Here is a 288358-nt window from a genome sequence, read left to right on the forward strand (position 1 = left end):
GTCTTCTCTAAGCCAACTTTCCTCCCACATGGAAGCACTCTAATTTACACTGAATGAGATGATGTCTGGGCAAGGTGTGGAACTAAAGGTAAGTTTCACAGAATCTCTCATTGGTGTGTGTTTTTGTCAAGGCCTGCCAGTTTTGTCTATAACAATTTATCTTTGAAACCTTTCTCCCTCTTCATATGGGCAATAAAGACTATAATCTTAAGGACGCTTTCCTGGGAGTAGGCCCACTGAATAATACGGGACTTACTTCTGAGCAGACCCTGCTGCTAAAATGTAGGAACTAGCTTTTCAAATATTAGTTTCACTTTTCTCTTTGCAAATGCAACTAACTTATTCATAAATCCCTAAATCGAACACTCTAAGCACTGTTGTGTGATTTTATACAATGAGGATCATGGAGTAGTTTCTGCATAACGTATGGGAGCACAAAACCCTTGACTGAACGCAAGGTTCAGATTTGGCCCTAAAAACTTGTTAAAGCAACCTTGCCAATAATCCAGTGGTGGGATTCAGCAGGTTCGCACCACTTCGGCAGAACCGGTTGTTAAAATATTGCTTGTAAACAACCAGTTGTTATGTATTGTCAAAAGCTTTCACGGCCGTGGATGTCAATTCTGGAGTTCTGAGTTTAGGATAGCCGGTTGTGATCTGTGGTCTGGTGCATTTTAGCCTTTGACGTTGATCAGCCTGTATGGGAGCCTTGTGGCTGCTGGCATCTTCAGAGGTGTATCACAGAGAAAAGTCTGTTTCACACTGAAGATGCCAGCCACAGATGCAGGCGAAACGTTAGGAACAAAATCCACCAGACCATGGCCACACAGCCCGGAAAACCCACCAGAACCAACCAGTTGTTAAATTATTTGAATCCCACCACCAGAACCGGTTGTTACATTATTTGATTCCCACCACTGCAGTAATCCTTCAACTATTTCCAGAGGTAAAGGAATAAACATCTTTAGACTTCCTGTTCTTGGGGTTTTTTTAAAAAAAAGTAAGGCTAATAATTGTAAATGATGGGAAATGCAGTTTGATTGTTTGAGTTTGCACTGTCCCTTACTGTCAGGAAGTCCAGTTTTCTGCTCAATTATTAATTTAATGTGCAAAGGGGAGGGGAACTTTGGAACAAAAAAGGAAAAAAATGCCCACTGACTGAAAAAGTTCTATGCAGATGCAATAGTCTGCCCAAAAGAAAAGCAATACTTATATGACCCATAACTATATGCTTTTCAACTCTGCCCCTTCCCCACTTACCAATATTTTTAAAGTGTTTTCTCCATCAACATTGAACTTCATCTTTTTAAATTTTTGATTGCCAACATGTAAAAAGTTAAAAAGAAACCTGGTGCTATCAGCTCAGTACAGCTGCCTTCAAGCCCCAAGGCAGTATTCACAGGTATATCATTGACCAATGGTGGTTCTCTGTTTTGGCATTTCCCCTGATCTGTCATTCTCAGACACTCCAGCATTACTATCAGTATTTTTGCCACAGCCATTCTCCTTGCAAAGCCCTGTTCCAGCCACTCCAACCTCCATCCACTTCACCTACTTTTTTCATCAACAACAGGAAGTGGGGAAAACAACTTCCTCTATCCAGTAATTCTGGTATAGTAATGAGCATGCTTTACTATTCAACCCAACACACAGTCAAGTATTATGTCTCTTGTCTTGCATAGCATATTTTAAAGGCCTGTGTTAAGTGTCGTGCATTCTGTTAAGAGATGCATTTCTTTATATAAAAAAAGCTTAACTTCACAAAACTATAAATATTATCCATTCAAAATACTTAAGAATCTCAGGACGTCATTTGCATTCCAGTGGTACTAGTGATATGATGTCCTTGATGCATTCTCAGTCCCAAATATAAGATATTTTAAAAACTCATTAGATGACTATAATAGGTATGGATAGACCTACAACAAATATAGTGCTTTGTGTCCCATAAGTCAAAAGTGACAAGCACCCGGCTAAGATCCTATAGCATCTCCGCCAGGTTGACTGGTTTATCACTGATTGGTTGGCTTGTTACAATGAAGTTTCTTTCTAGTGTTTTAAGTATCAACAACAAAATACACACTTTCTTTTTTTAAAGGCTAAATAAGGCTTTGCAAAATGAAACATTACTGCCATCAGTAAAGTCAAAGCTGTGTGATGAATTCTTAAAATATAATTTTGCCAACTAGCCTCGTTTCTGTTTGACACAACCAAAAGTTGCCATAAAGTTTTTTTTAATAATAGTGTTGGTATAGTCCATTGTACTATATATTAAAGATACATCTAACGTGTACTTTTTAAAAGGACCTGTTTGTAATCACATTTGCAGTTTTAGGTATAGATATAGATATAAATGGCAATGGTTAGTACTCAATCTGGCCTATTTTACAATAGGGTTGTAGTGTAAAAAAAGTGTAACTAAAACATTTCACCAGATTGGGAATAATTACTACCTAAATGCCGTAAAGAGCTATACTGAACAATTGCAAAATAGTATTGTTTGTGCCTTTGCATGTATTAAAAATGATCTAACGCACTGTGGCTGATCTGATTTTTTAAAAAAACAAATCTATATCCCATGCAGCACAAGTATACTAAAAGATACAGTGACTTTTAAAGCTCAAGTTATATAGATTAAAAAAACACACATTTGGTACTATCGTCATAAACACAGTGACAGAACTGCATATGACTTTATTACATATAAGGTTTTTGGAACCAAGCTGCCTTCTGCAGCCAAAAGCTTCTTGTAGTCAACTTTTTTTGGTTCAATAAAATCTGACTGTGTAACCAATGACTGTAAGTTCTGACACAGGCAACAAACTTCCCCATGTCTTCCGAACGTTTCTACATAACTAAAAACAATAGGTTATAGATACATATACATAATTCTACTTCTTTAAAATAGATATATATATGTATATATTTGCATATATTTCATACTTAAGTTATTGCCAATGAAACCAAGACATGAAAGGGTGTCTCAAAAGTCAGTAAGGCACCATTGGCTAGCTGAGAGACTTGAGGCTGTTCTGCATTTATCTGTCAAAGAGAAAAGGAGATCTTGGATCTCAACGATTCTGAACCAAGCATGGAAGATCAATTACAGCCAAGTGTGAAAGGGCTCGTTTTTGTTGAGGACCGCATCCACATCGTTGAGGATAGGGATCAGATCTTCAGACTCCAGTGTCCCAAGATCAACATTTGTTCCTGGAAGACAGTCAAGGAAGTCAGGGAAACGGGTCTGCTGTGGATTGATATTCATTGGTGTCTGTGCTACATTATCGCCTACAGATAAAAAAGAAAAAGAGAGAGGGAATTAGTGAGGCACACAAAACTCAAGGCAATCTGCAGGAACAAGGTAGACCGGAGGATATTAAACTTTAAGATTCAATTGAGCTTAATGCATCATTCAAGCTAAGTAGGTCTCATCCTGGCTAGAAGACAGTATGCTGTAGTAGGAGAGCTGTTTCCCGGTGCTGCTATGGATGCAAAGTAATGTGAATACTGAAACCATCAGTTGGGGCCAATTATGGGTGTCTATATCAATTATGAGTGTCTATACACAGGTATTCACATGCATACTGCCACAGCACCAAGACAGAAGTGGTTCCCATGTGGCTGTATGTGTGTACTACATAAAATGGGGCCTTAGTTTTCAGAACAGGGGCAGCATATAAAATTATAAACTCATAAGTGACCACAACGCGAAATCCCCATTTCTTGAATCTGTAGGAGACCTTATTTGCACGCTTAGCTGTTTCTGTGCAGTATTTCTCAGGAGGAGCTAAAACATGCCAACAGAACCTAAGGAAACTTTCAATATGCCACAAGGGAAACCACTGCTGAGATGGGTGGCAGAAAACTTATGCATACACAGATGGAGGCATAGTTATTCCTGCGTTCGTAACACTATAGGTGACAGGTCATAAAGCAGGGTTTAATACCATATTTCTAACCCCAACATGAAATCTGTCTAACAGAATAACTCTATTCATACCTCCAATAAGAAATAACCTCTTATCCAAGATTTTTTTAAACCCTAAATTTACCCCATATATAAAATAATCCTAAATCCAAATGGCCACAGCTATAACATAGAATATCCCTTCAAACATGAAACAACCCTAAACTCACTGCTAACCCCAAATATTAAATAACTGTCCTAATGGGAAATAATTCTAACCCTAACTTTAAACATAAATTTACATGGCTAAAAGTGGAATCCTAAACATACTTCCTTGGAAGTAGGTCCCATGGAATAAAATGGAAGTTACTTCCAAGCAGAGATGCTCAGAATTGTTACCTGAACACAGAAATGTCTTCTATATAACTAGATGTCAAGGAAAGGGGTTCTGGAAATGTCTACCCTCTACTGTGCCTGCTTCCTGTGAATGGAGGAACAGTCCAAACTGGTATAGCTAGATGAAGATTTACCTCCTCAGTGAGAATTGGGCCTTATGACAGGTTGTGAAACTGAGACAGGAGCTGTCCAACTTAGATATGGTGGATACAGAAAAACCATCGTAGTACCCAAGAAGGCACATAGGTGATGCCCTCTTCAACCACAAGAACAACTCTGTGCATGCATCAGTTCCTTCACAGAAGTGAATGGGAGGAGGGGTCTTTGCAGGCAGGGGAGTTCTGATGCCATTCAACTCCTGTAGAGAACACCACTGGCACAAAATATTTATTTTTAAGAAATAGACAAATTTTAGAATTGTCCAACCTGAATTCCACTCTTGCAATCCAGCCAAACTATTAATCTGTCTTTGACTGCAAAGCTATCAGGTACGGGCAAAAAGCAAAGACCTCCCAGGTGAGAACCAGAGATATAGTATTTTAAAGTGAGTGTTCAGGAACTAAACCTGAAGATTTCATCATACTTCATTTTTTTAAAATTGAAGAATGTGCCACAATTGACAAAGCCCACAATTAGAAGTGTTAGGTATACTCAACAAATGCTGCATTCCAGATATAGTCCCTGAAACCCATTTCTGAAGCTGTTGTTGAGCATGGAATCAGGTTATTTCACATACTGACCAGCTGGGGGAGAGCGCTTCTCTGGTCATATGCAATATAACCTGTTCCTCACCACTGAGTCACAATGCCAGCACCCACCTAAGCTGGTTTGAAGGGAAGGGCTTCTTGGAAAGTTTGAGCCCTGACAGCATGGCCTCATTGGCCCTATATGGAAACCCGGGCAATAGAATATGTGGTTCATGCAAGCAACACATTACATTGGCTGTCAAGTGGATCGCCGTTAAGGTTTCATTAATGTATTTTTCAAAACAAGATGTGCTTCTCGTATCCTACCTGTGTCCATCTCATCTACATTGCTGAGGAAGTCTTCGGGTGTAGTTGGTATGCTGTAGCATCCTAAGCCTAGGCCGCTGTCTGTGCTCTGCTCCCTGGAATGGTATGGCCCACTATGAATTGAGACATGAAGAAACCTCAAGTCAAGATGGTACTTCCGAAACATATGCCCCCAGAATGGTTACTCCTGAGAGAAAGACAGCAGGCTGAGTGGGTCAGATCCAAGTTCTCTAATTTAGGGATGAGTATACCCAGCGTGTTCTGGGATCCCCCTGTGCCATCATGAAATCTAGCTCAGCATTTGCAACCTATTAGTTTTAGATTTCACACTGAATCACCATGATTATTAGCAAGTGAGGGACAATGTCCACTGAAGGCTCAAAGGCTAGATGTGATGAGACTAGGCATGACTTTCCAGTGGTCAGGGGTGAGGTTTCAGTGCCCCACACAGCTTCCTGGCATCTCATGGATCCTATTGGCTGGCCCCTGACCTTACTTGCCTACACCCACGACATTTCTGCTCCTCCCTCCCACTTTCTGCTGAGAATCCCACATGCTTCAGGAGCCTGACTCTTGAAAAAGGGCTTAAAGAGAGAGCAGACATAATTTGCATAATTTAAGCAAATGTGCCTCCATAGTCTCTGGCTTTGTGTGCGAACATCATTGCCATAACTAAGAGTCAATTATTTCCATGCAGCAATATCACAGTTTGAGGGGCACTCAACTATTCCAAAGCCATATAGATAGATGTGTTGATCTACTCAAGCAAAATTCACAGGGACAGTAATTCAAACCAAGAGTCACAGGACAGTATATAAATGTTCAAGTGACACAAAAGTGTTCCTCTTTATTTGTGCCAGGACTCTGTGGTGAAATTATGAAGATCTTTGGGCAGTTATCTACACACATCTAAAAAATGCAAGTGAGGAACCTACAACTTGCCTGGAGCATGACAATAACAAGAAAACTACTTATGGTTGGCCTAGCTCCAGACCAATTACTGGAGTCAATTCTTAGAAGGGCAAAGAGCTTGGTTCGTCAATATCTTATTGACATCAAGCTACAGAATGAGATAACTCTCCTCTCAAATCCATACAGGTCCTTAAAGTCTTGGTGGGGAATTGCTGCTGCACCATATTAAACAGCTACTACTTCTTCCAAATTCACATGGGCTTGCTCAAGACTTGTTTTAACGTTTTTCCATCAACCCTGCTTAGCGGGAGATTCCAGCAGTGGCCTACGGAGGCACGGTTAGGTTCTTGTAATGTAAATGTGGTTGAGTTGATCACCCATATTCTATTACTTTGTGAATTTTACAAGGGCATTAAGAAATCACTTGTAATCTTGCCCCTGCTGATTAGACCTTTTGGATATTCTGTCGTTCTAGTCACCCTAGTGACTTAGCCATTAAGTTTTTACTCTAAGATAAGGATTTCAATATTTCATAAGCAGAGTCTAAGTTTTGTTAGTTTGCTAGCAGGATACGAAGATTACTAGCGTCGTGTGAAATTGCTTGTTAACTGTTAACGTTATTGTTGTGGTTTTTAATCTTTTTGCTAGTCTGTGACTGGATTTAATAAAATGAATGAATTCAAGGAAGTAATTGTAAGAACCGGCTGGTTTTTAACTCTTACTCTGCTGTTTTCCATCGCCACCACTAACAATGTACAAAATAGAAGGCCCTCTGCTTTGGAAAGCACTATGGATCTTTCATGGGAGAGAATGTCAAACAACCCCTCTGAGAAAATATAAAAAAAGAAGATGAGCAAATGGTGTACTTGCCTATTCAGGAAAGGATCCGATCCATTATTTGTGATAGATCTCATATCTTGGGTCATGTTAGGTGGGCTCACAGCAGTCTGAACAGGGGCCATGTTCTCAGACTCCATGGGAAGTTGCCTGTACAAATCCGCTTCCTAAACAGAAACAGAGAAGGAACACATGCTGTCAGCACTGGGCAAGTCCCACAGATGTTCAAACTTTTGTGATTTCCTGGAACTTGTCCCGTACATACCAGTGCCACAATATTGTTTTGGGGAGGGAACCGTGGGTAGAGAAAGTTGTGAACAGCCAAACTGGTACATACAAACTCCAAAAAACAAGTTCCCTGTGATACCACTTATTAGGCCTAATCAAATTGATACCAACAATTGTGCAAAAGTTCAAAAATCTGCATAATGGTTTGTGTCAGTCTGGTCAGATCACATACAAGGTATTACCTAGATTCTGTGTGAGTGCCTTTGATAAAAGGCCAACACTATTTCTTATTTCCTGGAGCTACTCTGTTCCATATATGGGTAAACAAGAGCAGAATCGAACACTGCCAACATGAGGTTGGATGCAGCACACACAATTTGATTTAGCCCCTGAATCCAGCCAGAAACTACCTTTTGGGGGGCGGCCAAATATGGTCCAATAACAGGCTATCATCTAATCAATAACTATAGAAAGCAAAACTTCTCTACAGGAGAGGGGGGGGGAGAGTTGTGTTTTTTAGCTAAACAGTGACACCTAGTGGAGCACAGGAACAATGCAAAGAGTGGTTTCCTGGGGGCTGACCAAGGAACTTCCTTAATAGTAACAGGGAGCACATATGGCACTGTCAGTCATCTGGCCCCAGCAGATTGCGATTTGGTCCAGCCACAGGCCATGACAAAGTACTAAACATTCACCACACATTGCAATTCAAAATACACAGCCCTCCATCCAGCTTGGTCATTGGGAACTAAAATTCTGGAAATTTCTTACAGACAAGGGCAGGATAAAAATGAACAGATAAGACAATGGAACTGTCTCCAGTTGTTTGTGCCCATTAATTTAATACAGAATAAACAGAGTGCTACAAGAGAAACTGATAACCCTGGTTCTAATGGGGATGGTGTTCACAATATTGCCATCACTTCTGTGTGAATGACACTTGAAGCAGTGACTGGAGGAGGGAGTTGACCACCCACCAGTTGACCACTTCTGGAGCATCCCAGGAAGCTTCTTTGAGTCAGTCACCTGCCATATCAAGGACTCCTCACAGGAGGGCTTTGGTCGCCTTCATTCACACCACAGTTCTTGTTGAGGGGCCCTTTTCCTCAGCTGTGAAAACTCTCATAGATGGCTAGCATTGTTGGGAGCAGCTCTTCCAGCTGGGCAGATCGTGCCACGGAGCCACTGCCCAGCCACCCTCATGTTTTTTTTTTTCAAAATTCCACTCAGGACATCAAGTGTCATTATACAATTTTACTAGCACAGATCTCATGGTGAACACAACATGCACAGCAATGGCCTTTTTAATGTGCTTAGCATGATTTACTTCAGTTTCCTTTCAAACAGGAGGGTCCTGGGCATGGTTAACATGATTGAGGGAAACTCACAGAGGGGCACGCCCTCGACTCGCTTGTCTTGCTTCCCTGGGAGGAGCTCTCTGTCCTTTCCCTGCTCCTTGATCTTCTCTTCCCCCCCCCCCCCACATTGCTCCCTAAGGGTAAGCCCTGCCAATCTTGGAGAGACTGGGGCTTGGGAAGGGACCTTAGCAGGGTATAATGCCATAGAGTCCGATCTCCAGCTCCCGAGTTCTGAGCTTAGTCATCTGGAGATCAACTGTAATACCAGGAGATCTCCAGATGTTACCTAGAAGTTGGCAGCCCTATCCCAAGAGCAACCCTGTTCCTGTCCTCTCTGTTCCTCTGTCAGCTCCTCCTACCATTTGCCATACCTCAGCCGAGGCCATACAAAGTCAGAGCTCCACAGCTTAGAGGTCCAGCCTTTCCACGGCTCCTGACACATGGCCTTAGTCTTATGATTGGTGGTGGAAGGCCTCAGTGACCACATGTCAGTCATTCCTCCATGACAGTTTTTTGGGTTAGCCAGCCCATTTAGCTTCACTTATCCAATCAGGCATCAGATGCCTGTTGTTATGGCCCCAGTCTTCACAAAGTCTGCCTCAGATCTTTCCCCTGGAAGGCAAACCAGCCTCCTGGAATAGACTCCACCAGACTCAGACTCCAATCCTTTCCCCCATCCTGCCTTGCTGATGTGGGCTGATAAAAGGACTTGGCTAGCATGTTGCCTTTGTACCTATGGTCAAAAGTAACACAAAACTGCAAACACCATCAGACTCTTGAGTATGTCCTTTTATCAAGATCTTTGGTATTTCTGTTTTTCCAGGTGATACACCATTTCAAACATTTAGAAGACTTCTTCAAGTATCTCCTTCCCATACAAAGGGCAGTCAAGATGAGTCACTTTTGTAATGGGCAACTGCATTTGTCACATCTGCTGAGGTTGCTATCACAGTATGTTCTTGCAATTTAATACCACTGGCTATTTCCTGTTGCCCAGCTGAGCTGACCCAATCACTCGTCAGCATGGATATGTAAAGGCGGTGCTTCTGGAATAGGAATCAAGCCCTGTTTAGAGAAACATGAGAACATCTATGGCAGTGTGTCCTACACTGTAAAATCCACCCGTTCAATCATCAGTGCAATCCATAATTTTCTCCAGCGTGCCAAGAGTAAGAAAGATTTTAGAAAGGCTTGAATATAAAAGTCAGAATTTCAGCCTACATTCCTATTGAAATTTTCTATTCCAGTCACAAAGAGCTATCCTACTCAGTATGCATTAGACAGCAGGTGCTGGTGGGACCCAAAGTGGCCTTTGTATGTCTTTAGTGGCGTAGGAGGTTAAGAGCTCGTGTACCTAATCTGGAGGAACTGGGTTTGATTCCCCGCTCTGTCGCCTGAGCTGTGGAGGCTTATCTGGGGAATTCAGATTAGCCTGTGCACTCCCACACACGCCAGCTGGGTGACCTTGGGCTAGTCACAGCTTCTCAGAGCTCTCTCAGCTCCACCTACCTCACAGGGTGTTTGTTGTGGGGGGGGGGAGGGCAAGGAGATTGTCAGCCCCTTTGAGTCTCCTGCAGGAGAGAAAGGGGGGATATAAATCCAAACTCTTCTTCTTCTTCTTCTTTACCAGAGTGGTCCTAAGGATAGTGATTTGGGGGGGGGGCATGAATCAGGGTATCATATTGATCTGTCTATTTCTATAACTGGTCCTGGATTATATGCCATCTTAATGGGATGATGTATAAATATTGGGTTGGATCCAGAAAGTTTTTTGCTCAATCTTGCTTAACTACCTTCCTAAGTTAGTGATTCCTGAAACTTATTGGGCAGTAATCGGTGGCTTCAGCTAAAAATCAGTTTCCATTAGTTCTAGGTCAGGGGTAGGGAACCTGCGGCTCTCCAGATGTTCAGGAACTACAATTCCCATCAGCCCCTACCAGCATGGCCAATTGGCCATGCTGACAGAGGCTGATGGGAATTGTAGTTCCTGAACATCTGGAGAGCCACAGGTTCCCTACCCCTGTTCTAGGTAAACCTATGCATCTTCTCCCTTACTCTCTCCATACTACATGGTGCAGCTAGGTAAGTGCAAGATATACATCACAGGATCTGCTGCCACCTCTAATTTAATTTTCTTTAAAAGTAGCCCTGAGAAAAGGGCAGTTTGGCTTGGGGTCGCAGTGCTGGAGAACAGCGGAGACATGGGAAGTCCCTCCAATGATCTAAATTATGCACTTTCACCCGGCAGTTTGTAAGGAAAAGGAAAAGGGGGTAGGGGGAGCAGCAGCCAGACACCCTTGACCCTGCCCATGTCGACGATGACATGGGCGGGGCCAAGGGTGTCCGAAGATGACGAGACAGCAGGAAGTCCTGCTGCCTTGCCGTCTTCCTGGTCACGTAGAGGGTGGGGGGCAGAGCCGTCTTACTGCTCATATGGGGGGCCGATTTTGAACCCCCCATGTGACCAGATATGCCTCTGGTAAGCATACATTATTCTGAGAGGGAAGGCCTTGGATTCTCAGAGGACTCAGCCACAGCTATATCCTTCGAGGCCCTCTAAAATTGAGTGGCAATAGCTAAGACATTCAAGTTACGTTGTGCGTGACCATATGCTGCCGTGATCTTTTTACCTTTCTACATAGATAGATCCAGTAGTGGGATTCAAATAATTTAACAACCGGTTCCGGTGGGGGGATTCAAATAATTTAACAACTGGTTGTTTACAAGCACCATTTTAACAACCGGTTCTGCCGAAGTGGTGCGAACCGGCTGAATCCCACCACTGGATAGATCCATAGGGAGCTAATAAAGGAACCATGTTTCATACATAGTGCTTCTCTTTTCTCAGAACAACTTTGCTGGGTTTAAGAGCACGGGATCTCTCCAACATTATTCATTGATGCATAGGAACAGGGCAGAGTCCAAATTCATGCTTAAAGACAAATTGTTATTGCTGTGTTTTTATTTAGAAATTCAGTGTTAAATTCAACCCAGCTTCCATATTTATATGTCCATGTTACATGAAATCCTAGTCATTTGGATCATTTTTAAACTGTTCTTTTTGTCCTGAATCTTTTCATTCTACAGGTTTCTGACAGCTGCCACAGCTGAACACTGAGACTAGAAACGAGTCACCAGCCTCTTTCTTTGCCTCTGTACAACAAGTGGATACCCAGCTGTACAGCTGTATTCCTCAGGCTTTGTGGCCACTGAAAGAAATCGGAAGAGAAAGTAATGGTCCTGCAATGCCAAACAGATGACAACTTTGTAAGCTCAGCAGATGGTACAAACTGGGGCCCTCAGAGTGTGGCAAGTCACTTGGCAAAAGGAGCGCCTCCTGCTGGCCAGTCATGACTCACTCAGTGACATTCATTTTAAAAAATAACCTTGGCAGTCCTTACGATCTGTTCTCTTTGGTATTGCCACGAACAAAATGCCTTCCAAAAAATGAAGGGGAGAGGAGCCAGTGGAAACAAAAGGGAAGATCAAGGCAGCTGCGACTGAGCAACGGCAATAAAATGCCTGGCACTGCACTGCCACTAAAATGCCTTCCCCACTCTAGTGGTTTCTAGCAAAGCTGCCAAAAATTGTAAAGGCTTCAAAGGGTTGCAGCGTGTTGCATTATTCACCGTGTCTCTGTACACGCACTGACTCTTGACGTAACATTCTTTTTAACTCCATGACAAGTTATTCTCAAAATCTTTCATCGTGTTCCTGGGAACCCTTCTGGGTATAAATTGTTGCCATCCACAGCTGCTAATTTGTCTCTACAGAACATGGGAAGAGTCTTTTTTTCATGCTACTTCTCCCTATACTTCCGTTCCATCAGTACTTTGATTCAGGGCAGCAACTGAACATCCTAATGCCCATCTTTCATTATACACCAACCAACCAACCCAAAAGTCTGTGGTTCTCATGGGTCCAAGTGCTAACAGAACGGAAACAAAAAAGGACAAATAAACCTAAATTCATTCTGATTGTAAATTTTCAGAAATGTCCACAGACATTTGGCTGTTTGGCTGTTTTAGCTGGTATCTGCTCATTTCATGAAGAATTGATGGAACTGAGAATATGTAACTGCAGTATAATATACATTCAGGGGTCTGCAACCTGCGGCTCTCCAGATGTTCATGGACTACAATTCCCATCAGCCCCTGCCGGCGTTACCAATTGGCCATGCTGGCAGGGGCTGATGGGAATTGCAGTCCATAAACATCTGGAGAGCAGCAGGTTGCAGACCCCTGCCATATTTCTAATTTTGCCTGTGGTGCTAATTATGTTCCCTGCTAGTTATTCTAAAAACATGAAATTGGTTGTTCTAGGAAGACACAGGTGCTTGCCATATATTTAATTTTGCAGGATGCAGTCATGTTTAGATAGGGTTAATACTTCTGTAAACCTAGAAAAACTGCTAAAATTGCAGGAAAATCCTAAAACATAATAAAAACAACTGGAGATTCAACACCCCACTACAGAGAATATAAACTAAGATCTCATGAAATGTCTGCCTAGTAACAAAGGGAGTAAAGCCCGGACTTGGACAGCTCCAATGTGACCACAGCTTGACTGCCAGCGTGGTGTAGTGGTTAAGAGCAGGTAGATTCTAATCTGGAGAACCGGGTTTGATTCCCCACTCTTCCACCTGAGCGGCAGAGGCTTATCTGGTGAACCATAAGTGTTTCTGCACTCCTACATTCCTGCTGGGTGACTCTGGGCTAGTCACAGTTCTTTGGAACTCTCTCAGCCTCACCTACCTCACAAGGTGTCTGTTGTGGGGAGAGGAAGGGAAAGGAGCTTGTAAGCCACCTTGAGTCTCCTTACAGGAGAGAAAAGTGGGGTATAAAACCAAACTCTTCTTCATAAGGGAAAGCACAAAGAAAATGGAATAACCCAACTGAGCATTGTTGGACATTTCCATATTCCGTGGAATTAAACACAGACTTGGAAGTCCTACTGAAATCAACAGAGCTTACTTCCAAGTAAGCATGTTCAAGATTGAGCTCAAAAGTTATAATATCAATCTGTTACCTTTATCATGTCATAGGGTGTTATATAGCAGGCCAAAGATAAGCTTGGTGATATTTCAGGCAATACAGTGAGGAAGATTTTTGCAGATACAGGAGTTGTCTGCATATCTGACATGTGGCTTGTCAACCATGAGATTACCAAGTTCTCTGGATGTCACTGACATCACGCTTCTAGCTGATTAGACTCCTTCTCCCTCTATTTTGAGAACAGGAGAACAATAGTTTCCTTACATAGCGGTATTTGGACATGAATTTGGGCCAAATTGAATAGGGAACCACTTTCATATGAACAAATGTATGAATGTATGGAAAGGTTTTCCCCCAAAGTCCCTCAGAGGCATAATTGCCTTTTTATCCCAGCATTCTTCTAGCATGAAGTTTTGCCTCCTTGTTGACCCTGGTCAGTTGTCTGCATCTTATTTGGGGGGATGGGTAGAGCAGCCTTTCCATTTTCCTTCCTTCTATTCCCTAGAAGACTATCCTCATGTTACCAAGTATGGAATTGAACTGTAGGCAAAACAATCATGCTGGTATGTTACACGGCTCTTGTGAATGGAGATGGAAAAGCCAAGAAGATTTTAATGCAGAATGAGAAAGCTGCTGTGGCCGGCTCTGAACTCAGAGCATCTCTGGATGCTAGTTCAGGGGTGGGGGAAGAGTAGAGGAGGGACTCTTGCCCTCATTCTGTCCTCTTGTGGACTTTCCAGAGACAGCAGTGGCGTAGGAGGTTAAGAGCTCGTGTATCTAATCTGGAGGAACCGGGTTTGATTCCCAGCTCTGCCGCCTGAGCTGTGGAGGCTTATCTGGGGAATTCAGATTAGCCTGTACACTCCCACACACGCCAGCTGGGTGACCTTGGGCTAGTCACAGCTTCTCGGAGCTCTCTCAGCCCCACCTACCTCACAGGGTGTTTGTTGTGAGGGGGGAAGGGAAAGGAGATTGTAAGCCCCTTTGAATCTCCTGCAGGAGAGAAAGGAGGGATATAAATCCAAACTCCTCCTCCTCCTCCTCCTCCTCCTCCTCCTCTTCTTCTTCTTCTTCTTCTTCTTCTTCTTCTTCTTCTTCTTCTTCTTCTTCTTCATTGATGCATATCCTTCATTAGGTCTGGTTTCAGTCTTTATTGTCCTCATCCCTCTTAGTCTCTATCCTCTGTTGAAATCTAAGGATACATTCCTGGAGCAAAGACCTTTCTTTCTTTCTTTCTTTCTTTCTTTCTTTCTTTCTTTCTTTCTTTCTTTCTTTCTTTCTTTCTTTCTTTCTTTCTTTCTTTCTCTCTCTCTTTCTCTCTCTCTCTCTCTCTCTCTCTCTCTCTCTCTCTCTCTCTCTTTCTCTGGCTGGCTGGCTGGCTGGCTGGCTGGCTGGCTGGCTGGCTGGCTCGTTTATGTTATTTGGCAAAGTATCTGGCAAATGCCACTCTGTAAATACAATAACAATAAAAAGAGTAGAGACAACAGATCCTGCTTTTGGACAGGAGTTAAACTAGATGTTTGTTTTTTTTCATTCCTTTCAGCTCTATGATCAGATCTGACTTCTGTGAATTACCCACTCAGACGCAATGCTGCTCCTGGGAATGCAGACATGGGCCAGTGAGACATCAGAGATACCTATTCTGCTAACGTTGAGGTACTGGATCTTCATAAAAGCATGTTGACCTCAAAGAGAGAGGATGCTAGAATAACTCATCAGCACAACAAGACCACCCCAGTGTGATACTTCATAAGGCAGGTGGGTGATTTCACTCAGTATGTCACACACTGCAGGCTTGGAATAGCTAGAATAACCCAGACCACATTGCAAAAGCAAGTACGGTACTTTAGTTTAGCAAATATACTTTAAAGTTCTTGAGGAGTACAAATTTTTCTTTTAAGGGTAACATTAGGCTAATCCCTGTCTTTTAAGTATTCCCCTTTCCGGAGTGCCTCTGTCTAGCATAGCTATGGCTGTGTAGAGAATAGGACATGGAACTAGGAAGAATCCTGGGATACCTCACCAAACTATACACAGTGTGTGGTGGCTATTATATACTTACTTTCTTAAAATATGTGTAAACAGAAATTGGGATTGGGGAGACCTAAATTAAAACCTTCAATTTTACATGAAGTTTACTGGGTAATCTTGTCTCTTAACTTACTTCATGAAATTTTTGCTAAAAATGGAGGAGGTTGGGATAATTTATGCCACCCTGAACTCCCTGAAGTAAGAGCAGGGAAAAAAAGAAACAGCCCCATTGCTCCGAAATGCATTTAATTTCCAGGTAAACATAACTCAGGAAGCTATTGAAAGCCTAGCGGCCCTTTTTTATTAAAAGCACTACCATTTTCATTTTCAAATCGGGACAAAAACGGCCAGGAGATTAAATCAAACTACAAATACTTAAGTGAAACACAAATCACTCTTTCGCTTGCGACATTAAAGCGGCTTCCTTAGTCTTCCCCGAGGCAGGTCAAAACACGGCTTTAGCCTTGTAAAATGAAACTGGGGTGGGAACAGGGGTGGGGGGAGCCCACCAGTTAACCAGACAGCTCCAGAGAGCTGTGTATCCCATCACTTCTGGGTGTGTCACTGCAGGCAGAGCAGCTGCAGCATCAGAAATTTCTGCAGAGGAGAGGAGCTTCCCATGAACTAGTCAGCCAGCAGCTGCAATAAGCCCCAAGAATTCCACCCCCTTTCACATAAACCCTCCTCACCTCTTTTTGGTTGCATAGCAACCAGCATATACTCTTACTCAGCACTTCTCTCTTCGCATCCAATGAAAGCAGGTTGTGTTAAAAACAAAAAAAACAAAAAAGGGCAACTATTTAAAAATTAGGGAAAACTAGAAACATGTTTTTACAACAGCACCCTTCAGAGAACTTAAAAGTTCTCCCATGAGAGGGACTGGACCTCTCCTAGTGCTGACAGGAAGTTCTTAGTTACTAATGATTAAGGCTGCATGGCACAGATCGCTCCACAGCATGAGGAGGGGACAAAAATCTGTGCTAAAATTAGCCTGCACAACTGCAACTCAGGAGTGCAAACAGGACCATGTTTCCACACCTGCCTTTTTTGCACTCTTGTATGGAGGTTTTCAGAATGCAAAACAAGAACATTAATTTGATATACTATGGAAGCAACACAGTCAGAGTAATATCTGGAAGCACAGGATGGGGTGGGGGGAGAGACTTGAAACTGAATTACTGGGAGCATTTAATCCTGCCTCACACCAAGAGTGCTTCCTTGTTTACATAAACAGAACCGAAGCATCCTTTGGCACACCCATTCCCCACCCACATTCATCCCCTGTTGTGCCTGGCTCTAGCGAGGGTTTGCTGTATGTCTATGGCTATGCTTGGCTTAAGAGATTATATTGTTTTTTAAAATAGCATCTCTAATGTGTCACATTTAATGGCCCATTTGTTATGGTATATTCCTTTACTGGTACTTAGTTGAATCAAAAGATGCACTTCTGGCAGTGTTTTCTGTTCACAGCAAGAATGTCTTTACACAAAAAGTGAACCTGAATCCTAAAATACTCTCCCACAGGTGTAGAACAACCTCTCACACAAGTATAAGCAAGAGAACTAGATACCCATCAGGGTATTGTTGTTGTTGTTGTTAAGACACCCTTCCCCATGTGGGCTCTGGGAGTGATACAACATGAAAACATAATAAATACATTAAAAGCACATACAATTCAACTTTACAGCACAGCATCCTAAGGGGAGGAATGATAAGACTATACTTTCAGTTCCATTCATACTAGCTTGGGGAAAGGGAAAAAATAAAATAAGGAGGAAGGGGAGAGGAAAGGTGAAGGGCACTGAGAGGGGAAGGAGAAGCCAAACAGATGTCCCTAACAAGCCGCTGCGTTCTGCGGCAGCAGAGTTACTGGAAGTCCCCGGCCCCTCAATGATGCGGCTGGCGTCTACCTGGGACAGGACCTTTACAGCCCTGGCCCCTGCCTGGTGGAACACTCTCCCACCAGCTGTTCGGGCCCTGGGGGACCTTGTAAAACTGAGTTGTTCCACCGGGCCTTTGGAGAGGCTGGCCACAGATTGGTTTGTGAGGCCCCTGCCACATTTCGCCATCCTCAGCAATGCCTTCTTCATCTTTTGGCACTGCTGGCCCTTTCAGACCTTAGGAACGGGCGCCACCAATATGGGATTTTTAAGCTGTCTTTGTTTAGAAATTGGTATGCTGCTTATTAAATTTTAAGGGTTTTTAATTGTTGTTTTAATTATTGATTGTGGATGTTGTTGTTGTAAACAACCTAGAGCCCTTCGGGGTTGAGGCGGTCTATGAAATCCAAATAAATAATAATAATAATAAATAATAATAATGTTAACACTCAGTCATCGGTATGGTGAAATAGCTCTTGTCTTAGAGAGTACATGGGTACTGTGACAAGTCCTGCAGGACCCTGGTCTCATTCAACTGAGCATTTCACCAGGCTGGTCAAGGACAGTTGGACTGCTTTTGGGACAGGGATCACCAGTAGGTTGTTATTTACTGAGCTTAAACTTCTTTGGGGAGTGTATCTGGAGAGGCGGCATGTTGTAAACATATGCAAGTTGGTGTGTTTACAGTTTCCCCACCACCACCACCACCACCTCTTTCATTTGGGATACATTAAACACTCACCCATGTATCTAATATCACATTTGCATTTCGTATTATTTAAATTGTAATACTTTCCAGTAGTTGCATATTTAATAGTTCAGCACTATTAAAGTAGACTGGAACCCCTGCTTCATTCATACAGTGAAGAGGGAAGAGAAGTCATTAAAAATGTTCTTCATTAGACTTTCAACCAGAAATATATAGTAACAAACTTATATATATGAAATATATAGTAACAATCCTATGAGAAATTGCACATTTCCCCCATTCCCATTCCATCTTTCTATGGATTCAGCCCCACTTCACTGCTAAGAGCAGTGTCTAAGAGCAGGTGCACTCTGATCTGGAGGAACCAGGTTTGATTCCCAGCTCTGCCGCTTGAGTTGTGGAGGCTTATCTGGGGAATTCAGTTTAGCCTGTATACTCCCACACACACCAGCTGGGTGACCTTGAGCTAGTCACAGCTTTTTGGAGCTCTCTCAGCCCCATCCTCCTCACAGGGTGTTTGTTGTGAGGTGGGGAGGGCAAGGAGATTGTAAGCCCTTTTGAGTCTCCTACAGGAGAGAAAGGGGGAATATAAATCCAAACTCTTTTTCTTCTTCTTCTTTCTCTGACTGCTTGCTGCTTATTTCCAGAGCAGAGTTCAGGGATGCTATAGCAGCCTAGTTTTTCCTTTTTGCGATACTCAGATATAGCCATTCACTTGGGGTAGAGGGAGTTACATCAAAATTGGGATATTTTACACAGAGCTGTTTTTCTGAAATCTTGAAAATTTGAAAAATGTGTACTTGGCGATTATACTTGGGAGAAGGGATCCAGGAGAAAAACAAATTATCAAAAAGTGAGCTGGAAGAGAACTGAGAGGTTACATAATCAATAGACACAGAAGATGAGCTGTGAGTGATATTCAAGGAGGGTATAATAGTATGTGAGGAGATATATCAAAAGCCTGCTACGGTCACCTCAGAACTGAGATTTTAGATCCACACACCCTGCACCCCAAGCAAAAAAAGAAAAAAATAGTTAACCTAAGATGAGCTCTATTGGATCAGACCAGTGGTGGCGAATCTTTTCGAGACCGAGTGCCCAAATTGCAATCCAAAACCCACTTATTTATCGCAAAGTGCCAACATGGCAATTTAACCTGAATACTGAGGTTTTAGTTTAGAAAAAAACAGTTGGCTCTGAGGCACACATTACTTGGGAGTAAGCTTGGTGAAGCAACCGTGCAATGCTTCGAATGAGTGAATCACGACCCTAGGAGTGCTTACTCAGAAGCAAGCCCTATTGCCAGCAACCGAGCTTACTCCCAGGTAAAGGATCATGCCCAGGCCAGCTTAGATGTGTGTGTGGGGGGGGAAAGTGATTTTCCACCACTCCCACATGATGAACTCTGTGAACACGTGCCCACAGAAAGGGCTCTGAGTGCCACCTCTGGCACCAGTGCCATAGGTTCACCACCACTGCCCTAGTCCAACATCCTGTCTCACATATAATGGCCACCCAGTTCCTCGCAAGAGTCAACAATAGGGCATGGATTCAAAAATCTTCCCCTGATGTTGCCTCCTGGCACAGGTATTCAGAGGGATACTATCTCTGAGGGTCCCTTTAGTTACCTTAGCTAGTATTACAACCCTAACTAATCCCCTTTCTACATTTTAATCACTTGTTTAAAGAAGTATTTTCATTTGTCTGTTGTGAATCTACTGCCCACTGCCTTCAGTGGATGCTCTCTCATTCTAGTATGGTGGGAGAGGGAGAAAAGATTCTCTGTGCCTACTCTCTCTACCCTACACATAATTGTACAAATCTCTATCATGTTCCCTATTAATCTTTTCTAAGGTGAAAATCCCCAACTCTTCAGCCTTTCCTGATAGGAAAGGCGTTCCAACTTGAATTATTGGCCGATGGACACAAGGGTTTTCAAATGAGAGGATTTGCTATTCAGTCTCTTTCTACAACTTCATTAAAAAGATGGTAAAAACTTATCGCAAAACATAAATCTGGATTTGCACTGCCAGACTGAGCCGCATCCTGGTGAATCTGCCTTGAGTGTTAAATAAAACACCAGGAAAAAAAATGCCAACTGGTGTCATTTCACAAATAGAAAGCATACTTCTGTTTGTTGCCAAGAAATGTGATACTGTATTACTAAATACAGTAAAAACAAATGTTATCCTGGAATAGCCAAAGGGGTTTAGGCACAAATCCCAAAGCCAAAAGGGATTCTGAAGGCAAGAATGGGGGAGGGGGGTCCTGACCAATTTAGACATGCACCCCAATCCAAAGACCATTTGTTCAAGAAACAAATGCCACTAAGTTCAATGGTACTTACTCCCTAGTGAGCATAGGACTGCAGTCTAAGTCTCTATTGTTTTTTAACTCAGAGGAAGTCCACAGTGTAGGGGCGGTAGAGGAGGAGAGCTGGAACTCTGATTGTTTATGTTGCTAGGGCGGGAATAGCTTCCATGAAGTGGCATCTTATTGAACTCCCACATCACTCCTCAGAGAAACAGGTTAATTGTGTTCTCTGAGGAAGCTGATGAATACAGTGAGCAAAACACAACACCAAGAGGGAATACTCCCTAGCATTTGAAGCACATCCTTTTGCAATTGTTCAAAATGCTTGGCTTCCCTGAAGGCCAGGTAAATGAAACACCAAATCCATTTGGAACAATGAGAGCCATTCTAAAAACAGAACCTTAATAAAAAAAAATATATCAGATGGCGCAACCCCTTGCACTGTGAGAAACATCTCCAGCCGCCATAAAATCGTTCATGATGAAAAACCATGACACGCCAAAGTTTAAAATGGTGTCAGTCACAGAAGCGTACCCAAACAACTGAGGCAGACTTGTAAACAAACCCGTGCAAATATAGACATCTTTCCTCATTCCAAGTCTTTCAACACAAAAGTCCCATACCACAAATGGACATTAACTTCCAATGAGAACAATGCATGTGAGGAGATTACTCCTACATAATTTTTTTTCTTGAGGTTTGTTTGCATTTTACTTTCTGCTCTGGAATTTTCCCTGGGAAGAAATCAGTATCAGAATTTGAGTTTATGTGCTCCTTCATTGCAGTAAGAGAAGAACCTTTGAACTACCCTGTTTCCCCTAATGTAAGACATCCCCGAAAAATAAGACATAGTAGAGGTTTTACTGAAGTGCAAAATATAAGGCATCCCCCGAAAGTAAGACGTAGCAAAGTTTTTGTTTGCCCGACGAACAGAACACAGAAAAATAAGACATCTCCTGAAAATAAGACATAGCGCATCTTTGGGAGCAAAAATTAATATAAGACACTGTCTTATATTCATCCCTCATTAACTAAGGTTAACTAAGTGTTTTTTCCCCTGGGCAACCATATGTCAAGTTACCACAGACTAACCCCGCTGAAATAAATGGACTTTGAAGGGAACAAGATCTTACCATTAAGATTTCATGGTCATGAGAGTTCAAATGACATGGGGAATTCCCAGGTTACATCTTAGGCAACATGCTCTACCATCGAGGCATACTTAAAAATGCAATAATACCTGTCGCATCAGTTCCTCCTGGCGCATGCGAATTCTCTCTCTTTCCATCTGGATCCTCTGAAGCCTCAGTTTCTGTTGCTGCTGCTGCTGGGAAGTCAGTGCATTTGGCATGTTCAATAAGCCACCCTGAGGGTTTTGGGTAGGGTGGCTCTGTTGAGACATGGTTGTAGTTGGTGTCATTTGTGGTGGGTGCTGGTGATTCATTACTATGGAACAAAAGCAGTTTAGAAACTATTAGAATATAGCAACCTCTGTTCTTCCAGGCCTTCAACTTTGTCACGACTTCTGACAACATACTTTGTAATCTCTGTTCTCCTTGGTCAATCTTCTAAAATTTTCAGAAAAACTGGAGTTTTGAAGCAGAAGCAGGCAAAGTTAAGTAAGCAGATTCAGGTGAAAACATTTCATTTGACTTACTGTGTGCATATTTAAGTGCCACCAAGTTGTAACTACCTCATGATGACACCTTCATAGGATTTGTAAGGCAAGAGACAAGCAGATGTGGCTTGTCATTACATTCCTCTGTATAGCAACCCTGGTTTTCCTCGGTGGCCTAGCTTCCAAGCTCTGATGAGCTCAGGCTAATCTAGGCATTTTGGTTGCTATGCAAACATACAAGGCCCAAACATGGGAAGGAAAGTGGACTCCAGAGAAATTATGCTTGGACTCTGTGTGTATGAGCGCGTGCATGCGCATGTGCATGTGTGTGAATGACTGGTAGATTGACTATATTAATTTATTTTCATTTAACAATAAAGGTTTGGTTCAAACACATACTATAAATGTTCAAGGTTTCCAAATAGCCTGCTCTAAATGAAAGTATGAACCTTTCCCATTTTTCACTTTGCCAATTCATTCACTTACACAAAGGGACCTTCATGGTGGCTCACAAATAAGACTTTGTTTTCTAATTGCTTTATTTTTAAAGAATTGCACATGGTTTTAAGAAGCCATTTGCATTGTGGACCACAAGAGAAGAAACTAGAAGTCCAAAAGCACCTTAAAGACTAACAGAATTATTCCAGGACAAATTTTTGTGAGTCAGATTTCACTTCATCAAAAGTGCTAAGAGTACATCCACAGCATTTATTTATACTTAAAAGTTACAACCAACAGAACAGTGGGAATGGGAACAGGCTGGTCTGAAACAAGAACCAATCAAAGAGAAATTAAATTAATCCCTTCAGAATGGGTGAGGTCGACTCTTAACTTTTGAAGACAAACAGCGAAACATTAACATAAAATCAAATCCAATCAGTGCCGGTTATAGAAAATGACAATAAAGTTTGAGGCATGTATGATTCTGTGTGTGCAGACTGGAACCCACCTAGTGGTTTGCCCAAGGCCATTAACTGAGATTCATGACTGAGCAGTGATTTCAATCTGAGTCTTTTATGTTCAGAGCTGTACCAAAAAAGCCATATTAAAATTACTGAAAGGCAGCACGGTAAGAAAATAATCATATACATAAGCCACTCTCTTTCAAATATACTTCCAAACTGAAACTAAATCTACAAATCTAAAGTGACTTGACCAAAGTCAAACATTTATGGTGTCCAGGAGCTGCTAACCTACCAGTTTAATTTAGCAGTTGACTATAAGCAGTTTGTAGACCTCAGAATTCCAGGGTTTTTCAGGCCTCCCAAATTCCCTGCAGGATTCCATTGGCTTATCCTTGACTGCCCAAAGCCACATTGTGACATCAGAGCAGCAAAGCCAATAGCAACCCTGAAGGTCATGATACCCCTCTTTGAAGGCCAGTCATGACTTGTATGGTTGCCAGCTCTGGATTGGGAAAAACCTATAGATTTGGGAGTGAAGACTGGAGAAAAAGGGGTGGAATCTCAGCAGAGCCGTAGCTTCAATGGGGCAGGGTGTGCATGATGCACTGGGCGTGCCCCCTGTAGGTGTGTGGTGAGGGCATTGCGGGGCGGGGGTGGAGGACGCACCGGTGCACCGAGTGTTTTTTCCCCTTGCTATGCCTCTGGATCTCAGTGATGCCATACAGTCTACCCATTTTCTCCAGGGGAACTGATTTTTGTTGGCTGGAGATCAGTTCTTTCTGGGAGACTACCAGGCCTCATCTGGAGGTTGGCAGCCCCACTTGAGAGCAAGGGAGGATGCCAGCAAGAGAGGCAGGCTGGACACTGAGAACACAGAGAGAGAATCTATGAGAATGAAGCAGTCTGAGGTCAAGACAATGATTTTGTGAGGATGAAAGCACAGCTATTGCTACTGACAAGTATTGGAGAAAGCGAAGAGCTTTTGTTTAAACCCTTACAGTTAACACATCAAAGCAGGTGAAACAATAATAAATTCAGGGCAAGAAAGTTAATCTTAATCTGCAGAACTCTCATGAATTTAAAAAAGGAGAGAAATGAAAATTGACACAAGTTGGCTCTTGCCAGCTTTCCCCCTGAGGAATCTGTCTATACCATTTAAACAAAGAGTGCTTTTTCTCCCCCCAAATGGCCTTTGCATGTTTGGCTTTGGGTTGCAGTCAATGGAAATCTGGCCATCTGTGATTACAGTATGTGAATTACATGAATAGCAGAATGGTGTATTTTACAAACTGCTAGTATATTATCCCAATTACTTTCCAGCTATGTCAGCAATCTTTTGCTTTTTTTTCTAGTCCCATCTTCTTTCTTCTGCTCAAAAATCTATGCCGAAAGACTGCTGTAGTCACCAACTTCATTAGTCACACATGGCAAAGACTTGTCTCAAAAATTAAAAATTACATTTCCCCCCACATGCAACGGCAAAAGGGATTAAACAAAGTGCGAGCTCTGAATACGTGGCGCTACCTGAGCATCAGAACAGGGAGCCAAGAGAATGGTCTAGAATCATCTGACATAGTTCCCTCTTGGAAACTAAGCAGCTGTATGGGAGACTGCCTGGATAAGCTATTCTGAACATCTTGGAATAAAAATAAAACAATTCATTTATACACCCATTTCAGAAAGGTGAGACAGAGAGACAGAATGTCCCAAGTCACTAAGCTAGCTATGGTATAGTGGTTATTCAACCCTCAATATGAGAAAAACCCTGCTGGATCAGACCAGTGGTTCATCTAGACCAGCTTCCTGTTTCACACAATGAATAACCAGTAGGGTTGCTGAGTCTACACTGAGGAGAGGGGCCTGGAGAGGGCAGACTTAGGGGAGGGGAGGTACATTAGTGAGGTATAATGCCATAGAGTCCACCTTCCAGAGCAGCCATTTTTTCCAGGGGAACAGATCTCTGTGACCTGGGCCCTTTCCCCACTTACCGTTTGCTGCGCGCTACTCTCCCCAAATAGCGCGGGGTCCAGCGGCGCTCCCCACGAGTCTGGGCGGTGACAACGCAGCCGCCCCGACTCTGCCACTCTCCCGTCCCCTCAGCACGCATCATTTCTGGCGCTGAAGAAACGGCACCTTCTGACTGCCCCGCGCTGGGGAACACGACCCCGCGGCAGAAATCATTCGCGTTGAGAGTAGCGAGCCGCAAACGGTAAGTGGGGAAAGGGCCCTGGACTCCAGCTATAATTCTGGGAAACCAAGGCCATCCTCTGATGTTGGTTCCTAGCACTGGGTTTCAAAGGTTTACCACCTTCAAATATGAGGGTTCTTTTACTCACCATGGCTAGTAGCCATTTATAGCTCTATCCTCCATGAATCTGACCGATCTCTCTTTAAAGCCATCAATATTTGTGGCCATCATCAAATTCACAGGTAGCAAATTCCACAATTTAATTACCCACTGAGTAAAGAAATGTTTCCTTTTGTTTGTCCTGTACCTACTGCCCATCAACCTCATCAGGTGCCCCCTGCACAGGTAGATATAAAAATAAATGTGCAAGAAGTTCTTTTAATTGCTTATTTATTTGTAAACTTTGCAACACCATTCCTTGATGGTGGATAATTTTATTTCTTAACTAGAGGGGTTTTATGTAATACTAGCTCCAATATTCAGTTACTTGGAGCTTCTTAAAGAAATGATGGCTTTATGAGAAATTGAAACCAAGGGGCTTTCCCCACTTACCTTCTGCTGCGCGCTACTCCGGGAAAGTAGCGCGGGGTCCAGCGGCGCTCCCCACTTGCAAGGGTGGCAACCACGCAGCCGCCCCGACGCTGCCACTCTTGCACCACCTCAGCGCGCGTCATTCCTGGCGCTGAAGAAACGGCACCTTTTGATGACCCACAGAGCGCGGGGTCGTGGGGAACCCCGAGAGCGCACCAGGAATGACGCGCGCTGAGGGGGCGCGAGACTGGCGCGCAGCAGAAGGTGAGTGGGGAAAGCCCCCAAGCTGGGGTGGGATTATTAGAGGCTAGCTTTTTCTTATGTTGATGATAAATAGGGTAACTCCTACATTTATTTATACTGACATTTTTGTTCAGGTTTTAATAACATTAAAATAAACTATGAAGAAATAAGGATTAGGTTTTGGGGAAGCACAAATGAGAAAATTTAGTCACTATAACACAAAACCCTGAAAGCTGAAAAAATTGGGGGCTCGCTAATACAGCCAACATATTTTTTGTCAAGGTCTGGGCTATGAGAGACCTTTTTTGTATCTAATTGATGTTGTCTGTATTATAAATTACATCTTGTGTAGCTGGAGCATGCTTTGTTCATACATCCTGTGTCATCTGGTCCTTCCTCTGTTTTTATACCTAACTGCATGTTTTGTGGACTGATTGTAATCCACTTCCTGTCCCCCTCTTCTCATTTTGCAGGCAATAAATAGACATTGAGTCTTCTTTGCTGCAGGTGATGTTGCAAGAAGACACGTGTAAGTCAAGGAAGATTCACAGTTCCTACTCATGCTTTGCTCTGCTCAGCAGTGGCATAGTTGTTAAGAGCAGGTGCATTCTAATCTGGAGGAACCGGGTTTGATTCCCAGCTCTGCCGCCTGAGCTGTGGAGGCTTATCTGGGGAATTCAGATTAGCCTGTGCACTCCCACACACACCAGCTGGGTGACCTTGGGCCAGTAACAGCTTTTCGGAGCTCTCTCAGCCGCACCCACCTCACAGGGTGTTTGTTGTGAGGGGGGGGGGGAAAGGAAAGGAGATTGTAAGCCCCTTTGAGTCTCCTACAGGAGAGAAAGGGGGGATATAAATCCAAACTCTTCTTCTTCTTCTTCTCTTCTGCCACCCATCAGGATTGCCAACCTCTAGATGGGGCCTAAGATCTCCTGGAATCACAACTGATCTTCAGACATCAATCAGTTCCCCTGGAGAAAATAGCTGCCGTGGAAAATGAACTCCATGACATCACATCATCCCTGGATGAAGTCCACTCCCCTCCCCAAACCCTGCCCTCCCAAGGTTCCATTCTCAAATCTCCAGGAATTATCCAGCCTTGAGTTGATCACCATACCACCCACTTTGTCACTGCCTTCCAGTGGCTGGGTTGCTACAAGGATTCTATTGGAGACATGGCTGGGAAAGCCCCAGGTACTCATAGGGGCATGAGCCCCAGGAGCAGCCAGCTGCTTCTTTAAGCCTTTATCAATGAACAAAAGAGAAAATTAAGACTGTGAGCCCACCAGGATGGTCAAAATGGAGGAAAGGCAAAAGCTTTGGATGCTGCAATTAGTTCCTTGGAGAAAGGGTGAGAGAAAGAAAGACCGAAGCAGACCCAGACAGTCATATGTAAATGTGGGACAGATGAAAGAGTCACCAAAACAGGCCACGAAAGGAACAAGCCTATGGTTACCTCTACACAATGTCCATTTATTTATTTATTTATTTATTTATTTATTTATTTATTTATTTATATTTCAAACTTATAGGCCGCCTCTTCCCCGAGGGGCTCGAGGCGGCTTCCAACATGGCTGTTCTCCGACAGCAACTCCAACAACATAACTTAACACATTTAAAATCCAGCAGCAATCATATACAATTTAAACAGTAAAACAGTAGACCAATAAAACGGTAAAAACAGGCGCCCGATCCCAAGGCTAAAAAGGGAGAAGTAAGTAATAGAAAAGGAAAAGGGAGGGAGCAGGCGGGCCCAGATGGAATCAACAGTGGGCCCGACCAAAATAACAAGGGATGGAGAATGGCAGCCTCAGTTTTGACTCCGATGTTTCAGTGGGGGGCAATAAAACCGCGGCCAGCCTCTCCAAAGGCCCGGTGGAATAGCTCTGTTTTGCAGGCCCTGCGGAACTCGCCAAGGTCCCGCAGGGCCCGAACTGATGGAGGTAGAGCATTCCACCAGGCAGGGGCCAGAGCCGTAAAGGCCCTGGCCCGGGTCGAGGCCAGCCGCATCGTCGCGGGGCCGGGGGTCACCAGCAGTTCTGCCACCGCTGAACGCAGTGGCCTACGTGGGACATAAGGGGTGATGCGGTCCCGTAGGTATGAGGGCCCCATGCCGCGTAAGGCCTTAAAGGTTATTACCAACACCTTGAAGACGATCCGGAACTCCACTGGGAGCCAGTGCAGACGGCATAGCACAGGGGTGATGTGATCTGAATAATCACCACCTGTCAAAAGCCGTGCCGCTGCATTCTGGACCAGCTTCAGCTTCCGGATCAATCGCAAGGGAAGGCCCGCGTAAAGCGAGTTACAGTAATCTAGCCTCGAGGTGACCGTCGCATGGATCACGGTGGCTAGGTCGGGCCGGGAGAGATAGGGGGCCAACCGCCGCGCCTGGCGAAGATGAAAAAACGCAACCTGGGTTACATGGGCCACCTGGCTCTCCATTGTCAAGGCAGAGTCCAGGCGGACCCCCAGGCTGCGAGCCAGGGATGTCGGGGCCAGAGTGACCCCTTCCAAAATAGGCGGCTGGAAATCCCTCGGTCTCTCCCCCCGGCCCAGCCAGAGGACCTCCGTCTTTGTTGGGTTAAGTTTTAGCCTACTCTGCCTCAACCAACCAGCGACCGACTCCAAACAATGCTGTAGAGCCGCAGGGGCAGAGGTCGCCCCCCTCTCCATCAACAGAATGAGCTGGGTGTCATCCGCATATTGGTGACAGACCAGCCCAAAGCTCCGCAACAGCTGAGCAAGGGATCGCATGTAGATATTAAATAAGAGCGGGGAAAGTAAGGCTCCCTGGGGAACCCCATGACAACCAAGTCCCAAGATGAGACCAATGGTCATACTCATTTTTTCCCCATTGCAGCAACCTAATCGGTGTCCTCTTCATCTGACGGAAATCACAGCCAATGACTTCTTGCAGACTCTGCTGTTATTATGTGCCATACATTTAACGCATGCATACTAGGGGTGAAACAGCAAACGCAACCGTGCAGTAACTCTGATACTTCTGAGGCTGAAGAGTGAAGTTTTGAGATGGCTTCTTTGCATGAAGCTAAAGCCATTTTGTAGGGAAATAATTCTGGTGTGGAAGAGGCCAGGAACTTGCAAAAGGTATAAATTATCTCTGCTGCATATGTTTAAGGGAGTGCAACAGTATTTTTTTTTTAAATCTCAGCCTAGGTCCAGCTGCGGGTTTACCCCCATTTAAGGGCCGTCTCCTGCCTAATTCATTAGGAACTGGCCAGCCTCAAGTGTCATGCAGAGTAGCCTGATGAAAAACACATGTCTGTGGAAGTAAGAAGAAAAATCCAGCCACATTACACTTTTGACTTAGTCACGATACTGCAAAGGGAAGGAGGGGGAGGCCCGTCTCCCTCTTCTCTCTCTGCTCCTGCCAACAAAGAACTGCTTGTTTTACTTGCTTCCCAGAAACAGCATTAGCCTTCCAACAAGGTCAGCAAAAATACTGCTTTTCAGTGCAGAGTGTGCCGTGGTCCAAAAATCTGCAAAGTATTAAACTAAAACATCGCACTGGCCTAAACGCACACAGAGCCTTCTATTCAGGAGTTCTGGGTTGAGAATAACCATGCAGAAAAATGCTCTGCCATTGGGAGCTGGTACCTGGAGGGGTCTGGGTTACAAATGTTTAGAAACACTTTCCTGCCTTTGCTTCTTTAGGGTTGGAGAGGGAGGAGGAACAGGTTAAAGTCAAGACCTCACAGGTGCAGTGCCGATCATTTGAATGCCAGCATCTTTCCATTGCCCTTCTGTGATGCACCTGCTGTTGGCTTGTGGTATGTTATGAACTGAATAGCGCTGGTGAGTCTGTGCAGAGGGTCTTATCTTAGGGGCGGCAGTTCAGACCCCAAATCTCTGGACAATATTCATCCACTCCCCAGAGAAACAGTAATGTTCAATTACTCTTTACCCTAAGTATTACATATATATGTTCTATCAAGCTGCAACCAACTTATGGTGACCCCCAGCACGGGGCTTTCAAGGCCACTGGCAGAACTGGGGGTGGGGACAGACAACACAAGTGTCATTTGCCTAGGTAACATCGGGGGCATTTGGGCCCCCTGCCCCCTCTCCCCACTCTGTGCCCAGCCCTCAGCCAAACTCTCCCTGCTGCCCCAACAAAATAAACCCTAACAAACCTTTTATTCCTCCAAGCAGCGCTGCCTGGCAACACACTCAGGGCAGGGCTAAGGCTAGGGAAGGAGTGCCCCCTCCCTGACCTTGCCGGCCAGCAACGCTCAGAGTGGGAAATGGTTTGTTGCGGGGGGGGGGGCTTTGTGGTGCCCGCAGGAGCAGGGGGGAGTTTGGGGGCAGCAGGGGAAGTTTGGTGGTGGCAGGGGGGGTTCAGCCAGGAGCTGGGCACAGCACCCACTGTTCAAGGCGAGTGAGAAGTAGAAGTGGTTCACCATTGCCTTCCTTTGCAGAGCCTTTCCTAGTGGCCCCTTATCCAAGTACCAACCCTGCTTAGCTTCTAAGATCTGAAGAGATTAGGCTATAATATCATGCTGCCTTCCCTCCCCCATCCTAAATACTGCCCTAATTAAATATCCCAATGTGAATGTCAGTGCAAGAATGTCGTTGCTGACAGTGCTGGTGAATATAAGACTGGCAAGGAGTATTTGTATCAAGCTCAGGAAATGCTTTTCAGCACTGCAGACATCGAGTTCGAAACAAAATCGTTTTAAGATCATTCTTCCCAAAATGTTTCCCCCAAATACTGTCAAAAAGTGGGCAGAAGCAGTTTCAGTTCTCCTTTGCCAGCTTCTAAATTTATTATTTATCCTAACCCCATCTGGCACCTGTCAGATCATTTCAGGATATCCAGTAATCAAACACAGCTTGAAACAGGAAGAGCTTTTCACAGTACAGGTGGAGCACAGATATAGTCAAGCCAGGGTGTGTGTGTGTGGAGAGAGTGGAAAATTACAAGTTCCCTCTCCCATTACAATTAAACAGATTTCCGCTTAAAACCAGCTTCAACATAAATTTGTTCTCCTTAACTCTGAGAGTTCCATATGATTAATGCATCCAACCCTGCCCACCCCTGAAGGTCATATCCCCTATAAAATATATCACAGCAGGATATGGAAAGTATGGTCCACCCTTGAATTTCACTACACAGATTTGCAGTAGGGGGGTTTTCAAATATGATTTCCTGATTTTGTTTTATTTTTATTTTTTTACAATAGCGAATGAGGTAGAAAATTTTCGACATGTGAAATTGCTGGGTGCCAATCCCATGACCAATACGTCAGTACACAAATTCTTACTGAAAATGTCCATGAAATATATGCAGTTGCCAGTATAGCCTATGCAGCGGCCAACCTCTTAAAGATCGATGTATTTTAACAGTTAAAGCCAGGGTAGTTAAAGAGTTGCAATGACGACCGGGATAACTCCCTGCTCCAAAGGCCAAAAGACCTACTCAAGGGCACTTAAGCAAATACTTTGATGAGAGAGTACTTAAGCCACAAGTAGTGTAGTGGCTAGAGTGTCAGACTAGGATCTGGGACACCAAGGTTTGAATCCGTACTATGACATGGAAGCTTGCTGGGTCATCTTGGTACTGTCACATACTCTGAGCCTCACCTAAATCACAAGGTTGTTGTAAGCATGAAATAGAACAATGTAAGCCACTTTGGACGGAAAGAAGAGAAGTGCTGCCAATTCATACCAAACTCATGGCGACCCCCTCCACAGGGCATTACAGGCAAGAGATGAACAGAAAGGTGGGTCATAAATAAAGTAAAATAAACAAACACCCAAGGGGTCATCATGCAGGACGTTTTGCAGCAGCCAGAATCTTCAGTGCAGACTGCAGCCCCTGATGGTTTCAAATCATTGCCATTCATGCAAGCTACTGTATATTTTGGAATTTATGATCTACTAGCCTTGAAGCTGGTATGAGACCAGTGCACATCTGGGTTCTGGTTAGTTTAGTGGACTTTCATCATATGGCACAGGATCTTTGCTTTGTATTACACAGGATTTCCATCAGTGTTACTAGGGTCTGTATTTCAAATACCTTGTGGTACGGTTGTATTGTTTATGGATTTGGACACGTACTGTCCTTACAACAAAGGCTTCATCTGAAAGTAGACAGATGTTGCTGTGAGCCTTCTTCAGTGTAATTGCTATTGTACAGTGGAACCTCAGTTTTCGTTGGTAATCCGTCCAAAAAGAATCGATGAAAAACGAAACCGATGAAAACCGAGGCAAACTTTTCCATAGGAATCAATGTAAATCCAATTAATCCGTTCTAGGCACTTCAAAAAACATACCAAAAACACATTTTTGGTGAATAAACATAGTGTTTAATGCTGAAAACAGTTACAAACAATAACACTAGGACCAGCTTCAGAGCCAGTGGTCCAATGTTGCACCAGAAAGCTGTCCAAAGAGATTTGTTTCTGACGCCTCTTTAAGATTTGTCTGAAATGGGGCAAGACACTGTCATTAAACAAGTTGCAGACACGGCCTGCAACAGCTTTGTCCGGGTGATTTTTCTCCATAAGCCCCTGCACCTTACTGCAAATCGATGAAAACCGAGACAAATTTTTCACTGAAAAAATCGATGAAAACCTAAACCGATGAAAACCGGAGGCAATGAAAACCGAGCTTCCACTGTATTGCACTATGTACGCTGATCCCCACTTAATTCACATGGTGGAACCTCTGAGTGAGGCCTTAAGGTTTCCCAAGTTTACACGCAATCTCCAGATGACAGAGATTGGTTCCCCTGGAGGACACAGCTGCTTTTGAGGGTGCACTCTTTGGCATTATGTCCAGTTGAGATCCCTCCTTTCCTCAAATCCTGCCCTTTCCAACGTCCACCCCTCAAATCTCCAGGAATTTCCCAACCCAGAGCTGGCAACTTTCTGTTCAGAGTCAACAACCCTCTGAAGACCCATGTTGGGAGCCAAGCACAAAAGGCAGCTTTGGCCTCCATGCCCCATCGTAGGCCTTCCAGGAGCATTTGGTTGACCACAGTGTGAAACAAGAGGCTGAATTAGATGGGCCACTGGTCTGATTCAAGACTGCCCTTATGTTCCAATCCAACCTACTTCATAGCTGAATGGAGATTCAAACCTGGGTTTCTTCATATAGGATCAGCAGCTGAACAAAATGTAGCCTACCTAATGAACACAGCCTAGCAACTCTCTGTTGTGTCATGATAGGCCCCTGCAGCAGCAAAACCTAAATATCTAACATTGCCCATGAAAGACTGCCATACACAGATCACAGACAGACAGAGTGGCCAAGGTGAGCACAGTGTTTTTGAAGCAGAAGGGGGGTTTTTTACACACCCCTTTTACAATCACCTACCCTCCCCACCTCCCACAGCAGTCACCTTGTGAGGTAGGTTGAGAGATTTCTGAGAGAACTATGACTGGCCCAAGGTTACCCAACAGGCTTCATGTGGAGGAGTGGGGAAACAAACTTGGTTCACCAGATTAGAGTCCGCTGCTCATTTGGAGGAGTAGAGAATCAAACTTGGTTCTCCAGTTTAGAGTCCACTGCTCTTAGCCACTATACCATGTTGGGGAGGATCCTAGAGAATTACACTGACGCTCTGAAGTTACATATGAGTTTGCACTAGAAATGACATTGCAGCATCAGCACAATGTCTATTTACATGTCCTCACCCCCGAAACCTCCCATTGATTGTCAGCAGTAGGGTTGCCAGTCCTACAGGCTACAGCAGCTTGCTGGGTCAAGTCATACAGGCTTGCTCTGACAATTAAAACTCCAAATATGTGCCCTTGTGTTACTTTTTCACTGATTTTGGTACTGATGCTAACACAGTTCTTTTTACAACTTATATACAGTACTGACAGTCAGTGTGGCTAGTGATTAAGGTGCTGGACTAAGAGGTTCAAATCTCCACTTGCGCCTGGGAAGCTTGCTGGGTGACCTTGGGCCAGTCACATACTCTCAGCCTTGACCCTGGCTTTTATTTGGATAGCAGACCTCCAAGGAATACCACAGTGACGTGGAGGCAGGCAAAACACCTCCCAAAGACTCTTGCCTTGAAAACCCTGCAGGGTCGCCGTAAGTCAGCTGTGACATGACAGCAAAAAAAATATTGTTTTTGTTAATGTATTTGTAGCCGTGTGTTAAATTGCTTTTGTTACACTATTTTAAACTCTGCAATGGATGGCTCGTTGCAGAGGCATAGCTGGGTCAGAGGGCACCCGGTGCAAACTCTGGCTCCCCCCCCCCCCCCGCGGCGGCGCCCCACTCCAGCCCCACACATTTAATTTAGAAAACCGAGCAGGCTGGAGAACAGGCCTTCCTGTTCTGGTGGGAACTACATTTCCCAGGGTCTCCTGCAGCCTGCTCGGTTTTCTAAAGTAAATGTGTCGGGGAGTGCCACGGGGGGCGGGGGGGCGCCGCAGGGGTTGGGGAAAGGGGGAGGGGCCAAGGGGGATTGTGTGCCCCCCACGTGACCCAAATTTGTGCGCCCAGTGCGTCGCACACTCCCCCGCCCCCTGGGAGCTTCGCCGCTGGCTCGTTGTATTATTTATCATGCTGTTTTTATTTTGGTGGTCCTGAATTCCATAACTTAGCAATCAGAAAGGCAGACAATAAATGAACTCAGAAAACCACAACACAGGGTTTTTCAAAAGTATGCTTAACTCCTGTACATACTTTGTCCACTGGATCTACTTGGTGCTGCCGCATCTTAAGTAACACCTCTACCACTATCTATATATAAGATTTGGTCCAAAGATCCCTCTTTTCTGTGCAAAGCATGTTACTCAAGAAATGCTGTAAACAGCAACAGAACAAACAAAGGCAGAGGAGAAAATATTTTAAGAGGAGAGCTATACAAGTGGCTCAGAACAGATGCAGTAGGCCAAAGACTCCAAGGGAGGGCTCTCCACTCTGTAGTGGCCGAATCTGCTGATCTTTGACCCTTCTAGCCCAGCAACCAGCTTGAACTCTTCCAACTGCCTGCCATTAATCACATCACAGCAATGACTGCCGAAGACCTACAGCCTGCCTGGCAAGCCAGATGCTCAGGCTGCCAAGTGGGGAGGCCAGTCAGGAATTCCTTTTTGGTTGCAGAGAGAGGGCTTTTTGCTCCGCACATTCTTGCTGCACTGCCAGTTAGGAAGAAAGGCGAAGTAGCATCACATCATCTAGAACATGTGGGTGCAAGGCAGAATGGAACCAAATGGAACAAAGTGTACAAGGGTCCTGCTACTTTTTGCCTCTAGACCCCTTAATCCAAATTGAGGGTTGATATTAGGATTTCCTAATTTCTTGGCAAAGAAAATGAAATTCTGTCAGGTGCAGTTTCTCCTGGCATTGCAATGGTGATAAGGAGAAACACAACATAATACAATTCTCTCCTCCACACACATCTTATAAGTCATGGGATTCCTCTTGGAGTCTGGTTGTCATACATACATGTCTCTGTAACAAGGAATCCTATGGCGTTTAAGTCACTTTACCTTACTATTGAGTCATTCAATTCCACCAACATCAACCTGCTCAGAGTTTTCTCCTGGTTGCCCCTGGCCGAATTCCCACTGAAAATTTAATCTAGATACAACCAAGTTTCAAAAGTATCAGCACCTTTTCATCCAAGTTCCAACATCCTCACTGTAGCATGTTTCTAGTGAAGACGTCTAGGCCTGCCCCCTGGGGGGGGGGGGGTGCCTGCTGTCAGGCCCAGGGGTGCAATTGTTAAGCTAGCAGCACCAAAATTTCAGAGTGAGATGCTGGGGACTCATAGGTGATACCAGGTTTGGGTGGGGTTTGGTTCATGAGTTGGTGCTATGGACCCTCAAATGTGTAGCCCCCATCTCCTATTAGCTCCCATGGGAATGTTTTTTCAAAAAGGTGTATATACAAGCAGGTCCAGGAAAATCCCATGATAGGGGGTGGGGGAGCGCCAGAAACGGGACTGATCTGTGTTCCGCGGTTTGGCTGTGAGGAGATCTCGAGGGAACCAGGATATTTCAAGTGTCTATCCCAGGATTAATCGCCAGTGAGGAAATCACCCCTTCCTTGAATGTATTTAGATCAGCTGTGACTCAAACTGGGTTTTTCAGCTCTGGCACCAGTTTCCTAGAAGAGGTTTTGAGGTTACCCAGCATGACAGATTTAAGAGGGTTTTTTGATGAAGACTGAGGAGGATTATATCTGATGGTGGAAAAGTGTACATAGAGCTGACCTGTTGTCTGTTTTGTTTTTGTTTTCCCCACAAGCAATTAAAGTGCTGTAAACAGTCTATGCTGGCCTATTCAATGCTTTTTAATTGAAAGATGCTTTGAGCCACTGTGGACTGAGAGAAAGGCAAGATGCAAACATTTTGAGATATAAACCTGACATTGTAAACCCCAGTCTTCAGAGATAACAACTCTACTATGGTTTACATGATCACTCGCTCTGGGCCAGAGGAGACACTGTGCCACTTCTGCGAACTTTGCCAAGGTGCACAAACCCTCTTTCTGTACATGTCGTCCTCTTATATATATCCTAAATATGCTAGCAAATCAGATGCTGAACTCAGAGGTCAGTATCCCAGCCCAACTAAGGACACAGAGGAATAAGCTTACAAGGGTTCTGTCTGGTCAGCTAGATCGTGTACAGAAAAGCAGGAGACAAAAAGAACATGATTGATGCAGAAGTGGAACTTTCAGAATTATATCCATTTAGGGTCAGGCTAGCATGGCCAACTCTGGATTGGGAAATTCCCAGAGATTGGGGGTGGAGCTTGCAGAAGATAGGGTGGGACTTCACCATGGTATACTGCCACACATTCCAACTTCCAAAGCTGCCGATTTCCCTAACGGAACTGATCTCTATAGCCTAGAGATCAGTTGTAATTATGGGATATCCCCAGGTTACTTGGAGGTTAGCAACCCTGGATCAGGTCGATGCAAAGCTGAGTCTACTGCAGATCCCACTTTAGACAGATGAACAAGTTTCCATACTGGATCTAGCATATCTGTTTCTTCCCATTTCCTGGTGTAGAATGGTTGGTTCATGTGACAATCAAAAAGTCGCCACGCCTCCCTGACCTGCAATGCCAAAAAATGGTTAGCTAGTCCTTGTAGCAGTCATGAAGCCACTTCCCCTACCCCTGCTAAGAACAATTTTTTTCAAGTTTGGGGGACTTTTTTTAACAAACGAGAAGGCAAGCGGCTTTAAAAAAAGAATCATAAGCATAAATTTGATGAACATGCTGGGTGCTAGGAAGAATAAGGTTAGACACAGTCAAAAGCCTTCCCAAAGCATGGGTAAAATCTTCACTGGAGTCAAAGCTAAACTTATCTTGGATAGATTTATGGAGGAGAAGTCGATTTATGGCTACCAATCTTGATCCTCTTTGATCTGAGGTTGCAAATGCCTTAGCAGACCAGGTGCTCAGGAGCAACAGCCGCAGAAGGCCATTGCTTTCACATCCTGCATGTGAGCTCTCAAAGGCACCTGGTGGGCCACTGCGAGTAGCAGAGAGCTGGACTAGATGGACTCTGGTCTGATCCAGCTGGCTTGTTCTTACGTTCTTATCAATTGTCAACTGAGGATAGAAAGAAGCCTGTCTTTATCTTTAGAGCTATCGCCTTGGCTTCTGACAGGACCCCTGTGCCTTTTAACACAAAACCTGTGCCTTCACAAAACCTGGCTCAGAAAGGTAAATGCAAAATGTTTACCCTATCCCACCCAGCGCCTCAACAATCTTGTCATTTTTGCTTCCTGCCAGGGATTGCAGAAATCGGAAACAGTACGTTTGACTTGTCCTTGGCAGGTTGAAAGTTACTGCTGCTGGATCCCATATCACGTAGGTGTGCTTTAACAGCTGCATCAAATGTGCATATTCGGAAGATGTACCTTATCCTAGCATGATAATTTTCCATCTCACTATTGGCAGGCGAGACATTATTTTAAAACAAATGCTTGCCTTAGTAATGGGAAGTGCAGGCCAGGACACAAACCTGGAAAATCAGGCACATCTTCAAAAGACACTGTTAATTCCAACAGTGATGAACAATTCTAGGGTAACAGACAGAGGCCTAGCTGGCTTTTGTGAAAGGCTTTGAACCAGCCGTTGCCAGAAGAGTGGTCTGACTTCCTATCCAGCTTCCATTTAACTTGTGATGTCTGGTAGGATGCTGGCACTGTAACTCTAGCTTGGGAGCTCAAATGTCATTTCAGAAATCTACTTGCTCAAGAACCTGATGCAGACCCAACAAGGCAAATTTTATAAACATGTTCTAGGACTGAAAAAAAAGGGCACATTTTTTTCTTTTTGGCTAAGATCCTTGTTTTAAAAAAATGTTATGGCTTTCGGTTACATGTTATGGCTTTCTGAAACCCTGGTGCACAAGCTGAGCGTTAGCCTTGAGTATTCTGCAGCTTGAAGTCATCTCTCTCTTTTCTTATTAGCTTTAAAGATGGTTTAGAGTTTAATTTGCCTTGTTGCTACCCATGGCTTATGCTAACCATGTTTCCCCTTTACTGGGATTTGCATACCCTGGTTGAGATGGGAACCCTAGCTAATGCTTCATCAAGGTGATAGTTAAATCAAATGAGGAACGGGGAAAAAACCATACGTCCCCATGGCTAGATCCTGATTCCAAAGCCATGGTTTGCACAGAGCCAATGTTGTATTTGCCAGGCCACACTAACTTGTGGCTTAGAACTATGATTCCTAACAGACAGATCATGTTCTTGAATAAGAACTTGTTCTTTCTTTGTCAGAATGGTCCCTTCACAATATGCAGTGGCCATGTTGGCCCAGGTTACAACATTACAAGCAAAGTGTTTCAGCAGTAGACAAGATCAGGATCTTCTTGCAGATCAGCAAGTTGTTAGGACTGTACCTGACCTTAGCATGGTTCCTACTGAAAATCCATGCCTGTCTTGGAATTGTACATGCCCATGGCAGGAGTCCTGGGTGAACTGCAGACCACCTGACATACCTTGACATGTTGCTGTACAAATACCCCAATTCATCACAGAAAGTGAGTATTTTCAGCAAATATTAAACACTTCCTGGTCTGTATAACTGTGTTTGTTTGGGTGTAGACAGCACAGGTGGCTTGATTCATGCATACTTTGAAGGCCCCCTTCTTTCTGATATCCTTTCATAATCTCTAAAATGACCCTCTGGACAATGAAGTTGTTTGTGACTATGTCAGTCCAAACGTGAAATCAAAAAATCAAGAGTACAATCCACGTATTACCTCTTATTAGGATCTACATAATGACACGTAACAGCGTACCATGCTACTATAATGAGGAAAAGTTGTATACAAATATACGAGGTAAATACCTCAGCTCCAAAGTTCAAGGAAAGTGTTTGGCAGACAGCGGCCTTCTACTTGAGCTTTTTACTTGAGGCCTCTTAATTTCTCTATACAGATATGTGAATCTGCTTAAACTTTTGCTTTATTCAGAACTTTTCAAATGAACTAAACTGCTATTTCATATAGTTAAGCAAGTGGTAGAGGAGAGTTAATTTCACACATTATTCATTGCAGGAAACGAGCTCATTATTACCATCAAGTGTGACTCACTAAATCGTTCCCTGGACTTTGATATATATAAAGAAGAAATCTGAGTAAACGACATCCCTGTGATACATTTGCTACTGTCCAGTGACTCACAAAGCAAACCCTTCACTTTTAAGCTCCAAATATCCACTGCATTTGGCGACAGTTGTCAGGAGAAACAAAGTATCAGGGGAAAGGCTGGCTTTGTTTAATCCAACAGAAAGATATGTACATAAGTCAAAGAAGACTGAAACTGTCCTTCTAAAGAATAACTGTTGCAGTCATGGGAAGTCAACTATACTAGGAATGCTGCAAGAGGTCTAAACTAACAGCATAAAATTTAGTCATTTTAAAATTAGCATGGTTTTTACACTAAACCGCCCAGAGCCTCCGGGGGTAGGGCAGTATACAAAACCAATAAACAAACAAACAAATAAATAAATAAACACATAAACTGAACCCCTTCGATATCCCTCAGACTGTCCACCATGACCTGAATTATCTCTTCTACTTTCTTTGCTTGATTTTGATCTACCCTGAGGAAGATTTCTGGGAAATTTGAAAGTTTGTTCTTTTATGATATTTGGTTGTTCCCCATAAAAACAATATTCTGTGACTGCTGTTTTCTGAATAACACTGTACTGAGCAGTTGCTTGAAGTAAATAACCTGAATTTACTATTGTGATTATTCTAAAGCTGAGGACTACTTCTCCTAGGGAGTCATGGACAGCCATCCAAAGAAGCTCTTCAATTACCATCATCTCTTTACTCACTGTAGTTCTTAGACCAGAAGGAAGAGGTTTCCTGTCCAATAATTATAAGAAGCTGTAAATTCCCACCCAACCCATACCTGCCAGTTGTCAGCATAAGAATTCTTTTGCTTCCCGTACAGTCCCAACTTATTGTGACTCACCAAGGTTGGGTTGTGACATTGCCATTGATCGCTGGGATACTGGGGCAGAAGTGGTTGGGGGATGATGGCTCATGTGATTCAGCGGCTGGGTCATTGTCTTTCGAGGATCATGCCATGTTGTAATTTTTTCTATATGGCTGCAAAACAGAAAACAGAGGTTTCAGGGACAAAAGAACTAAGTATATTTCAACCGTACGCATCACAAAAAAAATTCAAATTGTTCATTTGTGCTTGTGGCCCATTCCTCCTACCTTTTGCTTTGTGTTACAACACCAATAATTATAAGTCTCCAAAATGACAGCTCTCCAGGGCCAGCTCCAAGGGCAGTGCAATGGCTAAGAGCGGTGGACTCAAATCTGGAGAACGAGGTTTGATTCCCCACTCTTCCACATGAGTGATGGACTTTTATCTGGTGAACTGGATTAGTTTCTACACATGGGTGACCTTCATCTAGACACAGTTCTCTGAGAGTTCTCTCAGCCCCACCTACCTCACAAGATGTATATTGAGGGGAGAAGAAAGGAAGGAGTTTGTAAGCCACTTTGAGACTCTTTAGTTGGGAAAAGTAAGGTATGAATCCAAACTCTTTTTCTACTTCTTCTATTTTATCAGCTCAGAGTGATGTTTGTCAAGGAGACAAAGAGCAAGCCCTCCATTAGTCCTGCTGGCTGCTAAAAAGGTGGTGAGCTCAACTGGTGCTGCCTGGCCGGCTGAAGCTCACTTACCCTCGCAGGCAGCATGAGTTGAAGAGTTGACATGCACAGTCCATGCCCATTATTTCCTCCCATGTTGCTGGCATCCAGGAAGAAGAACAGCCACTGCTAGCCTGGATCGCTTGCGTTCACTTTTCTCTCTGGTGGCACCACTGGTACCCAGAACATGAAAAACAGGCAAGCCCAGCAGCACTGAAAGCATTGCTGTAGCTTGCCCTTATGCCCTATGCAGAAATGAAAACCATTGCCTTGGCAAATGCTGGGATATTTTGAGAGCAGTGCCTGTGCACAGTGGAGTTTGGGAGGACAAGCTGTCACTTCTGGGTGACACTCTTGGAATGTCCCCTTAACCTCCATGGTAAAGACCACAGAGGTGAGGGGGAAATTCCTAGAGTATCATTATAGAGGCTATTTCCCAACCATTTATTTTCTCCCGCGCCTCAATTTCTCAAGGGCAGGGGATGGGGGTGGGGCCAAGGGCAGTAGTTTACACATTGCAAGTGGGCAAATAATAAGCCTAGCAGTGAAGCATGTGTGGGAGATGACTCTGGCCATAAGCCACACCCAGTATCTTTTCTTGAACTGCTGCTCTCCTCAAATTATTCTGCTCTCTAGTATTTTCTCTCCTCTCACCTCTTGGTTTATCATGTTACTTGCACCATCACAGGTCTGAAAAGGTGTTTGTGCACACAGGAAATGATGCAAATACCAGTATTACCTCCTAGATAATTCTTCAGAGCACATCTCCAGCTATAATGAACATGTGCACCCTAGTCAAGATGGTAGCTTTTGTGTGTGCTGTGCTAAAAATACTGGCCACTTGCAAGTTGCAGCAGTTACAGTACCTATGACTTGAATAAGGATGCTAGAGAGGCTCAGTATAGCTACTAAAGTTTCTCAGCTGTATCCAACTTATTATCCAGTTTTTTCTACCTTGTCAGATTTCTTGGAGGCTGCATTATGGAAGAATGCCAGAAGAACATAGCCACCAAGCCATGACAGAGTACTTGAATCCTGCAGAGGTTTGGTTTATTCTTAACCAAATAATGTTAAGTTTTTATTGATAACAACAATACATATGCTACCTTAGGCTGTAGGAATTTCCTCCATACCTAAGGAACCTTCTTCCAGTCTATGTGGCTCTACCATTGGGCTTCTTAGGCTGGAGGAGGGCTTCAAACTTTGCTCAGTGGAAAAACAGAATACAGACCAATATTAACTCAGACATTTCTTCTTCCATTCCATATGTTACCCTTCTTCCCTGGCCCTTAAGAATGCTCTGCTATAGATACATGACCAGGCAAACAAACCTATTGGCTTGTGGGGCCATCAAGTCTTTGCACGCTGATCGTTTTACTTCAGTTCCTGTTCCTGTGTTTTCTTTCATACCCTTCCCCTTATAAGATTGCAAGTCTGTGGACAGGGATTCGTTACCATTTGTTAGCTTGCTGTAAACGACTTTACTTAATACATATTACTATTGTTGGCATCTTTAGAAGCACAGCAGAAGAAACAGACTAGATACCACTTGCCGGTGGAAGCTTTGCTTCACCTTTAACCTAAATCTTCCAGCTCTGCAGCTCAAGGTCATACTTTCGCTTGCATGCCTCATTCACCCTGCTTCCCAGCATCTGAGTCATTTCCTTTCTTCAAGGTTTCTCTTGATTCCAGTTCTTTTCCATTTGCATTTCGATGGTGCTATGTTTGTGTTTCCTGTATCCCGTGTATCCTCTTCCTTTCTTTCTCGCCCCATTCAAAGTGCTGTGCTAGCCATTACTGTTTGGGAAAAAAATCTACACTCTTGTTTCATCTGCATCATCTTCCTCTTTTCCTTTCTGCCTGTATCAGACTAAATATCACCCTAGAAAAACATCTCTTACATTTTGACTTGTGAGTCCAAAAGGCTGGCCAATCGTTTAACACTACACGGTATTACTTTAAAAAAATGGAGTTTAATTTTGAAATAGGCAGAGCGTGGGACAAATGAAGTTTAAAAACCTTTTCCTCTTTCACTATCACAACAAAATCAAATCCCGGGGATTGCATATCAGGATTATACATCTGGTATACAATCTTGCATGCAGTTAGGTTGCTTAAAATTGATTTCAGAGGGATTTAAACAATCTCACTGCACTCAGATCTATAAAGGAAATTGTTACCCACATACGGATTATTTATTGAATTGGTTTGAAGTTACTAAAAATTGGTTGAAATGTCCTATATCAGAAAACTATGACCAAAAACAAACTCCTTACTATATATTTAATTCTCAATTTGGCCCCAACATGTGAATCAAAAAATGAGTACAGTAGGACCTGGTACAGAAAGGAGAACTGTTTCTTGAGATCTGAAGGAACCTCAAGGTTTGCCACGAGCCCAGGCACACACATTGCAACTTTAACAAACAAACAAACATGGACTGAGATGCTGTGAGGTCATGGTCAGCATTATGAGGGTGCCTGGCAAAAAAAAGGAACAGCAAAGAGGAGAAAGTAGTAAGGCAAAGAGAGAACAAGCAGAGATGAGATGGTGGATGGAGGAATGGTACCCTGTTTCCCTGAAAATAAGACATCTCCTGAAAATAAGACATAGTAGAGGTTTTGCTGTTGTGCTAAATATAAAGCATCCCCCGAAAGTGAGACGTAGCAAAGTTTTCGTTTGGAAGCATGCCTGTCGATTAGAACACCAGAGTATGCAGCTGTGGAGCGGAAAAATAAGACATCCCCTGAAAATAAGTCATAGCCCATCTTAGGGAGCAAAAATTAATATAAGACACTGTCTTATTTTCAGTGAAACACGGTAGCAGGAAGGCAGGAGTAGGAAGCATTTTTAGGAAGAATATTTTCCTTCCCCCACAATTCCTAGCAAGTGGCCTTCTTGTTTATTATATTGGACAATGAAGATATGCTACAAGAACATGAAAAATAGACAATAATAAGATTGCTGTCTTCTACTGACAAATGAACAGTTCGGTGGACCCACCCACATAATAATTGAAAATAACCCCAAACTGTCCATTAATAGCAGAAAGAAACAGCAGCAGAAATTCATGTTTCATATAAACAAGGGCCTTCTCCTTAAGACTACTAAAGTGATAACCTCTGATTCTTGACTACTAAAGCCTGAGGGAAAACTTAGCCTTTTAAAGCACAGGGCTGTGATCACCAGTGGACATACTTTTTCCAGCTTCTGCCTCACCCAATCCTGAACTATGAAGCAGCTGGAGAAGCTATCTATCTGGCAATACGTCAAATTTAGAAAAGACTGTTCTAACTGTAAGAATTGCTAGTTGCTTTAAATGCAGTGTTGTTTCTTGCATGTTAGGGCACCTGAGGTTATAGGTCAAGAAGCACAGGGGCAGGCTAGACCAGAGTCTAGAGCCGCAGGTTCCCTACCCCTGGGCTAGACCATGTGCTGCCACTGACAGATTATCTTAAAACTGGTAACTATGCTGCAGAAAGCAACAGAGTTGCAAGATATGGATCCACAGGGAGACTGGCCATTATGACCACTGGAACATTCCTTGTGGGCTGCTGGCTTATCTCTCCTGAGTACCATCCCTGCAGGCCCAAATAGCGAGACAATTAGTTTAACTAATTTGGGGACCCACAAATAATCAGAGGGAGGAGGGATTGAGAAATGCATACTTAATGATCTATACCAGGGGTCTGCAACCTGCGGCTCTCCAGATGTTCATTGACTACAAATCCCATCAGCCCCTGCCATTAGCCATGCTGGTGGGAGCTGATGGGATTTGTAGTCCATGAACATCTGGAGAGCCGCAGGTTGCAGACCCCTGGTCTATACCCCCAACCCCACCTGCCTTACCCCATGAATCCTTAAACTGTTCCGCCCCCTTAGTGGTTTTCAGGGGGAAAGGGGGAGAGCAGAAGGAAAGCACTTTCCATTTCCATGTCTTAAGATATCCCGGGAAGGAGAACTGAGTATTGGAAATGCACAATCCAGCCCTTATACCTGTTGGGCAGTAGATCAAAGATAAATTTACTTTCCTTCAGCCTAAACATAACGGGGGGGGGGGGGGCGTCCATGGCAATAGCAAGCGTGAAGTTTTCCCAACAGGCGTTCTCCGTGCTACTTTTTTTTTGTTTTAGGAGGGGATTTTCCTGCACTTCAGGAGCATCCCAGGGAAATGTAGAAATCAACCAATGACCCATCCAACAGTTTAATGTTAACCAAATCTGCATCTCCACAGAGAACTTCTCTAGCTTCAGAGTGAACTGGATTTTATGAATGTTAGCAAGTCAAAACATGTGCATGCCCTTCACTGCAATTTGTGAGTCACTGACATCAAACCGGGAAAGTAATTTATAACACAAAGATTAGATCCAGCCAGCATTTTTTACTCCATCTCACCCAATTTCATACATTACTACAGTCCTATTTCCTATAGGTTTTATACATACAGTTCTCATGATCTCCAGCATAGTTTTTTTCTTTAATAGTCAAAAAGAACCTCCCCTTCCCTTCTCACCAGAAGAAAAACAGGTTGGATCCAATTCCACATTTTGTGCTGGGTTTCTAATTTAGTTTCCCACCCCCAGTGAATTTGAGATCCCAAATCTTTTTACTGGAACTTCTCTCAAGACAGTCATGGATACTATAAGAGATGACATATAGGACAAATGCCGTTGTTTATTTTAAAACCACTGCCACTCAAAAGCCACCATTGTTATCAGTAGTGCTTTCACTCCTGGTGTTGGCATCCTAGCAATGCTGTCATGCCAAGTGACATCCACCCTTTTGGGAAACACATCTGTCACAAACACTCCCTGCTCTAGCATTTGCTTTCTTGCTCACCAAATTAGAATGAAAGGCACTGCACTTCTGTGGAACCCATTTCAGTCCCCACCCTTTGCTCTGCCAGCCAATTCTATACACTCCTTTCACGTAACTTAAAATATACCTACAGGCAGGGCCTAGGGGGTGAGTGGGGCAGGTGCCATGCGTGATAGGCAGATAAGGGGTGGCAGCAGGAGGTGGGGGAGGCTCAATTGCCTGGAAGAGATGGTTCTCTTTGCAGTGCACAATCCCGTTCCCCGATTAGGTGCTGCTAGGAGGCAGGGAAGGCTGAACTGCCCAGAAGAGAGGGCTTGCTCTGTATTGTGTATGCCCCATTCCCCCAATTAGGCTGCCACTAGAAGATGGGGGAGACTGAATTGCCGAGGAGATAAGGCTCATTCTGCAGAGTCCGTCCCTTTCCTTTGATTAGGCTGCTGCTAGGAGGTGTGGGGAAGGGCTTGGTAAGGCAGAAGCTGCAGGTGAGACTAGATAATTAGTTGGATGAGACTGCGGCAAGCAAAGAGGAAGGGGAACTAAACGTTCCTGAGGAAAAGTTCAACGAAATCAAGTTCTATGCAGTGGAAGACACAGACCCCCTGGTAACCTTCCTTGGCCTTGCTAATCACCTTCCTTCCCCCAACTCAGGGAACCTCTGCTCTTCTACCGGCAGGACCTTCCAATCCCTTGTCTTCCTGTCCCCCCTTTTTTTCAAGAACTGTGATGTGACAGTGGCCATTACATAGGCTTTGGGCATGAAAGACTGGGGGCGTGGGGGTGGGCTTAAGACACATTCTAAATGAGGGGAGTAGAGTTTTGGGGGCTGGTGACCATTAATGATGGAATAAGAGAGAGGAGAAGAGCTCTTCTCTTGACCTCTCCCCACCACTTTAAAACTGGGAGCTGAGTTATGCTTGGCTTTGCCTATGGCCACTAGTAGACCTGCCCCCTCATCTGATAGACATGGCTTTCCCTCAACAGCCTGACTTTACATCTGGGAAAGGGGGGGGGCAAGGATTAAGTTCTTTCATGTGTGTTATGTCCCATCAAGTCACTGCTGACAGAATCAATGACCTCCAAAAATCCTCTCATTAATAGCCTTGCTCAGGTCATGCAAACTGAGGGCCATGGCTACCTTTATTAAGTCAATGCATCATATGTTGATTTTTCTTACTGTCTTCAACATTTCCTAGGATTATTGTCTTTTCCAGTGACTAAATTACAGTAGCTTCAGTTTAGTCATTTTAGCTTTTAGCAGATAAAGCTTTTCTTGGGCTGTACTTTATCAGGCTGTGAACGAGTATAAGATGTGTTTGGTGTCTCCCATGTGTGCAGTATTTTTTTTTTAATTCAAGTGAAAGGCTAGGCTGCAAAACGTTCTCCTTGGGTTGGGATTTTATGTGTGCAGAAGGGTTGAGAGAATATTCAACTGTTACAGATAGATAAAATGATCTAAAATGTAATTAGTCACTAACCGTTCCTAGAGGTCAACGTAATTTATTCTGCCATTTAAAAGAGTTGTTGATATAGGTATATATAAAGAAAAATGTATATAATATATGAGGGGTGTCATTTTGCACTTTTGTTCCCCTTCAACAAAATGTAGATCTGGGCCTGCCTACAGGAGACATCGTGCCCTAAAGGGCTTTGAAGGGGAGGTCCTGCCATAGTGAGCCATTTAGAAAAAGCAAAACTAGAAAGTCTCAGGCTGAATTTACATATAAATTGATGGTTCAGGAGGAGGGGGGGGTGGAACTCTGGGATTCATTTCTGGATATTCACATAATGTTTGGGAGCCCCTGCCAATTTTTTACTTGCATTTATATACTGTTCACAGAGTCAAGAAGTGAACGTTAACCCAAATTACTCATATCTACCCATGCAAGCAACACGGCTTGAAATTTCACATATAGGTCCCTAGATCTCTCATCGTTTCATTATGACTCATGGATCAAGACCTCAATGGGCTTCCATTGAAAAGAACTGTACTCCAGGTGAAATGAAACCCCGTATCTGCTTTGTTTGGTCTGAGCAGAAGAGTTTTCACATGTTTTACTTGAGATTAAAAGCCCTTTTCGGATCATACATTTGAAAGTATCCAACCACACATACTAGGCTCATGTACTGCCTGCAGTCCTCATGATAGGATATTGTTTTGTCTGAAATGGGCACCGTGCATAGCACGTTCTGAAGCAGAATACATACCCATTTCAGACAAAATGGCAGCTACATGTATCAGAAAAATAATCGGCGTTCCTGGTACAGGCAGCTCCATACACCTCCCCAACATTACACCTGAAAAGGGCTGCTGTCATTATTTGAGGACTATACTTAAGTAAACCTAGCCCTCCCTTCCAGCAGGGCACAAACCCTATCACTGTAGCCTATATTAGCAATGGGGTGCTGTGTGGTTTCCGGGCTGTATGGCCATGTTCTAGCAGCATTCTCTCCTGACGTTTCGCCTGCATCTGTGGCTGGCATCTTCAGAGGATCCTCTGAAGATGCCAGCCACAGATGCAGGCGAAACGTCAGGAGAGAATGCTGCTAGAACACAGCCATACAGCCCGGAAACCACACAGCACCCCAGTGATTCTGGCCGTGAAAGCCTTCGACAATATATTAGCAATGTTAAATAAGCTATCCCATTTTATGAAAGACTAAAAATAAACAGAAGCAAGAAGTGGATCAATAGGAGCTATGCAGTGCTTGAAAGAACTGGTTAACCGTGAGGAGAGAACAGATCTGAAGCTCTGCAGCTGCATTAAAAGGAAGAAGAGAGAGATGTTGGAATGTTTTGTGTAAACATTCAATGTTCAAAAAGCCTCAAGGCAGGAGCTTTGAGTGCCCTAGATTGCCCCTTCTGGTGGCATCCCAGACAAAGGGGAAAGCATTTCAACTTCACTGGAGAACAACATGAAGGCAGAGTCCACTTTGCAGGAGGGCTACAGGCTGGCATTCATACTGATGTTCTCAAGTTGGAAGAATTCAAGGAAAAGCAGCACTTAGCTTAAACTGCTGAACTTGGCACAGTATGGACAGACACTTATTTATTTTTAAATCCTAGAACCGGATTAAATTTAGCCTGTGCATTTCAGTTCTTGTTTGGGGGTGGGGGGGAATGTCTATGCTTTTTATAGGCTAAGATGACTGGCAAGCATGAAAACGGAGACAGATTCATTTTTATACTCTGATGCCAGGCAATTTTTAAAATTTCCCATGTATAATTTTTCATGCATTGAGGACCGATGTTACCATCCTTCTGACAATTTCAGCAGGTCTGAGCTGAAATCCATTTATTGGCCCAGCATTTGATCCAGCACCTCATCATCCAATTCAAAAGTTCCAGAAAGAACACTGCAGACATCTCAAAGGGAGCCACTCGTATAGTGGTTTAGAGTGCTGGACTAGAATCTAGGATACTCAGGTTCAAATCCGTATACTGCCATGGAAGTTTGCTGGGTAACCCAGGGCCAGTTAAACACTCTTGGCCTAGCCAACCTCATAGGGTTGCTGTGAGGATAAAATGGAGAAAAGGAGGCCAATGTCAGTCACTTTCGGTACCCACTGAGAAGAAAGGTAGAGTATAAGTGAAGATCCTGAGGGGAGGGAGCAATGGTGAACAAACCCTTTCCCCAAAAGAACTCCTACCCATCCAACCTTCTGTTATACTTGGCATGGAAGCAAAAGGCAGGTATTAATATATAACGTTCACATCTCAGGGGTAAGGGATCCAGTATTCTGGATAGAACAAGGCAGACACTATGGAAGGAATTTGCAGTGAGACCACTTTGGAAGACTGACATCAAAATGAGGATCCAGGCTATCCTGGATATGTGAGACCAATTTCTGAATTCCCCTGCAAGGCTAAGTTTCCTTGTGGAACACTCGCTTCCCACTGACAAAGATTGTTATGTCCTCTAGCATTCTGAAGTCATGACTCACACCATATTTATAAAGAGTGACTAGGTTCTAATCCCTCACTTCCAGGGTGCCCTAGCCAAGAGCAGGAGAGAGACAGAATCTCTCTCTTTTTAATAGCAGGCAATGCATGCAAAGTCTTGTCTTCCCCCTCCTCCAGCTATTACTACCTGTAATGATATACCTGACCAAACCAGTTTCTATTTCCTGTCTTTAAATTAAACCTCATTAAACCAGAAGCAAAACTTGCTAAGTCATCTGAAACATTAAAAAGGAGGAAACGGAGAGATTTGCAGGTCTGTTATTTTGCTTAAACAGGGTGTATGTGTTAGCTACCGGAGCAACTCTCACATGAGTTCCTTTACCAGGGCTTTGTGTCCTGGGGCCGGGTTTTGTGCTTGAGCCACATCAAAAGTAAGCCTGCTTTACAGCAAATGGGAAGTTGATGAGTCATCAGAAACAACCCACATGTTCTCCCTCATTTACCGCTCTTCACCGGGTGACAGCTTACATTGTCCTGCAGAATACCCAGTCATCCCCTTCCAACTATACAGAGCCATTATTAAACATTGGGAAATCTGTTTACATCCCTGAAAGCACAGCCAAATCATTGCCCAACTTTTTTGTTCTCCAGACCAGATAGAATATGGCTTGCTCTGTTGTTTTCCCCTACCTTCCCCCTCAGAAACAGCATCAGGCCAAAACTGTTCTTCCTGCTGTACCATGGGAGGCAGACCATAATTTAACAGTAAACCCTTAGAAACCACCCTTAAGGCCGCAGGAATGCAATGGGGAGGCCTCACTATATCAGACCCTTGGCCCCTTGGCAGATATATACTTTGTGTACTATGGGCTCACAGTCTAGCTGTGAGCATGGCAAATGAGCAGGCAGAGGAGAGACGAAAAGAAAAGATCTTACAGAATGCCTCGCCCAACGATTCCCAGCCTTCACACAGCAGGACTTTCTCTTGTAGCACACTGACCCCCAGAATTGTGTTCCTGGGGGTGAGTGGGCCCTCAGGAACACCATACGGGACAAAGTGGGAGGTCTACAATGGACACAGGCAACTGGAAGAAATTGCAACCACCACCCCTTCCACAAATGGAAATGCTGTTCTGCAGGAGGAGGAAGAAGGGTATGGTTACTATCATAGCAATATCTAAAAACACTTATTTCACTGCCTCCCCAAGTGCATATGGATTGCAAAGCTGATGCCAAGAATTATGCATCTCATCGTCACCCAACCTCTCCAAGTCCTAATGGCATAGTTTGTCCAACCCAATTAGGAGCTACTTCTGGGATTTTATGCAGTCTCACCACCTCTCCCAAAGACTTTCTTATCTACCATTGTCAAGCAAGACAGAGATAAGGAGGGAACTGGGCTTGCCTTGCTTGCTGCTGAGGTTAATTTTGCAAGGCAAGCTCCAGCCTGCTTTGGATAGCATGCCCCTCCGGCCTGTGTGGCCACTCCCTTGGCTGAAAGGCATCCAAACTCACTTACCTCTAGAGCTAATCTCTGGCAGTTTCAGCTGCATACATATGTATCTCACTGTAAAGGTAAATGCAATGCACTGCCCACTCCAATATCTCAGTAACAAACTATTTTGCATTTACAGCTTTCCCAAGAACTAGGAATATTCCTTATGCATTCTTTAAGTGTTCTTTTGTGCCCCCCCCCCCTTTCAGTATTACAGCAAGCCAGTGAAGTTGATAGTTTCTACTTGCATTTTAAGGAAAGGGGTTGAAATGAGAAACACAGAAATTCACACACGGGCATCAAAACCTCTCTCAGAATTTCTAAAGAACTGTAGCATGGCAAGAGAACTGACAATTCTTTGCAGGATGTTCCTACCCTTACCCTAAGAATAATTCTCCTTAGCTGGGGATAAGTAATGTCTTTTGCGTGTATGCGTTTTTCCGTCAAGTCGCAAATGCCTTATGACGACCTCATACGGTTTTCAAGGAAAGAGACGTTCAGAGGTGGTTTGCCATTGTCAGTCTCCATGTCACACCCCTGGTATTCTTTGGAGGTCCCATCCAACTAGCTGCCAGGAATGAGGCTGAGAGTGCGTTAGTGGCCCAAGGTCACCCGGCAAGCTTCTACGGCAGAGTAGAGAGTCAAACATGGGTTTTCCAGATTCTAGTCTGGCATCTTAACCACTGTTCTATGCTGTTAAATACTGTTTACATCTGTGATGCCGATATGTCCGAAGAGATGGAGTTTTGTCCTACGCTGCCCAGAATGTTTATGGGAGCGGTAGGATTTGAGCCTAAGCTTCCTAACCCCAAATATGAGTCACCAATTGATCCGACTGACAAATCACTGGGACGGTCCGGTTAAAAAAAAGAGTCCTTCCTTTTAAGCTGCCACGTAATGCCATAGATAAAAGGAGATGCTGCTTACTCCCTCAAATCATTTATAGTGGTGTCAAGTGCTTGCTAACGTTTCTGAACAGGGATTTTGTTTTTTAAATTGGTGCCTTCTGTCTTTCAACATTACAAAAAGACAAATCAGCTTGGAGCCTGATGCTGGGCAAAGAATTCATTTTATTGAAATTAACTTTATCAAGTAAATTTACCAAGGGGGGTGAAACAGGAAAAATCATATAATGTGGGTCAACTGAAAATGAATTTGGAAGAGTTTAGCTTCTGGAAAAATTAGTAGCCCATGCAAATACTTACTAGCTTGCTTGCTGCAACATGACGGTGTTAAGGGTGACCTACACATGATGTTGAGAACCCACATTTTATAGCAATAGAAATAAGAGAGAGTGTTGGGGGAGGGGGGATTGGACACACAGGTCTGCTTTGAAGTACTGTGGCCAGTAAATATACATATTGAGAAGTGCAATTATAAATCATTTTGTGTGTTTCTCAAGCTCCACTCCTCTCATAAACTTCAACCACTAAACACTGTGTGCTCTCTATTTCCACCAGGGGTTAAATTTGACCTGCATCTCTTTCACCCAAGTTACCACAAGGCTTTTGAGAGTGAGAGAAACCAGTTCCACACAACTTTATATTGATAAAGTTCTAAATATAGTTTTCCAAAGCAGTTTTAAAACCCCCACCTAAATAAGCTGTTGAAAAGGTCTTTAAAATCATGAGATAAAGTTATTTATTGCCACATTTTAAAATGTCAAAGCCCCTGGATGTAGAGGCCTCTAAGGCAACTAGTTGTTGCAGGCTTTCTGGGCTGTGTGGCTGTGGTCTGGTAGATCTTGTTCTTAACATTTCGCCTGCATCTGTGGCTGGCATCTTCAGAGGTGTATCACAGAGAGAAGTTGCAGCTTCTCAAAAATGGACAAGAAATGGCATCCCTTTAAAAAGAAAAAAGAAAAGTGGGAAAAAGGCTTAAGGTGACTTATGTGAAAAACAGGAGATGCATGTGGAATGGGGTGGTTGGGAGGTTTAAAAAAATAGATGGAAGTAGAAATAATTAAGGAAAATCCTGTATTTCATTTGATCTGGTCAGGCAGAGTGTTTTGAGCTAATTTCCCAATGATATTCTTCTGACAGCTGTTCAAACCAGTGGGATGATGTGTGTGTTTGTGTGTATGTGTGTGTTGCTGTCCACCACCAGATCAAATTAGTCTTTAGAACGTTCCCTCCTTCCCCAGCATTTACTGGATATTTTATATCCTGCACCTGTCTATTTAAATCCACAGACTCTGGTCTGCATATCCTTTATGGTCGTCATTTTCTTAATTCAGGCAAAGCCAAGACTGTCTTATGTTCCTTTCAAGTATATATGTATTGTAAAATAGCTCTTATGATGATAGTTGTGGGATGTGCACATTAACAGTACAGTCCTAAGTACAGTTGCACCATTCTAAGCCTGACGGGTGTGTCGGACTGTCCCACTAGCAAAGGTGCTTTCTACTGGCAAGAGGGGTCTTCCATTCCTATGGGCTGCTTTCAGGAAGCTTTCTGAACTGTTAGATTTTACAGACCAATTGATTTTTTTTTGTAAAATACAGTGAGCTCATTTTGACTGAAAGTAATCTTGAGTTTTCCTTTGCTATCTTGTATGCTTATTTTCAGGGGAAGATGTTAGTTTTGTTGTTTGGTGTATATACCATGGTGTGGTTTCAACTGATGCCCCTTGTTTTAAAGAACGTGTTCCTCACTCTGAATATATACCCAAAGAATATGGAACCCAGAGAGAGAGAGAGAGAGAGAGTTTCAGCAGCTGAGCCTTCTTTGGTGGTCTTCCTTCTAATACTGACCCTGCTTAGCTTCAGAGAGATGACAAGATTGGACTTTACCATGCTGACTTTCCTCTTCTGGCATTCAGTATAGCAGATGCCAAAATGCCACAGCATGTTTATTTTTGGAAGTTTTTGCTTGCAACCCTGTCAGTACCAGGAAATAAACAGCCGGCTAAAGTTAGCAAATAATAAGGTTTGGCACCTGCTTTTTTTCAGTGCCTGAGACTTGGTTCCCATCAGTCGTTCCAAGATATTGACATCAGCCACAGTACTGTACTGAATGTGAATCATGAAAGAATAGCTGCTTCATTGTCTTTGTATGTTTTCTACATTTATATCATGACTTTCTTCCAAAGAGCTCAGGGCAGCATACAAGAGGGTTATCTAATTTGATCTTTATTCCAACCAACCCTCTGAAGTTAAATTAGATTGCAACTGGCCCAAGTTCTCTCAATGAAATGTGTGGTTGAGCATGAATTTGAACCCAAGTCTGTCTGTCTGTTGAATTTAATATACCGCCCACCCCCAGAGGGCTCTGGCATTTCAGATCTCAGTACTAAACACTCAGTTTTTATATCAATTAGTATTTTAAGAATGCAAGATTAAAAATACATAAAAACAAGCCATTATTGGGAAGTGAGAAGTTTCAGACACATGACTAGTAAGATATCAGCCTTCCCCTACCCAGCGAGTAAATCTTATAACACTGTGACAACATAAAGCACACTAATCTGAATAATGAACGAAGTATGACAGTGGATGACTGTGGTCAAATTTTGATTTTCAGGGAACTGTTGCAGCTAGTAAACCAGCCAAAGTTCAAAAAAGAATAAGAGTTGGGGTTTTATACCTTGCTTTTCTCTACGGTAAGATATCTCAAAGCAGCTTACAAGTGCTTTCCCCTCCCCCGTCCCTACACCAGGCATCTTGTGGGGTAAGTGGAGCTGAGAGGTTCTGAGAACTATGACCACCCAAGGTCTCTCAGCAGGCTGCATGTGAAGGAGTGGGAAGTCTAATATGTTTTTCTAGATTAGAGTCCGCCACTCATGAGAAGGAGCAAGGAATCAAACCCGGTGTTCCAGATTAAAGTCCAATGCTCTTAACCACTACATCATGCAGTTACTGTATGCATGTGTGTATGTAACGTGTCATCACGTCACAAACAATTTATGGTGACTCTGTTGGGTTTTCGAGGGAAGAGACACTTCATCTGCATAGTGACCCTGGAATTCCTTGTTGGTCTCCTATCCAAATACTAATGAGAGCCAACCATGCTTACTTGATGAGATATGATGAGATTGGGCTAACCAATTAAAAAAAGAAATCTGAGCTTCCAATTGTATCAAGCCTGAGTGTCACAATACTTCTCAATCTACAAACCTACAGTACTACTCACCTGCAAACCTACTCTTTCATGAAGTGTGCTACCACCTCTAGAACAGGATGACTGGCTCCATCATTTTGTCTGGATTGAGCTCCAGTTTATTGACCCTTATCCATTGTATTATTTTCTCCAAGCCCCAGACCACTTGCTTGCGCAAGTCAGGACACACTTACTTCAGATCTCTGAACAATCACTCTCAGAAACCTCACACAAAGGTTAAGCAGAATAGAGGCTCGTATAGGAAAAATGCGATGAGACTGAGCCGTGGTATCTAACCTCCCACACACCCCCGCACCACCACCTGGACATGTTCAGCTGAGTAGGACCAAACCATCAGAGAATGATGCCCCCAGTTCAGTAATCTTAACCAGAATTACCCCATGATGGATTGAGAAGAATCAACAGGGCTGCAGTTCCCTCAGCCACTCTCTTGGTACAGACCATCCATCAAGATGACCAAGGATACCTTGCTCCAAAAAACAGCCATGAAATGGGTCTGAAATGGTTCTTAACCTGTGGGTTCTCAACCAGCGGTTCTCAACCTGTGGGTCACGACCCCTTTGGGGGTCGAACGACCCTTTCATAGGGGTCGCCTAAGAAGACCATCGGAAAACACATATTTCCAATGGTCTTAGGAACCGAGACACAAATAATGTTATAGTTGGGGGTCACCACAACATGAGGAACTATATTAAAGGGTCACGGCATTAGAAAGGTTGAGAACCACTGATCTAGACAATCTGTTTCACGCAAGACAGCCTGAAGTTTCATAAAGCCACTATCAGGAAGGCCGTTAGTTAAATTCATTATTTGCCTTTTGGGGTTTACACATAGGGCACCTGAACACATACATCTGGAAACATTTGAAGTGGGTTTTAATTGTTGCCGAGGGATTTTGAAATTTGATACAGATGGCAAGTCTAGGTGGGTCTATTCAGAATCCTGCTCAGGGCTTACTTCCAGGAAAGAGTTTTTAGGACTATGTTGACAGGAACTTGTAAATCTGAAATATACAGTCCTAAGCAGAGCTGACCCCTAGCATGAAGGAAAATTATGCTGGGTTTATTTATTTATACTTACACAGTACTAGTGGGAATAGGAACATAGTCTAGTAGCAATTTGGCTAATTAGATTTTTTCCCCCACTGAATAATAATGGAAAGAAAACAACACTTTCCACCCAGCATAAAATTGCCACCATTTGATTCCCCCCCCCCCCCCCACACACACACACATGGGGAAGTCCACTGGCTACACCCGGCTTCTTCTGCCAAAGGAGATTTCTCCTGCTACCTAGTTCACATTGAAACATCTCAATCTGTAGTGGTGCCTTATGTAATATATTTGGTTTCTGCTGATACTGTGACTATTTAGGATCTTTAAAAGAAGAGACAATGCAAAATTATCACGTTAATAGACTGTGTCACAAACTCAGACTTTTCACTAAGCAGCCACAGCAGCTGCTTTATACCAAAGCATGCATATTACTACAGTGTTTCAGCATCTATTATCCTACATGAACTACTAATTAAAATCATTGCTTTCCTGAAAAGAATTGCTCTTTTTCCTGAAGCCGTTTCACCAGCATCTGCATTCTCTTTAAGAATGCTCTACTAAAGCCCGCTAAGTCATTGGATAATTTCCTTGTGAGTATATGCTGTGGTCCTACACAACTGGAAACAACATATTCTTTGAGTTCTACTGATAACTTAACCTTTAGATTTTGGATCAAATCCCAGTTCTTTTGGAACGTGAGAGGGAGGGAAAGGGCATTGAATGACATCATTATATATAGCATTAAGGGGAAAAAATAAACACGCATATTATACCATGGCATGGATTTGACCACTTTGTTCTATCAGAATCTGTGGTTTCTGCTGAGTTAGGTCGTAGTGTGGTATAAAGGGGAGCTTCCTTGCTCTACTGATTCTATGGGCTTAGTATAACAGCTGTCAGACCCACTCCTTCAGGGGTGCCAGTCCCTCCTACCCCCTTACTTTCAGAAAGCTCCCCGACCTCTATTCAAGGGCCCCAGTGAATCCTAGCGTACATGTCTCCAATGACGTTCCACTGTGGCTATGTACCTAGCCAATCAGGTCTCCAGCTTTACATCGTTTTGTTACCTTCTTCCAGATCCACTCAAGTTATAACCAAGGCAGGACCTTTCTTAAGCCATCTAGCTGAGCTACCTGTCTGTTTCTTCAAGGTTTGCGTATGAAAAGGAAACATGGGATATCTACAATCAGTTTTTGTGGGGTCCAGCACTATTGATAAGCCCTATATTGGATGAAGTAAGCATTCTTAAAATTATAGCATTTCAGGGGAAATACATTAATGAATAAACATATCGAGAATATTTTCATGTTGGTCCTTCACTTCTGTACATTCTAGGGTGCTGTTTCGGTGAACGCTTACATTTCTAATGCACGATGGTACGATTACCATCTGGTAAGTCACGTAAAAGCTCCTTTAAATCAGAAGAGAAGTTCAAATTAAAATTGCTGTTTTCAGGTTAGATGCCAAGGCTCATTCCGCACATGCAGAATAATGCACTTTCAAACTTCTTTCAGTGCTCTTTGAAGCTGTGCGGAATGACAAAATCCACTTGCAAACAGTTGTGAAAGTGGTTTGAAAACGCACTGTTTTGCATGTGCGGAAGGGGCCCAAATTTCAGAGTGATGAGACTGGAGACCTGTGGGACCTCATACGATCCACAGGGCCTGTAAGACAGAACTGTTCCATCAGGAATCTGATTGAATATGTCTATAAAACTTATAAGATGTCAGTCCATCCAGCTAGATATTAAGTATATTTGCAATAACAGAATTTAATGGAAGTAAACAATGCTGTAGTAATAATGTTATTATTTTGTCTCCAGTTTATTAAAGAATGTCGTTTAAGTGATGGAAAGCTAGAGTGGAAGCCAAAGGGGAAGGGGGGGGGGAGGGATGGGAGATGTGGGACGTTGGTGGAGGGTAAATGGACGACATGAGAAGCAAAGTTATGTTTTTTTGACAATATTGTTTTGGAATCTATGTAAGTTGGACAATTTGCTCTCAATTAACAATTGTTTAATATTATGTAATTCTGTATATTTATGTTGTTCCTTTTTAATTTCAAGAAAGCTAAAAATTATGATAAAAAAAAGGAATATGGTTGAGGCAGCAATGGTTACCATCCATGGCTTCCCTTCTCACCATTCTCATCCAGCACCTATTCCATTAGGTGGCAATTTCTTTTTTCCGTCCTCCTCCTCCAAAGTAATAATACTTTGTCAACTGGTACCTTGTCATCACTCAACAACCTCTACTGATTAAGTGTTTACTATGTAGAATGACTGAGGGTGTTTTCTAGCCATGTAGAAAGTGTCTCATTAAACTGCTGTAAAACATCCTTTATGTTATTTAGAGCAATGTCAAGATGCAAAGGAGCAACAAGATGAGCTGAGCACATTCCTGACCTCCAGCAGGCAAATGAACTTGGAAGAAAATGAAAAAGCACACAGGAGGATTGGAGTCCAGTGACCTGGGATGGAGGGACTGCAAAACAAGAGTCGCACAAATGCTTACGTAACTGATCTCCTTCCTCCAGTGTGGAGAATGAAAGCAACGGACTAATTCCTGAAAAATCTCTGTCACCACGAAGGTTGTCGTGAGGACCAAGAATATAATTTTGGCACAGTGTGGCGAGGAGGCAGACTAGTGGGGAGATTCTACTAGCCAATCGAACCGTAGTTAAAGGAGAAGTTCATTGTATATAACTGACAGCTTGGAACAACCCCCCAAAATCTCGTTTGTACTCCTTCCCTATCAGAATCTCTGTTGGGTGAGCCCTGTGTGGTTGTGGGGGAGATCCTTTTCTGGTCTCCACCTCCCACAAGCATGAAATTGCTGCCTCCCCACTGTCCCCATAATGCAATGTATTCTCTATGAACAGTTTATGCAGCATCCTATGGTCTGGAACGAATATGTGGCCTATGAGAACAAACTAAAATTGAGGGGAAACAGAGGATGGGACTTGTGATTGTATTGTCGACGGACTTTCCCTCCCTAATTTAATCATCATCTCAAAGGCTTTACTACTACGACCGATATTGTAGCTTTTTGATCGCTGTTGCCAAACTAGAATTAGGGAGGTACAGAAGAGAGGAATCAGTTGTGCATTTAGTTCCAGAGCATTTAATTCAGACACATTCTTTATGTGTCAAGTAAGAACATCCTAGAGCAGGTACACACACCTTTTGTGAGCCATCAAACGAAATGCAGTCCCATCAGCTGTACATTATGGGCGGTCAGAGACTTGGATTGACTTCTCTGTTTTGCCGCCTGGCCTAGGCTACAAAGGGGATCGGGGAACTCGACAACATGGATCATAGGGTGTGTGATGCTTGGTGGATCCATGCAAGTCCATCACAGAAACGACAACAAAATGAACTCTAGGAGGATTCTGTTATGCCATTTCTTCAAATGTGCATAGAACTGCTCAGATTTTCCTATGACACTATGCTTTTCTCCTCCCAATTCTAGTCAGAGTTTCCAAATGTCAACACAATGGGCTTTAGGAATTCCTTTCTCTAGTAAAAAAAGTTTTACTTCCTTAGAACATTCATACAACAGTTCATGCAAACCAGGTCTTAGTACTGCCACATCTCTTGTTTGCAAGCCAATTCTGCCCCTCTGCTGCAGTTCTTTGGATGATTAATAAAAAAAACACTTTTCTAAAGCTCTCTGAATGAAAAAAAACAATTCCCTTTTTATCTAATCACAGTGGCTGTTTGTAATCACAGAGCTCAATAGTTTGAAAATAGAATGGTCATGTCATGGAGTTAATTTTGCACTCCTATTAATCTGTCTTTTGCCTGTCAGTTTTCTTTACAATATTTAAACCAGCCATTTAAAAAAAATGACTTGTAGACCATGCTTCCTTGGATAAATATAAGCAAGTTTCCACTATTTTACTGGCAAAACTCTGAGATAGTTTAGGTTGACAGATAGTGTCTGGACCATAGTCATACACAAAACATTGTTATAGCTGCTAAGGAGTTTGAATCAAAGTTCCGCTTGTGCTCAGAATTCTATCCATTTGTGGAGTGGCTCCTGCACCAGCCCCGGGGTGGTGCCCTGAGCCGTCCTTCCTTCCCTTCGTGAACTGGTAATTGGGGTGGTGGCTGGCGGGGCCGCGGTGTTGGGCTGCGTGTTGGCCAGAAGGCTTGTGCCGGCCCAGCTGACTGATGTCTCAGATGGACCTCTTTCTCCTGACCATCCTCTTGGCTGCTCCATGCCACCCCCAGCCCCACTGAAGGTGGGTTAGCTGACAGAGTCTGCTGTAGTCTGGGTGGCGGGTTCTGCCATGACCGTGCTTCTGCACTGTCCCGCACCACTATTTCCTGCATTGGCAATGGGGTGGAGGCATCCAGAGCCTCTCCTGGGCAGCAGGTTTGTCACGGACCAGCTGGGGCATGCTGAATGCTGTGTCAGCAACAGAGTCTGGGCTGGCGGTGGGAGCTGGTCCCAGACACCGCTATACCAGTTTGTCTCTATATTAAAGCAACACCATTTCTAACAAGAAGCAGAACTGTTGTTTCCCCCTGCCCCCCATTTCAGGTATTTATGTATACTACTGTCTTTGTGGTTAAGACCTTTCTCAAGCCTAACAGGAGTCTGAATGGTCAATGGAATCCGACCTATACTATATACTGCCAAGCCTAGATGTATTGAAATGCTAGTGCTGAAGAGAAAAGCAAGTTAAAGGTAGTAGAATGGAAGCATCATTTCTATGATGTATATATACACTTCTTTTGTTTTCGGTCAAAACAATTTGAGCAGGCTTTTGAAAGGCTATAAAAACCTGAAAAACCTATGAACAAAAGCGCAGCATGGTAGCATACACCAGAAACCACAATTGTCTGTATCTTTGGAAAAACTAATCCTTGTTTTTGACCTAGACAGCCCAGAAGGAACCACAAACCTTTTCTTTCTTTCTTTCTTTTTTGTGCTTTCAAGTCACAACCAACACTGTTATGCCAACACTGTAGGGTTTTCAAGGCAAGAGATGTTCAGAGGTAGTTTAGCAGTGCCTCTGCATGGCCTTCCTTGGTGGTCTCCCATCCTAAAACTAACCAGGGCTAACCCTGCTTGGCTTCCAAGATCTGACCAGACCAGGGTAGTCTGCATTATCCAGGTCAGGGCCAACCACAGACTTGAAGCACAACAATACTTTATGGGGGAAGAGGACCCCTCTGTATTAATATCTCTATTATCTTTTCTTTCTGATATCCAAATGCATTTAGGATAAGAGTTCTGGTGATTGCAAGCTCATGCTTATAAATACAGGGGAACTCCACAGGTTTAATTTCCAGGTACAGGATCTCACAAACGCTTATGCTATACTTGGAAGTAAAACCTGTTTAGTTCAACAGGATGTAGAAGCATGAGCTGTCCTTGATACTGAATCCTTGCACACCTTCTTGGGAAGCAAATTCCATTGACAGTAATGGGGCTAGGTCTCCATGAAAGGAGAGATGCCCACTGATGAAGGAGAAGGGTACAAAATAGCCAGTGACTTATTCTCAGGCTACACGGTGGCCTTCTCCAGTGATAAGCTGATTAATTCCCATGGGGGAGAAAAGAGGCAGTACAAATAACCAGACTAATCTGTGAAGTTCAGAATGTTAGCCTTTCACAATCTCCAAACTACTGTGTATCCAGGAAATCCTGCCAGACAGTCAGTGTTTGCAAATGGCTGGGAAATATGGTCTTCTGCCATCAAAAACACATGAAAGGCAGGATCTGGTTAAAAGAGACCCGTCTTTGCCCAAATGAAACCTTTCCAAAATAAAGAGAATGTCTGCTGGCTGCTAGCTGACCTCAGCTGAAGAAGGGTGAAGATCCGTGCCAGTGCTCAGTCTTAAACTCTGTTTCAAGAATGTGAAGGGGGTGGGTGGGAATTTAGTGCAGTCTTGCACTGAAAAGGTACAAGGAAATACTGCCAATTTTCACAGAGCATTTGTGACCCTGCCCTAGATTACTTTCTTCAATCTAAAGTAAAGCTGTATTTTGTCCTTATACACAAGAACGGAGGGAGGTAATGAGGAGGTTTATGAATACAAGATGCTGCCCTATATTCGAATGGGCCATTAGTCAGTCTAGCCCAAAGCTATCTACAAGCAGAAGTCACTTCCTATTCCAGCTGCTTGAGACCAGTCTGAAGGAGATGTTCAGGATTTTCCATATGCAAAACATGTGCTCCACCACTGAGCCCTTCCTTCTTGCAGTAATTAAGGTAACGAAGAAGCCACCAGTGGAAAAAAGTAATGCAGTCAGATTGACTTCAGATTCAGCAAAATCAGATTGACTTCAGATTCAGCAGTGGCACTAGACTAGAGAGTGACAAATTTGAAAAGCACTTTTTTCCTCCCAAAACCCTGTCAAGAAAGTATTACCTAATTTTAAAAATGCCAGGTTTCAGGCCTGCATGGGATCCTTCACCTTTGCCTAGGAAGGAAGGCTTCATCAGCTGGAGAGGATAGGCTTGCAGATATTCTGTACACAAAAAGTACAAAGTGCTTCAGAGGTATTTTACTTCATATTATCACCTCGTCAAACGCTCAGTGGGTTTGACCCAAAGGTTGTTTTCTACTAGTGAAAGAAGAGAGTGATTTTGCAGTCATCGCCCCCCCCCCCCCAACTCCCTGCTGACCCTTAATTCTCCCCTCATACTGTTTCTTATGATCTCTTATTCCTCAGCAGCATCATTTCATAGAGGGTGGGGGACGGGACTGTCACTCTGCTTGCAGAATTGCCTTGTGTCAACAAAGAAATGACCTTTAGATCCAACTCAGTATACCCATTCAGTTGCTTTAGACTTTGGCAGAGTGAAGTGGTGGTTACATTGTACAACTAGGACCTGGAAGATCAAGGCTCAATTCTCCATTTACCTGTGATTTGCACCAGTCACTCTCTCTCAGTCTAACTCACTTCACCGAGTTGAGGTTAGGATAACATGGAGGACCATGCTATCCTCAGCTTCTTATCATATTGTGATGAAGTGGCACTTCACCTGGTTATCTGTGTAAGAATTTTTTACTTTTGTTTGTGAATGTTGAGTTTGTACCAGTGGCGTAGCCACCAGGGGACGAGGGGGTGCGCGATGCGCTGGGCACACTCCTGAAGGGAGCGCCAAAACGTCAAAAATGAATTAAAAAATATTTTAGTGTTTTTATTTTGTCGGCCTGCAGGGGGCGCAATTTTTAGACTAGCTGCACCAAAATTTCAGGTTATCATCAGGTGACACGCCTGATAATATCAGCCAGGTTTGGTGAAGTTTGGTTTAGGGGGTCCAAAGTTATGGACCCCCAAAAGGGGTGCCCCATCCCCCATTGTTTCCAATGGGAGCTAATAGTAGATGGGGCTTCCCTTTGAAGGTCCATAACTTTGGACCCCCTGAACCGAACTTCACTAAACCTGGCTAGTATCGCCAGGATAGTCTCCTGAAAGTAGCCTGAAATTTTGGTACTGCTAACTTAAACATTACTCCCCTGACAGGGACACTCAAATTTTCCCCAGATTCTGGACGCTTCTGGTCCCTTCTGAGTGGATTTAAAGGGAGCATCTGGGCTCCCTAGATTTAAAAAATTTGAAAGTATTGTTGAAGGCTTTCACAGATGGATTCAACTGGTTGTTGTGGGTGTTCTGGCCATGTGTCGGTTGTCTGGTAGATCTTGTTCCTAATGTTTCGCCTGCATCTGTGGCTGGCACCTTCAAAAGTGTATCACAGAGAGGAGTCTGTAATAAGAGAAGTCTGGACACAGTGTATAACAGACTTCTCTCTGTGATACACCTCTGAAGATGCCAGCCACGGATGCAGGTGAAACATTAGGAACAAGGTCTACCAGACCACGGTCACGCAGCCTGGAAAACACACAACAACCAACATTGAAAGTGATGCTGTTTGTAGGGTGGGTGGGGAATCTACCCTGAAACAGCATCATTTTCAATGTTGTTTAAACTAGGGAGCCCAGATTCTCCCTTTAAAGTGGATTTAAAAGGAGAATCTGGGCTCTCTAGTCTAAACAACATTAAAAGTGATGCTGTTTCAGGGTGGATTCCTCCACTCCCCACCCCCAAACAGCATCACTTTCAATGTTGTTCCAACTAGGGAGCCCAGATTTGTGAGTTGGGGCATGTGTTCAGATTTGTGAGTTGGGGCATGTTCTATAATGTGATTGTGACTTTGAGATGACATGGTGCAAAAATTGTTCTTTGGTCATAGTGGGGGAGGGCGGCCTTTGGTTGTGGGGAGGCCGTCCACACTGCCCCCCCCCCCCGCAAAACTCAGATTTTGCATTGGGCTCCATTTCCCCTAGCTACACCTCTGGTTTGTACTCTGTGAAGTCTCATGAGTCCTGTCAAAAGGGAAAGCTGGGCTCCCCACATCCCTTTCCAAATTCCAAGGTGAGGAGAGGCCAATAAAACAATTTAGTATGATAACTAGGTCAACTCAAAAAGACAGTAGCAAAAGTTACTCTGGTCTGATCACATAGGCAGTGGAGCAGACTTTACTGTTTCCCATCCTGGGACAAGTTTAGCTTTTAAGGAAAGAGGATTGTAACCCTATTTGATTTTTCTTATGTTCAGGTGCTCTAGTACTTCCCTTTTGTACCCATGGAATGCTTATATACTTACAGACTCTTTTGTTCAGAATGTGAACTTATTTGATCAAAATAGAGCTTGAATAATTAAGAGTATCCTTAGCAAGCAAGATTCCCAGATTTTGGCTCTTCCCTCACATGTGGACGGAGAAAGGGAAAAATATTCTGATACTTGTCAAGGGCTCAGACAGTCAGACTGATTGCAGTGGAGGAGGAGAAAAAAAGAAAGGAAATGAGAGAAAGTTTGGAGTGAGGTTAATTCCTTGTTGGAGTCTAGAGGCTTAAAACCAATGCCAGCAGTATAACTCTCACATGCTTTGTGGTAACAAGAAGGGCCCAAGTGGTCATTTTACCATAAGTTATGCTAACTAGATAGCTCACATCCACCAAAAGACATCCCTTAGGATTTCAAACTAAAATGATAAAGCACACAAGGGAACAGTAGTGGAAGAGAAAAGCAGACAAGACACCTACCTGACCTACCTCACAAGGTTCATGTTAGGTTTAACTGAGATAATGTATGCAACATGACCATTCTAAAGTGGCGTATAAATACTAGCTATTATCACCATTATTTTATTCTAAAACTCTGCATAAGAGAGATATTCTAACAGCCACCATGTTATTTTTTTTTCTAAAGGACCATTTGAGTTTTGCAATCAAGAGTGAAATTACAGGGAAATAAATCCTTTTTTTTGGCTGTGACCTGGAATACAAATATTTTTTCTGTCCTGAAAGCTGTGACCTATGGTAAAGATTAAATCACAAATGTGCTTACATTATATATTTAATTCTGAAATTGGCCTCAGCATGCAGATTTTTAAAAAATCCCTGTAGTGGGTCAAGAACAGAAAGGGGAAACATTTCTACAAACATGGGAGAACCTCTAATTTTGCCAAAAGAAATCCCAAAACTTCAGTGGAGTGGTGGTACTAAAACCACCACTCAAATACAAACACAATGCCTTCACTAGCATAGACACCGCAACTCAAACAAAAAAAATGACAAAGACATCTGTGACACTATGGGTGATTCCACATAGGCCATATATAACGGGTTCAAGGGTGTGAAAAAAGCATTATGGAGGGAGAAGTTCACATAGAACTTGCCTGCCAAACAGTTCTAGCCCGTTATAGTTGACTGAACCCCAGTTAAATGTAAATCACTAAATTAGCGACTTTTTTCCTTTAACCCAGGTTTCAGATGCTTCCTGCTTGCCTGTGCAAACTACAGCAAGTAGGACACATTCTATTTCCTCCCCCCTTCCATCCACCAATATGGTGGATTCTCCAGGAGGCCACCATTTTGTTCCAGTAAGTGTGTGGGAGATTCTCAGGCAGAAGGGATTCTCGGATGTGCGGTCCACAGGGAAACACAGCATTTCCTGTGCGAACCATGCCACATCCTGATGCCAGGATTCAGCGATTCCAGATGGTTCCTGCACCTACTGTGCAAATGGCGACATAAGCAACACAGGCTCATTTAATCTGTTTGTGTTGCCTGTGCAGAAGGGACCTGTGTCAGGAAAGTCCTGACCTGGATGCCTCAGGCTAGCCCGATCTTCATCAAATCTCAGAAGCTAAGCAGAGTCAGTCCTGGTTAGTATTTGGATAGGAGACTACCAAGTTGTTCCAGGGACACTATGAAGAGGCAGGCAACGGCAAACCACCTCTGAACATCTTTGAAAACCCTTGGGGTTGCCATAAGTCAGCTGTGATTTGATGATGCTTTCCACTATCATGTCAGGAAATCTCAGTGGCAACTTGGATGAAGGTAACTTGGAGAAGAAAGCACTGCAGACACACTTTCTCCTCCGAATGCTTTCCATCACAAACTACGGCTGGTCATAGTGTGGACCCCAGGAACCAGCAGCGGAAAGTAGAAGGTGCTTGTGAGGCCTTGTGAATCCATTCCATGTTGAATATATCCAGTATCATGTTATGCCATTTCCCTTGTTTGTCTGTTTAGTAATACAGAACAATAAGGAACATTCTATTCCAGTAATGCATAAATTAGGAGATAAGTACCCATGTGCTAAAATGTACCAAATATATACATTTGTTTTAACTTGCTGCATATTTGGCCAGCACTTCCCAAAACAGAAAGGTCTGTTCACATTGTGGAAATGAGTTTCAATAGCCCGTAACAATGAAACAAACAATGAAACAATAAGATATTTTAAGAGCAGTTAAAATACCACCCACGTCTATGATTTTATGACAGGTAAACTTCAGGATAATTTTAAAAGTCACAGAGAGTTACAGAGCTTAATAAAAAACCTTCCATTCTCCATCTCTCCCTTCTAAGCAGATGAATTTGGGAGGTACAGCAGGGTACAAATGCATCTTTGCTGTTTTGCTTTGGCAAGCTGTTTAAAGCCTGGCCAAGTACTGCCACCAACACATAGATGGGACCAATCTCACAGCAAAAGGGTCCTCAAAGGGATGGAGAATCATGCATGACCAGAAACAACAGAAGAACAGGGCTATGCAGTGATTATTTCATAGTAATCCTGGCTTTGTAATCATATAGTGCCTTCTCAGATCTGGGATCTGGGTGTACTGATCAGTAAATGTCCACAGCCACTAAAAAAAATGTATGAAACACTGACTCCATCATTCCACAAGCTTTCAGAGGTGAAAATCACTGTAAGGTGGTCGAATGTAACTTTTCCAGGCTCATATGTCACCTGACCACACATACAAGACATCATTTGTGTGTCCTTTACTTCTATCCCTTACCGTTAAGGTTAAGAAGCTAATGTTGACTGGCAAAAATGGCAACAAGCGTGTTGCATCAGTTGGCTTGTTTTCTTTTCCATACAAAATATAAATGTGCGGTGAAAACCACCCACTGCTTTCTTGTTGCAGCTCCTTACTTTTCTGGTTTGAAATTATTCAACAAGGCTGGTTCAGACATAACACAAAACCATGGTTTATTTTCACTACAGTTTGTGACTTGACTCGCAGGCAGTCGTTCAAATCTTTGTTTGCCTTGACAAATGCCAGCTTTATTGCTTTTGCTCTTTCCCCCACTGAGACCTGGCTAGAATCCCAGCCCGCATTGTAGCGAGGGAGGCACAAGAGAACAATTCAGGAGGCCTGCATTCATATACCACAAGAGCCATAGTGAAGACTGTGGTAAATAAGACCAAGCCCCCAGGAAGGGGTGGGGGAGTAGATGAAACTGAAGGTAGTTTGGATATTTTAACTCAACATTTGTCTTCTTCAACTCCTGGATGTTGCTACCTTCCAGCTCAGTTCTATTCAATGTCCACTTATACGGAAGTAAGCCCCTTTGGATACAGTTGGAATGGCATTGAAGTAAACTTCCAGCTCCATAACTGTTGAAGCAGCTTCTCACACTGCTTTCCTTTTGGGCGGGGAAGACACACACTACCATACATGAAGGCAACTGTGAATTTTTCTTGTTCTCTTCCCCATGAATCTGACACCTCTTTCACCCTTTTTAAAAATGGATCTCCCTACCAATATCTCGGTTTTTGCAAGATTTCATCTGTTGTCTCTCTAGACCAGTGGTGGCACTCAGAGCCCTCTCTGTGGCCATGCGTGCACAGAGTTCGTCATGTGATAATAGTGCAATTATTTCAGGGAGATTATTAGCACTAAAACTAAGACCTAGTTTTGGAGAAGCAGTGTAGGTAACCCTGTTAAGTGCTATTAAACCCTACTGATTTTCATGGGAAGAACTAAAGCGTGATCCTTTACCTGGGAGTAAGCTCGGTTGCTGGCAATGGGGCTTGCTTCTGAGTAAACCCTCCTAGGGTTGTGATTCACAAAGAGTTGCACAATTGCTTCAAAGCAAAACCACCGACTACCACCAAGTTTACTCCCGAGTAACGAGCGACTTGGAGCCAACCGTTTTTTCTACACTAAAACCTCAATATTCAGGTTAAATTGCCATGTTGGCACTTTGCGATAAATAAGTGGGTTTTAGGTTGCAGTTTGGGCACTCGGTCTCGAAAAGGTTTGCCATCGCTGCTCTAGTCGCTCAAGAGAGGCTTGGAGAAATGGTCATCATATGCACAGTTTTGTCATAATGCAAAGTCTTACAGGGTGCAATGCCACAGCATTAACCCTTGATATGCTTCTAACTTGTGTGCCAAAGTTGATTAAAGCTATTGTATGCTTTGAGGCAGATTTACAGCACTGTGAGTAGTAACAAAAACAAATGTGCAACTGAAACACTCTGCTTGAATAGACAGGAGCATCTCCATCTGCCTATAAAATGCAAATGAGCAGCAGCATACAGCCTCAATTTGCACTGGCCCATGTAGGAAAGGGAGAAGGATTTAACCTTTCAAATGCCAGTTTCAACTATCAAAATGGGCTGCCCCTTTGTACCACCAGCATTTTAAAAGGAGAAAAAGACAAGTTGTTTTTTTAAAAAATACATAAATGATTTATTTACTTTATTTGTAGTATGCTTTTCTCACTGACACACAAGGTAGCTTACGCAGTGTAAGTCAATGCAGTCAATAGGATGCAACATCTAATAAATAAGTAATGAAATAGGACTAAGATGAGGAAATTAAAACCAGGTAAAAATCTGAAACAAAGTACAGGTATTAACACGGCACATTAAACAATGAAGAAATTACATCATAGGACAATATATACCGCAACAGATCATACTATATATAGCAGTCCCAACAACAAAGCAGAGAGCCTGCTTTCACATAATGAAACAGGTTAGAGGTTGAAGAATTTCACTATTTGAGTCCTTAGTACTAATGGACAGTTGCTGGTTCTTCTCAGGGATTCAAGAGTGAGATAGGCCTAAAATCAAAGCTGAACCAAGATGAGCACTTTGTTCCTTCTTTGCTTTCGATCTTCTAGATAAGATTTTGAAATACATAGGTTCCAGTTAAACATAACATGTGTGTTTCATTTGAGTTATCCTCACAACACAATAAGAACAAGATGGAAAATATATTTTATTTTAGGATGCTTACACAGGAATTATTTTTGGTAGCTGGCATACACTAAAATAAGTGAGCCCCCACTTAATGAAGGGGCATGAGAAATAGAACTTAAAAATAAAGAAACAAGGGAAGATTTGAATTAACTGATTTAATTATGTTTCAGGCCTCAGGAGATACAGGTGGTTCCCTTTGGTTGTATCATGAAGTCAGCATAACTATTATTGTCAGTTCTTGGAATTTTGAGTACCAGGTTAGGAACACCAGGGAGTGAATGGCACAATAGCCAACTAGCCAGCTCGCTGTAGGAAAACTGCAAAGCAACAACACAGCAAGCTGCCTTGCAGTCAAAAACGTTGGTCTAACAAGGTCAGTCTTGTCTACTTGGACTATTGTTGGCTCTCCAAGGTCTCAGGAAAAGGTCTTTTACATCACCTGTTATTTGATCCTTTTATTTAGCAATGTTGGAGAACTGAACCTGGGACTTTCCGCCTGCAAAACAGCTGCTCTTCCACTGAGACACACATCCCAAAACCTGTATGTAACCCATCTTAGGGCCCAGGGGATAAGAGCTCACTGAGCATGTGAAGTTGGTAAGCTTGCTTACTTATTACCAACTGCAAGAGCTCCACCCTCCTCAGTTGATCTGGCCTGCAGTAGAAGTAAGCTCAATTGAGAGAATTGCTTTTTTTTTTTCAGGGAAGAAAAATATATTAGAATGTTCCCAATGTAATGGAAGGGTGTATTAGGTTGTTAATTATGTAACCCTTCTGAGTTGATCTGGCCTGCAGTAGAAGTAAGGCCTACAGCTTAATTGAGAGAATTGCTTATTTTTTTACAGGCCCAAATTGAGGAAGGACCTGCAGTTTGGACTTTCTTGCTATTCTTTCATTATTGGACACTGTTAGTGGTGGCAACTGTTCTGAGTGTTTTTTCTTTAAAAAGCACTGAAGATTTTGTTCAATTGAGTTGTGTTGCATATATATATATGTTCACCATTGTTTATCCTTAAATGATAGAAAGTTGTGTTAAAGATTAAAGGTTTGTTGATTTGTTCAAGCAATTTCATATTTGTTTGTTAAGCCACAGGGTGCTGTCATATATTATTTCCTAGGTCTCCAATGGAGATTGATGCGGCCAAGGCTAAGTAGGTTACATGTACACATACATTTTGAAATATCTATGTACATGTGTTAAGTCCAGGTCTTTAGAGATGCACACAGGCATGCATTATATCCACCCTTCCCCTGCTTGCTCCGATAATCAGGTGTGTGAAAATGGTGGCCAACTGCAACAATTGCAGCGCACAGAGTTGCGTTCCAATGCACAGTTCACCACTGAGTTTTTCTGACTCCTTTCCACAAATCAGATTCCTAAACAAATAAATGATGCTTGACCAATCACAAGCTATTGAATACTGTAAAACACAAAAGACCCAGTGATCAGCGGGGGGTTACATACTCTTATAATGACCCAGGAACTCTGACCTACCATTTATCCTTTGTACTCAGTGTTTTCTTATTCTCTAGAATCAGCGTGACATCAATTTTCTCTATACAGACCAGCCTTGAAACTTTTCAAAATGAGAAAGTCTCCGCTTGTGCTGCCTTCATCCTGCCTGGGTATTACATTCAAGGCAATTGTATTCATTTACGTCACTGGCAGCTGCTGTGAACCCTGCTTCTCGAGTTACACTGTCCCACGTTGCTTTTCACTGGTGGTATGTTTACTGAAGCCTGTGAAACTGCCCTCCTACAAATGTTAGCTCGGGATGTGTAAACTCTCAAATGTTACACTGATAAGAGAGTTCCTTGGCTCTGTAACAACAATTTGTTTGAAGAGGGCAACCTCAAATATATTTTTAAAGAATCTTTTCTATGTCCAGTCTGATCCTATGAAGATTTACGCAGAAGTGTTCTTACTAAATGCTGTGTGACTTACAAGTATCATAGGACTGGAAATCTAGAATCTGATTTTTTCTCCGTAACAAGAGATAGGACACTTGTGCATTCCACCATGTTTATACCCCTTTTTTTCCTCAGGCATGTCCACAGTTAGTTTGGATGGGAACAAACACTGAATAATCCCACTCACCTTGAAGATTCACTCTAAAAGCAGCTGGGTCTGAGGTAAATCCCTAAGTTGCTGACAGTGCCAAGGAAGTTCAGCTTTCTCCCAGGGTATATGGCCAAGGACAACACATGTCCTTTGTTCACACCCACATGTACACCTTTTGTTTGTTGGCATATGAACATCTTCACAAGTTGATATGGAAGGTTTTTAACTTTTTTGACCCTTAGACCAAAAAACTTGCCTACGTCTGATGCAGATACGTGTTGCCATGGATTTCTAGAGTACAAGTCGAACTTTCTGTTCTTATCTCTATGAGGTGTTTTCCCTCAGCTCTTCCTTTTCCACTGACTCTTATTCTTCTCATTACATGCAATTTTTCCTTTAGATACTCACAGTGTTTTTCCTCCAGACTCGGTGCTTCCATTTCTTATTTCCTGTGTCCCCTTCCTAGTCTTCAGCCTCACTTCCTCCCTGATATTTCTGTTTTGGTGACTAATTTCTGCCAGTAGCTTATAGAAATTCCTCCCCCATCCCATATGAGCAGACCCCTCCCCAACTAAACAGAGCTTTCATTTCTGTCACAGAACCATCAGTGATACAGCCTCCTCAGAAAGTTCATTAAAATGCTGTATTATCACAGCCAGTGACAAAATGGTTTAATTTAGTAAAACTGTTGATTATTTAAGCTTATTTACAGACTAATTTCCCCCTCTAGAACTCAAAGCAGATCACAGAGTACAAAAGGGGGAAAGGAAATCACACAGTCCAGGCAAATGCAATAGGACTAGGAGTATAAAAGTGAATTTCACCACAAACAACCATGCAATCATCCAGTATAAAATATACAATGAACATGGACAAAGTGTGAAACAGTCTATCTGAACCTGAGTCTCCTAGATCTTCTAACACTCTACCACTACACCATCCTGGGCAAATAGTTTCAGAAGATCTGGCAGGCTGAGACTTGCCAAGTTTCAGTGAACGGACTAGATCAGAGATGCACAATTACAGTTCATTTTCACCCACTCACTACTTTGTTTATCTTTGTGCAATAACCTTGTTTGCTGGAGAACTTCAGCAAGAGTAAATATTTGTTTTTCTGGAAAGATTAAGGAACCATATGGAGAAAACAGAGGGTACTGCATATAGTAGGAGATTACTGTTTTTTCTCATTGTTTGCAACCTTTAGAAATACAATGACGAATGCTCATTGTCACTTGGGGTGCTTTACTGCATCCTGTTTTCCGTAGGAAAATGAATCAGACATCTGTGTTTCAGAAAGATAGCGAGACATCTGATAACAATATTGTTATAATTGCAATTATCCTGATACAAAGATGAAATATTAAAAAACAGCCGGCAAAAAATAAGGGAATCCTATAGGCCAGGGGTCTGCAACCTGCGACTCTCCAGATGTTCATGAATTACAATTCCCATCAGCCCCTACCAGGGGCTGATGGGAATTGTAGTTCATTAACCTCTGGAGAGCCGCAGGTTGCAGACCTCTGCTAAAGGCATTCTGCTCTATACCCTGAAAAATTGAAACTTCAGTTGCCATTTTCTCCTTCCAACCCCCCCCCCCTCGCCCATGTGCTCCACACACCCCACTTGTCATTTAGTCCAGACCAGGCTGTGATGAGTGGGGGGAATGGAGCACGGGGGTGGGGGTGGGGGGGAGGAAATGGTAGATGAAGTTTCAATTTTACTTCGTTCTTTATGTGGAACAGGGTATACTTTATGTTCACTACAGATTAGTTGTTTTCAGCCAGCATGGTGTAGTGGTTAAGAGAAGGTGGATTCTAATCTGGAAAACCGGGTTTGATTCCCCACTCCTCCACCTGAGTGGCAGAGGTTTATCCTACATTCCTGCTGGGTAACCTTGGGCTAGTCACAGTTCTTCAGAACTCTCTCAGCCCCGCCTGCCTCACAAGGTGTCGTGGGGAGAGGAAGGAAGAAGAGCTTGTAAGCCACCCTGAGTCTCCTTACAGGAGAGACTGGTGGGAAAGAAAGGTAGGGTATAAATTCCTCTCCCTCTTCCTCCTCCTCCACTTTGCATATTCAGCTTTCAATAATAAGATACCAAGCAAGATATGTGCATGTGTGAATTGCTTCTGAATTATGTGCATATGCAGACCACATCTAATTATGGCTTAGAAGTACCTATATCTCTTGCCAGCTCATTTATTTTTGTATTTTGCTGCCTTGTAGTTATTATATATGAACTGGGGCTTTATACTACACCTGCATAAATCCCTCTGGTTAAAAAATGGTGCCTGTTAACTGTATAGTCATTATAGAAATATAAATACTTTATAAGTGCACTACTAATTCCATATATCAGCCTTCAAGGAATTTACAAATGACTCCTTGGATGCCGTTGGATTCCCTTTCTTTACAGTCCTGCCACTCAGTCTGAAATATCACTCCTCACCTGGATAAACCCCAGCTTCACACATACAGCAAAACTGCTGGGGAAAAATATATTTTTCTTTTGCAGAAAAACTTTGCCTGTGAGGAAATAGGGAAGAAAATTACAGCTGTGAGGGGCAGATGACAGGAAGGTGATTCCAGTATGGGCAGGACTTTTGAAAATGTACACCTTTCCTTCAAGAGAGTATGATCACTAGTGGTGCCAGCTGCCACTAGCAATCTGGCAGGACATCCGGTGGGGTCTGCCAGAATATCTGGAAGGCAGAGACAGTTGCACTGATGTTGTGCAACACACAATATCACTTCTGATGCAAACAGGAAGTAGCATCATCACATTGTGCCAACGCTACAGTAGTTTCTATGGTCTTATGGCTTAACCATAGAGTTTCAGGCAAATCCTAGGACATCAGCATAATACAATGACATCACTGCTGGTTTTGTGCTGGAAGTGATGTGGCATATCTTGCTGACACTGGCAATCCCCACCCCCCCAAAAAAACTCTTGCTGGCGTGAGAAGTAGCAGCAGGGAAGAGGGGTCAATTTTAGGACCCTTGCCCCCCTTCATGATCAAACTTGGACTGATCTGTTCCCACAAAGATTGAAGCAAAGCAGTTTTGAGGAAGAGCATATTGAGAATAGGAAAATGCTGAAGTGCTCCATTTTGTTTGGAGAAAACCCTTTATATGGAAGCAACTCAAGAGGGATCAAAGTACCATCGCTGGAGATCAACTACAGGGATTGGCAACTATGGGTTGGGAAATTCCTAAAGAGGGAAGGGGCACCAATAGGCAGAAATATGAAATAATAGAACTGCACCAAATATGCTTCAAGTACCTAAGTATCATGTATTAATACTGATAATAAATAAAATATTTTACTGAACCACAGTTTTCAAAGTCTTGTATGGGCACATATACTTGGCAAAACACAAAATGGATTAATAATCTCCTTTAAACATTGGAACTTCCCAAATATCTCAATATACAATTAATAAACATGAAATATGACCGAAATGGTTCTCAAAAATAGCCATGCAGAGCAACTAATTGTTGCCACTCAGGCTTACAAAACTGAAAAAAAAAATTTAAGATGCCCCAGTTAGTGAATCTACCATATTTCAGAACTGGGGGGGAGGGGGGGCGGGCACAGACACAAATATAAAAGAATAGATCTGCATCAAACAAGCTTCACGTACCTATGTACCATGGATTTATACTGATAATAAATAAAATGTAAAATAGCCTTCTTTCACTTGTGGAAATGCCTTATGCTTTTAAAAGCCAGGTTTGAATTCAATCCTTATTGTTCTACATCTAACCCGAATTTAAGACTGAAAAGTTCCCATCATTCTCACTGCATGTTTATGGTACAAGATTGATCAAGGCTTTTGATAATAATTAGAGAAAGAGAGAAGGTGGAAAGAGCTTTTTCTATCAGTTTCAGCTCAAAACTGTCCAATTCTGAAAAGTGATCAGAATTTGCCACTCAGACGAATACATCTTATTCCAGCAATCAGGTCTTTGTACTACCAGAATTAAATGTTAATTGTAGGAATTTTCAAGTTCTCCTCCCCCCAGCCCACTTCCGCCTCCAACACACACACAGTTCCTGAACTTGCAGGGTCACTCACAGCATAATAACGTGCTAAGAGCTAGTGGCCTGCCATTAAACCTTCCACATTCCTGGACTTCTGTTTCAACATGCAGTTGGCACATATCCAACATGGCTCTCCACCATTCCTGCCCATTGCTATGATGATTACAGAGAACCTGGCAAACAGAAACTTTATACACAGCGCTGTGTCTCATTTACTTGCAATATTTAACCAGTCGATTTCCAGTTGTTAGCAGGTTCAATGAATTATTCAAAAATCCTCGTGTGCTTGTGGCTTCCTGGTTTCTGCGGTCAGTGCATAATTAGACATTATGGCAGCATGACCCAACATAGAGAGTGCAGAGTTCCTATAAAGATGGGGTGGGACAAAAGGACCTCAAAAATCTGTTATGGAAGAATGGAAGCAGCAGCTGAGCCCTTTTATCTCCAAAACACTTCTTTTCAGCCATTATTTTTGGCCAGAGAGCTCCACAGAACCTGTGGGGAAGAAGAGGGCCCTAGGGATATTTGTTAATTGAAAGCATTTATATAATGCCTTTCTGTCAAGATACCCGAAACAATTTACAATATTTTTAAAAAAACCTCCTAGAAATGGTCTCAGTCAGTTGCTAGTCTCCAAGTGAAAGCTGGAGTTCCCCCAGAATTACAATTGATCACCAGACTGCAGAGATCAGGTCCCAAGGAGAAGTTGGCAGCTTTAGAGCATGCACTCTATAGTATCACATCCCAAATTAAGTCCCTCACCTTCCCAAATTCTGCCCATCCCAGACTTTGCCCACAAATCTCCCAGAATTTCCCAGCCTGAAGCTGGAAGCTCCAGTCTTAGAGCATTGGATGCCTCCTCAGGAGTTGCTGGTACAAGTTTCCTGGTCCAAACTTCTCCTGTCCCGTCCTCCCCTGAGAGCACACAAATATGAGAAGGTGAGAGAAAAGCAGCCACAGCTCATTTCTCTCAGGCAGCTGGTTGTCACTTCAGGGGTTGACATTATAAGCTCCCTGGTCTGAACACCTCCTCAAGAACAAACCAGTCTTTCATTTGCCCCCAGGTACAGCGCTGACTCCCTCAAACATGTACCCACCCATGATATATATTTAAATCTCTTCCCCTTCGTTGGTGGTCCAACAGTCTGCTGCTGTCTAGTCTGGGTTGGCTTGAGGTCAGCCGTGTTGGATGAGTCCCAGGAAATGGCAGACACCTCTTTTCTTGGGGCAACTCCTGCAGTAGGTGTGGGAAGCCAGCACCACCACACTAGACTTAAGTAATTCCCTATCATGTGAACCAACTGGAACCAACACAAGCTAAAGCATCTTCATCTCTTGATGGTAGGGGCTAGGTGAGTTGAAGTATTGCCTAAAAGTAATTCATCTACTTTCTATTTCAATATGGTTGCTGGAATAGTTAGTATAATATGTTTTCAAGCATGTTATGTTTTCTTGCGCGAGGTATGCGATACCAAGACTCTCCCTACTTGTCCCAGCTCTAGGGAATTAAAAAAGTTGTTTGTAGCATACAAAGCTGAATAATCGTGACGGCGGGATAAATGGAGAAACCGCTGAATTTTTATTAGAAGTGCTCAAGTCAAAGACATAATGGAAGTTTGACCACCTCTTCTGTACCAACCTTACATGCTTTGTCCAGTTTTATGTCTTGTTTTAACACCCACTCTGTCCTGTATTTTGTTTTATTTTTACTGATATGCCTAATAAAGGTCAGTTGAAGTTGCATGGAATAGTTAGTATGATGTGGTATCAGTTACTTGAGTAACTTGAGCTTCTTGCTTATGTTGCAGGAGCAACTGCTCAACAGCCTGTATTTTGCAATGAAACCAACTGTTTCCTAGAATGCTGAGACAGTTTTAGAAGTACTTTCCTTCAATGAGATGAAAAGGACTCCAAATACCTAGAACGATACTAATAGCAGGACAATCGCCCAAAAAAGTGCTGTACACAAAAGACATTTTAATTTAAAAAAATACTGTACATGACTTTATTATTAGTAGTGGTGGTAGTTGTAGTAGTAGTATTTATCTCCTGCTGGGGTTTTTTTCCTGATCTGGACCCAAAGGGGCTTTTCACATCATTCCCCCTCCTCTACCTTATCTTTACAACAATAACCTTACAAGCAGTGGTGGGACTCAGCAGGTTTGTACCACTTCGGCAGAACTGGTTGTTAAAATGGTGCTTGTAAAGAACCAGTTGTTAAATTATTTGAATCCCACCACCAGAACTGGTTGTTAAATTATATGAATCCCACCACTGCTTACAAGGTGGATGCAGCGTCCCCCCAGCAGGTTCCATGACAAAGCACCCATTCGAACCCAATTTTCCCAGGCCCTAATCTGACACTTGGCCAACTCTCAACTGTATCCTTTATACAAATTTAAAATGGCTCTTACTCTTTCTTAGATGTTTCCCCCACAATGAGTCCCAAACCAACGAAAACATCATTTCCCCATCCATTTTATCTCCATAACAACTCTAAGGTTGGTGAGGCTGAGAAAGAGTGTGTGACTGGCCCAAGGTCACCCAGAGAATTTCCATGGCAGAGTGGGAACTCAAAGCTGGGGGCCCCAGATCCTAGCACGGTGCCATACCATAGTTCTCTCTGAAACAAGCCATAATGGGCAAATCTAATAATTCTAACACAAATCTTCCTTTAAGGTTATTCCACTCAAGAATGCATCATGTTTTCCAAAAGAAAAAAAAAGAGAAGCAGTGGGGTGCTGTGTGGTTTCTGGGCTGTATGGCCGTGTTATAGCAGCATTCTCTCCTAACGTTTCGCCTGCATCTGTGCCAGCCACAGATGCAGGCGAAACATCAGGAGAGAATGCTGCTAGAACACGGCCATACAGCCCAGAAACCACACAGCACCCCAGTGATTCTGGCCGTGAAAGCCTTCGACAATACAATGAGAAGCAATTCTCTTTCACAGCCTTTCAAAATGTAATTGTGTAAAATGGAAAACTGACTTTCTATGAAGTTCTCCAGTTTTACAGCACTTTCGTAAGAATGTATGTCTGAAGAATGAAAATCTAAAAGTTGTTTAAGCAATATGGCAGGCAGAACATTTTGTTACTCTTCCTCATTGTTTCAGTGTTCTTACAATTCAGCAGCAAAGGAATTGGGAGGGGGGAATCCACAAAGAACTTCAGGTGCAAATTTTAAAAAGAACACAACTCAGTCCTGTTACAGGTGGAATATTTTACTGCAATAGTACCATATTGCTCCTGTGGGGTTATTGCAATTGTTTGTGATATTGTGCTCGCAAAGCAGTCGATCCTCACTATTATATGCAGTTATTTACCTGCCAGAATCAATCTTAGAAATGGACAAATGAAAGTTTGATTAGTTTTGAAAAGTATAACCTCTTGTTGATGAATAAATAAGAATATGAGGGTGAGGGGTTATTTCTGAAACTCACTATCCCCTGATGTCTTATACTTCCACATATCCTGGCTCCAGATACAAATACAAAATCAGGAACAATAATGCATTACTCCTCAGGGTAAAAAACAACAATTCTCTTATTGTATACAATATTCCCACAATTCCAGCACAAATGACTGTGTGGTTCCCATTACATCATCAATCTTTATGTTTACAATTCCCCAAGAAGACCATGATGTAAAAGATCAGGCTAGCTTTTAAACCAGGATTCTCAGACTTAACTCTAAGATTCTGAGCAAGTCAGAGCTGCTAATTGAAACACTGAGGAACATGTAGCGTGCCATAAAAGGGGATAAAATAAAACCATAAATGAATTAACTAACTTCATTTGTACTTCAATTTTCTCTCCAGGGAGGAACTCAAAGTGGCTAACTTCATTCTGCTATCCTCCATTTTATTCTCACAGCAATCTTTTGAGGTTGTTCAGGCTGAGAGTATGTGACTGGCAAAAGATTATCCAGCAAGCTTCCACCATAGCAGGGACCTGGGTCTCCCAGATCCCAGCCAAACACTCCTAGCCACTACACCACACTGGCTCTCAATCAATTCCAACTAAATATCACATTGGATCCTACAAATCTGTTTCACTAATAGCTGTGCTCTTTGGATTGTCTCTTTGGGTTGTCACAGAAGGCTCCTTGCACTAGAGGACAGCAGAACAAAGTTGCAAGATCCAACCCACAGATTCTCAGGGTTTAAAAATGACATATAAGAAATACAAACTCTACAGAAGTAGCCATGTTAGCCAAAGCAACAAAAGAGTCTTGCCATTTATCTTATGGCGTAAATTTGGATGAGCCAGAGCCTACTTTGCCAGATACATGCAGTGTAAAGTTCAGCTGGCAAAGAGGATACTTACATTTACAAACAGCAGAAGTCATGGAAGAAGGAAAGCTATTACAAAGAGAGGCGAGAAAACCCAGTTTCTCAGGAGAAGATGTGTTACAGAGATCAGGTGAAAACAAGGGTCATTTCCCCACTTTAAAAAATAATGTTGTGCCAAACCGCGCTCCTTTGAATCGGTGCTTTTGAGCGCGAGGTCTGACTCCCCACCGCAGGTTGTCCCTGTTGTAAACCTTGCGGCAGCTGCGAGCTTCATGACATGCAGCATTCCCCACAACCGCACGTTCAGTGGTCATCGGCAGGGTGCTTCTTTGTTCCGATTGGCTGGAGCGCCGGTTAGGGGCGGAACTTGGTTTTTAAAAAAAAACCTGAAATCGTCGACGAAACATCAACACGTACAGTCGTCATTGTAAACTGAGCCAATGCCCTTTTTCCTTTTTTTTAAAAAAAAGTGGTTTCTGATTGGCTGTCGTGCTGCAGCGTGAAAATCTGCAGAAGACGGAAGTGCCCGCTTTCCTTTCTCCTCCATTTCATGAGATGAATGTTCTGAATGAACAATGAATGTTCTGAATGAACAATGAAAATACGCTGTGTCTTCGTGCGCTCAAAGCGACGTGCAGACGACTGATTTCCTGGTTAAAAAAATGGCGCAAGGAAATGCTGTGTGCGCATTGCGCACGCCCCGCAGTGCCCTGATTGGTCCACATCACCATGTGCGGCGAGAAATTCAAACCCGCAGTGACCCCTGGCTTCCCCACTGCCTCGCTCTCCCCTGCGGTCACCGCGGGGTTTTCGGAAATGTTGCTTGACCATCCAGGGGGAGAAATGACACGCGCTGAGGAGGACGGAGAGCGGCAGAGTCAGGGTCGCTGCGTTGCTGTCGCTTAAGTAGTGGGGAATGCAGCAGGCCCCCATTTATTTGCCGCAACTATCGCGCAACAAAAGGTGAGTGAGGAAACGACCAAGATCTACTCAAAAGAGTAAACAATCCATTCAGAGTGGGTGTGGACCATTTCCAATTGTTGAGGAACTGGCAAAGGCGAACACATCTGAATAGTACATAAACCTGTCAGGAGGAACTCCTACTGAGCCCAAATGGAACAGTATCAAACCTACACATTAATTCCAACTCTTTATCTTCTAGGTCTATGCCTCTGAAACTTTTCTACTAAAGGACTGCTACCTTAAAGTCTACAAGAGATTGCTGGGGTGAAAGAAAACTTCAAATGTCTTATTGCTACTTTCTCTCTGGGAGGTGGACTCAAAGCAGAAGATGGAAAGTACCCATGTCAGCCATTTCCCTGCCTCGGCAACTGGCGTAATTTCACCCATGCAGAATGTCCAGGGAGATTGAAATCTGTTGTTTTCCTGGAGTTCGCATTTTGTGTCAGCTTATGCTTTTGCACAGTGACTCTCTGGTTTGATGAAAGTAAATGGCAGATGAACACTGTTGGCACACGATAGCATATGTCACATGAGAGGATGTGCAACTGAATCAGCCCTCGATGGTATTGTCAGTTAGGTGAATATAAAGACTGAGTGGGGATTAGGATTTATTGCAGAGGCTGGTCTCTGTACTGGTTATTTCCTCTAGGTGGTACAGGAGGGCTGATCAGCAGTTGTAGCTTGCACATTCTCAAGTCTTTTCACTATAACTGAAGTCACTGACCAAAATGTCAGTCAAATTTTTAGTGGCAGTTCTTCATGCAACAACCAAGGTATTAGGCTGCAGCATATGTGCACAGGAGAAATGCTCCCCTGTCAGAAAAAAAAGCACTGCATTGCTGAACATATCATGATAACGGTATTTAACATGCATGCACACAACTAAAAAATCATAATGCTTTTCTAATAGGGCTTCAAGTCTTGTGAAGCACAAACAATGGCTTTGCTTCTAGACTCTCCCTCCCTCCGCAAAGATGCAAAATATCACGTTTCTGAGGTGGCTTTTGCAGAGCTCTGGTCTGTCCAATCACCAATGAAAACTTCCTGACAGAGAACATGGACCAAGCTGGTATCACCAGTAAATGAGTGTACAGCATCACATAATCAGTGCTGCTGCGTCTAAACTGTACAGCCTTGTCTATGAATGTATTAAAAGGTCAAAATTTTCAAGCCAGTGGAACTAGATTCTAGAGTGGGAGTTTGGTACAAAAGATCTCATTCTTCCCAGTCTAAATTGTTTCTGACCTTTTTCTTACTCTGCTGTGTCCTTACTTTGGAGTAACCACCATTTAGTTCTGTGGGAATTACTTCCAAGTAAACATAAATAGCACATGCTCAAATTCAGGAGGATTTTGTCTGAATTCTGCATATTCTAAACTTTTACAAGAAAGACTGGTTTCAAGATTGGATGTGGGTTTGAACTGCTAAGATCACAACCCCAAAATTTTATTCTCCTTTACTGTTATATTTATACCCCATTTTGCTCCTCAATGAGGGAAACACCACCATCTTAGCTGCAACTTCACAGGCACTACACAGGCACCTATTCTCAGGCCACAGCCTTGAGTTCAATGTGGGAAACATTTGTTAACACCTGCTTTGGTTTTCAGACTGGCAGTTCTTCGCCTACTCCTGATTCCCAGCATTTAGGTTCTAGCAAACTCTGGAATGTCATGGTTAGGGCATCAGAACTCTGTCAATCAAATGTATGGCTATTTAAAGATAGAAGAATGGACAGGACTACAAAGCTACCTTTGAAATTAAAATGAGGGACTGCATAAGATCTAGGTTGCTAATTTATGGAAAACGTATTATCATCCTGCCAGTCACTGAAATTTACTTTCAAAGAAAGAACCCCACCTTTTCTTTGAGAAAACAGCATGTTTCTAGGCCTTGTAACTCCATGATGATAACTTAAAAGATAAAAACAGAAAGTGCCCTGACTCTAAGATTACTCAGCAGATACTGGGAGAATCCCTAGCGACCAGGTTGAAAAACCTTGCTTCTTCAAGCGCCATCTTCCACTCAATCTATCACCTTTTTATTCTGACCTTCCTCTCTGTACCTCAGAGAAGTGTATATGGTTCCATTCTCCTCCATCATACATCCAATAAGAGGTCAGTTAGGCTACAAGAAAGTGACTGGATGAAGATCATCAATGAGCGTTAACACTGAGTCAGGATTTAAATTCAAAACTGAGGATCTAAATCCAGGTCTCCCAAGATCTAGTCCAACACTCTAGCCACAACACAACACTGGCTTCCTTCCTTCCTGTTGACTATTCTACAATTGTCCCATTCCATGCATAGAACAGAATACATACCCTACCACCACCACCCCACCCCCCGCCATAGAATTTACCATCCTGGGCATCCCATAGCAGAGACGTTAGCACAGGATCCTCAATATGAATGCCCATCAATGTCTTTCTGGAACCCACCTATTTCCTCTCCAGAGAATCTCTTCCCTAAAGTAAAAAGCCAGGTTCTGTCTTTCCTCTACCTCAGTGGAGCAAGAAATGCTTCAGAAGAGCCTAGAAGGTATTTGAGTCTGTTAGAATCATCCATTTGGCTCACAGGAAGACTGCTGGCTTGCAACCTCTCAACATTTTGTGATTGGCTCCAACCCCATGGCAGCCATTTTGTGGTGGTGCCAGATACTTGTTTTCAAAATTCAACAAATGCCTATATGTTTAACTAGGTCGAGGATTCGTGCATTACCATAACATTTGATCAGAGCTTGAATCAGACTGAAATCTAAAAGAAGTCATTATCTCTTTCTTTAAAAACTGAAAGCAAAAAGAGAGAGAGAGAAATTAATCAATGCCACAAGTCTGTACATTTAAATTCCGTCTGGATGACATTTCCTCCCACTTTAATTGCTTCCATACAATTTATATCTGCTAGTCACGCTAGGCCCCAGAGTGCTCAATATGCTTTGCTACAAAGGAACTCTTGTCCTATAATAACCTCAATAATCAAAGTGAAAGAATTATAGGACAGGCAGAGCAGCCAGAGTGAAATAAACAGGTTTTCAACTGTATCCAAAGCACACTTCAAACAGCAGACCAGGATAACTATGGGTTCTTCCATCAGGGCAGAGAGAGAGAGCTTAGAAGAAAACTAGACTACTGCAAGACTGTATGCAGTCCCTGCATGTTCAGACACAGCTGGAATGAGATACTCTTATCAACAACAGAATGCCATGCCAGTTTCAACCAGCTAAAGCAGGGACAGTTCTGAGGTGCTTAGAGAGGGACCTGAGTTTCCTTCAAATGGAAATCTTTTTTAATGAGGTTGGAAACTGGCAATAAATTCAGCATATTACAGACCTGGTGGGGGGGGGGGGACCAGGTAGATTCTTCCTTCTGTGTGTGTAACAAGCTGTCAAATTGAAGTAACCTTGTGGCAATCCTGCAGGGTTTTCAATGCAAGAGATGCCGAGAGGTGGTTTTCCATGGCCTGTCTTTGTCCCTGAACTTTCTTGGTGGCTTCTCATCCAAACACTAACCAAGGCTGACCTTGCTCAGCTTTCAAGATCTGACAAGATGTGGCTAACTGTGTAAGTGTCATCAAGGCACAGCTGACTTACGGCAACCCAATATGGTTTTCAAGGCAAGAGATGTTCAGAAGTGGTTTGCCTTTGCCTGCCTCCACGTGAGCTGAGTGAGTTTTGAAAGAACTGTGACTGGCCCAAGGTCACCCTGCAGGTTTCATGTAGAGGAGTAGGGAAGGGAACCTGGTTCTCCAGATTAGAGTCCACTGCTTTTAACCACTATACCATGCTGAGTCTCTGTCTTTAGAATTGCACATGTCCTCTGGGGTGATCCCAAACACTTTGAGTAACATGGGTCACTATTATGCAGGTAAAAAAATATTCACTGTGATTTTCATATTCATCTCCATTGGAGTGTCTGAGGTATTGTGACAGGTCACTCACATACTTCTTCCTATGAAATTGTCATATACCATCCAGTCCGTATAACTATCCAGTCCGGATGAGCCTAGCACTGTTTGACACCAAGTATTTGCTTGGACCCCAAGTTCTGGCTACTTCCCATCTGGAAACTGTGGGAATCCTCAAGTTGATATACCTAGAGCTCCCAAAGAACACTGCTCCAGTAAAACTCACACCAGTTCAGGTACATCATGTTTTGAAAGCTATTTCTCCTGATCTGCATGCGAAGAAATGACAACAGCGATGACTCATAAACAAAAGGCAAGCACTCAGTGATGCAAGGGGTAGAAAAGGCATGGTGAAGTCCTGTGCAGGTAAGGATTAATGGCTCAAAATTTCCCAGTTAATTAGAGCAACCTGCAGGAAGAGAGCCCAGTGACCCATATCCGAATCACCCGATATATAGCATATCAGCTGCTACCAGGAGAAATCTCAGGGTTCCTAAATGCCCTCATGAAATAAGCACAATGCCTTAGAGAGGGACCTACAAGAACTTTGTTTTCTGGATATTGCTCTCATTACTAATTTTTTTTTAACTTTCTTATTTAAAAAAAATATTTTTCTGCAGACTTGGGAACTTTAGGAGCAGCAGTGGCGTAGGAGGTTAAGAGCTCGTGTATCTAATCTGGAGGAACCGGGTTTGATTCCCAGCTCTGCCGCTTGAGTTGTGGAGGCTTATCTGGGGAATTCAGATTAGCCTGTACACTCCCACACACGCCAGCTGGGTGACCTTGAGCTAGTCACAGCTTCTCGGAGCTCTCTCAGCCCCACCTACCTCACAGGGTGTTTGTTGTGAGGGGGGGAGGGCAAGGAGATTGTAAGCCCCTTTGAGTCTCCTGCAGGAGAGAAAGGGGGGATATAAATCCAAACTCTTCTTCTTCTTCTTCTTCTTCAAATTGTAGCCAAGGTTGGCATCCATCTTGCTGGTTTTTTGATCTCTGCAGTGGTCAGCCTATGACAATTAGATAGGACAGCTGACTGCCACTGCTGTATCTTGGTGCATAAAGGATAAGGAAGCAACTTTTCCAAATGCTTCCTCATGCCACTTCTGGAATTACCTCCATATTACTAATGTTGGCAAGAATAGGCAATGCAGGATGAGTAAAGAAAACATTTCAGAAGCCCACATTTTCCCTCAAGAAAGTTAGCTCCCTGGTAGTTAGCATTGGTGAAACAGGACCAATCTCTTACTTAAGCTTAAGAGTTCAGCTATGGGACCATGTACTCCTGTGTCACAACCCTTCCCTTACACCTTAACTATGATTAAGGGATATGTTGGCACTGTCATTAACAGCCTGATAAGTCTAATCAGGAGTTGAAGCTAGTTAACATTCCTGCTTTAGTGGAAACTTAACTGTGATTCACACTGGTGCCACTGCCAACGTGTATATCTTTTTGCCCTGCATAATTTGTGGCCCTTTCAGGCATCCAAGTGAACATACACAGCATATTCACTGGTGCGTGCATGTGCTGTGTAGGGTTATCAATCGAATGATGGGTCCTGAATTTCACCCAAAATAACAATTAATCTCTAGACTATAGAGATCAGTTCTCCTAAAGTGCTTGACAACTTCGAAGGCAGAGGCTATGATATATGCAGAGTCTAGGAGAAATGGAAATTCTGAAGTGGCTACAAATAGTAGTTGCTCTAGGACTTCTGTTTCTTCTATGACATAACATATATTGTGTAGTATATCACAGAGATTAGAAGCCGCAGAAGGCCATTGCTTTCACATCCTGCATGTGAGCTCCCAAAAGCACCTGGTAGGCCACTGCGAGTAGCAGAGAGCTGGACTAGATGGACTCTGGTCTGATCCAGCTGGCTTGTTCTTATGTTCTTAATAAATTGTTCATTTGTTACCTGTAAATACACTAAGGCTCATTCCGCACATGCAGAATAATGCACTTTCAAACTGCTTTCAGTGCTCTTTGAAGCTGTGCAGAATGGCAAAATCCACTTGCAAACAGTTGTGAAAGTGGTTTGAAAACGCATTATTTTGCGTGTGCGGAAGGGGCCTGAGCCTGGTTAGGCATCAAGTGAGTGATGAGAATGCTGTCAGCTAGCATTCTCCTATGTCTTCACAGAGTATTTTCTGAGAAAAATGTGAAGAGGATTTTGAGAGAGCTTGGTTTTAGTGGAATGTAACTGAACAGCATCCAATTATACCAGCACAATTTTAGGATCAAAAGGTTAGTATGACATAGGACATAACACATGCATGCAAAAGCTTCCAAGAGATACAAGGTGGAAGAAAACAGGCAGAAGGATGAAGAAATTTAAATTAAAAATTTGAATTTTGGTTGGAGGAAGTGATGTCACAGGAAAGGGAAGAGTTGGAAGAACCAAACTTCAGCCTGGATGTGATACAAGATTGTGACATCATATCTCTGCTGAGCACCCTCTCAAATGTTCCATGGATTTCCCAGTTTGACATGACATATGTGGTCTTGTAGGAGGGGAAATTTCATCAAAAGAAGGGCAGGATCCCAAAGTTGTTCCTGTCCTCTTAACTATAATAGGTTAGGAAACTGATGCTATCAATAGAAATACTTTGTAGGAAAACCTGCCATTTTGTCATGTGAGAAATGGTACGCTTTTCCTGTCTCACTTTCCTTGTTCGCACCTATTCCAAGTTGTACCAAGTTATTCTTTGTCTGTAGGTCCCACAAGGGTTTCACATTTGCAACTGTAGCCTGGCCCAGGGATGAGGTAGGCTCAAAGTCTGTATGTATCTTAATTCAGCAAACTGCTTTCCTTTCATGCCAGTTTTCCAGTCTCACTTCAACACCTCAATATTAAGAACAGGTATCTAAATTCTGAGAAGATTTTAAAAGGGTTTTTTTTAATGCATGTTTGTGTCACTGAGAGAAACTGATTTATCTAGTCAGCCCACATAGTTGCTGTATTCTCAAATGAGAACCAATTCTAAAATTATCTTCTCTGAGCCTTCAAGTAAGTCTCTGATGAGGAAACCTTATATTTTAATGGAATTAAGCATTGTTCTACATTTTTTGCTTTTCATTTTACTCTAAAATTGTAATTATGTTTTAAGCCTCGCACTTGGCAGACTGCTTCCTTCATGTATAAAACAGACATTGTTAAAACAGTCCACTGGAAATTAGCGTCAGTAAATGCGATCTACCATTTTCAGCTGCAGCAGCTCAAGGGAGTCAGTTTACAACACACTAACTTAGAACTGCCTCCTTTGCTCTTTTCAGCTGCTCTCAAGCCAACACCAGAAATAGATGCCTATCAGTCAACAAGATGTCAAACGGGTCTCAAATGGGCCTTCTTAGAACTCCAAAAATTGTTTCTTCACTTCTACTCCACTTTTGCTGGAATAGAATTGCCACCATAATTAAAATCCTCCTACAAATCTGGATTAATAGATAAAAGCAATGGGGTGTTAAAAACAAGGCTCAAGCTTTGAGGATCTGTCCCGCTAACCACCACACTTTCCTCCTGTGCAAGGAGCTGTTCTTTGACGTAGCAGTCAGTGAAACCCATAGTACTTTTCTTTAAACATGTGCTATATTATGCTCCAGTTGTTTATCCTTAATAAGGATACACTTATTGTATTTTCTGTGTAAAGGGTAGTCTTTGGCTACATTGGCATCAGAAGCTCTTCATCTAAAGAACAAGCGGAAGGACAGACAGAAAAGGAAAAGTAGGATATAACGCATTGTTTTTGGGGCCAATTTTTTACCTTCCAGCTTTCACACATATTATTATTATTATTATTATTATTATTATTATTATTATTATTATTATTTATTCCACTTTTATACCGCCCTCCCCCAGAGGGCTCAGATGAGGATGAATACAGATGAGGATGAATGAATCTGCCACATGGATTCAGAGCAGCTACATAAACGGTACTGTATATATTGGCCATCTAAGTTTGTGCAAGAGTTGTGCAAACTGGGGCCAATCTAACGTGCTTACAATACAACAGAATGGAATGGAAAACAAGATGGGCATCTCCTACACTGTCTAGGTTGCGCAAGCATCCCTAGTAGTCACATTATTTTGTCAGGGACCAGTGAAACAATGTGAGATTCAAGTGACAGGCTAGAGAATCCCTTTCAAGTCACAGAGAATGTAACTCCTCATCTAAAACTTTTTAATAAGACCATGCAACGGGCAAATTGACCTGACGACCGCCAAGAATGCGCTTCTCCTCTATAGCCCTTTGTGGGTAGCGCAATTATTTCTTTCCGTAGGGCCGCATAAGAAACCAGAAAATGTTATGGAGGGCCGGGCCAAGAGCTAGGGAGGCGGTGACTTTTTGAAAGCCCTGCATGAAGCCGGCAGCCGAAGGCAACCGGGCTTCATGCAAACTTTCTAAAGGTTTGCTCCCCAGCACAGCAGGGGGGCCAGTCAGGTTCATCCGGCGGGCCGGATGTGGCCCGTAAGACATTATAATGCACCGGAATCTGCTCTGTAGCGGACTTGGAGACAAGAGAGAAGCGTTAATATATGTCAGACACAAGTATTAGCTGGCTGGAAAGGGATAGCAGAAAAGATACCATTATAAGAAGTTTCATTTGCTAATATACCCCAATGCTCCCTTAGTAATCAGGGATGCCTGCCAAGCTATAATTTTAGCAGCTTATTATACCGCTAAAGTAAGACAGACCACATCTGTCATCTTTCACAAAGTTTGGGAAAGTGTCTTCAAACCTTATTTAAAAAAAATTATACTCCTGGGGCAGTGAGTCAGAGATCTATCAAATTCCTATCCATCACCACGAACTCTGTAATCTTTTGTTAAGCACCAATCACAGTTAATAGTTTCCCATAATTAATGATTACTCAAGTATAAGTGAATACAAATAAATACAAAGCACAATTGTTCTGCTATATGAAACACTGATTATACTGGCCTGAACATGTTTCTGCATGTCCAGCTTTTTGAAGGTTCACATGCTTGATCTGATGCTGGGAGGTGTTCTCAGTTAAATATCACCTCCATTTATTTTTAGTATCTGGTTGTGAATTTAGTGAGAACACCAAAGAAAATGAGAAGCATTTGTTTCAGTGAGCACTTCTGAGGGGCCAATGAGTATTATCCTAAGCCAGGTTACATCCGTCAATTGACTTCAGTGGACTTAGTAGAGGGTACCTCTGCTTAGGATTGATGTTAGAACATCAAATGTTTATTTATTTATCTATATCCCGCCATATCTCTAGCGACTCAAGGCGGCTTACAATAAAAACATACACAATAAATACAATAAATAGAAACATTAGGACATCATAGAATCTAAATTTAAAACAAATGCAATAGAGGGCATAAAATCCAACATGGGAACATGAATGAAGCAAGTTCATACATTGTAGCCAGCTGAGGACCAGAGGTAATTTTTTAGGGAGGAAGGGATGTCCGGCGGGCTCGACAGAAAAGGCCCGGCAGAGCAGCTCTGTTTTGCAGGCCCTGCACAACTGAAACAGACTCCGCAGGGGTCCGGTTTTCACCAGGTAGTGCGTTCTACCAGGCCAGGGCCAGGGCTGTAAAAGCCGTAAAATGTTCTACGTGCTTCATTTGTATTTCCTCCATAATGTATTTGTATTTCCTCCATCAGTTTGCCACGATACAAGAACATTACGTCCACATTTCAGATTCTGCCCAAGTCAGAAATAACAATGGCTTGCCTAAAACCACAAGCAGCTGATATCAGTTCCATATAGAGTTGTCAGGTCCCCCTTGGCCATTGGCAGGAGATGGGAGGGAGGGTAGGATTGGCAGTTCAGTTTGGGAAAATCCTGGTGATTTGGGGATGGAGCCTACAGAGAACCTCAGTGGGGTACCAAACCATAGTGTCTATCCTCCAAGCAATCCATTTTCTCCAGGGGAACTGTGATGTGTAGTCTGGGGATGAACTATAATTCCAGGCGATCCCAAGGTCCCACCTGGAGACTGGCATCCCTAGTTACACAGAAGTACATATTTTTAACAATGTCTGCTAAGGCTGCAATTCAGTGCATATTGACATAGAAGCAATCTGCATTTAGCACAGTGAGACGTCACAGTAAATATGAACAGGACCGAGTTGCACATCGACATGACTCAAAAGAGGAATTTTGACATTTGCCATAAGTAACAGGTGGCAAACAAACTCCCCCAAAAAACCCCTCCCAGTAATCACACCAACTATATCACTTTTCTGAAGCTACAAGAAAGGAGGAGGAGATATATCAACAGCCAATTTCTTATGAGAGTGCAGTCTCCACTGGACTGCATCCAGAGTACTGGCATTGTGTTTGTCACCTCTGACATAAATTCCTTGTTTATCTGTAAGTGTTCACTGCAATTCTGCTAACTTTATACAATTTCCACAATTTAAAAAAACAGACTTGGAAAGAATAATCACATTGTCAAGAATTTATTTCCCATTATTTAGCCTCTTCAAGCTTACCCGTTCAACAGCAACTTTCTTTTGGATTTGCAAACAACGCATGGAAATAAAATGAGCCCATTAGAATTGAAAGCAAGTTTTAAATTAACTGTGTCACGTACAATGTACAGCATTGCTAAACCTTCTGCATTTCAAACACCAGCTTGAATGAAAAGAAACAGGACAACAACACTGCCTTCAGGAAGCTAAACTAACCTGAATTAGGGCCTGCTCTTTTCTATTATTCTTGACCACTCCTACTGAAGTTACATGTTTACACAAGCCCTGAACACAACCAAGGCATGGCAATGTATTCCTTCTGCTTGTAAGATCTATCAAGATGTCATTTAAACACTAGTGCAAGATGGGAAAATTTCTCAGAATGACCAGAAAGTCAACTTATCTTTAGGGCAGAAGAACAAAGAATCCAACAATCTTAGAAGTATTCCCCAAAAGTTTTATGGTAAAAATGAAAAGGTAGCATATTCGAAGCTATACGTATACAAAGGCAAATATTTTTCACAAATGTTTATAATGCCCTAAATAGTTTGAAACACCTAGGGCTTTCCCACTTTACAAGATACCATAGCTCACAGTTATATAAGTGGCAAATTCTATATGAAATGTGCTTTATTAAATGTGTTTATTAAAATATTTTATTACAATATTTTATTAAAATATTGTTTATTAAAATATTTTTCACAAATGTTTATAATGCCCTAAATAGTTTGAAACACCTAGGGCTTTCCCACTTTACAAGATACCATAGCTCACAGTTATATAAGTGGCAAATTCTATATGAAATGTGCTTTATTAAATGTGTTTATTAAAATAAATGTACAAAAATCATGTTCATTAAAATAAATTCTAGCTAACAATCCAAAGCCCATATGAGTGGCAAAACCTGTATAAAATGTGTTGATAAATAAAGGAGTAAAGCAAAGGATTGTCTTGTTTCTGTTTTTAGATGAGGCACACATATGATTGGAGTCAGTTCCTTTTCTGTGTCTGCATCCATATAGGGATAATGAATAAATTCAGATGTCAAATAGTGATTACCCTTACTTGATTTTCCTTTATGTTCCATCTTCTTATTCTCCCCTTTAGTTCACTGTCTATTTTAGTGTTCCTTGTTTCTTTCTTAGTACGCACAACGATTTAAACTTGTTTTCATGAGGAGTTTATGTTGTTTGTATACTTGATGGGCTGGTCCAATGCAAGCCACCATCTTAGACAGTTGTTTAAAAGTGGCAAAATGGAATGTAAACAAGAGGTGTTCCCTCTTCTCTCGCTCTATCCCTGTGTGTGTGTGGGACACAGAGAGAGAGAGAAAATGAGAATGTTCTTTGTAAGATGATGCTTTCGTTTGCAAAAACCTGGATTTTAAAATAATTTTGCTGCCTAAGTGGGCCAGATGCCTCAGATCTACTCTGCTAACTTAAAGCTTTCCTTCTGAAAGATTAATTCCCTCCCTCTCTCTGTGTGTGCGTGGCCTCCCTATACCACCAGAAAGCCCAATGGAGGGGGCAGGGCAGGATCACCATCCCCAGTTGCCTTGGCCTGTGAATTGGGCTGTTAGTCTCCAGAGGCAAGTAAGAATCACTTACCAAGTCAAGTTAAGAATCACTTACCAAGCAGGATAGCATTTCTAAACTGGGAAACAGATGGTTCTTTTTCTCCCTTTCGGAAATGGCCATGTACTAAAATCAACTGAACAATGATATGAATAGGCAAGTGTGCTAGTAAAGATTGTTACTCTCATTGTTACTCTCTTGCCAGGCCACTCCTATTCAGATGCCCTCACCTATCGACCTTTACTCACAGGTACATATACTCCACTTGCTTTCCTTTCCTACTATCAGATCCTCTGAAGATGCCGGCCAGAGATGCAGGCGAAACGTCAGGAGAAAATGCTGCTAGAACACGACCATACAGCACAGAAACCACACAGCACCCCTGTGCTAGTAAAGGTTCTTCCTGGGCTAGTAACTTTTCTAGAGGTATATGTCAGGCTGCTGAGGACAGAATGCAGAATCTCAGCTCAGGTTCCTTAACGAAACTAAAATCTCACCAATGTCTAACTCTAAAAACTGAAAATAGCTTTGAAGACACGTAGCTAATGACAGATTAACTTGCAGAAGTTAAAGAAAGGAACCAAGCAGAATTTCCATAAGCCAGAAGCAGATCTTCAAATACCTTTCTTAGCTCAATTTCTATGATGGGTAAAAGCTGAATGCAGTGGTGTAAAATAAGCACGTATTTGCTTAATTTACATAACATTTGGGATTACAAATTAAGCATTCCTTCATGCATAGTTTGGTTCTCCATGGCATATATAAAATCCAGACAACAACCAAAAAAACAAAGCAGAGCAAGCAGCTAAAACCAAGAGAGCCTACTACACCCAGGTTACCAGCAAACGAACAAAATGTCAATTAACTGAATGCACACACACACACTCAGTTTAATGATGTCCAATAGCAAAGTGTAGAAGTACAACTCTGGACCAGTATACAAAAACTGTGTACAAAATACAAATAACAATGAAACACAACATGAAGACATATCGTAAGTGCAAGCCCACTGGCAAGCACACACACCCCCCCCCCCCAAAAAATCAAAACACAGAAAGACCTCATACCAACAGTCTCAATATAGGTCCAGTGAAGTGTTCTCACATATGGAACCTGGACAGGTAAGTCTCAGGTAAGTAAAGTACTAGGGTTGTGTGGTCATAAATAAAAACGGGAAATTCCAGATCACATCCCCATTTCACTATGAGCAGCTCTGTCAGCCAGGCAAATGTGTCCCAAGTTTGCCCATGAAGGAATACACAAGTTAAGTCATAAGCGCTATAAAAATAATGTAAGCAATTGTCTATTAGCCATTTTAGAGAAAGTGGTAGATGCTAAATCACTGTGTTAAATAAGTTAATATAATAAATAGCTGTAAAAATCCAGAATTACTCCATACACATTAGACAAAATGTAAATATAGCATATAGATAGCAAATAAATGCACTATAAAAGGTCTAAAATTCTGTCCACATATCCAAAAAGTTTAAAAGGGCCATGAATGTACTTACGATAGAGCTCAACTTCTACAAAAAGTACCCAGGTGTAAAGGACTAAGTAGCATAGATTTCTTCTTGTAAATTACAAAGTGTTATTGGTCAGTATATACAATTAATTGCTTACAGATGGTCTGAGAGTTCATAACATCATAGTTTCAGTAATAATAAGAACTGGCTGCAAAACACTGATTGCATTAACCTAAGTATATTTTAACAGGTTCTGCAAAGGCTCATAAACACAAGAATACCGCTGTCAGGAGACTCCCAAGGAGGAAAAAAAGTCTTATAATATTGTTTATAAATAATATGAGTAATCCATTTCATTATTTAATCTTTTGAAGGCTTTTGAAGGTAAAAATAAGCTTGGCTTCAATCTGGAGCAGGTGCTTCCTTGTATCAGTCTGCCTGAATGGGCACCCTTTATGGGTACAGAGGAAGCAAAATCTCAAATCATTTTCTGTATGTCCTTGGTCAACGAAATGTTGCACCAAGGCGGCATCAAAAACTCTATTTCGGATCTTAGATTTATGCTCAATTAATCTAGGGTGAACACCTCTTAAAGGCATCTCAATATAAATTAGTTTCCACAGGCACTCCAAAAGATCAATGCATTGTTTAGAACTGCATGTTGTAAAGTACTTCCACTCCCACTTATGTCTAAGGTTGGCATGGGTATATTCTGCAATGTGCATGGACAGTGGGCGTGTGGAGCAGTGCCTGCATTGGTAATGGCCGTTAACAGAGTCAAATTGAACAGGAGCCTTTCACAAATCAGACTTCATGAGTGAATCCCACATGTTAGTTTTGGTCTAAAGCCTATTCTGAGTGGGTTAGTGCATCCCGGTATGTCTGAGATTATATGCCAGTGGTTAAATATAATCTGTTTGATGGTGTTGCCAATGGGCGTGTAATCCATGGCACAAGTAATTCTTGTCTCAGAGGCTTTAGGTTGGGTTGAAAAAAAAGTTCCTTTCTTTTAATGTGTACTGCCCTCTGCCAGGCATTGTCCAAAATATAATTTGGGTAACTCCTAGAAGAGTACCATTTGATTAATGTCCTCCCTACTCTCTTAAATTATCCTGTATCAGTGGAGTTTCTCTTTATTTTAAGGAGTGGACAGTAGGGAAGACTATTTTTATGCTTGGGATAAGTGATAGTGAAGAGAGATGGGTTTAATGTATAGGTTTAATATGGGTTTAATATATAGTTTCACTGCTAAGGTCCCAGTAAAAGTAACAAACATAGTAATGTCTAAAAAATGAATAGAAATAGGATCTGATCCATTGAAAAACTGAATAGAAGGATATATGGAATTCATCCATTCAACAAATCCGTCTACAGAAGAATTCAAGAGTATCACAAAGAACATTTAACATGTAGCATTTTAAGACAGCTATCTCATCCCAAAAAGGATTGGCATGGGGGCTGCCAAAATGAAGGGTCTCAAATTAGTCCATATACAAATTAGCAACCCCAGAAGCCAGGTGGCTGCCCATGGCCACGCCCCTAATATATAGATATAGGCTCCAGACCTATATTAAAATTATAGGGTATTCATAGTCTTGACTGTGGGCATTATTTCGATGGGAACATACATGAAGCAACTTTATATTGAGTTAGACCATGGATCTACCAAGGCCAGTATTGTTTACTCTGAAGGGCAGCAGCTGTCTAGGATCTCAGGTAGATCCTTATAACTTGAGATTGCATGGAAAGCAGTGACTAGGGTTGGCTATCAACAGTGGGAGGCAGGAATGACATTACATCAATAACACAACATCATTTCAGACAAATACCAAGAAGCAACATCACAGAACTGACATGAAGTCAGAGTGATGATCTGGGATTCACCAGAACTCTGTTAAAACCAAAGAGTTTTGATCAAATTTCACAACATCACATCATTATCGTATAATTGATGTGATGTGACTATAGGGTATTTGCTGGAAGTGAGGTTGTGCTGCTGACACAATGCCACTTTCCCAGCAATCTCCCCCCACCCCATGGAGTGTTGGCAGACAGAGAATACAGAGATGGGGGCTCCCTATCATGACCCCTTTCCAACATACAGAAGTTAAGCATGCAGCTCTTGCTCAAAAATCATTGGGCATAGAATATATCCTGATTAAATGGAAAAGAATTTCATATTCTACAGGCCTTCCTAATTCAAGAAAGCAAAGTTTGGCATTTGATTATAACTTAGGAAGCTCAACTCCAGACTTTACCCTGGCACACATTTTTGCAGGACTGGGAGCCATACCAGAGTCTGCATTCATTGGAGTAACATAACATGCAAGTTGCTAAGTCATGGATCTCAGCTGCCAATATTTCTAAAGCCATGGAAGTTGTTGTGCCTGAAATCCACATTGCTGGCTCATATGTTAATTCATCCCATGCATTTAGATGCAGGGACTGTTCCCAGATGTACAGAAACAAACAAACCACAAACCAACCCAGCAACATCTTAAACACAGCCTAAGTTAAAATCAGGACAGTTCCATTGGCACAGTTTCTTTGTTCTCCCAGATCAGCAAAGAGGAAGATGAAATGTAGAAGGAGGAGGGGTAGTTTGGATTTATATTCTACCTTTCTGTCCTGTAAGGAGACTCAAGGTGGCTTACAAGCTCCTTTCTCTTCCTCTCCCCACAACAGACACCTTGTGAGGTAGGTGGGCCTGAGAAAGTCCCAAAGAACTGTGACAAGTCCAAGGTCACCCAGGGGGAATGTAGGAGTGCGGAAACACATCTGGTTCACCAGATACGTCTCTGCCACTCAGGTGGGGGAGTGGGGAATCAAACTCGGTTCTCCAGATTAGAATCCACCTGCTCTTAACCACTACACCACACAGTATACTGAATGACCATTCACAGAAGATTCTAGATAAGCAGAACTGAAAAATTGGAAGATTGTTTCACTGATATCTATATCACTAATTAATCTACAGATAGTTGCATACCATGATTTGATTTTTGCAGGTAAGTTGAATAGCTGTTTGGCCTGAGTATACACTGGTAGCAACAGGGCACCCAAGAAGAAATCTGTATTTCTGCTGCTATCAATGCTTCCCACAAAATAGTCTCTTTAATCACATTGAAACTAGTGGCCCAGAACAACAACACTAGGGTATAAGAATAGGCCAAACTTTTTTTAAAGCCCAAAAAAGCGGTTTTCTTTCAAAATTTTCTGTATATGACCGAGCATAAATAAGAGGCCTGGTTCCTACAGACTCCATTCCAGACAGAGGTTTGAAACACTTCAGTGCAAAGCATGGTGCTTGCTTCTCTGTTGTGTTGAGGTGTTGTGGAGGATCGGCCCCTTGTTCCCTGGTTTTCCTTCATTTGTTGAAAGGGGGGGGGGGGTCTGTTCACTGTTGCTGTGTTGAATTGCTGGAGCTATACTGTTGTGCTCTTTCTTGCAAGTTTCATTTGGGTCACTTTGATATAGTAGTTGAAAGATTTAAATTGAATCTAGATTTAATAAGGGAATGTTAGGAATTGGTTTTTAAAAACTTCAAATTTTGACTTAGATGTAGGGCTTTAGTTTCTCCCTAATTGGGCTTGTGGTCAGTGTTAAAAAGAGTCAAGGATCTTGATTGCCAAATAGTTAATGAGCATGCACTAAACTTTTGTGTTGCCTTAGAGCTTCATTACAATTAAAGCCAGGCAGCCTTAGAAAAGTAGTTCCTAAATTCAGGAAGTAGTTTTGAAGAGCTCTTCTCAGTCCCTTTAACAGGAATTGGGGAGCTTGACACAGAGAAGTTAAGAACAAATATTAGTGCAGTTATTTCTCTCTATTTAGAAAGGTGTCACATTCCATCCGCAGGATATTTGCAGGGTTAATCCAAGTTCTAGAATAGGAAGTCACTAGGTACTTGCAATTTTTAAACTAATTACAAAAAAGGAAAACCACACTTTGAAGCAAGGTGAGGAGACTTTTTAAAAAAAAACCCCTTAGTTTTCTTGGGGGAGGGTTTCAGAGTTTGTAAAGTTGCAGTGCAGGACAGATAGCTAGACCATCAACTTCCCTGCGTTGGCTAGCATTTGGCCCGGGGGAACAATGTGCAACAAAATGGGAATGCAGTGGGGGAGAAAGGCAAAGGAGAAGACTAGAAGGGAGAAGAGCTGCAGCTTTCCCCCACCTGTGTGGAGACCTACTGCTGAGCCGCCTTATGTGTCCCTTACCTTTAGTTGGAATGGTGCAATGAAGAAGCCCTGCAAACAGCGTTTTGTTGAGCCAGCTGTTGGAGCAACACCCCTTTGAGGACCCATTACACTGGACCCCCTGACCCAAGTTTGGGGGTTCTTCTGTCACCTGCAGCCATGTTGCAAATTTGGTTCCTCTGCTTTGAAAAATAGTCCAACCCCCGGCCCCTCAAAAATTTTCCTATAGAATTTAATGAAGCTGAACATTTCAAATAGCTGGGAGCAGGGGAGGCCAAAACAAACCCATTTATCAGTATGCATGTTTGACTTTTTCCAGCTTTCCCCCCCCCGCACCCCACCCCCAAAAATTCAGGTCCAATAAATCCAAATATGAAAAATATCAGGAAAAAAAATCATCCATCCAAAAAAATCAGCACAGCCATTTCCCTGGATTATTTTGTCTCCCCCATTCTCAGCAGTCAGGGCTGCTAAATGTATACTGGAATTCTGCAAGATCATATAAAAACAGCACATCACGCTACTGGAAAAACATTTCAGTTCCCAACTTTTAACAAGAAGCAAGTTTCCAGATCTTATGACTGTTAAAAAGTACTTAGAGGCATACAAGCAAAGTCTGCTGAAATCTCAGAAGACACAGAACAACTCAACAGCACTTCCAGGACTTGGAGGCAACTCTTTATTTCTCTCCCTAACTCCCCTCTCAGCTAACAAACAACAATAAAATTACACCATATAGGGGTTTAAAAAAAATAGGAAGAAAAATTATTCAACATTTTTCATGTGGATCAATTAAGGAGGCAACAATATTTAGATCATGTGGGTGAACAAGTTTAATTTTTCCTTTAAGCATGAAAGGTATCCTGCCCTGCACATTATTTTTCCTTAGTAAATGGTCTTTATGTGAAATCCTCTGGTCTTGCAAAAGGAAATCTCTCAAATTCTTTGTTTTTAATAGTTCATCCTTTAGGTTGGATTTATCACAGTCCCCACTTCTTTTGGGGGGTTTTTAACGCTCCAGGTGTATTCTTCCACTTTCTGAGTTCATCTCCAGATGTTCAAAAGGAGTCTGTTGTGATAGCAAGCTTTGAGCCCTCCAAATGAAATAAATTTGCACAGTTTGGAGGCACGCCAGATGTAATCAAATGTTACAACAGCCTTGTTTTCCTCCAAACTTTTAACACTCAATATTGCTTTAAATTGCCAGTGACCAGACTTTTAAAAACACACACAGATGTCTAGAACAAAGTGCAACCAATTCCAACAGAGAAGTGTTTCAGATAAACAGGCCTGTGTACATTCTAAGCCTGTTTTCCACCCCCCACTTTCGCGACATGGTATTTCAGTGAAGTGGGGTGGACCTGGAACTACTTGAGTTCCTTGAAGTCATCGTGAAAAACAATGTGCACACAGGAACGGACATGCAAAACTGTGATTTCTGTAAGGTGCAGCTGATTCTTGGTAAACAAGACTAAGCAAAACTTATGGTTGCTTCAGATTTCCAGGTCGACTTTCATTTGTTAGCAGGTGGAAATGCATACTGTGGGAGAGTAGCCTGTGGCCGAATATAGTCAAGTCTCTCAAATGAAGATTTCTGCTTAGAAGATTTCTAAGATAAGATTTCTGCTTAGAAGATTAGCTGTTACATTGATCTCTGAAACGCTATTTTGCTCAGGTGGGAGCAAAGACCAAGAGAAAGAGTTTCTTTTGGAAAAGAAACCATGCTACAAAATCCAGCTGCCAACTAGGATTTAGAAAATAAATCTGGGGTCAAGATGATCAGTCATCAATGCCCAGAGCTGAATTGGCAAAATTCAGAAAAATAAACCAGACTAATGCAAATATTTCCAATATACAAACAGAAGTGAGCTTCCCTGCAGAGATGCTTTGCCAGGTAAGGAACTGCATGCACTGGCATGTGCCATCTGATATTGATTGTCCCCTTGGAGCTACAGAACAGATCCCAACACAGTACTGGGACCACACAATCAGCAGTTGACTGGCACTGTCAAAATTAACAGGAGTGACCTTTGGGCTGTCGCATGCCCACTGATCCATGCGCACAGTAGCGTAGACCCAGCCTGTCACTGGAGAAACAGAGTTTTGGGAGTATGTGCTGATGAAACCTCGCACAACAAACTGGTTTGTATCTCAGATGTCGCATCATGTTTTGTCATTTAGGATTATATACCTGCCCATCAGCCACTCCTTCCTGTTATTGAAATCACTCTTCTTTTCAGAATCCATGTAGTGTTGAATAAGTCAATCAGTGACCAGTGAAGCAGCAGAGAGCACTCAGCCACAGGTTTTTATATTCTCTGCTTGGTACACCCTCCATTCTCTCCAATGTAGGCCAACAGAGATTTAAGGAAGGTGTGACCAGCAAAGAGACCGCTCCTAAGTTTATCCACTACTGTGGGAATTGGGCCAGTTGTTTTAAGCCTTTGAGGATCAAGGTCAGGTCTCTAGTCTTGTTTAAAGCTTTTAAAACTAGAATCAAACCCAGGGCAAAGGTTGCATTGCCCTTTCTGTGATTACATACTTGAGAACATTTACAGTTCAGTGGTCTAATTTGGCCCTTTGCATAATAGCCTTGATTTGACAAAACAGTGCTGGTAGATACATCTCTTTCAAAGCAGATTTCCCCCTCAGTCCTACATGAAGAGAACAATCCAATCTAAAAGACCCAAAGAAGTGTATGATCCACTGAATTCTTCCCACAGTGTGCATCATTCCCCAATCTTTCAGGTAAATTCCATTGCTGACCTATGAGTGGCAGGCCTCAAAAAATGAACTTTAAGGGGAAATTATAATGAGAGCTTGCTGAACTGGGGTTCATTCACAACTACAGAATAATGAACCTTCCCTTAGGGCTGAATAGGGGCATCTTACATTTGCATCCCTCACAAGTATTCTTCACAAAGCCTCTCCCACCTTCTGACTGGGATAAAAAGGCTTAAATCTCCATTCTTACTCATGTCTGACTCTCAAAGCTTATATCCTGAAAATCTTGTTGATTGAAGGTGCCACAGGACTTAAATATACTGCAGACCAACATGGTTAGCCTCTATTCTAAAACAGTATCTCCTTCAACGTCTCTTTGCCAAGGACAAATAGAAGAAGTGAACTAAATGGAAAGGAAAGCACCTGAGGAAAGGAGGGGGGTATGTACATTTTCTTCTCTTTCCCTCCAACAGCAATCCTCATCCACACATTCCTTTTACCTCAGATTCCCCATTCAGATCGGGATGCAGCAGACCAGGGGCGGAGCAAGGGGAAACTTCTCCCAGGGCATGCGTGTGCTCTGCGCCCTTTCTACAGCGCCGCCCACCCCTGCCCCAGAATGCCCCCTCCGTGGCCCGGCCACGGCTCCTCGGTGGCTCTGCCTTGGCATCACATGCCCCCCTGCCCTGTGGGCGCTACACCACTGCATCATTAAGGAAACATGCTCACCACCATTATATCCACCTTGCCTTCAGCTCAATAACTTGTGAAGAAATAATATAATAGCTAGTATATAACGGCACAGCACGTGCACAGTGAGACAACATCCATTTTAAAAATAAGTCCGTCCAAGTTCTGTGGCCTGAGAATTTAAAAGACAGCCGTGAAACTAGATAGGGACAGGAAGGCCAGGTCTGCTGGCAATGATCAAGACTCAGGCTGGTTTGGACAATCAGCAGCCCTCACGTAAACAGTCCAGGATTGCACAATAGCCACCAATTACCTGGGTGCACTGCTGGTGAGGATTAGGACCTTTGCAAAAGCAATGCCAGGCCATGTGATTGGTGGCAGTCGAAGAGCATTACCCAGGGGCACACACAAAGGCCATTGTGACTCTGAAGCACCTATGCACAATTAATGGGCAGGAGGGGGAAGGGGGAGAATCTCAAATTGCAAAAGTCCTTGAAGACAAATTCCTGAGATTAATTCTCAATTCATGAAAACATAACACAGCAATACAAATACAAATACAATACCTTTAATGGCATATAAACACAGCAATACCATCGCTAGCCCTATACACTGCAGTAAAAACTGGCCCAAGTGGGCATACTTTTCCTTTTTCAGAGTTCACAATAAGATAACTTGCAAATCAAAGATATTGGGGGACAAAATTACTGAAATGTTACTGGCAAATTCCAGAGCTTGCACCCAGTGGTGGGATTCAGCAGGTTCGCAACACTTCGGCAGAACCGATTGTTAAAACGGCGCTTGTAAACAACCAGTTATTAGATTATTTGAATCCCATCACCGGAACCGGTTGTTAAAGTAGTTGGATCCCACCACTGCTTGCACTCCTTTGTGCTTGGTCTCCACAGTTTGTGCCTTTCTTAAACCTGTAACTAGTAACATTCAGAGCTTTTGGATTAATCAGATATGATTGTTTTGGGAAACGTACAATATCTGTGAAGGGCTCTGCAAGCTATGGGTAGAAAGTAACATCCAACTTCCAAGTCATACGTGGTTCACACAACATATGTATGGTTCACAGAGTGTATGTGCTGCCTAAATATGATATATTTAAACTGTTTGAAAGAAGAAGAAGAGTTGGATTTATATCCCCCCTTGATCTCCTGCAAGGAGACTCAAAGGGGCTTACTCCTTTCCCAGGTGGGGCTGAGAGAGCTCAGAAGAACTGTGACTAGCCCAAGGTCACCCAGCTGGTGTGTGTTGGAGTGTACAGGCTAATCTGAATTCCCCAGATAAGCTCCACAACTCAAGTGGCAGAGCAGGGAATCAAGCCCGGTTCCTCCAGATTAGAGTACACCTGCTCTTAACCACTGTGCCACTGCTGTTCTGTGGGAGAAAGAAAGACTGTCTTTCTCCTGATTATGCCAAGACCCAAACTGGGTAACAATAAGATAAAATATGATAAATCCATGTAAAAGCACATATGTAAAATGTTAATACATAACATAAATAAAATACATTTAAAGCTACTTTAAAACATTTTAAGTACCTATTTCCAATGGCCCAGATTCACACCGCTCCAAATGTTCTGCGAAATACTTTTGGTTTATAGCTCCACCAGAAATCCAGGATGGGTGAAAGCCCCACCCCCTTCTGGCAGGCTGTTCCACTGGAATGCAACAACCACTGGAAAAGCTCAATCCAGGGCTATTACAGAGAACTGCCAAGATGGGAGGAAACAGTTTATAGGCCCAGCTGGGAAGGACAAACTTTCTGCCCAGGACTATGCAGGATGAGGCAGTCCCTTACATAGATGGGCAACAGGTCACGGAGGGTGAGCAATAGTATCTTGAATTGGAGCCACAAATGAATAGGTAACCAGTGAAGAGTTTGTCGTTTAGGAGTAATACAGTTTCAGTAGCTAGCCCCCGATAATGGATGGGCTGTCGCATTTTGTGCCGGCATACTGACACATTCTACTCTAGAGTTTTGGATAATCTCACTGTGGATAATCTCTAAGCCTGAGGTTATTCACACCAACAACATATGTCCACAAAAGAAGTGGATAATGCTTGATTATACAGTGTGGCCTAAGGATAGTCATTTTTTCTCAGCCTAGCCTATCACATGGGGTTGTTGACAGAGGCGTAGCAAGGGGGGGAAGTGCCCAGTGCACTGGTGCGTCCTCCGCCCCAGCCCGGAACGCCCCCAGAACGCCCTCATCACATCCCCACAGGGGCGCACTGGGTGCATCATGCACCCCCCCCCCGCTCCCTTGGAGCTACGCCTCTGGTTGTTGAGCGGGGGGGGGGGGAAGGAGGAACACAAATGTTGTCCTGAGCTCCTTGAAAGAAGGGGAATATATAAATGCTCCAAATGAATAAGTCAATCATGTATACAGCATGCACAGAAATGGTCATATTACTTTTGCCTTTCATCGGATCAGGGCTTTGGCTCATCTAGCCCTAGTATAGACCATTCTCTCTAACAGGGTCTCTCCAGGCTGCCGAGAAGATAAGATCTCTCTTTATACCAGCTATCTTTTTAACCAAGGACTGAACCTGGGATATTCTACCTGCAAAACACACACTCTCCTGTAAAGCCATGACACTACCTCATCCCCAAATAAGCTTTTTGTAAACAGAATGACCTTCTGTGTAGAAAGCTGCCCTAATCCAGAACAATTTATCTAGGGAAGTAGGTGTTTGGATCTAAATATTTTTGAAGCTTCTGGGGGCTCAGCAGGATTCCTGAATATCAGTTTTCTTTGTAGGTTAAGTGTCTTCTATCACCCAGTTTTCCATGTCCAGTTGAGACCACAGTTGGGCATCCATCCCCATTCCAGTCAAGCGTTGGCAAGACTCAGCACCCTCGTAACTCCCTGACTTAGTTCGTCAAAAACACAGAAACCCAAATGCTGTGTGAGGTCACTACAGTTCCTCCTATTCAGCCTGTGTTAGATTACCTGCACCGTAGTTCTATCTCCTATTTTTCACAACATCAAGTACCTGAGACTGAAAATATCTATTATTTGGAGTGCTTAAACTGATCTGAGGTAAAGGGCACTTGCATGTAATCTTGCTTTCTGTTCAGCAGAGATTTAGCTAACTCCTCACCACGTCTGGCAAATAGCAACGCAGAAAATTTAGGATAACTGTTGGATGTATCCATCACTTTACTAATCTTCTTGTGATGACCCCTCAACATTCTTTAGGCAATTATTCCCCCAGGGAGTAAACATACCAAGTGGGAGTAAACTCAGCTGAAATCACTGGGCTTATTTCTGAGCAATGTGTTAGGACTGGGTTGCCATTCATACTCAGAGACTCTAATCCCCTTCCTATCTTGCTCAAATCCTTTCTAGGAGCCTATCCCTCAGCATAAATATGCTCTGTATACATCCCATTGCTATATACAATAGTAAACTGAGTAGCCTCTGGCTGGATAATGACGTCAGCAAAACCAGACCACCCACAGCCAATGCCGGGATGTCTACCTACTCAGGATTCTGGGTAGACACACAGAGAGAAAAAGACTCTGTAAATTAATCAAAAGGAAAAACATTAAAAGCAGGCTGATGGGGACTAAAGATGTTCCAGAAGGAGCAGAATATTAACTATAGCTAAGCATCACGCAGGGGTGGCCAACCTATGGTGCTCCAGATGTTCATGGACTACAATTCCCATCAGCCTCTGCCAGCATGGCCAACATCTGGAGTACCATAGGTTGGCCACCCCTAATTTAGAGAGAAAAAAGATGAGTGGGGAAATCAGTCTACTTGAGACCCTTGAGAACTTACAGTCTACTTGAGACTACTTGAGAGCTTACAGGATCTGGAAAGAGGAGTTTCTGAGATTTGGGGTGGAGTTTACAAACTGTTTTTCCCTCCCCCAATTTGTTGCAGATTTTGAGCTTGCATTTCCTTATTCATACACCTATGATTCAAGACCCAGCTTGCTGGGGGCAAAGTGCAGGCGACTGGGGAAAGCAAAAGCAAACTACCCCATAAACATCATCTGCCTAGTACATGTCATACTGTGACATCACCTCATCAGTCAGCAATGACCTAGTGTTTGCATAGTGGACTACTTTTACAACACTTATTTCATTCTTGGTCTATACCAGTGATGGTGAACCTTTTTGAGACAGAGTGCCCAAATTGCAACTCAAAACCCACTTATTTATCGCAAAGTGCCAACACGGCAATGTAACCCAAATACTAAGGTTTTAGTTTAGAAAAGCGGTTGGCGCCAAGGCAAGTGTTACTCGGGAGTAAGCTTGGTGGTAGTCGGTGGCTTTGCTTTGAAGCAGCCATGCAACTCTTCCAATGGGTGAATCACGACCCTATGAGGGTTTACTCAGAAGCAAGCCCCATTGTCAGCAACCGAGCTTACTCCCAGGTAAAGGATTGCACTTTAGTTCTCTGCATGAAAATCAGTGGGGTTTAACAGCGCTTAACAGGGTTACTTACACTGCTTCACCAAAACTAGGTCTTAAGTTTAATGCTAATATTCAAGCCAGCCTAGATGTGTGTGGGGGGGGGCTCTATTTGCCCGTGCCCACAGAGAGGGCTCTGAGTGCCACTTTTGGCAGCCGTGCCCTAGATTCGCCACCACTGGTCTATACGAATCTTTGGCAGTGCGGATTTTGTCTTTTTAGTTCTCATCTCTCTGTCCACATTAAAATCCTAAAATCCATCATACCTCAGCCTTGAGGGTTAACCCACTTCTTGTCTCCAGTATCTCTGCGCATGCACCTTTAAGAACCCAGTTTTATTCCAGATGAGTTCATCAGGAATGAAGGAATGTGTATGCTCATTCATTTGCAATAACTGTTATACATGTGTTCTATGTTCAGAATCAAGGCTTCCAGATCAGAAAATACTCCATGTGTAAGAATAGCCAGCTCTTACCATTTTCTTCACTTATCTGACCACATGTAACCCAAAAAAGGAATATATAACATAAAAGAAACATACATTTAATCAAATTAAAACATAAAGGGCACACTTAACATAAGTAACGAATGTGATCTAAACCTATCAAATCAATGGACAAAATATATTCAAACGGCACAGAATTGTGATATACCATTTCTGACCACTTCCCAAAGTGGTTAAATTTTAATGGGTCTTTGAAAAGTATACTGTAGAAGAGACAGTTAATATGTCCCTGGCTAATCTTCCAGTTTTGCCCTCACAAGTAGTTATCCCTAGCAGCACAACTCAAGCAAGATTGAGTTGAACATACACAGAGTACCACATAGCCTGAACTAGGACTACTCACATATCTGAGGGGCATCCAAATGAGTTGTTATGGTTTCAGGCCCATTGCATGTGTCCCAGAACCTTCCAACTGGGGCTAAAAGGGGAACAGAAAGCTTCCAGTTGAGTCAGGGCTCAACCCCAGAGCCCACTTCCTGAGCCAGGGCTGAAGCCTCCAAAATCTAAGAGCTAAAGAGGCCTCCCTGCGCATGCGCAGACTTGCATCTCTTCCCAGTCCCAAGGGCCACTTCATACAAGCGAAAATTCGGCCCAGGATAATAACTTCCAGGTAGGAACTGAGCACGTTGTCTGGCCTTTGCACACGCAACTGTTTTGCCCTGGGACAAGATACACACGTGTTCAGCAACCGTGGTGCAATTGCACTGGAGAAGCCCAGTTTCCTAGAGACAAAGGCAGCTTCCGTGTAGAAAACCCATCCGGTGTGAAGCAGCACTAACTATTGCCTAGTGTTGGGGGCATGACCTGCAGGCACCTGTGCCTACATGTCGAAAGCGGAGCACTAATGGTCCAGTTCTGCCACATAAGCGCCCCTCCTCAAAAAAGCAGCCCCCAAACCGTTTGTGGCCCTCATGCCCCCCACAAGCCCGCTCCCTCCGTACTCACTTGAGGAAGTACCTCTGGCCCGTGTGCGTGAGCGCCATCTCCCAGCCCGGAGGCAGGGGCAACTCGTCGGTCACGTCGTAGGACTGCTGGCGAAGGTGAGCGTGCTGCTGAGCCGAATTCGGAGTGGCTCCGGTTCCCGCGCCCAGCTGCAGGGAGGCGGGCGAGGAGTGCGAGCGGACGTGGTGGACCCCGACGGCGGCGCTGCTCAGCCGAGCCGGGTGGCTGCCCGAGTCGGTGCTGGATTGCCTCGAGTGCGACCCCGAGTCCGGCTCCTTGAAAAAGGATTCGGGCAGGATTTTTTTCCGCCACGAGCTGGGCTTCGGGTTCATCACCGAGTTGAAGAGCGCCTCGAGATCGGTGTCCAGGTCTTGGGTGACATGGATCACTTGCTGTCCCGGCGGGGGAGGGACGGAGGCAGGGTTCATTTTCCCACCTCGCGCTACGGGACTTGAGTGCAGGAAGCCCTCGCAAAGAACCGGCGGAGGATCAGAGCAGGGGGGTCAGGATCTCACCTTCTCCAATCCCTTGCCAGCCTCCCTCCCCGCCCGTCCTCCCGCAAATAGTTACTCGACGGGAGGGTCAACAGCTACAAGACGGCTCCCTCCTCCTCCTCTAAGACACAAGACAGTCAGCAGCGGACCAAAAGTTCTCCAGGCCACTGTGCCAAAGGCCCCGACAGCAAATTCAAGCCAGCCGCCTCTTCCCTTCCCCAAATGTCTCTTTATCTAGCAGGATCTCCAAGAGCAGACGAAGCACGTCCAAGTCGGGCCCCGACGGAAAGTTATGCAATTCCGCACCCCCCTCCCCCTCCCGCAACTTTACAGACTTATTCCAATTCCCTCTAAGAAGGCAGTTCCTTTAAAGGGCGCAGGGAAAGTTCTCCAGTCGCGGCTGTCACAGGAGGGGAGGGCTCAGCCGCTGCCTGGATTCCAGAGGGGCCTGGGGCGCGAGCGAGTATCCGGGTGGCTGAACGTTCTGATTTAGAACGCTGGAGGGTCCGGGAACGTTCTGATTTGGAATGCTGGCGCTTCCTCGGTTCCTGCAGCTTTCGGTTCCAGGCCTGACCTACCGTTCCTCCCTCTGGAGCTGAGCAGAGCGCGATCAGGCTCGAATCTGTCAGCCTTTCTTTCAAGGCGGCCCAAAATAAGCGACTTTGGGGGCGGGGGTCCTCTGTTTTCCTTCCCCCCCTTTTACATACCCATCCTCCGGCTCTTGAAGCGGTTGACGACTTTCCGCGGAGGAGGCGGCGGCAGCGACTGCGCTCGGACTATCCCAAACAAAGTTACCCAAAACGCTCAGAGTTAGGGCGGCGCAGAAAGTTTGGCAGCTGCATTATTCATGAGCTCAGTGTCTGGGGCCAGCCCGATTACACGGTACACCCACAACGAGTCCTCCCACGGCTCAGCGGAGCGCCAGACCCTCCGGGATTTTCAGCCGGGCAAGAGGAGCCTCCTGCGGGTGGGCAAAGGGAGTTTTCTTTTCTTTTCGGGAATCTTTGGCGGAAGTCAGCTCGAGTGTGCCAGCCAGCGTTCCTCCACGGCTTCCTCAGGGCTGCTGCTCCATGGAATGCTCTCAGGAGCTCACAGTGCAGAAAACTTGAGCCAGTCCATATCACTCGATTTCAGTTCCTGCTAAGAGTATTGTCAGATCCAATACACCTATCAGTGTACCTAAGTTGTTATTAGATTTCTGCGCTGCCACTCCCCTTAACGTTTCCCATGGCTAACAAAGCACTATGTTATTATTATTTAATTTTGTTTAATATCACAGCTGCCAATACTTTAGCTGGCTGTTGGCCTCTTATTACAATTACAATTCGAGCCTCACCCAGAGGCCTAGGACATTGTAAAGTATCAGCATAGTATTCATGCAGATCCTAGCAAGGCTGTCTTCTGAATCTGACCAATGTTGACTTTGTCAGTTTGAAGATCTTTCAAGTGCTGCCCCAGTGTTTTTGGAATGGCTGCCAGAGTGCCAATTACTACTAGGACGACCTCAACTGGTTTGTGCCATAGTAACTGTATCTCGATTTTTAAATCATGGTATTTAGTGACCTTTTATGTTCTTTTTCATTGACCCTGCTGTCTCCAGGTACCGCCATGTCGATGATGTCCACTTTCTTGTCCTAGAACCCTGTGATGTCCGGTGTATTATCTGCCAACACTTTGTCTGTTTGGAATTGAAAGTCCCACAAGATCTTGATCTTCTCATTTTCCAAGACTTTCTCTGGACAATGGTCCCACCAGTTTTTAGCTGTCCTAATGTCATTCTTGCATGAATTCCAGTGCATCATTTTGACCATTGAGTTGAGCCTCTGTATTCAGTCTGGGCGATCTTGTTGCTTTCAGATCTACAATGAGAGGGCTCCCCTCTTCAAGAAGCCCATTCCACAGGGTAGGAGCCACAATGGGAAAGACCTGGACTCTGGTTGATGCCAGATGGGCCACTGCAAGCGGCAGGCTGAAGACAACACTTGGCACACAGGAACGTACAGAAGAAGACAGTCCACCTGCTATGTGGATCTCATGAGGGGAAGGACTTTAAAAGCACCCTTGAACGGAACTTGGAAACATACTGGAAGCCAGTGCAGCTGTTTTGAAATGCTCAACATATGCTTCAGAGTCAGCATGGCGTAGTCATGGTTAAGAGTGGTGGACTCTAATCTGGAGTTGGTTGTGGTGGGTTTTCCAGGCTGTGTGGCCGTGGTCTGGTAGATCTTGTTCTTAATGTTTCACCTGCATCTGTGGCCAGCATCTTCAGAGGTGTATCTGGGCCACAGATGCAGGTAAAATGTTAGGAACAAGATCTACCAGACCATGGCCACACAGCCTGGAAAACCAACAACAACCAGTTCAATCCGGCTGTGAAAGCCTTTGTCAATACATCTACTCTGGAGAACTGGGTTTGATTCCCCACTCCTCCACAAAAGCGTTGGACTCTATCTGGTGAACCAGATTTGTTTCCCCACTCCTACATTCCTGCTGGGTGACCTGGGGCTAGTCACAGTTATCTCAGAATTCTCTCAGCCCCCTCTGCCTCACAAGATGCCTGTTGCAGGGAAGGACTTTGAGACTCCTTATGGTTGAGAAAAGCATGTATAAATCCAAACTCCTCATTAGCCAGCACCTGACAATAGCTGGGCTGCTATACTCTGGACCAGCTTAAATCTCTGGGCTGTCTTCAAGAGAAGCCCCCTGCGAAGCATGTTGCAGTAATCCAGTTTTGAGGTTATACAATCATGGATCAATGAGCTGATAACATAGGCAGCAGACTGGCCACTGCATCAACCAGTTTTTCAAACAGCAAGGCTGGGTTGATGAGCAGCTCCGAGCCCTTAACCTGCCCTGCAAAAGCTAACCCCACTCCATCTAGGCCAAGCATTACCTTGTTCTTGTCTGGATCCTTCAGCTTTCTCTGCTTTAGCCATCTGAGCACAGCCAAGAAGTTGGTGAGTGGCATATAAATCCGACAAAATAGGAAAATAAAAGCAATCATTCAAAACCAGGACTAACCAACCTAGAGGCTCAGATAAGGAAGTACAGAGCCAGTGGTTGTTTGCATCTTGATGGTACTGAATCCCAAAACTCTAGGTTATATTCAGCTGCTCTTTGTGATACTCTACAGGACAAATCCCACCCATTTGATTGGGCAACACAAGTATTCACCAGATCTGCACAGAAAAACCACCAAAATACTATTTGGGAAGAATAGAAACAGGAGCCCTTAGTGACATTATTTACAGAATCCATTCTTTCTCATTGGTGTTAAGAGGGGATTCTATATTTCTTTCCACCGAAAGATGACAGTAGAATTGAATATTAATCAGCCATATGCTGGTCATTCTTTGTTCTAGAATGCTCTGCTTGGATCCTAGTGCCTTGGGCACGGAACTAGATAGGCATTAGGACCCAAGCAGAGCATTCTAGAACAAAGAAGAACAATTCTACTGTCATCTTTCGGTGGAAAAGAAACACAGCTAAATATTATTGAGCTCTTTCCCCATCCTTCCCCTACTGCAAAACAAACATCCAGCTGCACCTTAAAAACTACTATTTATTCAAGTCACTTCTTCAGATGCTTTGAAAAGGATACAATTTTTCATATTTTTACAAGGAGAAGGATAGCAGTGGAAGGGAGAAAGGGAGTTGAGGATAGAGAGACAATTGGTGTGAATTAAATCTTAAATCTTCCCAGTATGATCCTCTATGTAGGGGATTGGAATTAATTTGATTATTACATGAAATGAACATGGTCTGAAGTTCCAGCTTTCTCTCATGGGGTACAGATAAACATAAGTTTACTGAACTCAGCTATTGCAGTGGATGGAAGAAACAAATTGCAAACCCATGGAAGTCCTACGAACATGTGATCTTTCATTTGGTTAAATACTAACTTTAATAACACTACTCATTTAATCTTAAACCTTATGCAAGTATTTCACTTAGAAAACAAACAAGATCTACTCCACAATACACAGTTACCGCACCTACAATAGCTTATATTTGACATATGATTAGGCACATTGAGGTGTGTAAATTAACTGTGGGAAAGAGTGAATATCTTAAACTGCCTGTTTATTCTGACCAGGAGAGAATCCCTTTTTAAGTTATGTTCCTTAAGATTAATTTTAACTGGATATGTCAGGGACAGAACCTATGAAGATCTGTGTGAAAAGCACATAATTTATTGAGGTCAGCCACACAGATCCAAAACAAAAGCCTGAAACAAAAGCCATGCAATATCTTTTATTAAGACTATCCTCAAAATAGTACAAAATTGTGTACAAGAGTTCAAGGTCTCCAGAACTTTCCATTATGCTGAATTGGGGTGGGTGGAAACTGGTCTTAACACAATACATTTTCATGGCTCTCACTAGCCAAATATTGCTGTGAATCCTATCATAAATCTTTCAGATGTGACTGTCTTGGTAAGGAACAGGTTCATCTGCAGCATATAATATAATAAAAAGTAGAGGATTACATACAAATCCAAAATCTATCACAGTATTCATACAATTGTCTCATTTATATCAAAGTAGACAGATTATCACATAATTATTATTACCTGCTCTGAGAACCAATTCATGCAAGACATTTTCTTTTAGTTGAGCAGTCTCAATTGCCTTGGCCATCCACTTGCATGAATAATAACTCCTGTTATCACAGAGGCATTTTTTTCAGGTTTCCTGTCTGAACGTTATGCTACCCTGTGACATCCACTGAACAGTTCAGTTGCAGGAGGTTGCGTAAACCAGAAAATCACGTTCCTTGTTTAACAAAGCAATTTTCACCAGAGGCTGCTGTTATTTACTTACAAACATCAGCACCAACCAGTAATTATGGAATGAAGAATGTTTCCTCCATATATTGGAGTTGCAGATTGCTCAAGGATTACCCAGAAATGGCAGGAAATCATATTACTGTGTATTTCTTTGATTTCTTGTGGTTAAAAAAAAAAGAAGATAAGGGAAAAGATTTTGGTCACTGTGTTAATAAATAAAGAGTGCTGCAAAAGCATTATACAAAAAGCAGCTCGGCATAGTCAGGAAAACTCAGGTGCTCAGCAAATTCATTTACACCTGGCTAAAATAATGACAATTGGGCTAACTAGCATCAGACAGCATTATAAAGATAACACCCAAGCAAGTTCAGCCTGTAAACACTGCCTCAAGATCCAGGCACAGGAAAGGATTCTGACGGATCAAGATGCTTTGTTGTTTTGTGGATGCTGTGGCCCATAATTCCATCATGTTTACTGCGGTGACAAACACTATTTGATGTTACGAACTATTCGCCGACAATGGTTTGTTTTCATTTCCCCCAAAGCCTGTTCCAGTTGCTGAATCAGATGGAGCAACGTAGAAGGGTCAGTTTGTAATATTTTGGTAGATTGGCTTCCATTCTGTTCCAGGTGCAGTTTCAAAGTCACAACTGGCTTAATCTGTTGCCTCAGACTTCTGCTGGCAAGCTGTTTAGAAATGTAAATAAGAGTACGGGTTAAAAACAAAAAAATTTAAAAATTGAAAAAAACAATCATGTATACAAAAAAAGCATATATAATTCAACAATAGGTTGTGATTTCTGGGGGCGGGGGGAGTTCCTTAACACCAGACATCCCAGAATGCCTGTCACTAGAGCATTCATATCCAGCTACTTGGGGCAAAGGGGAGAAGAGAAGGACAAGAGAAAATAAAGGGGCGCCAGAGGAATTTTTCTCTCCACTGTCTGCCTTCTGCCATCATCAGTCACTCCCCATCAATATACATTTGGGTGGGGCAGAAACGCACAGGAAGGGATAGAGGAATTTTTCTCTGGCTCAGCTTTACCTTTCAGGCCAGAGGAATTTGGATGCTCATTTCACTTTGAAGACATGCACACTGAACTCCTTAAGCTTGTACTCCAAGTCACAGGTGTGCAAACTCTGTCAGCCTTTCTACTTATAACTAAGCCATCCTAAGGAAGACTATGAGCTGACCTACTGATTAAAAAGGGGCTTACTCATCTATTGTGACCCAAGCTCATTGCTTGGCTAACTACAGCTGCCATAATTTCATAACTGGTTCCATGGTAGTACGAGGCCTATTCTATGAAATAGGATGGGAAGAAGGTTGGAAGCACTTGTTTAGAAAAAAAAATTGTCATGCTAGCATGGAACTGCTTGAGGCACAGAAGGCTGCAGCTCCTGGAGTCAATTTTCTCTCAGCACACGTATGTATTTATGGATGATGTACACACACATGCTTGGCTCTAGAATAGCTTGCCGAACAGCTTAGTCACCAATCCCTTCTTTTTCCTTGTTGAATTAAAGACTAGCCTGCAAATCGGCCTTTCTGTTTGAGCTGGTTACAACAAATCTTATCTCTTAATTCGGTTTCTGAAGTTATTTATTAAGCAATGTTTTCAGAAGTAACGCATTAGATGCTCTTTAATGTTTTCTGAAAGTTTGATTTAAATGACTCATATCAGAAAATCACTGCCTCAAAAGAGATGTGGTAGTTCCAATAGAACACCAGACAGAACCAGATGACTGTTGAGCTGACAGAGCTAGTCAGTAAACCAGGATGAACATTTTATAAGGAGGGGATTAGAAAGAAATTCTGAAAAGCAGAGCCAGTTTCAAACACAGACGAGCCTACATTTTGTGTTGCTTTGAACTAGCAAGATGGTCAATACTTGGATTCCTCCTTCCCTTAAGGGTTTTATGGAGGCACGAGACTGGCATCAGAGTTTGGAAACCATTTTGTTTCAAGCCTGAGCAGAAAGGGTTGACAGCCTAAAAGTGTACCTAACTTAACATGGGACCAGGTAGACCCCATTATGTCAAAAGATGATTTCATCAGCACTTAAACAACCCTATCTGTGCCCATCTGTCTAATCAATCAGACCTTAAGGAAATGGTCCAGGCATTATCCTGGGACCACACCCTATAATTAAACCTCTCCTCCCTTTTTGTTAAAACCACAAAAAAGCAATCAATTCTGTTTGTTTGTTTTTGCCATTTCTGCCAGAATAATACATACCATCTCAGGACCCTTTTTTGGGTACAAAAACAGGTTCTTTGGGCCATCATGCCCGTATGTTCCTGGCTCCATCATATACCCTGGCTCTGTTCTGTGGGACATCCCCTCACTTCTAGAAATGCAGGTCATGGTCTGTCTCCAGGACTGCTTTTTGTGGACATTTTCAGAACTGGTAAATATCACCCCAACTCTTAGCTGTTTCCGTTCTTCCTTATTCCTTAGTTAGCTCCTGTATGCATTTGCCACCCTGTCTATCTTTTTCTCAAATAAAGCTTTTCCAGTTGAACATCAGGCTGGTTTATTTAGACAGTTTCACTAGAATACTCTCCATAAATATTGGACTTTGGATCTTGGTCACCCCCATTTGCATAGTCTGTTGCCCAGTCTCCAAGTCAATTTCCCCATCCCTCAAGGAGACTACCTACTTAAGGTAACAGATCACATGACAACGCAGTGGTGCTCTTGTATCAATAATCATATGCAAAAACTTTTACGAACAACAATAAGGGCACCCCAATCACTTTGAAGCTGCAACTGTGAGAGAACTAGCTAAAAGAAGCCTGTGTATAGGCACTAACCAAGTAGACTCTTGGAGACTCTTACCTGTACATCTAAACGCCATTCAAGACTGTGATAACTAGGGAGCTTTGGTGCCAGCTCACTCAAAATACCTCTGATCTCCTTCCTGTTGTCAAGATACAGCTGAAGTAGTAAGGTGTTCAGTTCTTCAGAGAATCCCAGTATAAGTACAGTGTCTTGGAAATCTATCTCTGAAATCTAGAAATTAACAACAAGCAAAGTTAGTTTTCAGTGGCATAAATACTATTTTAGTCATGATTTACATCTTTGCTTACTGTAAATTGCATGTAAATGGCAGGAAACATTCAATTACTGGATTGATCCAGTCAATTTTTTTACTCAACCTCACTCAATTCTTCTCCCCCTCACAGCCCCTATCCCCAAATGGCATTTGTCTCTGCAATTCCAGTGAGTCCCAACATACGGGCGAGGCTCAGTGGTACAGTATCTGCTTGGCATGCTGAAGATCTTAGTTTAAATCCCCAAACTATACAGGTAAAAGGATCAGGTAGTAGGTGATGAGACTAGAAATATAGTAAACAAACACATAATCATAGGCACTCTCTTAACTGTTTTAATCATGTGCCCAGACCATAGCAATGAACACCAACAGAATAATAGTAATCCTAGTCATAAATGCGCTAAATTATCAGGAAAAAAAGTATTCTGGCTTGCTCTTGTGCCTTTAAGAACACGTCAATTGCTTCATTTATAGCCCACCTTGCTCACTAGTGGGGACTCGAAGTAGCTTACATTGTTTTCCTCTCCACCATTTTATTCTCGTAACAAACTTCTGAGGTTGGTTTGGCTGGATCAGTGCGTGGCTAGCCCAAGATCACCCGCCCCAGTGACACTTTTTCTCAGAATTATTTTGATGTATTTATTTATATCATTTATAGTCCGCCTTTCTCACTTGGATTCAACGTGGATTTCACAGAGAGAGTTAATACAATCAACAGGATAGGATATTCAGTAAACAAAACAAACACATTAGGACGGTTGCCAGCTCCAGGTTGGGAAATACCAGGAGATTTGGGGGATGGAGCCCGGAGAGGGCAGGGTCTGGGAAAGGAAGGAACCTCAACAGGGCATAATGCCACTGAGTCCACCCTCCAACGCAGCCATTTTCTCCTGGAAAATGATCTTGGTCCCCTGGTGATCAATTGTAATAGCGGAAGATCTCCAGGTGATTGGTAACCAGAGATTGGCAACTCAATCAGAAATCTAAAAACAACGGACGCAAAACATAAATCTTAACATGACACATCAATGGATATAAATATTACATATTAGGATCCGAGTTTCAGTAAGCTAAACAGTAGCACAGACCACAATCCCTAACGATTTATCTAAGTAACTTCATGAATCATTTAATTCAGTGTAACTCTATTGCCTGTGTAGAAAAACTCTCTTGCATAATTCAGTTTTGTATAGTTTGCAGAAAGCCAGACGTGTGGGAGCCTCCCTGACCTCCTCAGGCCAGGCATGACACGAAGTGGAGGCCACAACAGAGAAGGCACATGTTTGGGCAGCTGATTTTCGCTTATCTGCTGGCTGATACCTGCAGAAGACCTTGCTCAGATGAGCAAAGCTATTCTGGCGACGCATGGGGGACTGGCTATTAAAGGCACAGTGCAGAGACTAGGAAAAATGAGCATTACATAGTGCCTGCAGAAAAGCATAGAGATGCGCTGTTTAATATCTTTTAACTCAGCTTGAGATCATTTCGTAAAAACAAAGCCATGTTCACTTTGCTAAACTGTGTCATCTGAGTGACTCTTACCATGAGTTTTGAGCTCTCTGTGAGAAGATACGTCAATCCCTCTACTCCATGCTGAACTGTCTCACTACTAACATTAAGTTTTCCTGGGGAAAGATTCAGTAAAGTTACAACACTTGAATGGGCTGCAGAGGGGACTGATCCATTCAAATACACAGAATGAGCAATAGCTAATAAAAACTGCTTCAAATCCAAATACGCTTACTAGAAGCATGATCCACTGAACTCCACATATGATTGTACTGTTACCATATATTTAAGCATGTGTAGATAATTTTTAATGGAAAACAGAAGCAGAATGATTCCTACAGACAGAGAGATAATTCAGAATTCCATCTGGCAATATTCTTCTTAAGTGCACCAAAAAAGGCAAACTATTTTGCATAGGAGGAAAAAGGTGATCTGGTGGTGGTAATGGAAGAAGTTTTTACACCTTGGACCTTACACTGTTTTCCTGATCAGAACTGCTTGTGATCTCCAGTATTCACATTGCCCTTTCAGAGAACTCTTTCCTCTGAGGAACTAGAAGCAACTAGGAGATTTTGAATGCAAAAGTGGGAAAAGCATTAAACTTTGTTGCCCCGATCATCCTTGCCACCTCTATAGAAGTGATCCCTGATCCCACAAGGCACAGTGATTCCTACTAATGTCCCTTAGGACTCACAGACTTCTTCCCCAAAACAAGGAAAAATCCTAGCTCCGCCCCCCCCCCTCAATGGAATGGGAGGTACTTCAGAAGAACTCAGAAAGCATCACCACAGTGTCTTCATGGAACAATTGACTCATCATAGGAGATACTTGGCTTTAAACATTATACATTTGTGACTGGCCCCTACTTTAGTGACAACAATTCTCTCAGATGGCCATTTCTCCCCAACCTCAGCAGACATTTTGTAGCAGGACTGACTCATGGTTCATAGGGTTAAGAAGGTTAGGGGGACACTACAGCTCCTTATACAAGGATAAAGTCACAGTTCCCACACAAAATAAGACAACAGGAGGTTGGGACCATAATAAATACTGTTTGCTTATTTTATTCTTACTTGCTGCTCCTTCATAGATTTTCGGGTTTGTGCCTTTCCTTAAGAACTCCATTGCAATCCGGCCAAATTCACTGACAACTACAAAAAGGGGGGAGGGGAAAAGAGAGAGAAAAAGTGAGAAGATCATAGGCAGAGCTCTGTGGCGAAACCGTGGTTTGGTCACAGGACGATTAGAAAACCAGAACATTTGCCACAAAACTTTGAGTTCCAGGATACCTGTATGGAAGTTTCAGCTATGAACATATTCTGCTCCAGCAAGTAACTTCAAACAGCCAAAACAAATAAGCATGTCCACTATCATTAATATAAAACTTAATATTACTGATAGTTTTATGCTGATGAATAATCCACAGTTTCCACAGCCCAAACATGAGATGTTACAAATCATTTATTAGGAAGTGACACAAATTAGGTTTCATATTAAACAATAATTATACACAGAAGCACTCGCACAATGACTTTAGTGCACTAGTATAAATCTGCATATAATTGACATAAACTTGGATCACTGGCAACTGTTCATCTCTATTATTTCTTTTTCTGTAAGGCAGTCCTTTAATTCCCCAGAATATTTGCCTGCCATTCCCTTCACATACTGCTTATTTTGGAATCCTACCTGCATTTCCAAGATACCTTGAAGACTCCATGTAAAAAACCATAGAAAGTCTTGTTTCTGCCTAAGCCATGTTTGCAGGCATAGTTTGCTGACCCCAACCACTTTATATTAACAGCATCCTGCAAACAGAAAGTTACAGCAAGCAAAAAGAGGACGTACAACCTTTCAACCTTTTATGGTACTTCTCTAGTTGCATGTTGTGTTTTTTCCCCTCTCCCAGTGTGAAGGAATATCTCAAATTGAAGTCAGTCACCTCAGTTTGAAATGCATTCTACCACATCTGGGCTCTTCTTTCACCTAATCTTTCTGCATGCATGAATCAAAGTAAAATGTTGCCACCAAAGAAATCTTCCTCTTCTACCAGCTGAATGTCAGGCAAAAGTTCTTAAGAAGCCTTTCCCCGTTGCAAGGGGAAAGTTGTAAAATCACAGGAGCCCTGTAAAACTACGACTGCCAGTGCCAAGCCAAAGTTCTTCATATCCGCTCAAGAGGTTCAACAGCATCACAGGATATAACTGCGCCTCTGCATTTGTGCAAAGGAGCTGCTCCCTGGTGCCAGTGGGCAGAGGAGCGCAGAATTGCAGTGACCAGTACCTGAACTCTCCACCTGGGTAAGGAAGCCCAGGTGCTCCTTATGGTCCTCCGAAAGTACCAGCAACATTTTCCAAGGTAAACGCCTCTCGCCGTACAAACAGTCGGCTTCTTGATTGCGGCGCACAACAAAATAAAATCCCCCGTAGCCAGTTGGAGTCACAGGAACGACTGTCCGGGCAGCAAAATAATCCCTACACCGAAGGTTCCGCCTTTGGGTCTGTCATCCAGCCGACGGCCAAACGCGCGCTCTTGGATCTGGCTTTCCTTAATGGATCGCGAGCTGGCGACACAGCTATGAACTGATATGAAGGGGCAGGTCTTCCATAATACCTGCGTGGAGGAGGGTCTTTTAAAAATACCAGCCGTTAGTAAGGAAAAATTGGATGCAATCCTGAACGTAGTTATTGAAGATAGGTTCAGGCGGGTAGCCGTGTTGGTCTGAAGCAACAGAAAGAAGTTTGAGTTTAGAGACACTTTTAAGGCCAACAAATTCTGCACTTTGAAAACGAGTTAATTCATAATGATTGCAATGCATCATAAATGCGCTGTGTGGAACCCACAAAAGTTTTATTCTTAGTATAAGCTTTCGTGTGCATGCACACTTCTTCAGACACACTTCAGATACGTAGTTACTGAAGAGAAAGGTTTTAGAAGGGAGGCAGTGTTGTTTAGTGGTTAAGGTACGGGACTAGGTAGGATCTGGGAAACTCAGGTGCAAATCCCCATGCTGTTATGGAGACTGCCTGGATTACCTGGGGTTAGTCGCAGACTCTCAGCCCTGTCCCTGGAAAAGCCCTCCAAGGAATACCAGGAGCCTGACGTGGAGCCAAACAATGGCAAACCACCTTTGTTAGCATCTTGCTTTGAAACGCGTTTCATGTGACAGTCGACACATGAACAGCTCCTAGAGTTGCCAACCTCCAGGTGGGGCCTGGAGACCTCTCAGAGTTATAATGTATCTTCAGACAACAGATCAGTTCACCTGGAGGACATGACTGCTTTGGAGAGGGGGGCATATAACATTAGGCCGTGCTGAGGCCTCTCCCCAGGCTCCACCCCTGAAATTTACAGGAATTTCCCAAACCAGAGCTGGCAACCCTAAGCTCAGTGCTTGCAAACCCCAGGCCTGTCCATTCAATTGCAAATGAAGCTGCCAACCTCCACTTGGACACATGGTGTAAAAGTTTTGTGTACCTCACAGGTGGGAGGGGATAGGTGAACAAAACATATGCACCACCATATAATCACTCCACACTGCTGCAGAGAGAAACCCATTTTACCAAGACATGCCTCTGAAGATACCAGCCATAGACGTGGGCAAAAAGTTAGGAGCAAAAACTACCAGACCATGGCCACATAGCCCAGAAAACTCACAACATCCAACTAATTTATTTATTGAAATATTTATACTGCACTTTTCTCCCCAATAGGAACCAAATTGCTCACATCATTGTTCTCTCGCCTCCATTTAAAACAACCCTGCGAGGTAGGTTAGGGTCAGAGTATCTGACTGGTCCAAAGTCACTCAGTCTGCTTTCTTGACAGAGTAGGGATCGGAACTTGAGTCTTCCACATCCCACATTGCAACCGCTGCACACTTATCTGATTTACATGTAATTTACAAATTTCACAGGAGTGGGTTTTTTCTTTGCACCCAAAGTGTCAAGTATGAAGTCTTAGTTGGTATAAAGATGCCAGCGCCAGGAATGAACTATTTGCACATCAAAAAGCCTTGACTACTGCAAGGCTGATCCACTCCTACACTCTTTTGCACTGAGTTGCGAATGTCTGTTGCTTTGGGCAATTCTCTGGAGAAATTACCAATAACCTAAATAAATAATGCTTGGTCATTCCTTTATCGTATCTGCTTTCAGGAATGCCAGGTGGTCACATGGTTCTTTAAGGGCGATTGTGGTGGAATAAAAGTCTATTTGGGAATACCTGAGGTCAACAATATAGATATGAATATTTTGTTTCTTACAGTTCCTGAGAGAATGACATGGCTGTGGTTTAATTGCTTACTTTTAAATAAATACTTTTGTTAGGGTTAATGTGGTTTTTACTCTGAGTACCAGGAAAATACATTCAGCCAGTGTGAGTCTAATATTTCCACAGGAAATGAATTGGTCTTGGATTCTGCCGAAAATTTCTTCAGGTGCAAGGATGGGATTTTTGCCTATTCCCCCTTTTGGCAGAATACCTCTGAATCTAGGCAGGGTCTAAGCTTGCTCAGTATCAGCACTTTTTTATATGAATACTGATTTGTTTTGGATGTCTCTTGAATTCCTACATGGGATTCAGTCTGAAATAACTGAAAAAAGAGGAAGTCATAGAACTATTTTGGGGGGTGGGGGATCAAAGACCATGCCAGATCCTTCCTGTCCTTCTAATTTGTCTGAAAATACTTTTAAATCCTTTTCCAATTCCCTTATTGATAATTAGAGCTCCCTCCTGTTTACCATGCCAAATCCAGCCAATCAGCCAGGCTCCAAGGCCATAATTAGCCTTTCTCATTTAGGGGCAAGAATTTCAGTGATTTCTCCCTTAACAGAAACTGTTAACATTATTTTGTCATGCCCAAGTGTCAATGTGCATTTTACTAATTATTAACTGTTAGAAATATTGAATAAGAACAGTTATTTTTAAGTTCAAAAGCTTTCTTTTTGGAAGAGGAGTATTCTCAGTCAAATGAACTTATTTTCTTAATTGAGCACACACAGGTAAAATAATGCAGAAGAGTATTACCATAACAGTGGAGGACTGGACATTTAACTCACAGGGAAATTTCCTGGTGGCCATTGTCTTAGAAGGCCACCGTTGGCCAAGAGCAAGTATAACCAGGCTCTAGCAACTGTGCAGAGCCAGTCAAGGGCCACTTGATTCATGGCCCCATCCAAAGGGGTGTGTGCCGAATCTGCTGTTGGGAGTGGTGTGAAGCTGTGCTGGCGAATTTGCCTTCCACGGGGAGGTGGAGGGGTGAATAATCTGCCTGCACACAGCCACTGTGGCCCTCCTTGGCAGTGGGATGCAGCACTGAATGCTGAGCCAGTGTGCCTCCACCTACTCTGTTGGCGTAGCAAAGACATGGTGGGGGCATGGCTGGGGAGGAGCTGACATTAATCAACTCCCACCTGGCTGTTGCCCCAGTTGCACCGGTGGCAGGGCTTAGGACTTATGCCACCTTTTAGTTGGTATAAGTCCATTAAATCCAATGGGGCTTCCTGGCAGCAGAGAGGCTTTTTTGTGTTTTTTGTGCAGAGAGGCTTTTTTGTGCCTTTCCACACTGCCGGGAAGTCACCTTGGGAGTGATGGGCTGGCCTGACTGTGGCCAGGCGCCTGACCCGTTGGATGGGGCTGCCCAACACTTAATCAGCAATAACAGTTGGTGTCAGCTAATACTCTGCAGCACTTCCCCGCCCACTCCTTGGCCTCAGAGAAGTTCAGCCTTCTCTGGAAAACAGATGGAAGAGATTCCACAGTGTTTCCCCTTGTGGTCTCTAAAGCTTGAGAACAGTGGAAGGAGAGATTTATTGATTCCTTCATAGTAGAACTGGATCTATCAGATTTCCTAAATAAGGAGGTCAAGACTTATCAGCCAGGGGAGCTTGAGCAAAACCGTCTCACTGGGGCATCAGGGGGAGGAGACAAAATTGTGATTTTCCAGGTACCTGAAGGATGAGAATCATATGAAAGTTAGCAGAAACCCAAAAGATAAAAGATTTTCAAGCAAACTCTGAAGAAATCGACCTTTCTCTTACTGGTGAGATGGAACAAATGTCTCAAAAGCTCTCAGAAGAGTACTCATTTTTCCCTGGTGAACCATGTGATTTTCAAAGGAAGCTTGAATTGAATGCTAATGAAATTATTTTTTCCTTGGCCACTTTGAAGTTATCTCACACTGCTTCCGGAGTCCCACCTTCCAAGTTCAGGAGATTTTACCTAATGAATTCCTTCCTTAAATGAATAACTAACTTCCTTAACTGGTTGTTGTGGGTTTTCTGGGCTGTGTGACCGTGGTCGGGTAGATCTTGTTCCTAATGTTTCACCTGCATCTTCAGAGATGTATCACAGAGAGAAGTCTGTTACATACTGTGTTCAGTGCACTGTGTTCAGTGCAGGGCAGAGCAAGGGGGAACTGTGCCAGGGGCATGCGTGTGCCCTGTGCCCCTGCCATTTCCCCACCACACACCAATGCATGCCCGGGACATCCCACCCACCCCCGCCCCATTGGCACTATGCCACTGGTCCAGTGTCACTGGACACAGTATGTAACAGACTTCTCTCTGTGATACACCTCTGAAGATGCCAGCCACAGATGCAGGCAAAATGTTAGGAACAAGATCTACCAGACCACAGCCACACAGCCCGGAAAACCCACCAGAACCAGTTGAATCCGGCCGTGAAAGCCTTCGACAATACATTAACTTCCTTAAGTTACTCTTCAATGCATTGCCATATTCACAACCCCAGGAGGGTTGAGCTCACAGAGAGCTCAAATCAACACCTTCACTGGCTTCACCCCCGTTTTAGGAGTTTCATGCAAGTGGCAAAAGCAGGAACTTTATTAGCCCTCTGATGGGCTACAGAGCTGGAGAGTTCTGTGTTCAAGTTCAGGGGATAACAAGTTGCATGGTCTGGTCTAGATGTACAATGAGTGATATATTCAAGACAAAACACTGTTGTTGTTTTTTTTAAAAAAACACCAGCAAAAGATGACAGAAATCTGCAAAGCAAAAAGACATGAGAACAGCTCTTACAATACTACATTTAGAATGTATATTACCTTAGAAAATGTTGGGATTCAATATTATACATGTAACCAATGACTGCATGGGTTTTATAGCAATAAATCAAGCACAAAACTTGCAAGATGGAAACAGAATTTATTTTACTCATAACCTTCCACTAGACAGAACAATACAACAGAAGTTAGACAGTTAGCCACATAGATATAACAGTGAGCAGAAACTCACAAGTTCAATCAAACAACTAGTTCTTGCTTGTAAAAACTTTGTGGTAAGTCTTCTCCAGTCCAATAAGTACTGGGTCCTTTCAATACACTCCTTTTTTCAAAAGGAATTTCAGTTCCAACATATTGAGCAACACAGAAACCAGGCTATAATCTGCAGCTTGAAAGACACGTAGCCCTTCAATAACAGTCTAATTACAACAGTAATACTAGTTATATAAAATTTAATTCCTCTTTTACTAATTAACTTTTTAGATATACAATTTTCCAATTACTTTAGACAAGGTGATGAGCTCAAAAAAGTTTATCCTGCTCTCTAGCAAGATAGACTTTGCTAACCTCCCTTTTTCTTTCTCTAGCCTGGGCTTGGCTAAACCATCGAGGTACCGGGGTTACACATAGAGTAAAAGCCTGTTTTTTTTTATTTTCAGGCTTTGCTTCACTCTGGTTTTTTCAGTCATCCAGTCTCTTTACCAAGCTGTACAAACAATATTCTTTATGTACAAATGTAATAAAGATGACTCTCCTCGATACAGATTACATTATTATTCAAAAGTTAATGTCAGTAGCATTCTAAACTAACATGAGCTTGCTTTAGAACCATAACACTCACAGATTTCTGAGTAACAAAACCCCAGATACACCATCATGAGTCATATATTACAGGCTGAAAATATATGATTTTATTAATAATGTTTATTGATCCTCTCTGGATGTCGTTTCATGGAGGAAAAGGAAAGAGATACTGGGGGAGCCCACTGAAGGAGGTCTACTCAGAAGTAAGTCCACGTTTATGCAATGGGATTCACTCTCAAGACATGTACTTGGGACTGCAACCTAACTGAATGTGGCCAAATGTTCATGTCCATTTCTAGATGGATCCTCCTCTGGATATGGTCATTTCCAATTGAGTTCCTTCAGCACACAGATTTGCTGATGCTTTTTTTCGCTAGGGTTCTTGCGATGCTCAGTTGCTGCAGCCAAGGTTTCTCTTTAAATGCACTACAAGAAAAGACACAGGTACAACATGTGTTACTTTCCCCAGTCATCATTGGAGCAGAGATTAACAGTGCTATCCTAAGCAGAGTTACAGAGGGAGTAATTTGACTGAAATCAATGGGGTTAGAAGGGTGTGACTCCAAGAAGCCTCTATGTGGGTAGTATAAAAGTATATGATTAGTATATGTTTCATATCAGGACTAATAGCAATAGCAATTCACACTGGGAAAATAGCACTGGAGGGGAGGATTGCCCCTCTTCTCCCAGCTCTGTAGTCCGCATACAGTTTTCCCACTAAACCCATTGCTGGAGTTATCAACTTCCAGATAAGACAGGGGTATCCAACTCTGGCGCTTCAGATGTTCCTGGACTACAATTCCCATCAGCTCCTGCTGGCAATTTGGCCATGCCAGCAGGGGTGATGGGAATTGTAGTCCATTAACATCTGAAGCCCCAGAGTTGGACGCCCCTGAGATAAGGACTGGAGTTATCCCAGCATTACAACTGACCTCCAGACAACAAAGATCTGTTCTCCTTGAGGAAATGGCAACATTGTAGGGCAAGCTCTTTGGCATCATGCCCTTGCTGAGCTCCCTTCCTCCCCCTAATCTCCAAGAATTTCCCAAGCCAGGGCTGGCAATCCCACATACACCTGTTTTTAAATGACACTGGAAAAGACAAGATCCAATAATGGATCTCCAGCCCCTCTTCTTCTTTGGCTGATAAGAAGAATGAAAGTCACCAGCAGAAGAATAAGAGGGAAATTGTTGTAGAAAGAGATCTATATAAGGTTGTTCATGCTGCATCAGAAATATGAATGGGGATCAAACAGCGTATTTTATTGTAATCTGAAACAAACAGTACAAGGTACAGCCAACATCAGTAACAGTCATATACGAATTATGCTATCAATACTTTGGCAGGATCACATCCATAGTTACTGCTTTTCTGTCGAGCATACATTTCTAGCTAATGATAAACATGTGTGGAAGAAGCAGAATTAACTGTGTATACAAAAACTGTTGCTTTCTCACAATTGATAGCAACTATCTGACAAAGGGAGCTTCGGCTCTTGAAAATGTATACTCTGAAAAAAAATTTGGCCTCTAAAGTGCTACTTGTTCTTCTATCACAGACAAATATGACTACTCATCTGAAACAATCTTGATAGTCACTAGTGCCAGTTCCAAATATGGGTTTTTTCCCCCTGTAAATGCTGTAGTTTTTCACTGGTGGATCCACTTGTAGCCACACAGTTTTCACTGCCCACATCCCATTATTTGTATTGCAAACATGGTGCATTAACACCCATCCTTTATTTTGGTCATGAGTTCTTGACATGGCCCACTTGTGGAGTTCTGGTGTCTCCTTGATACGGCACATCCCTTTCTGCTGCCTGCCTAATCATTGTTGTTAGTCATCATTTTGAACAGGAGGTAAAGCACCAAAGAACCAAAGTGAACTGTAAAAGAGCAATATATGATGCCAGGAAGCAAAGATATTATTGCTCCACTAACAGGTATTGAGAGAGTCAAACTCCAGTCTTGAATCCTTGCTTGCAGAAAGGCAGGGTAAAGGTTTTTAAATATAAAATACAGAAATGGAACCACACTGTGGAGAATCAAAAACCAACTGGCAAGGAAGCAAACTGAACAAGAAGGGAAATAATCATGGATGGGCCGGCTACATCTAGTATCACATTTTTTCCTGTTTTTCCTCACAGAAGTAGTGGAATAATAACAGGGCAGTTGCTTCAATATGGCCAGAGAGACTTCAATTTTGTAGCCACCAAGAAAAACAAACACAAATGAAAAACTGAAACGGAGAAAGGATTGGAATGGCCTGTGAGTGACATAATGAGTGAGTGAATAATTTGCTGTAATCATGCTGTCATTGACTTGTATTCAGCTAAAGCTAGATATAGACAATTGTTCTAGGAAGTTAGTTTGTGGCTCTTACTGGACCAATCTCTCTTGGGAAAGCATTATGCAATGACTTTTATAAGGCTGAAAGGTTACTTATTCTTGGTGGTGGAAAGCGCCATCAAGTCATAGCCAACTTATGGTGACCCCATGGAGTATTCATGGCAAGAGACATTCAGAGCTGGTTGGCCACTGCCTGCCTCTGCATAGTACCCCTGAACTTGGTGGACTCTCATTCTAGCTTTCTAGACGTGACAAGATCAAGCTGGCCTACGTCAAGATAATTCTTAGCTATGTAGAAAGCAAAGTTGGTCACAAGAGAAAAAATGTTTTACCTACAAATAGTCAGGAATCAAACTGCCAACTTTTTTGGCCTGCCTTTCTCACCAGTGGGGACTCAAAGCAGCCTAAGTGTTCTCCTCTCCTCCATTTTATCCTCACAACCACAGCCCTATGAGGTGGGTTAGGCTGAGAGTGTGTGACTGAGGTCACTCACAAGTTAATTTTGTTCTGCAAATGTTCAGTGGTGCACTTTAAAATACGATGTGTCAATTTATGACCATAAATAAATCCCCTGCAGTGGTACAAATTTCACGCTAGCTTCTGCCAATCAGAACAAACAATATGGAGCTAATATTCTGACTCGAAATGAATTAGCTTCTCACATTAATCAGCAGTAAGTATGAATTCTTAGGGGCGAATGCAACCCATTCAATCAGTCACCCTCTGCTCGCCGCACATACATATTCAATTTAACAGAGCCCTGGCACGTTAGCTTCACTTGTGTTCTCGTAGTGTGACAACAGTGGAAAAACTTGCCCACAATTTCTTTTTGTTGAATTCTTTATGAGTTCCTCCGAGTACGCTGGCAGTTGCCTCACAGGGCTAGAAAAGTTTTTAGTTCTGCTGCCAAAATGAGTATGATCAAGCTTCAAAGCTCCAGCTGTTGTGAAGATAATTAACAACACTTGCTGTTTTGACAGCCTATCAAAATATATGGCAGCTGCCCCATGACTCCTCCAAATGATCTTATAAACTTTTGAGAACGATTGCATGGGAATCATTATTCACCATGTACTTTGAATGATAATGATTTAGTATGTTTTTGTATATGCTTTTATTATGACAGAGAGCTGTGACCACTGGGACTTGCTTACAGTCTCATTCCACACTCTGTTATTCAGACATGGAGTTTTCAAGCACAATGAGAGTGAAGCATGTAGAGAGTTCTTGCATGTAGAGAGTTCATTATAGAAGAAGCATGTAGAGAGTTCATTATAGAAGAAGAAGAAGAAGAGTTTGGATTTATATCCCCCCTTTCTCTCCTGTAGGAGACTCAAAGGGGCTTACAATCTCCTTTCCCTTCCCCCCTCACAACAAACACCCTGTGAGGTGGGTGGAGCTGAGAGAGCTCCGAAGAACTGTGACTAGCCCAAGGTCACCCAGCTGGCGTGTGTGGGAGTGCACAGGCTAATCTGAATTCCCCAGATAAGCCTCCACAGCTCAGGTGGCAGAGCGGGGAATCAAACCTGGTTCCTCCAGATTAGAATACACCTGATCTTAACCACTACGCCACTACTGCTCTTTTTATTATATAATATTATATTATTATATAATAACGTATTATATACGTTATATAATAACGTATTATATAATAACATATTTCCTGAACAGCCATACTTCAGCCTGCAGGGGAACGATTCAAGGTTTGAATGTTTTTCCATGTAAAAAAGCCTCTTCTTGAAGAACAAGTACACACACAGGCACCATGGAGGAAGAGGCTTTGTACCACGACAATATATTAGAGGTGCTTTCTCATGATACACATCTTGATCATTATGGGTACTCACAGGCAAAAAAATATACTTGGCCATCTTTGTACTCAGGGCCTTAAAGGCAGTCAATAGATTAAAAAGATAGCACAAATCAGTTTTTAAAAGAGTATATATGTATAACATCAACAATTAAAGATTTTGGATGGTGAAATTTGTTGGAGGATAAAATTAGCTGTATCAAGGCTATAGCTGTTCATTTAAAAACAGAGAGATGCATTTCTCAGAATTAAAAATAAGTTTTATTTTTTGGCTTAGTTAATTTATGGCCCCCTTTGATCCGATGTGATAGGCAGAATCAGCCAAAATGTCCCTTTCCCAACCCCTTCTCATAGTTGGAAAAGTTCACAACTGAAGCTGCTGCTGCACCTGAGGATCCAAGCCAGGTCTCTAGATAATGCTGAGTCCTGATCTCAGGGAGGAGTCACCAGCAGAAAACAATTAAAAAGTAATATAATTAAGCACTAGAACTGCAGTACCTGATCACTCTGGTAGCTCTAATTTTTGTAGTTATATGTTTATCCATCTCACTTCTTCCCCACCCCCCATCAAAAGGGGCCCAAGGCAGTTTATTACTTATCTAGGCTTCCCACCTTCCAGATGGGGCCTGGAGTTCTCCCAGGGTTGCAGTTCATCTCAAGACTTCGAAGATCAGCTCCCCAGGAGAAAAAGGCAGCTTGGGAAGGTATGGCCTCTCTCCCACCCCAAACTCCACCCTTCCCAGGAAATTCTCCCTCATCTCTAGAAATTACACCAGAGTTGGCCACCCAGCTCGTTTATTTATTTTCTTTAGCTTTACTAGGGGTTAGCAATTCTGTCAGTTTCCTTTTGTTGTTGTCAGATGCAAGAGGGAACCACCTTTATTCAATCAGACCACTTTTGCAAACAAGGTTTCATCTCTATTTCCCCGTGGCGAGTCCAGGAGCCGCAGCTCTGACCTGGCCGCTGTCATTGCCTTTTCTAGCAGAACATACAGCCGTGGGTTGCAACGGGAGCCCTCGCCGCCTCTGCCAAACCCTGGGAATTCCCACGGGAGGTGCTTGGCGTCATCAGTGGCATAATGCCACAGCCTCCCTTTTCTGCGCAGACGCAGTAGCGTTACTGCAACCCGTGGGCAAGAAGAGACGGCATGAGAGCGCAATGCAAAGCACGGGGCATTTACAGCACATTTTTAAGCAAGGCGGGTAGACGGCAATAAACTTTCATCATAAACGCGGATATTCAGCAATTCCGATCCTTCCTCAAAGACAAGCCGAGCAGCCGTTTCAAAGGATTTGCCCAGCTTTTTAAAGCAGGTCAAGCATCACCATCATATACTTTTGGGGACTGAAACCAAAGAATCACCCCCGCTATGAAATAATTGATCACAACTGAAGCACCGAAATAACGCGATTATTTGGTACTCTAAAACATCAAAACGAGAAAACCACACTTTCTCCCATTGATGGGCACTTTGGGGTAATGGGGGAGGGATGAGGGTGGGGTCTGCCTGCCGTGGTGGTGATGCTCGGAAATGGGCAGGACAAAATAGCCACGGGTTCAATACTTCCCCACGAACAATCCAGCGAGTAGAAATCGACCAGGGAGGAATTTCGGGGAAAGCAAGGAATCCAGGCAAAATGCTTGAACCTACAAAGCAGCCAAAACAAGCCATAGCTGACACAAACCCCAAATGTTAAAGGACTCGGGTCGCGGGGGAAATGCTTATGTGGAAATGGAATCACTTTCTTCAGCAGTTGAATAAGTGCACCATGCGTTGGATTGAGCGATTGTTTTAAGCCTTAAACCATCATGGCCACGCAGGGGCAGTATCTACTCATCAGTGACAATTTTCATCTTTCCCATCACTTATTTATAGAATTCCCCAACAGTGAATTATAATTGGGAAACCTATAATTACTGGAAAAGACTCAGTTATTGTGTCTCTGCTTCTCTTGCTTACAGACATATACATACATTAAAACAATCCCTGAAGAAAACAGGGAGGTAGTTTGTCCCCGTCTCTCTCTCCCCCACCCTCCACCCCAAATAAAATCAAATAAAGCAGCACCACAAAAACTGGCATAAAGTATACAGCTTATAAGAAATGTCCACCCTTACATGTACTGACTTGTTGGAATCCTAAACATTCTGTTTTCATTTTCATTTTTAAAAACACAAAAACACAAAAGTTCCTTGTCCTCATTAGTGCAGAGCAAATATATCCTATGCTTAAAAAGAGAATTTTTGTAGGAAAGGTAAAAGGGCTATATTATATCAAAATAGTGCAGGAAGGTAGTTTTATTACAGGAACAGGACTGTGAGTCATATGTATGTTATGTATCATCTGTTCCTAGTATGCATTATCCTACTGTTTTTGGAGGAGTTTTTTTGGGGGGGTGGGGGTGGCCATCAAGTCACATCCAACTCATGGCAACCCTATGGGGTTTTCAAGGCAAGGGACTAACAGAGGTAGTTTGCCATTGCCTGCCTCCGCATAGTGACTATGGAATTCCTTGGTCATCTCCCATCCACATACTTAGCCAGGGCTGACCATCCTTAGCTTCTGAGATCTGATGAGATTAGAATGGCCTGTCCTGTCCTGGTCAATGAGGTATAAAGTGCTTTGATTTTATCCTTATGTAATATATAATTTTTTCTGCACCAATGTATCATGTATAATACTGTATGCTTTGTTTCAGATTGCTGTAATCCTAGTCCTATTAAATTGCTTATCAGAGGTCTTGTCCTGTTGATTGAACTGTTTTACATTGTGTAATCCACTTTGACTCTCAATGAGAAAGGAGGGCTATAAGTAATATTAATAAAATAAATAAAAGCTGCTAATGGTATCATGAAAAGTCTTATTTCTTTCTCAATAGTGATTGTCATGGTTCTTCTGATTGTTAATGAAGTACCTTCTTAGTGGGTTTCTTAGTGGCTTTTGTTGCACGCAACCCCTCTAGCGCTTTTTACACCCTGAGAGTTCTAAAAAGCGGATTAGATATTTAGTGGGTGGGGCTGGGGCCACTGAAAGGGAAACTCACAACAAGTTTCTAGATCTGATGTTTTTCAGTTCATTAAAAAACAATTTAATGTGTAAACACAAAGAGGCATTTGGGGACAGGGATAAGTAAGGTATACAGTTATTGAATCCACCCCCCCCCCCCCAAAAGCAGCCATTTTCTTCAGGGAAACTGATCCCTGTTGTCTGGAAATCCGTTGTAATTCTGGGAAATTTCTGGGCCCCACCTGGAAATGTTGGCAACCCTAGCACGGTTGGCAAGCCTAGCTCTGTTCCTCAATGTGGCCCCTGCCATGTGTTTTGGAAAAGTGGGGAAGGCTCTTGCCTGGTGGGACTTGTGATTGACAGGCAGTGTCCACCTTGAAATAACTGCTGCCAGACGCACAGCTAAGCCATGAACCTCCCTGAGATATAGGCCTGGTTTTGATTCTGATACTTCACAACAAATTGTCAATCCTTGAAAAAGTTAAAGTAATACCTGGCAAGAGCTAAATAGTAGATTGCATTCTCCCGCGGAGTTCTTCCACTGTGTTCTGAGAATGACTCCAAAGAAGAATTTAGCAGAAACTTTGCATCAGGAATGGAATAATAGTAAGGAGGCTTAAGGATAGAAATAGGGGGGAGGGGAACTCTTGCTAAGCACATATTTTGGTCCATATTTTCTTCATTGCAAAGGAACCCGCACTTCTTTCTGCTTCTCTTTTTTGGCTGAGGTTTCTTTGCACTCTTGTTTGCATCTCCCAGTGGAGGGAATTTGAGATTCGGCCCTTTTTGGTTCCCTTCTGAAGCCTTCCGGCAATATGCCTCTTGCCTACGTTGCAACAGATTATTTAGCTGTTTTTTGCCTGAATTCTTGACAGTGGCTTGATAAAAGCTTTTTGAAGTCATTTTTGGCTTGGTAAAACCATCCACAAGGACAATGTCTCCAACTCGTGTCCTGAAGACAGCGGTCTGGTTGCGTCGCTTCATCCTACAGATGTTATTTTGAGCCTTAAGAAGCCACAGTTTTAACTTAATGTAGATTTTCGCCGGAAGGGAAAAATTGGGGTAAGAAACCACAGACCACATCTTGGTGACTAAGTACAATACGCAATCCTTGTGTTTATATTGGATACATAATTGCAGTGGAGTTTGCCCTGCAGAGGTTTGGCATTCAAGACACAGGATGCTGTAATTAACAAAGGCTTTCAGCATCATGAGCTGGCCAGCTTCAGCGGCCGCGTGAACTGGACACTTCGCTACATCTGGATGGCGGCTGTCTTGACACCACTCACGGTAGGGGTGTACACCAACGGCTTCCGTGGGTCTTGCACCCTGTTTCAGGAGCCACGCTGAAAGCTGAAGGTGTCCACAAAAGGCTGCCAGATAAAGGGCTACCCTCTTTTGATAACTGAAAGAGAGAAGGATTTAGTAGCATTCAGAAATGGAGGATTATTGCATAACTAATATCCAGTGGACACAAAAAGGAACCTCTGAGGACTTGTCAAGGAGGAGAAATCAAAATCCCATCCCCCCCCCTTCCCACCAACACCTCTGGCTCCCTCTGCCAAAAAATATCAGGTTCCTGCTTGCCTCTCACCATGTGTTTCCTTTTCTTGGCTTGACTAATCTGCGTCCACTCCACTCTAGCTCATTTAGTTGGGTTTCCAGATCCTTGCTTGCCTGCTCACTACCTCACCTTCTCTGCCTCCACCCCACCACACAGACATCAAGGCAGAGCAGACTATAGCTCTCCCTCCTTACCTGTTCCTGTCTGCTTGAACTCTGAGTTGATGAGGGTGGAGGTTGACATCTGTACATGACCTGCAGATTAGGTTTTTTTAAGTCATTGTAGTAAGATTTTTCTGCAAACTTGGGTGTTTCTCCAAGACTGCAGGATCTTATATTACAGACAGGGATGACCCCATGTGCAGATTATCTATCAAAATTAGTCCTAAACTATTAGATGCACAGATATTTGAGTGTGTAAAGACAGCAATCAGAAGATCTCTTTGGACTGTAAAACCTACCAGTTATTGTACTGCACATTAAGCTGTATTTAAATACATGGGGTTTGTGTAAGTTTGGAGGTTCTTTGTAATCCATTGTAGGAGACATTTTCATTTGTCAGAGAAGCACTTTGCACGAGGGAAACAAAGCCATTGTATAATGTAGGCCAAGTATGTACAGATTTTCATAAGAGGCTTTTTGGGGCATAAGTGCTCAGTCTTAAAAGGAAAACGGTATTTTCAAGATTTAGATAAGGGGTCTCCATACTTGACTACTGGTTTTTCTTTTGATAGATAGTGCTGGACCTTGTGTTTGTTTCCTAAGAGACATCCAGTGAGGAATTCTTTCCATCCATCCCAAACATCCAGATGAAGTGAAGTACCTGCCAACAGAACGTTACCATCATTTGACTCGGTTTCTAATTTTGTTGCTACAACATTTGCATAGTCATGAACCTCTCAGCCAGTAATCCAAGATGAAAACTATTTTGTAGGTTGGAATGTTTCCCCAAGTAAAAAAGAGTCCAAGAACTGCCTGTAGAGCAAAGCTCCTGGCAGAGTGGGACTTCTCCTTCCTCCTTCAGCTCACTAACCCCCACCCCCACTATACTGACCTGGATGGGCCAAGCTAGCCCAGCCTCCTAAGCAGGATTGGTCCTGGTTAGCACTCGGATGGGAGACCACCAAGAAAGACCAGCATATCTATGCAGAGGCAGACTATGTCAAACCAACTCTGAAGGCCTTGATAATACGATGGGGTCACCATACTTCTGCTGCAACTTGACAACACTTTCCACCAATACCAATTCTACTTTGGTGGGTAAGAGACCTTCAAGGGAATGAATGGGTGGCAAAGTGGGTGGCTGGTGTGGGAGGAGGGAACTCAGCAAAAATTGCCCTCCCCTATCTCATCAGTGGAAATCCCATTACATTGGTGAAATTCAGGATCTCCGGCTCTGGATTGGGAAATACCTGGAGATTTGGGGGGTGGAGCCTGGAGTGGTGGGGTCTGGGGAGGGACCTTTTAGAATCTACTCTTCAAAGCAGGGGAACTGATACCAATAGTCTGGAGATCCACTGTAATACCAGGAGATCTCTAGACTGCAACTGGTGGTTGGTAACCACAGACAGCAACTTTGGGATCCAAACTTATAACAATTTCTTAATTTCAGATGATTCTAGCAACAACGAGAGGGTCTAGGGCTAGGCTATCTTAGAAATAGGTTAAATACATAAATAGTCATACCTATATCTAACTGATAATCACTCAAGATATTGCAGTCATACATCTCCCTGCCCTCTGGAGTCCTGAGGCAATAGATACTGTTTGGGAAGCCACACTTCAAGGTCACCATGGTCTTCAGCTGGGAAACTTTTGCTGAAAGAAGATAAATTTTTCCCATAATGGGCACTTTTTCATGGGTGACAGTATTGTAGACGTAGAGAACGGGCTTGTCTTCTTCCTGGAAAGAGACTTCAACACTTAAGCACTTCTGGATTGATTTTTTTTTAAAAAAAGAATTCTATCCCACTGACAAAACAAGACAACTCGCAACGAATCTATAAAAAATACCTTTTTAAAAGCATGTAAACAAATAAAACAGAAGCACTTTAAAGAGCTGCATGTAAAACAACGTTATCCATATCATAAAATGGAGAAGAGGAATCTTAATATTCTGACAGTGAAAACCAGGAGCAAGAAAGAATAACAGATGAGCAAAGGGGTGAAAAGCAACATACACACCCAATTCAAAAATCTTCAAGGGAAACCCTGGGTGCATTGCACTGTAGTAATCTAACTTGAATGTGATCAGAGCATAGATAACTATGGCCACAACGACGACCTTGTAAAACGGAGCCAGTATCCTACACAGAATACTGGTGTTGCACATTTGGCCTCTATTGTCTTTTTATGAAATGTGATCCATTAAATCCTGGTTGTAACCTCGGGGTAGAGACTGCCAGTTTCGTTCTTTGATGGAAGGTCTGCTATGTGTGTATGTCCGGGATGTGCGTGTTCCAAATAAGTGGAGATATTTGTTTACTGTCTACAAATGGAGCAGAAAAGCATGTTTAAAAGGAAAGTGGCACAGGGATGCTATTTTGGAATGTCTGGAGCATTCCATCGCTTCTAGACTGCCCAGCAAAGTTGATTAGAGTGGTTACCAAACAACACAACTGCATTACTTCAAACAGGTAGTAAATCTCATAGAAGCCTTGAAAGTACACCATAGCATTACAGCCATGGTTGCCAATTGCAGATTGTGAAATTCCTGTACATTTGGTGGGAGAGACTTGGAAGGAGAGGTTTGGGGAGGGGGTGGACCTCAGTGGGGTACAATACCATAGATCTCCCTCACCAAAGCAGCCCATTTCTCTGGGGGAACTTATCCCTGTACTCTGGCAATCAGTTGTGATTCCGGGACATCTCCAGGCTGCAGGGACATCTCCAGGTTGGTAAGCCTACTTATAGCACCCCTCAGCAAGGAAAGAGAAACAGAGGAAAGGGAGGGTCAGGGCTATAAGGGATGCCCCCCGCCCCATCCATCTCCACTTTTGTGCAAGCACAAGAGGAAAAGGGACTGAATGGAGGGAGGAAGCAGCATAGAAGAATAAGGGCAAACAGATGATGATCTTTGTATTGTCGAAGGCTTGCTCCTATGCAGCTTGTACGTAGGGATGTCAGCCTCCAGGTGGGACCTGGGGATGCCCCAGAATTACAGCTGAACTCCAGAATACAGAGATCAGTTCCCCTACAGCAGGGACTATAATTCTATCAGTTCTACCAGCATGGCTAATTCGGCCATGCTGGGATAGAGGCTGATGGGAATTGTAGTTCCTGAACACTGGAGCTCTCCAGATGTTCAGGAACGTACAATTCCCCACATCAGCCTACCCTGGTAGCATGGCCAATTGGCCGTAACTGACAGAAAACTGATAGAGGTGTAATTCCTAACATCTGGAAGAGCTTACTGGGATTCTACAATGGATGCATTGGTGGGTGGACTCTATGTAGGGGCATATTTTCTAAAGATGGCACCTAGGGTAAGTATTGAGCGGTGTGTCCCCGAACCCTCCAAATCTCTATGGAGTTGTGGGGGGGGGGGGGGGCGTACAGTTCCAGGCTGGGTTTGGCTGGGTCTGGCTTTAAACTGCAAGCTCTACCTCTGAAGCCTGCAGTTTAAAGTTGGACGGAACCAGGCCAAGCAGAGCTTTGAACTGCAGACTCTGGCCTGGTTGGGTTCAGCATTATACTGCTGGCTCCACTTCAGAAACCCCACCTTCGAAGTCACATGGCCTTGTGAGGTAGAAGCAAGAATATAAAGCTGGGCCAGCCAGTGCAGAGCTTGTAATTCAAGGCAGGCCTCCACCTGGCTGGGTCCAACTTTAAAGTGTGGGCTTTTAGGTGGAACCTGCAGTTTAAAGCTAGACCCAGCCAAACCTCGCCTTAAACTGTGCACACCCCCCCCAACTCCACATGGTAGGAGGGGCATGCAGCTCAACTGCCTGGCATCCCCTTCTCAAACAGCACTCGGGGCACGAGCCCTGGCTTGCCCCACCCTAGTTATGCCCTTGACAGTATGAACCCACTGAGGTCCCTATTCTCTCCAGGCTCCACCCCCAAATCTCCATCAGTTTCCCAACTCAGAGCTGGCGAACCGACTCCCCTTCCCCCAATCACCTGTGTTGGCCAGGCAGGACTCAGTAATCCCACCTGTAGATGTGGCCATGCCAGAGAAGGGTTTGTGTGCTTCCCATCTGAAAGCGGTCATTGAGCCACTGGATTTACACTTCCATCCTAAGCAGCCTCCTTATTCCATGGAAGTCAGTAGGCTTAGAAGTGTGCAGCTCTGCTTTTGATGGCGGCATTAGACTTGGAAGACCTGAGAATTATGCAGTGTTCATCTGCAAAAATGGGTACAAAAGGGCGCTACCTCACAGACCAAAGTTGTTCAAAGAGATATAAGACCTTGCACATACTTTACACTATAAAAAGTGCTACAGAAACAATAATAAGTTGGTTTCCAGAGAACAGTGCTTGGCTGTTCTTTTTCTTTTAAACAGGCATGTGCTGCATTTTCAAAAGGTAAAGACAGTTTACAAATATAACAGTTCATACAGTTCAATTCTCTGCCTGCTTCTTCAGGAAATTAGTCCCACTGGGTCTTAAAAATACCAAGTGCAGCAGCTCTCTGGCATCTATTCCTTGTTTTCATGCTCTGTGGACCTAGCAATGTTGTGCCAGCAACAATAATACTCCTGCCTCACTCATTCTAGAATGTAGAAAATAAAGTACACAAGGACAAATACTGTTCTGTATTGTTTCTGCTTGAATAAGGCACAGCTAAGCTGTGTGCAAATATTCTCAGCATTTTACATTATCAGCTTCCAAGAGAAGCCAAGCCTTTTAGTGCAGAAAAGGGGCTATCTTTCTACTTGGGTTTTAATTAGTGGCTTTACATTTGGTTATGAATCAGTAGGACTGAAAAAGATTTCACACTGTGGTGCAATAATCCATTGTGGTGCAACAAGTTGTGGCACAAACAGTAAACCACAAGAGCAGAGCCTGGCCTTTAAATAGGCTCGCTAATTGGATCTGTCCTCATTGTTGCAGAAATATTTCCTTCTGCAGATTCAGTTTCTACTTTGAAGTACTATGTTTTAAAAAATGAGTTTCGGAAGTTTTTGACAAAGGTAAAATTAAGAATTCATTAGGGGCCCTGTGGTGCAGAGTGATAAGCTGCAGTATTGCAGTTGAAGCTCTGCTCATGACCTGTGTTTGATCTTGGCAAGGTCAGGTAGCTGGCTCAAGGTGACTCAGCCTTCCATCCTTCTGAGATTGGTAAAATAAGTACTCACTTGCTGGGGGTAAAAGTATAGTTGATTGGGGAAAGCAATGGCAAACCACCCTGTGAAAATAGTCTGCCTAGTAAACATTGTGATGTGATGTCACCCCATGGGTCAGTAATAATCCAGTGCTTTACTCTTTAAGAATTCATTAATACGGTCTCAACATCTTTCTGCAGTCATTATTTGAAGGGTACCAGCCTCAAGCTAAGGTCAGATGCTTTTGATTACTGCTGAGCATTGCTGCCACAAAGGCTATAATTTGGAGACAGAAAACAGCATGCACAGAAAATTTCTCTGTTAATTAGGCAGCATGTTTTTTTTAAAGAACTGTACAGTACCTTAATAACACATTTAATTGTGGAAGAAACTGATATCCCTACATCAGCAAGAATCCAGCTGTCCTTTAGTACCGCTCCTGCATATATCAACTCCAAATATCTCCTGCCTTGTTTGTCTTCAGAGAGAGGAACATGAAAATAATCCTTAAGAAAACAAAATGTAATAATAGATTGTTCTTCTGAAATATTAAGAAGCTAACATTCAGAGTAAATAACCTATTAGAATTCAAGTCAATGACTGTTACCTATGATCTTCTGAACAATTTGTTCAAAATGTAATAGATTGTTCTTCTGAAATAATAAGCTAACATTTAGGGTAAACAACCAATTATGCAAAATGATTCTAATTCTCACTATCCCAAATAAATTAAGTAAATTCATCCAGGAAGAACAGGAGGCAATTCACTCTACTGGCTTTTATGTGAATTACTGTATGAAAAGTTTTGTGAATAATCCACTATGTGACCACATTTTGACTCTTTGTACCCCAGTTTTTAAAGCCCACTCCCAATATGGTGAACTGCAATGATGAGGTGACAAAACCAGGTCTGCACAACAAAATCACTGAAATCAATCTGTATGTTACTTAATAATCAAAATGTTAATCAAAATAATCACCCAATATTGTTCCAAAGATCAAACTGTCAAAACAGGTATAGCATCAAATTTATCAAGAGTCTGTCCTTTGAGTGTTATTGACCAGGTGCACCCTACAGGATATTCCAGATCCTCCTCTGAATTTTCCGCTTTAATTGAAGGCAAAAAAGGTCAGTCTCTAGTAATCTGAAAGTCTTTTCACAGTGAGGTTTTCCCACAGTTTGAGCGAGGACCTGTTCAAACTTTCTTTGAACCTCAAATGTCCTCATTTTCCATTTGTTGTTCTTGTGCAGTTTCTGTGTCATTTTCCCATGATTTCTCAAAACAGGCAGTTTGAGAAAGCATGGAGAATTGGCAAAGAAATAGAAGAACAAATGGAAAATGAAGATTCAAGGAAGCTCAGGGTAAAACTGCAGCTAATCACATAAAAGACTGGCATTTCAGCAGTATAAGGGGAAACTTGGATGTCATTAAATTTCTTGATTGAAAGGTAAACCTGTTTCAGATTTTCAGAATTCTGGTCATTGAGGGGAAAATGACAGATCCTCAGGTATTTCCATTTTAATTTTACTAAAGTTTAATTGGATTAAAATATTTATTTATTTAAGGATATTTCTGTGCTGCCTCCTCAGAGTCCTGCTTGAGGAAGCTTACAATAAGGAGGAGAAGTACTAGAAGAAAGAGGAAGTGAAGGAGTTGTTTTTTATACCGTTCTTTTCTCTACCTTTCTGGAGTCTCAGAATGGCTTACAATTGCTTCCCCTTCCCCTTCCCACAACAGGCACTTTGTGAGGTAGGTGGAACTGAGAGAGTTCTGAGAGAACTGTGACTTGGCCAAGGTCACCCAACAGGTTTCATGTGCAGGAGTGGGGAAACAAACCTGGTTATCCAGATTAGAGTCCTCCACTTTTAATCACTACACCATGCTGTTGTGGATCAGACACATAAACAGCATAAAACTGTCCATAAAATAGACCTCAGACCAGAAGCAGACCATTAAAAAGCTGAAAAGGTAAAACCCCTAATTAAAAGTCTAGGTGAAAAATAGATATTTTGGCCTGACCAGTAAAAGACATTAAAGGAGGTTCCAGGTGAACCTCAGAGAAGAGGCTGCTCCAAAGGTGAAATGCTACCACAAAAAATACTTTGCGGTTAATCTCCACACAGCCCAAATAGCTCAGAGTATTCCAAGCTCATCAAAGTTTGTGAGCCAGGCAAGACTGGCCATGGTCAGCCATTGGATGGCAGGCTACCAGGGAAGACTTGGGTTGGTACCCAGATGAAGGTAGTGACAAACCACCTTGGCTCATTTCTTGCCTTGAAGACCCCTTGGTCGAGGTTGCCACCAGTTAGCTAGCATTTGACAGCACATTATTTTTCTTCTAATCACCACATGTGTCACGTCTGAAAGCAGAGAGCAGGGTTTGAAAGGCAGATTTTAATTGGTAGTACTGGACAGTACAGAAGGAAACAATCTTTCACATGTTCCAGCCTGAAGCCATTTAACAATTTAAATAATTTCAGACACATTGAACTGTTCTTACTTAAGCTATTTACTGTTTATAAATCAATTTACAGTGCCACAAAGTTTCAGGTTATGAGTTTGGTAGTACATTGTAGTAAGAGAAACTTTGTACAGTTATGTCTTCCACAAAATTCTCAGTTATTTTACCACATGCAGTCAAAATAAACGAGTACTTTTCACGTTAAAATATATACAGATTCAAAACTGCCTTTTCAGGCATTTTTTAAAAAATTTAAGATGGGGGGAAGAACACCAATTTACTTGGATTAAAACAATCACGCTGGATACTCTTGGCTGATATGAACTGGTAATACACATTTTAACAAATTATTTACAATGAAATCCAGTTGCTACTTTTACAACAATGTGAAGCTTTTCCACAGTTCTTCTTTGGACAGCAGATACAACCCAGTTCAGATTTTCACACACAGTGAAATGCTAAGACAACCATGTCAACATTACAGAGAACAAAGCAAATTTGGCTCCTGGCCAAGTACTTACCTTTATCATCAGCTTTACATCTTTTACAGTATCCTCGGGAAAAATGTCGAACGATTCACAGAGTCCCTCAAAAGCTACAAAAACCTTCATTTTGCAAAATGCCCACAAACCTCTTTTAAGCTCTTTCTACTCACACCACAAGCTCTGCAGACCTTGTATTCACATGGGCAGCCATAAAACACTAGTCCTTAGGAGACTGTAAACATCCCGACATAAATGCATCCATTTTTCTTCAAAGTCAAAGGCAGCCAGGGAAGGCCCATCTTTCAGAAACAGCAGAGAGTCGGAATAACAATGAGGTGACTTCCCTAAGTTGAGCTGCGTCAGAAAAACGCCCCCCCCCCCCTCCAAACCACAAGCTTAATTAAACCAGCAAACCACGTATTGATCAAGGCAAGCAGGAACAAACATTCAACACGTACATGCATGTTTCCAGCTAAACATACCAGTTTTATTAGCTCAACTGGCACTTAGCAAAGCATTGGGCATCAATGCATAAATGAGTGTTACTGTTTATTTTATTCCTAAAGGCATTCTTCAAACTTTCTTCAAATAAATCTTTTCCTCTGTGCTCATGTTACCATAACAACTGTATAAGCCTGTTAACAGTGCTTGTCCCACTGCTTGAGATTAGAAGCCAACTGTACTTTTCACAAAAAGCAGAAAGACCAGTCGCTTGAAAGGTCAATATCCAATAAGAAAGAGAATTAGAAGAGGGAGGAATGGGTTTCCACTGCCATTTAATACCACCCTGCCATTTAACATACACTTTTCTCTTGGGTGAGGTACAGACGGTTGACCTGTGTTCTACAGAGGGGCTTGTTACTCTGTGCTATTGAAATGGTAAGCTAGCTGGAGCTTGTGAAAGGAATGGCCACATAGGGTGAATGCACTGCTATTTTTTAAGCGGGAGAAAACAAAAAGGACCAAGTCAAGGCTGAGAATGTATCTCTTTTAGATCCCCGCACTCTTCTAGAGCCCTGCAGGCTCTTCCCTGCAAATTCAGTTCTTCAAGGTGGGAACTGACAAGTGTCTATAGAACAGTGATTCCCAACTGTTTTCGACTCACATACCCCTTGGCAACCCATTTCCCTAAAACTGTAGCCCCATATTAGCAAACCCATTACATAATTGGGGTGTTGTGGGGTTTCCAGGCTGTGTGGCCGTGTTCCAGTAGCATTTTCTCCTGACATTTCGCCTGCACCTGTGACCAGTATATTCAGAGGATCCTCTGAAGATGCCAGCCACATATACAGGTGAAACGTCAGGAGAAAATGCTACTGGAACACAGCCATACAGCCTGGAAACCCCACAACACCCCAGTGATTCCAGCCATGAAAGAATTTGACAATACATTACATAATTGTTTTTGCATACCCTCTAACACCTTGGTGGGTATCCCTGGGGGTGCATGTACCCAAGGCTGGGAACCACTGCTATAGAAGATCCCCTGATCAAACAAATTATGACCCATGTACGCATCTAGAAGAGCTAAATGATTTCTCAACCGTTGTCCTCTCCTTTGCATGGGTGCAGCCTTATTTTCCTCCTCTTGTTTTTTCTGCATGGTAAGTCGCTGATTTAAATTTAACATCTTCACAAACATCAACAGGTTTCCTTATCCTTTATTATTACTATGGCATGACATTGAAGGAAACCAATGTGGCATAGCAGTTAGAATGCTAGCCTAGGATCAGGGAGGTCCAGATTAGAACCCCCCAGCCTGCCACGAAAGCTCACTGGGTTTCTCTGAGCTAATCACACGCTCTCAACCTAACCTACCCCACAGGTTTGTCGCAAGAATAACATGGAGGAAAAGAAGGCAATGTAAGATGTTTGGGCCCTGATTGGGGAAGATGGTGAGGTATAAATGCAGTAAATAAATAAAAGGTAAAAATGGTCAAACATGCGGAACAGAATGAAAGTAGAGCGAGAAGAAAATAAAGCCAAAGGAAAACAACATTTGTGCTTGATACTGTTTATAACTGAAAGCCACCAAAATGTAAGAATTACTGTGCTACTAATCCGGCTCCACCTCTTTCCCCGTCCCCTAAGACCAGCATTTGAGGAGGCAGTTTGGTCTGCAGCAGGAAAGGGTAGATGAGACAGTCATGCTGCCCAGGCAGAAAACCTTCTATCTCACTGGACCCAAGCCACTGGATCTAGAAAGACAGACTTAAGCTTGTTCTTAACTCTCCCATTTGGAACCAGTGGGACTTAAATATGGTCAAGTATGGCTGCATCTATATCCCACTGATATTGGTTTATCATTATGGTGTAACAGTCTTTTGCAATCACAAATGTATTACCCTGTCTGCATAGGATACTTCCATTGTAAATTATTCCTATAGTGCAATATCCAGTGATGCCTAGATATAGGCTACGTGTCAGGAAGCAGGACACCACCCGACCTTACTACCTGCAGCAATATACAGGCCCCCTCCTTTCTCCTCCATGATGAAAGCAGACGACCACAACAACTCTAGGGTTGCCTCCTCTGGGTTGTGAAATCATTGGAGATTGATCCAAAGGAGGGTAGTGGGATGGCCTTCAGCATGGTATAATGCCACAGTCCACACTCCAAAGCAGCCACTTCCTCCAGGGAAACTGACCTCTGTCATCTGGAGATCAGTTGGAATTCTGGGAGGTCTCCAGCTCCCCCTACCCTCTTGCATCACCAGTCTTCATCAGGAGAGAGGCTGGCCTGGTGCCACCCACCTGAGCCACAGCACAACCAGGGTAGGGTTGCAAGGACAGGGCTGCAGGTAGGTTGCAGGAATGGCTCTTGAGAAAAGAAGCACCCTAACAAGCATCTGGTGGGAGAAGGGCCATAAGCAGCAGGGAAGGCTGGCCTCTGAGATAAAAGCACTACAGACAGATGTTGGGTAAAGGCATCTGGCATAATGTCAGAAGCATGGGGGCAGGAGAAAAACACCCAGGTCAAAGAGAGTTCTCCACCAGTCCCCAGGACTTCCAGGTAATAGGGGTGGGGTGGAAATGGCATCCTGCTGGTTATTTAGAGAGGGCCCAGAAGCAGGTCAAGGATGTTGCAGATTAGGTGTGGCCAACCTATGGTGCTCCAGATGTACATGGACTACAATTCCCATCAGCCTCTGCCAGCATGGCCAACTGGTCATGCTGGCAGGGGCTGATGGGAATTGTAGTCCATGAACATCTGGAGCACCATAGGCTGGCCACTCCTTGTAGATAATCCCACTCAGAACACAGGGGAGAAGCGCAGCAGCCACCTGGTGTTGCAAGCCCCTCCCTTTTTTCATTGAGGCCCAGGGAGCCCTCTAGAGGCAGGAGTGGTTATGGCAGAGGGACAAATGGTGGATTGGGGTAGGAGGATGAATACCCCCTATTCAGTCAGCTAAACTGCACAGTACTTGTATCTTGTCTAGAGTCTGCTTCAGGTTATTAACCCTGAGCTATCATACTACTGATTCCAGTCACCTGTTCAGAATGTCCACTTGGATTGTTTGAGACCTTTTTTGATAATGTGTTTCCCCATTGTCACAAGCAGGTTACAATAATCCAAGCAAACTAAAACTGACCCGAAAAAAGATCAATAGTCCAGAAAGCTACCATATGTAAGGGTGCCATTGTCCAGGTAGCACCTGGAGATCTCCCACTATTACAATTGATCTCTAGAAGATCAATATCAGTTCCCTCGGACAAAATGACTGCTTTGAAGGGTGAACTCTATGGCATGATACCTGGTTAAGTTCCCTCCCATTGCAGAATCATAGAGTTGGAAGAGACCACAAGGGCCATCAAGTCCAACCCCCTGCCATGTAGAAACACCCTCCTACATGGGAATGTCATATAAAATGTTCCAGTTTTTATAATGGGTATCAATGCCCAGCATCTAACTCTCAACAAAGGCCATCTGTCAAAAAGACCAAAGAAGTTTTAGATCCAAAATGGGACAATAAGTCCAATTAACATGAATCTAGATAATCAGCATCAACCAGGAAAAGCTAGAATTACACTGCCACCATCCCACTGAGGACTTTCTCTCAACACAGGATTCAGTGAAGGGTTTTTTTTTAATGAGTCATCACATGACTTCCTCCTTCAAGGCAGCTAAGATCACTCATCTCTTGATAAGGCATTTTATTCTTCCAGACACAACTGGCTCCTGCCCTTCCGCTGGATGCTAAACACCATTTTGACCAACGACCAACCCACACATGTAAGTCTTAACCTCTCTAATGACCCTGTCAGCATTCTCAGGAGGTAGCAACTGAAACTAATCCAAGCAATTGAGACAAGACAGTGCTAAACAGACTATAGTAACACATTTCCTGAGTAGAACAAAACATGGCTTATACTACTTCCAAAGTTTCCTATAAAGCAAGTAAAATTACAATAAACTATTGAGTTCTTTAATAACCAAATATCCAGTGATTTACTTAAATGAATGTTTTTGTTTATGTTGGATTTTATTTTGCTATGATGGTAGGGTAGGAATGCACTGAATCTGGATGATTGTGGCAGACAGTACTTGCATAATAAATAGGGATCTTCTGCGAGAACAGGCATCCTATATCTTAGGATCAGATAGCATCTCTCTTCATGACCAGCTGGATAGAGAAGCTGCCATGGGATAAAATGGCTCTTTGCTGTTTCAGTTTACCTAGACCACTGTTGCGGAGTTGAGTATTGGCGACTTAACTGCAGTCATCCAATTTCTCGCTGCTAAATTTAATTGCCAGCATTCTGAACAACATTCTATGCAAATCCACTGGTTCAGATCAGTAATGAGACTTACAGCATGCTTTGAAAGAGAAAAATTACACATAATCTGGGCAGAAGCCATCAATCAAATATAATCTGGTTAGCTCTAAATTCAGTAGGACTGTTTGCCTCCGCAAAATTACTATAACAATAAATAGAACTGGAGTTAACTCTTGATTTTTTACTACTGCACTATCTACTAATATCCCAATCTCTATGAAGAACAGAGGTGTAGCAAGGGGGAAAAGCGCCCGGTGCACTGGTGCGTCCTCCATCCCTGTCCCGCCCCATAATGCCCTCGCCGCACCCCCCCAGGAGCGCCCGTCTGGTGCGTTGCCCCCAGGGTCCCCTTGGAGCTACACCTCTGATGAAGAATCCTGCCACTTTCATGTCATTTGAACTTGTACATTAATTTGCTTTGTTTTTTAAACTATCCAGTGCCTTTTAGCCAATGAGCTAAGGATAGCATATGCTGTTATCTTTTTCATATTTTATCTTCCAAATAACCAGTGAGGAAGATTAGGTTGAGAAAAAGAGTGCTTGGCTGAAGGTCATCCAGCAAACTTCACAGCAAGATGAGAACTGGAACTCAAGTCCACTGCTGCCTTTCAAATTACTGTGGCACAATGGGATCTGCTTTCTTCTTTGCATAATAAGTGATTAAAATGTGCATTTTGCTGCTATAGAATGAAGTGATAGCCACAGGCAGCTTTAAAAGGGAATTAGATAGTCATGGAAAATAGGCTTATCAGTAGGTACTAGCAAAGTAATGACTACTGGGAAAATTACTCAACTTTACAGTTGACAACGAACAAATTGAAATTGTTCAAGATTTTCTATTCCTTGGTTCCTTTGTCAACTAAAAGGGGGACTATAACCAAGAAATCAGAAGGGGATTGAGACTGGGAAAGGCAGCCATGAAGGTGCTAGAAATAAATTCTTAAGTGTAAGGTTGTGTTACTGGCAGCCAAAATCAAGTTAATTCATGTTCTCTATTACTATGTATGAGTGTGAAAGTTGAAGGCAGATGACAGGAAGAAAGTACATTCCTTTGAAATGTGGTGTTGGAGGAGAGCTTTACAGATAACTATGGACGGCAAACAAGTGGGTTCTAGATCAAATCAAGTTTTAATGGTCTCTCCAACGAAGCTTACATGACAAAACTGACGCTATCATGCTTTGACCACATTATGGGAAGACAAGAATCACTGGAAAACCCAATGTTAGTAAAAAGGCAGTGAGAAAAAAGGAAGATCCAACATGAGATGATTGACTCAATCAAGGAAGCCTCAAGCCTAACTTTGCAAGGCCTGAGTGAGACTGTTAACAATAGGATGTTTTGGAGAATATTTATAGCGTTTCCATGAGTTAAAAGCGACTTGACAGCACTTAACACATGCACCCACAAAAGATATGGTGACTCAAGGAAGCCTTTATATCCAAAGGTTGTAAACCTGTGAATATCAGGCCTGGAGACCACATTAGGGGAAAACGTCAGCCTCTATGCCCTGTTGGTGCCAATCTGTGTGTAATTGACTGCTGGACTAGATGAACCACTGGTCTGATCCAGGAGGGCTTTGTGGGCTACTTATCCCTCCACCTTTTCTAGTCAGTATTTCCTTGCCTCCTGATTTAATTTTTCTAACCTAGAGACATAATGACCTAATTCCAGACCTCTGTATGTGCTTGACTGGTTGTATTAGTAACTAGCTGCTATCCCCTAGGAGCAAGGAGAGAAGCAGAAACACGCTCTGCACATCAAGACACTCATCATTTTTATGATTCTATGTTATTAGCACGGAATAATGAATTGCTTTGTTTTCGGGTTAAATATTTTTTGCCTCAAAAAATAAAACGCCTAGTTCGCACGAGGCTCTGCAACACCTTCCCCCGCGGGCTCCTCGCCCCCACCCTCTCCACCCTCGCCCCGCCCACTCCCTTCCCAGAGGCGTCACGTGCGACCTTCTGTGCGCATCCTGCGTCCCCCCTGTGAGAGACAGGCGGCGAGAGCCAACCCGCTTCGCCCGCCTCACCTCCTCCGCCTATGAGCGGACTCGCCGGGGAATAGGGTGGGATTTCCGCCGCTCCTGGGGCGGGCTGGCTGACGGGTCGAGAGAGTGGTTTATTATGGATTCTGCCTGAGGTAAAATCGGCCCTCCCGGTGCCTCGTTTGGAGCTGCGTTTGCATTTCAGGTAAGGGAAGAGCCTTCCTGACCTGAGGGTGGAGAGACCCGGCAAGGGGCGACCTGCAGACGCTAGGCCCCTGGCTCGAGGCTCTGATGTTAGTGTTGCTGGAGCCTGGAGTCCCCTCAGCCGGCCGTTTGGGACGGAAGATCGCCTTTAACGGCGTGACCTTGCTGGCTTTTTGTCGCCTCTCGACTCCCTGAGCTCCGCTCCGTTTCTAGCTCGATGAAGGCGGATCAGGAGGAGGAATGGGGTAATCTGGACTGAGCCGCCTTCGCTTCTGGGCGAACCTGCTTGCCTGGGTTTTCTGGTTCCATCCTCGCCCTTCCTTTTCCCCCCCCCCCCCCCCACGCCCGTGTTGGAGTTTGTGTCGACATCGACCGGTGACCACGAGTCTCATGTGAGCCCCCACCCCCCACCCCGGATGCTGATTTCATGCATCGCTGCCAAACTCCATGAACGCTCAGTCGCAAACTTCTGCTTTGGAATTCCCGACCCTTCACACTTGGGCGTGATTTATTTTTCGTATCTATTATATTATACTATCCTATATTACATTATATATAACGTTATATGTAATATTTTAAAGCTGCACGCAATGGGGTGATGGCGGCAATGTTTGTGATGTCCTTAATGCCTGTGATGATGACTTGGCTGCCCTCCTCTCTAGCTAAAAAAAAAAAAACCCTGAGCACAGCCTTGCAGTGTTAAAAGTTAACAAATGAGATCCCCTGATGCGTGCTCAGGGCTGGTAGGTTTATAGCCCGGTTTTGTACTTTGATCATCCAGAATCAGGATCAGATAAAAATGAAGACGGTTTGCCAGCTCCTGTTTTTTCCCCCTCTGCTGTGTTTTGTTTTCAGCACCCTGGGCAGGTACCCAAGTGGTTCATCTTGTGTAGCGTGACTTCTGGTGGCCCAATGACTTGAGGCTGTACAGTAAATTATTTTAGGAGGGAAATAGCTGAAGTGCTCCCCACTGTTCCTTGCAGCTTGGTGTACAGTACAGGGATTGTACTCCTGTGTAGGATTGTACCAAAACTGCAGTGCTTGCTTTTAAGGTGAATCTTGATTTGTACAGTTCTAGGTATCTTGAGCTTTCCATATCGCTTGACTGCCTTGTTCTCCCAACAGTGTCATCTATGTGTAGGGTTTGTACAGCAAAGGGTATGAGACTTCTTTGGGTGATTGGTTTGCAGCTTCCAAGCTCCCATCTTGGGAAATTTCTGAATTATTGGAAAGTGCTGTCAGGCCTTTATATTCAGGCTGGTTGGGATGGCTGGATTTGAAATCAAGCCAACAAAATGGTTATTTAGCATTTAATATTTTTTTTAAAAAACCACACAGTATATCCTCTATTTGGGTTTTAAGGAGATCTGCTTGTGATGACAGTTTTATTATTTATTTGCTTTATTTATACACTGTCTTTCTCCTAAGTACAAAAAGAGGTTTTCATCATTGTTCTGTGTTCCATTTTATTCCCACAACCACCTCGTAAGGTAGGTTAGGCTGAGACTGTGTGATTAGTTGACTTTGGGACAGCCAGCAAACTTCCATGACAAGAGTTCATTCTCATTAGTAGTGAGGTTCCCATATCCCTTCCTCTAACAATGCCATGTGTTGTGTCGGTGCTGGTGATAACATAACAGTTATTCTAGTAGTGACTATTGAAATTGTCAGCTCTGAAGTTCACCCCCTCACCAATCTAGCACAAATTCTTTTCCCTTCCTCTTCCCACAACAGACACTTTGTGAAGTAGGTGGGACTAAGAGAGTTCCAAAGAACTGTGACTAGCCCGAGGTCACCCAGCAGGCATCATTTGGAGTGGGGAAACAAATCCAGTTCACAAGATTAGAGTCCACCACTCTTAACCACTACACCACACTGGCTCTCTCTAATAGGAATCTCTAAATCTCTTTAATAGAAACGCTGGTTCTCTCCAATAGAAATCTGACCGCTGAAAATTTTAGCTGGATCTGCATGTATTTAATTTTCCTGTTAGCAAATAATTGCTTGCACAGCATACTTTTCAGGGCATTTACCAGTGATGTTAAAATTAGTGCACTAGAAGAAGAAGAGTTTGGATTTATATTTCCCCTTTTTTCTTACAGGAGAGAAAGGGGGGATATAAATATTCCTGTAAGGAGACTCAAAGGGGCTTACAATCTCCTTTCCCCCTCCCCCCCCAACAACAAACACCCTGTGAGGTAGGTGGGGGTGAGAGACCTCCGAAGAACTCTGACTAACCCAAGATCACCCAGTTGGCATGTGTTGGAGTACACAAGCTCATCTGGTCCACCAGATAAGCCTCCACAGCTCAAGTGGCAGAGCGGGGAATAAAACCTGGTTCTCCAGATTAGAGTGCACCTACTCTTAACCACTATACCATGCTGGCTCTCAAGTCCATTTTTTACATGATTATTTGTTCTCATTTTAAGATTGTAATCAGAATGAAAATGAAATTGTTTCCTGAGCTGTGATATTTTCTCATACTGTCTTAATTTTAATGTATCATAATTTTTCTTGTGTATTTGTGTATCTCAGATGACAACGTATGTTGTTTATTTCATTTTTGTCTTGCTTTTATGCCCAGCGGACACCCAGAGTGGCTCATTCTGCTCTCCTTATTTATATCTTCACAGTAATTTTGTGAGATAGATTATTCTGTTTGTGTGGGTGGGTGGGACTGGTCCATGGTCACGTAGTGAACTTCCATGGCTGTGTGGCAATTTGAACCTGGGTCTCCTTGATCCTAGTTCAACACTCTGACTGCTGTACTGTGCTGTTGTTGTCTAATGGTTTTAAATGAAAGGTTATCTTAGAGTAAAAACTTATTTAGCTTTTAGGTTCCTTGAAAGTTTCTCCCCCTTCTACTTTCCTTGTCTCATTTGTTTGAAATTTTAGGTTTTTAGGTCAGGGATTGTTTTGTTCCACTTTGTATAGCATCCACAATGGGCTTGGTGCTTTATGAATAATAATATTAATAAACAGGGAACTACAGCTCCATTTGTTGTTTTATGGCCCAATGCTGTTAGTTTAACATCCTTTCCCTGCTGAATAGCATCCTCTCCTAATTATTTGTTTTGTATGTTTATAGCAATGGACACGGGGAAAGTGAAGATGTTTTGCTTTATTTTATTCACTACACTGTTTTGTTTGCATGCAGTACTCTTTAGAACTTGAAGAACACTGAGCTCTCATTTCTGCAGCTAGCAGTTAAGTGCTTGGTGGACTGCCATTTGCTCACATACTATTGGGTGCTCCTATCTGGGTGTTTTTCAAGATAAGAGGCGGTCAACACGCTTACACAAAACCTGTGTAAATAATTGCCCAAAAGTCCACAGGTCTGCCTTGCAGTGGAATTATGTTGTTTTGTTATCTTTGTTTTCTAACTGTGCCGTCCTAAAGAGAGTTATTCCAGTTTAAGCCAATTGAAGTGAATGGGCTTAGACAGGAGCCACGCGCCTTACTGTAAGCACTGTAAGTTGTTCCAGAATGAAGTCACAGAACAGTTTATTTGAAAAGTTCAACATACTGTCCCTATTTAAGGACCAAGATTGATTTGTCAAATGTAACAAGTTTGACATATTTCAAGTTGGGTTACTGCCTCTGGGTATGCTTAGCAAAGTTTTGGCACAATATGTTAATATATTTCAGCTTTTTCTAAACTCACTTTGTTTTTCCACTGTTTAATATGCTTTATGTGAAGGGCTCCTCATGCATTACTGGAACACTGATCCAACCAAGAAGTGGTCCCTGTCCAACTGTCATCTGATCTCCAGCTTAGGTCTGGGCACTGGTTTTGCAGGCATGGGAGGATTATCAACTATAGAGAGGGCCTGTTCTGTAAAAGCTTTCTGTGGTAAGCATCAAAGATAAACAGATAAAAATATATTTTTAATAGTCTTACAGTTCTACTGGTACAAAGGAACAGTTTGGGGATAGTCATCAAGTGCAAAGAATTAAGAATAGATTCTAAATACAACAGAAAACTATTTTCCTTCATGATGAACTATAAGAAGGTATATAAATAAAATAGGTTCATTTTTATGTTTCTGAATTTGCTAATCTAGCTACCAGTTCTCTAGATGCAGGGTGGGGTTGCCAACAACTTGGAGAAAATGTGTCCTACCTCTTTATTAAAGGTTTGGTTGGATATTACTAACCTCTATGGCTTGAAAACTTTCAGCTATTTACTTCGACACATTCAGCGCCTGTTAAAGGGGCAGGAGATCTTTCCCCAGGCTGTTGTCAGCTCTAAGTGTTTGGATGATTTGAAGAACTGGTCCTTTGTTAGGCCAGCTGTCATGTAATTCAGGGGACTAGGGATGTTTCTTCAGGGCCAAGGTTCAGACTCCTGGATGAATTGCCCACACATCACTGGTTTGTTCTCTATTTCCCAGGCAGTCTTGACTTAGTGTAGCTTGAAACTGGATGGAGCGGTATAGTGGATAGTCATAGTTACATAACATGAGAAAGATAGGGTTGTTCTCTTGCTGAAGTGTGTAGGTTGAAAAAGTGCTTATGAGGCTCGAGCTGTGAGTTCACAGCAACCCAAGGAATGCATCCTCTGCATTCCACATCAGTGATTCCTGCTACTAATAACACTCAGTATGTATATAGAAACACTTCACATGTATATTTTTTCAAGAATCTTGTAAGGAAGTGCAGTGCTATTTAGGGCTGAGGCTGAAGAATATGAGCTTGTTCATGGCTGATATGACATTTGAGCTCATAGCCAGTGTGTTGCATCTTAAGACTGCTAGATCTGGATGCACCAAAGAGAATTTCAAGTAACATGATCTTTAATTTCTCTATCTTCAGATCTTCAGATCCTAAGATCCATATAGTTCGATATTTGAAATACCTAGACAGGAGCTGGTGCCTTTCTCTGTTTTCCTTAACTGTGCTACTTATTCTTCCTCCCCTATTACCCTCCATACTGCCACTATTATCATCTATCCACCTACAGTTTAGTACTGAAGCAGTCAAAAAAGATTAGTGAAATAAGGGTGAAGCATTTTTTGACATTTTTAGTATAAGAAAAAAGATACGTGAAACCTCAAAAGGGTGACATCTTTATTTCATTAGTTCATTTATACTCCACCCTCTCTCCAGTGAGGACTCATAAGAACATAAGAAAGAGTCTGCTGGATCAGACCAGAGACCATCTAGTCCAGCACTCTAGTCCAGCACTTGCAGTGGCCCACCAGATACCTTTGGGAGCTCACATGCAGGATGTGAAAGCAATGGCCTGCTGCTGCTCCCGAGCACCAGGGCTGCTAAGGCATATGCAATCTCAGGTCAAGGAGGATCAAGATTGGTAGTCATACATTGACTTCTCCTTCATAAATCTGTCCAAGCCCCTTTTAAAGCTACCCAGGTTAGTGGCCAACACCACCTCCTGTGGCAACATATTCCAAACACCAATCACGCGTTGCGTGAAGAAGTGTTTCCTTTTATTTGTCCTAATTCTTCCCCCCAGCACTTTCTATGTATGCCCCCTGGTTTTAGTATTGTGAGAAAGAGAGAAACATTTCTCTCTGTCAACATTTTCTACCCCATGCATAATTTTATAGACTTCAATCATATCTCCCCTCAGACGTCTCCTCTCCAAACTAAAGAGTCCCAAACGCTGCAGCCTCTCTTCATAAGGAAGGTGCTCCAATCCCTCAAAGCAACTTTCATCATTATCCTGCACTCCATTTAATCTTCTTAAGAACCAGGGTGGATCAAGATTTACTGATTTAAATCACTACTCAGTAAATTTAAATCATGTTTTTTAAACAAAGATTCATTCTTGCTGATACAACCTTAACATTTGCAACCAAATGGTTTCATTTTTTGAAAAATAACTTTTCAGATTAGTTTTACACGTATATAAAAATTACTGATGTGATTTTGCTATTAGAATAGTTTTATTTAACCAAAACGACTCCGTTATAGCATATGTATTCTTGTATTTACTTAAACATCCATGTTTATTGACTTATATGATTAAACAAATCATATCATAAAATATCTCGACACGCAAATCTGCTGTTTGCCTTATGGCAGTGGTTCTCAACCTGGGGGTCGGGACCCCTTTGGGAGTTGAACGACCCTTTCACAGGGATCGCCTAAGACTCTCTGCATCAGTGTTCTCCATCTGTAAAATAGATAAATGTTAGGGTTGGGGGTCACCACAACATAAGGAACTGTATTAAAGGGTCGCGGCATTAGGAAGGTTGAGAACCGCTGCCTTATGGGAACCATGTACAGGTGTCATAGAATAGGTATATGTATGTATGGACACCATAGCCTAATGTAAATTGGAATACAATTGCACTTCAAGACTGGTAAAAAAAGGGCATTAAAATAGATGTGTGGAGGTCGTTTTCTGTGACACAAACTGCCATTTACTCAGGAGAATTCCAAAACTGAGATGCCAGTCTGTTTAGAGAGCTTGACCTTCCCGTTTCCTTGAGAATATGGTAAGCTAATTTGCAGTCCATATATGGTATCCTACCAGCATGAAAGTCCTGTCTCTTACGAGTGGGCATCGTAGAGCTATATCGACTCCTGTGTTACATGCAGGGCTTGCAGCCCAGTGTCCTTTATTGTACCTGAGAAAACGATGCAGTGAGAAATGAGCTTGACAGAAACGAGCGGTTAGAGAAAAATCCTAGTATGCAGAATTGAAACTGCTGTGGGCTCGCAGCTGACGTCGGTCACATTCTAACAGGACTAAGTGCAGTCCAGGAAAAGGCCTGGGCAGATGGAATGTGACTAAGCAGAGAGAAGCTGGCTCAGTTCTCAGTTCTGTCATTTGTTATTCAATCTGAGATGCAACTGAAAGGGGTAAAAACATTTTTCCCAGTGTAGGCCCAACCTACATCAGTGGCAGCCTTTATTTTCAGAAGTGAACGGATGCCGTTTTGTTTCTGTGGGGAAAAGCAAAGCCTTACCCTTGAGAACAACATTCAATGCTGGCAGAATCCGCTACTACCTTTAACACTGGGTCATCTAGTCTTATCTAAAAAGGTGGCGGAGTTCAGCAGAGCATCCGCTCAGCGTGGCAACTGGAACCTCAACCCAGAACACCGTCATCTAGTTACCACAGACATACCTTGGGAAAGGGAGGGAGCAGGGAGAGAGAGAGTGTTTCTAGTGTTTTTATCCAAAAGTGCTAGGATTATGTTCAGGTCAGAAGAAGAGGCAATGCTGGGTTTGAGGGGAAGGGATTTTCAATGGAATGTGTGTGTGTGGAAAGTGCTTCCAAGTATCTTGCCTGGTGAGCCACAGGCTCTTCCTACTCCTATGGAGTACAATGCCTACAGTACTAATGGGCTTCAGAAGAGGACGTAGCTTCTTAGACAAAGTCAGTCCTTTCATGGTTTAGAGGTCCGTGCATTTTATGCTTTCCCCCCTAATGGTGGAGTTATTTCATCTGTTTCCAACCTACTATATTGCTTTAGAACAGTGGTTCTCAACCTTCCTAATGCCGCAACCCTTTAATACAGTTCCTCATGTTGTTGGACGCCATGTTGTCGGACACCATTTTACAAATTAATTTTAATCATTATATTTAGTCTCTCATTTTATCGCTGCTTTTAAAGGTCTTAGCTGTTTTTATTTGTGCACGATGGTTATTGTGTTGTACACCGCCCAGAGCCCTTAGGGGATGGGGCGGTATAAAAAACTGAAAAATAAATAAATAAAAACCATAAAATTATTTGTGTCTCGGTTCCTAAGATCATCAGAAATATGTGTTTTCCGAAGGTCTTAGGCGACCCCTGTGAAAGGGTTGTTTGACCCCCAAAAGGGGTCATAACCCACAGGTTGAGAACCACTGCTTTAGAAAGTCAAATTTTTCAGGGTTTGAAAAATAGAGCAAAATGAGGTTGTACAATCACTCCTACAGAGGTTGCAAATTCTAATCAAATTAATTGGCAGATTGGCTTTCTAAAATATTAATTGCCGATTAGGTCACACACACACATCCTAGGTGATTTGGTGGGACTGGAACTAAGGGGTAAATTTATTCAACAAAATAATAATAAAAAATTAATAAATATGCCATAACTCCAAATTATGCCAATTTTGATGGAGGGGACAGTTCAAGACTGTATTCTTTTTAGCTTGTATACAAAGCTATCTTAGTTCTGAAACCAGTGCTTTCAGGCTGTGGTCAGGTGGTTACGGCAGAAGAAGTCACAGCTGAATCCAGACAAGACAGAAATAATGGTGGTCATGAAATCTGATATTCCAGAGGAAGTGAATCCACTTGTCTTAGATGGAGTTGGTTTTTTCAGAGCAGACTAAAAGCTTGGGGACGCTCACGGACTTTGTCTTGCTCTTTGAAAACCAGGTTGGCATGGTAGCCAGGAGCTCCAAGCGACTGCATTTGCTTTGTGAACTCTCTCGTTACCTAGGCTTGGCCAGTCCAGCCATGCTAATCCATGCTTCTGTAACCTGATGGTTGGATTACTGCAACATGTTCTATATGGGACTGTCCTTGAAGACAACTTGAAAACTACGCCTGGTCCAGAAAGCAGCAGCTTATTGTCAGGGGCTGTCCCTAAGAAACATTTTGAAATACTTTGCTGCCAGTTTCAGAGCTTAATTCAAGATGCTAATTATGGCCTTTAAAGTCCTTCACAACCTGAGACCCACATAGCTGAAGGACAGTCTCTTCTCATATATTGCTGTCCACCCACTGTGTGGCCTGTCTGTCATTGACCAGAGCCTGGGCCTTATCCATCTGCTCTGGCTTTATGGGATGGGATCCCTTATGGGATGGGATCTCTGAGGTGAGAGTCTCCCCCTCTTTGGAGATCTTCAGGAGGCACTGCAAGGTTTGCTTAGTGCTGTCGACAAGCTTTAAATGGCAGGCATTGGGCAGGGCTGGGGGAGATTGGTGGTTTATTACTTTAGTTTGGTTTTAGTTGAAATTATTTTACAGCTATTACTGTAAGCTGTCTAGAACCTCAAGGAAAGTCAAGGTGAAATGTTTTATCAAATGAATCACTCATTTTTATTCCATGGTAAACCTTCTGCAGCTTTCTTCTGCCAGCAAAACCTAAAAGCAATTGAAGCTGACAGCTCTCAGTTAAAAGTTGTTTGGGAGTTTTATGACTGTATCTTCAATGTTATCACTGGTGCTCAGAGATTCAACGTTTCTTGAAATTCTGAAGCCGTGGGTTTGTTTCTGTTTTATTTTTAAAGGAAATTTTGGGAAAGATTGAAATGTGTGCAGTTCTTGCATTCCTCTCAAACATAAACTTATTTTGCTGCTTTGATAACATAGAATTCAAAATTTATAACTCAGCGTGTGAAATAGTATGGACTGGTGTATTTATGCAGCTTAAATGAGTAAATCCCTTACAATGATATCCTAAGAAGTTATACCCTCCTATACCCATTTGCCTCAGTGGATTTAGACAGTTGTGAGTTTTTTGGGGATCGTACTGGTAACTTTCTACCAGCAAAACTGTTCAAATATCCTGTACTTGAGATGGAGCTGCAAGCTGTGGCACCCGGTGCTCTGAGCGAGATAAGAAAAAGGAAGTTGTAATTAGAAAACAAATTTTGTAGTGTACAGAGCATATTATATAGATATAGACCAGGGGTAGGGAACCTTTAACACTCAAAGAGCCATTTGGACCTGTTTTCCATGGGAAAAGAAAACACTTGGAGCCGCAAATAATTTTTGACATTTAAAATAAAGATAACACTGTATATTTTGGGTTTTTTTACCTTTTACTCCGCTCATTCTGAGAAGCGCATGGATGCGTCCGCCCTGCTGCCTGCAGGGCGGGCAAGGATGGGGCCAGCGGCTCGGCTCGTGGATTCGCAGTGCAAGGGCAGAAGAGCCGCATGCGGCTCTCAAGCCACAGGTTCCCTACCCCTGATATAGACAGTCTCATGCAGTCATAAATAAGTAGGATTTCCATTATCAAGTTGCATTTTGTTACACTGATCGCTTGAAGATGTGTTATCAGACATTTTTAATATATTTAGCATTTTGATTGTTGTCAAAATTATTCACATTTTAACAGTATGTTTATTGTTGACACGGAAAAATATATAGTATGTGCTGACAATATTTGTGGAAATTTCTTAATGCTGTATGTTGTCTTACATAAATCTCTTCTTGCTATGCATTTTGAGGGAGTGAAACCTTGTATTAAAAAGTATTTCCTTCTTTGCAAAGAATAAATATTTTGCTGGTTTTTTTAGTGCTTTCCCAAATTTTCCATTGAAAAAATTGGGAGGAGAGGGAGCCCTGAGGTGAGAAGCAGCAGAAATATATCTTTCTGTTTTTTCTTGTTTTTTTCCAGGCCTTCAGTCACTGGTGGCATTTGAAATTTTCTCTGTTGAGTGTGGTACACTGTGCAAGAAGTCACATCCCTTTCCCAGGGAAATGAAAGCACCAGTGTAACGGAATATTCTACATTCTGTCTACCGAAATCAATGAAAAAGAAAGCATAGCATATGCCTCATTATATTTGTTTATCCCCAACTCTTGTATCTGTTCCTCTTTTTTCCAAAAGAGATTGCATTGAAAGTGGAACAGATATTCCTTATATAGGACTTCTTTATGATCCAAAGTCATGTGATTTCTTACATGTTTCTGCATATAAGTTTTCTGGTTGTTCTGAGATTCAGCCATATTACAGGGCTTCAGGGTGTCACGTGGAGTTCTTAAACATGACAAGCTTTATTTGTATTTGGCCTTGCCAACATGCTCAGTAAGGACAACTATAAAGGAGCAGTGTTACTGATTTTAGTGCTGCAGGACGAGATACATGTTTAAGTTTGGAAAAGTTTAGAAAACTGACTTGTGAATGCATTCGAGAACAATGTCGTTTGCATTAGATTTTATCTGTTTCAGAGGCTGCTTTTTGGAGGGTGAAGATAAGAGGGGCTTGATATTTGTCTGTTGTTGTAGCTTGTCCCAAGACAAATCTCTAGCTTAAGAAGACATAAAAGTGACTGTTAGACTGTTTCAATATTTGTTCTGCAGATGTTGCGTCAGGTTAAAAAGACCCACAGGATAGTGAACTAGAGGGCACATGGAAAGGAAGAAGATACCGAGATAGTGAGATGAGGGATTCAGATTCAAGGTCCTCTGTGCTGCTTGTGGTGATAGCTGGGATTGGGGCCATAGCAGTCAGTGTTTGGAAGCTGGTAGTGTGAATGAAAATGGAAGAGGAAATACTTATATATCACTTGAATGTTGGAACTTAAATAACACACTTAATGTGGATTACAAGCCAGCTTGCTCTGTATGCTTATAAAGAGCTTGATTCTTTTCAGTCTTGAGACTTGTCTCTGACATAGCAATGGCTTTAGTGGCATTGGTAGATGACACGTGTAATCTAATAGATGACAATGTATTGCTGCTCTTGTTATTAGATCATTTGACCACTTTTGAAACTGTAGGCCACACCATACTGCTGAAATGCACAGAAGAAGAGATCAGTCTAGGTGAGCCATGTTAAAATGATTTAGGTCTTTTTGGCATTGTGATTAGGGTGTTGGTCAAGGATCTAGGAGATCCAGGTTCAAATCCCCATGCTGCCATGGAAGCTGGCCACTATTTCATTTTCAGGTGAATTCAATGTGAGGTGAAATGGAAGAGCCAAGACTATCTAAGCCACTTTGAGTCTCCACTGGGGAGAAAACAGGGATAAATACAAAGTAAATTGATTAAATTGCCATGAACTGCAATCTTTCCTGAGCCAGTGTCTGAATGTGCTGGTTGGGTGACTGAGGGAGAATAAAAATTGAAGTCAATTAGAATGGAGCTGGTGCTGGCAGAGGCATAGCAAGGGGGAAAAGCGCTCGGTGCACTGGTGCAGCCTCCGCCCCTGCCCTGCCCCGCCCCTGGAACAACCTCACCATATCCCCACAAGGACATGCGCCCCTGCCCCCTTGGAGCTACACCTCTGAGTGCTGGTAAGGAATGTATGTGTATAATGTAGTAGTTTTCTGCATTATTGAAGAGGCATCACTTATAATTGAAGAACACTGTTAAAAACTTGGGAATTCTGTTGGATCCTGGCCTTCTGCTAGAGAAGAGGTTTTATGCAGGAACAAAATAAATAAAAATACTCAGTGGTATTTCATTTGGGAATTGTCCCCATTTTTGCAGACATCCGATGGCATTCTCATCTGTGCTGTGGGAATCTTAGGGATATATTACACTACATGGGACTTCCTTGAAGGTGGTCTGGAGAAAACTTCAGGTGCTACAAAATGGGGTGGCCTATTCTCTTGCAGGCTGTAGCCATAAGGACTACATCCACTCACTAATCATAAAGTCCCTTCACCAGCTGTCTGTTTTTAGGTCTAGTGTAAAGTTCTGGCACTTGTCTTAAAAACCCGTTGTGGCCTGGGGCCCATTTACTTGAAGGATCCTCTCTTCCAACATGCACGCAACAATTGCACTCTTCACAACAGGATTTTCTAAATGTGTATACTTTCTATGAATGGCTTGGTCTGGGATTCTTGTACATTAATTTTTTAAAATGTTCCCTGTGCATTCTTCTAGCTCCTAATGAAATGTTGTTTATGGTCGTTTCTATAAACCCCTGGCAGAAGAGCACTCGGGATGGTACACAGATGTGCAGCTACTTCATTGCACCTTTCATATTTGCAGTGGTGCTGATGTTAAGATCTTTGTTAATTTAGAAGGATAGGACAATGATACTCACTATCGGCAGTGGCAATAGCAGATTATGTGAAGCTATAGATAAGAATGTAAAGATGCAGAATGAGTGGGACTGAGTAAAACACCTACTGCTGCTGAGCATATTATAATGGCCTAAACCCAACTTCTGGCTCACTGAGTAAATCAGTTTTCATAACAGGATTGCGAATGAAAAATATTGCATCAGGATCCGTTTACCTTGATGGTTTTTGACAAGATGCTGCTGTAATAACGTAGGCCCAAGATGCTTTATGCAGGGGAGCAGCTAGATGTTCCTTTTGAATTCGGATGTAAATACCTGTTGTGTCTCCTGACTTCCTTTTTTTTCTTTCAGGAATTGAATTAAAATGCTGCTGTCAATAGGAATGCTAATGCTGTCTGCCACTCAGATTTACACCATTCTCACTGTTCAGCTGTTTGCTTTTCTAAATCTATTGCCTGTGGAGGCGGACATTTTAGCAGTAAGTATTGTAAAAAACGGTGTTGATTTTTTTATTTCTTTTTTTTATTTCTAAAGGAACAGTGTTTTTAGTGGTGTCTTACAGAATTAGGCCTTTAACACAAAATGGCACAAGAATGGAATTTCCCTATAGTTTCTTCAGAAAATTTCAGCTGGATTTAAGTGGTTAAACCAAAAATGAGAAGTGATCTTGGGTTTGGGGACTGGCAAGATGAATGCGACAGCCAGCATGATGTAGTGGTTAACAGCAGTGAAGTCTAATCTGGAGAACCAGGTTTGATTCTCAGCTCTTCCACATGAAGTCTGCTAGGTGAATTTGAGTCAGGCCCCTTCCGCACACGCAAAATAATGCATTTTCAAACCACTTTCACAACTGTTTGCAAGTGGATTTTGCTATTCCGCACAGCTTCAAAGAGCACTGAAAGCAGTTTGAAAGTGCATTATTCTGCATGTGCGGAATGAGCCAGTGTCACAGTTCTTTCAGAACTATCTTAGCCCATGCAGAGGCAGGCAGTGGCGAACCATCTCTGAACCTCTTTTGCCATGAAAACCATTCAGGTCCGCTGTGACCTACCTCACTCACTCACTCACTCACTCACTCACTCACTCACTCACTCACTCACTCACTCACTCACTCACTCACTCACTCACTCACTCACTCACTCACTCACTCACTCACTCACTCACTCATGCTATTTGAAGGTAGTAATGGGTCTTTGTCATCAAATCACAGAGGATCGGGTTACATAGAAGTGAGATGAATTAACTGCTTCATAGAACTTGAAGATTAGCTTTAATATAGAAATTAGTAAAGCGTGTTGTTTTTCATTGTCAACAACCTAAATTAATATTAGAGTTACTATTTACTAGTTAATGCAGCTGCAAAAAGGCTTTCTACCAACTTAGCTTAGCCCGTTAGATGGTCCCTTACCTTGATTTCGCTGACGTGGCCACCTAGATCTACACCACAATAGCATTGAAACTAGACAGGTGTGATGCGCTGTGCATTGATCTCTGCTCAAAATCAGTTTGAAAACTCCTGGTCCAATATGCTGCAGCTTGGCTGTTCACAGGAGCTAGATGGAGCACGTGTAATACTCCCATTCTGCAGACACTCCATTGGCTACCAGTCTGTCACTGGACTCAGTTTACGGTATTGCCTATCACATGCAAAGCCTTTCAAGGCCTTGGCTCCTTTTACTTACAGGGCCGCTTCTCTCCCTGTGCTCCACCCTGACAATTCTGCTCGTGTCAGCAGGGGCTTCTGCAGGTGCCAACCTGCAAATGGGCAAAACCAACAACTGCCCATGTGTGAGTTTTCTCAGTTGTGGCTCCTACATTGTGGAAGGCCTGCCCAAGGTTAGGAAAGCTCCCTCTCTTCTACTGGCGGCGGGGGATATCTTGATAGGGTGTCTTCTTCACCAATTGCAAGGAGGCAGGAACTAATTAACGAAGTAACGCCTTCTTCCTGTGAGGTCACGACTCCTTCTAGCCTCAGTATTCTTTCCTGCCTGCAAGGAGTGCATGCGTTTGTGCTTAGCTCCTTAAGGATCTAGCACATAGGAGTCTTATGTTGAGTTTGTGTGTGTACTTGTTTCTTGGTGTTTTGTGTCACTCCCCTCCCCCGCTTAGTGTGTAAAACGTTTAGGGAAAAGAGGAGTGAATTAGGTTTAAGACAAATTCGCCGCGCAAGACGCTTGGTTCCCCGCCTAAGATGTCGACCGGCTCTTTCACACCCCCCAGGGAGGGATTTGGCCGCTCCGCTGCGGAGGGAACAAGATCGACTCAGGGCAAAACCACTTCGCCCCTGCGGAGGCTCCAGCAGGGGACCTCCCGTGAAGAAGAAGAAAGCAGCCCGGCAAGGGCCGGGACCCGGCGCCCGTGAGCAAGCGGCCTCGCCGCCCTGCAACGGACGGGAGCTTGGCGCCTTCCCGAGGGCGCAGCCGTTAAGCGGCCCGGCTCCGACACCCGGTTCCTCACCCCATGCGGGATTCGGAGTCCCCGGTGCTCCCCCCCGGCCAAGAAGATCCGGAAGCCCCAGTCCAGGCAACGACCTCCTTGACAAGGCAAGAGCCGGGGCCCCGGGGGGAGGGGGCGGAGTCCATGGCCCCACCTTCTGCCAGCAACCGCGGCGTAACGGGCAGTCCCAGCGGCCTGGCACAACGCGCTACGCTGGTAGAAGAGTTCGCTCGCTACGCTTTTGGCCAACAAATAGACAAGGCCCCTGGGAGGCCAGGGAGAGGCGCGCCGCCCCGGCGCAGGCAGGCCGCAGTAAAACGGCAGCCACGACCAGCCAAAGAGAGGCGGAGGGAAGGCGCCAGTACAGGAATCCCATTGAGTTCCCGGAGGAGGAAGAGAACTCCTCCGAGGACGAAGAAGGGACAGGGAGGAAAGGTTCTCTGATGCAGAGGGAAACGGCCATAGAGGGGTTAAGCAGGAGCAGTCCCAAAATTTTTTTTGAAATTAGAGGACCTCCAACTACTGATCACAAAGTCCATATCAGCTTTAGACCTGCAAGATCAGGAGGGGGCAGAAGACCCCCCAGCAGACCCTGACTCTGATATTGTTCCCACAAAGCCCATTAAGGGCTACCCAAAGGAAACAAACTAGACTACTTCCCTCCAGACCAAGAAGGGGCAAAGCTTTTTTCCGATCCCGGAATACTCGTAGGGCGCATTAGATAGAGAATGGCTCAAACCAGCAGGCGCACAAAACGCCTCCCTACTGCGATGCGTCAGATAAAAGACATACCTGGTCCTCTCCCCACCCCCCCCCCCCATTAGTCGCCCACCAATGTTACAGGCACTCAGCCATAGAAGCGAAATGCCCGGTGGCAGCTCTCCACTCAGGGGACACTGGTCACAAGGAAGGAGAGGGCAATATTAGAGATTAGCTAGATAGAAGGTCGGAGGCAGCCCTCCCAATATACGGTACCTGAGAGTGGATGGCCGCGAGCCATTAAGGCCCTCACTCCGGCCTCCACGGTCTCCAGAGCCAGCATAAGGCGTGGGCTCAAGAAGGGATCCTGGAAAGCGATCCCTGCTATGGGACCTCTGCCACCAGAGAGGGAGTGGAGCCGGGTGCTCCTGGCTTCTGCCTTTATAGCTGATGCCACGCGTGGATGCCACATCAGCTCTCATAGCCAGGGCCCTTATGGCATCCACCATGATCGCCAGTAGGCGAAACGCTGGCTCCGCCTCTTGTAACAGCGGATGCTCGGTCAAAACGCGTGGTGGAAGGGCCTTTTACTCTCCTATTTTGGAGAGGCTTTATTTGGCAAACATTTAGACCGGGCAAGTTACTTGCTCGAAAACTAAGGACAAAAAAGAGAGGCAAATGCCCAAATCGGTAGGAGACAGGAGAAAAGCAACTCCAGCTCCAGAACCACGTTTCGGGCTTCCAACAGAGTGCTCCCAGATACTCCGGAGAGTCCTCAAAACCAAGCTGGCAGCAGCAGCACCGCCAACAGAGCTCCTTTCGAACAAAAAAACTTCCAAAAACAACCACATAAACTCGAAACAGGGAAAACCATTCAAGCCAGACTTCAAAACAATGACTACCTGGATCCCCCCTATTGGGGGACGTCTCTCCAGGTTCCAGGCAGCCTGGCAGGGCCCACATATAGACAGGTTGGGCCAGGGAGGTAGTTCAAGAAGGCTATGTGATAGAGGGATGCCTCGCAAAGTTTCCAAAACCACACAGTTCATACCATCTCCGCTATTGGCGACACGGCCGGGCCAAGGCCCCTCTTAACCCTCTCAGGCAGTGGGATCACCTTTTTTTAAACATTCAGGGCAATAGAGCCAGTGCCACTGCAGGAGAGATTCTTAGGAACATATTCACACTTTTTACAGTCCCCAAAGCGAAATGGGATTGCAGAGCAGTGCTGAAGATCTAAGGACAGTCAACAAGTCAATTCGATTGCTCGAGGGTTCCGTTATGGAAACTCTCTCCAACTATATCTGCAGCCCTGCAGCACAACGAATTCTTGACCTCTCCTAGACCTACGGAAGGCGTATTTGCGCATCCCGATCCACCAGGCTCCCATCGCAAGTTCCTGAAGTTTGCGGTGGGCCTGCAACACTTCCAATACAAAGCGCTCCCATTTGGACTGGCCACGGCCCCAGAACGTTCTCAAAGATACTTCTAGGTCCAAGGTAATTTAGGTCTGGAGAGAGGAGGAATTACATCCATCCCTACTTAGACGCACCTGTTAATCAGGTCCAGCTATCCAGACAACAGAGGCGTGCACCGATGTCACCAGAGTGCAGTGAACACGCTGCAAGCGCGACGGGTTCATGGTCAACCTCGAAAAGAGCTCAATCGAAGACCAAAAGAAGGATCGAGGCACCTGGGGAGCCATCCTGGACACAGGAAAAGGACTCACTGTTCATCCCTCAAGAAAAGATCCAGAGAATCCAACAAGCAACTCCTTTCAGCTTTGCTAATCGGGCCAGGCATCCGGCACTGCTCAAGGCAGCCAGCCTCCTGGGTCTCTTCATTTCTGTGATGGACCTTGAACCAGTGGGCCCGCATTCCATGCCAGGCCACTGCAACACCCTCCTGCGCAGATTTCAAGGAGGACATAATCCAAAAGCGGGACAAAAATATCGTCATCCCGAACTCAGTCCGCTACAGTCTCTCCCGATGGTGGCTAATCAAGAGGAACCCTACAGAAGCGGGCAAAGGCGCTACCTGCCACGGGAAGGCGTCCACAGGATCTTCACAGATGCCAGCCTTGCAGGGGATGGGGAGCCACCCTCGACTCAAAGGCAAATATGTACAGGGGAAGATGGGAGGAAAAAGAAACAAAAACTTCGCCATCAATAACATACTGGAAACCAGAGCCATAGCTCTGGCCTTAAGACACTTCCAAAAGGATCACAACAACAACATCGTCATTAATCGGGACCGGCTAACGTGACGGCCAAAATGTATGTCAACAACCAGGGGGGCTCAAGGTCCCCGAGGTTGCATCAAGAAGCAGAAAGATCTTGTCTTGGGCAGAGGGACAACCTGCACAGTCAAGCTGGTGCTGGGGAATAACACATCAAGGGAAAGCTAAACAACCAAGCAGACTGGTTGAGCAGACAGCAGATACAAGAAGCGAGAGAATGGCAGCTGAACCCAATGGTATTCCGCCTGATCTGCAAAACCTTCGGAACCCCAGGAAGTGGACCTCCTCTAGCCTCGGCCGGAGAGAATGCCCAGACAGCCAGGTTCTTTTCCAGGTTCTTCCAGCCGACTCATGGAGGGAAACAATAGATCGCGATGACGGTGAAGTGGGTCCGCCGGACCTGCTATACACATTCCCACCATTCCCATTAATCCCACGCCTCCTGACGGAAAATCATCTTGGAGCAGGCAACAGTCATCCTACCAATTTGGCAATCCATGATGGCCCACGGAGGCCATGGTTTTCCCACCATCCAGGAGCTAGCCAGCCCGGACAGCCTCTGTACACTACTAACATGCCCCAGACCTGCTAATGCAAGGTCCGCTTATTTCACCCTCGATCCAACATTGGCTTTTGGCTTGACCGGCGTGCATGCGTGTGAAAGGAAAAAGACTAGTGCAAAAAAGGCTACTCCGAAAGGGTCACCAACACCATCATGGTGCACGGAAGAAATCCCACTATTAACATTTTACAATGCCTGCGTGGAGAACCTATTCGCCAGCAATGGGCCGAAATCAGAGACATAGACCCGGAGAAACCGGCAATCAAAGGAACATCCTAGAGTTCCTACAGAAAGGATTTGATCTGGGCCTGCGAAGCGCTTCGTTGAGATCGCGCAACCTGGCAGCAATCTCCACGGTGTGCGCGCCTATCAAGGGGGCAACACCATGCAGCCAAACACCCTGACGTGAGGCGCGTTCCTTAGAGGAGTGTCTCTCAAGCTAAACCTCCGGTAATTCACAGGTTCCCTACCTGGAGATTGCATGTGCAGTCTTGGTCGCATCTAACGAAGCTTTCACCTTCGAACCCATTCTAATCGATGTCGCTGGCGCTGGGTGAGGAATGAAAACTCTGTTCCTACTGGCCAATTAAGCATCAGCCAGTCAGCCAGAACTGCAAGCTCCTGTCTTCCGACAGAAAATTCCCTGCATCTTCCACTCAGACAGGGTGACCCTTAGACTGGACCCGACGTTCAGCCCAAGAAAAAATTCATTCGACATTTCATTTAAAACAGGAAATATCAGATTACGTCTGCCATTCTGGCTTAACCTAAACCATCCTAAGGAGAAGCTCTGGCACACCCTGGATGTGCGGGCGGCACTCAAAGCCTTTCTGATCAGATCAGAGCCCTGAGGAAAAAGCGGAAGCTGTTCATCACCGTAAGCCCTCCCAACGTGGGCTTTACTCTATGCCAAAAGCAGCCATCAGCACCACGCTCAGAGGCTACGACATTGAGGCATACAAAGCACAAGCGCTTACCCATTCCGGCCAGGGGTGACAGCCCATTCCATTAGTATCGCTGCCGCCAACGACCTTCCTAAAATTACGCCGAACCAGTGGAGGAGATCTGCAAAACTACGCCACCTGGTCGCTAATCTCATGCGCTTGTAAGACATTTACAAACTGAACTCTTGGCTTCAGCCTCGGCGAGCCTTCGGAAGCTAGGCATTGAGAATATCATGGGGGACTGATGCTTCCCTGAATTCCTAGTTTTGGGGACACTGCTCTGGAGCTCCCTATCAAGCATTATCCCCCTCACAGTAGAAGAAGGGTCCATTGAATACTTACTGGTGAAGGGCGCTTTCACTGGACCTGCACGGGGGATCTTGACTCCTGGGGGCTATCAGTCCCCAATGTTAACGCTCTAGTTTAGGTCAGGTTGTCCTGGGGAGCAACTGTTAGTTTATTGTTGATCTGTTCGATGTTCTTGTTTGTCTTCCTGTGGTCCCTGTTATGTGACTGCTTGGCCAAAAATGGATACTGAGGCTAGAAGGAGTCGTGACCTCACAGGAAGAAGGCGTTACTTCGTTAATTAGTTCCTGCCTCCTTGCAATTGGTGAAGAAGACACCCTATCAAGATATCCCCCTGCCGTCCAGTAGAAAGGCCCTTCACAGTAAGTATTCAATGGACCTCTTCTGTCTTCTGCAAAATATGCAAAACTGAACTATTCAAGAGGGCTTTTCTGCGCAGGTAATAGGGTTGCACTGTACAAAATGGTTCACAGACTTTCCTGGATAAATGATTTGGGGCTGTGTGCTATACTGCTGTAATTATGTAATTTCTGTACCACTTAATGTGGTGTGTTAATACTTATATGTGATGCTTCAGTTCTTTCTGGCATCCTAGACCTCTGAAATCCTACTGCATTGGCTATTGAATGTCCCATTTTGTTAATTGTACCAACTTGCTATGTATAATCTGCATTGAGTCCTTGTGAGCAAGATGGACTATAAATATGTAAATAACACAAAATTAAATAATTAGTAGCCTACCAGTTAAAGTATTAATGTCTGTTTTTGATTTTTAAAAAGTGGTTCTTTTCCAAGCTCTTGCTTTTGGGGAGGTTTCTTAACCTACAGTTTTCAACATTCCCCCTGCATGTCCAGCTCATAGAGCCTTTCCTGCCCACAGCAGTGTGGAATATTTCTCTTCAGCCCTGCCATCTCACTAGTCGTCACTGTTATGTCCTTCTTTCCTTCAACATGCATGCTCGCCTTGTGTTGCTACTTCCTAAGAAGCAGAGGACATAAAGTCACACTAAAAATACACACACAAAAAAGCAAGCTCAACCCACTGAGGGAGAAAAAAATGTCTTGCCCTGGGCTTAATTTGTTGATTCAATGTGAGCAAACACTAGCATTTGTTTTTAGTGCCAGGCTGAGCCCTGGAAATAGCAAGTGAAAGTGCTGAAGTAGAAAAACGTATGTTTGCCTCACTGCTAAACAATTGCAGGTTAGATAGTCAGTCCGACAGAGAGAGATTGTTATGGCATCTCGAGACTTATTGGATCATAGAGTTCCATCTAGTCCAGTTCCTTGTGTTCCATAGTGGACAAGCAACCCAAAAGTGCAATGTCACCCCCCTCCCACCCAACAGCAGGTGTTAGTGACATATTGTCTCCAAATAGGGAAACACTCTTTTAAAAGCCCCTAGTCTTGTGGTTATCACCACATCTTTATTATTCAATTTGTATCCCACCTGAGTGAGGATTCAAAATGGGTCCTCATTCTCCTTTCCTCCAATTTATCCTCCCAACAACCCTGTATGGTAGGTTAGGCTTGAGAGCATATGAATGGCCCAAGGTTATCCAGTGAGTTTCTGTGGCAGAGTGGTGATTCAAACCCGGGTCTCCCAGACTTTAGTCCCACCCTCTAGTAATTACACCATGTTGGCAGTGACAGTGAATTTTGTGTTTATAATTGTGAAGAAGCACTTTTTAAAACATTTCCAGTCAACTTTGTTGAATCATCTTCAGTTCTAGTATGATGGAAGAAACACTTTTCTTTCTCCATCATGAATAAGCTCAGTGTACCTGTCGTCATGTTCTCCTGTCAACCCCAGTTATTCTGGTTTACAGGGTGTGACTGTCAAACAGGCCCAAGCCCCAACAACTCTCTTTAGAAATTATGTACAACTGTCTTCTCCTTTGTTAAAGTAATATGCAAATAGAGAGTTCAGTTATTCTCTGTAAAAATCTACTTCTAGTTTCCTTTATCCCTTATCTAATAATTCTTTCCAAACAGATTTGTCTTCCACTGAACTTTACTCTCCCTGCAAGCATAATAGTTTTGGCTGCTCCAACTCTGCCTAGATTCAGTCCAAGATTTTTTAAAAAATATTGACAGTCCCAGTTTGGATCTGTTTGCTCGTCCAGAAGGTTCACTTTCAGGTTCTCCCTTCCCACTCCCCTTCAGGGCTGCTTACTGGCCTGAAATAAATGCCTTCTCCCTTAGAGGTATAATAGGATGTTATTTACCTTCTTACCTTATTTCTATTCTTTAAGCCTTTATTAAATGGACAGGACTTTTTCTCCAGCCTGCTGGCAATGCTAGTCTCCCGTCTCATGGCAACCTTTATTAATGGCAAGGCTTCAGTGCCATGAATGTACTATAATATGATTTCTGCTAGCTCTGGGGCAAGTTTCCTAAATAATGAAGTCTCTTTCATCAAATGGATTTACTCCATTCATTGGCTAGAGACAAAAGAAAAGTCACAGGTAAAAGAATAATGTGTATTGCACAATCCCAGGATTTTGTTAACACTTCTGGTTTTCCTGTGACATTTACTGGGGGCTAGGATTTAGAAAAATAATGTATCACTTTAGTCCATAGTTAAGGCTTGTCTAGAGCAGGGGTAGGGAACCTGCGGCTCTCCAGATGTTCAGGAACTACAATTCCCATCAGCCCCTACCAGCATGGCCAATTGGCCATGCTGACAGAGGCTGATGGGAATTGTAGTTCCTGAACATCTGGAGAGCCGCAGGTTCCCTACCCCTGCTCTAGAGGGTGTCCCCTCTGGTTTGGCACTATTTTATTATTAGGGGTCTTTTTCACTTTTTACAGTCTTGAAAAGGTATTGCAACATTTTCCAACTCTGTAGAATTTAGGTCATGCCAAACATCTGTGGTTGCTGGAAATCTTGGGGATTTTAATGTGATAGAGCTGTGTGAGGAAATGAAATTGTTATAGGCCAATAGATGAGTCAAGGAACACTGTCAGGTCTTGGACAAGAAGCTGCATTGTTGGGCATGATAATCTGTTCTTCTTCCTGAGATCAGGTAGGATGCTGGTGAATGAACGAGGAATCACATATTGGAAATCCACTATGCTGTTCATATTTTTAACTGTATGTTAATGATTTTGTACAAAAGTCTTTTATGTTGCACATGTTATGTGGTTTCCGATATGACTTGTGTTTCTTTTGTATACAGTACAATTTTGAAAATACATCACAGACATTTGATGACTTGCCAGCAAGGTTTGGCTACAGGTTGCCCTCAGAAGGCTTAAAGGTAAGTGCCAGCAAGCAGAAAAAACGGGATAATTAAATGTTATTTTAACTTGCAGCTTGATGAGTGTTTAACATGCATCTTCATATCGATGGTGTTGGTGTTCCCACTGTTTCTGAACAGAGGCTCTGAAGATTTAACAAACAGTACAGCAGTCTGAAATTTAGTTACTTGAGAAGAGCTGTACCTGCTGAGTTTCTATCTGGCATACTGCAGTTAAAGATACAGAATCTGTGGGGAAGTAGTTGATCCTACAGCTGTCATTTATATGTATTTGACCTAAATCCTGAAAAAAAAACATTTCATCTAAATCTTGATCTAAAACCCCATTTGATCTACATCTTGAAAAGAGATTCTCAATTTTAGGACTCTGAATGAGTAAAGTATTGAAATAATTTTGAGTTGTAGCTCAGAGCTTATGCTTTGCATGACGATCTAGTTACCAAAAATTATGTTTGAAGAAAAGCATAGGCTTTTAATTAGGGCTTTCTGGCTGTTTTATAGTGTGCTGCTGGACTGAGATCTGCTCTAACTATCTCCATTAAACTAACCATTCATACCACATTGTAAATATTATATTCCATTAGTGCCACAGTGTGAACGATCAGTTACTCTTAGATTTCCCATAACCTCTAGACCAGCTCATTTTGTCTTCACAATTTACCTCCTGTCATTTACAGAGTCTTTGAAAATTCTATTGTTAAAATCTGTACAGCTGTTAAATTTGTGCAGGAGATATAACGCCGTATCCACCAATGGGGTGGTGCCTTTTTCTTTTCACATCCTTGTGAATCAGCTTGTTCTTGGTTGCCACATGTGGAATAGCATAGACAAAGTCCACTCTCGCACTTGTGAGTCAGAGGAGAGAACAGTAAGAAATAATGCAGGTTGCTGGTTCCAAACCAGCATTGCAAGCACCTTCAGAGGCAGGGCTGTGGATGTTATTTTAGTGTGTCATGTGGATATTCTGGCAAGATCTTCCAAAAGGCTGACCCTTCCTGTTGTGTGCGTAGCCTGCAGCTGAACAGCTACTGAATAAAATAAGTGTAAAACTTGAATTTTTTTTACTAGATACTAGTTTGTATATATTTGTGACAACTGTGTGTCCTTCAAGTCCCAGTATACAATAGTTAAGGACACTGGTATGCTGTACCTGCATTTGTAATGTAATACGTTCAATGAGAGTCCTGGCTGCTCTAGACATTGGCTTAGATCTGCTTGCTAATATAATTGCCACAATCTGCAGAAGTCATTATCTCAAGGTTAAAGTAAACGTAATAAATGCTTCTTAGAAACAGCAAATTGTGGTTCCATTAGTGCCACAATGTGAATGATGAATGCTTGGGGCTCAGCAAAATTTTGCTAACCTCAGCTGCTGAGGTACTATGCTTATTGAAAATAATTATTAAAAGAAAGTAGGAACAGATCTGGAGAAATCTGAAATACAGGCAACTCAAGCTGCATTATCTGATAAGAGTTTTGTCCTGTAGCTATAAGCTGGGAAGGTGGTAGAAGTACAATTGATATAATGTAATTTTTTTCCTTTGACATTTTTAAATCAACATTAATGGCATTAAGAGTGTGAACAACAGAATCACTTTATCCATAAAACAAATCTGACTTGATTGCAGCAATGTAGATCCAGCCAGCTAAATGCTATTCCCTTGATTTCAACACTACAGTATTTGTAGTGTTGTGTGTGTGTGTGAGAGAGAGAGAGAGAGAGAGAGAGAGAGGTGGCAAGGTCTGCTACATGTGTTGACCTCACTATAAATGGTGCAGTGTATTTGGAATAAGGATTGGAAAAACACATAGCTCCTTTGTATTGCATCCATTGGATGGCTGAAAGTCTTCATATCTAGAGGATTGGATATGATACAGTGTGTAACAGACTTCCCTCTGTGATACACCTCTGAAGATGCCAGCCACAGATGCAGGCGAAATGTTAGGAACAAGATCTTATCAGACCACGGCAACACAGCCCAGAAAACTCACAACAACCAATTGGATAGGAGTTTGCCACTTTATAGGAATGCCTAGACCTATAGGAAGATACATCTGGAAATAATTTTTTTTCTGCTTTTGAAGTACGGCTGTATGCGAGAGCTTTGTGATTATTTTGGAGTACACACACATTTTTGGGTTGTACTAAGAAGTTTTTTTAATAAATAACTTGTACTGGCTTAGAGTCAGATGCAATCATACGGTTTCAGAACGGCTGACCGGTGACACTTAGGTCTGGTTTACACATGTTAGAGAATTAGATGGTAATATGGACTACAAGCAGTGGTTTTCAGCTTTGAATGTTCTTTCACATTAAAAATTCCTGTGTAGATGGAAAACTAGCATAGCTGGGAAAATCATCTGCCTCCTTCTTTGCTTGTGGTTTTCCATGCAGGAAACTTTACATTGAAGAACACTGCAAAATACTAACCTTGTCTTTCAGCCACAGGTGGATCAGGAAATTCTACTGTCTTTCTGTCTCATTCTCCTACATGTGTGATCAGACCTTGGGAGAAGATTGGTGAAGAAGTCTAATGACACTCCTAAAATCCTGTTTGCTGTTTTCTAAATACACAGCTGCCCAATAGCTGTCATCTTACCATTTCCATCCCATTCACTGTTATAAGTTAGATTCCTGTACATAAATTTGGGTATGGAACCACATCCATTTTCTGCTCTCTAATTTTAGAAGGCTGTGTTAGGAGATGAGCAATGTGACCCGGTACATGTACTTTTATTATGTCTTTCACATCCTCATATCTATCAACCTAGCCAAGAATGCTTGAAGAGGAGAAATTTGAAGAATTAATGAACTTTTTAAAAACTTGCCAGAACGAATGTGTTAGTTGTGAGCTACTTCATCAGCGGAATTTTGTTTTTAAGGCATTGTAAAATTGGCAGGCTCCACTCCAGCCAAGTGCTTTACCATATTCTTGACTTTAAGCACTACTTTTTATGAGACTGCATATGTTTAAGAACACACTTAAGTGCTTTTCTGGATTCATGCCCAGATGAAGTAGATCTGGAAATGTAACTCAGTTATTATCCACAAATTGTCATTATAAGTCACACTATACCTTGGCTTGAGAAGAATTATTTGATTTCTTTTGAACCCAGGTGCTTATATGAATTTCAAGGAGCCAGCATGGTGTAGTACAGTGATGGCGAACCTTTTCAAGACCGAGTGCCCAAATTGCAACCCAAAACCCATTTATTTATCGCAAAGTGCCAACACCGCAATTTAACTGGAATACTGAGGTTTTAGTTTAGAAAAAACAGTTGGCTCCAAGGCGTGTGTTACTCAGGAGTAAGCTTGGTGGTAGTCAGTGGCTTTGCTTTGACGCAACCGTGCAACTCTTCCAACGGGTGAATCACGACTCTAGGATGGTTTACTCAGAAGCAAGCCTAATTGCCAGTAACTGAGCTTACTCCCAGGTAAAGGGTCACGCTTTAGTTCTTCACATGAAAATCAGCGCTTAACAGGATTACCTACACTACTTCCCTAAAACTAGTTCTTAGGTTTAATGCTAATAATCAAGCCCAGCTGTCCAGGCCAGCCTAGATGTGTGTGTGGGAGGGGCACTCTGTGCGTGCCCACAGAGAGGGCTCTGAGTGCCACCTCTGGCACCCGTGCCATAGGTTCACCACCACTGGTGTAGTAGTTAAGAGCAGATGGACTCTAACCTGGAGAACTGAGTTTGATTCCCCACTCCTCCATGTGAGCGCATGAGCAGTACACACTTACCTGGTGAGCTGGATTTGTTTCCCTGCTCCTATATATGAAGCCTGCTGGGGACCTTGACTAGTCAGTTCTTTGAAACTCTCAGCCCCACCTACCTCACAAGGTTGTTGTGGGAAGAGGAAGGGAAGGTGTTTGTAAGCTGCTGTGAGACTCCTTGCAAGATCAAAAGACATAAATCCAAACAACTCCTCTTCTTTTTTACCTGATGTCCAGGGCTAATAAAGTTATACCTCCATAACTTACTGCTGAAGTGTCACTAATACATTTTGTTTGCTTTTGACAAATTAATTTGATGTTTTTAACCTTTGAAAATAACAGCATGCTTAAAATAGGCGTGAATCTGTAACTGGAGTTTAATTTGTTTGTTTACAACTGAAAACTGAAAAGCAGTTTTGTTACTTGACATAGTTGGCACAACAGATATGCGAGATGATATGATTAACTCTATAATTTATTTTTTAAATTCCTTCTCCACAGAACTAATAATTAAAAACCTCAGAATATTCAATTTCCTTATTATATATTGTTCATCACTTGTGTTGTATTTTTTAAATTGAAAAGGTAAAGAAATAACAGAATAAAATAGACTCCCTACCTTCCCAATGGGAGGGCAATAGGAATCTTAAGAAAGAATCTCGCATCTAAATGAGGATCCATAACTGTCTAGTGTTGTAGGGGCACATTCCTAGTTGTAAAATAATTTGGGTAATGGATAATATCAAACACATCACTAATAGTTCCATATATAAACTGAAACGGGAGAATTTTTAGGATCCTTTCCCTTCTTAAAAATAGTTCTTTTCTCTCTCCAGATGCCACCATTCATAGCAGTGAACTCATTTTCTGTTCCTCCTGCCCTCTTCTGGAGGAGGGTCAGGGTCTGCAAAGGATTACTTCATTATCTTGGATAAACACAGTTCAAATCCATGGTGCGCTGTGTCCAAAGTCTTCCTTTTTTCAGCATGTTATTAATCTTCCAAGTACAGTCCACTAGAGGGGGCTACTATCATAATAGCTTCTCCATAATAACTCAAATGCAGAAATTGGGTGCTGAAAATGTGGTCACCCATAGGTGAAGCAGATAGCTTTTTAAAAAAGTAATGCTTGGATTCTGGCCCTTCCAAATATAACGGTAACTGCTAAGAAAGTTCCCAGGTGTTCATAAGTATTAGGCTGGCAACAGTTACTCTCTGTAGAAATACTGTTAAAATATTTACGTTCTTAGCAGAGAACAAATGCAAAATTCAGTATGTAAAATTTCATTACTTGTCAAGTTAGAGGTGATAGCATAGCAGTGCATATTGCTTCTGACTTACAGGTGATGTGCAAAGGATTGTTGTAGAAATAGGGCAGCCAGGCAGAGCCCCCAGAGGACTCTTCTGTCTGTTTAGCAGTCCCCCAGCAATGAAGGTGCTTTTGTTCAAAGTAACTTTGTTTTGACCTTATTATGTGCAAGGCTGCTGACCTGGAAATATGTTTAGAAAGGCATAAACCTCTGACAATTGCAGTTCTGGCAGATGCTGGTTGCTTCCTAAAACATCACCAGAATAGATAGTTCACGACAGAAATTCACCGATAGAAGCCAGCATCTGCCAGAAGCTCTTCAGAAACAGTGCTGCTTCTGCTTTTAGAAAAGACATAATTAGGATAATTTTAGCTGTAAGAAGGGAAATTCTGTTGGTATTGACTCTTTCTTCGCGTTACCTGGCTCAATCCTTTCCCAGTGTCAGTTATCCCTCTTCCTGACATTTCATCAAAAAGGAATCTAAACACTGTTATCTGAAACTAACACTCGTTTCTCTCTAGCCGAGATAACCATCGTGTTCTTTCTCCTAATGAAGAAAAAAATCTGGGCAATTTAAAAGCTGGTATAGTTCCGCATCATCAGATCTATGTCAACAGAGCTGAATTAATCCCAGAGCCGTGCTGCAGAGGGTCTGTTAGTATGCTAGTTCTTATAATGCTGTGAAAGAATGCAGGCTTATATGAGAAAAAGAAACCAGTATAAATTATTTAGAGCAGTCATGCTTTGGCAGTAGGAAAGCTAAAATCCTGTATACACTTGAGATCAGCTAACATGAATTTTGACTAGCAAAACATGGAGGAGAAAAGTGAACACAACTTTGAAATAACTAGCTTAATAGAGTCTAGCAAGATGACCAAAGCCAATTTATGCAAATTGCTTTTGCTGGCTGCAGACTGTGTGAGAATTTTTCAGAACTTACACTAGAATTTGAAAATATGGCTCACATAGCTCCTATTGTATCTGTGTCCTGTACCTAATAACCAGGATTGTGCTCGCACACTGTTGTTCCAGGGTTTCCTGATAAATTCAAAACCTGAGAATGCATGTGAAGCCATCACTCCTCCGCCCCTGAAAGACAATTCTTCCCGTACATTTATTGTATTAATCAGAAGACTTGATTGTAACTTTGACATAAAGGTAGGTAACATTTTTAAAAGCTCTGAAAAATAGAGTTGCTGTGGTTTCAGAATAAAGTTTGAATTTGTTTTTAAAGGTGTCCTACAAATCTGATTTATACACACACATTTCTAATTTGTTTTAGGTGCCTAAATGTCATGTTGGGTTTTTCCCCCTGCCTTTTTTTTCCACACGTGCACGGGGTTTAGTTTCTTCACTGCTGCTGTGCAGCAACAGTTTCCATATGGCAAGTTTCCCTGCCATAGTCCCTGGTGGCAGCTCCCTCTCCCCTGTGAACTACTAGAGCTTTTCCAGGTTTTAAAAACACTATCGAAACACATCATATCAATATCTGTATTAGATTCTCAGATATCCTAGCTGTCATTTTTTTAAAAAATTGTCTCTAGCGCACGGGTTGACAACGTGCAACTCCGGAGCTGCATGTGGCTCTTTCAGCCTTATACTGCGGCTCCACAAAGCCTGGAGGTTGGAGGGTAGCGTGGGCGTGTTCCTCCAGCCCTCCAGAGCAGCGCTGGAAGGAAAGGTGAATGGAGGGGCTGAACCGGAGGCAGCTCCGTGCGTGAGGGCGCGCTTTTCGCGTCCCCACCACTCACCTCTCCTTCCAGCACTGCTTTTGAGGGCTGGAGGGACATGCTCACGCAGCCCTCCGAACCCTGGAGGTCGGAGGGTAGCGTGGGCATGTCCATCCAGAGCAGCTGCCATCCCCCCCTCTGCCCCACGGAACAGGTGGCTGCCTGCTTCGTCAGGCAGAGGGGGTTTCCCTGCCCGCGCCTCTGCCTCCCAGCGCTGGAAGGAAAGGTGAGTGGAGGGGCCGAGCCAGAGGCAGCTTCGTGTGGAGCCACCTCTCCAGCTTGGTAGATCTTTGGGGCCGTGGAAAACGGGTCCAAATGGCTCTTTGGGTGGCAAATGTTGCCAACCCCTACTCTAGCACATCATTATGGCAATATGCCTTTTCGCTGTATCTCTGCTCCAAAAATGGCTAAAATCTTATTTTTAAAACAAAATGACATAAAATGGAAGCTTGGAATTTAGCGACTCCAATACACAGATTGATGTAACAATAGTCATTTGACAGGTAAAAAAGACAAACAGCCCTGCAGAGGTGAGGAAATGGCCACTCTGGGGGAAATGGCTGCCCCATGGGCAGGATTGGGAAATCACTACAGAAAGGATGCTGGAAAGGGGGGGGGGGTTTGGAAGATATTGTAAAAAAAAACACAACCCCTAGAGGTGCATGGATGTACAATGATGCTGTCGGGAAGCCGGGGGTGGGGGGGACCCATCTTCCAAAACCATTGAAATTGGGGCAAATAACCCATTGTGGATTGAGAAAACTTATTCAGCAGAAGAAACCTAAGCAATACCAACAAAAGGGTTAACCCCCCCCCCCCCCCCCCGGCCCGGTGCTGTATGTAGAAGTATTACCTTACATCTTCTAAATGTTTTAGATGCTTGCGCTGTCACAGCCTACAGAAATGCAGGAATACATGTTATTTCTTTTAGGAAAGATAAACTGCTGTGATCTAAACCATAATGGGAGAGAGCAGTACACTTAACCTATTGTAACATAAAGCTTCAGTGCAGGACTGATTTTACTGACAGATCCAATTGGACAGCGCATGATTTGACTTCACAGGACACTGGTGTAGTGGGAGTTGGATTATTTGTGCTTGAGGAATGCCTATTAAGCCTGGGGCATGTTGAAAATTATCCAGTAATAGAAGTAACAGGCAGTTGGTGATGACACAGCAGCTAAGCCCAGCCAATAATTGCTGAAATTGCATTTGAGAATTATATCAATAGACGGGAAAAATGGCATTCACTTCAAGCTCTTTCCTGGAAAGTATGCATGAATTGATGTTTGAAAATAAACAAGTTCTTTATAGCGCTGCTTTTACAGCCTAATCCTGTTGGGGGTGCAAATTGCATTATGGAGGCAGGGCAGGGTTGCACAGATGCATTTTCCCTCCATGTCAGAGCAAGGGGTACCCCTGGTGGGAGAGGGGGTAAAGATGCCGACTCCAGCCCCTCCTCAGCTCTGTGGTGGTAGAGCTCAGAAGTCCAGGCTCTGTGGAGCAGCTGCGCTGGAGTCCAATGTTAGCTAAATTCCACCCCATGTTTGTGGGCAGTTGCACCACAGACTGCAACTTGGACTTATGGAGAGCTTTCCAGTGGTGGTTGTGGGGGGGGGGGGGCAGTTCTGCCAGAAAGCCTTGGGCTAAGGTTTGGGCTGCCCGGTCACTGTGAATTCCTTGACAGGAAACAAAGAGAACAAATGAGGAATTGATTACTTTAATATAGACTTTCAAAGAATGATATGGTGTGAATTTTTTTTACATGTACTGAATGCAATTGAAGCTTTAAAGGGGAGGGCTTAGTCTGCTAACTTGGCTTTCCTGGCAGCCAGCCCATGACACAGCCTCTGTTTTAAAATTTTGAGCATCGCTTTACACAAATAAGAAATTAATGTGACGGTCCAACAGTTGTCAGAGGAAAAGTGTAGTGGTGAAGTTAAAAGCAGTTATTTTCTTAATATACTTTTGTGTGGCTTGCAGGTTTTGAATGCTCAAAGAGCTGGTTATAAAGCGGCCATTGTCCACAATGTTGATTCCGATGAACTCATTAGTATGGGATCTAAAGACAGTAAGTACACGTATCAGTTCACCTGTGCTGGATAACCATTCTGTTCTCCCTAGAAAATCCGCTTCAAAATTTGTCCAATTTAAAGTCTCCATTATCAATTTAGTCAATATCTTCTATTTTGCCTTTCATGTATCGCATTGCATCTGTATAAGGTCATGTTTCTTGTACAAAGCAATCTTCTTGCTTCTGTCTGTTATTGGGGGTAAATAGCTTGTGTCCTGATGTCCCTCATGATGATCCTTTCTAGATTACCAGGTAACAAATTTAGATATACAACAGAAATTAGCTGCAATGGTATGCTGTTCTTAATGCCCATGCTTCTTTGCTGTCTGCAATTCCAAAATACACTGAACAATCCCTCGTCCTGAAATACTCTGGAAGTAACCCAAGCTGTGTCCTTGACCTTTGTATAGCAGACATATCCAACTGTTGGACTTTTGACATCTGGGGCAAATGTTGCATATGCCACCCTGTGGGTTAGGAAGCCTTAGAAGTTTTGAATAACGGCTTGAACCTGCCTAGAATTTCCACAGGCACAATGGAATCACTAATTCTTCCCTACATCAAGCAGGCCACATGCTGGATTTGATGTTTGGCATGGTGGTGAATGTGGATCTGATTTCTACAGATTAAGTACCATAAGACCACTTTATCCTGAAAGCACTAGTGGATCTTGATATCCCTCCCTCCTTAGGTGTTGGGCTGATTTATGCCCACCTGTGGAGACTTATAAATCCAATTGGCTTCTGGAATGCTCTGCCATCCAAAGCCCTCAGGTGATTCTTTTGATGAGCAGGTAGAGGACTGGAACTCCCAGCTCTCTGAAGTCATAGATGAGACAGCACCCTGACGAGGTGTTTATTCCCATATCAATCCAGCCCCTTGATATAATGGAGAACTGTGATTGATGAAATGGGAATTGAGATGACTGGAGCAGGTTTGGTGGGAAACTTCAGACAAAGCTGCTAGAACATCTTATAGGATGTTTATGAAAGAGTTAATGTATGATATATAACTTGCAATCCCATGTATTTAAATTGGGCACAAAACAAAAGAAAAATGTTTGCTGATCTGAGCCAGTAAATAATTAGTATTCTCCATCTCTAATAAGTGTGATCATGCCATTGCTTCCAGGAGTTTCCTTTCAGTGGTCTGAACTCAACCCAATGCTTTCGCTGAATCTGCTCACATTCTGTTGAGTAAGGGTTCTGTGTGTGCATGTCACAGCTGACTTATGGCGACCTCGTAGGGTTTTTAAGGTGAGAGACATTCAGGTTTGCCATTGCCTGCTTTTGTGAGGGCTAAGAGAGTTCCAAGAGGCTGTGGCTGGCCCAAGGTCTCCCAGCTGGCTTCATGTAGAGGAGTGGAGAATTGAACCTACTGCTCTTAGCCACTCCATTATGCTGGCTCCCATGAATAAGAATTAAGGGCTTGTAAATTTACTGGAGGTATAGCTTTAAAAAGAAATGGAATAAATGAAAGGCCATTGAACCATAACTCTATGCACAGATTTGTTACAAACAAATATGTTGTCCTTTTAGGGCCACTTTTCACATCTAGTTTTACCACTGGTGTTTAACAAATGTAGTTTTCGATCCAAAATGGCTGCCAAGGCACAATGAAAACTCATATGAGTGCTGGACTTGCATTTGCAGATTGGAGCTTTAAAAGGGTATGGAAAAACACTACTGTTGCATATGGCAGACAAGTGTACGAAGCTGTTGTGCCTTCTTGCATCTCCTCCACATCTGCTTGAAGCAGTTTTGGAAACTGTTGTTCCTGCATGCAGACTGCTGAAAATACCTTTTCCTACAATAGCTATCCACACAGAAGCAGTTATGCTTGAATGTTCTCTCCTTCCAGTGCCAAACTCTATGCAAACTATGCAGGCTAACATCAACACATCCCTGGTAACAGCAGGATTGGCAAACATTTAAATGTTTTCCATGTTTAACACCACTGCAGGAAAGGATATTTGACTGTATAGAACAGTAATTTTGGAAACTATTCTTAGAGTACCTTGGGCTTGATGCAGGTTCAGGAAGCACGAGAATAACAAGTAGACATACTTCCCACCACACAAATACCACAGCTGAAACAGAACTCTCACATTACAGGCCTCCAGTGTACATCTGCTGTTTGAAAGAGGGGTATCTAACTCTTTGTCGAGGAAGACAGAAGGCAGTGGTGTCCTGAAATAGAGCGCCTTAGGAGGAGGTAGAAGAAAGTTGTTTTGTGAGGAAGAGACGAGAGAGAACTTAGCATGGTATTTAGATTTCCTTGAGGTGCTCAATGTGCCCCAATACAAAAGACAATATTTTACATGTGTAGAATATTCTGACTTTATGTTGGTGTGTAAAGGCCATTGGAAACTGCTTTATTGGAAGGAAAGAGGGTTTTTGTTTTAAAAAAGATGGACAGTTTATTAAAACTCTGTATCATCCAAATAAATAAAGGTATTAAACTATACATTATTGTGTGAAACCACTGTTATTAGAAGGTGTCTACACAGTTCTTTGCTTATGTTTCAACAGTGGTAAATTAGTTCTGTATGTAATCGATAATCCTTTCTTTTCTTTCTTTTTAAATAGTTGACGTTTTAAAGAAGATTGACATTCCATCTGTCTTTATTGGTGAATCATCTGCGAATTCCCTTAAAGAAGAATTCTCATATGAGACTGGGTATGTAAAAATTTATTGTTGGGAGAACATCTTCATTCCATTTTATTGAAGTATATATCTGAGATCAAGCATAGAATTGTTTGTCATGTGGATATCAGTTCTGCTTACCATGGCAATCAAAAATTGACCCAGCACCAAAAAACCCTTTCCTGTAATATATGCCCAATTAGGATGAGTTCTTATTATGGTGAACAGAGTGTTAATTGTTATCAGAGTAAACTAACTTGAAGAATAAGTTGAATTTTTTAAAAGTGTAACACTGGATTAAATCCAAAACTTCCTTCTGCTAAGTGAAAAGTCTTGCTTAATCTGGCAGACCCATGATTCTGTAGGCTCCCTCTGTCAGAAGAAAACTCCTCAATTAGTGAAGCAGTCATTGGATCAAACCCCCTATCTGTTGGGTGTCCAAAGGTATTGATTTCATTCTTGATACGTCTCTAAAATTTTTTGTGAGGAAAATGTATTTAACAGAGTTTAAACTGTCTGAAAATCAACGTGTTTTCCTTTTTTCTTTTGTAGAGGCCATATTGTATTAATCCCAGAGTTCAACCTCCCTTTGGAGTACTACCTAATCCCATTCCTAATTATTGTGGGGATTTGTCTCATACTTATTGTTATTTTTATGGTAGGTATAATTCTCTGTCATTTTATTCCCATGTTTTGTTGGTCGGTTTGTTTAAAAGAATGAAAGAGAGATAATTTTGAAGATTTGTGATCACCCTCTCATCAATCACTGAGTCAAAATCCCCATGATGCTGTTTGCCCAATCCAGAGCTCTGTGGAAGCACCAGTTCAAATGAAGTTTTTGCTGGGGGTTCATCTACTTGTGTAGAGGACTGCATATGAGAATCTTCTCCCTTTGCTGAAAAAAATAGAAAACTTCAGTGGAGCAAGGAGAGTTAATGATGCATAAAGTCTAGTCGAGGTTATAGTTATCACAGGGAGACTTCTTTTCATGTGACGTGTTTGTTTATAGGGCTTACCCCATCCATTTGGTGTGTGGACATGGTAGCTTGAGATTATTTCCTGTGATCTTTATAGTTCATGGCAATTCAGACTTTTGCATTATGTTCCCAGGATGCAGCTTTTCATTTCTGTTGGCCACAGGATTCTGATTCCAAACTATCTGAAAGAATGGACACTTTCTAGCTGTCTGTATATCTATGTTTCTCCTTCAAAATAATGCCTTCTACTGGATGTTGGGAGACCGTCTTGCTTGGGTTTTCATCACCTTCTCTCAAGGAGGCAGGAACAATTTCCGTTGGCCACTCCCACTAGCCTTGCTGACGTCGTCAAGCCCCAGTATCTTCCTGCCTTGAACAGGGAGTGCAGGCTTTTTTGTAGGCTCTTCAAAAAAAAAAAGAGAAAGAAAGAAAGACAAGAGGATTTGTGTGTGTTTGTGCTTTACCTTTCTTTGTGTTGCCAAATTTACCTCGCATCCTCCTCCCCCGTTCCCTCTGTGGTCTGTGAGGAGAGTTGAGGAGAAGAGAATGAGCGGGAGTTCTTCCCGCCAACGGATCGTCATGGCGTCGGCGCCATTTTCCCCGCTGCGAGAGCGCTTCGTGCGCTCGATTGCGGAGAGCACCAGGGCGGCGGCAAGAACGGGTGGACCCTCCTCGCACAGCCGGAGGGCTGGGAGAGAGGTAGAGGCTACGGGGTCCCAGCGCAGCCGGCGGCTTGGCCATTGGTCCCCCTCCAGAGACGACGCCCGCACCCGCGGCGTTCCAAGGCGCTCCTCCTCGGCCGGGCCGTTGCGTCGACACCGCAGCCGTTCGGAGGGCTGAGAGTCAGGCGCGGCAGCGCAGGCCACCTCTGAGGTGACGGATCGGTGGGAGGAGGCGGCGGCCTCCGGCAACGGCCCTCAGCTTGATGGAGCGCTAGCAGCATCGGCGCTGGCGCGCAGGCAAGACCCCAGAGGGGAGGTGACTGTGGGCCCTGTTGTTAACCGGCCGGGAGCCGAATGGGCCAACTTCACTCCAGATCGTTTACTTTCCCTTATGAGAGAGTCGATCAGGGAGGAGGTGGGGCATTATTGCAGCCCCCTTCCCACTTCCAGGCGCCCATCATCCAGGCACAGGGGCAGATCTAGGTCCCCTAGGAGGGCTACCAGAGACAGGCTGTGGCGGGAATCTTCCCCCAGCTCTGACTGGAGCGAGTGTTCTGAAGCGGAGGTAGACCTGGACTCTGATCACTTTTCAGAACCAGAATCACCCCAGACAGAGGCTTCTGAGCAGTCCCATAGGCTATTTAAGTCCGAGGATGTTTCCTTTCTATTATCCAAGACAATTTCTGCACTTGAATTGCATGATGAGGCAGATGCAGAGGACCCCAATGATGCTAGTAAGGCAAAGCCCATCAAGGGCTGTCCTAAGGGGTTGGCGGCTCTTCTGCGCAAGGATGAGGAATCTCAGAAATATTTCCCACTCCCAGAGCTCTTTGAACGGAAGTTCAAGAAGGAGTGGGTGGGCCCGGCAAAAAATAAGGGTTTCCCCCCTGTTTTCAAGAAGCTCTATCTTACACCAGACCACCTCACGTCACTCACTAGGACCCCATTGGTGGATGGGCCCGTCTCAGCCCTGCATTCAGGGGGCTTAGTATATAGAGATGGTGAGGGTTCAATTAAGGACTCCTTAGAGAAAAAGGCGGACCACCTACTCCGCAGAGTCCATGAGGGCACGGCTATGTCGGCCAAGATTTTGGTCCCTGCGGCCACAGTAGCCAGAGCAGCCATAGTCTGGCTTCAGCGTTTGCTGGCACGCATTCCCCCTGAAGATCAGGGTCTCAGGGAGGGGGCGGAGCGAGTGTTAATGGCCGCTTCCTTCCTAGCCGACGCAACGCTGGACGCCTTCCTTAATTTGTCACGCACTATGGCTACTGCTTCGGTGGTGCGCCGTCTTATTTGGCTTAAGCCGTGGCAGGCCAATGTTTTGTCAAAGTCAGTGGTTTCTAGCTTCGACTTTCAGGCGGGCATACTTTTTGGCACAGAATTAGACCGTATTTTAGTAGAGACAAAAGATCACAAAAAGTCAATGCCACGCTCGATGCGTGCAGATAAGCCCAGATTCACGCCAAGACAGCCCTTTTGATCCTATCGTCCTCCCCCCCCCCCCGTTTCAGTAGGGAGGGGAGAAGGCAACCTGGGCAAAGTCAGTCGTCATTCCGCAAGAGACAGGACTTCAGGTCCCAGGGTAAACCCAACAAGAGTTTCCGTCCCGAGTCGAGCGGTAACAAGGCCTGACTACCAAGACATCCCCATAGGGGGGCGTCTTTTGGCCTTCAGCCACAGGTGGCTAGGAGATCACATAGACGCCTGGGTCAGGGAGGTCGTCTCGGTAGGGTACTCGTTAGAATTCAAGCTTTGGCCAAAGAGTCGTTTCATTCCCTCCCCCATCAGTTCCAACCCTATCAAGGCTTCCCAGTTGAGATTAGCAGTCCAGCACCTTTTGGTCATCCATGCCATTCAGCCGGTCCCAGAACACCAGCGGTTCAGAGGGACTTATTCTCCATTTTTCACGGTCCCCAAGAAGAACGGGGATACCAGGGCCATCTTGAATTTGAAAAGGGTCAACAGACACCTCAGACTGTTCAAATTTCGAATGGAAACGCTCCGCTCCACAGTGGAGGCAATCCAACATGGAGATTTCTTAACCTCCTTGGACTTGTCCGAGGTGTACTTACATGTGCCGATCCACCCAGCCCACCAACAGTACCTCAGGTTTGCCATAGGCCACGACCATTTTCAATTCGTTGCCCTCCCCTTTGGGTTAGCTACAGCCCCTCGGGTGTTCACAAAGGTATTAGTGGCCCCCATAGCCCTTCTCAGGAGCCAGGGCATTCACTTACACCCGTACCTGGACGACATCTTGATTCGATCAAGGTCGGAAGCTTCGGCGAGACGAGATGTCCTCCAGATACTGCAAACTCTTTCCAATCACGGGTTCGTGATCAATCAGGAAAAGAGCTCCACGATCCCATCCCGATCAATGGAGCACCTAGGTGCGTGGATAAACACCTCCACCTGCATGCTATCGGTGCCAGAGGACAAAGCTCTGAAGATTCGTCAGGCAGTTCTGCAGACCTTGAGACGCAACAGCAGCAATCTTCTCCAGCTGGCGAGTCTACTGGGCCTCCTACTTTCCACGATGGACATGATACAGTGGGGCAGGGCCCATGCCAGGCCCTTACAGGGTCTGCTCCGTCCTTTCGCCACCCAGATAATCCTCAGGTTGGACAGGCAGATCCGCCTTCCCTCGGCAGTCAGGATCAGTTTGAAGTGGTGGTTGCTCCCTCGACAGCTAATGTCGGGGAAGGTGTTCTCCATTCTGGAGCCGTGTCACATCTTCACAGATGCAAGTCTCCTAGGTTGGGGAGCCACCCTGGGGCCCCTCTATGCGCAGGGGGTCTGGCCACAACACTGTCTTCAGACGCCAATCAACATCTTAGAAGTCAGAGCGATCTTCTTAGCCTTGAAACGCTTTCGCCAGGAGATTCTTCGACGGCATGTCATCATCCATATGGACAACATCTCCGCGAGGTGTTATATCAACCATCAGGGTGACTCCAGATCGTCAGACCTTCACAGAGAGGCATTCAAGATTCTTATTTGGGCGGAGGCAAATCTGGCCTCACTTCGGGCAGAGCATATTCAAGGTGTGTTGAATGTCGAAGCAGACTGGCTCAGCAGATCCAAGATCAGGGAGACGGAGTGGAGTCTGAAACGCTCGGTGTTTCTTTCAATCACCAAGAAATTCGGAATGCCGACGACAGACCTTTTTGCGTCTCAGGACAACACACAGGTTCCATCATTCCTGTCCAGATTTTTCCACCCTCAGGCACTGGACACCAACGCGCTGTCCGCCCGTTGGCCGAACGGTCTTCTGTACGCCTTCCCTCCGTTCCCACTACTGTCCAGACTGCTGCACCGAGTTCAGAGGGAACGAAGGTCATTGATTCTGGTGGCACCCAATTGGCCTCATCGCCCTTGGTACTCAGTGATCCAGGAGCTGGCCACCGCTCCTCCCCTGGTACTTCCTGTAATGACAGATCTCCTAATGCAGGGCCCCATAGTACACCCAGACCCAGGTCGATTCAATCTGACCGCGTGGCTATTGAGGGGAGCAGGCTAGCAAGCAAGGGTTACTCCAGGGAGGTAGTGGACACCATGTTGGCGGCTAGAAGAGGGTCCACGATTAGGGTTTATAACTCATCCTGGAAGGCCTTCACCCGCTGGTGTGCACGCAAGAAGCTGGACCCGATGGCACCTCTATTGGCTGACATTTTACACTTCCTCCAGGATGGATTTCAGAGTGGACTCCGTAGCGCCACCCTTAGGAGGCAGTTAGCAGCATTGGCTACGGTTATCCCTAAAGTACAGGGTAGTCCCCTCACTAGACATCCTGATGTGGTCAGTTTCCTGAAGGGGGTTAAATTGTCCCAGCCTCCCGTAGTTCATAGGTTCCCAACTTGGAGATTACACTCGGTATTGGACGCCATCACTAGATCTCCCTTCGAACCCGTCCAGTCCATCCACCTTAGGTGGCTAAGAATGAAACTTCTCTTCTTAGTAGCGATAAGTTCGGCCAGACCGGTTTCGGAGATCAGGGCCCTTTCTGCCAGCCCTCAATTTTGTCAATTTTTTCCGGAGAAAGTGGTCCTTAAACTGGATCCGTCCTTCCGGCCAAAGGTAGATTCCGGATTCCACCTTAGACAGGAGGTGGTGCTTCCCAATTTTTGCCCTGATCCAAAGCACCCCAGGGAACGGCTCTGGCACCACCTGGATGTTCGCCGTGCCCTTAAAGCTTTCCTTATCCGATCCGAACCATTCAGGAAATCAGAATGCCTGTTTATTAATGTGCCCCCCCCCTAGGTTGGGGGAAGCTATGTCCGCGGCGGCTTTAAGTTCTAACATCAAAACTTGTATCATAGAAGCCCATAAGGCTAGCCACCTTCCCGTTCCGGGAGCCATTACCGCTCATTCAACCAGAAGCGCTGCGGCTAATGCAGCCTTGGTGAAGCATGTACCCATTGAGGAGATTTGCCGAGTCGCCACTTGGGCGTCTCCTTCCTCTTTTGTCCGTCACTATCGCCTATCCTCCATTGATGCAGTCCAGGCGTCTCTCGGTAGGCGTATTCTGGAGCACATTGTGGGGGACTAATTGGGCCCACCCTATATTTGGGGTACTGCTCGGGAAGTCCCAAGCAAGACGGTCTCCCAACATCCAGTAGAACGACCCATTGGTTACTTACGTGAAGGGGTCTTCTGCTGGATGATGGGAGACCGTCTTGACCCACCCTGTTTTGGTTCTCCCCGTCAATGTGCTCCGGTTCTGGTTCTTGGTTCTACTTCATTACCTTGAGCCTACTTTTTTGATCTTATAGTTAGTTGGCCACTGGGTGAGTTGGACTTCAGTGTTCCAGGTTAGGGCCTTGTTGGTACGTTTGTATCGTTTGTACTATTGTTTGTGCAAGTCCTTCTGCAGCAGTCAGATACTGGGGCTTGACGACGTCAGCAAGGCTAGTGGGAGTGGCCAACGGAAATTGTTCCTGCCTCCTTGAGAGAAGGTGATGAAAACCCAAGCAAGACGGTCTCCCATCATCCAGCAGAAGACCCCTTCACGTAAGTAACCAATGGGTCGTTCTCCAACTTTCTCCAACTTCCTTTAGTTAGCTAGCAATGATGCATAGGATATGAAATCGCCAGAGCTCTGAGAAAGGGGAAGGGAAGGGTGGAACACATTGTGATGGAAAACTTTTTTAAAAATATTTTATATGCATATCATTTACAATGATCAGTACTTGTAGCAAATATTCTTATTGGTATCATTTCACCAGCCAGGAATGTGGTCATCTGTTTCATGTAGGTCAGGCCTAAATTATCACAATGAGAAGCGCATGGGCAGACCTGCTGCTCTGGAGACGGACTGCAGGCAGAGGTGTAGCAAGCGGGGAAAGCGCCCGGTGTACAGGTGCATCCTCCGCCCCACCCTGGAATGCTCCCGGAACACCCTTGCCACACTCCCACAGGGGTGCGCGCCCGGTGCGTCTCTCCCCCCCCCTCCCCAGAGCTATGCCTCTGACTACAGGAGAGGGATGACAAGGTTGCAACCCAAAAGCCCCCAGGCAGAGCCCAGCCCAAGTTGCACCTGTCCGCCTCACTCACATGTTGACCCCGTCACTCACAAGCGCCTTGGCCAGGAGCAGCAGACTCTCAGTCATGGCCACAACGGCCTCATGTACTGCTTAGCACGGTGTTCGACCTTCTGAGGGAGGCAAAGGCAAGTAGGGGTCCTCTAGGCAGCGCCAAAGGATGTGCCGGTCCCTCTGTCCTCCTGCTCACCTGCCACGGCCAGCATCACACTCTTCTGGCTCTGACCTGAGAAGTCCCCAGTTAGAATAGGGATATTTGGGAAGCGTTTTGAGCACTTAAAAGCATGATATATGTGGCTTACACTCAAGAAGTGCACACATCTCTTTGCAGTTGTATTCTGAGAATCTCTCTGGCCAAGGAAATCAAGATCAGCCTCATTACCACCTCCCTCCCTCCTCCTTTGTTCAGCCTGATCCTGTGCATGTTTATTTCAGAGTAAGAAGAATGTCAAACGGTGATCTCCAGTGCATAGAACTCAGATGCAAAAACAGATTGTCAAATGATCCCTTTCAGGTTATGAGCCAGAAAGATTTTGTGTCAGCTCTCCTTCTACAATGCCCAGATTTCACAAGCACTGCAGAGCTACAAATTAGCAAAGTTCTTCGCTATAAGCATTATGGTTTTATCTTTAACGTAGCCACTCTCTGAAAGTAATGGAGATTGGTCTGCATCGGTAATCGTATATTTCTGTATTCTGTTTTGGTCTTTCAAGATAACAAAATTTGTCCAGGACCGACACAGAGCAAGAAGGAATCGGCTTCAAAAAGATCAGCTGAAGAAGCTTCCAGTACATAAGTTCAAGAAAGGTAAGTGTGATTTTTTAAAAAACCTGATTAAATTGTGTCCACTGATCTTAAATGCTATCTAAGATCCAGGAAGAACATCTGGTTTCCAAAACACTGAGATTCCAAACCTGGACCGCTTTGATGTAGAGTGCAGAGTTTGCAGGCCTGAGCCCTTGAGTTCAGTCTCCAGCTTCTCCAATTAAGACATCTCAAGCAACAGGACTGGAAAATATCTGCATAGCTGAGTTTGCTGTCAGTTGAACTAAACTCTTTGGGGCTGTTCCCCAGAAACCCTGATCTTAGTTCAGTGGATGTGGCTCATTCTTTTAAATAGCTGTTCATGGGAGAGATCTACTCACAAGATCAGTGCACGTGGAAGGAGAGGCTTCTGTGAAACCAGCATTCCATGAATTATGGCAAATGTGCTGCGATCTCCTCCCATGTAACATGATTTGTATAAGTAGATTTACAAGCCAGATGCAGTAGCACATAAAACTGCTCTTACTATATAGGAAGTGGACTTTTTATTTTTCAAATAAAAAGGCAAAAGGCGAATGGGACATTTCAGACCACTAGAGATTGCTGCCTCAAAAAGAGAGAATAGTGTTGCTCACTGTACCCTATTGTTTTTTTAAATCAGCTGCTGAATTTCATCTAGGCCTTTGGCTTGTGCTTGATTAATCATGTTCCATAGGTGTCTGTTCCTTGCATTTGTGGTGATATTAAGTAGGGAGCGCTATAACCCTTTCCCTAGTTTGTGTTTTTCGTATCCACTTGGGGCACTTCATTTCCCATGCAGAAATGCTTCTCTTTGCCAATGTTTTGCCTTTACAGTCTTTTGCAGGATTCAAAACACTGTCATTCTGTGGTGAAATATATGAGCAGCTGATGACTGAATTTCACTGGTGTTAATGTGACTATAAACGTCGCTAGTAACACATTGAATATATGAAGCTTACACATTTGCTTGGATTCTGGGGCAGAGCTGCAGCCAACATGTTGTGTGTCCTTAATAACAGTTCTGCATTATTGATGGTATAGCTGGGAGTACTCCTTACAAAGCAGATGCTCAGCTGAAAAGTGCACACAGTGTCATATGCTAGTTAGTTGCTCATAAACACCTTAATGAGACTTCACTTCCATAAGGTTGAGTGGACTTTGCTGAACCTTTTTGTTTCTCTGGGACTTGGGTTTGACCATAAAAGCCCGATGCTGCATAAAGGAGGCCAAGGTTAATTTCTCTTTTGGTTCTGGATTTCTGATGGAAACCAATTAAGAAGAGAGATAATCAATATTGTTTTGTTGCGGAATGAAATACCTACTTCATGTTTCTTTAAGCACGCTCTGTCTCTGGGTTTGCAGAGATCTTTTCTTGTACAGAGTGTGGACGAGAAGTGGTGCTCACATGCCTTGCTGCTTTGTTTTGTTTCTTAGAATCACACGCTAGAAGTAATCCAGTGGGTCACTTTATTGGAATCTTACTTTGAAATGGGGCACCCTACGGAGAGTGGAGTTTTAGAGCACTCCCGGATTTAGGCAGGCAGAGAAGTCTGTAAAAAGCTTTAACTCTCATGCTGAGTTCTTACAATAGAACGGCAGAGCTGTCAGATTGCCTAAGAACTGACAGAGGAGGAAAGCAACAATGATATTCAGGATCAAAATGTACTTCTGTGGGTTTTTGGAGCCCTATGAGCATGGATTTGTTCTAAGCAAGCCAGTTAATTCATTTCCATGAAATAAACACATGCTGTTAGCCACTTCTGGAAAAGCATGGAAAGGGGTGTTGGAACTATATATCAGAAAAGCACAGTCTCTTTGTTTCCCTTCTCTCTCTACCACTGCTTCTCATCACTTCATGTACATTTACCAGGTTTTCTGTTTAGTTTGTTTCCCTTGAATTAGCAAGTGGAGAAGTGGATCCTCTGTTTCCACTGCCTAGGAAGGGACCTATTGGCAGGATTCCCATTCAGATTCTGTTCCCATTCCTATTGGGAGGATGAAATTCTTCCTTGCTGAGCATAGTACCTCCATTCATGGTGACAAGCAGGTCTGCCACAATCCACAGTGGTTGGATTCCAGGCAGTCCTTAGCTATGTGTTAGTTTGAGAAATGTACCAATATGTAAACTGATGTATTGGCTGCTCCCATGAAAACAGTGACAAACAGCATAAACTGCCCAGGACAGATTGCTTTTTAATTTTGTTTAAAATGGCTTCACTTTGCTTCTGCAAGCCACAGCATCTGACAGAGTCACAATCCCACTGAAAAAAGAACAGCTGACAGACTGGATTGTGCTGAGCTCCAGACATTTTGTAATCTTGTCTACCTTTCCACAATGGGAGAGCGGGATTCTTCCCAACTTAAAGGAAAAGCTGTCATTCCTTTCTGTTGTTATCCTGCCTTCATCTTGTTCCTGAAGACCTCGTATACAACTATATTTTATTTTGTATTTCTTGCAAGGACTATTACGAGTTAATTACCTTGGCGTTCTCTGATACGTGACATTTAAGCTGTATTCCATTTGTATTCAACCACTCTGCCAAAATATTGTTTAAATGTAGAAAGCTTTGGAGAAGTGATAAATATTTGATTGAGGGGCTATTGTAACAACAAAATAGGTGTTGTGACAAATCCATTATTGATGGGGCTGCAGAGCTGAGTTCTTACTGTACTAGAGGCAGAATCAGAACTTTCCCAGTCAAAGACTGAAGCAGAATATTAATATTTACAGTGAAAGTACTGCTGCCTATTAACAGCAGAAGCACCATCCAAGCTCCTTTTTGCCCCCTGCGTGTTATTGCCCCTTAAATCTGTGAAATATTGTGTAGCCTTGTATCTTCTATCATTTCTCTGTGATTTATTTATTTATACTTTTGAATCAGCCACAATTTCTTGTATGTACAGTGGAGATAATCGTTTGCTTCAAAAGACAAAGAAGGTGAAGATCATGAAGCACTTCCCACATTAAAATACTAAATAAATACTGTTCATAGTAGTAGTTCACAGGACACAAGCTGGGGGGGGGGGGGGGTCAGATCCCATGCTGGACTGGGTTGTCGGGAACATGTCACTCCAACTTTAGCCCATCTGTTTTCCAGTTTGTTTCCAAGCACAATTCAGGGTTCTGTTGATCTTTAACCCCAAACCCAAATGGATTGGGGCCAACATGCATAAAGGGCAGCCTAATCCTTTATGAGTGTGCCCTTCCATTACAGCCATCTTCGGAAGCTCTGCTTCTGGTGCCCATACCTTCTGAGATTGGGCAGGTAGCAACCTGGGCCTTCTCAGTCATGGCACCAAAGCTCTGGAATGATCTCCCCAGGGATAGCAATGTGTTCCCTTCTGTCTTCCACCAGCAGGTGAAGTCTTTTTGGTGGTCGTTTGGCATTTTCTTAATGATCACTCCTTGACCAATGTTTTTGTTTTGTGTGTATTTTAACTCTGTTTTTAACTTTGATAAGTTGTTTTAATGATATGTGTTGGGCAAGTTGATTTTAATGGTTAATGTTACCTTATGTATGTTTTAAAAGGACAGAAAGACGGGATAAAAATGTAGTAAATAAATACATTTCTGGGGGGTTTGTAATAGCCAACTTTGCTCAGTATGCTTCTGAGATAAAAAAAGCGTTTTGGCAGACTGAATAAATTATTATTGGCATCTTGAAGGAAATGCCAAGTATTGAGGAATAGAAATATGAGGAAATATATTTTATTAGATTTAGGCATTTAGGCCATCTAATAAGTTTGATAAGGTAAGCTTGAAAGTAAAATTGGGGTTCATAGTTCTTGGTTAGAGAACAGGGAGAATGCTGGTGTGGTCGGCACCTCTGTCCCCACTGATTTGATTTAAAAGTATTATCAGGATCTGAATATGTATTTATAATATAATCAATGCCAATTTTAAAAGTTCAAATTATATTACAGAAACTTGTGTGACATACCCATGCATACAATTTTACTAAAAAGGTTTTGACATCAGAGGAAGGTACCAATATATGTAGCCAAAGTTTGATGTATTGCCAAAGGCTTTTATGGCCAGAATCAACTGGCTTGTGGTTTTCTGGGCCGTGGTCTAGTAGTTTCTGCTTCTAATGTTATGCCTGCATCTATGGCTGGCATTTTCAGAGGCATGCCACAGTGAGATCTGCCACAGAGAAAAATACATCTTGCTGTGACATTCCTCTGAAGGTGCTAGCCACAGAACCCAGAAAACCCACAACAGCCAAATTCTGATGTAATTTTGATGCCCAGTTTTTAATGTTTATAATTTGTAAACATTTTTGGAATATAACGTTAGCTTTTCTAAATTGATATCAATAATTCTATAAGAAGGGTTTTTTTCTTCAGTCTCTTTGGTTACCTGATCTGTTCTTTGTCCCTTTTTGTGGAAATGCTCTGCATATTTTTTATAAAGTTGTATCAATCAAAACAATTAATATTAAATTGCACTTCTATTGTGATCCAGGGTTTAGTACAATTGCTGGGCCCATAGGATCTCCATGCTGTCTGATATAATAGGTTACAATCTCTTGCAGAAGAAAGAGATTATAAAGGTTTATATAGCTACTGACCATAATTTACGAACACAAACCTGGGGGCACAGTGGGTTATATATTACAGTTCCTTAAGTGATGTACTGTGAAGCACAGTAACAGATTTTCAGGCATCTAAGTTGCCAACTTACTAATGTTTTCTCTAACTGGATTAAGTCTTATGTTAAACATCATGTTTGAAGTGGCCGTCCATCAAGGCACACAAAGCCTACCAATGGTACCAATGCCCACTGAATTATTTAAAAAAAACCATGAGAAGTCTGGCGCTGGCAGTTGCTGAAGCTCAACCTACTGAATATGCTGAGATGCTGGAGATGGCAGAATTGCAACAAGAAGCAGTTGTATACTTTTTTGTTTACAGCTGGTATTGTGCAGCTGTCTTCAATATTGCCCAATCTAAGACCAACTGAGTGGTACCCATGGAGTTGAGATTATATTATAGGAAGACGTGTGACATCAGAAATGTGGCAGGAAGAGGGGTCAGATCTATAGATAAATTGTCTTGGTCACTGTGTGATTTCACCTCACAATCCTTTTGCTCCTCGGAATATGTGTGCAAAGGGAGGTGTGACACCTTATTTACACATGTACATTGGCAGTCTATGGACTGAAGGCCAATGGTAAAGCAAAGAGGACGTAGCATTTTGATGTGGGAATCCCAGACTGACTACCTCCACTTGCGGATATTACTTCTCACCTTACTTAATGACTCTGTGCCTGTTGCTCTTAGCTTAGTTTCCCCTACAGAGAGGCTGTGAAGATAAATTACAGTAATCTCACTTCCTTTAAGAAAGGACTTTAAAAAAATGGTCACATTGGAATTGAAGTGCGTGATTAAAACCAAAGAGTTTACTTCATAAGGTAGTGTATTTCTTTCAAAAGTCATACCTAATTGCGAATGGGCTCTCTTACAACTATACTTATATAAGTTTCTTGTCAAATAATGGGTATTTTATATTTCTCTGATATTTGTGATTTAGGATTAGGGAACAGATACTCCAGTCTAAACCTGTTGAAATTAGTGGACTTAGATTCCTATTCAGGGTTACTAGATTGCCCGGTTAATTCCACAAATTAGAGCTAGCAGCCAAAGTATAATCTTGGCATGTCCAAAAACTTGCAGCAGCCCTCCATCATAAACATCTTTAGAAAACTTCAGTTTCAAAGATATCTTGCCATCTAGCACAAGCTACACTGCTGTTCAACCAGTTCAAATCTAAAGCCTACTTCTGTGCATGGAACTATCTCTTCAGTTCTTTGGTGGCCTGCATTTGTGAAATAAAGACCAGGTTCTCTTTTGGATAAAAATTGGATATACCTTACATCCACTTTAACATCCCTGATGCTGCTAGGGACCTAGGAAGATTAATTTGTGTTTTACAATCTTTTTTAAATAATACTTTTTTCATAGGATACTTATGGAGCTTATGCCTGTACTGGTATGTGAGCCATTTTTTTCTGAGTTGCAACAGGTAAGGAAGTAGTTCTTAAATTAGCAAACAACCATTTTCAGTTTCTTCAAATAGCTTTAACTAAAAACATCAAGATAGACTGTATTGATTTTAGTGTGTGTGTGCATACATGTGACTTTAAACTGAGAGCTGAGTTGGAGAGAGAAAGGGGTGTGAGAGGGGGATGAGAGAGATATATGATTGGTTGATTCTAGAGTATCCATGTGGGGAAACTGTACTGGACTAGCAAAAGGTGTCAGAGAGGGCAAAGGGTGGCAGATTTCAGAGTGAAAGGACTAGGAGTGTCAAAACTTTAGTCAGAGAGAGTTAAAGCTCTGTGTGAGCATGGCAGAATGTGTTTGGGCTTCTGAGAAAAAAGACCAAATGAGTAAAAGCTCTGTGTGAGCATGTCAAAGTGTGCCTACACTCTTTGTGGGCAAAAGTCAGAGTATGTTAGGGTTTCTGAGTGAGAAGTCATAGTGTCAAAGCTCTGTGAAAGTTAGAAAGTCAGAGCCTCAATAAACTGTTAGACACAATAAAGACAGAGAGTCTAAGAGAGTGAATTTAAGTTGAGTGAAGTTGAGAGGTGTCAGAGTGAATTTAAGTTGAGTGAAGTCCTCCAAGTGTTTGTTGTCTCAGTTTTATTTTATTTTGTAAATACATTGCTTGAAACCTTGAAGTTAACCTATCAGTTACAAATAACATCTTACTTTGTTTGAAGAAACATTGGAATCCCACCCTATTTTCTGTGGGACCACTTTGCCTTACAAGCTTGTGCACACTACCAACAGGAGATAAATGTTTTTTTTGTTGGAATTTATGTTCCAGGTGGCAGTTACCATATGGAGTGAGATTAAGGGAATAAATATTAGTTGGCACTTGTATATTTATTTTTCAAGAAAGAGTTGGGCATCACATTTGGTGGCTGAAGGTGGGATGGTCATCACATATACATTAATAGTTCACTGTTAATTTCACTTCTTAATGAAAAGCCAGCTATGTTCTCTGTAAAATAATGGGAGAGAACTTTCTAGAATCAGGCAATGAGAAAAAATAATTGAAGCTGGGAAAATGTAGAGCACAGTAAGATTTTGGTCTAATTATTTTTCAAACTGCCTTTGAATTAAGTGCCTGCCTAGAGGATGCAGATGTGTAGACAAGTCGAGCTTAATTTGTCCACAGTGTGGCTTCCTCAGTAAAAATTGCATCATGGATGAACCTGAATTATCCTGAATTATCTTTTGTCAGATTTGGGAAGAGAGGATGCAAAATGGCTTGATGGTCCTTTCTGGAAGAAAAGATTTCCCAGAGCACTAATACAAAATCCATTAGCACCAATAACAAAGAGTTTCAGCCCGGTTGATACTGAAGGATTAATCTTTTCGGGCTACCCTGTAGCTATTTGGACAAAAAACATAGTAGCACCTCCAGAGGACTGTAATCTTAGTATTAGGAACTGGTAGTTTTCTTTCGGCTACAGCCAACTCTGATTGCCTAAAAGCCTCATTATTTTTTTGCATTCAGAAGAAACTAATTAGAGACAAAGTTTAGAGCAGGAGAGGAATCTTGCTATTCCATAACAGATTTTTTCCCCTTTAAATCTGAGCTATCCTGATTTTTGCTGATAACAAAGTGACTGGTGTAAGGCATGCTAAAGTAAGCGGCCTTGTACCTGTATAATGAAAGAGGAGGTCAGGCCTCTGTATTGTGAAAGGTCTTGCTAAAATCTAATATGAAGAAATGTTCCCATCTTGAGTTTTTGGTATCTTTATATGCTCTTCAGATCAATCCTGTTTGGGATTTATATCGTACCAGTATTCTTTGTAGGAATGTTATACTTGCTTATTCACTAAACTGTGACAATCCACATAAAAACGCAGTCCTTTCATACATGCGCCAATCCTCCACAGAGTTGTTTTGCACCACTTAAAGGATATATGTAGAGATGATCTGCCTTCATTGAAATCAGCAGGGAGGCTACTCTGGGTAGGGCTGATGGCTTAAATCCTGTACATAGTATAGATGAAGGCATGTTTGCCCTACATAATCTGCATCAGACTAACAACTGGTTAATTTTAGGCTATATAATTTGTAACTCGGGTTACAAGATGAGGATGGGTACCATATGTTCACACATTAAAACAAAGAACAAAACAGTCTGTTTAATATTAGTTGCACTTGAAAAAATGCTGAATTTATTTACTCTGCATTATAACAAATATATTAAGGATATTGACAAGGAAAAGAGTGATGATCTGTGAAGCATTTGCATTATTTTACATTAATATTAGTATAGTTCTGTTATTTGTCAGGTATTTATAAACTGATTTATTCCTTCAAATGGGATTGGCCCTTATCTAATTATTGTTTATTATTAGGCCATCTGCCTGGCTGCAAAGTGTATTATAATTATTTCTTGGATTCACCAACATTCATCAGCTTCCACTGTGAGAATCTTACACATGTCACATTGTTCAGGCAACTAAAAACAGGGAATGAATTTTAATGTACTAATTGTGCTAGCTGTTCTGTCAGAATAGCCTGTTTTGCTAACTTGGGAACTAGAAAAGCACCGGAACAGTATCATTAGAATGCTTTATTCATAAGTGCTGTTCTACTATCCCATTATGTCCTAAACACAAGGGCTGTTATGCAGAATGTGGAAAGCTTCAGGTAAAATCACAGGAAACCAACACTGCTGACACAGTGAGTTGGAATTCAGGGGATCAGCTCTTTCCAATCTTTAGTTACAAAGTTCTCAGAAAAACAGTGAGTTGGAATTCAGGGAATCCAGCTCTTTCCAATTTTTAGTTACAAAGTTCTCAGAAAAACAGAATTTATTTGTATAAATAATCAGGACAAAATAAGTATAATTAACAGTTTGTTGGTCATAAATATAACTGTAAGCTGGAATTTATAGCTACTTTGCAGATTAAGGTGTACACTGAAAATGGGGTATATTCAGTGGTGGGATTCAAATAATTTAACAACCAGTTCCAGTGGTGGGATTCAAATAATTTTACTACTAGTTGTTTACAAGCACCGTTTTAACAACCAGTTCTGCCAAAGTGGTGCAACCTACTGAATCCCACCACTGTGTATTATGTGGCATATTGTAGCAAGACTGGCATTGCCTCCCTGCCACACATACAAGTCAGTGGAAAATGGGTTTGCGTGCAGATGTGCAGATTCCGCTTCCCTCACAAACCAAGCACACACTTAAATTTGTTGGAAAAGAAATGGCCACAGCCCGGTTTATTAACAAATAATGCATAACTCTTTTGGAAGCTGGGCAGGCATATCGGGGCACATCCTGGCCACCAGGCGGCGAACCGCTGAACCTGGTCACTGTCAGCTCCACCGCTGAACCCGGCACTGTCCCCCAATGGGGACCGGGACAGGAGGTTACTAGATGTCACTTGGGCGCCTACCCATTTGTGACACCCCCTCCTGCCAGGGGTAGCAAGCTTGAAACAGGGCTTCCAGGCCTGCATCCTCAAGCCCTCCACTACCCACAGACCTCTTATTGAGGCCCCCGCGTAGGCATGCAAGCCTGCCTCCCCCAAAGGATGTGTCCCTATGCCCTGAATCCACCCAGACTGCAACAAATGTCTGTCATAAATAACATACAACAAAACAACAGCCCAAAACTCTGGGAGGGAGGGTGGGTTCCGCTCGCCAGCAGCCTTGTAAGGAGACTGGGCTGAGCCGGGCATTGGCTTAAATAGCCTGCCCGGCTTCCTCGTCATGTGACGGTTCCCACCCCATCACGTGACCTATCGATCCACATGGGGAGGGGAAGGCGAGCTGATTGCTCCTTCCTCCCCTGCACCAATGGCGCCCGGGTAAGTCCTGGGTGCGCTTTTTCTCAATTATTAATGTGTTTGGGAAACAGCCCTCACTTTTAGGAGTGGTTTAGAAGACTCTGTCCTGTATAAATAAAAGAGTTCATCCTATGCTTTTCCTTATTGTGGAAGCGGAAACCATTTTTCTTTGGAGGAATGAACATAGGGAACTCATGCAAGTAGTGGTATACTTTTCCTTCCGATTTAAATTAAAATGCCTTCAGGAATTTGTATTCTTTGTGTTGCATGCATTGCCCAACCAGACTAAGGGGCAAACTAGGTGAGACGGTGCCCTTGTGTCTGACACAGGGATACTACCACTATTTTAAAGCCTAAAATGGTTGGATGAAGCATGATTGGATGAAGTGCTCCCCCCTCCCCCCCCGCAATGCCTTTTCAAGTGTGAGAATGGCTGGGGGGTAGGGTGGAGCTGCAGTCCTAAGAATACTTTCCTGGGGGAAAGCCTAACAGAATAAAATGGGACTTACCTCAGAGCAAAACTGTTTAGGATTGCTTTAATAGTTCCTGACATTATTACTATTTAGAATGAAGTAATTGCCCAAAGGGCATTTTGTATTATGTTTATACCTTAATTTGTTCTGTTGGTGATGGGGCAAATCTAAATAAATACATAATTGATACACAGAATAACTCATGATTAAAAAATGAAGACCAAAGAGAAAATGCCAGTTACTTATGCTCATGGCTAACATCCAAAGAATGTAAAGGTTGAAAAAGACAGCAGTTGGGAAGACACAGGATTTTAGACCATCATTTTAACTTTCCAACATTGTTTGCTAAGCCTGTTTACACACTGAAGGATATCTATGCTAGCCAGAAATCTTCCTCAGTTCCTGTGAATTTATTTCATGTATGTCTCCCCTTTTTCCAAAACAGATGTTGAATAATTGGTTTTTGTGGTCTATTGCCATTATTAGTCCAGATTATTTTTTGCCAGCCTGAGTTTACTAATGCATTGATTGGAAAAGCCCCAGCTGGTTGCAATCCCACAGAATTGCAGCTGCAATACACCAAACCAGCAGTTGATGTAACACTCAGAACGTGCTAATGCATACAAAGAGTTTCTGGACCAGTTCATGCACATATTTACTAGATTCCCTTTCAGTCAGTCAGTCAGTTAACCTTTACTAGGCATACTTGTTGAGGAGGATATAAGACCAATCACTTCTCCAGATCAGACATTTTGCAATTCTTTGTATAACTTCAAAATCATTACAAGGTTCCTTTTCACTGAAATAGGTAGGGCAAGGAACACTGTTGCAGGTAGAGTTCTTGAAATGAATCAGAGCTTATATGTCCACAAATAAGTGTTAGTTTGAGATATTTCCATGTTTAAAGATATGCAAGTCAAACCATTAGTATCTCAACAAACCATAAACTTTTAAAAGTTTGAACAATCGAAGTAAAATGCTTATACAAACTGTGATATCACCAGATATCACTAATAAGATGCTATTTTTTGTCCTGTAGCTTATGGACAGCCTATTAGGTTAGTAATAAATCATGGCTGAAGCAGTTAAATTGCTTGCCAGTCAGGTCTAAAAATAGCAACCAGGAATTCTAAAATCATTTGTAAGGTTATCTGTTAACTGCTCCACTACTACTACTTCCCTCTGTTCATTATTTATTGAAAACATTTATGTCTGTCATTGTCTCATACAATATGATCCAAGAGCGATAAACATGGTTTTAAATATAATCAAAAATAAAAAGAGGAAAGTAAATGCCAACTGGAGTTACATAATATTCTACATGTGATGTGCTTTTGCTGACAGAAAAAAGTGTTTTATACTGAAGCTAGTTAATTGTAGAATTTTCATTGGAAATCTCTGCTATTTGAGCAAGAGCTATTCATTTTTTATATGATATTATAACTGGAACATAATGGCAAGTTTTATGCAGGTTGCATGCCCTTTATAGTTGGACATGAACAAGTGGGAATCCACAAGAATTTGCATGGCCATCTCATCCCCATTCTTCTCCTGCAAGGGAAAGAGCAGCCTATGCATGTAATAATAATTTCGTCTCTCCCATACTTGAAAGCTCTCAAAGTTTCTTTTTTTCCTGCCTCCTTCCCACTCACCAGCCAGAGATCTTTATCCCCCTCCCCCCCATGTTTTCTCTGCTTTCCTACTCCTGGCAGCCTCTACCCAGGAAAACTATGACCCAGTTGTGCTGTCCTGGATGCCAGGCTGGGCCCAGCTGCAAAGTAGGAAATCTGCAAGGACTTGTGGGGAGCACCTCATTTCCTCCTATATCACCTCCCCCATACTATTTCCCACCTCCTCCTGGTAACCCCCAGATCCTCTCCCCTTTCCCTCCCGCAGTTGTCCCTTCTCAGCCATTCATCAGTCTACCTTTATCTAACTCCCACCTTCAATTACACTTATTATTTCATTTATCCTTTGTGTTTCTCCACAGTGGGGACCAAGGCAGTTTACATCATTGTCCTCTCTTCCCTTTTATCCTCATGTAACTGGCCCAAGATCACCTAGTGAGTTTCCAGGGCAGAGCAGTGACTTGAACCTAGGTCTCCCAGACCTTAATCTGGAGTTCTAACCGTAACACTACACTGCCTTTCATTGGCTGAACAGTATCAAGCAGCCAGGCTAGGTTAGTCATGTGAGCTGGGTGATAGCAAGTCACCCCGTAGTTGCTGCTGGGACTGGCCCTAATAAGTACCTCTTCAAACGTTGTAACAACTATGGAAAGGGCCCCGATCCCTCTCCTTGCCTTTTACTGACAGAAAACAAGTCTGAAACACTGACATGACGGGGGGGGGTGTGTGTGTCTGGCAACAGTCAGTGAGGGCATCCCTTTCTTAAAGCTACAGCCTGTAAGAAAATATTAAAATGTCAACAGCTTGAATTTCAGAAACAGTAGGTGAGCCTCAATTCAAAAAGAAAAACAAATCAGACAACACTTCTTCAAATTAATTGTCTTGACTCCTTCAACACTACCCTTGGGGCATTCAAAAGGAAACTCCCTGCAGAGGGTATTTTGCATGTTTCTGTTTAGCCTCACACTTTTAACACAGAATTTGTTCTACATTTTCTGCTACAGGAGATGAGTATGATGTCTGTGCCATTTGTCTGGATGAATATGAGGACGGGGATAAACTCAGAATCCTTCCCTGCTCTCATGGTAAAGTAACTGCAAGTTGAGTTTGATGTTTATAACAACTGGCCAAACTGCATTTTTGGTAGCAAAAATGACCTTTTTGAGAGATCTACTGTTTTGTTTTTGTGTTTTTGCTGTTAAGTCACAGCTGACTTATGGTGACCCTGTAGGGCTTTCAAGCAAAGAGATATTCAGAGGTGGTTTGCCAGTGCCAGCAACCCATCCAAGCGAGTCAAGGCTGAGTGTGTATAAATGGCCCAAGGTTATCCAGCAAGTTTCTATGGCAGAGTGTGGATTCAGACCTGGGTTTCTCAGATCCTAGTCCAACAGGGTAACCACTGCACCATGCTGGCTCTCAACTTAATGGTAGTATATACTTGCATTTTTAAAATGTACTTTTCCTAAGATTCTATTGCTGCTAAATGTAGGAATGAAGTACACACACGAGGCATCTTTGATTGCTTTCAGCTTTTATAAAAGCCACTCAAACATGGAAAAACTAGCATAATCCGGAAGACTGGTAGCTTGTTCATGAAAAATCATAGCCAAATAAAATCTCTTCATCAACCAACCTGCATTTGGAAATGTTCACAGCTCAGCTGTAACAGAACATACAGCTCATTCTTGATCCAAACTTATCATACATTTTGGTATAGAACTGTACTTGGGAATGGCTATTGCGTGTAAGGAGAGTAATTTAATTTTATTATTTACTTCTTTTCTATACCACCCATAGCTAAAGCTTTCTGGGTTTGGAACAAATATGAAATAATCAAATTGCAATAAATAAGAGTGAAAAAAGTTAGTACACAAATATTAAACCAATAGAAGCTATAAAGCACTGTTAATAAAAACATAGCCAAGAATTAAAGAAGACCTGATTAACCTGGTCAGGCCCTTAAAAGATTAAGGGGATCTTTAAAAGCTTCCTCAAAGACAGCTATCTTAACCTGTGGTCAAAAGACATCCTATTTAGCATCAGGTGGGCCTTAGCAGGGAAGTTATTCCAAGAATGGAGGACCACCACAAAAAAAGGCCCTCCCTATAATTGCCACCCTTTAAACTTTGCAAGGGGTTAGCACCTGAAGAAAGGTCACAGAAGGAAAGTGTAATGTCCAAGTACACTGTGGCCGGGAGAGGCACAATTGGTATTGTGGTCCCAAGCTGTATAGGGCTTTATTAAGCTTAAACTTGAATTGGGACCGGCAGCTTTCGGGCAGTCAATGAAAGTAAGCTAGGACTCATCTTATATGTCCAAACCTCCAGGTCCCAGTTAGTAGTCTGGCAGCCATATTCTGAACCAGCTGCAGCTTCTAAACCACCTGCAAAGTCAGCCCCACATAGAGTGTGCTGCAGTAATTTAATCTGGATATTACCAGAGCAGAGATTATTGAAGTCACGCTATCTGTCTGAAAGGGGCACAGAAGCCATCTGAGCCCTGAGTGGCAAAGATGGATCCAGGAGTACCCCCAATGTTCCTTTGGGGAAAGTACAACCCTATCTGGAACATGTTGAGCCCCTCAGAATAATGAGCCACTAACAGCATCTCAGTCTTGTCGGAATTGAGTGTTCATTAGCCGTCATCCAGTCCTTTTAGTGGTTTCAAGTAGGTGTTAAATAGAATGCATATAACAGATCCCTCCTTACTGGAGAATCCACAGGGCTGAGCAGTACCCCACAAGCACCATTTGCTGGAAGTGCCCAGCAAGAAGATTGAAGCAGGCTCAAAAGTGTATGTGAGGCCAGAGCCAACCCACCCTGAAAACTCTGTTGGGAGGTCAAGAAAAAAATGGAAGAGGCAGTAAAATATTGGTTTTTTGTCTCTCTCAGTGCCTCAAAATATATGATTGTAAGCACATACAAGGTTTTTGTTCTGCCCTGTTCTGCTTTTTGGAATGGCCATTGTCAATCACTTGTGAATCCTAAACAGCTTCACTGGTTCAGCTTTTCACTGTAGTATGTAGAGGTCCAAATCCATAGAGGATGAAATCATAAGCATGAAAAGGACCTCTGCCTTTTTGTTTGTATAGCACTTTCTTTTAGTCATCATCATGTTATAAAGCTGTTCCTAATCTCCACCAGCCCCTGAAAACACAATAAATAGGCAGGGGCCCCATGCTCTTTTAGTGAAGCCTGATTATTATTCAGGAATAATCAGTTAGAAAGCAAGTGTTCAATAGTTGGCATCTAAGGGTTTTTGTTAGAAGTGGCTGCTTTGTACAAGCTATCTATCTATCTATCTATCTATCTATCTATCTATCTATCTATCTATCTATCTATCTATCTATCTATCTACAGTTTCTCTCAATCAAAATTGGGTGTTCTCTTTGTACAGTACTTAGCATGCACATTTCACCATAAAATATACAGTAATTAACTTACCACCATTCCTCTCACATCTGTTTATAAAGGTAAATGCCTGCTTTCGTTTTTTGTCTAACAGCTTACCACTGCAAGTGTGTGGATCCTTGGCTGACTAAAACCAAGAAAACATGCCCTGTATGCAAACAGAAAGTGGTCCCTTCTCAGGGTGATTCGGACTCTGAAACAGACAGCAGTCAGGAAGAGAATGAAGTCTCTGAGAATACTCCTTTGCTTAGGCCGCTTACTTCAGTCAGCACTCAATCTTTTGGGGCACTGTCTGAGTCTTACACCAATCCAAACATGACGGAGTCTTCGGACTATGAGGAGGAAGATGAGGAGGAAGATATCGATAGTAGCGATGCCGAGAATGGAGCAACAGAAGAGAGCATAGTAGTTCAGCTTCAGCCCAACGCAGAACAAGATTACAGAGCGGCAAATACTGTTTGAACTTCAGGACTGCAAACAAAATAGTGTTACGTGAACTCCTCTGGCCAGAGAACTCTCCTTTATGTATGCGTACATAGGGGAAGCACATTGTGACCCTCCAGTTGCTTCAGGGTAAGCAGCTATTCATAATAGTGTTCTGTATAGTTTCGTCTCATTACAGGTTCTCTTTTTTTATCTTTGTCTTTTGAAGACAAGCATTTTAACTGGACTTCACAGCCATGAGTAACAACACTCCAATCACTAAGGTAATGCACACAAATAGAGACACCACTTCAGCTGTCAGCATCTGTTTAAAATGGAGTTAAGCCAAGGTAAATAGTCCCCCCCCCCACATAAAGTGTGTAGCATATAGACGTGTCTGTGAGAACTTTTCACAGAAAAGCCACCATTACACAAACAAGATGGGCCTTCTTTAGTAATCTATCGAGATCATTTCCCGCAGAAGAGAACAAGACCTTTGTTCTTGACAGAAGCCGCTTTCTCAGCAATCCAACTGTGCAGTTCAGTGTTGTAAAATTCAAACTTTAATTTCGTCAAGAATTGTCTAGGCCTTAATCAGAACAACAACGTATTCAAATGGCATACACAACTGACATAAACTCAGCTAGGGTTTTTTTTTCCCTGTGTGAAGGGGCGGGACCAAAGCCCAAAGGCTATTCCCATGTCATGCCCCATATAGAAAACTGAGTTGTATTGTGTGTTCTTTTCACAAAATCATATACCTCTTTATGAGGAGCATGTGGTGATGCATTAGTCCACTAAAACTATGCACATAGAGAATCAGACCAAGTATTGGGTTTGAAAATGAGTGCTTATAAATATCTAACAGGATTCTACTCACAGTGTATCATGAAAGAATTATATATAGTTGTAACTATGTAGAAAGTAACCACACTACTGTATAATCAAACTGCAGACATTTTTTATATGGCCTTGTATAGGGAAGTTTGAAAGACTGTTAATAAACATGTTTTCCACTTTAACAGCCATTCTGTTCTGTGTAAATGCATTACATCTCTGAAATGTAGAGAAATATTTCAAAATGCACCAGGGCCAAGAGATGTGTGGATGGGTTTATATAGGAGCACCACTTCCTAATACCCTAATACCCCTGGAATTCAGGTGGCAGTATTCCAGCTACTAAGCACTTTACCGCTTCAGAACTATTTTTAATTGTTTAAATCAGACTGCCTGAAGAACTTGGTGAAAATAGCCCTCCTACTAAGAAAGTATCATACAAGCTGCAGTTAACTGCAGCAAACCACTGTTTGACGGTCTTTATGGAATATTTTGGCTGATCAGAAACCCTTTTATTCCAAAGCTTCTCATATATTCTTTTGCACTCTACTGGCAATTTAAACATAAAGTATGCTTTCACCAGAATACAGTAAAAAGATAATTGCAGCGCATAAGCAGATTTGACTGGAAACATTCACAAAGGATACCTTAACAGTGTTTCCCCCCATAGCAGCTAAATTAAACCATAGCCAGAAGTTCTCTCCCTGAAGAATACCAGGTGCAGAGAGACAAGAGCAAAGTCAGGCAGTCATCTTTTATACCTTGCCCACAGGCCTCACTGGAGGCAGTTGATTGACCACTGTATAATGAAACAGGATGCTAAATTACAAGTGCTTTTGGCCTGATCTATCAGAGCTGTTTGTATGTTCTTGAGAAAAATCACCTGTGAAACCCACCCGAAACTGAAGCCATATTTTCTCAGTTGTACACAAATTTGTAACAAATTATACCTTTTCCGTGAAATAGCCAATAGGAAGATAGGTAGTACTGATATAGTCACTCAGAAACCACCCAATGATAAATTACGCTCCAGTGTCTGTGTTGGGTTTGCACATGTGACAACTACTGCTTCAACATGAGTGATTTTTGTACTTCCCCATATATTGTTCCAGCCTCATCAAAGTAAGAGAAATGAAAATGCCATTGTAGTCTTCAGCCTGCCAGCTGGGATTAGAAATCCTTTCTGCAGAAGTGCTATTGTAGTATCTGAGGAAAGGTTACATCTACAGGAAGAATCAGACAGAGTATGTGCTTGTGTGAAATAAGTCAATACTAATTACATCAAATCCTCTTTTGCTGTTATCATCTGCACACACAACTAATCCTCACAGAAGGCGGAACACGCACTATCACTGCCAAAAAGAAATAAAACCCTTTTACTCCACAGTATCTCTACTGAAGTTACAGGAGCACTGCTTCAACAAGTCTGTGGATTTGCAGCTGATTCCCTTTATTGAGTTTCAGTGCCATTTCCTCAGTAATGCGTACATTCGCCTATCAATATCAAAATGGTTCCTAACCAAGGTAAGGAACCACTTTGCAAGTATCAAAATTCACATCCAGTTTTTAAAGAAGCTGTTAAAGTGCTGGACTTTTTCATTGTAGATAATATGACAGCTGAATGCGCTTTGATTTAAATTACTTTTCTGTGGCGCACAAGGGATAAATCAGACTCATCCACATGTTTGCATGTGATCTGTCATTCCATGCAAGCCTGCATTATTTTTCTGAAGTGTGTAGCTGTCATTGATTTGAGGATGACAACTTCTTCAGGGTTTGGAGCTGAACTCTCACTAGCCAAGTTCACTGGAGGCTGCCAGCTGCTAAACTGATGAAGGGTGCTGGGATTTCCAGACTGCCTTTGGTGGGTGAACTTCATCCAGCTGGCCCTCCAACTGACAGCGGATTGCTTCAGACCCCAATCACTAGATAATCAGTTAAAGTGGGGTAAGTATATCAGACAATTATGTACATTAGAAGCAATCTACTTTAGCATGCTACACATGCCTTTTAAAAATCTTTCAAAAAAGGCATCAGATAACAATCCATTGTAAGTAGTCAATGTATGTATCAGGTACATAAATGGTGATAACGCACTTGATTGCCCCAGATGACATTGCCTGCTGTTGGAACCAAGGGAGTTTGTGGGAGGTTCTGTATAGCACACCAGCCAGCATCCCAGAAGGAATCAGAAATGCATTTCACAAGTCTCTATGCTATCTGCTGATGGATAAGAAACGTGGCAGAGGGGCTTTCTATTTTTAAACTGGTGAATACCTCCACCACAAACTGTTACAAAAATACAGAGAAAACACACACAGATTCACAGCAAATATATATATATATAACCGTGAAGAATGACCTGACAAAGTTGTCAGTGCAGTTAACATCATGTGTTAAGTTTTTCAAATTCTTGAGGTACAAACTATCAAATATAACGCAGCTGGCATAAAGCTATTTTAACATGAGACATGGAATAGCAAGACTTCAGGTTGAAAAGCTAGGTATGGACACAAGCAAATGAAAATGGGGGGTTTTTTGGGGGGGAGAATAAATGAGCACACAAGCTGGGCCATAAAGTCTGTGTCCAGCAGAAGGGGTTATTTGGCAAGATGAACACATGATGAGCACAAAAATAATATGTACCAATCAGCTAAAGTGAACATTTGAAGTTATAAGAGGAAAACAAGCAAAGGAGCTGAGTTCTCCAAACCGAGAAGGACTGAGTAGCTGACCTTACAACAATGCTCAAATAAAGTGCCATGGCTGTCCTGGAAGCCCTGTGGTTGTACTCTTGACAAAACATGCAAGAGGATGGAACAGGGTTAATAAGCAGCACTGGACCACAAAACAAGTGCACTGAAATACAGTTGAGGAAACACCTCTTCCTTCAAGATCTAGAATAGCTGTGATAAGTGATAAGCCAATTGGCCATGCTGGTAGGGGCTGATGGGAATTGTAGTTCCTGAACATCTGGAGAGCCGCAGGTTCCCTACCCCTGAACTAAACCTTTGTAGAGTGTCCATTCTCATTATCTCCTGCTCTTACTCCAGTCTTCTTGCCTCCTCTTTGCCATAATGATGAACATGCACAGTCAACCCTTTTCCTAGCTTGTTCTTCTCCTAGGCTCACCAGTTCTTTACTCTTGCCCGTCAGGACTGTGTGTCTCCGGGTGGGGTGGGAAGAGAATAAACCCACTGGGCATATTTGAAGTTTCTTTCCTAATTTATTATTTCTTTTTCTAGAAAAAGTGAGGAAAAGTTTTCTAGAGTTTTTTTAATAAATGAAAAGAACACAAGCAAAAGTAAAGCAGGCATTATTCAAACCAACTGTTCAATAAATACAAAGTCTGATCTTGATTTCCGGTGAATGAGTTCAAAAGCACTAGGGCCGTGGTGGCGAACCTTTGGCACTCCAGATGTTATGGACTACAATTCCCATCAGCCCCTGCCAGCATGGCCAATTGGCCATGCTGGCAGGGGCTGATGGGAATTGTAGTCCTGTAACTTTATCTGGAGTCCTGGAATCTCCAGCTCCTGCTACTAAGTGACAAACAACCATGCTACATTGGGTCCTCTTTTTTAAAGATAAAGCCTCAAATGTTTTAACTATACTGTGCAGATTTACACCAGTCCCCCCCCCCCAAAAAAAAACTTCACGTTCTTCCCAGCACTCCAACAGGTCTTGCACACAAAGTTCTTCAAACTTTTTTCTCCCAAAACTTCTGTGGTCATCACCAGACCCCATTAGCAGAAAGACTCTTTTCACATTCTTGCTTTTCACTGTAAACCTGGTTACTTCTGCCATATCCTACCTGTAGATGGAGGCATTACAAGACGCACCTGCAGGAACCTGTGCAGAAACCTCCCTCACCCTACCACCAACTGCGCATTAATGCCTTGCTTTCCTTATTTTCCAGCCAATATTCATCAAATACAACTGTTTTATCAGTTGGTTGATAGGAATCAAGCACCCACTACTAGCATATCCCAAGGCATTGTTTCTAGATCAGAACCATGTGTCCCTTTCTCTAGTCCAAATGGATTTTTGGAAGAACATTGGGATAGCCTCTTTCAACAGCATCTCACCATCCCCAAGACCAGCACGTTTTCATCTAAACAACCCATTTGCAAGTCGATACTCAAACAAAAGTGGCCGTTCACAGAAGTGAATGTGTCTCCTTACTCTTTTACAAAAGAGATCAACAGTGCCATGAAATGTATTTTGTTCCAAAAGGACACCCAGAACGGTTCCATGTAACATACATTTTAGTAGCCTAAACAATTAGCCCTGTCCAAAACTGTACACCAGAGGAGTGATCAATCAATCAATCTTTATTCACGGTCAATGACTACCACAAGATAAATAATAAGAGTAAAAACAACAATACAAATCCAGACACAAGTAATCTAATATTAATTATATTAATATTGATACCAAAATGTATCATATTGAGTGTTTCAGATTCGCCCTCCTAATCTTGCATGCCACCATGCCAAATTTAGCCATCTTATGTGTTACTTCTCATCAGAAAGTAAAAGTGCTAGATAAAACTGCCTATGTTACCTAGGATGAACCCATTAAGCACTGGTGTTATAAGGGCACTACAAATCCGTATGTAAAAAAGCACAGCCAAATAGAACATTCTTAGCAGTTTGAACATGACCATCCCCACAAGGGCACAGCTATCGTACAAAGGGGATTTTCTTCTATCTCCCGTCTATAACTGCTGAGGGAAGAGCATCACATCACAATAATGTGAAAACTCTTCTGTGTCCTGGATTTTCCAAATGTACAAGGTAAGCTATTCAAATTACCTGACACCTTGTATTTGGTTCAAGGAAAAACTTGGATACCATATTTAAAACTTTTTGACCATCTACATCAAATATGCACTGTTTAAGGCAGTGGTGGTGAACCTATGGCACAGGTGCCAGAGGTGGCACTCAGAGCCCTATCTGTGGGCACGCACAAACAGAGTCACACACACCCCCCCCCCCCCCCACATCTAGGCTGGCCTGGGCCGCTGGGCTCGATTATTAGCATTAAACCTAAGACCTAGTTTTGGGGAAGCAGTGTAGGTAAGCAGTGCTGTTAAACCCCAGATTTTCATGCGAAGAACTAAAGTGTGATCCTTTACCTGGGAGTAAGCTTGGTTGCTGGCAATGGGGCTTGCTTCTGAGTAAACCCTCCTAGGGTCGTGATTCACCCGTTGGAAGAGTTTGGCTTGAAATAGCTTAAGTACTGTTAAAAGACAGTGGCCCCCTTTGCCTAATAGAATCTTAGGATAGCCACTGTAATTCTTTGTGTGTTGATAGCAACATATATAAATTTGGGCACTCTTTGAGCCTCCTGCATGAAAAACCACCCCCAAATATTTACAACAGGAGACCCATCACAGGGGCAGGCCACTCATGGGACAGCATGCCAGACCATTTTGCTTATCTCAAGAGGTCAGTTCTCTGCCTAAGTGGCAAAAAAAATGAGTCTCTGAAGAACTTGCAAAACCGTTAGAACTCTATGCACACTGCATCAGGACAGCCACAACCTGTCTCTGCCTCCACCTTTCAGTCACCAACATCTTCACAGATAGATGCTACTTCTATTGCCCCTTGGTCCAAAAAGGTTGTCTACCTTGGCATAAAGCAATAAACAAAATAGATGCTATCATTGTTGTTCCTCCTCCAAACATTTCTAAGATAGCCCATTTCTCCATATACCCCTATGCCCTTTGTCACAAGGGAAAACATTTTATAACCTTTATTTCACCAATCACAATGAAAGCCAGGAGCGCACATGCAGGCAAAGCCACTGCGACTGTCCAAAACCCAACTGAGTTAGCGGACTTGAGGATAGTTGTGATCCTTAGGAGCTATGCCATTAAAAGGAACCATCCTTAGGAACAATGCTTACCGAATCCACTAAAATATCATGTTGGCTGAAATAGTCATGTAGACTGACTAGCACAAGACTTCTTTAAACTTATTAGGAGTCAGCATCAGATACCATAGAGCAGGTTCAAACCAAGAAAGACAAATAAGCCGTAGTGAAAGAATATGTGGAACAGCAATGCTGAAATCTGTTGTAACCACAATCTGGCTCACTCATCTTAAGTATTTACCAAAAAGAAAAAAATCACCCATAAAAAAAATTAAGGGCAACCAAGATGCAGCAAGAGATCTCAGACAACACAATGCTTTATTCAACTCATACTAGAAAGGGAGATTCAAGGAAAAATATTGGGATTAGTTTATAAATATATGTTGGAAGATAAGGATTTTATGTTGAGAATGTTGAAGCAAAAATGGGAGAAAGAAAAACTCTTGATGATGAAAAAATGGAAAGAATCATGGAAAGTATGAATAAGATAAAGATTGAAAAATATGTGGAACTGGAAAGAAAGGTAATACTTAAATGGTATAGAACCCCAATACAGCTAGCTTATATGATTAAGGGATTGAGCCCAAGAAGTTGGCATTGTGGTGAACAGGGAGCATACTACATCCATATGTGGATAGAATGTAAAGAGGTAAAAAAGTTTTGGGAAATTTTTTTGAAGTACATAGAACAGTAAAAGTGAAAATCGATATAAATAATGATCTATTAATGGTAGAAAGGGAGATTCAATTAGAATGAATGGTCATTAGTAAACCATCCTACACACCAACAGTTACTGTTGGTATGAGACAGTCTATGAACTAAAAAGTAGAGTTAGCCAGACTGCACACCAATAAAAATAGTTAAAAGAGAAAAGGATTAGGATATAGTCTATGGATCTATCTGCAAGATATGTCAGAGTATTACTGTTATTATTTCAGTGTATTCCCCACCCCTTACAATAGTCTTTGTACATGTAGCGACTAAAGTGAAATGGCCAGTTTCACAAAAGTGCCAATGATTTTTTACAAGGAAGTGAAAAAAGATATCTTGAGAAGATAGGTGGGACTCAAATGAGAATGGCAGTAGGTCACTTGCAAGGGGAAAATATTTCACAGGTTTTTGCTCAGACTTTATATTTGACAGTAATAACTACAAAATATAGATTTTAAGAGGAAGGGTGGGAGGCTATTTCTAAAAGGCATGTCTGATTTCATAACACCACTCAAAAACGTTCAAGAAGTTGCAACTTTAACAATCCAAATCTAGTATCTTATGAAGCAGAGGCCTCGATACCAGTGAAAAGCTGGGATTACAGTATATAGCATGTAGCTTGCTCATAATGCATGCAAACCATGTGATGTTTTGGCCAGGACTAGAATATACACAATAGAAATTATAGATCAGAAAAGAACCACTAAGAAGATCATACGACACTGCAATTTGTCTGTCATTAGGTAAAACTACCAACATCTGCAGCCATCTGAAGTGAGGTCTGTTATTAACTATAGCTGCAATTGGAAAAATTCGCACACAAGCCTTGACAGCCCCGCAGCTCTGAAGCTGGAAGGGAAAAGGATCTCCACAGGCAAATTTGTAATTACTTTGGTGGTAATGAGAAAAGTATTTAAATAAGTACCTGTTTATTTAAAGAAGGCAAGCTAGACAGTAAAGAGGCATCAAAGCAGTTTTTGGGGAACAGAAGTCAATTTTACTTGGAAAGACTAGCAGGCTTTACTTACAGACTAGCACACTTGTCAGGGCCAGAAAAAGGATAAAGCTGAAGTCCTGGAAAAGAATAAATCAAGTGTTTTATGGATTTACAGAAAAGGTACTTAGGGGCAACAAGATCCTCACACTGTTCAGTTTCAAGCCAGTCACCATGGCAACCAGTGGTCTAGAAATTAAAAAACTTGCACCCACTCTAGCTAGGTTTTACTACTTCCCACAGTACTGAAACCCAGAAGGTAGCCTTTGGCTCAGCAATTCATGCATGCATTAACTTTGTGTTCCAATTTACAGGTCAAAAAGAAAACTCACTAGCAGAAAAGTCACTTATCCCCCTTAAGGACAAGAATAGTAGCTGTACGAAAGACAAACTGAAAAGCAGCACTACAGAAATAACCCTGCTTAAAACAGCTTTTTTGTGTAGTAGCAGAGCTATTATTTTACCTGAGAATATAATCCAGATGTGCAGAATGACTTAGAACTACAGGGATTCATATGTTGTTACTGAAAACTTAGTGAGGCTGTTTGTTTCACAGTCCCAGTAGTGGCATTTTATTACATTAAAATCTACACTATAAAGATTTGATCCAGAGTGGCTTTATTGCAATCACGGGATTGCTCCAAGGTTGTTTATGTCATACCACATAACAAGATTGCACTACACTGCTACCAATACAGGAAAAAACACTACGAAGTAACCAGGTTTTCTAAAATTGACTGGGGGGGGGGGGGACAAATCACAAAACACACTCACTCTTTATTTTATTTGGTTGGAATAAATTTATTTCATCTGTCTGTAAACAAGGTGTTTAATAGTTATGGCATTTTTTGAAATGCATATTAAATCAGATGAGTTAGACTGTATCCCAGATGTAACAAAGTGCAGGGAAAGAAATGGACAAATCAGCAACAAGAATTTGTTTTAAGTCTGTACATTATCCACAAGGCCCAAACAATAGAAGCAAATACTAGAGTGTTCCTAAAGTAGTGCCATTCAGAAGAAACCGTTCTTGTCAGTTAAAATCCATTTCACAATAGCAACAGTTCCATGGTTTTGTTTTTAAACATTAGTATGGCACAGAATACATATTAAAAATTCATCACAAGACAGCCAACTCAGTTATTCCAACCAAGACCATCTCCCATTTTCTCTTTTGAATACAGAGTTCTGCAGTTCTCTTTTAAAATGGACATACAAGTTAGTACCGTGCTCAAACTGACAATTTGGTTATACATGTTTTAAATAACTAGTGCACAAAGGCAGGTTACTCCACAATTTCTGCAGCAAGGGCATGACAGGCCAAATGACAATTAGATCTGAAATGGTATCCGTTTGGACCATTTTATTTTACAGCTACCAACCCTCAACACACACATTGGTATCAGAGCAGCAAGTCTTATTTACCAGTTAAGAGATCGGCCAGACTGAAGTCAGTCTAACATACCTGCATGTGGCTGAAAGTGGTAGCTTTCTACAATGACATTGCAGTTTCATATAAAACCCCCCCACGCTGCAAATCAAAATTGGTCCTATGAAAAACTGAAACCGGACACACTCCAGATGGTTACACTGGGATATCTAAAGTCCATGATGGCAGCCTTTTTTTTATACAGTTCAACTACAGAACAGGAGCTGGCAAAAAAAAAACAAGAGTTGCGTGCCTGAGCTACTGCAGTGATGGAATGTCCCTGGGGATTCATTCAAGATGGTGATGGTGGTGATCAGGTGAGGGGAGAAATGCATCGGCACCTTTCATAGTTTTGCAGTTACCCTTGAAAAAAAAAAGCAGGATGTGCTTCGGACACCATGAGGAGTTTTGCAAGTCTACACAGAGGAGCAACAACAAAACTAGAGCAACACTTTTAAACAGCTTCCAAGCGGCAAATTGGTTAAACAAACCAGGCACTGTATTAAAAAAAATATGTATATATATTTATATATATATATAGATGAAGCAAACAAAAAAATAGATGAAAGATGAGGACAAGGGGGGGGGGAAGAAAGTAGAGATATGCATGCACTTTTTTCCCTCCCAACCATGCTCTGCAGAAGGAAGACTCATGAGCTGTGTAAATGCTCAAAGTGCTGAAGAGGCATTGATCAATCTGGATTGTACAATCTGCACCTTATTTAGTGTTTAAATTGGTTTAGTTTTCAACGTCACTTTAACTGCTAAGACAAAGCAAAGCCTGGACTTGACATGATTTCCCTTCCGAGGCTTCAACGTATCATGCATATCGTCTGTGTGTTGCGATAATGGTGCCAGATACAGGATATGGGTATAACAGTGATTAACATACAAACAAAAAGGGTAACTGGAGCCATGACGTCAGGGAAAAGATGTGTAAATAAACCACCATCTACATTCTGGTAGTACTGTGAACATAACAGGGCGGTGATGAAGACAGTCGCTATGTGGATGGGGAGAGGCTGCTTAGACATCAGACCTCCTCAGGTATAAAGCCAGTTCATATGCTTTCTTGTTGAGTGTCCCTCCATGGACACCTTCCTTTCCCATGACCATAACCAATGCTGGAGTACACAAGGAAACAAGGATGAACATAATTAAAGAAAGAGTAACACCTTTCCCCACCAACAGAGGGATACAAAGGAGACATAGGTTCATACCCCATCACCCTGCATTGCTACTAAAGTTTCCACAATGTAGCTTGCTGCCAGGAAAGTTTAATAGCAATTTTCCCTAATACTTAACAGTCTGCCTAGCAACTAGAACCCAGAGTCTCTCAAGTATTTTGCCATTGAGTATGCCTTCTTATTCAATCCGCCTCCATGGACCCCTTCTTTGCCCATTACAAAGACCAAGACTGAAAAAGAAGAGAAAAAGAAGTTTTAAAAAGGGGTGTGTTAGATAAGGAACGACTCGATCTTTTAATAAAGCAGTGCAACAAGCATATTCAAATACGGTACCCTAGAGCAACAATCAAGACAGCAGTACTGCATTGTTTTAAACAGCCGTTATTTAAGGGAAACCTTTTATACAAATAAGCATATGGTAAACAAAACAGCCACTAGTTTAATAGGACGAAGTGTTTCAATAAGCATCATGGGGCATATTAAGGGCCAGAAAACTCTTGATTATATCTAGGAAGGTAAATGAAGCAAAGATGTCAACTCATGATCTATTATAGTCTTTAGAGATGCAATGTACCCATTACATCAGCTTTACTTGGTCCAATATTTTTATGTCAATCAAGAATTATTCATAGTATAAAAATAACCCAAATGTATTTTTATGCCAGGATAGGCAGCGTCCTGAAGACCTTTACTATAACAATCACCTGCACCTCCTGAAACATGCCAGCAGGTGTCACTGAGATGTACATTTGTTCTGTGCTGAAGACAATGTTATGCTCTTACTATATATTGGCATCTATTTGTAGATGCATCTATTTGCCATATGGGCTAACCGTGTAAAATAGATTTGCCTTACAGCACCAGTTGCACCTAAAGTTAACTAAGTCCAAACTGCAAATCTTTTATTTACTCAAGCTATAACTGTAAGAACAGAAATGGTAACATTGTACAATGCTAACTGACTACATGTATAAAAACAAGTCTTCAAAAAACATAAGAAAGAGCCTGCTGGATCAGACCAGAGTCCATCTAGTCCAGCACTCTGCTACTTGCAGTGGCCCACCAGGTGCCTTTGGGAGCTCACGAGTTAAGGGGTTCATTTCATAAGGCATACAATTTTTACTCCCCCACCCCTCCAAGGCAAGTTAGTATGCTGAAGAACAGTCAAGCTCATGCATATAAATTCAGAGCGCCATCTTAACTATGCTTCTTGGAATGGTTGAAAACAATGGGGAATCCCAATAAAATATAGTGCAGAGTCAGGCTGTTAGAGAATCTTTCTTTCAAGCATTATCCAGTTTACATGTTTGACAGCAGAAATGCACAAGCATAAGTTAGGCAAACTTTAAATAAGTCTGTTTAAACTGTTATCTTGCAGTCCAGGTTGGGGGGAAAAACAGACACTGAAATTAGAAATTAAAAATAACCCTTTAACCCTTTTATATATTAGAAATAACCCTTTAACAAAGCAGAAGTAGCCTATGAACTATCTAGTCAAATAACCAGAGTTTGAGAGCAACTGTATTAACTAAGTCTAAGATCTAACTTGAACTAATGTGAGTTTGGATTGCCAAATCACATCTTGTATTCATCCCACCCTTCAAGAATGTAGCCTTGCTTTCCACACTGACAGCTCAGATCATTTAGCAGAAAGATCTTGTGGGTCGATGCAGTCAAAAGCAACTGAAATTATTTCAAGTCAACATGTTATTCCCATTATTAGAAGAATGTAAGCTTACCTCGGCCAGCTCTGCCTACAGCAACATTATATGTTGGCTCGCCACCTTGACTCTTTGTCCTGATGTCCATTGTGCAGTCACCGTCCACATAGAGGCTATCTCTGATCACAGAACACTTCTTTGCACCAAGAGTTAGACCGTTGGTGAAGAAACCTTCGCGGTCTTTTCCTACAATCATATCTATTTCTACAGGCTGTCAAAAGAGAAATCCAGAGAGTTTCAGAGCAGTCTCCAATGGAGATTCTCAAGATTGTATACATATGCAATGAACAGCAGATTACAATTCCCTTTTGGTTAGAAGAAAGAGCACATGTAGCTGGTTCTTTAAAAAAGTGATACATAACCCAATTCCCTTCATCTTCATACCAGCAGAAATGGCACCTAGCTATGCCTGTTGATATGTTTTGAGCAAACATACAACAGATGAGGGGGTACTAACCTCGGATTTGAGCAAACATGGAGGGGACTGGCATTAAACACCATGTAATCACTCTTGTAATAAAAGTATTAAGGGTCTTGACATAATTCAAATGCAACATGGGCACAAAATGCAGAATCTGTCATTTCAGAGTAGTTTGTAACAATTTGGGATGTTAATAAAGCCATGCTTCTAAAACAATGTATGCCCATGATTATCCTGTGTGTTTTGGCTCTCTTAATCAGATAGTGGAACATGAGTTCAGATTTCAGTTACTCCCAGGCTATTGTGGCCATTTGGATAACAAACATAGGCTTTAGAGAGTGCAAGAACAGGGGAAAAGCAAAACAGCCCACAGAAAGTGGTTCCAACATTGTTTGATGGAAGAGGCGTCTCCTTCCAGTAGAAATGCAGAGTCATAGCAGGCCCCAACCATTCCCAGGCATAAGCCAGGAGTTCGCCTGCCTATCAACATCCTAGCAGTAGTGCGAGAGACCAGCTCAGCACCTACCAAGGGCACCGCTTTTTTAACCCGTTCCTATGCCTGCTGTAGGAAAGACAGGCTAAACCATGCTTCAAAACAACTAACGCTCTTCCAACGCTCCTTCCATAATCCTCCCCACAAGGGTAAGTATTGGCAAGACAAGATCTGGCCATCTTTTAGTAGGAGAGAGCTCGCTTTTCCAAGTGAGATGTGCCTGCATAAGCAGACAAATAGGCAACTAGCCAAAATGGCATTTGGGTGAAGGAAGGGTCTGCCAGGAGCTACACCAATTGCAACGCAAGTTCAAATTACATATCTTCTGCACTGGCAAAGCTTCTATACAAAGCTGCACAACCGAGACATGCATTCCAACATTACAGGCTTTCAATGCCATACAGCCAAGACAACCCATAACAAGGAACCTTCTAAAGATCCGATTTAAAAAAAAGATCTTTATGGATCAGACACTTCGTGGGTACCCCCAGGCTCGGGAGGGGAAGGCGGAGGCAGACGAGGAGAGAGAAAAGGAGAGAAAGACTGCAGTGCAGGAGGAGATGTGATTAATATCGAGGGAAAGGAGGGGGAAAAGGAGGGGTTAAAAAAAATCAGCGGCAGTGCGCCATCTTGGAGGTGAAAACATGGAGCCAGTGGCGAGGAACGGATTCACAAAAGCCTCCTACGCTAGGTTCGTAAATCCCTACCCAGCAGCGAGGGCCTGAGCGGAGGGAATCCTACGCAAAGGCTCTCCAAGAATCTTCCCCCCCCTCCTCCCGCCGCTTCCCATGCCCGGCCTTTTCTCTCCTCCTCCTCCTCCGACCGGACTGCCGGCTCTGTGCTTCACTCCCCCCCCCCACGCCCCCAACAACCCTCGGCAGGCAATTCAGCAGCCCCAAAGCCAGCAAAATGGTCCCCTCAGGAGTCTCGGCCTTAGGGACAGCCCCGTGTCTCAGACCAGCCCTCCAAGCCAGGCAGGCAGCCCCGAGGTGATCCCTGCAGCAGAGAGCGCGCACGCGAGCCGTTCCCCGGGCAAGCCTGCGAAGAGAAAGAACCTCTCTTTTGGGGGCGGGGGGGGGGCGCCCCATTAGCTCCAGGCCTCACAAACGCAGGCTGCCCTCTCTCTCCCCCCCAGGAGCCTTCCTATAAAAGGCGCTTTTCATAATCTTCCGTGGGGAGAGAAGACATCGACCCCCCCCCCCCCCTCCGCGTCATGTCTCCCGGCGGGGCTTCGCACGCGGCTCCCTTTTTGCCCCCCACCCACCTTCGGAGAGGAGGATGAGGAGCCCAGGGCTACTGAAGGGGAAAGCCGGCGCAAGGTCTTGCCAATCCCCCCCCTTTGCCTCTTCCCCCCCCCCTCCAGCTCCGAGATTTCTTGCCTTTCCTCGCCTCCCCGCCCACCTCGGGTTTCCAAGTGGAGGCAGGACCCCCCCCCCCCCGACAGCCGCCTTTGCAGAGGGGAAAGGCCCCAGGGTGACAGCTCTTCCCACTCCTCCTCCCGAGGTGGAAAGGAGAAGGTGAAAAGGCAGAAGAGGGGTGCAGTACCCCCCCCCCCGTGCAAACACAAGGGTGCAAACACTGAGGAGCGAGGGGGCAGGGAGGAAGGGCTCGCGTGGGACTAGGCACCTCGCTGTAAGCCCCGAGATCTGCTGCCCCCTCCCCAGTCCCGAGCCTGCCCCTTATTAGGGGCTGCAGTGTCCCACTTCAGTGATCCCCACTCCCTTTCCAACACCCCCCCCCCCCCGGTTCCCTTCCCGGCCTGCCTTACCGTAATGCTCTGAAAGATGCCCCCGGCCGTGGCTGCCCAGACGTACTTGGCGTCACAGTAGCCGACAATGGCGGCCTCCTGGCAGCAGCCATCGCACATCAGGTTATCCACGTAGCTCTGCCAGCCGGCCATCTTCGGCTTGCGCCTGGCGGAGGGGAGCCGGGACTACGGCAGGCGGGAGGACGGGCGGGAGGAAAGAGGAAGGAGGGAGAGGGAGGCTGAGAGGAAGGAAGGAGGGGAGAGAGAGAGAAGCGACGAGCAGCGCCCGCCGACCGAGAGGGAAGGACGGCGGCGGCAGCGGCGAGCGAGCGGGCGGGCGGGGAGGCGACCGGTGGGCGGGGCCACCTGAGGCTCTAGCAACGGCCGCGATGGCCGCCCGCCTGCTTTTTTTTTTTAATGGGAAAAGCCGGGCTGCGCCCGACCGACCCGCCGCGGTAGTGAACGGCGCGAGGAGAACCAGAAAGAGGGAGGGCGGGGAAAAACCGCCTCGCTTTGCGGAGTGCTACCGAGTATCCTTCCGCTGCCGGCTGCTGGGCGGAAGGATACGAGTGCGCGTCGCGTCGTGCCTGTGACAGGCCGGGAGGCGCGAAGAGTAGAGGGAAGGAGGCGGGGATGGTGGCTGCCGTGAGAGGACGTACCGGCTGGCTCCTTCTCTGCGGTGGGCTTCGGCGGGGGAGGCTTCTCGGCAGCTGCAGGGAACCGAGGGGTATGTGCCTGGGGTGGAGGGGGGGAAGGGTGCCTCTCAGTGGCGGTCGTTCTCTGGCTCAGTTGTGCCATCAGCATCTTCATTTGCTATCCCAACGTTGTCCCCCTTTCCTTTCCCTCCCCCTCATAGCTGTTTGCAAGTCGACATGTCCCGCTTGTGCTGCAAAGTGATGGAGGAAGCTTCACCTGTTGAGTTATCCGCCTGAACGCTTCAAAGCACAGAAGAGAGGAGGAAATCCTCCTTAGCTTTGCAAAGGATGCAATTTTGTACCAGTGCTTAGGAGTAAGTAAGCTCTTTGGAACGCGCCAGCGCTGCTTGAGGATTGCACTTTGGGGGATCTGTCTTGCCAGAGTGCTTGCTCTTAGTTTGGCTGTTAAGTTTGTATTTGGACAGAGATTTGTATTTGCTAGTTGGTTGTTCCTTGGCCTGATCCCATAAGCATGTTGATCTGAAAGCAACTGGTTTAATGGCAAAAGGTCAGCATCTCTTCCGTTTGCTGCAAACTTTAAACATGTTAGCTCGGAGGTAAGTTGAAATATTTCAGTTATTTTCAAGTGAAGCTTAAGGGTACGATCTGGAGCCGTTCTTCTGTTGAGCGTCACAGATATTGCTCCAAAAATTAGTAGTTTTGTAACTGAAGGGCTCTGACATCTTCTTGGCGGGGTTCATCGGATACTAACTTGAGGTAGCATGCTAAATAAGTTACAAAAGTTACTTGAAGCAACTGACCAGCTCCCCAGTTCATAGCGCTAACCAAAGACCAAAGCACCTTGGATTCCCCATGGAATGCTGGAAGTCTTTAAGCAGTGGCAAGATTCACACTTGTCAGGGATGTTCTAATCTAATCCTGAATTATCAGGGAATTGGACTAGATGGCCTGCATGGCCCCTTCCAACTCTATGATGCTATGCTAAGATCCCACAGGATGCAAACTTTCCCAGGGAGCTGATTCTGGAGAGAGGGGACAGCCACTGAAAATGTCCTGGTCTTTGACATGTGGGCAGTTTGCAGGCTAAGCACCTGTAGAAAGCTTCAGTGATGATCTAAGAATGTGTGTCTGAGGGGGTCATTCTCAAAGAGGCAGTCACACAGGTAAGATAATCCCAGACTGTTTAGGGTTCAATAGGTCAAAAACAGCACTTTGAATTGGCAGTGGTGGCTAAATGGAAGCTGGTGCTGATTGATGTTGTATGTGCAGACCATGGAGACCCAGTTAGCATTGTTGCAGCTGCATTCTGAACTACCTGAAGTTTCTGAAGCATCTTCAAAGGCAATCTTATGTAGTTAATGTTGCAGTAGTCTAATCTGGAGGTGACCCATCACATGGATCACAGTGCCAGTGTTAGAATGGGACATATTTGTGCTACAGAAGGACAATTCAACTTAAACAAAAACCAGTTCAGAATAATGAATGCTTGTAACATTTTACATTATATGCAAGTAATGGAGGGAGGCACCCATTAGAGGAAGAGTATCCGTTGACTTGTCCCAAACTTTCTCTCTTCAAGTTCTAAAAGCAAGAAAAGGAATTAATCTGCATCAGCTGCCCTCTTTCTTTCCAATTTTTTATCGATATACGGAAGATGCAGACAAGTTTTGCATTCAAACATCAAACAAATTGCAATTAGTCTTCAGTTGGATACAGTCACAGCTTGAGGCTATATTTAAGTGTGTTTCTTCTTTGTGTTGCACACAGAACTTGATGCAGAAGTTCCTAGTTTGATCAAGCTGTGCTTCACTATCATGTTCGAATGCAGGCACTTTGGTGGATCACAGTTTCCTGTTTATGTCTGTGTTAGAATCTCAGACTGTGTGGAGTAAACAGACTCTGATATACTGAGATGCTTGCATTGTGGGATCACAGTGAATTTGAACTTGTTCAGATTGGGAGCTTTCACAACAAGCTGTGTGCACAGTGAGAGATGAGTGCACAAGAGCACAATATTAGTGTCATGATGTCTAAGTGCAGCCAAAGAAAGATAGATAAATGTTACAGGTGTCTCAAATCCAGATTTTTCTCTAATTGTAGAGTAGTTGAAGTAAGTGAGGTTAAACCACCTGGTGCAAGTATGCTGGTCTTTGTAGTTTGTGGATTAAGGCCCAGATCCAAATCAAGGACATGTATATGCAAGGGAGAATCTTTTGCATAAATAGTTAGACCTTCAATTGCAGTCTTCACCATAGCTGTGCCCCCTCCCACCAGCTACAAGACGTTGTTTCCTTTTAAGGGTCATGAGTGTTCAGCAGTCAGCACTGCAGTAAAAACCGTTCTCATTCTTGCACACATGTTGCATTAATATCCTGCTGCAAATCTTGAATTTCAGGGCATGCTTAAAGTATTATAAAGAACCGTTTCATTTACGTTGCAAAAAAACTCCTGAGAAAGAAGTGGGTTTTATTTGTCATTGTTATTTGTCAAGCCTTGAAATTAATAGCAGTGAATATTATGTTTAAAGGATTCAGAGCATGACTTCTGGTAACCTTCAGCAGGTTGGTAAGACCAGTATTGTTCCCATGTTGCAGAGGAGGGAAGTGAAGTGAAGTTTGAGAATAGAATAATGACTAAATTCATGGCTGGGGTGAAACCTGGACTCCCTGGGAACCTTCCAGTTCACTCTCTGAGGGGCAAATTGCACATTCTGCTCAAAAGTTTGTAACATTAAACAAACCCCTTTAAAAACAAAAAAAAAGAAGCAGCATTTCTGGAAATGTAAATTTTGGATAGGGGAGTGCACTTAACTCTTGCATTGCTGCAAATACCCCTGTCACATTCTACTTCCAGCAACTCCCCGCCTTAGGTTTCAAGTGTGAGTTTTCATTCCATGTTCTCCTTTTGAACGATGTGAAAGGAAGCTTAGGTAGTGGAGGTGATTTGGAGTACAGAAATGGCTAGGGAAGGGCTACGCCATTTTTTCCTCTGTTGCTCCCCACTCTGAGAATCAGCTTGCCCAAATAAGTTTTCTTTTTTGAAAAAAAGCCGCTGGGGCACTCCTTGTGAGGTAGGTGGGGCTGAGAGAGTTCCGAAGAATTGTAACTAGCCCAAGGTCTAGTGTAGGAGTGCACAAACACATCTGGTCCACCAGATAAGCCGCTGCCACTCAGAGGAATCAAACCCGGTTCTCCAGATTAGAATCAAACCCGGGAATCAAACCTGGTTCTCCAGATTAGAATCCACCTACTGTTAACCACTTCACTCTGTGAATCTTTTGTCATGAAAATCCTACTGGATTGCTGCAAGTCATCTGAAACTTGATGGTACTTTACACACACACACACACACACGTGGCAGTCAGGGAAGCTCAGTTATTTCGTAGCTTTTTGCTATGGTTGCTGTTTGCCTGCTATTCATAAGGTTCTCAAAACTGGAATGCTCACTGCTGAGTATTTTAAGGAAGTATTAAAATGTTTTTGCTTTCAGTGCAAGCTGTTACAATCCTGAGCTCATAATTTTTCTCAGTGACTAATGTGGATTCTCTGAGAATACCTAATATGATAGTATTGCTTAATTTAAGTTGTTGTAGACCTGATAAACACCCGGTCAGGAGCCTTCTGTAAGCCATCCTGAGCTTTTTAAACTAAGAACAGGGTCTCAATAACTAGTGTTGTTTGAAGCTGGTGCAGCATAATGGGGAAAAGTGTGAATTCTGAGAAGCCCCAGCAATCCAACTGAAATATATGGGCGAGACTGTGGTAAAGATGATTGGAATAACCTACAAAGAGTTCTCTGAAACTCACAGGAATTAGGTTCATTGGCTTTTTTGTCTGATTTGGCAGGCACTGGATGTGTGTCATTGGATGGCTGCATTTAGCAGTCTTTGTGAACAATCATCTTGGGAGATGTCCTTCATTTTGCCACAATATAAACAGGAAGGAAGGGGTGAGAGTTCTCACAAGAGAAAAGTAACAGCCTTATCTGGGAGAAAAAAAGGAGTGACCTTTTGCCCTCCATGAAATACTGAAAATGCATTAGGCAGGTAATGATCTGGAATGCTTCAGGAAAGAAATAAACACAGCTTTGTTTAGCACATCTGAGGTTTCCTTCTTCCTTGACCCCGAAGTAAATGCAGTATTATCACATTTTCCTTCTCTTGCTTGCTTCTGCTGAGAGAGAGTTATAGTAACTAATTACTATAGACTTGATCCAGTCAGCTATTCCCATACAGAGTTCCACAGGGCTCAGTAGACCCTGTCCTCCTCTCCCACCCCTCACCACCAGCTTGGCCATGCTGGCAGGGGCTGATGGGAATTGTAGTCCATAACATCTGGAGTGCCAGAGGTTCGCCACCACTGCGCTAGAGTCTCTGCAGGTGCATATGCTGGTAGGCAGCACAAATAAAATTTTCAAGGAATAAAAAACCTATGTGTGCCTTCCATAACCCCAGCTTGCCTTTCCTTTATATTAGGTCTGCAACCTGTGGCTCTCCAGATGTTCATGGACTACAATTCCCATCAGCCCCTGCCAGCATGGCCAGTTGGGAATTGTAGTCCATGAACATCTGGAGAACCACTGGTTGCAGACCCCTGCTTTATATATTGGTCAGGTTCTCTGGAGTCATTAATAAGTTTCATGGAACATGGAGGGATTACTGGATGTGAATATGGGATATTTATGTGTGCACACATTCATCCCTTTGCGTGGCTTGTGTGCATGCTCATTGCCTCTTTGAAACTCTCTGTGCCATGGAGAGAAAAACATCCCATCGTGACATGCCTCTAAAGATGCCAGCCATAAACGTGAGCAAAACGTTAGGAGCAAAAGCTACCAGACCACTGCCTCACAGCACAGACCCCACAACAGCCAGTCAGCTGAGCCTTCCTCCTTTCGTTGTATTTGTATTGTCCCAGCTTCTCTACGGAAAAGGGAGGACCCGACCCCTGTCCCACTCGCTCTTTATTTTATCTTTTTGTTGGCTGCCTTGAGTTTCGTTTCTGTTGCCAATGCGAGTCAGAATGATTAACATGAAGTACAAGTGGGTCTCTGGAAGGGTCCTTGCTCTCCTTCCGTCTCCCGCAGAGTAGCTGGCATAATGCTAACTTCCTCTGTCTGCCTCTTCCCGCTCTCCTTGAAGGAGCGCGGCAGACAGAAGCTGCAGCAACAGCTCCGTCTCATGAAGCGTAACTGGGAAGACATGTTCCTAGAAGAACTGGAGGAGACCCAGAATTTCATGTACAGAACTGAATAATCCAGGAGTTGTATTTCAAATCTCAATGAAGGAGGATACCCGAGTCTCCCTTTTATTGAGACTAAAGGAAAGGAAGCAGTGAAATCCAATAGAGGGAAGAAAAACCAAAGTAATTTGGTCAATAGTCCCCTAAAAATAAATGCATGAATCCATTCTATGGATAGGTGGCATGGGAAAGGCTGGAAAGGCGGTGTCCATCGCTGAAGTTCCTTCTAAATCAGTTTATTGGTGTAGTTATTTCAGCAGTGCAATTGGAAAGCTATTTTCAGAATTTTAATTCTGTAGCCACGCCAGAACCGCTTGTGCGTGCACCACTATTAGAATAATTGCATGTAGGCATTTTGGATGTGTTCTTATGTTTATTTTTGAATTCGGTCATTGTAGTTCTGGATATTGTTATATATTGTTAAAATGCAAAGAAACACCTTTTTATAATAAATTTTTTGGAAAGCCTGCTTCTGCTAGGGTGTTGTTCAAGTAACCTACTTCAGAGAGAAAGCAAACATGCCTGAGAGATAGAGTGTACATAAGTGGTTTGTCCACAGAAATGCATAAAAGAATACTTGCCCAAAAGCAGTTTTGAAGAGTGACGCCAAGATTCATTTCATGAGAGTGGAGAGATCATTGGCAAAGTACAATATAGTGTAACAGGCTAAGCAGAAAAGTCAACTAAAACCAGAGCAATATACCTTTTTACTAGAGCACAACACATTTATGTGTTTGTTTAAGCCATTTTGGAATGGTATTGTGATCCCCCCCCCCAGTTACACAATGCCAATTGTTTTACCTGCTCTTCAATTTGAAAGGGAACTGTAGTTTCTGACGTTTGATGGAGAGACGCTAACAGAAAGGAATGCAGGAAATTCCACATTTATAAAACTCTTTTAGTTATTGCTTTTCATTTACTGTATATCTTGATGGTGCACACACAAACAGAGTACAAGCCTAAGCAATTACAGTCTTCTAAGTTCATTGAAATCAGCAGTCTTAAACTGGTTAACTGTTTAGGATTGCGTTGTAAGTCTGGTCTGGGGTCCTGAGGTTCCCAGTCTTACTCGGAAACCAGCATATGTTCATTTCATCCATTTGCTTGTTTAATTGCTTTAGAAACTTTTTTCTAAACCGCATTGTTTCCTGTCCCGCTCTTAGTTTACCACATGTGGTTTTAGAGATGTGAAGAGTGAAACTGATTGAAGCGACTATAAGCTTTTGCTTCCCGTCTGGGTGAATCAGGGCATGAGCAAGAACGAAGAATAATGGCATGTTAATCTCTCCTGTAAAATAAAAGAATGCCGATTCTACATTTTTGCCTTCATATTTAAAGACAGCTATTTTACAAGTGGATGCAAAGCTTGGTGGCATTACATGCAAAAATGATCTCAGGAGTTCAGTGAATCGCAGGCTGAGTCAGCAGTGTGATGCAGTTGTAAAAAGAAAAGCTAATGCTACTTTGGGCTGTATAAATAGGAGAAGGGTATCCAGATAACTAGATCCACGCTGCTCCATGCTAGTCCTCATCTCGAGTATTATGTTCAGTTCTTGGTTCTAAATGTAGGAAAAATGTAGACCAATTGGAATGAATTCAGAGGAAGGCAGCAAAGATTCTCAAAGGTCTGACAAGTCTTATGAGGAACGTTCTGAGAAACAAGTCCTATAAAGAAAGGTGGGTGGAAAGTACTATTGAATCTGAAGAAGGGAAGACTGAGCGGAGACTTGATTGTACTCTCCAGCTACTTGAAAAGCTGTCTCTTGAAAGAAGGCATCAGACTTGTTCTCTGGTGCTCCAGGGGTCAATAATAGATCTGTTGGTCTTAAGTTACAGGAGGGTAGATTACAGTTATATACATCAGGAGAAATTCCCAACTGTAAGTGCAGTTCAACAATGGAACCAGTTATGTAGGAGGTGGATGGACTGTCTGTCAGTGGAGGTCTTTAAGCAGAGACTGAATGGGCGTGCCGTAGGTTAGGATTTTGTGCACTGAGCAGGGGATTTCACTAGGCTTATGATGTCCCTTCCAACTCAAGAATTCTTTTTTTTAATAGATTTTTATTGTATAGAATAATTATGCATTTGTTACATTCAATCTCTCCATTTCGTCTATACATTTTTTTCATTTCCCCCCCTCCCCCCTTTCTGTTAATTGTTTTATGCAAGCAGTAGGAGATTCATTCTTCTTATTCTCTTGTTCCATATTTCTTTGTTAAATCCGGCTTCTTCCATCCATGTTTCATACACTGTCCATAATTTCATTATATCTTCCATCTTTTCTTCCCATAGTTTATTTTTTGTCAGTTTCTCAAAAATCTCTAACTGTATTTGTTCCCATATGTATTCCAACCATTTTGACACTGTCCATTTTTTATCATCTTTCCAGCCCAACGCCAACACTGCGTGTGCTGCTCTTATCATTATTTTATACATTGGTTCAAAACTTCTATTCACTCTTTTATCATCCATTATCCCCACAATTAATAATTCATTATTTATGTCAATTTTTACTTTTACTAAGTGTTCTACATATTTCATTATATTTTCCCAAAACGTTTTCACCAGTTTACATTCTATCCACATATGAGTATAATATGCTCCTTTTTCTCCACAATGCCAACATTTTGGGCCAACTCAAGAATTCTGTGACTATGTAATGAGGAACCTCACTGTACTGTTGCTGCCTATGTCTCTCGGAGCCAGGTCATAGTGATGTGAACACAACAGAAAGATTAAAAAAACCCATTATATAACTAAAGGTTCTGTATAAATTTTTGATTGTGTTGTGTGGGAAGTTGATGACATCATTAATATAATTACTGATAATGTTTGATCAAATGCTATACAAAATTACCAACCTTGTGTTCAGAGATCTGGCGGCTTCTACACCACCCACCCTTTAATATAAACAATTTTCCAAATTAAGCTTGTATGGTACAATTACAGTGCTTTAAAGTTCTGATAATTGATTATGACCGTGATTGGGATACTGAGCAGTGCATTAGCTAATAGATTCACTGGCTGCATGGGCTGTAAAATATTTTATAGGACAAGCTCCTTTCTTACAACTAAAATGGCCCTTGTAATTATGGGATGTTTTGCAGCCAGTGGTAGTGGTAAATACCTTTTAAGAGACAGGGAAAGAAATCACGCAACTTCTTCCACCCCAAACCTTTGGTAGCTTTTTATTTTAAATGGGAAGTGTTTGAACAGCATTTTATGCATGCTGAGTAGGGTTCTTTTCTTAGGATCAAATTCTGTTGTCATTTCTCTCCCAGCAACCTTGCGGAAGTCAACAGAACTGCAAAAGTATTGAAAACAAAGCAAGGGTTCTGTCAATATTCACTTCACAGGCACACTAGCTGCAGCTGCCATTAAGCAGGGTCTGGAGGAATTCTTCTTGCCTGGGTAGCAGATCTGTAAGGTTTTTTTTTGTAAGAATGATGATCATTTAGAACACCCCATGACTGTGACAAGGTGCACATCACGTGCCTTCACACACTCTTTTCATCCCTAGACACCAGCGTGTTGCATTAGAACACCAGCGTGTTCCTTAGCTTTCTTTTTCATTGAAGTCCGTTTCTAGATCATGTTATTGGTGAGATAGCACTCAAAGCATATTAGAAATAGGTTTGAAAGGCTACTCAATGGCATCTGCAGCTACTTGAAGAACAGACTCTCAGAGTGGAACTTCTCCCTCCCTCTTCAGCTTATTGTGTACCCTGAAATCTCCTACGTTGGTCTCTGTGGATGCTGTATTTGGTTCTGGGACGCTCCATAGGGAAAAAACTTGGGTATGCAGTACCAAGAGAGAACTGATGTGTTTTCTACCAAAGATGGAAGTGTCCGTAAGTCTTTATAATTGCATGGCTGAATGCATAACGATGGCTTGGATCCAGCAGTGTGCAAACAGTAAAATAAATGGACTCAGCACAGTTCTGCTCACACAATATATTCTACAAAAAATAGTTTTCCTAGCAGTGGCCAGAAATTGGCTACGCAAGATCTTGTGCGAGCAGAAACAAATGAGAGTGAGTTTCAAACGTAATAAATCGTAGTGGGAAGCTATACCTAAGCTAACCATGTGAGGAAGTGCAGGAAAAAGGCATGTCTCCAGTGATGGCCCACCCCATCCACCACACACAAAAATCATACCATGCTAGGGCTATAATGAACAAGATGCTTCTAATGAGTTAATAAATAGACAAATGAATTTTGTGTGAGACTCAGGTGAATTTTGCCAGCACAGGATACTAACAAAATCAAGATTTCCTCTGGGTAGTCTTCCTGATGCACCAGGTTCATTTTTCGCCGCATCTGCTTGTGGCCTTTTATCTGTGTGCTGTCTGCTCAGGCTGCTCATGAGAGACATTTGCTGTATATGGCGTGAACAGCAAATGTGGTGCTCTGTTCCTTGGATGTGTAATTAAGTAGCATTGAACAAAGATTATGTCAGATTCCAATCGAAATTTCTGCTTGCAATTCAGCGTAAGGGCTTTTTTGAAGCATCATTATGCTTATCTACCATGCCTAATGTAGTTCTGCTCACTCTTGCTGAAACCAGCAATTCATCTCTAATCAGTCATTCAGCAGTCCCAAAGCAGATTAGCATAAAGAGCAATAGCAATAACAACACATAAGTTTTTATGGATGTTCAGATCTTTGATGCTCACCAATCAGTGCGTGCGCGTACACACACGTACCTGACTGACTTACACAGGCCAGTAATGCAAGCAGAGGTGTTTTGTTGAATAGGGTGTCAAGCAATGAAAAGCTAGGCTTGCTGGTTCTAGTCATGGCAGAATTGAATGCTTAACCTACTGTTCTGTTCCTTTTTGTTTGTTTCCCATTTTATGCAGCGGTTAATCTCTAGCCTGCAAGGAGATCTGTGCTTGGGCTAAACCACAGAGCATATTCTCTTGTGGCTGGAATAAAGTGGAGCTTAATAATAAAGACCACATGTTACATTTCCACACTCCTTTTTATTAAGAGTCTGAGCCGATCATCTACTGAGTGCTCTAAATTCCTGTCGAATTAATTGGTGTCCAGGGCAAAATTCAGTTCTCTGTGATGATGCTCAGACTTTCAGATGCGTCTTCTGCATATTTAGCTGGAAATAGTTTCCGCTGAGTTCAGTGAGACTTATTGCCGAGGTGGTGTGTACAGGAATTCAGCTTAAATCTTGTGTGTGTCTCTTAATGAGAAATAGTCAAGCTTTCCAGGAGGGTAGTTGTAAACTCAGATCAGGGAACAGTGTGTGGCAAAGCACTCTCCCAAGGGGGAAAAATATAGGAAACAATAATATTACATAGATATTATTCCTGTCATTCAGTCAATTAAACATGGATGGGTGAGGGCCTTCATAGCATCAGTTGGGAAGGTGCAAGGAGCACAGGTCCATGCTTTTGTTCCTGGGCCCTGAAAGGCATCATAGATCTACAGCATGGCCAGAGAACGTGTCCTCCTGCACACACAGAAATCATTGAGAAGACCTAACCCTCTATCTTAGATTGCCAGTTGTGCCTGTTTGTGATATCTATAAATAGATATATCCTCAGCTGTGCAGGTTATATACATTTATTTATACTTGTTGGCAACCTTTTGTTTAAGATTCAAGTTCGCTTCCTCATTTTTTTCCCAGTCTATACAGAATCTGTGAGGAGGTTCAGGATTTTGGAACATTTATTTACTTATAGTCCACACTGCTTGGTGAATGCAGTGGGAGCAAAAATATTTACCACATTAAAATATGTGCAAAATAAGGAAAAGCGATGTACTGTTGAAACTATTCATGTTGTAAAATATTCATGTTAGAGAACCTGCTGCATGTAGAGCCAGATCTAATGTTTTTCTTCACCAGCAATGTCCTTGAGATAGTCTTGATTGTTATTCACCATGTTCCATTAAATAAAACCAGTCAGCTTACTTGACTTATCTTTTGTTCCTTTTAGTTCATTTTCTGCTTTCCCTGGAAACATAACAGAGGAAGAAAAGACCCTGCAGTTTCCAGAAGGACGTAAGACTGGCAGTGCAAGTTGTTTGATGATTTCCATGTTGTATTTAAAATATGCTGTATGTTTGTGTACATCTTCCAGCCCTATTAGGAAATATTTTTGAAAATTGTTTTTGTACGAAATCTGCTTGTTCACAAATAAGTGTTAATTCAATTCAAGTCTTGTCTTGATTTGCTCATCTGTTGCATAAAATAAAATCTCAGTTTATGCTTTATTTATGGGATAACAGAATATTATAAGGCAAAATTTAACTACAGCGTGCACATTCTTGAGTACTAATTTGCACCACTGCATATACCCATGGTGCTGTTGTAATATCCCAGCAGCACTAGCATAATGCTCGGTTTGTAACATTTTATGAATGGAACCCCAAGTATGTCCAGTTTTATTCAAGAATGCTAATTCTGCAAGGTTTGCACTATAGAAACAGGAGAGAAATATTAGCAAGTATAACATTGGGGTGGAAGTCGGTGTTGGGAAGAAGGAAATGTCATGTTCATTTTTGTGCCTTCTGTGCAGTTCCATCACAAGTTCCAGCATCCCCTGCAGCTTTTCAGATGATTTCTCTAATGTCCCCAAGGATTTCTTCCATAGGGCCTCTTTTAACTGGGCCATGCTTTATGTCTTGCTTTTGGCATAAGTAACTGACATGACTGTCATGCTGCAGTATTGAGAAGGCACGATTCTGTGTCTTCTGTTCAGGCAGACACCCCCCCCCCCTTTCCCTCCTGTAGGCTGCCAAATTTACTAAACGTGTCTGCTCCATGGCAATGGAGAACTAAGGGAGGAGTGTCCTCCCCACCTCCATAATGTGACCATTCAGGTGGGAAAGACTCCAGCTCGAGACAAGGGGTCATATGGGGTCAAATGTCACGTGGGGGGTGGAAAATTGTCCCCCACACCCCTCCTCCTTCCCTGATGGCCTGGTGCAAAAAAAAGTTGTTCGGTTGTGGTGGGGGAGGGTGACCGTCCATGTGGGGAGGGGAGGGTGCGGGAAAACTCAGATTTTGCACTGGGCTACATTTTCCATATATTTGCCTCTGGCTCATGATAGCAGGGACGGGGAGCGCTCCTGAGTGCTGAATCTTTTAGAACCTCGAGTAAGTTAATTTCTGTGGCTGTCCTGTGCAATCCCATATGTGCCTGCATAGAAGACGCTTGATGAGCAACAGTTGTAGGAAAATGCAACCTTGTTTTTTCTTTGTACTGTTAATATGCTGTAGGAGGAGCTTCCAGAGCAGACCTGGTGGACGAGAAGATTTGCCCTGTATTCAGATTCTTCTCTACGTGTACACAAACAAGCATTTTCCATCTATCCTCATCTCTGAGCAGAGCTCTAAACTTGGAAGATCAGCTGATTAACATTTGCTGATAATTTGCAAGGACATGAATGTGGTGCATATTGGAAGAATCAAACGTTTCCCACTCACTGATTATGACATGGAAACGCCCCACAGCATTCCTACATTCTTGTTAGCCTATGGGTTTCGGAAAACTAATGTGCCAAGATAATATCTAGATCCATTCGAAGCAATTATTCAGGTCTGGCCTTAGTTCTGCATTAATAGTTGTGGTCAGTACCATAACATAACTTATAATACACACAAGCATATACATTCATTAAAGAACAAAAGCAGTTGCATAGATGTCACAATACATATAACTACATAGAATATATGGGACTATGTTTCGATTATTTCACAAAAATAGCTTTTGCAATGCTGAATGAGTGGTTCTAGGGCAGTGGTGGTGAACCTATGGCACAGGTGCCAGAGGTGGCACTCAGAGCCCTCTCTGTGGACACACGCTAACAAAGTTGCCCCCAACCCCCACACATCTAGGCTGGCCTGGGCCGCTGGGCTCGATTATTAGCATTAAACCTAAGACCTAGTTTAGGGAAGCAGTGTAGGTAACCCTGTTAAGCGCTGTTAAACCCCACTGATTTTCATGCGAAGAACTAAAGCATGATCCTTTACCTGGGAGTAAGCTCAGTTGCTGGCAATGGGGCTTGCTTCTGAGTAAACCTTCCTAGGGTCGTGATTCACTCATTAGAAGAGTTGCACAGTTGCTTCAAAGCAAAGCCACTGACTACCACCAAGCTTACTCCCGAGTAATGCACGCCCTCAGAGCCAACCGTCAGTATTCAGGTTAAATTGCCATGTTGACACTTTGCGATAAATAAGTGGGTTTTGGGTTGCAATTTGGGCACTCGGTCTCAAAAAGGTTCGTCATCGCTGTTCTAGGGGAAGAGTTTGCTGAGCCATAGACATTATGTCCATAGCTGACCTAGATACTGGTGGTTCAAATGTCAGGTAGATACTAAACTATGGCATGATTGATCCTCAGGCTCACACACACGCAAACACTGTCATGACTACACACACTTGCTAGTGGTCGTCAGACAAACAAACTGGAAAATATAGTTTGATTGCGCCTTGCAGTTCTCAGGGGGGAATCACAAGCTGCTGCTTGCCGGTTCAGGTGCAAGAACAAACAATGGTTTGTTGGCAGCCAGGTATTGTCAGAGAAGGAGGGATACCCAGGAAGCTGAGGACCATTCAAGTAATGCCAGAACACAGTTTGGTATCATCCTTTGCTGAGGCTCTCAGCCGAGGTTATAATGCTTCTTGCTGCTGGAGTCAAGGGAATTGAATTGATTAACCGTATATTAACCAACTGCCTCTTCATAAAACCAGCATATCGGGAGAATTTGCCTTGATCCTCAAACTAGTCTTTGCATCTGTGAATGCAGTTTTGACCTTTTTGACTTTGCAAAGCCATTGGTCAAACACTGAGTGGGAGAGGACAAAAATACTTTTAACAGAGTCTGAAATGCGTTGTTCAGCTGCAACTGTTCTCATTGCAACCCTGGAAAAAGCATTTTTCCAAAACTGCCCATCATGAATCAGTTTTGTAACTATAGCTACAAATGTAGACCAGTTAAAGAATTAGTAAATGCAGATTACGTTTTGCACTGCATATCCTGTCTGCTGAAATGCATGTAGTGAAGGGGAATTCCAGCTTATGCCTTCCTTTTTGCAGGTACACTTTGTGCTGTGACCTTTAGGCGAGAAATATCTGTGAGTGTTGCAGCCATTGGGCTGTCTTGGACTAGGTGGGTGCAAAATTTCAGCTCTCTTGTGGAAATACCTCATCATTGTGATGTCTCTGTGAGCCAGTCAGTTGACCAGTCAGTGAGATTTTAGTTAGCAATGCCAGGACTGTATTAATATTAATTTTCTTTGCTTAGGTCAAATTACCTCTAATCAAATCTAAATGCAGTCCGGGCTCTGTTCAAATTTGCAAAGATTTTCAGATTAAGATGTGGCATTAGTCATACAATACACAGTGTGTTTGTAGAAGAGGCTGAGCTAGCACTTTGTCCTTCTTTGCTTGTAGAGCATTTAGTAATATTGAACTCAGCTTCCCTTTTAAGGGACTAGGCCCAATCCTCAAGCTGGAAATACTCCCCTTGCAGCCAATATAATTACTTTTGCAGCAAATTATTTGAAGGCTATTATTTAGACTCTCAAATTGCTAGGCATTGTTCACACACCTGCTCTGCCTGCAGCTTTACAATCTGAGGCTATGACTTGAGGTAAATATGAAGTTTTTAAAATGCCAGTATTACCAAATGAGTCACTGCGTTTTTCAGCAAGTCCAGTAGGCTTACTGGACGGATGTAATACAGAGTTTCATCGCTGTGGGCAGTCATAGCATGAGCAGAATGGGACGGAAATGATTGTCCGGGGGGCGGGGGGGATACAAGGCCTGATATTCCTTGTTAAAACAAACATTAGAATTGTTGTGTTAACTAATATACTTGCTTCTGGGGGCTCCTGCAGATACATCCACTGCTGTTGAAAGGAAGCTGTTCAGATCTACTGGCCTACATGCAATAGGTCCCAGTTTCAACCCCTAGAATCTCAGGAAGCATTGTGCTTCTTTTCTTTTTTTGCTGTGGAGATCTTAGAGAACCACTGCATGTCAGAGTGGACAATACTGGCCTACTCTAGATAGATGAATTGTCTAACTTGATATAAGGCAGCTTCGTGTGTTCAATAACCTCCTGTAGCCTGAAGCTAACCATCAAAACTAGTTCCACTGATTTCATTAGAACTTCTTTCCAAGTAATTGTGCTTATTAAGGAAATGCAGTCTGGGCTGAATTGGTGCAGTCAGATGTTTCACGCCATTTTTCTTCCAGGCCATTGTTTCACAGTGTATGGTGGCGGCTTATTAGAAAATTGGTGCTGGCATTTACTTATTAATTTATTTTAGCAGAACCTTAATACATTACAGTCACTAATCTCTCACACCTTAATGTCTCCTTCCTTCCTTCCTTCCTTCCTTCCTTCCTTCCTTCCTTCCTTCCTTCCTTCCTTCCTTCCTTCCTTCCTTCCCAAAAATCTCCTTCATGTCTTATTTGAAGGTTTTCCTGGGTTGTCAACTGACCAGAAAAATTAGCTTAGCCTGTTCCTGTGCCTTTCATATTTTTGCCCATAATTGCTGCAAATCAAGATGTTGTTGATATAAGAAGAGAGTACAAAAATTGTGTTACCCAAAATGCTGGGGTCTCTGCCCCTGTTAGAGTGGGGAAATTGGCAAGGGCAGTCCTTACTTTGATGAGATGCTAAGTAAGCTCCACATCTTTGTTGCCAAATTTTATGGAGATAGGTTTCTGCAAGAAATTTGCAGGAGAACCTTGTAAAAGTTTAAAAAGTTTTATTAAGAAAACTAAAATAATAAAACTAAAATAGTAAAAATACAACCATGCTACTGGTCAAAGCACAGAGAAAGCACACAGTCCTAGGATATAGATAGTGTTGAGTGGAGAAGTTTGGAAAAGTGAGGGATTTTAGGGAGAAGGCTATAATTACCTGTTCCCGAAGAGGGGGTCCAGAAAAGCAGAGTCTAGTGCTCGCCTGGGCTCCAATGAAGTGGGGTAGAAAGCAGATGGCACACTGCGCAACTGAACTAAAGGCTACATCAGAAGTACTGGGCACTATTGGGTGGACAGCTGTTTTGTAGTGAAGATTGGGCCCTCTAGCCATGCTAAAATAGTTTAGGAGGGTCCTTGTCTTCCTGGGGTCAACAAAGAGGAACTGTTACACTCAAGTATTTGGATAGTTAAACGAATGGCTATGTCACTTGGCTTAATGGACTAAGCCAGGGAGTGGAAGAGAGATAAAACTGAACTGGAGAAAAGCTGCCCATTTCCAGGCACACCCTACTAATACAGTCAAACTACCAGTAACTACGGCAACACAAGTCCAAAGAAAGAAACTTGACTGAAACTGTAGTTTGCCTTTTTTTTTAATGTGGTATTTCTTTTAGGGTTCCTTTCAGCTGTTGTTTGCTGGTAAAAGAAAATGTGGGAATGAAGTAAGTAAACTTTGTCTCTATAGTTAACATTTTTTTAAAGAAAAATCTAACATGCTTGGAACAAAGAAAACATTAAGGGAAAGTAAACATGAAAAGAGAAACCAGAAGGTCATTTTTCTCCCATCTATTTTTTCATCCTGCTGTATTTCTCTCCCATCTTTAAAAAGATCAATGTGCAGCATACTGGATTTCTCTCCCCCATTTTTTCTCCACAGTAACCTTTTTGATGCAAGCCTGGCCCAGAGTGAGACAAGGATTAGACCGAGATCACCCAGTGAGCTTTATATCTTGGCTGATAATTTCAACCCAAGTCTCTCTGTTCTAAATCTAGTGTCACTGATGTATCACTTCCAAAAGCTCATTTGGAATATGAGTATTTTTTATACCCCACTCCCAAAATTTTCCTAACTCTCTTCCCTGTCCATTTGAGCAAAAGATGTACTTCTCCACAAACCATTTAGATTTCTCTCAGTTTTTCAAATCAGCAGAAGATCAGATAAACTGCCACTTCACAAATACACTGCCCAGGTTGGGTCCTTGAGACAGAAATCTAAAAAGTTCCCTACACTGTGTCGCATTGTATTGTCAATAGTTTTCATAGCCGGAATCAATTGGTTGTTTTGGGTTTTCCAGGTTATGTGGCTGCTTAGTTTTTCTCCTAGTGTTCTGCCTGCATCTATGGGTGGCATCTTCAGAGGTATGTCATCGCGAGATGTGTTTCTCATGCCACATAAAGAAACACATCTCACCATGACGTACCTCTGAAGATGAGCATCTGTGGCTGGCATCTTCAGAGGTATGTCACAGTGAGATATGTTTCTCTAAGCGGCATAAGAAACACATCTTGCCATAAAATACCTCTGAGGATGCCACCCATAGATGCTCGCAAAACATTTGGAGCAAAAACTATTAGACTATGACCACATAGCCCAAAAAATCCACAACAGCCAACTGTGTGGCAACATTGTGGGTATCTTGAATATAAAGCTGTCCCTCTTGGACTGGCTAGCTTGCATTAGGACAAAATGTCCTGGGTTTCTATATTAAGCCACCCTTTGTATATTGAAGCATTCCTGACTGCTTATTAGCTTACCTAACAATAGGCAGCCTGACGGACATCTATGTAAATATTCCTGGTGACGTGTAATATTCTCTGGACTCTTCATATACCTTTGGAGTTTGAATAATTGTAATAATCAGATCTCTTTCAACAAGCCTTTCTTTCTATACATTCTCCCTGTGGTTTTATGGGTATATTAACCTGACTGGAATGACTTCAGATGGACACTATGGAGTTTATGATTGTACTCTAGATGGAAATGGAGTCCTCCATAATTTTTTTCTTAACAGCTCAAACTGGTTTTTCTAGTTGACCCATCCAGCTGTTAATATATTGCCTGAAGGGCAGAGGCAGGACTTGCTGTCTTGGAAAAAAAGCTTCCTTATGCCCTTGCATTTGTTATAATGCACTATTCAAAGATGAACTACTCAGAAAATATTGGCTTTTATTTTTATCTGGTTTTACAAGACAACAGTATGTGTGTGTGTGTTCTGCAAAAACACATTCTCGGTTTCCAGCAGGACCCCATAATTCTCAATAGTTTTGCAATGCCTAAACAGGTATACAGGTATAGCTGTCTGGTTCAGGAAAGGACAAGACTGTTTCTGATCCCAAGGAAGAAGCTATAGGAACCCAAGTATGGCCAAATTACAAGCAGCTTCATATCCTGCATTTCTTTTCATCTCATTTTCTATAAACTATCTTGAACATTGGCTAAAGTGAGAGATAAGATCTTCAATGAAATATAAGTGCTCTTTGTTTCAAAAATCTCCAACAGAGATAGTAAAACTGTGAGTAAATTTACTACTTCCCTTCCACTCATATTTTTTTCTACCAGGGACCTTAAGCTTTCATCGGAAGCTTGCTAAGCAAATTTCAGCTGATGAAACTGTTGCTCGGAGTGGTGGGAGTCTCTCCCTTTTAGAGTGGGAAATTAGCGGGAACAGATTCTGTTCTTAGCAAAAAAAATCAGGCAAGCTCAAGACCTTGATTGCCTATTTATTCTGGAGGCAGCTTTTGCAAGAAATTCACAGGAGAGCAAATAAAGTTTAACAATTTTTTATTAAGAGATGATGGGGATACAAAAGTACACAATAAAATCAGTGCAGCAGAACCCACACATAGCCTTAGGATCTAAGCAGTTGTGAGGGGATAGGTCAAGAATAGATGAAGAAATTGGGAAGTATGGATTATAATCACCTGATCTTGGAGCGGAATGGTCCGAGGAATAGAACTGATCAACCCACACTTACCTCTGGAAGAACAATGCATTGTGGAGCAATATCACAGACAAAGAGGTCTAGAGATATTGAACACTGGCTACTGAGAAAGGGGAATTCTTGTGGGGAAAAACAGACCCTCAGGATTTTGCAGTGATCCTTAATCTCCCAGGACAAAGAAGAGTCCTGCCTTTCTAGGGAAAGACAAGAGACAGACATCAATCTTAGTGGTTGGGTCATTGATCTAATGGGTTGAGGCATCAGCCTGATATTCCAAGTTGGGAGTGCCTCCAAGAGGGAAGTTAGCTGATGAAATTACAGCTGTAAAACTATGACAGTGCAAATGAGGTGGTTGTTAAAGGTCTTAGTCAGAGGAAGAAGCATTGGGTTAGTACAGCACTGGGCAGGCAAGCCCATTAACACATCCATTGTCTTCACCAGGGTGCGTGGTCCATGGCTGGAGATGGGAACTCTTTCCAGTACAAGGTGTTTGTGTTCACTTAATCCTGTCAGGAAGGATGTGAGAGAGGTATTATGCAGGGCTGATTTGGAGGGAGACAAGTCCAGATATAGCTCTTTCTCCTTGTAGGTACACCTGAGCCACTCCAGGGAATGGGCTCCCCATTTTGGCACTACATTGCTAGGTGCCCCAAGGGTTGTCTGAGATGGGTAGAAACACCACTGTCCTCCAAACAGGGTTCCCTTGATCCACCATAGGTCAGTCTGGCAACAAAACTCAAAAGCATCCCATTATTACAGTGGACTAACCCACTGAAATCTCACATTTTTTTAAAAAAAAAATTAATGTGTTATCTCTTTTAAGTATTGTACTTCTTCATTTTTCCTTCACGGAATCTGAGAGTTGCACCGAAGTGACCATTTGCCTAGGGCAGCAAAAATCCTTGGTCCTGCCCTGATTCCCTTAGTTATTCCAATAGTTAGGAAGTAACAGGTGGGAACTTGAAAGGATGTGCAGGAGGGATGTCCTCTTCAGCTCCCCCTCTATTTTCTCTTTCCTGAAAGCCCCCATAGCTTCTCCCTTCTCCCTTGCTTCCTTATCTCCTTCTACGGTTGCCAACCTCCAGGTGGGGCCTGGGGATCTCCTGGAATCACAGCAAATCTCCCAATCAATTTTCCCCTTAGGGTTGTCAATTCCATGTTGGAAAATTTCTGAATATTTGGGGATGGAGCCTTAGGAGGGTGAGGTTTGGGAAGGAAAGCAACCTCAGCAGGGTATAATGCCATACTTTCCACCCTCCCAAGCAGCCATTTTGTCTAAGGGAATTGATCTCTGTCATCTCCAGAGCAGTTGTAATTCTGGGTGATCTCCAGCCCTCACCTGATGTAACCTATCTGTAAGGTAGGTTAGGCTGAAAGTATGTGACTGGGCCAAAATTACCCAATGAACTTCCATGATGACATAGGGATTTGACCCTGGATCTTCCAGACCCTAATCTGAAGCTCTAACTGCTACACTACACTGGGTTTCATAGGGTGGTAGCAGTGGAACAGTAGCAAGCAGCCAGGTCTAGTTCAGTCATTCAAGTTGGGTAATAGTTACACCAGGCCCAACTCTCTTTTCTGTGTAAGTTGTAAATTTTCTCCTTTTTGATGCTGGACCATACAGCTTTGTGGGTGAATTCTTTTATGAACAGTATCATTGAAAACTGATGACCTCAGACAATGCTAAGAGTAATAGTTTTCTGTCTGTTGCAGTCGGGGTTCAGAAATGTTCCTTAATGTTTAAAAATGCCTTATGTAACTTGTTTTCTTTCCTTCCTGCTATAATCCCCTGGATTCTCAAAGTGGGAGGCAAGCTCACAAAAGAAGTAGAAGTATTCACTAACACAATTTCATGTTCTTCTTTGCCACTTAACAGTTTCATAACAGGCAGAAATTCAGCGAGTGAAGCAGCTTCCACCACGGCATCTCTAGACACCTGTTGAATACAGGTCCAACTGAAACACCTTATCCTCCTGAATTAGAAACCAAAGCAGAATATTTCTTTCTGGCCTCTATTCCGTGGTCTTTCCCATCCTCCTTGATTTATTCGTATTTCATTTGGTTCTACTGACCTTTTCTTCCCACTGAATGTACTAATCTATGCAGACTCTCTTGTAGAGTTTGGTGTAAAATGGATTCTGTCCAAACCTTTTGTTCCTTAGCAAAAGAGCAAAGCTACAGAGAGTCGATTTCAACTGTTTTGTTTAATAGGTAGAAGCTTCTCTTGGTCCAAAAAAAATTCCCATTAAATAATTCTAAGTAGCTTGTTCTTTGAAGCAGGTCATTGCTGGAACAGAGAAGTTGTTTCTATTTGAGTTGAACATTTTCTTTTGGAATCATTATTCTTTAGGCCCCTGTTTGAACAACGCTTACTTCTTTCTCTGGCAAACCTCACGCTGGGGCTGGTTTTTCCTCCCACTCCAGTGTAAGCCAAGGGGAACCCCAGTGAAGTTAATAGAGCGAAACCAGTCTAAACTTGGAGTGAAAGAATTACTGGGAGCTTTTCATGAGCTAAACAGGAGCAACCCTTCACTGTTACTTGTTAAATCGTGACATGCAAATTATAGGCTATGCTGCACAGGAGAAAACAGGGAATAAGAGTTTGCAGGTTCTATTCCTGGCCTTGGAAAAGGCGTTTCCTTCAGTCAGAACTGGAATTTTGAGAGGGCAGCTTGTGTGGTGGACTGAAAGCTGACTTGCACCTTTATCAATGTCATCCCAAATAGAAGAAAAAGAGTTTGAATTTATACCCCACCTTATTCTCCTGTAAGGAGACTCAAGGTGGCTTACAAAGTCTTTTCCCTTCCTCTCCCCACAACAGACACTTTGTGAGGTAGGTGGGGCTGAGAGAGTTCCAAAGAACTGTGACTTGCCCAAGGTCACCCAGCAGGAATGTAAGAGTATGGAAACACATCTGGTTCACAGCATAAGCCTCTGCCACTCAGGTGGAGGAGTGCGGAATCAAACCCGGTTCTCCAGATTAGAATCCACCTGCTTCTAACCACCACACAGTCTTGGGTGTAGAAGAGTGTAACTATTTAGGATCACACTGGTTAATCCCTGTAGGTAAAGAAAAGTGGCAAACTTTAGTTTGGTCAGTGTTTTTCAAAGGGTTGAAAAAGAGCCCTGAGCATGCAAATACAGCTAGTTATCACCACTTTTGCCAGCTCTGTGGAGTTTTGTTTGATTTCAAAAAGCTTAAAAGGAAGGATAGAAGAAGCCGATATACATGCCATGAAAAGTGATGCCTCTCTTGTACCACCTGCAGCTCTCTTTAAAAAGTGTAGTTGCTTCAAACTTTCATGTTCAGAAAGCAGAATAGAATTGGAGTGCGAGCCACACAATGCGGGGATCTCTGTTCTGATCAGTGAAAAGGCGAAGCTGCCTTATATGGAATCAAACTGGCCCATTAAAATCAGTATTGTCTACTCAGACTGGCCGCTGCTGTCCAGGGTCTCAAGCAGAGATCTTTCACATCTCCTACTGTCAGATCTTTCATCGACAGATGCTAGCGATTGAACCTGGGCCCTTCTGCATTCTAAGAAGATGCTCTGTCATTGAGCAGCAACCCCTGCCCAATGCAGCACAAACGGTCTGAACACAGAGGACCGAACTGCTCTTACCTTTAACAGAACGAGGCGCCGATGAATTACTGAAAAGAGAAATGTCTGCGTCCAGCCGCTCTTTAAGAGCTCTGATAGCTACACCGATCTACAGTTGTTCTTCGTACTGGCTCATGCGTCTGTTAATCTGATGATAGAAGGTCTGGCTGAGAGGGCAGAGTGTCTCCCTGACTTCACATTAACTCTCATAAAGCAAGAGGTCTTGCTGTTTTCCCAGTGCTGCTGAAACCTGGTGCCAAGTCAGTGAAAGACTTCACACCAAGTGAGTCTAAAGAAAGGCAGGGGGTTATTCTTGTCCTGGGTCCTGGACCTCAAAAGTACTTAGAAAGTAGTAAAAAAAAAGTCTTGCTACTTTTCTAGTGCTGTAAAAAAGGACAGTGAAATGTCAAGGTTGTGATGCTGCCCCTCCTGAAACTATGGAAGAGGCAGGTTCCTTGGTGATGCACATTGTGGTTGGCGACAAAGGTCAGTCAGGTTGTGGAACTTTTGAGTAAGATGAAGATAGGTTAGACCAGGGGTAGGGAACCTGCGGCTCTCCAGATGTTCAGGAACTACAATTCCCATCAGCCCCTACCAGCATGGCCAATTGGCCATGCTGACAGAGGCTGATGGGAATTGTAGTTCCTGAACATCTGGAGAGCCGCAGGTTCCCTACCCCTGGGTTAGACCCATCTATCTAACTAAAGGTGGATAGACTAGCTGTTGTTTCTGAGTGATGAGCTCTGGATTTACTTAGGCCCCTTCTGCACATGCAAAATAATGCGTTTTCAAACCACTTTCACAACTGTTTGCAAGTGGATTTTGCCATTCCTCACAGCTTCAAAGAGCACTGAAAGCAGTTTGAAAGTGCATTATTCTGCATGTGCGGAATGAGCCTTAGAGACATTCTCTTCATTGTTACTTGTTGTTACTTCATATATTCCTTCATGGGATTATCTGAATTTAGGGTTTGAGGACTTGAGGGGGACACTGTCTGTATTGCAATGTCACTTCCAGGAAAACTCAAAAGTGATATAGGTAGCTCTAGAAATCTATGGCAAAATCATAGAGTTCCTAGCAAGCTGCAGAGCTCCCCCATGTCACTGCAGGGTTTGCCATCTGAATGGAGAGAGGTTTCCAACGGGGTGCCACAGGGCTCAGTTATGGGCCCAGTACTTGTCAATATTTTTATAAATGATCTGGATGAAGGTGTGGAGGGACTACTCATTAAATATGCAGATGGCACCAATTTGGGAGGAGCAGCGAACACACCAGGAGATCGAATTCCATGAGACCCGAATAGACTGGAAAGGTGGGTAGATGTGAACAAGAAGCAATTCAACAAGAATAAGTGCCAAGTTCTGCGTCTGGGTAACAAGAATGAGAAATATTGGATAACGGATGCTACTTCTGGGTAGCAGTGTGTATGAACAAGATCTTGGCAGCACAGGTGGACCAGAAGTCAAATACGAGCAGGCAGTGTGATTCAGCAACAAAAAAGGCTAATGTGATGTTAGGATGTATCAACAGAAGCATAACGACCAAATTGCAAGGTGCCATAGTTCCACTGCACACTGCATTGGCCAGGCCTGGAATAGTGTGTGCAGTTCTGGATGCCTCACTTCAAAAAAAGGATGTAGACAGAATGAAGCAAGTGCACAGGAGAGCGACGAGGATGATCAGGAGCCTGAACACCAAGACTATGAGGAAAGGCTGAGGGACTTGGGAATGTTCAGTCTGGAGAAGAGGAGGCTGAGGGGAGACATGGTTGCTTTCGTAAAGGGCTGTTACTTAGAGGAGGGCAGGGAGCTGTTCTCATTGGCAACAGAGGACAGGACCCACAATAATGGGCTTAAATTACAGGCAGAAAGATATTCAGCTGGATATTCAGAATTTTTTTTACAGTAAGAGTAGTTCAGCAGTGGAATTGATTTCGGGTGGTGGTGAGCTCCTTCTCACTGACAGTCTTCAAGCAACAGTTAGATGAGCTGTTGTCAAGGATGCTCTACACCAGTGGTGGCGAACCTTTGGCACTCCAGATGTTATGGACTACAATTCCCATCAGCCCCTACAATTGGCCATGTTGGCGGGCTGATGGGAATTGTAGTCCATAACATCTGGAGTGCCAAAGGTTCGCCACCACGGCTCTACTCTAATCCTAGATCGAGCAAGGGATTGGACTAGAGGGTCCCTTCCAATTGTACGATTTTATGATGTCACAATGCCCCCCCTTTTGTTGCCACTCAGAGCAGTGGTTGGTCAGCAGAAAGTCTCCCAGCATAGGAGTCCTACCTGAAGTAGTCATCTTTATGCCAAATAAACCATTTTTGTTTTAACACAAGAGCTGAAGATTCTCATGACCGGAGGAGCCTTGAACCCAACTGTTACATGGAGATCCACAAAATTTTCTCTTTAATGTCCCCAGAGAACGAAGCCCTGTGTACACTTTCTTTTGACACATGGTGCTGCTGTTCCAGTGACATTCAGCAGGACAAAACTACATACAAAGGAGTCCTATGTGTATACTGGCTTTACACGGGACGGAGTTAGATAAAAGAAGCTTCCCTTTGGGTAATGAATTGGCAAGCCATGTGGGAAGGAGGATATTACACTAGCAGAACCAGTAGTGTCAATCAGGACAGACCAGGAAGGGGAGACAGAAAACTGTGGTTGGCTCTTTGTTCAAGCTGGATACAAATGGCCTGTCTCAACCACAGTTCAGGCTTTCTACTTGGCTGGCTCATGCAGTCATGCGGCGCTGCTAGACCAGATTGAAATGCTGAATTGTCGTTCTCAGTTCAACAGACAGCAGACTCCGAGGATTTTCCCAACTTCTTTCATTTGCTTTAAATTGGTTCAGATAAATGTTTGACGTGTCAGGAGGGAGCTGTACCTCCTTTTGCAAAACTGTTAATTTAGGCATATCAAAATGGAGGTAATCAATGTCACTAACAGTTCCTGGTCTGCAATCTTAATTTTTCAGTACTGGCACTGGTCCAAAGGAACTCCAATAGCCAGTTCGCAGCTAGCAGATAGAACACAATTAACAGGCATTATCATTTATGACAAGCCTCTGTCACTGCGCTCTGTCACTTTTCTATCCGTGCTGGCATAGATAATTACCTTTCTTTTTGGTTGTGCTGATGGAAAATCCTAATTGGCTGACAAACATGCCATGCCAATAAGTGTTATCACCTTAACTATTTCAAATAAAAGCATGGAGTTGTTATTTTTACAGACAGCAATGTGTAGGTAGCCTGTTATCATCATTTATGTTCAGCAATTGTGCCGCCTTGTCATAGCAAATAATTGAGCCACATCGTGGAGTATGTAATCATTCACCAATGTGCACTAAGTCAGAAAAACAGTGCAGTACCTTTGTCTGAAACAACTTCACCTTTTCTACAGCTGGCAGGAGTTCTTGGCTCAGTCTGCTGTTCTCAGAATAAAGCATGAACCCATCTTTGTTTTTTAAAGGTACCCACCCATGTTATCATAACAGGATTATTCACATTCTCACCCCTGGCACAGCATCAGTGAGCCTGGGATGATAACCAGCAAATTAAACAAATGAGAAGATTCTTTTTGTCAGATATTATACTGTTTTATTTGACTACTTTGAGCATGAGGCAAATTATATGGCTGCTGCATCAACAATGACTCACGTCCCTTTAGTTTTATCAGCTGTCTCCCTCTTAGGGATTGTGCTTTAAGGAACAACCAATTCAGCCTAATTGTTCCACTTGCTAGCATACTAGGAGAACCACAGATTGAATGTTTCCACTTTTGTCTGTCTCCCCCCCCTCCCCCCCAGTCTATTCTTGCTTTTAAAGCTTCAGAAAAAGACTTTAGTAATGGATCGTAGGTGTTATCTTTTTAAGAACAGACATCAAGGCCTTGTTCAAAGAGAATATTAAATTACATTTTCTTTCTTCCTAGCAATATTTTCATGTTTGGATGCAGCAGAACTCTCAAGGTTGGGCACCAGAAGAGAGAATGTGTGACTGCCATGATGGAATTGTATGCTATCGGAAACCAAAGGATCATATTTCATTTCCTGTATCAAGCGAGGACCTTTGACCAAGGTTTAAGCACATTGTACCCTACGCTGGATTGTAGAAAAAAAAATCTGTAGCCTAAACCCCTAAATTCTGTAAATTGGTGCTTTGCATGTTAACTACAAACAAATTACCTAATTCTTCAGGGAAATGTTGAGATTTTAGGGAACATCAAGTTTGAGGGAGAAGACTAATCAGAGATAAATGAGCAAGGGAAAACGTTGGGGAGTGGGGGACATGGAGATGTGGATTTCAGCTCTATCTAGAAACTAGGGGCTTTTCTGAGATTTGGGGAAAGTGCTGTCTCATCTGTTCAGAGCTCCAGTCTCCGAATTTAGTTATCCACAGATTTGTCCTTGTTGAGCATTAGATGTGTTGATATGTCAAATCTTTAGTGCACGTTCCAAATCAAGGTCCCTCTTATGTAATTTGCCAGTAAAGGAGCAAAAGTTATCAGAAAAAGGAAGTTGATTTTTGGTTTCCCGGAGAACATATCCCTACAAATAGGGCTTCTAAAAGAAGCTACAATCCAACTGAGAAGATGACCCAAATACAAATCCATGGTTTATTACATGAAGACAAGCGTAAGGCAAGAGCTGTAAAAGGGCTTGAGAGGCCAAGAAATGACCCACTCTAATTGGGAAGCCTACCAAGTTATTCATCTGTTTTACGATGCTAGTGACAGTGCTGTTGGATGTCCTTTATGAGCATTTAATAAATGCACAGCAGGACCAATAATTTGTTCTATGTGCTATCACAGTGCATCTTTGCCTTATGATGACCTATCAGAAATGAAAATGAATCAATACTAGCAAACACCAATCGCTGTAATAGCTAGTTAGCATGCATGCAGTGGCTAAGCCACAAATCATGAAGTCTCTGGTTTAACTTGCCTTTTCCGTGAAATCGCTAGGTGGACTGAAAAAAGCTAGTAAGAAGATAACGACCTATTTTTACAGGGCAGTTGCACATATTTATGTGAAGCATTTTGAACACTTGTACACATACATAAGTGCCAATAAACCACAACCAACATATGGCGGCTCTCCAGCCAGAAACTTTCAAAGCAAGTGAGAAGCAGATGTGGTTTGCCATTGCCTTCCTCTGCCAATTCTTCTTTGGTTGTCTCCCCTCCTAGTATCAACTCTGTTTAGCTTCTGAGATCTGATGAGACTAGGCTATACCATGGTCAATCATGCACAAGTTCTCTCCTCACGGCAAGTCTACCTTCGCGTTCCTTCCCTCCCAAACACTTTAACGGCACTTTCGAATAGCTAATCTTGGGCCTGCTGCAGTGATCACTGGTGGTTGCTGTATGTCTCCATGCAATCCACACAGTCTGTCACCTTGCGATGCTACTGGCTGGAGTGACAGGTGAATTTGCCTCACCTTAACAGTATGTCACACTGAACAAAAAATAACTCAGCCAGCCCCCTTCAGCACTGACTTCATTTTGATGGACCAGTGGTATCAGCCTAATAGTTGTTGTTGAATTCTAAGGCTCATATCCAGCAGAGATTTCCACAGGTGGATTTCCACCTACATTGTGGAACTTCCCCCACCTCAGTTCTCCCATGGCAGTTCCAAATTACCCCCTCCCACCAGGTGTTGGTCCAGGGAACTCACAGGAACAGCATAGCGTGGAGTCTCTGTCTCTGTCTCCCTCTCTCGTTTCCTTTATCCATCTCTGTAGTGGGTGGGAAGACTTGCTCAAAATCATCATCTCCTTCCACTTGCAGAATTCCCTCCACTGGATCCAAATTGTGCGGTCCTGTGAAAAATTTATCCTTTCTAAATCCGTCCATACATCTCTCTCTCCCTCTCCCCCCCCCCCACACTCTCGTATGTCTGTCTGTCCACCTGTCCGTCCACCCACCTATCCACCTCATCATCCTCATCATTAGAAGAGTAATTCCTGGGCCAAGATAGAAACCACCCTCTACCCTTCTACTTTTTTTTCAAACAGAATTGATAAAAATCTTTCTTTAACCTAGTATCCAAGATATTGGGCAGGTGCTTTCTAAACTTTAATTCCAAAAGCTTTCCAATTTCTCTGATGCCACATTCTATATTTGGCAAGCTGCAGGCTGAGACGCAGCAATACTTAGAAAATGAGATCATGGCCTCCTACATGATCTACAGTTGTATTAGCAGTGTCAATATTTAATTTAATGAAAGCATCTTCTTGTGACGGATTGTTCCCTACCTTGCAAGCTGCCAAGTTTTTAGTTTGCTGCCGACTCTATCACGGGTGACTTTCAGAAAATTAACTTTTATATTTCCAGAACGTGGGATTCATCTGTCATACCTTCTGCGAAGTGATGGAAGAATAAGGTGGGGAAGTATTCCACCTACCTTAGACGTTGCAGAACTTTCAGGAAAGGGGATAGATTATTAATTCATGGAGCTTAATCCCAAGCAAGTATATTCATAAGTAAGCCACTCCGGGTTCAATACTTCCAGGTAAGCAGACACGGAATAGATGCTCCAATCCAGAGATAGACAGGATCATTCCTGACTATTGTGCATGGATTTGGGAGAGATCTCTGGACTAGAAGTCTCAAAGCTGCTTTTAATCACCTTCCCTTCCTCTCCCCACAACAGACACCTTGTGAGGTAGGTGGGACTGAGAGAGTTCTGAGAGAACTGTGACTAATCCAAGGTCACCCAGCAGGTTTCGTTTACGCATTTCAGAAAACCAGAGTTGCAACCTAACTCATTTAGGTTGAGTACAGGTAGAGGGCCTCTCCTTCAAAGGGGCTCTCCTTCAGAGCAGCAGATTCATTACCTCACTGGTTCCCCTGAAGAAGAGTTCCTGTACTCCCAAAGTAATTCAGTCAGCCTCACAGCAGAGTTTGTTTCTTTCTGTCTTTTCCAGTAGCAAGGCTGAAGTTTCTTTCTTCTTCTTTACGCAGTTACAAATCTCTCCTCTCCCCTTCAGCTAGGAGGGATGGTAGCCATCTCTTCCAAATCCCTGACAGGCACTTGAAAAAAGCAGTTTCTGGATACCGGACAGATACATCTACAATCACTAAGAGCCATGGTGTCCATGGTGGTCACACCATGACCACCAATGCCTTTGTAGAAGAAGATGGAGCCATTTTTTAAAATGCCACAAGAGGATCAGGCCCATGGTGCAGTGGAACCAAGTAATCTTGCCCCTCCCCCATGCCTTCTCTGGGAGGGCTGTTTTGGTGCTTTAAAAGGCATGGGGTAGGCGAAAACAAGATGGTCCGGTGCTGCCATGCCATGGCCTTGTGGCATTCTATATGGCTAAATTCTCCTCCAAAATGGCATCAGCAGCCACTAATTGAATCCTTGGCTACCATCACATTTAGGCTGCCTCTGTGACACATTACCATTTTCTTTGTCATGTACAATAAATTGAGCCACCGGCAACAGAGAGCAAGCCCACGACAGCATTGCGCAGTCTCCTTTTTAACAAGACATCATGAAAACCTTCTGTAAAAAGTTTAATCTTACTCAGCTTGTGTGTTTTCTGTGGGAGGGTTGCCACGGCACTAAGAATAGACTGGAACGTGGTACTAGAAGTAGCTTGAAACACCACACAGTGCTTTCCTGCTTCTTCCAGCCAGATGCCCCTGGGTAACTCTCAAATGAGGCATGAACACTGGGGCCATTCCAACACTCACTAGTTTGGCATGTGTTCTGTTTGACGGTCACGAATAAGGACCCGATTTTTCACTAATTTGTTTGATCGTTGGTCATTCTGTTCATTGTATTGTCGAATTTGAATTCTAATCATTGCGCTTTAATAGGTGGTTACGCTATATTCCCTCATTGTATTCCTTCCTGAAGCGGAAGGTCATGGTGGAAATAGTATCATCTGAGGGCCTCTATCAACAACCGGCCTCCCTTTATCTTATTCCTTCCCCTACCACCACACTGGGATTTTAGCCACCATCTGGGTGAGTGTTCTGTCCTACTCCCTCCCCTATTATTACAATGGGATTTAGCTGCCATCTGGGGACAGCACGGAATGTTTTTAAAATTTAATGAATTGAGTTGTTTTAATGATAAATGTAATTTAAAAAAAAATTAAATGAATTAACACTGAATCTACTTGTAGATGTTGTAAACCACCCTTGAGCCCATAAAGGGAATGGTAGCCTATTAATTTAGTAAATAAACAAACATGCAATACATTGCAATTGGCTTTTCACACTTACTAGCCCAATTGAGTTCTACTACATCTCCATCCTTGCTGTGTAATTTGCTCAGCCGGACATTGCTGACATAGACAATCAGATCGCTCACAAATCAATCATAAATAAGTGCTATATTTCAATAAAATTCTACCCTTTGGTTTTGATCTAAGAAGTTCTCCTTAGCGACAGTAACAGCTGTCAATCAATTTGAATTGGCAGCACCTTTGCACATGCACAGGGAGAAATAAACCTGATGCAAATCAGTTCAGGGAGGCATTCGAGGAAATTTGGCATGAATCAAGCAGATCAGGTGACCAACTTGCATCCGATGAGCACCACTGAACATAGTAAGTTCGACCATGGAAAGTCTACGTGACAAAATTCTCAGCATCCCTAGTTTGCCTCCAGGATCTAGCAACCGGAAGTACACCATCATAGTTGTTGATTACAGAAATTTTAATTGATTAATCCTCTACGTTTGCAATGGAAATTCCTTTGTGTATGACATCAGAATCTCAATACAGATCTACAGGAAGTGGAAGAGAATGAAGTAAATAGAAGGCAATTCCATTGTTTCTCTCTGGAAACTGACCATGTCTGTAACAAATGCAGGTTGTCAGAAAATTTCACAATTGCACCCTCCAGAAATGGGTTAGGAATGAGCCATGGACTCCATGAACTTAAGTCATATTAATTAGCACTGTTATGCTTCCCAATTGCTCCATGCTATCAGAGCACTTAATTTTATGAAAATTGATCCTTAATGAATTAGATAGGGATGATCTCTGGTGTTAAATTAGTTTCTCTCCCACTGCCTCATGATTGCTGCCCTTTTATAACTTACACTGTTCAATCTCAATGGCCTGAGCTATTCTAATTTATCTTCGCAATTAGAAGTGGCAGACCCAGGCAGTAATGCTGATTAATGATAACCTTCAGATGCCTAGAAAGGGACAAGATCAGATTCACGGTTTTTTATAAACTCAGGGGCATTGTATTCTGTTTCTCCATGTTTTCTGTGTAGCCATTGATATAGGCTTGCCCAAAGGAGACATAGCACCGAAAATCACAGTCTCAAACAGTATGAGCAGTGTAAGAAATTTCCCGGAGAAAGCAAACTAGCCTGGACTTTGGTTTTGAAATGAGCTGTCAGCAGCGCTGTCTAGGAACGTTTACAGTGGTGACTGTGCTAGAAATCAAGACATATGTCTTCTCTTCTTCACATAGGCTCATATCACTTGATCCTAGGGGGGCTTAAGAAACCTTGTTGCTACCTGCCTAAGATGGGGAAGTTTTTAGGAAGTGGGGAGGAGAAGAGAGAGAGCAATGAAGCAGCTCCTGGCGAGCTGTGCATGGCTAGTAAGTGATGTTCGTCTTGGTGTGCCCTAGAGACAGGGCTGGCGTCCAGTTGGGCAAGCTGTCAGGGCCCAGGGTGGAAGGCGTGCAGGTGTGTGGGAGGGACAGGGCACATGAGTGCCTGGTGGTGGGCAGAGGAGGGGAGGTGGCCCTAGGACCGTGGTGGCGAACCTTTGGCACTCCAGATGTTATGGACTACAATTCCCATCAGCCCCTGCCACCATGGCCAATTGGCTATGCTGGCAAGGGCTGATGGGAATTGTAGTCCATAACATCTGGAGTGCCAAAGGTTCGCCACCACTGCCCTAGGAACTGTCTGCCCAGAGCCCTTGAAAACCTGGAACTGCCCTTGCCTACAAAATGTGTGTATCTCATTACATGGCCAACACTGTGAGCTGTGTTTATTCTCCCACCATATGCAATACTGAATCTGAACACATAACACTATCCTGTCTGACCTTGGTCAGGTAGTTTTTCTCCTAATGTTCCACCTGTATCCCTGGCTGACATCTTCAGAGGCATGTAATCGTAAGATCTCTGCTCTAAGAGGCCAGCTAACTGTGACATTCTTCTGAAGATGCCAGCCATAGATGTGGGCAAAAAGTTAGGAGCAAAAACTACCAGACCATGGCCACACAGTCTGGAAAACCGAAAACAGCCAGTTGATGCCAACCATGAATGCCTTCAACAATACAAATGAATAAAACATGTGCAAAAACAGCACATCAGTTCAGTACGTGCATATTGATCTGACAGGCATTATCCATTCCATTTGGAGTTCTTTATTGCACTTTATGGTACAGAATCCTCAATTCAACCTGTCAGTCGTGGGCAGGAAGAGAGGAGACACTGAACTCCAGATAGCTTGGTAGTGTGCACCTCAAAACATAGACTGCTTTTCGCTGGTGAGGCTTCTTTATTGGTAGATGCTCTGTCAAGTGTTGTTAAGGGGGGGGTACATTCAAAGCTCCATTGATGAACTCAGATTTTCCTCTCTGCTGTGCAAGCTTACAATGTGTTTTGAGAGGAGCAGGTAAGTAGATAGGACTGAAAACAGGCCAGTTCATTCATTCATTCATTCATTCATTCATTCATTCATTCATTCATTCATTCATTCATTCATTCATTCATTCATTCAATTTTTATCCCACATCCTCCCAAAGGGCTCGAGGCAGCTTACAAAATAATTAAAACATAATACAATAGTTTAAAAAACAATACAAAAATATAGAAATATATAAATATTAAAACCAGTTTGAACAAGATGGCAAAAAATTTCGAAGGCATAAAAAAGCATGCATGTTGCACCCAGGTTATGTGTCGCACCCAGGTTATATGGTTTGACAGTCCTGCCTTGCGTACCCAGTAGTGCTCTGGGTTACTGTTGCCCCCTGCTGGTTAGAATGTCAACCAGGATTATTATTCCTTTAAAGCTTTGCTGCAGTGTTAGTTCCAAAAAAAATGTACATACTTGGATGTAAATAAATCGGCTTGGATGCACTTGAGTTTTATTGTGGACAGAACAATTTCCACCCATGGAGCACAACTTTCTGAACCCCTCCCACCCTGCCGTTCAAAACACTCTCTTAAATTCTGATCCTGTGGGACAGAAATTGGGGAGGGGGACATTTTGGCCTTCAGTGGGAGGAGGGAGGAGAAAAATCATGCTCTGCAGGTGGAAATCCCTGGAAACATTCTGTTTGATCCAGTCCGTTAATCTGAGTGCTTGGTTGTAACCGGAATACAGGGAATACAGGGAAAGTTATCTAAAATGTAAAGGTAGTCCCCAATACAAGCACCAGGTCATTACTGACTCATAGGATGAAGTCACAACACAACGTTCACAAATCAGACTATGTTTTGTGGAGTGGTTTGCCATTTCCTTCCCCTGTCATCTACACTTTATTCCCAGCAACCTGAATGCTCACTTTACCGACCTTGCAAGGTTGGAAGGCTGAGTCAATCTTAATACATACAACTAGAGCATAGTGTGTGCATGCAGTCACAGGAAATCACTATACCCTTATGCCTCAAATTGGAAGCAGAAAAAAACGCTATGTATCATCAAGTGCAATGTGCTATTTAATAAAGTGTGTAGTGTAAAAGTTCTTAATAAATACCAATAAATAGAAACAAACATATGCAACGTACATACAAAAAACATGAGAACTTCCGAGGTATACACAAATACATAATATAATCCTATGGCAACAGGCTAAAAAAAAAACTGCTATGGGGAAATCATTTCCTACAGTTTGTGAAAACAGCTCCGTACACTCCTGTTGTGTTGACACGGGTAAGTATTCACAATCAAAAATGCAATTAGGCATCTGCTGAAATATCAGGACAGTTCTTGCCGGTCCCTTTCAAGATTTATAAATGGCCAGTCATGGACAATAGACTCTGTCAGTTGGTTTGGGGTATGGGGTTCTCATATATAAATGAATGAAAATGACACGAAGTGGTCTAGAATGCCTCCTGCAGTGTTCCAACGTTTTCAGAAATTATTCCTTCCTCGGTATCATTTAAATCTGCCACAATGACTTATAGGGGCAACTGTGTTATCCTGTATGTTCCCCTAAGTGGCTGCATGAATGAAACCTTCCTGTGGAGCCTTCATTTTTACTCATTCATATATGAGAACCCCACACAAGGAACCAACTGACAGTGACTATTGTCCATGGCTGACGATTTATAAATCTTGAAAAGTACCGGCAAGAACTTTCCTTACTAGAGACTTCATTAAACAGCACATTGCATCTGTTGATATATAGCATTTCTCTGCTTCCAGTTTGAGCCATAAGAGTATAGTAATTTCCTTCGGTTGAGTCAACCTTGAGACTGTTGCCTGAAACTGACTTCTATCAGGATCAAACTCAGGTTGTGAGCAGAGCTTGGACTGCAGTATCGTAGCTTTCCACTTTGCACCACAGGACTCCTATTATCTATGCCCAATCAAAATTACGAGTTGACTCAGGGTCCTGGGCTTGGATAGTATGATTTAATAGGTGTCAATGAAATGCTTGCCTTTAGACAGGCATATTCTAATGATTCCCTTCCACTCAGCAAGCATTCTCTCCATTAGTGGCAAACTCCTGTTGGACTAATTCCAAAGTTTTTCTTCAATGCAAGATTCTTTATTTGCAGAAGGAACATTCTGGATCCGACACACTATCATTGGCCTAATGAGCAGTGTTTGATCCTTCTTGGATCCTTCTTGGATCAAACCCTGGGGAAGGATTCTTGCTGTTTCAAAATCCCACACTGTTATTCTATAGCTTTTCTTTCTGTTCCCAGGTTTCCTTCTTGGCTTGTCATTGTATTGATAAGCACTGAACCACTAGATCAGCGGACTGCACTGAGCCCACATGGTAGATGCAATAATATATAATTAATAAATATAATAACATACCTTCCCATCTCTGAATGCTGGTGGTTAGGGGTGCAGCATATATACAGTGCGAGACAATCCTGCAATTCTCTGGAAACTTGGTTCACAGCTGCTGCTTCTCACTTAGTTTTGGCAACTATAGTCATGGGAAATGGTGACAAGAAGGACATTAGCGCAACAGCTGCTGGCACTGGTGAAAATACTGTCAAGTTTAGGCAAATCTTATGTGACAAGTTATCAGGGGAGATGGACCAGGGTGTTAATTTAATTTTCCTTAGACCAGGGGTAGGGAACCTTTAACACTCGAAGAGCCATTTGGACCCGTTTTACACGGGAAAAGAAAACACTTGGAGCCGCAAATAATTTTTGACATTTAAAATAAAGATAACACTATATATATAGGGGTTCTTTTACCTTTTACTCCGCTTATTCTGAGAAGCGCATGGATGTGCCCGCCCTGCTGCCTGCAGGGCAAGCAAGGATGAAGCTGGTGGCTTGGCCTCGCCGGCCGCCAGGAAAGTGCCCGCCCTGCTCCAATGGGGCGGGTGAGAAGGGAAGCCTGTGGTGCGGCCCAGCCGACCGTGGGCAGTTGATGCGCCCACCCTGCTGCCTGCAGGGCGGGCAAGGATGGTGCCGGCGGCTCGGCTCGTGGAGCCACAGTGCAAGGGCAGAAGAGCCGCATGCGGCTCTCGAGCCACAGGTTCCCTACCCCTGCCTTAGACTTTCCCCAGTGGCATCTTTCCTGTTAAACGTGCTTCAGGAGGAGAAGGTGAGTAGAAAACATGTGAGCAGACAACTAACTAGCTAGTTCTGAAGAACATGCATAGTACTTTTTATGCATTGGGGTGTGTGTGTGTGTGTGTGTGTGTGTGTGTGTGTGTGTGTGTGTGTGTGTGTGTGTGACAGTGATTAGAGAAATGTATTCAGAATTAGAAGCCCTGAGTTCAAGTTCCACTTGAGCTTTGAATTCTCTGAGTGACCTCAGGCCAAATTTTGATCTGTAAAACTGGAATATTGACCTGCCAGCAGGGGTGTAGCTAGGGTAAATGGAGCCCGGGGCGAAATCTGAGTTTTGTGCCCCCCCCCCCCATATGGGCAGCTTCTCTCCCCCACCACGACCACACAACATTTTTTGGTCATCTCAAAGTCACCATCGCATTATAGAACATGCCCCAACACACAAATCTGAACAGACCCAGGGCTCCCTAGTTTAAACAACATTGAAAGTGAAACAGCATCACTTTTAATGTTGTTTAAACTACAGAGCCCAGATTCTCCTTTTAAATCCACCTTAAAGGGATACTCTGGGCTCCCTAGTTTAAACAACATTGAAAGTGATGCTGTTTCAGGGTAGATTCCCCACCCCAAACAGCATCATTTTCAATGTTGGTTATTGTGGGTTTTCTGGGCTGAGTGGCTGTGGTTTGGTATATCTTGTTCCTAATGTTTCACCTGCATCTGTGGCTGGTATTTTCAGAGGTGTATCACAGAGAGTCTATTATACACTGTGTCCAGCCTTCTCTTATAACAAACTTATCTCTGTGATACACCTCTGAAGATGCCAGCCACAGATGCAGACAAAACGTTAGGAACAAGATCTACCAGACCATGGCCACACAGCCTGTAAAGCTCACAACTACCAGTTGAATCTGGTTTTGAAAGCCTTCAACAATACTTTCATTTTTTTTTAATCTAGGGAGCCCAGATTCTCCCTTTAAATCCACTCCAAAGGAGGTGGATTTAAAGAGAGAACCTGGGGAAAATTTGAGGGTGCCTGTCAGGGGAGCAATGTTTAAGCTAACAGTACCAAACTTTTAGGCTATCTTCAGGAGACTCTCCTGATGAAAACCACCTTAGGTTTAGTGACGTTTGGTTCAGGAAGCCCAAAGTTATGGACCCTCAAAAGGGTAGCCCCATCTACCATTAGCTCCCATTGGAAACAATGGGGGATGGGGCATCCCTTTTGGGGGTCCATAACTTTGGACCCCCTGAACCAAACTTCACCAAACCTGGGTAGTATCAGCAGAAGATTATCCTTATGATACCACCCAGGTTTAGTGACGTTTGGTTCAGGAAGCCCAAAGTTATGGACCCTCAAAAGGGTAGCCCCATTTACTATTAGCTCCCATTGGAAACAATGGAGTATGGGGTCACCCACTTTGGGGGTCCATAACTTTGGACCCCCTGAACCAAACCGCACCAAACTTGGCTGGTAACATCAGGTGAGTCACCTGACAATATCCTGAACTTTTGGTGCTGCTAGCCTAAAAACTGCGCCCCCTGCAGGCCAAAAATGGGAAAAAACTGAAAAATAGAAAGAGCCGCAAACGAACCTGCAATTTTTGCGCCCACCACAAGGGGGCGCCCGGGGCACTTGTCCCCGGATGTTCCCATGGTAGCTACGCCTGTGCCTGCCAGACCAGATTGTAATAAGGAAGGTTGAAAAGAGATAGTTGTGTTGGTCTACTGTAGTAAAATAAAGCAAATGTCCACTGACACCATAAAGCTTAACAACATTTGTTTCTATATGAGCTTCACAGCTCCCTTCTTAGGATATGTCAACCTTGTAGATCAAACTGGGAATCTTACTTAAGGGGGGTGATACAAGACAGGAAGGAAGTTGAGTCAGAGAATCAATCCCATACAAAAACTTTCAGTGGTAAACCTCCCCCCACTCCCACCAGCTTAATTCCTGATCACACACCCCCCCTTGTAATTTCCACCTGAAGTAAGATTCCCAGTTTGATTTCTGCATGTCTGAAAAAGTGAGCTATGACTTAGGCCCCTTCCACAAATGCAGAATAATGCACTTTAAATCCACTTTCAATGGACTTTGCAGCTGTTCAGAATGCAAACAATTGTGAAAGTGGATTGAAAGTGCATTATTCAGCATGTGCGGAAGAGGCCTCAGGAAAGCTCATCTGGAAATAGATGTTGTTAGCCTTTAAGGACTTTTGTTTTATTTGTTGGTAAGGATGGACATGAAAAAGCCTGTAAAGCATTCTGCAGGTGAAAAAGAGCTGCATAAAGAAGTAATTATTAATAATCCAGCATGCCTTAAACTCTTCCCTCATATATCATTCATGCTCTTAATAACCTGCTGACACTGTAATGCTGCAGTTTCCTTTGGTATGTGCCTCAGTACAACTTCTATGCTGTTCCATATGCAACCAGAAAGGAGTACGCTTTTGAAATTCCAAGCCTTTTATTTGTAATTCCCGTGAGTCCTGAATTCAGCTTGCAAAGTGTGGAATGTTCTCCCGCCTCTTTTCTAGGCACTTAGCGTGCAATATCTACAAAAAATTCAGGTTTGGAGAGGGGCACCAGGTGGATGGCTTCCGTAGGTCTCCCTCACCCCAGACGCCGAGTTCTTCCTTGCCTTCAAACACAAAATCTATCTGCCCTTCAAATGTCAAGCTCACACACAGCCTGAGCACAGCATTAAAGCAACCACTCTTCTTTGAAACCTAGGCAACAGCAGCCAGCCAACCACAGAGAGGCTCTGCAAGCCACTACATCTGCCTTGCCAGGTGATGAAACTCGTTTCTCAATGCTATATAATCTATAGCTCTCGCTCAGAGCACTGTGTGGGTGAATGGCGAATGCCTGGGTTTTGTTCTGCGGTGTGTCTGCAGGGCCGTGATTTACTTCCCCAGTGAGTGACACACGCTGCCCTAGATCTGTGTGCAATATTTCCATTCACATCACAGGGAGGTGCCCACATCAGCCAGAGAGTGCTCCTGCCAGCCACAGCTCTTTCGACTCCCTGGTGTCTGGGCCCAACCTAGAAATCAGAAATGGGAAAATGTCTCTAGGTAGGGAGAGAAAAATGCATCAGGCAAATCAGCCACACATGAGAATATTGATGCTTTTTAAAAACAAAACAGCATTATATATTATGCTGAGAGTTTGTGGGAGCGGGGTGGGGATGAGACATCGGGGCATGTTAGATTTAACACTGTTCTGGGGAAGCAATTTATAATAATTATGCTTTCTTGGCAGAGGGTTTTTGCAAAATGTTAATACTTTACATATAAAAGCAAAGAATGTGCATTTACAGCATCAGATACCCATAAACACGCCAACTGGATGTGCAGTGGAGTTGTTCAACACAGAGAAAAGCATTATTTCACCAAATCTGCTGCTTTTCAACCACATTACTTAAAATAAGGCTACAAAAATCTCCCATGACTTCATAAGGGTAATATTTGAAAAACTCATTCACGAAACAAGTGTCATGTGCTAGAAGGAACATCCCAGAAAGCTTTATTTTTATCTGGGAACAAAGTTCAAAGACTTCTAGGAATAAGGTTTTTGAGGACACTGTTTATCTTAGCTTTACATCCTTTTAGCTCCCCAACATGATATACCTTAGCCTAATGGAAAACATCACATCTATGAATTTGTCAGAATGCACAGCATATCCCATGAAAGTGATTTCAGAAAGTGGAATAATTTCACCAGGAAATGGGCAACAGCAGAAAGCTCACCCCATGTTTGGATTCATTACACTATTCTGGACTTTATAATTCTCATATAATTATTTTGGCTGGTTTTGTTATCTGTTCAGATATTTCTGCACTCATTGTATTAAATCTTGTACATTTAGTATTGTATGTTGCCTGGGCATAGTATTTTGTTCATTTTGCTTATGTTTGATTGATTGCACACTATGCTTGCTTTCATTATATGTATAATACCTTAGCTTTACAGTCATGATGTCAGCCAGTCTTTCAGTACAATCCTAAACAGAGTTACAGTTGGTTGTGGTGGGTTTTCTGGGCTGTGTGGCTTGGTGGATCTTGTTCCTAACATTTCACCTGCATCTGTGGCTGGCATCTTCAGAGGTGTATCACAGAGGGAAGTCTGTTACACACTGAGTCCAGTGACAGACTTCCCTCTGTGATACACCTCTGAAGATGCCAGGCACAAATGCAGGCGAAATGTTAGGGACAAGATCCACCAGACTACGGCCACACAGTTCGGAAAACCCACCAGAACCAGTTGAATCTGGCCGTGAAAGCCTTCGACAGTGGTAAAGTCTTCTAACACCACTGATTTCAATCCACTTAAAAAGATGCAACTCTACTTAAGTTTGCAGAATTTAACGGGGGGGGGGGGTTGTTTCAGTTTTTATTAGCCTTTGTTTCTCTTTCAAATATTTGTACTAGTAGTACACAAAGTATTTGTCATTAGACTGAACCTGGAAGAACTGGGAATTCTTCCCCCTTTATAAAAAAACCCCTTTTCTCTACTTTGGATGCACTTACCATCTTTGAATATGTTATTAACCTTTATTCCAGAAGTTAGCCAACACTACAGGCCTTCTGTTCTATTTGTACTTCCTGTCTACCCTTGGGGGTTGCTGCCCCCCCCCCTCACTCTTCCCTCGCCCCTTTGTGACCAGGTCATGAAAGTCAGGAGATGACCTCTGAGGGTCTATTTATCTATTGTTCAGAATTCCAGAATTTGTTGCCCTGACATGAACAAGAAAGTTTGCTCTGAGTGATGGAACACAAGCATATGGTCTTTCGGAATGAATGAGATTTGTTACCAATTGACATTTTCCAAGTTCCTTTTTGACGAGGATTAAAACCAGGGCTTTCTGTTTGCCTTCTGCACAGCCAATGCAAACCATGCCCTTTTGATACTCAAGGCTGCCCATCTTTGCTTTTGTGGGAAGGTTTGAAGCAGTGTGTTTTATGGCAGAAATGAGGTCACTGTGTCTTTTTTTTTAATAGCTGCTCTCTGAGTCTGCTTCTTTCTCATTTTCAGTTTCCTTGGGGTATGCATCATCATGTTAGATCAGTGGACAGTGAAATAAATTCTTCATGATGGTGCCCTCTGTTTCCTACTAATCTAATCAACTTTTCCTGTCGGACCACCTTTCTTCTTGCCAAAAGCTTTTTTGGTTGATATCTTTTTTCCCCAGTGCCTGTTTATGTAAATATCACAGGCATAAGAGAAGTCAGCAAGTGCATCACTAAGAAACTGATGAACACAGGAAATGGCCTTATATTGAGGATAGATTGTTGTCTATCGTGTCTCCCAGAAATCAGTTTCCAGGCTACCTAGGGCTGGGTGCAGCTGTGAAAGGAGCCAATGGTCCTTTGCTTCTTCCCTGATCACCATTTTCCTTATACGTCTCTTATTCCTTCTGCCTTGAGCCACCCCAAACCTTTACCCCTTTGTCTGTCTGGAAACGTCTGGCCTGCCTTTCTTGCTGTGACTGGGAAAGCCTGTCCTCTCCCTATTGTGCAAGAATATGCTTCCTCCAGTCATCAGGAATGGTGGATGACTTGTTAGATTAGCAGTGCTATTCTAAGTAGAGTTATATCCTTCCAAGACCATTGGCTTCCATGGACTTAGAAGGGTGTAACTTTGCTTAGGGTGACACCTTAAGCCTACTACAATCCTCTCAGCCATCATCAGAGTAGGAGATAAGTGCTGCTTATGCTAACCACAAAAGGCATAGCCCAATAGCCCCCGGCAAGGAGGCAGCTGTGTCATTCTCCAAACAGCACACTAGGTAGAGTAACTGGAGGTATTTATTTACTTATTTCATTTACACAGCACCTTTCTCCCCATGGGAACTCAAAGCAACCTGCACTGTCACTCAGCAAGCTTGTATGGAAGAATGGGGATTGAAACCTAGTTAAGTGTAGTCAACACAAAACAATAAACCAGCCCTTAACAATTAATCAGCCGCATATCACATCAGCAGACAAGAATTAAGATTCATGCAGAGTATACAGGTTAGGTCTTGGTCCACACCTTCTGTCAGATGCGACACAATCACATGTGATTTGTAGGCACTCCTCAATTCCTGCATGTACAGTGCCCAATTAGAATCAGCACCACAGTGCATGTGGAGAAGGAACTTCATGCTTGTCAACCTGAAAGAGTCCTTGGGGCGCAAGTGAGGTTTCCCAGAAAGCCCAGTAGCGTCCCCTGGGACTATTCCAGGCAGGGACCATGTGCAGACATTGAGGAGAACCCACAACTCAGCTTGGGTACTCTGTAACAAGTAAAAGGATTCAAGTAATCCCAGAAAATCTTGAACATGGGTGGGTTGATCTGGAATCCATGGAAGAACCATCACATTCATGAATCTAACTATGATTTCAATAACACATAATGTTAGCAACGGAACATAATCTTGGGAACAGAAGCTTTGGCAGCTTGCTAAAAGCTAGATACTCGGAGTGAAAGTTGTCTTTGTGTGTGATGGACATTAAAAGTGAAATGAATCACCCTGTTATTCATTGTCCACCAGCAGTCTTCACTCTGGATTTTTGCAGTTGTCTGGTCGGTGCTGCTTATGCTATTTTAAGCTCTGACAGAGCAAACCTAGATTCCCCATGTGCAATATTTAAGGACAGACATTTGCCCTTTTGGCCAGCATGATTTAAAATGGGATTTCAACCATTTAACTCCCTAATACCCAAAATGGGCTTAGGGTACATGTTTCCTGTGCTTATTTGTGAGCCTGCACAAATGCCCAGTCTCTAAATAATATACATTTAAAATTCCTCTAAATCTAGCAAATCTTCTATGCTGTATGCTATTTTATATAATGGCATAACTAACTGGGTGCTTGCCGGAAGTTGCTGTGGTCTGTGGCTGATGCAAAATTGTTCTATTCTAACATTCAGCTGTTCACCAGTGAGCTGGGTTCCTAGAACTGCTCTTCCAAATGTCACTGCAGTTACAAGGGAGGAAAAGATAGAAAGCACTGTGAAACTAAGGACCACATGACATGTTAGCTTTTTAATATGCGTATATCAAATGGATATTTATTTACTTATATTTATTTATTTATTATTAGATTTTTATACCGCCCTCCCCTGGTATATGTATATGTTGTACTGTTTTACATTACTGTTGTTCACTGCCCTGAGCCTTACGGAGAAGGGCGGGTTACAAATTGAAAGATAGATAGATGAATGAATGAATGAATGAATGAATGAATGAATGAATGAATAAATAAATAAATAAATAAATAAATAAATAATATGGGTTTCCAATCACTTTTGACACAGACATACAGTCCTTACCAAATGTTACAGCTATGCGTATTGTTATCTTCCCAACTGCCTGATACATGTTGACTGAATGGGACCAACATATGTGTTTTGCATGCGTGTACACTTTTGGTATGGCAAAAGTTTCAGGGTGCTGGTTACTACGTAATCAAACTTATACAGGCATACAAAATGCATGCCTATTCAGACACCATGTTGACCATGTATATTGGGACATCACTAGTAGTGAGTGTGCCCAGTATCTGTCAGAGGAAAGAGATTTTCTGTCGCTCCTCCATTCTAATGAAGGACCCTGAGGAATTGTGACTGCTACAGAACACAAAACAGTGCTGCTGAGTTCTTTTGTTCATGACTGATTCTAAAATGCTTCTGGCAAGATCAAAGGTGGCAATCTGAGAGAACTGGCCAGATGTCTCCAACATTCCTGAAATTCCCTCCAGTTACAAGATAAGCTGTTCCCTCCCCACTCCAGTTCCCCTGAACTTGCAACACTGAAGTGCTAGAAACTCTTCTAGATGCTGTTGAACAGCTTAATAAAGTGATCTTGGCATGTGGCTTGACAAAATGGTTGAGGAACCCTTTGAAAAGATGAGAGAATGGTAAGATCAGGAAGTACTTTTCCACTCCATTAATTTGTGTTTTGCATAACTGATGGGCAATTTTCTCACTTTTGCACCCAGACTGTGTTTTTTTCTCCAAGTTGTATTCCTTTTGCGGGATAATTCCATTTTCCAAATCTGAGAAGATATGCAGACTGCATTTTAGAGGTCACAATAAATCTTGGTTTGTGCAAATAAATTGGGTTAGGATACCAGATTTGCAAATCCGGATTTGTACTAAATTCCCTATTGGTTTGGTTCTTGAGCCCTGTTTACTTCCCTACAGGAGGTCAGTTTTCCCCATGGCTGCACAGAGAAAGGGGTGCTATTCAACAGACTACTTCATGAATTCCGATACGATAACACATCATAGTTAGTACATATTGTGATTATCATCAACAGTCCTCCATTTGCTGAGCCTATTTCCATTTATAATTCAAAAACAAACTGGGTTTTGGTTGAACTATGGTTTACAAACTGCAGTCCATCAGAATTTCTAAATGCAGTCCAAAGGTCAATTCGGAAGTGTCCGCAGTGTTAGGACCAACCTGCCCACAGTGCTGATTTTGCCCAAGCAAACGTCAAAACGTCACTAAAGAATCCACCCACCTGTGGACCAACTGTGGCTTACAACCTGGACATATGTTTTGGGATATTTGGGAAAGAAGTATGTGGAGCCCACATGAAGAAATGACAGTAGAGGTAACTGTGATTCTGGGGAGGCTCAATGAGACAGAATTTGCCACATTTTAACTTTCTCCAGGAGAACTATGTCTAGGAGTCTCAGATCAGCAAGAGTCAGTCACGGTCCTCTAGCAAGGAGCAAACCCTCAGAGAATTCTCTCCGTTGCTACCCTATTTGTGCCGTATCAAGGAGGACTCCCTGTGAGGCAATTTTTTTAAAAAGCAAATATATGCTTGGGTTAAGGGCTCCAATTATAACATGTCTGCGTAGGGGAAAAACTGCTTTGTGTGAAGCAGCCCGAAGGTGCACATATTGTGAATGGCTGAGGGCTATGGAGCTGCATTTCAAAAGCAATGGGGATTGTTTTCTAAGCTGCCTTGACAACTCCAGGCCACTCCCTGCAACATTTTTCTGTGACGGCGCAGCACAGGTCGCTACTGTAAGTTGAAAAGGCACAATCCGGGGATTGCACTTTCATCCTCCTCAAAGGCCTGCAGGCCCAAATCCTCCTCACGTTACGCATTAAGGAGCATCGCATTGATGCAAGAAAGACAAGCTGGTCCAGCTGTGGTGCAGGAGAGTGCTGCTGAGTAGTGAGCAAAGGGCCTTTGGAAGCTCTATCTACCCTAATACCTCCTCTCAGTCCTTGCTTCCCTGGTGTCTTGAGCAGTGTAGGTGGCATTTGATTGATGGGTGGATTATCTTGGTAGTAGCCTGAGACAGTGCAGCAAACACGTTTGAGAGGTGAATTGCTTTCTACATGGGGAAAGCAACTTACCTCTCAACTTACTCTGTTTTGTTCTCACTTCAATCCAAAGACATGCACAGTGGCAAAGGTTTTTCCACATTGGTGGTTTCCATATACTTTCTCTCTGCCTCCACAGTTTTCCCTACAGATAATAATTTTCAAAAAGTCCACTGGTGGGAGGCGGGGAGGAAGGAGTGGCAGGTACAAGGGGACATGGTGCCAGATGGGGTGTTGATGTGGACAGGGAAGCACAGAAATCTATATTTACCTGTCCACACCGTTCCTAAACTCTGCTTTGTTTTCCAGCTTTGTGAAAACCCATAACAGAGCTGGGGGGATCTGGAAGGAGGACAAGTGTAATGTGGAAGCCCCCCAAAGAATCATTGCTCCTTTGGTGGGGTGTGTGAAGGGGAAAAAAACCCCAAAACATGGAAGTAGGCTTAGTCACCTCCTTCCTGTCTTGCATCTCTCATATATTTCTGCATTGCTAGCCAGTTTGGAGGGAAGATGGATATCAGACTCAGCTTTTATTTTGGTTGCAACGCATCGTGGATTTGACAGTTCCTGTATTCATGTCAGACTTCCCTGCTGTCTCCTGCTGGCACTAAATGAACACCTGATTCTGTAAGTCTGGTAACAAGTGGTCTTTATTTAGCACGGCATCAAAACAATAAACTGAGGAGCTGAGAAAAAATTGAAGTCACAGAGAACACAGGCCTCTACAGGGGCAATGGGCTTTGAAAAGGGTGCCTTGCAAAACCCCAAGGGCTTTCCTGGCAGAAGGGCTGGCTGCCCTGTACAGGACACCTTCACAGTCCAACAGCTGTTTCAGCATAAGAGCCATGCACCGGCGCCTTGTAAGGCATTCCCTGTTCAGGAAGCATGAATGGTCAGGCAAGGTGACAAGTGACACATCGTTTCTTGCCAGCTGAGTATTTCAGCCAGTTGGATGATTAACGGCAGATGTCCAGATGGTTCCAATTTCAAGGCTTAGGTATGGCGTGTCAAAATTTCTGATGGCTGTTACCATTCAGATGCATGTTCCATTTCAGCCCATGCAAGTTCTCTGGCAGCCCCCGTATGGCTGACAACAGCAGGATGTGCAAAGCAAATTTCTGGAGATGGGCACAGGGGAGTATCCAAAGGAAAATGTACCCATAATTTCTCGGGATACTTCAAGTACTCTTGTTTGCAATGTGGTAAACTGGGCTTAGAGTACAAGAAAAATGGAGTGCAGAGACCACACCAGGTCTACTGGTAGGAACCAACTTTAATTATGTTTTAAACCAACCCCCAACGATCTCATCTATCTCTTGCAGAGCATGAGATTAACCCTTAGGTTACTGCATAACCGCCTGAATTTGGAAATGTCATATCTGTCCCATAACAGGCGGTCATTATGATGTCAAATCGTGATTCATTCTCTTGGAATCAAGCATAGTATAGAGTCAATAAACTGGGGAGCACTTGATGCAAAGTGGTGTAATAAGGAATTAAACCTTTGCTTTTGTACTTTGAACACCAATAGTATGAGCATAATCTCAAAAAAGGCAATTAAAACTGTGGTAGTTTGTTACAGATGGGGAGGGAACATGCAACACAGCATTTCTTTAGAAAAACATCATATGAACGATGCACAAATGTGCCCTGTTATTTCACATGACCAGCCCCTGATATGCTGCAGAAATGCACGGCTTCAGAATGGTGGGAAAATGGGTACACTTTACCAGGATTGGGAGAACAGGAAGAGAGCTGCACACCCAGTATTATGATATGGTACCTTTGTGTAAACTCCAGAAATAAAGCAGATTTTTTTTTTAAAAAAAAAAATCATGCTTCATGACATTAACTGAACACTTTTGGGTTGCACTTTTGGATTGCTTTTCTTCTCTAAGTATCATACAAAACAAATTACCAGTTACAAAACAGACATATCCTTCTTGCTGGTCAAAGTCTGCCAAGTTGATTATTCCAGGTCCCTGTCTGCAAGCCCTGACCAAGAGTCTCCTGCCCTTCAGCTTGTGCATCTGACCCTGCCCAGGTTAAATACCTGCAAAAAGAAGATGGAAAAAAGTTAGCCTAGATCAGTGGTTCTCAACCTTCCTAATGCTGCGACCCTTTAATACAGTTCCTCATGTTGTGGTGACCCCAACATTTATCCATTTTACAGATGGAGAACACTGATGCAGAGAGTCTTAGGCGACCCCTGTGAAAGGGTATTCGACCCCCCCCCAAAGGGGTCCCGACCCCCAGGTTGAGAACCACTGGCCTAGATGGAGTTTGGCAAGGTCTTCCTCAGTCTCTGTGATGAGACATGTTGGAGGCACCCAGACTGATAGATGTTGTAGCCATCTGTGATTTCACTGTGTATCAGGATAGCTTGTGAAGATGATGTCTATAGTCTTGCTGCGTATCCTTATGAATGCCTGGCCAATAGAAACTTCTCCGCATTTTTGCCAAAGTTCTCTTTATCCCCAAATGACCTGGAAGTGGGATTTCATGTGCTGTTTTCAGAACCTCCTGCCTGAATTTTTGTGGGACCACCAGCTGTCTGGTTACCTCATTTACACCCACGGATCCTTTCCACAGGAATTCGCTGTACAGTAAATCTCCCTCCCACAAAAATCTCACAGAGTTACTACTGGTCAACTCTGCAGGGCTGGTTGTCACCTTGTCCCTACAATCAGTTCAGGTAGGACAGTTTCTTTATTCTAGTTTAAACTCATCAGAAATGTGCAAAGTCTTGGCATTCAGAGCATCCACTCTTTGATAATGTGGTATCAAAAGGCCAGCAGAGGCTTTCAAAATTAATTTAGCAGAACAAAAGTAAACCTCTTGCAGCCAAACGAAACATATGTGAAACTAGAATACCACCAAAGAGCTAACCAATAACCAGGGGAAAGCAATACAACAGAAGCATAGTTAACATTTTCCAGATCTTCCATTTCTTTGAACCCTGCTGGGGATTTCGGATTAGTGTTTACCACTTCACTGAGATGGGGGAGATATGAGCAAGGGAGAAACATAATGGGGGAAGAAGCTAATTTGGTCAGCCAAATTAGCCTGATCAGTATGTTTTGTTTTCCCCCACTTTGCCCAGCTCAGAATTCAACCCCCAGTTTTCCAAGTTCCTTCATTTTGAACTGGACTGGTTCAATCTCCAAAGGGATGTGCCTAAAGGTGGGATCCAGCAAGTTCTCACAGGTTCCCGAGAGTAGGTTACTAATTATTTGTGTGTGCTGAGAGGGGATTACTAATTGGTGATGTTGCCACGTGATTTTTGCCTTAGTTACGCCCCTCCTCTCAGCAGTAGCGCGCAGAACTTGAAGCAGTCTAGCAGGAGGTGCACCGGCGTGCGTGGCAGCCTATGCCTGCGTGCATTCGTTTCCCGCCCAAGGACCGGCGCAGCGGCTGCGTCCTTGTCACAGCCCCGCCCAGGAATGTCCCACCCCCAAAATGCCCGGCCACGCCCCCATCGTGCCCTGCCCAGCCCCATTGGTGCTACGCCACAGTTTGAATCCCACCACCATGGGAACCTGTTACTAAAAATTTTGGATCCCACCACTGGATGTAACCACTACCATCAATGGGTACTTGAATTAGGCTGTAGTTGAGACAATAGCATACTGCATAAACTAGTACAGTTCATTATTAATTTATTTCCAATAGGGAGGCTAAGAAGGAAGTTCTTTTTGTCTCAGCTTGCCATGGAGAATAATTCCTGCTATGGAAGAGTGAGTTGGCTTCTCTCCTGCCTCATATATCAGCTACAGAATTATCTTCTAAAGTCTGTCCGCAGACACTTTGCTCTGTTCACAGACCATCACAACTTGATTTGCTGAATACTGCATGAGTTTGCAATCCCAGCAGATAAAAGAAATCAATCTCTTCATTTGTAAATGGTACATATTTGATCTAGAACCAGTGAAAGGGAATAAATAAGGAAAACCACAAAGTTAGCATTTCGGAGACTCCCCAGTTGTTGCAACCACAAAGATCGTAAATATGTTTCAGGACAATATTTTAAAAGCTAAAGCCTTTAAGTGTAATGCAGTTGGAACAGTGATTTGTTTGTATCAGAGAGAAGTTTGAATGATGCAATAAAAATACGATTCAACAGAGAAGTGGTTTTCATTCCAGGGGACCCTGTTGTTCTTCGGAACCCCGATAAGAGGTGTTTTCAATGAGAATCAAAACAAATGAGTTGTTCAGATTTCCCCCACTATTTCTAAAGGACACTTGGAGCCATGCAGGGTCCCAATTCAAACTGGGGCCTGGGCAGGGGGTTTAATCCTGCTATTCCTTGAAATTTTGCTAATTGTAACCATCTGTTAGTGGCCATGTTAGTGCTCAATTGGTTGTCCCAAGCCGGGGAGGGGGCTATCCTGAATCCGTTTCTTATCAATTTCCTGGGATGACTTCACATTTTCAAAACTCCTTCTCACTGGGAGGAACTAAATGGTGCACTGAAGTAGCCCCTCTGATCTGAATGAAATCCTACCAGTGAATATGAGTCTCTTCCAGAATGCCTCATGTCAGAACATTCATCAGCTGTGCAGGATCCTTCCTTTTCAACAGAACGAGTGAACTCTCTCTCTCCCGTGATGTGCTCACAGCCTTGCACTTTGTGCTCAGCAATTTTGAAATCAACACTTACCAACAGAAATTGAGACCTTGAGATCATTGGCCCCACAATTGTCTCCCAGGTTGTTAAACGGTAGTAAAACTTGTATGAATCACCCTCCTGAGTAGGGTGGACTGTGGGCCACTGACTCCAGGCTCCACCTGAGTGGCAGAGGCTTATCTGGTGTGTTTCTGCACTCCTACATTCCTGCTGGGTGACCTTGGACTGGTCACAGTCCTCTCTGAACTGTCTCTGCCGCACCTACCTCACAAGGTGTCTGTTGTGGGGAGAGGAATGGAAAGAAGCTTGTAAGCCACCTTGAGTCTCCTTACAGGAGAGAATTGTGGGGAATAAATCCAAACTTTCTTCCTCTTCTTCGTCAGGGCTACGAACAGGCAAGAACAGGCAAAGCCAAATCCCAATAGCCTTCTTGGCTCAGGCCAGGACAGCTGTGCCCAGGATGGTTGTTGTGAGATGAGACAATGGCCGAGCAGCCCCACCAGTCTGAGCTTAGCATTCTCTGCAATACTGCCTTGTAATGCTGCAGGGGCTACTAAGCCTGGCTTGCTTCTGAGGCATTTCCCATCCCTGCATTTGGCCTTTCACAGAATGGCTGGCTTACCTGGTTTCTTGTTAGTAACTCCATCATCTCAGACAATTTAACTCCAAACAGGGGTCTGCAACCTGTGCCTCTCCAGATGTTCATGGACTACAATTCCCATCAGCCAACTGGCCATGCTAGCAGGGGCTGATGGGGATTGTAGTCCATGAACATCTGGAGAGCCACAGGTTGCAGACCCCTGAAACATACCAAGCAAGAATACCCGTGTGGTCTGGTTCTGAGGCCTTAATCTGGCCACTGCTGGGAATTAGATCTGGGGCTCGTTTGTTTCATTCATCAGGATCAGATAAATCTGGTCTGCTGATGTTGAATTGATATTAGCAGTTCATCAGGAGCTGGGAGCTGGGGTACACTCAAATTAAAACCAACCACCACATCTCCAGGGATAATATGATTCAGCCCAAGTTACAATGCGTCCTGGATATTCCTTTATCTGTTTTTTTAACAGAGAACAGAGTTACCCAGATATTATTTTGTTGTTTTATGTTTTTACAGAAGGGCTGTTACTCAGTGGAAGAGACTCCACTTCACAAGCAGAAGGAACCAGGTTCAAAACTCAGCATCTCCATCTGAAAGGAACAGGGGACAAATGATCTGGAATAACGTATTGTAAAAGGTTTTCACCACTAGAATCAACTGGTTGTGGAAGCCTTCAACAATATATTATTGTTGTGGGTTTTCTGGGCTGGGGTGTGGTGGTTTTTGGTCCTAACGTTTCACCCGCATCGATGGCTTACAACTTCAGAGGCATGTCATGGGGGGATTTGTTTCTCTTACTGTGCCTCAGGGAGAAACACATCTCACTGTGACATGACTCTGAAGATGACAGCAATAAGTGTGGGTGAAATGTGAAGTGCAGAAACTACCAGACCATGACCACAAAGCCCGGAAAACCCACAATAGCTGGCTGGTCTGAAAGAGCTCTGGAGGACAATAGTGACCTTGATCAAGGGAGTGGCCATGGCCTAGTAGTACAGTATCTGTATATTTTCCATGCAGAAGGTCCTGATTTCATTTCTTGGTATCTCCAGTTTACAGGATCACATCACAGGAGATCTGAAAGACTGTCTGAGGTTTCAGACCCCAGACAGCTGCTGTCAGTGGCTGCTTGGGAACTTCCATGTTCAGAGGCAGTAAACCTCAGAACCCTAGTCCAAGGAGACAACATTAGGTGAAGGCCTTGACTTCTGTGCCCTGTTGTTGGATGTCTCTAATACTTGGTTGACTATTGTGTGAGACAGGATGCTGGACTAGATGGATCACTGGTCTGACCTAGCAGGGCTCTTCTTACATTCCTTTACTGCTAGCTAAGAAATATTGCTATATGTGTAACAGGAGGGTGAAAATGAATGCACATAAAAATACAGTCCCTTTGCTTGGAGAACACCTGGAGTATCTCGTTTAATACATTATTGAGTGAACAAGACTTCTGTGCATTGGATAACCTTCGAGAGCTTGCAAAGTCTCAAAAAGTCTTGAACGCATCCCTTGGCAAAGGTATATCTGAATGAGCCGAGTGTGCTCCCGGCAGGAGACGCATGAGTCAGGCCTCCTAAATTCCTGCTGTGCTTTATTTCCTCATTTCTTTCCAGCATTTTATCTTCCAACTGATCTCATCACATTATCTCCTGTCAGCTCTCTGTATTAGAGTGCAGAACTCTGTTGAGGAACAGGCTCTGAATCACCCTTTATAGTATACCTGACACGTCTAACCTAACTGGGTATGCTGAAGTGGCAGGGCAGCCGTAGATCTCCTGGATATATGAGAAGATCGTTGCCTTATCGCCACCATTGCCAGGTGCGGACAGTCAACACTGCCGGCTATGTTGCATCTTCCTCTCGGTATGTAACAGGATGCTAAGAGACATGGAGGAGCTGCAGCTGCATGATCCTTGGAGAGGGGCCATAATGGCTCCATGGTAGAGCATCTGCTTTGCATGAAGGTCCCAGGTCCAACACCTGGCACCTTCTGTTAAAGGACAGGGCAGTAGGCAATATGAAAGTCCTCCACCTGATATCCTGTAGAGTTGCTGCCAGTCACAGCAGACAGTGTGGACCCTGATGGACCAATGGTCTGTACAAGGCAACTTCATCTATCACTAAGCAGATCTTGGGACAGGGGCTGAGTGAAGGGGAACTGCACTCGGGGCACGCGTGTGCCCCATGGCCCTGCCACGCTACGCCCCCACCACACCCCCACAGGGGTGCATGCCCGGTGCGTCGCACCCCCCATCCCTTTGGCGCTACACTACTGCCTTGGGAACTATCCTTCATGATGGCTTGTTTAATACGAGTGTAACAGGATGTCATCATGGCTGTGCAATACAGCCCTGCACTATCGCCAGTGTTGTGAGGTGGGGCAGAGCTATGGACTGTGTGATGACATCACATCACATGTCACATCATTAAAGTGGGCATTAGGAAGTGGGCACAGCAAGGCTATTGCTCTGGCAATGGCTAATTCTACCATCTTGTCTTCTGACTCTCTTTTCTTCAAGAGACCCAGCATGGTATAGTGGTTAAGAGCGGTGGACTCTAACCAGGAGAACTGGGTTTGATTCTCCACCTTGACATCAGTAGCAGACTCTTATCTGGTGAACCAGGTTTGTACATATGAAACCTGCTGGGTGACCTTGGGTTGGTCACAGTTCTCTCAGAATTCCCTCAGCCCCACCTTCCACCTACTTCACAATGTGTCTGTTGTGGGGAGTGGAACGGAAGGCGTTTGTAAGGCATTTTGAGATACTTCACAGTTGAGAAAAGCAGGATTTAAATCCAAACTGTTCTTCTTCTTTCTCATATGATACTTTCATCAATGTGCATTGTATTTGCTTTGACTCTTCTCACTTTTGTTGCTATAAACAATCTCCAGAAGCTAAAGCTTCTGTGTAAAATAGGCATTCCTTCGTTTCTGATCATTTGGGCAGGAGTTCCCATTGAACGGCCCACTTCTTCTTACCTGAAGGGTACTGACCACTTGGATATAAGCCCGTGAATCATTTCCACCTGTGCTAATATCTTGAACTATGCAACATGCATGATTGTATGAAGGTGCTTTATGCAAAATTTGACCAATGGTCTATCAAGGTCACTACTGGCTACTCTGATTGGCAGTGGCTCTCTAGAAGTTCAGGCATAGATCTTTCACTCTAGCAGCTGTCTGATTCTTTTAACTGTAGATAACAGGAGCTGACCTTGGGATCTTCTGCATGCAGTTTAAGATATTCTCTTGGCGGTTTCCAAATTAATTCTCAAGGTCCCGTTCACACTTTGCAAAACATCCATGGCTTAGAAGTCTTTAAACAGAAGGAACAAAAGCAACAACCAACCTGCTGGCACAGTTTATATCAGGAATATGTCTTCACTTCTTGGGTGGTGAAGCCCCATTGTCAGCTCTGAAATGAATATTCTACTACCTAGGGTTTTTTAAATGTTTAATGATGATCAGGCTGGAAATGTGGAGCATTCCCAGGCCAGGCCTGTTGGCGCAAGTCATCTCTTCCAAAGTATCTTGCACAAGCGAAGATCATTTGACTTTCATGCTTGCATGCTGTCAGCTGACCTTTCACAAAATGAAAAAGCAACCTGCATCTTTATTTATTGCTTCTACAGCAGCAAGGCTGGTTGCCTCTGGACTGAACAAGTCCCTTCCATCTGAACGTGCTTTGCTTCCAAGATGGGGAACTTACTATTGTAGTAAGTTCCTGTCCTCTGGTTTCACTTTAAAAAAAAAATCCTGCAGGGTTAGTGCCAATTCGTAAATCAGGCTTTGAAGAAAAAAAAACAGAGAATGGCTTTAATCACGAGGATTTTGTAATGTTGCATTTGAAGGATTTATGTTGCATTCTTGGCTTTTTAAAGTTTTGAGGCTGATGTAAGTATCGTTTAAATACTTTGCAATTAAATATGCAGCTAGGATAGCCAACACCCCTGGTGCTGGATGGGAGAGAGGCTGATCAGCTTGCAATTTTAGTAGTAATTGGTCCCAGCAGTGCCTGAAGCCAGCACTGAACTTGCCCTCTGCTGACTCTCCAGTCCAGGCACTAAACAGAATGCTATAGATAGGGCCCACATATGGCAAGGTCCTCAGGGCAAGCAAGACATCATCTTTCTTTGCATTCTGTGCACAGCATTGCATTGTATCTGCTGTAGAGTACCTCCTAGTAAAGGCCACGCAGGTCAAGGGCAGAGTAATGGTTATTTGTCCCCAAGATGCATACAGGAATTTAAAGGCAAGAATTAACAATTCAAATTTACCCCTAAGCCAACAGGCAGGTAGCCAGCTACTGTAGATGGGGAAAAAAATCAGGATATGTTCAACTCCCATAAATGACAGCTGCATTCTGTAATGACTGAAGTGTTCGGATAGTCTTCAAGGGCAGCTCCATGTTGAACATGTTACAATAGTCTGGGCTTTATGTTATGGAGGCGTGGATCAGTTTGCCACGATTAGATTAAGAGGCACTTCCAGTACAAAATGCAGTTGAAAGAATTCACTTCTTGCAACTGGATCAATCTGGTCTTCCAACAATAAAGCAGGATCTAATAAGACTCCCAACATCTTCAAGCTGTCAATTTCGGCAAAACCTATCTAGGCTGGGGAAATCAATTCCCTACCCAAAAATTCTGCTTTGCTGACCCGTTTTCCATCTTGACTAGATTCAGCTTTAACCAAATATTCCTTGGTCTCTTGACCACAGCATCCGGACACTAGTCTAGAACACAAATGGCAGCTCCTGACAGCTTGCTCAACAAAATAGAGAGCTGAATTTTGTCACTTTACTGAAGACCCCAAACCTGATCTCATTCAAAAGGTTAACATAATATTAGGGAGAGAATTAACCTCTGGCTCCTTCCGCATATGCAGAATAATGCACTTTCAAACTGCTTTCAGTGCTCTTTGAAGCTGTGCGGAATGGCAAAATCCACTTGCAAACAGTTGTGAAAGTGGTTTGAAAACGCATTATTTTGTATGTGTGGAAGGGGCCTCTGTTAGGTCTTAGGCAACAGCCATTGTGTACCAGCTGAAGTGACTTCCCTTGACCTCAGAAGAAAAGGGGCTGAGACCATGTTCTTTCACCTCTCCTAGTTTTGTTCCCTTCTGAGCTGGCAGCCAGAGCAAGTTATCTTCCTCAGCCTCTCCTTTCAAGTTTTTAAAGCCTCTAGCAAGGCTTGGGGTATACCCAGGGGCCTCCATCAACCCAGAAGCTCTGTGGAAGAATTTCTACAACATGAGGAACCAATAAAGCCTTTTCAGCAATCTTCTTTTGATGACCTTGTTTCTTCAAAGGAAATGTAGAAGGTTCTTTTTCACTCCCAGTGCCTGAGCAGTGAACAAGCTATCTCTGAAGTCTCAGCCTAATTTTTGGGCTTCTTTGAAGAAAAAATAAAGTATCTTGTGGATTTGTCAAAAAGGTTGATGCTGTCTTTTTTCCATGTCAAAATGCTTTTATTTCAGCGGTCTTAGGTTTTGATTTTAAATGAGATTTCTTCTTGTTCTGCTTTTAGTATAGTTTTTAAATAAATTGTCAACCTGCCTGTTATATTTTCTGAACTATGTGATGATTCGGATATTTTAATAGTCAAATAAAAATATTAAACAAATGAGGAGAAATGCTGACCTATCAATCTGGGAACCTATCATGTAAGTGTAAAAGGAGCAGTGTAGTAGAGGGTTGAACAGAGTCTGAGGAGATCCAGTTTCAAATCCAAGCTCAAGTGACTTTAAGCCAGTTTTTCCTTTCAGCCTGACCCACCTCACAGGATTGTTGTGAGGGCATATTGGAGGACTGAATCATGTAAGTTACTTTTTGCTTCTTCAGCAGAATAAAAATGGGGTAGGTGAGCCTCAGCGAGAGAGCTGAGGCAGGTAATTCAATGCAATCAGATCTACCTACCTCATCTGGCTCTTCCGCTGTATATTTCAGGCAGAGTGTATTTCTTACGCTCAGCATTAGGCAGGTAACTCAACTATGGTTACAATGTGTGGGAAATTAAATGGAATGCTAATGAGGCTTGTGTGTATTAAATTCTGCATCAAATAATGGTAATTAAATTAAACCTTGCATGAGGAAAGGCTTTGTTCTCCCCTTTCTCCCCCCTCCCCGCCCTCCCCCCCGCTCTTTGAAGACAAGGAACAAACACAAAAGTCTATATGATACGTGTTACTTCTTCCCTGAACTGGTTTGGCAGAGTTAGTACAGGCATGAAATCTGCTTATCCACAGGTGGGGTGGAAATATACTCAAGTGTGTAGTCCTGTCTTCATCACTGCATTTCTTTTCTCTGTACCATTCAAATTCGTAGGGTATTTTCACGAGGAGATTTATAAGTTCGAGATGCATACAGAGAACTTCTTTCATTGTGACTCAGTGGAGACAGGCAATTCCCACCCCACACCTCCACCCTCTGGATGTTACACAGGAAATGCAGACCTAGGCATTCATTCTTTGTTTCCCCTTCTGTTCCTATGAACCAGTGTTGGGTGTATATGTACATTAGCAGAGTAGAACAGAGAGACAGATTCTCAGTTGCTTTTTATAAATGAGTTTACTAACCATAAAGGGAGGGTTACATGGAGATAAAAATAAGAAATCCTTTCTTTCCTGTTACACATGTACATTACTGTATGTTTGGTCACCTCGTGCTACCTATCTGCTGTCTCACACGATGTCCCGCATATGCGCACACCACGCCACACCCCACCCCTCGGATGGGATCTAGGGGTGATTTTCCGCCCCCACGTGACCCCAGTGGCGTGCATCCAGGGCGCGGGGCGGGCAGTTTTGCCACTGGTCTTTACCTTGTGCCTCCTTGCTATGTTGGCCCAGAACAGCTTTTTGCAGCAGAGAAGAGTCTCTTAAAAGTCAGTTGCTGAGTAGAAAGGGAGAAAGAAAAAGTTTTCGCTACTTGTCTGCGTGAATTTTTACAACCAGGGAGTTTCCATAGCAGATAAGAATCTCACTTGGGGACTTAACCTGCACATGAAGTTGCCATGCTGAATGAGACCTTTAGTCCATCAAGGTCAATTCTGTCTACTCAGACTGGCAAAGTTCTCCAGGATATCAAATGGATGTCTTTTGCATCAACTTCTACCTGGTCCTTTTAACTGAAGATGTTGAGGATTGAGGAGCAGCAGTGGTATAGGAGGTTAAGAGCTCGTGTATCTAATCTGGAGGAACCGGGTTTGACTCCCAGCTCTGCCACCTGAGCTGTAGAGGCTTATCTGGGGAATTCAGATTAGCCTGTACACTCCCACACATGCCAGCTGAGTAACCTTGGGCTAGTCACAGCTTCTCGAAGCTCTCTCAGCCCCACCTACCTCACAGGGTGTTTGTTGTGAGCGGGGAAGGGCAAGGAGATTGTAAGCCCTTTTGAGTCTCCTGCAGGAGAGAAAGGGGATAGAAATCCAAACAAAAAAAAAGCCTGGGACTTTCTGCATGAGAGCTGGTGTGGTGTAGTGGTTAAGAACTGTGGATTCTAATCTGGAGATCCGGGTTTGATTCCCCACTCCTCCACATGAGCAGCGGACTCTTATTTGGTGAACCAGGTTTGTTCCCCCACTCCAACATTTCACCTGGGTGACAGTCACAGTTCCATCAGAACTCTCAGCTCCACCTACTTCACAAGGGGTCTGTTGTGGGGAGATGAAGGGAAAGGAGTTTGTAAGCCACCCTGAGTCTCATTACAGGAGAGAAAGGTGGAGTATAAATCAAAACTTGTCTTCTACTGAGCCATAGCCCCTCCCAAGTTGGCAGCCTCTGTAAATAATTCATCTAAGATAACCATGTTCAAGTCCCATTTGAAAGAACAGATTTCAGCTTTGTTAATAACATCCTTGTGTAGCAGACAGATATGTAGTACAAAATCTTGAGCAACACAAGCAATATTGGTTTCCGATATCAAAGAGTTTCTGATTATGTAACCATCCAATATACCAAACACTAAGGAAGATATTCATTGCCAGGCTTCTGGTGAGCTGAGAAGACCTATTCAGCTTCTGTATCCATTAGAACTTTAAACTCTTGCATGAAGGTCATTGGACCGGAGGATGTTGAAACCCTAAAGGTCCTTAAGCAGTTGGATTCAGCAGTTTCATCAGAAGAATAACTGCCAGAATAGTTGCAGTTGGTTTTAGAATGACACAGGAAAGAGAACAAGAGTTCAGCGATATATAGTGTTGAACAGTTGTCTAGTTGTTTTTAAGAAGATTCTGATCTCCCAGATGCTTCATTATGGGGAAGCCATGCCCCTTGGGGCCTAAAGTTGCCACAACACAAATTAGCTCCAGCCAGCAATCAATGGCAGGATCAGCTTTAGGTCCTGAGCACTGGCTGATGTCAGCACACAACAGTTCATACAGGCATTCAACAACAGCTACCAGAGCATCCCTGCAACTCTGAACACCACAGGTGAGAAGTTAGGACAGGCTCTTGGGAAAGTCCAACCTGACCTCCAGCACTCAGTTATGTGAATTGCAGAAAGACTGGGGATGGTGAACAGCCCTCTACCCCTTGGGATGGACTTCCTTAGAAGTCTTGGGAGGGTGTGTGTGTGATTTGGCTGCTTGTTGTCTGTTCAAAACCTGGATCTCTTCATCATCAGCTTTCTCTGTGGCTGTGTGCCCAGCTGAGGGAGGTAGTCTAGTTGCCAGGTGGGTATTGCTTTGTTGACTTTATTCAAATCCACAGCTATTATGATCCCAGACAAGGTCTCTCTTTACTGAGCATTCTGTTTGCCTACTTTTGTCCACAAAGAGGAGGAGGAGGAGGAGGAGTTTGGATTTATACCCCACCTTTCTCTCCTGTAAGGCGACTCAAGGTGGTTTACAAGCTCCTTTCCCTTCCTCTCACCAAACACATATGGTTGGTCAGATAATTATTCCTGCCATCAGAGTTCTTTACCACAGGCTACCAACTTCCTCAGAGTCTACTATGTACACAGGGTGAGGGGACTTTCCAGCTAAGTGGAATGGGCTTCACTGTTTTAGAACTTGACTCCTCTACACTTTCAATCTCTACTGGTCATCTTCAAGTAGGTGCTGGATGAACACTTGTCAGGGATACTTTAGGCTGATCCTGCACTGAGCAAGGGATTGGATAGCGTATATGTTTTTTATGACTCTATGATTCTAAATTTCTGTCTATTTTGGGCAATGTGAGATCCAAAATGAATCCTTGCCCTGAAAGAAGCAGTGCATACCCCAATCTAGGAATGAGTGGAGTGGGAAGTCCGACTCAAATTACTATTTGGAACCACAGAATGGAGAATTGAAGTATGTTTAAATGGACCAGATGCCCTGTTGGAAGAGGGATGGGAAGAACCAGGCAAAGGTCTCTGACAAAGCAGAAATATAATAAAACAAGGGGAAGGGGCCCATAAAGACTTCCAGGGAGCTTTTCCCCCCCTGCTGTTATCTGCTCCCTCACTATTTTCTCTTTCCCTCTTTCTGGCAGCTCCCATATCCTCCCCTTTCCCTGCTTCCTTCTCTCCTTCCCATCCATCAGCCAACCTGTCTTTTATCTGCTCCATCTTCAGCTATATTATTTATTTATTTAATCTATACCTCATCTATTTCCCAATGGGGAACCAAAGCAGTTTACATCATTCTCCTGATCTGAATTTTATCCTCGCAATAACTATGTGAGGTAGGCTAGTCTGGGAGCACAGGGTTGACCCAAGGTGCCTCCACAACAGGGTGGTGATTCAAATGGATTTTCCAGATCCTACCTTGAAGCTCTAACCATTGCACCACATTAGCTTTCATGTGGTCACTGCTGGCAAGTAGCCAGGCCTGCCAGTGGTTGCTTCAGGGCCATGCTCTAAGGAGACATCCCTCAAAGGCCAAAACATGTCTGAAAAGGGCCCTGCCTCTTTTATCAACAGAAACTAAGGTGTAAAGACTGGCAATATTGCTAGGATTGACTAGCACCCTGCACAATGGCCACAATTGCAGAGGGCATTTGGTACTTATATTATTTGAAGATGTAATCCTTTCTATGTATGTGGGTATATATATATGTTTACATTTCAGATTTTTTCTGCAAATCTGGGACCTTTCTCAGGTCTGTAGAATGGTGTCTGTTCATAGCTCCAATCTCCAGATTTAAGTATCTTCAGATGATGCCATGATGAAAGTTAGATATGAGGTATAGATTCCTCTAGTGTATATTATTTGTGGCAGCAAAGCAAGAATTCAGATGGTTTCTCTACTATCCATCTACAAATAAAAGTAGTTTTTTTGAGCACGCTTGTATAGTAGATGGCTGGCATCTTCAGAGGCACGTCATAGTAAGATGTATTTCTCTCCATGGCATCTGTGAAGTCATTGTGGGGGGTGGGGAAAATTTGGTCCACCTCATAGGTGGGAGGGTGGGGGGGGGGGTGAGGCATATCTGCCATGTGTCCAGGTGGAGTTGATTTGCAGTCGCATTTGCAACGCCCTTTGTTGCCCTTTCTATCTGAGTAAGTTCTTCTGAAACTTTTGTGTGTAAAAAGTGGTTCAGATTTGGCAGCCTTGATGGATTGATTGATTGATATTCCTGAGAGGATTTTTGTCCACAGTCTGAGACGAATGCAAGAAGGGGACACATGTCTTCAGTGACATGTTTGCAGGGGGAAAAATACATTTTTGCCCTCAAGGAAAAATTTAATCAAAACAGGTTGGTTCAATTTGATATATCATTCCATTGTCTAATTCTTCCTGGTCAATACAAAGTCGAGGCTTGCCTGCTGTATTTTTCCTTTTGGTCAGGTTGTTAGCTTCAATTTTTAAAATGTCTCGGCATAACAAAGAAACATCATTACATTATGCTTATACTGACGGAGTTGTTAATCAAGTTCGGTTTTGGAAAAGTAGTCTATAAATACTTTAAACAAACACAAATATAATGTTGCATAGATATCGCTCCCAATCCAGCTTCAACTGCACATAAACAAAATATTGGTTGAATCCAGTGGTGTGTTAGCACAAAGGAAAATGTGTTCTACACAATTCCACTCACACCAGCAGTAGCTGTAGAAACAGCATTGTTCTTTAACATATTTTTAAAGAAAGAAACGGTCCGTATCAAAAATACAACAAATGGTTCAGCTGATTTCAGGTGCTTAAGTTTCAAAATTGTATCAGGTTTCAAAATTGCTACCCTGTTTCTCCAAAAATAAGACATCCCCTGAGAATAAGACGTAGTAGAGGTTTTGCTGAAGTGCTAAATATAAAACATCCCCCGAAAGTAAGACATAGCAAAGTTTTTGTTTGGAAGCATGCCCGTTGAACAGAACACCAGAGCATGCAGCTGTGGAGTGGAAAAATAAGACATTCCCTGAAAATAAGACATAGCACATCTTTGGGAGCAAAAATTAATATAAGACACTGTCTTATTTTTGGAGAAAGACGGTAGGCCCTGCGCATGTGGGAAAGACAGTGTGAGGATACGTGGCACAATTTTAGCTGTTTTGCTTGTGCAAGGCCTGTTGGGTGCATGAAAGTCTTCTGTGAATAAAAGAATGAGAACAAGGCTGAACATATTCAAATGTATTTTTGGAGCAATACTGTACACGTTTGCATGCACATTAGGGTGTGCATCTGATTAACACAGGTGTTTCTACATCGGGCAAAAGACATAGGGCTGCTTCTGTGGGTGGGGCACCTTGGCTGGATTGCCATAAATACATTTTTAACATGGTGACAAACATCCCTTGCAGTGGGCAAAAAGCAAGGATACTAGGCAAAGCAAATTGGCTCTTCAAATAATCTGAATGGCGGCATAATTGGGAACAAAGATGCTGGGTGGAGCAGGAGTTATCCACTTAATTTGAAGTTGTTTTTTTGGTTACCTGAATAATAAAGACCCTTACAAAACACCTCTGAAGGAATTAATTCATCCAGATTGTGATGATCTTTGAAAGGTTTAGAACACAGGATTGCCGATCCAGTTGCAAATTAATGGGTGTATCACCGCTGCACAAAAACAGGAAGGAAAATGCAAAAGAGTTCTCCTGGTGATGACTAAATAAAGCCATCGGATTGACGATAGTTGCATGCGTCCACCGCCAGTGAAGTCCAGCACTGCACAGATGCTGTGGTTTCCTGCAGGCACTCTGAATTGCATCTCAGCCGCTGGGTCCCTAACAGCATTACGTCATGTAATGGAACCTTCCGGAATACATCCAGTCGCGCAGACAGGTGAAATATGCTCCGGATCAACAGATTTCCTTTGGAATTTGCAGCGAGCACAGCGACACTGAACATGTCAGGCTGACAGCCCTGGGGACTAGATGCTTTCATTAGCAGGTGCCTGCCTCGTAATTAGACCAAGAAGGATATGGAGAAAGATGAAAACACAGCGCCATCTAGTGCTCCCAGGTGGCAAAGCATGCGTTGCTCAGTCTCCAATTTACAAGATGCTAATCGGAATTGTTAAAAATAGAGTGGAATCCCCCCTGTCAAACTCTTTAGCCCTTCTGGTGTATTTTTCTGCTTTGGGCAGTAGGAAATGTTTTTGCCTCATTGTTTATGTGATCTGTGACTGGCTTAAGAGCAGGCCCAGTGACTGTGGTTAAGAACAGGTGGATACTAATCTGGAGAACCAGGTTTGATTCCCCACTCCTCCACCTGATTGGATGGCTTATCTGGCAAACCAGATGTGTTTCCGCACTCCTAAATTGCTGATGGGTGACCTTGGGCTAGTCACAGTTCTTTGGAACTCTCTCAGCCTCACCTACCTCACAAGATGTCTGTTGTGGGGAGAGGAAGGGAAAGGAGCTTGTAAGCCACCTTGAGTCTCTTTACAGGAGAGAAAGGTGGGATATAAATCCAAACTCCTCCTCTTCTTCTTCTTTACAGAATGTGCCACACACTGCGGGATGAGGCATCAATGTTAAGCTATTGTCAACTGTGTGGACAACACAAGCCAATTGAATTTGATTATCCTAGTATCCAGGGTCCAGGGTCAGACCACATGTTGCCAGTGAGACCAATGGCTGGGAGCTCCTGAAATTGAGGTATACTGTGTCCTAAACCTTTTTGAACTCTTGAAGGACTACCACTTCCCCTGTACCCCTTCAGGGACTTTTCTGTAGTGCCTGACTTCAAAACGCCCTCTCAGAAGAGTTCTCATTTAGCATCCAGACTGTGTTGTGCCTGGTAAAACACTTTGCACTTGACTGTTTTATTGTTAATTGGACT

The 288358-nt window shown here is 43.1% G+C and overlaps 5 protein-coding genes and 1 long non-coding RNA gene across 10 annotated transcripts in view; 2 read left to right on the plus strand and 4 right to left on the minus strand.

The window, feature by feature from the left end:
• Positions 1-997: 997 nt before the first annotated feature.
• On the minus strand, positions 998-109761 carry WWTR1 (WW domain containing transcription regulator 1). The gene is made up of 6 exons (XM_048505970.1): positions 108363-109761; positions 40506-40642; positions 21819-22024; positions 7099-7232; positions 5317-5429; positions 998-3288 (listed from the first exon to the last, which is right to left on the minus strand). The coding sequence occupies exons 1-6, from the start codon at positions 108785-108787 to the stop codon at positions 3104-3106; spliced, it is 1200 nt and encodes a 399-aa protein (XP_048361927.1). The 5' UTR covers positions 108788-109761; the 3' UTR covers positions 998-3103.
• A 3331-nt stretch (positions 109762-113092) lies between these two features.
• COMMD2 (COMM domain containing 2) lies at positions 113093-120647 on the minus strand. Its single transcript, XM_048507026.1, has 5 exons — positions 120494-120647; positions 119284-119361; positions 118244-118326; positions 116485-116658; positions 113093-114329 (listed from the first exon to the last, which is right to left on the minus strand). Exons 1-5 carry the CDS (start codon positions 120558-120560, stop codon positions 114132-114134), a joined length of 600 nt encoding a protein of 199 aa, XP_048362983.1. The 5' UTR covers positions 120561-120647; the 3' UTR covers positions 113093-114131.
• Positions 120648-125356: 4709 nt separating this feature from the next.
• On the minus strand, positions 125357-143290 carry ANKUB1 (ankyrin repeat and ubiquitin domain containing 1). Of its 3 annotated transcripts, XM_048504890.1 has the most exons (6): positions 143019-143290; positions 140397-140540; positions 136454-136670; positions 135476-135590; positions 133698-134609; positions 125357-126464 (listed from the first exon to the last, which is right to left on the minus strand). In XM_048504890.1, the coding sequence occupies exons 1-6, from the start codon at positions 143106-143108 to the stop codon at positions 126380-126382; spliced, it is 1563 nt and encodes a 520-aa protein (XP_048360847.1). In that variant the 5' UTR covers positions 143109-143290; the 3' UTR covers positions 125357-126379. The 3 variants fall into 3 exon arrangements, with proteins under 3 accessions (XP_048360847.1, XP_048360848.1, XP_048360849.1); XM_048504891.1 differs by lacking the exon at positions 140397-140540; XM_048504892.1 differs by lacking the exon at positions 143019-143290 and having other exon boundaries at positions 136454-136585; positions 140397-140493.
• A 6527-nt stretch (positions 143291-149817) lies between these two features.
• RNF13 (ring finger protein 13) lies at positions 149818-209296 on the plus strand. Of its 2 annotated transcripts, XM_048505566.1 has the most exons (10): positions 149818-149954; positions 162976-163102; positions 172990-173070; positions 179130-179255; positions 181811-181898; positions 184490-184580; positions 185100-185205; positions 192440-192533; positions 205446-205526; positions 207946-209296. In XM_048505566.1, the coding sequence occupies exons 2-10, from the start codon at positions 162989-162991 to the stop codon at positions 208311-208313; spliced, it is 1149 nt and encodes a 382-aa protein (XP_048361523.1). In that variant the 5' UTR covers positions 149818-149954; positions 162976-162988; the 3' UTR covers positions 208314-209296. The 2 variants fall into 2 exon arrangements, with proteins under 2 accessions (XP_048361523.1, XP_048361525.1); XM_048505568.1 differs by lacking the exons at positions 149818-149954; positions 162976-163102; positions 172990-173070; positions 179130-179255 and having other exon boundaries at positions 181857-181908.
• Positions 209297-217476: 8180 nt separating this feature from the next.
• On the minus strand, positions 217477-223869 carry PFN2 (profilin 2). 2 transcript variants are annotated; one of them, XM_048505049.1, is made up of 3 exons: positions 223716-223869; positions 221052-221244; positions 217477-219249 (listed from the first exon to the last, which is right to left on the minus strand). In XM_048505049.1, exons 1-3 carry the CDS (start codon positions 223845-223847, stop codon positions 219152-219154), a joined length of 423 nt encoding a protein of 140 aa, XP_048361006.1. In that variant the 5' UTR covers positions 223848-223869; the 3' UTR covers positions 217477-219151. The 2 variants fall into 2 exon arrangements, with proteins under 2 accessions (XP_048361006.1, XP_048361005.1); XM_048505048.1 differs by having other exon boundaries at positions 217477-219542.
• Positions 223870-283531: 59662 nt separating this feature from the next.
• LOC125437483 overlaps positions 283532-288358 on the plus strand; it is a 9520-nt gene continuing 4693 nt past the window's right edge. Inside the window, exon 1 of the long non-coding RNA XR_007245222.1 lies at positions 283532-283583. This is a non-coding gene — a long non-coding RNA (uncharacterized LOC125437483). The remainder of the gene's footprint in view (positions 283584-288358) is intronic.

Source organism: Sphaerodactylus townsendi, linkage group LG08, assembly GCF_021028975.2.
Source record: "Sphaerodactylus townsendi isolate TG3544 linkage group LG08, MPM_Stown_v2.3, whole genome shotgun sequence".
NCBI lineage: Eukaryota > Metazoa > Chordata > Lepidosauria > Squamata > Sphaerodactylidae > Sphaerodactylus > Sphaerodactylus townsendi.

Bases quoted from the DNA above. Each gene is read 5' to 3' on its own strand.
- WWTR1 (XM_048505970.1), bottom strand. From the start codon at position 108,787: ATGAACCCTGCCTCCGTCCCTCCCCCGCCGGGACAGCAAGTGATCCAT. The intron at 40,643-108,362 runs GTGAGTACGGAG...TCTGTTTTGCAG, and splicing joins GGCCAGAGGTACTTCCTCAA to CCATATAGAAAAAATTACAA. The intron at 5,430-7,098 runs GCAAGTACACCA...CTCAATTCATAG, and splicing joins TCGGATCCTTTCCTGAATAG to TGGGCCATACCATTCCAGGG.
- COMMD2 (XM_048507026.1), bottom strand. From the start codon at position 120,560: ATGTTGCTGGTACTTTCGGAGGACCATAAGGAGCACCTGGGCTTCCTT. The intron at 119,362-120,493 runs GTACTGGTCACT...CCCTTTTTGTAG, and splicing joins TACCCAGGTGGAGAGTTCAG to TTGTCAGTGAATTTGGCCGG. The intron at 114,330-116,484 runs GTAAGAGTCTCC...ATTTCTAAACAG, and splicing joins AATGGCGTTTAGATGTACAG to CTTGCCAGCAGAAGTCTGAG.
- ANKUB1 (XM_048504890.1), bottom strand. From the start codon at position 143,108: ATGAAGGTTTTTGTAGCTTTTGAGGGACTCTGTGAATCGTTCGACATT. The intron at 140,541-143,018 runs GTAAGTACTTGG...TGTTTTCTTAAG, and splicing joins ATGTAAAGCTGATGATAAAG to GATTATTTTCATGTTCCTCT. The intron at 126,465-133,697 runs GTATTACTTTAA...CTTTTCTTGTAG, and splicing joins TACTATTTAGCTCTTGCCAG to TGCATTTAAAGAGAAACCTT.
- RNF13 (XM_048505566.1), top strand. From the start codon at position 162,989: ATGCTGCTGTCAATAGGAATGCTAATGCTGTCTGCCACTCAGATTTAC. The intron at 173,071-179,129 runs GTAAGTGCCAGC...CTGTTGTTCCAG, and splicing joins TGCCCTCAGAAGGCTTAAAG to GGTTTCCTGATAAATTCAAA. The intron at 205,527-207,945 runs GTAAAGTAACTG...TTTGTCTAACAG, and splicing joins AATCCTTCCCTGCTCTCATG to CTTACCACTGCAAGTGTGTG.
- PFN2 (XM_048505049.1), bottom strand. From the start codon at position 223,847: ATGGCCGGCTGGCAGAGCTACGTGGATAACCTGATGTGCGATGGCTGC. The intron at 221,245-223,715 runs GTAAGGCAGGCC...CTCTTTTGACAG, and splicing joins GCATCTTTCAGAGCATTACG to CCTGTAGAAATAGATATGAT. The intron at 219,250-221,051 runs GTAAGCTTACAT...TGTGTACTCCAG, and splicing joins TGTAGGCAGAGCTGGCCGAG to CATTGGTTATGGTCATGGGA.